Source organism: Rhipicephalus microplus, chromosome 1 (genome assembly GCF_043290135.1).
Source record: "Rhipicephalus microplus isolate Deutch F79 chromosome 1, USDA_Rmic, whole genome shotgun sequence".
NCBI lineage: Eukaryota > Metazoa > Arthropoda > Arachnida > Ixodida > Ixodidae > Rhipicephalus > Rhipicephalus microplus.
In genome coordinates, this window is record NC_134700.1 from 123758225 (window position 1) to 124046582 (window position 288358).

Genomic DNA, 288358 nt, shown 5'->3' on the forward strand with positions numbered 1-288358 from the left:
CTCTAAGCTTATTCTGGGCACCTACTGGAGCAGGAAATAGATTGGTTAAGTATATGACTAAGAAAATGACGGTACAGTGATATTGAAAGCGATGACAAATTGAAAATAAAAAAATAAAATACAAAAACTTGTCCAAAACTAATACAAAAATTAAACTCTTGAGGCAACAAGATGGCCACTTAGATGTCACGTAATTTGCTCGCTCTCTTTTAATTGCTTTTGCCTATAAATGGAACATTACACTGTGGAGTGGATACTTTGGACATTGGATGGGAAAATAAATCAGTGCACCGAGCAGCCACAACACTGTTCGTTTCACCCTAGGTGTCCTATAAAGTTCCCTTCGTCGTGAATAGTCGTTATTGAACCATTCATGCTACGTTTTTCATTGTGTTTTTACTATTGTTAGATCGCATACCTACATTTACACACTTGTATACAGTTCTATCTGATTATTCTGTCTTCAGACCTCATCATTTAATAAATTCGAAGCATTTCCTTGCGAACTTCGGTGACTTTGAGCATATCTATCTCTCTATCTATCTATCTATCTATCTATCTATCTATCTATCTATCTATCTATCTATCTATCTATCTATCTATCTATCTATCTATCTATCTATCTATCTATCTATCTATCTATCTATCTATCTATCTTACTATCTATCTATCTAGCTATCTATCTAGCTATCTAGCCACCTACGACTTTTAGCTCTCCTGGCCGTTTAGATAACGATATCGATACCAAACTTGGTATGGCATAACATGGCTTTATGAAAAACATACTTGACTAGTCACAACGTGAAAATCATGAGACGTTGTTATGAATGTCATCATTTATATTTCATGGTGCTGCAGCTCTTGCGGTTGTTTCGTTCTCATGGCATTTTGCAAAACCGGAATGGTATGACATGATTGCATGGTGAACAAAAGCAAAAGACCCTTATATGAAAATAATAACATGCGCGTCATGTAACAACATGACTACATGCCGCGCTCATAATGCGCTCGTGGCCATTTCGCTAGCGTGACATATACCAATTTTGGTATTACAGTACGTGAATAGATGACGAAAATATGTGACTGGTGCAAACATGATAACTATGAGATTCGTGTCATGTAACATCCACGACTACATGCCCCGCTTATAATGCACTAGTGGCCATTTCGCTAGCTTAGCTTATACCGAATTTTGTAATACGGGAAGTGAATAGGTGACGACGGTATGATTCTGATGCGAACATGGGAAACATGGAATGTGTGTCATGTTACAACATAACTACATGCTACGCTCATGATGCGCTCGCGGCCGTTTCACTAGCTTCACTTGCACTAAACTTAATATTACGTGACGCGAACGAACGACATAGGTAAATGAGATTTCCAAACATAATAATCACGCCATGCGTGCCATGTAACAACATGTATACATACCACACTGATGATCCGCTCACGGCCGTTTCACTAGCTTCACGTATGCCAAATTTGGTATTACGTGACGCCAATGGATGTCGAAGGTATGTGACTGGTACAAACATAGTAATCATGAGATGCGTGTCATGTCAGAACATGACTACATGCCACAATCAAGGTGCCAATATATTTCGACGTGACTCGGTGCGCCGGCTCGCCGGCGTTCATTTCGTCGCGTCACATCTGCGTTGCCACGCCAGCTGCCGGCCCTGCCATATACTCGCAGGCGCACGCCGCGCTGCGTTGCTTTGATGCATGCGTGCTTCAACGCGTGCGGCGTCCCTCCGTCACGAAAACAGAAGACGCAGTGTTGTCTGGGTAACGCATCGGTGCGAAATGCAGCATGTCGCATTTCGCGCCAGTTGCCGTTGGGCGCCGCCGATGGACGCTGGTCGCGCCTGGCGTCAGACTATGGAGTGCTCGCGTTTTGCTATCGCGGCGTCACTGTGCCCAGCATGCGCGCGCGTCACCGCTACTTCATGATGCACTCGTGGCCATTTTGCTTGCTCCACATGTACCAACTTTGTTGTTACGTGACGGGAATGACTGACGAAGTATATGGATGGTGCAAACACGATAATCGTGACACGCGTGTCATGTAAGAACATGACAACCTACTCCACTCATAGCGAACCCGCAGCCGTTTCGCTAGCTCCACATATACTAAATGTGGTATCACGTGACGAGAATCGATGACGAAAGTAAACGACACTTTCAAACATGATAATCATGACACGGAGATCATGTACGGCATCGATAACCTCCAGCTCGTAACACTGAGCTGATTTTAAAGTGACATTTCAACATTTTCCCTTGTGCTTTGCATATCATTGATTCCCACTGTACGTGGGATCCGCCAATATTAGGAAGCCTATTGATAGAGAGCCTTCATAATAACTGATGTGTAACAACAATATGCACCACTCGCACTACTTGTTTTTGTATTGTACTTGTTTTCGTACTTGTTTCGTATTTCATCATGACGTTTCAGGAGTAACGCTGAATAATATTTACCCAATTACAAGCGAACTAAGCAACCTGCTCAGAACCAACACGACTAAATTGAAGTAAAAAATTCAGCTTTCAAATCGCCTAAAATCCACAAAACTGACGTGTACACGCCATCTGGCGTGAGATGTGTTACACTTATTATTTACCAAAAATGCGGGAAAGCGATGGTAAAAGCTTGCATTGAGATATCCGTGAATAAGTGTTGGGTGCTGCAGCCGATGCTTTGTAGGAGCTAAGCAGAAGCAATGTGAGGACTAAGAAAAGTGGAATGCACTCTTACAAAGTTGTAACTGGTTTGTTTGGCGATTGTGTGCATATACTTCTTGTCGACTCCTACGATTCAAATAAACGAGAAGCAAAAAGAAGCTGCGAAGACGCGGTTGGCCAGTAATGTGTCCACGGTTACGAATTGAGTGAGCAAGAAAAGGCATTTCCTGATAAAAGCAAAAAAAAAGATGGTGATGAACGTGTACGAATTTCAATGAATTATGACAGTCGACAAAAAAAAGACTGAAGAACTGTAGGCTAGAAATAGTTAAAATGACTTAACACTCATCGATTTCTGTTTTGTATGTAGTATGAGTTATATTTAATAGATTTAAAAGTGTGTTTTGAAAAGTGTTTTTTAAGTGCAATAAATATGTGAATATAGCAGGACCCCATATATTTTTGTATCCTGGATACCGAAAGCTTGGCTCAAACATACTTGGTTTGACGTCCTCGAAGTTGTGCCTTGCTACGTAAAATTGCTGAGCCACTGCTTTCAGTAAATTTTTGGATACGTCTGTTCGATAGTCGTTTTTAAATGCGAAACATTTCTTAGCAAACTTCGGTGACTTTGAGCGTTTCTATCTATCTATCTATCTATCTATCTATCTATCTATCTATCTATCTATCTATCTATCTATCTATCTATCTATCTATCTGTCTGTCTGGCTGTCTGTCTGTCTGCATGCCTGTCTGTCTGTCTGCCTGCCTGCCTGCCTGCCTGCCTGCCTGTCTGCCTGCCCGCCTGCCTGCCTGTCTGTCTGCTTGCCTGTCAGTCTGTCTGTCTGTCAGTCTGTCTGTCTGTCTGTCAGTCTATCTATCTATCTATCTATCTATCTATCTATCTATCTATCTATCTATCTATCTATCTATCTCTCTATCTATCTATCTATCTATCTATCTATCTATCTATCTATCTATCTATCTATCTATATATCTATCTGTCTGTCTGTCTGTCCGTCTGTCTGTCTGTCTGTCTGTCTCTCCGTCTGTCCGTCCGTCTAGCCGCTAACGTTTAGGTGCTCTCGGTATCACCCCCTTAACTTGGCGTGAACCAAAATCAGCATGAGAGGGTAAGATAGTTTGACGAATATGACCCACTGGTCAAGACGTGAATAATGTCACCATCCCGTCTCATACGTCGTCAAACACTTACCGCCAGACAGTGACACATACCCACGGGTGGCTAAGTGCCACTGGTATGCTGGTATATGATACAGGTGATTGACACTAGGATCTACCCAGGAACGGCTATTTTAACGCATGACCGTTAAGAAATACGCAATATCGGTAGCGTCAACCCGACGAATGCAAACAAAAAAATGTTAGAGTCCCAGCTAGAATTGAACCCAAGCGTTTTGCGTGGAAAGGAATAATTTTACCACAGAGCTACGCCAGGTCTCAGAACTACTTTTCAAATACACGCTAATCTTCGTGAAATCTTCCGGTATCCAGGATACAGAAATATAAGGAGTAGTGGCTTATTCACATGTTTGGTACACTTTTCAGAAACACTTGCACTTTTCAAAACAAACTTTTATATCTATCCAATATGATTCATACTACATACAAATCAGAAACCGACGAGTGTTAAGTAATTTTAATCATTCCTAGCCTAGAATCGTTCAGTCTTTTTTTTTTGTCGACTTCCATAATTCATCAAAATGTTTACACTCCCACCACCGTCTTTTTTCGATACAGCTGTCACAACGAGTTAACGTCAATTGGGGTTAGTTGCCATGCGCTGAGGTTGATGTATGTATCAGTGACCAGGACCAGAATCCTCGCGAGTGTCAGCGCTTCATATCAGCTTCTGGTGTTACTAATACGCATGTTCCATTTAGCATCACTGCGAAATTGCAAACAACTGGTTATCCGAACATCTGCATCTACTCAACATATGTTTGTGCGTGCAAAATTTGTACATATATTTAGCGTCTTTCATGACGTGCAGTCAATAAAATTATTGCGACGCAGTCACGTTCCCTCCGCATGCTTCGCATAACGTCAATTTTTAAGTTCGTGGTATCTGCCGAATTTTTTTTGTTCCTGTTTTCCCATTATGCCATTTGCACCCGCAAGAACATTCCATCATGTAGACAAGTTTCGATTTCGAAGGTGTCTTTTGATTCTTACGAAAGGTGTGACAACAAGTTGTGATGCTGGCAGTAAAGTGAGGATTAACTTTACTCACTAACATTTTGTAAAACTTCCAGTTGCGTTAATAGAAAATCTTTGATACTTTGGCAGACGCTTTTCTAAGACATTCATTGCTGGCTAGAAATTAATAACTATCAGGGGGAATAACATTCATAGTTCGCAGTGCACTTTATTGTTCGGTTATATATGTTAGCGGCTGGTTGGGCTGTGCTAAGCGGATGTTACAGCTAGCACTGATTTCCTAAGGTATGTGTTCGTTGCAGACATTGTTTAAAAAGTGGCGCGGGTAATTTATTTTACCTATTGTTCCCTTTTGGCTGGGTGAGTAATGAACGCAGTCGCCATTGTCATTGCAGGTATTTATGCGCCTCGCCTGTTGAACAATTACTCCTAGGTCGCTATGTCGCGTGTGATGCCTACTGTTAATAGGTATTGTTGGCTCTGCTGGTTTAATCTAGAGTGTTGTCTACTATTCTATTTTCAATGGGTACCATCGTGTCCAGGAAGCAAGTTTCATTGGAATAATGGTGCACGGTAAATTTAGTACTAGAGTGAAAGTTTTCACTTTAGTTTGATAAAGTGTGATTACCGAGCTTATGCTATGTGTACATATAATAAGTATGTGTTTTATGTATCTAAAAAAGCTTTAAGGCTATGGAAAAGATCATTTCAAAAACTCCGATTCTAACCGACTCTTTAAAATATTGGTGTATTTTGGGGCCACTGGTGTTCTCATGCTAGGGCCAAAAGTTTGCAAGTCATGGAAGCAATTGTATTAAAAACAATTTGGCGTGAGTTCCAATGTCAGTAACGAGAGATGAAGTTAAACTTTAGCGTGCTGTGGTTGTTTGCTTTTTCAGAGTGACCTTAACTGTTTAATACGTGGATTATAGAATTGCTGAAAGAAATAAAAGTTCCTCTTATTTTACAGCTTCAAGTATCAAACTGCAGATGTTTTCGCGAATCAGTTAAACATAATTCATCTTGAATACGTACTTTATGTGAACTGAGGATTTTTATACGCTCCATATGTCACAAAAGTGGCTCAATGTAGCCAAACGTGGTAGCCCCGTTCATTAGATCTGTCAATCAGTTCTACATCTGTACTGAGAGAGGTAATCACGGTCATCATAATCGTTATCATCCCTGTCGTCAGCATCGGCCTCAGTCGTTTCCAATGCACAATAAGGACCTTTCCCAAAGACCCTGAATCCAGCCCATCCTGCGGGAGTGATTCACTTGTGTGCTCAAAATTCCTTGTTTCCATCACTTCACCAAACTTGTTCCTATCCACGGCCGCTTTTCACACCTCTTGGTACCCATCCTTATGTTCCAAGTGACCACATGTTATCTGTCTTTCTTATCATGTCACCTATCCAGGCCCCCTTTTTTCCCGTTTTTAATGAACTAAGACTTCAGCTACTTCTTTTTATTCTCTGGTCCACTGTCGTTTCGTTCTATTCCTAAAATCACCACTATCATTTTTAGTTCAGTTAAAGACTTGGCAGCCCAATGCTTCTTTTCGAGATTTTTGCCCTGTCCCCAGTGTAGGGTAGCATATCGGTCCTGCTAGACTAGTTACCACTCCTGCAGCATGCCTTTCTTTTTCCTCTCGTTCATTCTTTTTGTTATCTAGGTTTCTTGCGTCATACAGAGAGCCTTGGGTGTAACCCTCAGACTGTTCTATAAAGGCAAACAACATACCTAGACTAGCTAGGGACAGATGGAAAATACAGCGCGGCCGAAAACATACAACCGGTATTTCGCGAACGCAGGCGCAAAGCTATGTCAGTGCCTCTGCAGGGCAAACAGGAAGATATATCCCGAATGTTGTCTACGCACGTTGCAGAATACGACAGAAGTTCAACATATAAAACAGTAGCGGTTTCAGAGTGTCGACCTGGCCTTTAAAGCAGACTCACTACTGAGGCCGAAGTTCAAATCACGGGAAATATCACAAAAAGATGAAATGACTGGTTCACAATTCAGTCTTCCTGTCTGCCATTATTAATTCTGATAATGACAGGATGTCTGCTGTATCCGCCAAACTTCCGTGACAAGGAGAATTACCCGTACAGAAAATCTTCATTGTAAAGTCCCTGGCTCATCAAGGCCCGAAGATGAACGTGAAGCTGCACGTAACCACCCGAGGGCTCACTTTGTGGTCGATCGCCACTGACTCACCACCACAACTCGAAGAACCTCTCTCCATAGAAAACAAACCAAGCATGTTCCAGCAAATAACCGCTCACTAGGAAATCCCGCTCCAGGAAATCACCGCTCATCGTATGATATATCCACAGGAAGATAAACATCTGAACAAAAGGGGGAATACTATGTGTAAAAATTCGCAAATCGTGGTGTGCTGAACCTCTCTGCGTTCCTGCGGAAGGCATCTTAAAGTGATAAAATGAAAATGTCGGCGCAGTACCAGCCTTGTAGATCTAGTTCACATGGGCTGGACCTGCTCTTCCTAAAACAATCCCAGTAGAAATATGGAATGCTTGCAGACCACGGCACTTTACCTCGAAGCCGGAAAAAAGGGCAAAGTCACCAGTCTCTTGAAATCAGTCACCGTGTCCCAAGTAATTCCCTCCGACGATCAGGGGTATGAATGGAGGAAGGGGCTAAAGCCTTCGCCCCCATCTTTCTCAACCAGCGTGAATAATTGTTATTACAAATTTTGCCTGTCTACGCCATATGTTAGAACGAGCTAAATATAATGATCAACACAATTCTGCTTCAAGGGACACCAAAGTCAATCAATGACTTAATTTATTAGGTTGTTTGACAGCCTTACTGACTGAATAATGGCGAAGAGAACCACGGTTAAAGTTTCATTTTGAATTTTAGCGCCAAAACATCCAAGCGTGACGTCACTCATCTCACAACAAAATATTCGAATTTTTGTTGGATGGTTTCTTTCTGAAACTTTGTATGCTAAGTGTGTGGCACCCGTAGCTAATAATGTACTTAAGTTTGACGCATACAAACCGCGTTGGACCACGTGGACGCCGTCAAAATGTATGACTTCATGGTGTATTGTGCGGAAATTTCAAGACGGCGTCTTCCCCCGCATTTTCTTTTCAGGCGTTTTGTCGCTTACCAATCGTCATTTCTCAGTAAAAATATTGTATTTCGGGACTGGTAAATTTCACTTTACTAATACCCGAAAAACCATGTTTTCCTCTTAAGTGTCTCTTTAATGACTGTGGCAAAACAACGCACTGGAGTTAAAGTTGCCTGTTGTATTCACAACATTTGAAATACATAAGACGAGATTCCACAGATGCTTCACTATTACTCAAGAAAACAAGGAAAATCCATATCGAGACGTGCTTACAGTAAGATACCATCTCTCCGATTTTCTGGTTATTTATAAATATTCAGATGTGTAGATTCCACTGAATCCAGAAAATGCATTAACCTAGGTTATTCATGAATTTATGGCTCGTCAATGACGTCGCACTGTTCAGCAATGCTGCCAATGAATAACAAAAAGAAATAGATATAAGAATTGAATTATGAAAGTCTCAAGTTAGAACAAAATATACAAATGTTAAAAACAACGCTAGCTGGCCTAGTGAAAGAGCAGCGATTAGTGACCAATCTTTTGAATGAGTAAAAAATTGGCGGATCCCAAGTACATTCGGAATCGATGATATGAGAAGCACGAATAAGAAATGTCGATATGTTACTCTAAAATCAGCTCAACGTTTTGAGGTGGAAATAAAGGATGCTATACATGACTTCCGTGTGATGGTTATTGTGTTTAGATGTGTCGTTTAAATTCATCTATTCACGTCACGTGACGCCAAATTTAGTATATGTGGAGCTAGTGAAAACCACAAGCACGCTATGAGCGTGGTATGTTGTCATGCTCTTACATGGCAAGTGTGTCAGGATTATCATGTTTGCACCACTCATATTTGGTATATGTGGAGCTTTCAAAACGGCTACGAGCACATCATGAAGGGTCCAATACTCTTGAATGTAGCGTTGACGCGCGCGCACGCTGGGCACAGCAACGCTACGTTATCAAGACACGCGCATCATGAAGGGCCAATTATACTCCAATGTAGCGTTGACTTGCGCACACGCTGGCACAGCGACCTTACGTTAGCAATACGCGAGCACTCTTATAGTCTGGCACGACATGCTGCATTTGGCACCGATGCGTTAGCATGACAGCACTGTGTCTGCCTCTTTTCGAGACGAAGGGACTCCGAACGCGCCGAAACGCACATGCGTCAAAGCAACGCAGCGCGGTGTGCGCCTGCGAGTATATGGCAGGACCGGCGCCTGACATGGCAACGCCGGTGTGACGCGACGAAACGAACGCCGGCGCGCACGCATGCCGGGTCACGTCGCAGTGTCTTGGCGAGTTGACTGTAGCATGTAGTCTTGTTCTCACATGACACGCATCTTATGATTATTATGTTTGCATCAGTCACATTGCGTCGTGATCCATTGACGTAACGTTAAACCAAATTGGCATATGTGAAGCAAGCGAAACGGCCACCAGCGCATCACGAGCGTGACATGTAGTCATGTTGTTACATGACACGCATCTCATCATTATCATGTTTGCATCAGCTGAATACCTTCGTCATCCATTCAGGTACCGTAATACCTGATTTGGTATATATGACGCTAGCGAAATGGCGGAGAGCGCATCATGAGCGTGGCATGTAGTCCGGTTGTTACATGACACGCATGTCCTGATTTTCATGTTAGGGTATGTCGTTTGTGTTCGCCATGCAATCATGTCAAAGCACACCAGTTTTGCAACATGTCATGTGAACGAAACCACTGCAAGAGCAGCAAGACCATGAAATGTAAATCATGACATTCATGATATACATGACATTATTTTCATGTTTTGACTAGTCAAATACACTCGTCATACAGTCATGTTATGCCATAACAAGTTTCGTATTGATACCATTATCCAAACGGCCAGCAAAGCTAAAAGTCGTAGGCGGCTAGATAGATAGATAGATAGATAGATAGATAGATAGATAGATAGATAGATAGATACATAGATAGGCAGATAGATAGATAGATAGATAGACAGGGAAATTGATAGATAGATAGATTGATAGATAGGATAGATAGATAGATAGATAGATAGATAGAAAGATATATAGGTACATAGATAGATAGATAGATAGATAGATAGATAGATAGATAGATAGATAGATAGATAGATAGATAGATAGATAGATTGATAGATAGATAGATACGCTCAATGTCGCCGCAGCTCGCTAAGAAATGCTTCGCATTTAAAAATGATCTATACCAAATGCAAAAATTAACCAGGGAGCCTACTACTGCAAAGAGAATTCAGAAAAAATAAAAATATTGCCTGGTGAGAGAAAGATCTCTTGGTAAAAGCACAGTGGTGCGTTGTATAGAAAAGTGCCGAAATTCTTTACAGTCGCTTTTTGAATATGAAACTAGGCTTCACTGATGTAGTCAGATGATTGTCTGCTTAGCATGCAGAATGTAATGGGACACAATCCCAAACACTTCGCATATGATTTGGTCGCAAGGCATTATGAAAAGCACTCTAAATTTTTTTTGCGTAGGAGAGCCACATTGTGGAAGCTGTTCTCAATATTTAGGGTAGCCCAAGCTTGGTCACGGTTCCGTTGTGCATGCGCACTAAATAACGACCTGAAATTTACTTCGCATCTGTAATAGTCGGAATGCTCAAGACATGGTGGAAAAAAGTATAGGGGGACATAAAATTAACGCAATATTTAAGATTCAGCTCATTTGGAAAGAAGAAAGCCGCCACAAAGCAATCGAACTCTTATTGAAACGCAAATCTTGTGTGTGGAAATTTCACGGTTTTGCAAATTATTGGCGCAAACCAAGGGTATACACCCATACACACGCACAAACAGACCGCACACGCACATGCAAACGTTTGCCTCTACACACACACGCACGCAAACACGCACAAAACACACACAGACACAGACACTCAAGAGTTCTTACAAGTTTGGGTTTGACGTTCTCGCTAATGTTTTCACGGTACGCCTGCGATACATCAAAACGAGAAAGTTCTGTAACCGCTAAAGTGGAAGAAAAAGCCCGTATTGAAATGGGAAAATGGACGTAAATTTTTACAGCCCCATTACCTTCCAAGGCTTTCTGCTTTTCTTCACGGAAAACTAATTTTGTTAAGTGCGTGTTTCCTCTCACAAGAACAAGCTCAGGATCTGGTGGCAGGGCAATACTACTTGTCTCTCTTGCTTTGCTCTAAGGGAAAGCATGGCAGAGTCTACGATAAAAAACGTATTGGCGTTGGGGTAGTGTTGAACGCGGATAGTGTAGATCGTAGCCGTGTTACAATAATGAGAAGCAGGCTGCGTGAAAGCCAGCGTTATCTCGGTGCATTCTGTTTTTCCATCCTATATAAGGATATTCACAAAACTATGCATCGGATTGCAAACCTATGCGCTCAGGTGTCGCTAAGCTGGCAGTATTCACGCACTGCTGCAGCGCAGTTGTAGAACTCACTCCTTCAAAGCCACATGCAGTTAATGTTTGGATATTCGTAACTTGTGAAAGTTACACTCGCGTATTTTGCCATATGTACTGCTATACCAGCGTATGCAGTGCACACTTTTACGTAGGCAGTGTGTTTGGTTCAAGCCAGGAATTCATGTTGTTATTCAGCAGAAAGCCTCATCAAATGCGAAAACTGCTCATCGGCGTCCAGTGGCTTCGGCGACGAGTGAGGCAAGTGTCATCATTCAATGACGCCACCGTGTGACATCAGCACGAACTCGAAAATCGCGGAAGTTAGTGACTTCATTTTGGCGTCATCGTCACATCATGTCATTAATTAAAGCTGCGCTGATCACGGATGCAATGCGAAATTTCTGCAGGGGCAGAATTTTTTGCAGCGTGGCGGAACAGGACTAGTGCAATTGCCGGAAAAAAATGCCATAAATTGGGCCGCCTCGGGTGAACGTGCAAGCAACCCTGCAAGTTTGAGTTGTCACCTTGGCAAGTCGAATCTAGATTGGCCACTTATGTGGCCTGCTAAATTACCATATATGCGAGAAATTTGTTGGCATATTATATTACCACATTTCCATCAAGCAGCTCTGGCCGAATTGTCCCATGCACGGAAGTCTGTGTTAAGCTATTTCTATCTGCATCTATCTATCTATCTATCTATCTATCTATCTATCTATCTATCTATCTATCTATCTATCTATCTATCTATCTATCTATCTATCTGTCTATCTATCTATCTATCTATCTATCTATCTATCTATCTGTATGTCTGTCTGTCTGTCTGTCTGTCTGTCTTTCTGTCTGTCTGTCTGTCTGTCTGTCTGTCTGTCTGTCTGTCTCCTAAAAAGTGCCAAAAGGACTACTTCAATTCTGCCCCAATAATTACTTTATCTATTATAGCAATCGGTTTCGCATGGCTCGCGACATCGGTCACGACAGTAATTAGTCGAAGTTGATTGTTTCTTAATAAATAGAGCAGCGCTAGACTGAAATTGGAGGCGGCAGCGCTTCCTGCGAAGAGTGAATCGCCACTTTGTGATTAGCAAAAAGTGGCCGCTGGTCATGGAAGCATAGAGATGTGTTTATTTGTTATGTGTTATTGTTTATGTGTTATGAAGTTTATTTATATATTTCTTTTAGCTACATCTTTAGGCATTTTAACATATCTACTGCAAGAAAAAAAAGCTGTTCTGAACGCAACTAGAAAATATTCCACCCCTCGTAGTTTTACAGCGAATGGTATTATCAGATCACAGGGTGTTCGCCTTTAGCCCTTTGCACCTGCAGCAAGCTCTGTATCCGGCTTACTGTAAATAAAAATACTACTACTACTACTACAATGGTAGAGTGATTGTCCACCACCGTCGCCAGTGTCCGTAACAAGTATCGCGCGAAATAACTATGAAAGAAACGTAACACACTTTTAGGAATGGCCACCACTCTTACGGTCTATAACCACAAAGCTTGACAACCTTGAACAGCTTGTAAAGTTGCACGCCCTTACCCAAGATTTTCAAGATCTAGCAAGAGGGTCATCCTGAGACAGATAGCTCCTCGGGTAAGCGTTAGTTTTTGCTTTCACCCAACACTTACCCAGCAACTTTTTAGCCATGGCTTTGGCGTCAGTTCAGGGGGTTGGATCATTTTATTTATTATAGAGAAAGTTGTTATGACATCACATCGAGAGCTGATTGGCGGCACAGATTTGCTCGCTACCGGCACCACTGCCACTAGTACTCATAACCAATCTCGTGCAAAATGAGAGAAAGTGAGCTGAAAAATAAAGTTTTCAGAAACTTACTTGAATTCATTTTGCTGGTCTCTTTGTGGCAGTCCATTATTTTCCACAAAGCGAAGCTTGTACATGAATCTCTTTCGAAAAAACCCCTCGTACAAGGGTAATGTCATCCAAGCAATCGTGTTCACAATTACTGCTGCGTCATAATATATTCTATACCAACCACGCACCACACAATGTGCATTGCGTACCGTGTGGATCGTTTATTGCTTCCGACATATTACAGAACGTGCAGCCACTATTTTATTTTGGTCCTAAGCCACACTGCAAAGAAAGCATACATCATGTCTCACGTATGCCTAGCCGGTACTACGCTTCTCCGCAGACTGACGAATAACGATATAGTAAATGCTTGCCCAATCCATAAAGTTTGTGATGATATGGAGCATAGTGGGTATCTTAGAAGCGTATACTCACATAACTTACCACAAAAGAGCCTACAATGGGCTTTCGCATTGCCCTTTTTTCCATCTTTCGTTGTCACTAAGCTTGGCATTCTGCGCTGGCCTTGTGGTTTTGAGCATTGAGCATCCATGCTTCTAATAGGTGGATATTTTCGAACGATATGAATGCCTTGCACCCAAGTCGCAAGAGAAATTTAGGCGAAACAGTTTTTTTTCTGAAAAATTCATTCACTTTGTAGTGATGCTATAAGTTCCTCTGCAGGACAGCATTGAAAAAAACGTGCCCCAGTTTCTCTGTAAAATCAGCCGCAACACCGGAACTACGTACTAATCGAGCACAAGACTTAGTTGCAAACGCTACGTCCGAGACTGAGACATTTACTTCATTTATCGCTTTGTCTAGGAGCAACTTCTTCGGGAGAGACTATGCGGTATTCATACTCGAGCCACGCTTCCTCATATAACGGCGCAGCTTCGCTTCGTCAGTGGCTGCGGCAGTTACACCGTCTATTGGGGTATCTGTGACTGGGGGTGGGAACAGTGCAGACGTCCGTTGTCTGGCGCTGCCCTTGAGCAGCTCTACAATGAAAGCCGTAATCGATAATCGCGCACATCGATGAGAGTGGTTATTTGCCAAAAAGACATCTGAAACACTCCCTTTTCGTGCTCCTATTGAGGCCCTTTCTCAAATGCTGATGAACGTTACAACGAAGACCGCGATGCCACCTGAAAACAACTCTCTCGGTAAGACCGCAACCTACAACAAAACCTGCTGTTCTCGCATCTCTGAGACAACTTACTTAAAAAGAAGGTTTTGCATTCTTCATCTCTACTGGTAACATACCTTCTGAGTGGATTGGGATAAAATTTTTTAACATTGCTATATCAAACATCACTGCACTACCAACTCACCCAACGCTCTGTTCTTCTAATCGATATTGACAAAGTCCAACCACTGTTACATTTATGAATTTCCTACTTAGCACAGGAAAAAAGGCGTAATTGCGCAAAAAAGTACACCTGATTATAATTTTTAAAACTACCATCGCAACAAGGCTTCACCTGGTATGAAACTCATGGTGCACTCGATCCCGTAGTCAATAAATTTCCCTTGCGTAACGGTATACTCGAGCGCGACATATTGTGATCGTATAGACAGAAGGGCTGCCTCCAGCAGCGATTCTTATAAAGCGCTCACTATTGCTATGTTTACAAACGAATGAATTACCCAACATGTAAGTTGTATTGGATTTAAGTTTATATGACCATGAATTGCACCTTATCAAGACTATCACATACGGATGAACAACCTGTTTCGAAGTTGTGGACATTAAACAGCAGTGAAGGGAAAGAAATGCGCTCAACACTCATGCGGGCTATCCGCGGTATGGCCTCTGCCAAGAAAGAAACTGGAGTATTTCCGTCGTCTGTAATGGGATCTCATCAAGGAAGATGGGCTACAGCGGTGCCTAATAGGCGACATCACGATTAGGCTTCCGCAGGGATGAGTGCAAAGCTATTTGGGAAAAGAGTTGGCTCCACCAGTGCGGCCCTGCACTGATGCATTTGGGCGCATAGGCATTTTTCCGGCTCTTTCCTCGTAACCTCGTCTCTCGTGTCGGCAACATCACATCAACCTTCTACAAGCTCCTAGATGACGGGGAGGCCAGATTGCGGCATTCGGTTGTTCCGCCTAAATCAGGCTGCCACGCATATCTCGTCCGCAAGACATCAGACTAGGCGGTAACGTGCCATCGCCTAGAAGCGAGGCAAACAAAATCTGGTTGCGGCACGTGCATGAATATTTCCGCCTATGCCTCATGACGGTATGTGTGAACTATCATCAAGTATACTGACTACAACCTAAATGGGTTTGTCCGCTGAGCATCATTCATTGCTATGTATGTATGTATGTATGTATGTATGTATGTATGTATGTATGTATGTATGTATGTATGTATGTATGTATGTATGTAGGTATGTATGTATGAATGTTGGATGTATGTATGAACAAGGACACACACTTTGATAGATAGATAGATAGATAGATAGATAGATAGATAGATAGATAGATAGATAGATAGATAGATAGATAGATAGATAGATAGATAGGCTCACTGTTGCCTAAGTTCGCAAAAAGATACTGTGCTGCTCTTTCGTATTGTCAAAACAACTCTTGAAACCTTGAGAGTAAAGAACAAGCACACTCACCGACAGTTCAATTTAGGAACCTTCCAGCCTCCTTCAGTAGCACACTAGTGATAGTTCTTACTACCACCATGATGAATTATTGATGACGAACAGGGACGTGTAATGAGATGCATGTCCACCTTGCCGAAACAGTTGAAGCTAGACAAAAAGAACAAAACCTATAATAAAATCAGACGCTTTTAGTGCATAAACATATGAAACAAAAGACCCACGTAAATTACTTATGTACTCAAGCACAACTCAGCTTATCTTTTTTCTTAGGGGCGTCGACAATACGCCGCCAGGTGTTTAACACCACGGCCATGGAGGAATAGCTGCCTAAATATTAGGGTCTACCCGGGGGCAATGACCCGGCCTCAGGGTCAGCTGTAGCGCGACCGCAACAACCAGGTAAGTAACGCGAGCACGCAGTATAACTGAGACAGAGAAAGTGTCGTAATGAAGGCGCATAAAAGCTCGGTTTTATGACTGCTACGTGTAAGCGATTCCGTGCAACCATTAATGAGAGCGCATACAAATTCATTTTGGTGCGAGGTGAACACGCCTCTTGACACTCTGTTGTCTTTTTATGGCGTGCTGGTAGGCATGCGGCTTGGATCGCTGTAGCTAGACGTTTACTTCTTTCTCGTTGTGACAGCGCGATGCAGAGAATTTAGCTTTTGTTCTAGTTTTCTTTATTTCCTATAGAGTTCACTTGTTTTTTTTACTATTCTTTGCTGCTTCGGTGTATTGATTTTTTACTCACCAGCTCCGGTAATACTGTTTTTTTTTTTTTGCAGCCACACAAGAAGCAATGCACTTTTTACTACACTGAAGCGCGCATATGCCCCGAAATATTTTAAATAGCTTAAATCTTTTATATGTACAGATACGTTAAGCTCAACACCGAATACGTCGCTGATGATGATCGCGAAGGCTCACAGTAGCAGATTGATTATATCTTTGATGAAGTTGACACGTACGGCTCGTCATGTATATATTTTTGTTTGCATGGTTATTGTAGGATCTTGGGTCCCTATGTGAGAAATGTGAGAGTGACCTCTTAGGAAAAAAGGACCTATGCATCAGTTCATCATTCAGCCAACAATAAATTAGCAGTAAAATGTACAAAAATAAGTACATGAAAAGTAGGGTAATGTAAGTAAAATAAAGGGAGTTCAAGACAGAAATCTGAAAAATACAGGGAGGTGAGAAATTATTTTACAAGCAAATTTTAATATATCTACAAAATAAGTGAATGTACATGTTTAAATAAAAAATAGCAAGTTGCACAGCACCGGACATGAAAGTGTTGTCAGAATTTTAGCAAATGTTCTTCGTACTTTAGGTAAAGAGATATTACGGGTAATGAATAAGTTTGTAATATTATCGTTTAATTGGGCGACATCAGGGAAGTAAGAATATATAATTGGTGACTTTTGAGGCGGAGGGAGCATCAATATTAGATTTCTGTGACAACCGAAGTGTCAGTGTGGCTGAGTGCCGATTGTGAAGGTTTCATGGTTGTTTGTGAATGATAATCATTTCACCTGTCAAGCGCGGTCTCCTGTTGGTTTGCGATGGAAGTGGAGCCCTACGCAAGACTACCGGACACCGGAGAGACCACTGGCATTGCTTCGACGAAGAGCTACAGCTCCGAGAGTGGCACTGACAGCGATGACAGCGTACACTGCTACGTCAGCAGTGAAAACTCGGGGGCGTCTCTTTCTCCTGCCGCTTCTCTGAGCGGCAGGAGAAAGTACTGTGAGGAGGGGCTGAAGAAAGCGACAATTTCTGAACACTTCACCAAATTTGAGTGAGTCCACCATGCGATCTTCGTGAATTTTCCAGGTACTAACCATCCTCTTCATGCCAGTTTTCGCCAGTGAAAACATGCGGCGCCTTAACCGCCAAGCCATGTCTGTACAACTAGAGGCGCTGGTTCCGAACCAAGTAAAAGCAGTCAGAGTGAATAGCCGTAAGAACTTCCTGACTGTTGACGTCAGTCATGTGACTGCATCAGACATATTGCGTGAAATTATGGAACCTATTAGGATGCAAGTCTGCCCTCATATACGGCTGGGCAAAGGAGTGAGTACTGGGGTAATATATGAGGTTGACAAAGCCACTTCCAACTCTGACCTACTAGTCTTGATCAATCCACTTTCAGAAGATGCCATTATTGCAAGTATGTGTTGTATATGTTGTCACTCCCATCACAAGTAAAAGTGGGCCAATTCCGACACACAATTCGCTCTTTTGTACCAAAACCACTTCAGTGCTGGAAGTGCATGAAGTTAGATCACGTAAGTTGTGTGTGTGTGCACGAACTTAACCATCTGTTCCCGATGCGCTGGGCACCCCAACATCAACACATGTCAGACCACGATACTGAAGTGTTCAAATTGCAATGGGCCACACGATGCCTCTTCGAAAGACAGTCCTTTTCTTCTAAGATGCTGATAATACAAAAGAAACAAGCCAGACATGGCAACTCACACCGAGAAGCAGCTGCATTCATTACGCGACGACGGTCCCGTCATCAGTGCTGCACCAAAGCCTCCAAAACTTGGTCGCCTCATGAAGCACGTCCAAAACCACCTCTGCCTTCTCCACTCGAGCCAAGCGTATTCGGTTCTAAGAGCAAAGGCGCTTCTGCTAGCAGCAGAGCTGACATTTCATTTGTACTACCCTGTCTGAACCAGCTGTCTCAAAGGTCAGTGACGCTTCTACCAGTAGTGTGTATGACGCTTGGCCTAAACTTCCAAAGATACATGCGTTTGATGAAAGGCATCAGACTTCGGCAGTGAGGGGCACTTCATCGGCACGTCGTAACCTGACTGGCAAAGACGGACAAGTTATCGGCATGATCAGCACCTGGTCGATGCTGTATGCATGCTGATAAGAAAGATTCAGTCACCGACAGCTCGAAGCATGTTGCAAGTGCTCGACGCCATTACTGCAGTTCTCGCAAGTCTTCTGAAGCCTGTCGCTTGAGAACGCAAACGGCACCATAATGGCTTCAACCTCGGCAAGAATTTGAGTGCATTGAGTTACGAGTTACGTAATGCAACGGATATGCTCATTTGATTAAGCAAGGGTGTGACTTCTCGCCTGTGATAGGCACAGAACTATGGCTATGGCGGTGGCATCTGTGGCTTTTCTCTCCTTCTCTCTCTCTAACTTCTATCCCTCTTATCTCCTACCGAAAGTAGCCTACCAGGCTAAGTCATGGTTAACGTCCCTGCCTTTCGTTCATCCTTATTTTTTTTCTCTCTCTGTGACTACCAAGCTCACAAAGCATCAAAATGCTGTGGTTGAGAAATGCGGTGCTCATAGAGATGGAAACCGGTTAAGCGGTAATTAGTGCTTTTGTACGCTTTGAAGATGACCTCCGTGTGTTCCCTACTTCCTTGTTTTTACTGATCTTTTGTGCCTGCGTAGAAAGAGGAATAAGAAAAGAAATATCGGTTCCAGACACGAAGGAAAGACAAGAGGCATCTAGACGGATCGCCCCAAATTGCGCTATTCATTTACTGCTTGATCTCAGCACTCGCTTTCTCATTGAGAACAACACCACCCAGCACTCGGGCCGTTTCCCCAGGTCAATGACCGCCTGGAGATCGATGGCAGCTCTGATGGAAATGAAGATATCCGCTACGCTTTGGAAGATTGCATCTATTTTAGTCCTAGTTACCCCTGTAACTGATTGCAGTCAGTGCACCAGTAGTTGCCGGTGCTGTTCACTATGCATGCAATAAGTAGTTGCTGTACTTTTAGACGTCCTCGTTGTGATACCTGGACGCCATTTTTCCGTCCTAACGTCATTTCTCAACGATTCCTGTTCAAGCTTTTCGACTGGATAGCGAATTTCACTGCATCGCCTTTTTCACCCCACGCCCCCCTCTCCACACTCACGGTTACAATAGTTTGTAGAGTTTGTAAGAATGCAAGTTTTACCGTGAATACAAACATGAAACTAAAGCACTGGCGTGGCATGCTCCTCACAACGGCATTCCTTTGGTATCCAGGGCTCTTCGAAAGCAATGAAGATGTTTACGAATTTGTGTTGTGACAGACGTGAAGTGAAGATGCCGGAATGCTATGGGAGCAGTAAAGGTGTGAAAGAGGTAGGAAGAGACTCAGTGAGCTAATGCAAAAAAGGTACTGAGCTCAATTCAGGAATAGTAATTCGTGTGAAGCGTTCAATTGACTGCGCTGAGTGATCATTAAGGCTTTTGGGTTAAGGTAAAAGAAAATCACAGGATATCCACGGAGTAAATGATGAAGAGTGGGGCGAAGATTCGAGGGAATTTATCGGTAAACCACAAATCATCCACTGGCCGCGTTAGTCCGTCCGTCTGTCCGTCCGTCCGTCTGTCCATCCGTCTGTTTGTCTATCAGTACGTCCATCCGTTCATTCGCACATCCGTCTTTCTCTCTGTCTGTCGTTCTGCTTGTCTGTCTGTTAGTTTGTCCATCTGTATGCCTGTATGTCCGTTTGTCCGTCTGTCTGCCTGTCTGTCCGTCTGTCTCTGTGTCTGTCCATCCGTCCGTTCATCTAGGGAAAACTCTAAGTACCACCATCTCACAACTTTTCATCATATAGTCATCATATTCCAATACCGCCATCCAGCGGACATTCCACGGACTAAAACGAGCGGTTGCTACTGCATACAAGAGACGCACGACTCAACCCTTAAGGAGCTTCGCCCATAAAAACGTAGCTAATAAATAAATTTTGCTCCCGAACTTGCATGAATGACACAAGGGCTTTACAGGCGGACAGCTAATGCCCGAGATCTTTACTAAACCAACCATCTACCCAACACCTACCACATTGCTTGGTACCCAGTATCCACCCACTGCATTATTTTGCGACAATGTTTCATGGCTGTAAACATTATATCCATCATTACCTTTTTTATAATTCAATAAAACGTGTACAGTGAGTACTTCAGAAGGTGTCGAGGCAGATCGTTGAATCGGACCCACTGGAATCAACAGCACCGAAAGAACACAAGCATATCAGATTGAGAGTTCGATGAGAACCCGTCTTGTCGGGTTGAAGGCTGATGACGTAAACGAAGGTTGCTGACCAAATAAAAAGTGAAATAAATATAAAACGACTTTTCGGCTTTCTTACAGAAGGCCTGTTCACAATCTTCTGAACAAGGCTTGCGTATGAATGCCTTATTTACAAAAAAAGCACATATATGCTTTTACCTTTAAATAGATCGCCGTGTGTACAACGTAACATTCGGTATTTGGTTTATTGGTGCTTTGATTACAACTTCGTCAAAAACAGCGTTGTTGTCAATGGATATGTGCAAATCGCTCGTGTACTCAGTTCAGCTAATGCGCCCAGCACGAATCCATTTTTGTACGCAGTTGAGCGTTTTCGACGAGCTATATTGTAGTTACCTTCCAAGATCGAGTAGGTACACATCACAGCTCTCTCGAGAATAGACATGTGGGGCCGCAGATTGCCCCCCGTTTTTTACCACGACTCATATTTTCCGTGGCTGCTCTCTCCAGATTTCCCTTAGTAGATGACATTGTACAGGAAGTCATTCCCTTTTTCTTACCAGCGCTGTCTGATGGCATTCAAATCAACAGAATTTCATGTTATGTTTTCCAGCGATGATGTTCGCTATATGTGAGGGTGTACCTTACCATAATATGCAAGAACTTGCAAGCACATGGAACCTAAATCGGCAGAGGTTACTAAGTCATTACGAAAACTGAGTTAGCGGCCTATGAGTACTCTGTCCTTTATATGAGGCAAAGATTGGCGTAGGGTATGCAAATGTAAGTTGAAAAGTTGTAAATAAGAAAGGAGACACTTTGTTGTTCGACGAGCAACTATGCGTTATGACGTACTTGCTTCAACGATAATTCATGTGCACTGTGTGATCCCTTATGCTTTACAATAACTCTCCTCTGATCGAACCTGTTCACTTATATTACAGCTGTGTTGATCTGAAAAAGAATTGAAATAATGTTGAGAATTACTTTCCTGAGCCTCCAAGTACAGATATGTATTACATAGAATGTATTCCATAGAATGCAGTCAAAACTCTTCATAAGAATGAGCCAGAGACGTATTAGTTTGTTCTTCATCATTTGGTCCCACATTAAGGGAACATCTTAAAAAGTAAAAAAAAAACATTGGGACGCACAAATGGTAGCCCATGTTGATTCATGTATTTTTACTGCCCGAGTTGCAGACAAGGCCATTCTGGTAATAAGAAGTACCGCTTCTTCGATACTTGCCCTAAACCTTACTTCATGTAAAAGCGTGGTTGATTCCAGTTCTTAGGACTTGTTATAACACAAAAGTTAACCTGTCCGTCCTCACAGATTTAGTTGAGCAGTCATTTTACATTGCTTCGCCACAATTGCGAAAGAATGGTTCCTGCAGTAACAAATGCAATGTCACGCGGAGTACTGCAAGCAGCTCGAAACTTGCAGAGCACACCTCAAGCAGAAAGCACGCATGAAATGAGCATGTTTAGACAAGACGAGCGCGAGAAAGCAATTGTCAAAGCTTGAAACTTGAAGCACACTGCTCAGGCCAGAAAGATACATAGCACGAGCACGAACATCTGTCACAACTCTTTCGCGTGTAATCAGCGCGCATCCTAGGTAAACGCGGCTGCGGCAGTGGATGAACTGACCATTGTCCTCTCTTCAGCCACTGTAACTTTAACGCAAACTTCTTGTTGAAGCACGACATGTACAAATTACGTGAATTCCAACATAACCTTGCACGCGAGTGAGCCAGCAGGCTAGACAACGCTAAAGAACATATTGAATCGTTGAGCCCTGTTGGTGTTTGTTCCTTTTTGCTTTCTGTAGGAAATCAAACGTTTAGAGCTGAACTAATGGTGCTTGCACGTGCGACCCACGACGTCATTCTAGGTATAGATTTTTGCGTGAATGTGGTGCCACTCTGGATTATAGTAGTGGTGGGATTATTTTTCGACCCGTGTTGCCTTCTTCATTGACGGAAGATACCGTTGATGACAGCTTGGACGTGTTTCCGTGTCTGAAGACGTCTGCTTGGCCCTACATACCGCAATGTTTGTGCGCGTAAACTCTTCACGTTCTTGTGCGGCTTCTTATTACAGTTTATCCGAGCCGAACCTCAGTAACGCACTTGAGAAAAACGTTATTGTGCCTCATTGCCTCGTGCTCACTGTTGATAGTTGTGCAGATTTGTGGACTGTGAAGGTTTCCGCGCAGCCCATATCTCTGCCTGCAAGACCTAAATTGGCAAGCTTTCAAGAGCAAGGTACTCTTGCCATACGGTCACTTCAACTGTCGGTGGATGTAAAGAAACCCCACGCCAATCGTACCCGACTATTCTGCCAGCATTGACCGTATGAGCAACAAGTTCAACTTCCTTCAAACGAACGGTCTCGGATGCGGAAGGTGATCGCAGGCTACACCTCAGTCTTTTACTTTGCCCAAGACGAGACGTCTACCATTACGCCACCGTCTTCACGTACGCAACACCGCAGCAATACAGGCCAGGCACCAACAATACGCCAGAAGCCCTATTGCGTATCGCCTTCCGAGAGGAATGTCATCGCTGAGCAAGTTGAAGACATGCTGAAGAAGGGCGTCATACAAGAATTGTGTAGTACGTGGGCGTTTCCTGTCATTCTAGTCATGAAAAAAATTATTCATAGATATTCTGCGTAGACAATTGTCGCCTAAGTGCCATCACAAAAAAGACGTCTACCCTTTGCCACGTATAGATGGCGCCATGGACTGCATTGATTTTGCCTCCTATTTTTCTTTTGTTGGCTTGACTTCTGGGTATTGGCAAATTCCTATGCATCCCTCAGATAGAGAGAAGACGGCCTTCGTAACACCAAACGGTCTCTTTGAGTCTAACGTTATGCCCTTCGGTTTGTGCAATCCTCCAGCGATGTTCGAGAGATTTATGGATACAGTACTCCATAGACTAAAATGGGAAATTTGCATGTGCTGTTTAGATGACGTGATTAAAGACGAAAAGACTTTTCAAGAACATAACCACCGCTTGTCACATGTGTTTGAATGCTTAAGCGAAGCTGGTTTTGTTTTAAACTCAAAGAAGTGCCATTTTAGGGAACGCCAAGCCCTCCTATTAGGCATTCTCGTGGATAAAAAAGGTGTACGATCAGACCCACTGAAGACCGCAGTGGGCCGCAAATTTGAACAACCACGAACAGTGAAGGACATTTGAAGTTTTCTGGGTTTGTGCACATATTTTAGCCGATATATTAAGAACTTCGCACAACTTGCCTCTCCACTGACGTCCCTTCTTCATAAAGACAGATCACACTTGTGGGATGATAATTGTCAGGCTGCATTTCAACAACTGAAGTTTTAATTGACTTCAGGACCCATCCTGAAGCATTTTGATCCTGACGCATTGACTGAACTTCATATTGATGCTAGTGGGCTAGGTGTTGGTGCTGTGCTGGTCCAACTCTGCAACAGCCGTCAGCACGTCGTGGCATATGCCAGTCGGACACTGACCAGAGCAGAGAATAACTACACCGTCACCGAGCTCGAGTGCTTAGTAGTCATTTTACCCATTCAAAAGTTCCGACCATATCTAGATGGCCGCGAGTTCACAATAGTGACCGATCATCATTCACTATGCTGGCTTGGTGGACTTCGCGACCCGTCTTGCCGGCTGGCTCGTTGGGCTATGCGCCTCCAAGAGTACAGCTTTTCTGTGACCTATAGGAGCGAATGATGTCAGACGGATGCCGACTGCTTATCCCGTCTTCTTTCAGTGCACACCAATGCTAACGACGATGACATTGATGACTATGTAGTTTCTGTCTCGTCCGACTTCCCCGATACCAGCAGCTTCAAGCGTGAGCATCAGCGCGAACCTACCCTGAAACCCTTGCTTGAAGCTGCACATAACTCCGCCGACAAGCACTTCACAATTTTCAATGGCTTGCTGTATAAAGAAACTATTCAGCCGACGGCCTCCCGTTCCTTCTAGTGTTGCCGGAAAGCCGGCGCTAGGTCTTCCATCGTTCTATGCACGGTGACATAACATTCGGTCATCTCGGTTTCACACGTACGCTACATCAACTGCGTGAGAGGTTGGTTATACTGGCCGAAAATGTGCAAGACCACAAAACGGTACGTCGCCAGCTGTGCTATATGTCAGCGCCACAAACAACAGAAGCAATCCACCACTGCTCCAGCAGGTTATTTGCAGCCCATTCCTCCACCGACATCCCCTTTTGGAGAGTTGGCATTGATTTGCTTGGACTCCTTCCTAAGACCCCATCCTGCCACTGATATGGTATAGTGTGCGTGGATTATTTAACTCGCTATACAGAAACGGACGCACTGACATCAGCCACAGCAGCCGCTGTTTCCCCTATTTCTGTTACAATGAGTCATACTGCGTCACGGTGCTCCACGGGTTGTCTTCAGCGACCGAGGACGGTAATTTGTCACCGATGGGGTTGAAAAAATTTTGCGCCTCTGTGGCTCCTCCTTTCGCCACTCCAATCCTTACCATCCGCAAACTAACGGTCTCACTTAGAGAACGAATTGAACTCTGACGATTATGCCATCGATGTTCGTTGATGCTGACCACAAAAACTGGGACGCCGTCCTACCGTTTGTTACTTACGCATATAACACCGCCAAGAATGAAGTTACAGGACAATCGCCCTTTTTTCTGCTTCACGCTCAAAATCCATGGAGTTTTCTGGACACTCTCTTACCTTTTTCGCATCAGAAAGATCTGTCCATCACTCAGACGTTGTGTCGTGCTCAAGACGCACGTCAATCAGCGCGCCTTCGAACATTGTCTTCTCAAGAGCACAGCAAGCGTCGCTACGATGCCAAGCATATCCCCGTAGAGTTTTCTCCTGGCGACTACGTTTGGCTGTGGACTCCTGTTCGTAGAGAAAGATTGTACCGCGAGATTTTAGCAAACTATTACGGTCCATTTGTGATAGTCACTCGTCTCAGTGACGTGAATTACGTTGTCACCCGAGTCACAGCCAATATTCGGCGTTCGCGCACTACGCAAATTGTTCACGTAGCCCGCCTCAAACAGCACCATCATAGGCTTATTTAACTCGCTCGCTGAGCCTCGTCTGCCGCCAGGGGAAATGCAACGAAGATGCACGAGCGTATGGAGCGCGTTAGAAGAAGAAGAGTAGTGGAGAGGCGCTTCGACTGTGTGGTTGGGTGAACCGGACTAGGCCTGTCTTAGAAGTACGCTACTCTTTTCCAACGTCATTTCACCTCATCTGCAAATAAACACAATGTTTCGTAAGAATATGTACGCGCCAATATACGCACTTTTACCATGCCCTGCGGAAGCGCGCACACAGCAACGTGCGAGGTGGTGCGGCACGATGACCTTGAGAGCGGGCGCACCCAAAGTGCTTCCGTCGCTCCATCTAGCTACTGATGACGAAAACGCGCTTAAGTTGATGAGCTCAGAGGACAGCCAGCAATATGTGGTATATTTAAATGATGCGCCGCTTACGTACCGGAGAAGGGTCGCTCTGCGACATTTGGTGAGCTTCGCGCGCTGAGCAGCGCAAGGTTGCTGGGTCGACACCCCGCTGCGGAACAGTTCCGTCACGTTTTTTTAAAGACGATAGTCTCTCTTGCAGACCTTCGGTGCCAAAAGTTTGGTCTGTCTGTCTGTCTGTCTGTCTGTCTGTTCATTTGTCTCTTTGTCCGCGGTAACGATCTCCTTAATTGCACGAAACGATACCTCAAACGGCCTACCCCATCCTCAGCGCCCAACAATATTTCTCAAGTTTCAGCATTGATACTTGTGCGATTCTCAAATAAAAGGCAATTATTGCGCATATCTGAGGCACGATAACAACCCCACAATGTTTTGTATGTGTGTATTTTTTCTAGAGAAGCTACACACAAGCAATTCTAAGGACCGTAACGTTATCACGATGCGCTGACAGTGGAACGCGATGCTTAAAAATGCAAGTGCTTCCAACACTTTGCTAAGACGACATGGTGGTGGCACCTGCCCGTCACTTTGCGTTCTACACCTTATTGCCTCCGAGACAGGTGCGCATCTTACTCCGCGGGCGTGCTTGCCTTTCTTCGTTTTCGAAGATAGCTGCCAGATGGCGCTCGTTTTTAACGTGCCTCGATGCGCTCGTACGCCTTCGTTGCACGGATTGAGACTCTCTAACCCAGCGCTTTCAGAATACAATGAACCGTTTTTCTGGCGCAGAACATCATATAAGCCTTTTGTTCACTCTCTCCAGACACACGACTGTCGGCTTTCGACGACATTTGCAGTGAAACATGCAGATACGGGGCCAATTTTTTTCTTTGCTATCTGTTAGCCTATATTTTACGACTTTATATCCATGACGAAATTACGTCGTACAGTCTTGGTGGAGCTTGACATAAAACACCTTCAATTTAGAAGAACAAAGATCGCTGTATTGATGACCCATCTATCACTTTATGGAATCACTAACTTAAATTTATGCGCAACAACCTTTGATATACAAGTGTAGGTTAATTCGTTTACGATCATCCGGAACAATCGGATGTGCATGTGAAACCTTTCCCTGCAAATAAACAGTTTAAGTAGCGTGTGCACTGGTGTTTTTTTGCAAGGCCGTTGGTTTTATTTTGCGCCAGTGTATCTCACTCAGTTGAGCACCATCAACCAGCCAAGTAATCAACTCATTTAGCTCTCACAAGACTCACGACACAAGCCCTAGGACCTCATTTTGTGATCTTTACTTACGTGATGTTGGGAATAGAATTGAAACAAGTCCACTTGGACATCTCCTGTAAGCGTACCGATCCATTTTCTTTGTTAAGTGGTACATTCCTTAAGCAGGATGTGTCCTCGTTCGTCAGCGGTGCAAGGTAACGCGGACATCCTGAGATTCGGCGCCGGAGACATTGAGTAGTGCACCAACGGACGGATGATCTGGTAACGGAAGACAAAACGGGCTATCAGCTGTATATTCTGTTCAAAGGTGTTATGCAAGAACTGGTGTTTTTTATTTCTTATGTTTCTCACAGTGGTTGAAACGATTGCAAATTATTTGGTTATTGTAATGCGCTGAAAATCAGATGTTCCTGAAAAAACTGTTACTCAGGACTTTGAGTGAAGGCTCTCGAAATCATGGTTCATTCGATAAATGAGTAACTATTGCCATCGTATACAATGTCGTGCAAAACGGTACAGGTAGGTGCGCGCTTAAGTAATTCGGCAATCCACATTACAGCACAACAAAAGAAAGTGCGAACGCTAGACAAAAACTGCTCGGTGAAATAGCGCGCAAAAGAGATTCGAAAAGGAAAAAAGAAAGAAGACAAGAGAGCAAAAGAGAGTCATGGAAGGAAGAATAAATAAAAAGAAAATACTCCGTAAATAAAGATTCAGACGGATAGAAAGACATGAAAGGGTAGGAAGGGGAAGGTGAAAGCTTGCGAGGAAAAGTTGGGGAATGCGTACTGCAGCTGATATTTCGACAAATGGATTTGTCTTCTTCAACTCTAATTATTTGAAGCCTTGAGGAAGACAGTTACCTGCACATGTCGCAACATCGGCTCCAGCCAACGTCCCTGTTTATTACCTGTAAAAAAAGACATAAAGGGAAACAAAACACAGATGAAAAAAACAGGCACGAAATGGTAAAGAAAAGCAAAAAACACCAAAAATAATAAAATAAAGAGAGAAATAAAAAAACGAATAAAATAAGCAGAAAAAATCGAGAGAGAGTGTAGAAATGATATAAAGAAGGATTATGAGAGAATTACGTAGGAAGGAGGAAAAGGAAACAGAAACAAACACGGAAAGGTGGTAAAAAAGGCACAGTAACAGATAAATAAACAAAAAATTCAGAAACAATAAAACAGATAGAAGCTAAGAGAGAGAGAGAAAGAAATACAAAAAAGGTAGAAGAAAAAGAGAACGTGAACGAACAAAAAATGAAATTTATGAAGTAAAAAAGACAAACCTAAACAAAGAGAGCAAATACCACTTAATTCCGCTCTATCTTCATGCCTGGAACTACTAGCGTGAACCCGACTGAATTTTTTCCGCTCTTTTTCACACTGAGCATCCCGTACTGGGAAGTCAACACATCCACCAAAATTAGCTAGACTCATTCATAATACGACGCATTATTAATTAGCGAATGATCACTGGTCATTTTGGTTTGTATTAGCATTTTTATGTAAGATTAAGCACTGGATAAGAAACTTAATCATCTTATCTAAAGTTGTCGAATGCTGCCATGCTAACATGCAAGTATTTATCACAAAAAAGTGCCAACAAGCGGTGTGACTTTCAAGAACCGCATAGGAAGCGCAAATGAAGGTTCTGTATACCACATTCCCACAGTCAACGTAGTTAAGCAAGTATTTTTCTCGTATGTGCAATGACACTACTAAGGAAGCGGGAATGAAGCAAAAGCTGGAGAAGTGTAGCGGCAGTTCAGCAATAAAAGAGATGTCCACATATGTGGAAGCCAGGAACGCCACATAAACAACGTTCATTACCCTTCTTTTTTATAGATGAAGTAGTCCGCCGGCCTGAAACTTTGTTTCAACGTAGTCTTTATCATCACTACATACCACAACAAACACCTGCATCATCAGTTGAAGACATCAATATATATGTCATCATAACCATCATGAACATTCACGTGGCCTTTTGACAGCGGCTCTAATTATACATTTTCGCCATCATCGTTCATTATCGCCATCACCGACGCCTTAACAACGATGTTTAACGCTTTCACCACCTCCATCACTACCACGATACCATTTTCTTGCGGAAAGTTTTATTTGAAATTGTTTGTCATCGACTTAGTCGACGTACGTATAAACCAAGTACCTTCACTACACAACTACAAAAGGCGTATGAAGCTTAAATGAACATATTGTTTTTGCACAGCCACACGGCAACCAAGCTGGTACTATTATTATACGGCGTTCGAACAGCTTCTTAGGCAAACATGTCATGCCTGGGGATCACGCACGTGGACGGCACAGAAGAAACACATTTTAGAATACTTCGGCCGGTCACACTGCGACAAAACTCCTTCTGATACAAAATAAACCCTCAATTTTCTCCAACAATTTGCCAAAGAATTTAAAATTGTCTATGAGTATTCAAAGTGAACTTATCAAAAATGTAGCCATAGACCTCTCCAGACGTCTAGAGAAAAGTTCCCTTGTTCTGCGAAGAGGTACCACTCTTTCGTTTAAGAAATGGACACGTATATGAAATGATGAAGAAATATCAAGACTTCAAATCAATTTTAAAGCAGTGCAGTTCCCAACTCACCTCGCTACGCTAGTAAAGTTTCAACCGCATACACTTCTAAACTGCCTAATTATGGAACATAGCATTGACATATCTAGCATATTACTGAAACAGCTGCCATTAGTGTTTATATAATGATGTGACCGGGTGACTACATTTTTTTATTTCTATATTGTAATCGTTCATTGTTTAATGTTTTGCACATTGCGAAACACTTTTGTTGGTTGTCCTTAGCTGCACGTCTTCTGTGCTACCTTGTGTACTAGGTGGTCAGGGCCACTCAAGCTGTTCTCACAGCTTTTACCTGCCCTCTTCGTAAAATGTCGTTGTTGCGAGATTAAATTTGAATTTCAATTTCAATTTTTCAATTTACCTTTCGTTCACACGTGGAATAGAAAAGGTTGAGTGAGTTTCTCCATTCGCGAAAACTTTTTTGATCAAAAGCAAAATTTCACTGAATTAAGAAGGGGAGTAGACAAAACCATTTTTTTATTTTGTACAGAGAACATGCTTTACTAATTTACTTTTTAATTATTATTTCCTCAAAGGTTCCGTAGAGAAACTCACATGATGGCTGGGTGACATAAAAAAACAGTGCCAAAAGTAATATTTAGGATACAGCTGAGTCAGCTTCTTGAATGGCAATCTTGAGCGCGCTGAATCGCCGATGACTGCCGCCTCTTCCGGAAGGCCATTCCTGTCTCGGATGACGCGCAAGAAGGAATAATGTTGAAATGATGTGATGTGACTACATTGCGCAATCACAGCAATTGAATGACTTGCGCGATGTCCTCGATGGACTGGTTTGATGAGCTGGTTGTCATGTGTGGCTGAATGAAAAAAAATTGTGGAATGGACAGAGCCGTATAATGAGACGATGAGGAGCGAGGGTAGGAAGCTTTAACTGGTCTTCAGGGTGGATATGCTGTTGTAAGGGGAGAAATCTGAAGCAATAAATCTTGCTGCTTTGTTCTGGACAGACTTCAGACTTTATATATGATTACTTTGGTGGGAGTTACAGACAGCACATGCATATTCATGTCTAGGTCAGGCAACGGTGACAGAAGCGAATAGTTTAAAGGAAGATGGGGCCATGAAAATGTTACGGCGTATGTAACCAAAGGCACGGTTAGTGGAGAGAGCTATGTGACTAATGTGAAAGCCCCATCATAGGTGGTCACTTAGGTATAATAAATGGTCACTTAGGTATTTGGTGGAGTTAGTAGCAGCTATAGGACAGTTGTTTATAGTGTAAGTAGCCAGCGCGTGGCTTCAATGAAAAAATTGAGCCATGTTTTATTTATAATAAGTAACATGAACCAGGTGCTACACCACTAATGAATGCGTAAAGGTCCTGCTGTCGGTAAGAAATATCAGTATTGGGTGGTAACAGACACGATCGCCGGCAAGAAGGTGAATGTTAAATTCAACAGAAAGTGGAACGTCGTTGATATATATAAAGAATAAGGTAGGCCCGAGGACGGTATCCTGCGGCACGCTATGAAAGACTGGGGAAAGGTTGTAGAAAATGTTATTACCATGCACAATTTGTTTGCTGTTTGTTAGAAATGCTTTGAACGAGTTGAAAACATGCCGGTGAAGGCATATACTCAAGACTTCTGGTACGAGAAAAGAATGAGGTGGCTTCTTAAAGGATTTTTCAAGTTAAGAAACAGTGTATCGACTGCGGCGATACTATCTTTGTGAAGGTGTTATGATCTATATGAAAGAAAACATTCAGCCCTTAAATTAGCATCGTGATATTTCAACGACTGCTCATTGCAATAAAATTCCACCTAAACTTTCATCTGGTAAACATATACCGCAAAATTGTGCTTCTCATTTCAAAAGTATTGGCATCTGAGATAGGCGTTCTTTTTGAGAAACACCCATCTACTAAAATTAGTTTTCTTCTAGAGCTCAAAAAAAAGGAGCGAAAATACGGTTGTAAACAGCGGCAATGTTTTTTCTTTCTTCGTAGTAACCTTAAAGAATAAATTCAATTGGTTCTTTTTTTTTGATGGAAGAATCATTCGCGGGAGAACGAAACAAATAGAGCACATACTACTTGCGCTCATTCATTCAGCTGCACTAAAGCTGATGAGATTAGAGGGGCAAAGTTTCAAATGAGCTGTTAAAGTTGCACGCATTAAGGGATGATTTCGCCGTGTAAAAGCGGCCGTTTTTTTTTTCAATAAAAGAATGCAGACGGGAAACTAACGGCGGCCAATCTCTACGCAATACACTCCTGTCTCGTGTGAATCGGTGGTAGACAAAGTTGAATAACTCCGGAAACCCAAGTCGAAGAACGTTGCAAATGAATCCACGCTGCCTACCAATGCTTTCTGTTCTCCTTCCAAAGTCAAAAGGAGAAGTGGTCGAACGTGCTGTTGGAAAAAGTGTGCATACTAACGATTGCTCGTAGGAGGATGTCGTAAAACAGGCGTAATTTAGACCAAGGTTGTTCGGTCGCGACATCTCCCACAGAGCAGAGGTGGGTGAGTGAAGTAGCCAATGTTACTGAAAGAAAGCTTTAAAATTAGGAATGTGAAGCTTGGGAACAAAAATGACGTGTAGAAGAATGAGATTCTACGGCGACCTCTTTAAAATACAATAGGGAGTTGAGATTTTCTGGTTTGCATGATAAAATGATAAGGCAACATAAGACTAAATCTGCTTTTCTCGACATGGGAGCAGCACATGGTGGCTCCCCACCGGTGAGAATGTTCTTGGGGTCGAACCGTATGTCCTGAACAAAGTTCATTGTCTGTCTGTCTATTTTCCCGTGTTATATTTGAAAACAAACAATATCGAGGCAACAGTTTCAGCAAGCTGCAAAGTTTTCCAAAATCCGTTATGCGACAGGATACGTTTCACACGAATGACTCACGAGAAGGTATATGCAAACCGTAACCATAAGGACTGTTTACTGTACCTACCTCGAAAGTGAAGGTTTGATTAAAGTACAGTTTCCTTCGATTAGGTTATGGTATCGTGGTTACGTATTGAAATGAAATCCCCTACACGTTTTCGATAGAAGCACTATTTAACAGAGACTAAGACACTACCGGTATACTAAATTCGTTGTGTTATCAAAGTGTAATTTCTTCTAATATACGACTCACACAGCATGACGTACTTTCTGCTTGCGCATGGCTGCCCTGTATTTACATATCGAGCTCAACTCTACAGTGAGCTCACCTTTACAGTACATTAGTTAGGCGTCATCCTCCTTTCACGTGTTCGTATAATGAAATATCGCCTAGAATTAGAGCAAAGTGACCCAAATCTGCCACTGCCTTAATGAGGACGAGACAGTTTATTAGCCATTCAACTTTAAACGCTTGCCTATTAGGTGTTATCTGTAGTGATTTGCATAATTGTCGTTGTAAAACTTATCTCGTAATAGTTGACACGTATACATGATGTATCTCATATTAGCGCAGCCAGTGAGTCGAAAGGGGCACTGCAGGGCCTTTTGAAACCCAGTACGTGTGCATATACAAGCACACACATACATGAAGCCGTAGTGATGACATCCTATTCTGGAAATCAATCTTGGCTTCGACCGGTACCTCTACGGCAGGCAGCTGTTGAAATTATATCAGTGACGTGCAGACAAAGAAACGGTGATTTTATTCCTCTGTATTTTATTGAGAAATTTCTGCCGCTGGCACTTGTATTTTTACACAAAATCGACAAGGTTTTTACTTCTTATATATGTTACCCTTGTCGTCACTATATTATTTTTTTGCGTTCATTCTTCCAGAGCTCTTTTATGTGTTATGAGCATTCAGGGTAACTTTGACAAAAATCTCAATCACAGCTCAATAACAAAACCAGTCATTATTACAGGAAAGCTCTTAGGAGCTCACATCTGCTGAAGTTAGTGGCGAAACTATCCAGTTTGGTGTGTGGTTTGCACACAATGTGCGCACAGCCAGCTCTGATCCGCAAAAGACGCCAAAGCCGCGAATAAAACTCGTTGCCTCGCCACTCATGAGTGATGGATGCAGCACCCTTCGGCAGGCTCATACTTTGGACGTGAGTGCGTTATCTCACGCATGCCACTGCAGTTTGGAGTTCCGTAGCAACGCACGGCCTAACCGTCAATTATTGCTAATGACTTACGCGGGTACCGCAGCAGCTGTGGAAATGTGTCTAGTGAAGCGTGCAGTTATAGCAACCACGGCGGCCTCTGCTGCTAAGAACGGCGGGTCCGAGGCGGAAATAAGGGTATGCCTAACACGTGTTGACGAACACAAAATATAATTGCATATTGTGTAGCTAGAACACGCACTTGCGTTATATCAACCATTCATTAGAATTATGTATCAAGTTGTTCGAAATTTCACAAATAAATCAATCGAGCGTTTTTCAGCGCCTGAAGTGGGAAGCTTCCACAAACTTTTTAAAGAGAGTCCAAAAATTTATTGCTAGAAAACCCTACTTACATTTCAGGTTGTTTAAATAAGATTGTTTACAAAGGAAGCAATACAACGGCTGCATTACGGTCAGTCCTTGGCAGTTTCGAAATGTCTCGGAGAACAAAGCTACATGATTGCCATAACTTTCAGCATTGAACAAGTCAAATCGTCTTAAGTGGCCAAAGAGGCTCATTTGTTAGGCAAATAATATTCGACAGTTCATTGAGTTTTATTTCATTTTGATTTTATCTTCTTGGCAAATATCATACATTCATTATCCCGAATAGCCCATTATAGAAAAATTCTGATACGAGCTCTCAACTGATCTCAATGACTGTGTTCTGCAGATACCACATACCATCGAAATAGATGTTTTGCGAAGCATTCGGAGGACGGTGGTCATGGTGAGATTTTTTTAAATATTGAGCGACATGCTACAAAATTGTGCTAAATATATCTGAAAATTTAGCACGTACCGACATACGTTGAACAGTCACATGGATTTTGTATAGCCAGCTGTTTACAGTTGCTTAACAATACCGACAACAACATGGGTATTACAAATACCAGAAACTGTAAGCTCTTATGTTGTGCATACGTTGATGAAATTTAGTGGTTCGCATAAAACTCTAATTGAAATTACCCCACTTCACGGTTGTATTATAGAAGTAAATATGTCGTGTGTATGAAATTCAATGACCAGAAGTGCAACCATCGTGGACGTTCACGCAACATTACGCCTGCATAAAGTATCTTCTCAAAGCAGCTTATAAACCCAGCATGGCTCTGTGGTAAAATACTTGCCTAGCCAAATTCGTTGGTTTGATTTCTGCTGGGACTTTCGTAATCATTCTTTTCATTCGACGGGTGAAATCTACCGATGTTATTTTAGTGTCTATGCTCCCTATGGTCTACTTAACTTCCCCACTCAACACCATTCAGTTCGTAGAGAACTGAATGGTGATGAGTGATCAAAGCCTACCCTTGGAGAACCGATATGTCGAGTTGCTTCAGCCATTGTTTCAGCCCGATGTGTAGCTGGAGCAACAACTGGGTCAACTTTCTCTCTTTCTGCATTTTCGCCTTCATATTAGCTTCATCATAGTGAGCCTACTGGTGATGATGATGATGATGATGATGATGATGGTGATGATGTCTTCAAATATGGCTTATATTTGATGAAACATAGCAAGATTCATTTTCTCCAGATAGCGTTCAACTAATTCTCCCTCAACTCTAATGCTAAATAATAACATTCCAACATCAGAACTACAGCGTAAAATTCTGAGACTAAAACTCTAGTTTTTGCTGAAAAATAGCTTTTCATGCCTTAACCCGCAGCCTTTCATAACTCCGCTAGAAGCACGCCGGATAAGGCGTCGCCATGCTGAACGCCCAACTCCTTACAGCACTAAAAGTAACCTATTTAAGTATTCATTTTTGCACGTATAATAACAGACTGGTACAACTTGCCCTGTGAACATCTGTCAAATATCGACGCTATTGTACAGTTAAGATGTTAAGCTTGTTTTAGTTAGTTTTGTTACTGTTTATATATGCTCAGTTTAAATGCCAAGTTTTGTATTGTTTGCCTTTTTTGTTCTATGCTTACAATGTTGGTTCCCTCCTGTTATTATATAAGTTGTATTTGCCATGCCCCTCCAGCTTGGGCCCTTACTTAGGCCTGCAGTATGTTTAAATATATAAATAATTACCAAGACAGGGAGATTGGCTAAGAATTCATTACATGAGCTGATAATGCACTTTTATGAGAAAAACAATGCACGTAAAACAAAAACAGTGCAATAAATAATTGTCCTCCCGTTCATACTAGATATTGTAGTCGTTATTTTAACTAAAAAGTGGACGAGATTAGAAAAAAAATTATTATATTAAAAATGTTCTTTTCACCCGAAAAAATTACTACACTAATGAGACACAAGTAGCTAGGTAAAATCTGATTCGTTTCGTTTCGTGCCTATTTGAGGGAGCTTCTTCTTTACGTGCTTTAGAGTTTTGTCACGTGGTATTTTTATATTTCATAGATTTTCGTCATCTGTAAAAAAAAGAGTAGGTAATGAATACGCCGCCTAGTCAGATGTCCCTGATAAAGGCCTGCGCGGTCTCTTTGATCATTTCAATAATAGGTGTGTTCAAATTCATTTTCTTTGTTTTTCTGCTTTGTAACGGCGCAGAGTGTGGAGGCGCACAAAAACGTTGTCAAAAAGAGCTTTACAGAGCTTCGGCACCTTTTGTTTTGCAGCGAATTCACAGCAAGGTTTGCGAAAGAACAGTATTAACAAACTGTGAAGACGAATATACAACAATCGACAAAAATAGACGAGGAACAAACAAAGAATATACAACACAATGTACATAATATTAACAATAGATACACATAGGCGTGAATGCAAACAAAAGAAACTCTACATGTTAACGTCGTCATCATCGTCATCAGCTTAACTATACGCTTACTGTAGGGCAAAGGTCGCAGCCATGTTCCGCCAAGTAAACCAGTCCTGTTCATTCTGCTGCTGCGTTATACCTTCAGCGCTATCAATCTCATCTGCCGGCTGTATTTTCTTCTCATGAAATTCAGCGGTCGCCTTCTTTTAAAATTTAGTAAGTTACATTTAACGACCAGTGGTTAATCTGCTTATGCGCTACGCACCCAGCGAATGTTCATTTTGTCTTCTTGATTTCAACTATGTTATCATTTAACCCCGTTTATAATGACCCACTCTACTCACTTCTTTTCTCTTAAAGTTACACCTATCATATTCCTCTCCATCGCTCACTGCTTGGTCCTCAGTATAAACTGGACCCCTTAAGTAAGCCTCAAGGTTTCTGCTGCATAAGTAAATATAGTTAAGATGCAACTGTCATATACCTTCCTCTTGAAGGATAGCTGTGAGTGTACATATCGCGCATGTTAGCGTATTTACCCAGCAAAAGACTGTTTCACAAACTGAACAGATTGAAACAATTATGTGCATACGATTTTTTGAAAAAAAAATAACGGTAAACGGATGACGTTTTCTACCTGGGAAAGACTTCTTCTTGAATAAATAAATTAGTATATTTAATTAACTTACCCCCAATATGCTGTACCTTGCTGCCGTGTATTTGTTGAATGTCTACTGGGCTTGCTTCACGTACGTAGTTGCTCTACTTTATTATGTTCTGGCATGATTGTTTCGACACCATGTATGTAAATTTTATTAGAGGAAATACTGCGTGTTTGAATGCCTGAATTAAAACAAGGGGAAGAGATGGAGAAAAAATAACTAGGTGTTGAAAGTACGGAACACAAAATATATGTTCATCAGATTATAGTGCAGCAGTGACGGTATAACAATTTTAGTATAGAAACGTGATCATTCATAAATCCAAATGCTACTATGTAGTATAGAAGAACATAAATAGCAGCCTAAATTCTAACAACGGCCGGGCAACACGAAAAAACACAGTTTCACCAAAAGGGCAAAGCAATGAATGCGATGGCGACATATTCGAATTTTTCACGAAGGAAGGAACAGAAGCGCATGTGTAACACTCGTACGTTTAAGTGGGCATGAGTATTTATAGACCCTGATTTGTTGTAAGCTGAAATTTTGAAAAGCGCGCAAAGGAGTTCGCCGACGTATGTGGGCGAAGTAAAATGCGCCTGGTCGGTGAGTCATGCAGACATGGGCATAAAGGATATTGCTGTGTTGGTTTGTTTCTTTCCTTAAATAATAGACATGGGGAAAACGCAGTTAAGATAATTACGTGGCACGCATGTGGTTTCATGCGTTTGCACGCATTTAAGGTTCTTCCCCTGCGTATCAGGCTTAAATAAGTTACGACAAACGATACAGAATCTGCGAAACTTGCATAGGACGCTGCATACCTAGCTGCGTCTCAAGAAGATTATCGGTGGATATGTGTACTTGTGCGCAAATGGTCAAGTGCAGTTCGCGACTGTGGCAGGGATGATTGCACGAAGTCAGTTTCACCAAAAAGGTGGAGCGATGAATGTGATAACGACAAATTGTAATGTTATACAAAGTAAGGCTCGTGATCAACTCATTTTGATCCGATCTCACGTAGCTCTTCAAAACTCTGGTGTACGAGAACACCGCGAAAATTTCAAAAGCGAAACGACGTGAGAGTCACTGTCGCTCCAACTTTTTGCCAAGTCAGCATCGTGGATGCCGCAGGTGTGTTCGCAGGCATTCGATCTTGCTGACACAGTTTCTTCTGCTCCAGCGAATGAACTGAAATTTCCACATTATAAGGCAACAACGGCGCACACACTGCCATCTCGTGCAGCTTGCTTAACTCCTAATGAATATTAGAGATAAATAAGTGAACAGGTTACTGCTACTTTCATTAAACTTCTGAAGGGTTTTTTTCAAGTAATGAATTGGCAAAAACTTGTCTCCACGAACAAATCAAGAGTAACAATTTTCGCTGCCAGTATCACCAGGAGAGATCACCTAATGGCAGCAACGTGGCTCTAAGTGGTATGTCGTCACTACCCATTAGCGTCTTGATTCATCACTCATTAGCATCCTAATTAGAGTCCTCAATTCGCGATGAACTTTATAAGTAAGGCTCTATTTGGCGAGGTCCCAATTTTTATGGTATTAAAGATTATGCTTGTTAATAGTGCTTTTATATGTAACATGGTATTAGTTAACTAGGTTTTAGGCGCGCAAGGCTTCATTACCGTTGTGTTGTTTACTATAGTTATATTCATCACGTTTTTAGCAAGACATTCGCTCAATCAGGTCATCCTTGGCACGTTAGGTAGGTCTAGGTAAACTTGCTTTGTCTATCACCTAGTTAATTTGGTAATCAGCATGGAGCACGAAGAAGATGAAGTGTAACCGACAAAAATGAAGATGCCTATCGTGATAATCATGATGGCAATACACGTGGTCTTGGTGACTAGCTTTGATGGCGTGCTGTTTGGATGCGCTTAGCCAGAACTAATCTCCGAGGTGACCTACTAATTCTTCCAAGGAATGTTTTGTGCACGCACTAAACACTTGTAAATCAAAATGAACAGTAAGTATTTATAAAATTATCTGTAATAAAATGATTATGACAAATTTTTGCGCTGGCGCACTTCTGCAGTCAGTGGAATAACAAACAACATGGAAGAAGCTGCCTCCCAAATGGAAGGCACCAGCCAACTTTGTCGACATCTCTTTACGCTACACCAGATCCAATTGTGACCATTAGAACTCGGCACACGCTAAGGGCTGGATTTGACGTTTTTGTGCTATTAATTCGTTCAAAAGGGCTTGTTGCCAAAGCTGCAAGAGATTCCGAGTTGCGCCAATATCGAGCCATCGTACATAGCATCAATGGAATAATGAATGAGTGCGTTAATTTACGAGTCCAAATGAAGGAACTGTATTAACCAACGAAGAAGTTAATCAGCAGCTTCTTTGTTAACTTCGAAAACTTGTTAGTGTTTTTATTCATGCATTTTTGTGTTTGCGAATCGTTCTAGCCTTCTGGGTATATCTGTGCTCTAGCTTTTGTTCCGATTCTATCAGTGCTTCGTTCAGCAGCCTGCATCATTTAATTAGCAGGAGAGAATTTTAATAAATGAGACACGCCAGTTATCTGGCGTCGCAGTTTGTCACTTTCCCATGGAGTTAAAGCGCATGCTGAAGAAGCGAGGTGGATATCGACGCTGTTTTCACCATCTACGGAGACACTTTTTTCCGATAATATTGTTTTGCTCAGCTAGGCTGACTGTTTAATTAAGAAATGCGAGATGTATTCAATTCGAAGGTTTTTATTTTACTTTTTATCAATCGATTGAAAAGTATAACCATCCCACTTCTACACTTTGGTAACTTTTTCAAAATATCTACATCATTTTATTTTTCAAGAAACCATGATCAAGGCCCCAGTAAAATAATCAATGTTTTTGGCCGGTAAGTGCAGCATTCGGAACATAACGTTCTCATGAGCAGTTTTAAATAGGATATTATGCTCGAACAATCAATGCAAAATAGAGATATTCAATATGCATTGTATTTTCAGATCGGTCTACCTATTTTCATTCAATAAGTCACTCAGTCCGTATTCGTGTTGAATTCTATAATCGAACTGGACTTCTTTACACTAAGCGCAGCAATGCTATCATGGCTTACACAGCAAGAAAAAGAGCTTCGCTTTTTTTAACTATCGCGTCCTTAAAATAAGGGCTGGTAGCTTAAGCTTTCTCCGCATTGCCGCCGCAGATCCCGGTCGTATCATCGATGATGTAACCGATAGGTATTGTCCCTTTATACGATGCCAACGAATGCTCACTCTAACTCCTTATAAACGCAGAATTAGCGCAATACAATGCATTGTTTGCAAATACTAAATGAAATTACCTTCAATAATGTTAGTTGGGAGGCGGCCACGCCGCTCCAGCAGTAAACGTGACAGTCGGACCATGCCAACAGAAAAGAACAGCCAGTTTTATTCACACTGGTGAATATATATAGGAAAGTAAGGGGGAGAGGGAAGGGGGATAAGATTGTGCACATGCGCACTTGAGAGCTTGGGTCGCGTCGTTCAATGGGTTACAGCATTTCTTCCCCCTTAGTAGCCAAAACGCACGACCGGTTTCTTGGCTCGTGTGGAGCGACGTAGTACGTATGGTTGCGATTCTGGGGTACTCTGAGAGGTAGCCGGCGCCGTTGTTTCTAGTCGTACCGGCCCTGGGGAAACCGGTGTAGATGGCCTCGACATGTCGTCGGCTGCTGGCGTTTCATCTGGGCTCCGCTTGCGAACTTGATCCACGTGGCGGCGGACAAGGCCATCCACAGTCTTTACCTCCAGGAGGCGAGTGCCACGCGTAGCCTCCACTGTGCCTGGGAACCACTTGTCTCCGGCGCCGTAATTTCGCACGTACACGTAGTCTCCCGGTGAGAAATTCCAGCCTGGGTCACTCGCAGCTTTGGCAGGATAGACTCTGGAAGGAAAAGACATCTCCATTCTTGTGCGCAGACGGTATCCTAATGGCCTCTCTGAGGGAGAAGAACCCTCCTGGTGTGGTGCGTTCCGATAATTGCACAATACACGTGCCAGTGAGGTGAGGAGGCAAGTGCCGCCTATCTTCTTCAAGCCATCTTTGATAGTGCGCACGGATCGATCTGCTAGTCCATTACTCTGGGGGTGATAGGGAGGTGTTCGAATATGCGCAATGCCATTGCGCTCCATGAACTGCTCGAACTCTCGTGCCGTGAATGGCGTCCCGTTGTCAGAAACCACCGTGCGCGGTATACCAAAACGGCTAAATATCGTTCTGAGGGCCTCGACTGTGCTATGCGAGTTGGCCTGCGACACGGGAAGCGCCTCAATCCACTTGGTGTGCGCGTCGACAACGATGAGTAACATTTTCCCTTTTACTGGTCCCGCATAGTCCACATGTAACCGCGACCACCTTTCGTGCGTCTCGGGCCAATTTACTGGTTCTTTTGCCTGAGCCATCGGCAACGCTTGCACACAGTTTTGGCATGTCGCCGCAACGCGCTCGATGTCTTGCTCTACGCCGGGCCACCAAAATAACGATCTGGCCTTCGCCTTCATGGTGGAAATTCCTTGGTGGGCTTCATGCAGTAGCCTTAGCAACTTCCCGCGTGCTGCTGTCGGCACTACAAAGCGATGGCCCCAGTAAAGAAGTTCTTCACTAACAGACAGCTCATGCCGCCTTTTGTAAAAATCGGCGATTTCTGTAGTTTCCGTGTCGAGTTTTTTCGGCCAACCTTCCCGGGTATACTTGCGTACCTGGAAAAGTACCTCATCCGCGACGGCGAGTGCCTGGAGTTCCTTCCATGGCAGGGCCGGCTGATCCCACTGGTCCAGGGTCAGAACTTGAGCTTCGTCCTCCTGGTCCACTTCTTCCTGCAACGGTTGGGGTAGACGGCTAAGAGCATCAGCATTGCACATGAGTTTACCCGGTCGATGTTGCAACCGATAACGGTAGGCACCAAGTATGATGGCCCAACGCTGAATGCGCGCAGCGGCCATAGCCGGCGTCTGACGATCCGCTCTTAGGAGACCCAACAGTGGTTGATGGTCGGTTAGAAGCGTGAACTGTCTGCCCAGCAGATAATCTCGGAATCGCGTGACGCCATAAACCAGAGCCAACGCCTCACGTTCAATCTGTGCATAATTCTTTTCTGCGGCAGTAAGCGTCCTGGATCGAAATCCAAGGGGCTGATACTGTCCTTCAATTCGGTGGAATAGTGCCGCTCCCACACCGTAGGGTGACGCGTCGCACTCCAGAAATAGCTCTCGTGCGGGATCGAAGTGAGTTAACACAGGCGCGGAACACAAAACGGCTTTTGCTTTTCGGAAGGCATCGTTTTCGCGCTCATCCCAAGACCATTTCGATTTCTTTTCCAGAAGAAGGTATAGGGGACTCAGGAGCGTGGACAGATTAGGCAAGAATTTATTGTAGAAAGTTAGCATGCCCAAAAAAGACCGCACTTCCGTGACATTGTGAGGAGTCGGTGCCAGCTTAATTGCTTCGATGTTCTTGTCTGACGGGTGCAACCCTGCCGCGTCAATTCTGTGTCCTAGATACGTAACTGACTCCTCACCTATTCGGCACTTGTCCGCGCGGAGCTTCACGCCGTACTCCCTGAACCGCTGCAAGACTGCTTGCAGGTTCGCAGTTGGCTTATCGTTCGCATCTGCTATCAGGACGTCGTCTAAGTACGCTTGAACCCCTGGGAGGCCTTGCAGCACCTGCTCAATTGTTCGTTGAAAAATCGCAGGGGCCGAGGCTATCCCAAACGGTAGCCTGTTATAACAAAAGAGGCCCTTGTGAGTGTTTATAACCGCTAACTTGCGCGAATCTTCGTCTAGAAGAATTTGGTTGTAGGCATCACGTAGATCCAAGATACTGAACTGCTGCCCTCCACGAAGCGTAGCGAAAATGTCGTCCACTACGGGTAGAGGATAACTTTCCATTTCACATACTGGGTTTAGAGTAACTTTGAAATCGCCACAGATGCGGACTGTTCCGTCACGTTTCAGCACTGGCACCACTGGGGTTGCCCATTCTGAATAGGAAACTGGCGTAATAATGCCTTCGGCCACGAGTCGATCTAGCTCGGCGGACACTTTGTCTAGCAAAGAAAATGGAATTTTTCTTGCCTTACAGAACCTTGGGGTTGCTCCGTCCTTTATATGAAGCCGTGCTGGTGGTCCCTTGATGGCTCCCAGGCCCTCCGCAAAAAGGTCTGCGTACTGTTCCAGCACGGGTGCCGCTGTCCGACTCTCCAGCTTCCCGTCCGATGAGAGTGACGCGATGTGAAGAAGCGGTGCCCCTTGTGTCTCGAGCATCTGTAACAGGTCACGGCCGCAAAGGCTAGGACCTTCGCAGTCTAACACAACGAGATCGCAGTCAACTGTTGCAGACTTGTAGGAAGCTTGCATTTTGACAATGCCCCGCACTGGTATCTTCCCAAGATAGCATGACAGAGTTAAAGCAGCTTTACAAAGCGGTGGCCACTTATGACGATAGGCTTCGTATATCGCTTTAGGCACTACGCAGACAGGTGAACCTGTGTCGATTATCATATTCAGTGGCACTCCGTTCCATGTAACCTGCTTGTGTAGGGGCGGAACCAGGCTTCCATTACCCTTCACTGACCATATTTGTAGTGCGTTACAATCGTTATCTTCACTTTCCGCTGAACACTCTGTTATCGCGAAGGTTCTGTTGGTGGTGGCTGTCCGGGAGCATACTCGCGCCAAGTGACCTTGTCGCCCACATTTGTAGCACCTGCGCCGTCGTAATGAGCATTCCCTGGCTTGATGTCCCTGTTTGCCACAGCAGCTGCAGTGCTGCGATAAGCTGCTCCGTTCGCTCCTGCTGATTTCGGGTTGCCTGCTACGCTGCACGTTGAACACCCCAACGGCGTCACCTTGCCCGGTCATCTGTTGCGACCCTAACTCCGCGCTTTCGGCTGCTAGAGCTAGTGCTTCCGCTTCTGCCAGCGTCAAGTCCTTTTTGGCTAATAGTTGTTTCTGCAGGTTTTTCGAGCGCACTCCACAAACGATGCGGTCCCTCAGCATTCGCTCCAACATTGAAGAGAAGTTGCAGTTATGCGGTAGCTTGCGAATCTCGACGATAAACGCCTGCACGGACTCCCCTTCTTGTTGGTTTCGGTGAAAGAACTTGAAGCTTTCTGATATCTCGTTAGGGGACGGATCATAGTGCTCGTTCAAGGTTGAAACAACTTCTTCGTAACTCAGCGAGCTTGGTTTTCGCGGTGCGATTCTGCCGCAAAGGATTTCAACGGTCCTCGATCCTAACGCAGCCACCAACAAGGCCCTTTTCTTCGCGTCGTCCGTAACTTCGTTCGCTTCGAAGTAGGTGTCAATCTTAACGAGATACGCTTGCCACTTATCTGTCTCCTCTGCAAAATCCGGAGGCTTGAGGGCCATGGCTGCGGGCGGGCTGATGGGCGTCTTCGTCTTGGTCTCGCCGCTGGCGCCCGGCTTACACGTATCGGTGGGTATTCTCGTCGCCACTGTTAGTTGGGAGGCGGCCACGCCGCTCCAGCAGTAAACGTGACAGTCGGACCATGCCAACAGAAAAGAACAGCCAGTTTTATTCACACTCGTGAATATATATAGGAAAGTAAGGGGGAGAGGGAAGGGGGATAAGATTGTGCACATGCGCACTTGAGAGCTTGGGTCGCGTCGTTCAATGGGTTACAGCAAATAACTTGCAATTAACAGCAGAATCTCAAGTGAGTGAACCTCAATGAACCCAAGTAAATTCTTGTCTCAATTTTATTGTTCAATCCGACTTAGCTAACATATCAGAAAAGAGATCACTGTGGCCTATGCTCTTAAACCCCACTAAATAAAAAAATTATGCATTTCCGGCATCGCTCTGACTGATCCACATTATTTGGTGATGTTATGAATAACAACACTTGAATAAGTAACATCCGATCAATACCTTACCATTCAGTTCAGCAATAACCTTTCATGGCATGCGCACAATGTATAGGTTACTATCAATGGCAACAGATCTATCCGTATATACGCAGAATTTTTTTCGAACCTCCTTGTAATTCAAAATTATCACTCTACAAAACACCTAATAAACCGAGGCCTGAGTATTACTCTTCTGTTTGAGACCCCAGTCAAAAAACACTAGCTATCTTTTACCGTTTCAAACCCTTTCAGGGCATTTCATTATTTCGAAGCCTTTATGGCAGAGCTTGCGTTGTTCTCAAGAAATCGTGCCTTGAATTGACGCTTTTGAAACTTCGAAAAAAATTGCTCATCTGTCTTTTCAAAATAAAAAATCTACCAAAATAATTCACTTCAATGAGAACTTCTGTTACATCACAGTAATTCGTTCTTTAAGTTACATCGCAAGTTCGTGTGACCATACCGGTGGCCTGTGTGTGTCGCCATACCTGCACATTGCCCATTTCAAAGCAAAAAAGTCACAGTTCAGCCGCGAGGGCGAACCAATGAATGCAATAGCAACAATTATGAATGTAACGCTGAGAACAGCAAGCAAATCTAAACGTGCAGTGCGCTGCTCACGCATAAACGACTAACGAAAAGAACACACAAAGGATGAGAGTGAACTAACGACGTTCACAGCTGGACACTTAACGCACTGTTTGTAAACAAAAACAACGCATGGCGTATATTCTCAGGTACAGATATGAGTGCGAACTAACAAGGGTCCCAGCTGAGACTTCAGGGTGTTTGACAAGTGCGCTCTTTTCGCAAGCGCAGCTGTCCAGTAAGCGAAGTGATCTTTGTGCGTCTGGCAACCAAATGCGATTCTTCCGGTGTAAGCCAAAGGCTCGCAATTCTCCCCCACTGCAGGATAAGTGCGCAGACAAGGACCCTCCCCCTGCGCTTCGCAGAGCACGCGTGGGAGATGAGCGCGTATCCGTGCATTGCGACGAGCTGGGTGCAGAGCTTTACGCCGAGCTGCGCCAAGCTAGGAAGCCTTCTTGTGCGCGCCGGCACCGTTTATCCGGCGCGCACATGAAGGCTCCCTAAGCCGAGCGCGTTCATTGCGCCATCTCCCTGGTAATGCTGAAAACACGCTATTTTCCCCGAGACATATAGCTCAAGCTATTTTCCCCGAGATATACATAACTTACCATTGCAATGTTGAAGGAGGTGCCCAGTGGTTAACGCCGTATTCTCAGGAGCGAAAGGCCAGACGATTAATTCCGAGTGCTGAAGTATTTTTCTGGATTACTTTTCTTTCTTGCGTTTTTAATATATATATATATATATATATATATATATATATATATATATATATATATATATATATATGCAAGGGAAAGATGTGTATACCAAAGGGCTCGTTGTTTCGTGTTTTCACACAATAATAATGAGATCTGTTATAACAAACAATGATGCCGAGGAATGTATTGGGGAAGGTATTAGAACCAATAGGAAGAAAAAAAAAGTGGGTGCAGAGATAACCTGCTGTGAGCAAGAATATATATATATATATATATATATATATATATATATATATATATATATATATATATATATATATATATATATATATATATATATATAAGGGAAAGAAGTGTATACCTAAGGGCTCGTTTTTCCGTGTTTTAACACAATATTAATGAGATATAACAGACAGTAATGCCAAGGAATGTACAGGGGAAGTTATTAAAATCAATGGAATGTAAATAGGAAGAAAGAAAAGTGGATGAAAAATTACCAACTGTGAGCAGGAATCGAACCTACGACCTTCGAATTACGCGTTCGAGCATCGAACGCGAAATCGGTATGTTGTCTAAACGTTCCTCACGCCTGTGCAGCTAGTACACACCGCATGGACGCATTGCTTCAAGGTATAAACACAGGCAAGCACAGAGTCCAGCAACCACATCAAAAACGTTTTCATCTCTTAAAATAAAAACAATTTTAAGACTTTCTCTGAGAGTAAGCAATGAAGGTTACAACTAAATGTGTTATTCACCATATTTTCACTAGGATCACATAAATGCTAAACTTACAACCAAACAATAAAACAACAATATCTTTGCAACTCATTCACCAGCTGTAAAAAATATTTGGCACTGTACTCTTATCAAATTATTTTTGCCCACAGAAAGAAAACTCTGATAATCAGATATTAAAAACTATCATATTTCACAAAAATGCAATCTCTCTATGAATCATCATCATCATCATCATCAGCCTGACTACGTCCACTGCAGGACAAAGGCCTCTCCCATATTCCGCCAGTTAACCCGGTCCTGTGCTTGCTGCTTCCAATTTATACCCGCAAACTTCTTAATCTCATCTGCCCACCTAACCTTCTGTCTCCCCCTAACCCGCTTCCCTTCTCTGGGAATCCAGTCAGTTACCCTTAATGACCAGCGGTTATCCTGTCTACGCGCTACATGCCCTGCCCATGTCCATTTCTTCTTCTTGATTTCAGCTATGATATCCTTAACCTCCGTTTGTTCCCTAATCCACTCTGCTCTCTTCTTGTCTCTTAAGGTTACACCTACCATTTTTCTTTCCATTGCTCGCTGTGTCGTCCTCAATTTAAGCTGAACCCTCTTTGTAAGTCTCCAGGTTTCTGCTCCGTAGCTAAGTACCGGCAAGATACAGCTGTTATATACCTTCCTCTTGAGGCATAGTGGCAATCTACCTGTCATAATTTGAGAGTGCTTGCCGAATGTGCTCCACCCCATTCTTATTCTTCTAGTTACTTCAATCTCGTGGTTCGGCTCTGCGGTTATTACCTGCCCTAAGTAGACATAGTCTTTTACAACTTCAAGTGCACTATTACCTATCTCGAAGCGCTGCTCTTTGCCGAGGTTGTTGTACATTACTTTCGTTTTCTGCAGATTAATTTTAAGACCCACTTTTCTGCTCTCCTTGTCTAACTCCGTAATCATGAGTTGCAATTCGTCCCCCGAGTTACTCAGCAATGCAATGTCATCGGCGAAGCGCAGGTTACTAAGGTATTCTCCATTGACTCTTATCCCTAACTGTTCCCATTCTAGGCTTCTGAAAACCTCCTGTAAGCACGCGGTAAACAGCATTGGGAAAATTGTGTCCCCCTGCCTTACACCCTTCTTGATTGGTATTCTGTTGCTTTCTCTATGAAGCACTATGGTAGCAGTTGATCCCCTGTAGATTTCTTCCAGAATGTTTATATATACTTCATCTACGCCCTGATTCCGCAGTGTTTGCATGACGGCTGATATTTCTACTGAATCAAACGCCTTCTCGTAATCTATGAAGGCTATGTATAGTGGTAGGTTATACTCTGAGCATTTCTCTATTACCTGATTGATAGTATGAATGTGGTCAATTGTTGAGTAGCCTGTTCGAAATCCTGCTTGTTCCTTTGGTTGATTGAATTCTAATGTTTTCTTTACTCTGTTAGCAATTACCTTTGTAAATAGCTTGTATACTACAGAGAGCAAGCTGATCGGCCTGTAATTCTTCAAGTCCTTGTCATCTCCTTTCTTATGTATTAAGATGATGTTAGCGTTCTTCCAAGACTCTGGTACTCTTCCCGCCAGGAGACACCTCGTAAACAGGGTGGCTAGTTTTTCTAACACAATCTGTCCTCCATCTTTCAGCAGATCTGATGTTACCTGATCCTCACCAGCAGCTTTGCCCCTTTGCATGCTCTCCAAAGCTTTTCTGACTTCTTCTATCATTACTGGTGGGGTGTAATTAGGGTTACTGCTAGTTCTTATAGTATTAAGGTCGTGGTTGTCTCGGCTACTGTACAGATCCCTGTAAAACTCCTCCGCTATCTTAACTATCCTATCCATATTGGTAGTTATTTTGCCTTCTTTGTCCCTTAGTGCATACATCCGACTTTTGCCTATCCCAAGTTTCCTCTTCAATGCTTTGACACTTCCTCCGTTTTTCAGAGCGTGTTCAATTCTCTCCATGTTATACCTTCTTACATCGCATACTTTACGTCTATTAATCAACTTCGAAAGCTCTGCCAGTTCTATTTTATCTGTTGTACTTGACACTTTCATGATTTGACGCTTCTTAATTAGGTTCTTCGTTTCCTGTGAAAGCTTGCCAGTGTCCTGTCTAACTACCCTGCCTCCAACTTCCACTGCACACTCCATAATGATACTCGTCAGATTATCATTCATTGTATCTACGCTAAGGTTGGTTTCCTCACTGAGAGCCGAGTACCTGTTCTGCAGTGACACTCTGAATTCCTGTACTTTCCCTCTCAGTGCTAGCTGATTGATTGGCTTCTTGCGTATCAAGTTCTGTCGTTCCTTCTTCAAGTCTAGGCGAATTCGAGACCGTACCATTCTATGGTCACTGCATCGTACCTTGCCAATCACTTCCACATCCTGCACGATTCCAGGGTGTGCACTCATTATAAAGTCTATTTCGTTCTTATTTTCGCCATTAGGGCTCCTCCATGTCCACTTGCGGTTTTCTCGTTTTCGGTAGAAGGTATTCAAAATCCGTAAATTATTGCGTTCTGCGAATTCTACTAGTAGCTCTCCTCTGGCGTTTCTAGTACCGATGCCATAATCTCCTACTGCCCGGTCTCCAGCCTGCTTCTTCCCTACCTTTGCATTAAAGTCGCCCATCACTATAGTATACTGTGTTTTTACCTTACTCATTGCCGATTCCACGTCTTCATAGAAGCTTTCAACTGAAGCGTCATCATGGCTGGATGTAGGCGCGTAAGCCTGTACTACCTTCATCTTGTATCTTTTATTCAGTTTAATTACGATACCTACCACCCTTTCATTAATGCTATAGTATTCCTCTATGTTGCCAGCTATGTTTCTGTGAATGAGGAACCCCACTCCCAGTTCTCTTCTGTCTGCCAAGCCCCTGTAGCAAAGAACGTGCCCATTCTGTAGCACCGTATAGGCCTCATCTGTCCTCCTAACCTCACTGAGCCCTATTATATCCCATTTAACACCCTCTAGCTCCTGGAATAGTACAGCTAGACTTCCCTCACTAGATAAGGTTCTAGCGTTAAACGTTCCCAAGTTCATGTTCCAATGGCGGCCTGTCCGGATCCAGAGATTCTTAGCACCCTCTGCTGCGTTGCAGATCTGACCGCCGCCGTGGTCAGTTGCTTTTTCTCTATGAATAAAATTCCCCATATGGACCATATTCTTCATATACTGAAAATCCTATCATTGTTCTACACTGAAAATTTGTTCCTAACAACATTGGGGATTAACAGATATTTAAATAAAATTCCTGGGGTTTGATGTCTGAAAACCAGAATATCATCATGAAGGACACCGTAATGGAGGCCTCCGGAAATTTTCACTGTTAGGTCATCTTTATCGTGCACTGACATTGCACAATATACGCACCTTTACCATTTATCCTCTATCAAAACGCGACTATACACTCTAAGGCAAAAGGGTGTTAAAAGGGTGTGTGGTTTGTCCTATTGGGGACTAATGGGGCTGCCACAACCATTAACACCGGGTTTAACAGTTAGTCCCTTGAGGGGACTAACTGTTAGACCCGGTGCATTTAGTTTACAGATTTACACCTTAGTGAGTTACCGTTAGTCCCACAGTTCACCCCAAAGGACTAACATTTAGTCCTCAGATTTGCACCTCATAGAGAAACTGTTAATCTCCACATTTACACCTTACCGGGAAACCGTTAGTCCTCACAGTTGCACCTTGCTGGACAAATCGTTTATCCACTCAAATACTCCAATCGGATGAACTTTTTGTCCCCAGTTCAAACATTGTTTTTTGTTTATTTTCCGCCAGGCCTAATACTTTTTCGCCTGTTTTTCTGCGCAGTGAGCAACAAATTCCGCAGAAAAGAACACGTGAAAAAGTAGCTAGCCACCTATGTGTAACTGCTTTCACAGTCACAGCAACAACCAAAAACAAAAGTGAGACATCGAAATATTTTATTTTTCTACATACACATGAAGTTTCCCCATTCTTTTAAGTGAATTCAAGGTGAAGTGTACAAGTCCAGTATCGTTGTCAAATCTTGTTCATCCTTGGGGAGCTCCTCCAACGGAAGCGATACATGACAGGCATTGCAGACACCAGTGCACGCAGCCTCCTGCCTGTTGTGTTCCCACGACAGCACGTACAGTAATATAGTAAAAATAGTTAGGCACACGTCAAAGATGATGAGGATGCACGCATATTAGAAGTACATGCACGCTAATTAATATAAATACAAGCGTTAAAATATGACACACAAATAACTTTACCTTCACATCTCGCACAGCCCTTCTGGAGCTGCTCTGACGAAAGAGATGGATTACGGGCATCGCAGACGCCAGCGCACAGTCTTCAGCACGATGTGTGCCCACGGCTGCACAATAAGTATGTAAAATAGTGAGTCACACGTGACAGAGGATGAATACAAATGCATCTGAGAAATACGTGCAAGGTGAAGTGAAAGCATATGTAAGATTTGACACGCTAATGATTTCACTGCGATGTCGCACATCGTCAAGTACTCATTTCGATCCCCGTAGCGCAACAGCTTAGGAGCGGCGGCCGCAGTCACAACTCCGCGAACCACCGTGCCGCTAACAAGTCGGCGAATCCTAAGTGAGCGACGTCGTTCAGCTCGAGCAAACGAACGCGAGACCAAACACGGCACTGAGTGCGGAGTGTCTGCCGCCAGCAAACTTCGAACAGGAGAGCGAGCGTACGCTTGGCCACCGCCACGAACAGCGCCGAGCTCGTTTGGAGATAACGCCGAAGAAATCGACGGTATTGCGGCCCTTTTCCACAAACTCGATCGAGTGCAGCGAGGAAACGTGAGTCCTCCGCCGCAGCCAGCGGACGGCTCCGAGCTGCTTGCAACCGACTGGCGGGAACGCCAACTATAATGGCGACCAATATTCAGTAAGTTCCGACGCTATCGAAAGCCCCGCCAGCCCGTGCTGGTGCACTTACAGCGTGCGACACAATACAACCATGCTCTTTACGAGAACTTGCAACGTGTTTTCGACGACTCCCAACACAGCGACGAGGTCTCATTGCAATATCGTCAGCACGGAGCTCATCGCGGCGGCGAATACAGGCGAGCACTCGATGAGCGAGCGTACGGGAGACCGACGGCAATGGCGGACTGAAGCACAGGTGAACTGAAGACGCCGAAGCTGACCTTTACGATGCATTTCATGCGTGCGATATACAACACAATCGAGCCCGTTGCCGGCAAGCGCGATCCGTATCGCACACGCGACAAGTAGAGTGGAATAAAGAATGATAACCTACTTGTCTTAGAATGCAGCGCTGTTTTCTGCCCTGAGTCGGACTGAAGTATATATCCGATAGGCCTGTTCTTCTCGGCCGCCATATTGGCCTTCCCAATTGTTGCTGTCGTGGGTTGGTCGTGGCTATCTTGAAGCCAGAGATATACAGCGCGGCGTGGGGACCTGTCGAGGCTTGCTCCAGACTTCATGGGTGCAGTGAAACGCTAAAGCAGCAGCTTACGCTGATCCAGGCGTACACACAAGCACCACGTCGTAATTCTTAGATTGTCGAATCTGGGCGGCCGTGGTTGAGCACTCCGAGCGCGACCCTACGCGACCACCACCGGCAAAATACGGGGAAACACTGAGCCAGCAGAGGAGGAAAAGGACATGTGTTCTGTGGAGAAGGAGGGTGTCACCTTGGCTACACTTTTCGCGCTGCCTGCAAAGCCCGGGCGGTTCATCCCAGTGGAAACTAAGTGGTTTCGCGCCGCACGCTTCCCTCTGTGGTTGCTCCTCAATGGTCTATCCGTTCACCGCACGCGCCTATTGGGCTCCGTTACTCCTTTTTTGGGTAATTTTGCCTTAGAGTACCACGGCCGGCATCGAACGCGCGGTCAGCAGCCAACCACCGTAACCACTATACCACCACGGCAAACGAAGCACACTCTTTTTATTATTTTTAGGGCGAATCCCCTTGTAACGGCACCCGTTCATCCCTCGTAGCCGTTGTAGTATGTAACAAGTTTAACATTTTGACCTCCAAGGTGGTGCCGTTGAGAGATTTCTTCTGTGCGTTGTTGAACAGAACAGAACGTATATTGGGGCTTAAAAAACAACATAAATTAAATGCCACAGCCTGCACCACCGAGGTATAACAGGCTTAATTCAATGGAAATAAAATGAATAGGGCTTGCGCCAAAGGGTTGATTTGAAGGATAGAAAGGAGATAAGAGGGGAGGAAGGGAAGAGGGAAAAGGAAAAAAAGAGAAAAAGTGACATACTATCTAGCGCCAGCCCGGCCACGAGAACAGGCCCATTCAATCCACGGGATTTATTTTCATTTTTCATTAAGATATGTGGTTTTACAATAATTTTGTTCTTGTGTCTTGTATCTTGACTAACATTTCTTCTTCTTGGGCTTTTCGGGTCTTGTGTGCGGATCTTCCTTCTCCTTCTTCTTGCCAGCTCCACGGGTCGACCTTTGTTCTCAATTACTCCTCCTGCTTGAGAAAAGACTATTAGTCACATGTTATTCACACTTTTGAGATACCGTGTTTGTTCGCCGTATGGTTTCTCGATTTATCTGTTTAAAGCCTTCTTAATTGTTTGTGTTCTGTGAACCTCGATATTTATTTGGAACTTTAGGAGTCTGGTTGGGTAGTGAATGAGAAATTGACTTGCTATTTATATACGTTGTCCTGTTACCTAATAGCTGTCACCGTCATGCGGTTTTGAGCTAGACCTTTTCCGTCGTTGCTTCCTGCATTTATGTTATCAATGTTTCCCTTGTCCTATTGTCCCTTTTTATTTTTATTCTTTTCCCCTCGTCTCTTCTGTAATAATATTTGCTTACCCGGGGATCTTGGTGGACCCAAAGCATTGTTAATTTCCGAGTCTATTTAAGATGTTGCTTTCTAGCTGCTTCACCTCCTTAGACTCATCTTTATTCTATAACTCTAGTTATTGTTTTTTATGCTTTCCTAAATCTTATTTTAGTTTTGATGATTGTACTCAATGGGTATGGGATGTCCGAATGCATCTTCCTTGCAAATTCTGTTATTTTGATTCTTGGTCGTGTTCATCCGTCACCCAAACATGCCAGCCGGGGGTGACTCCGCATCCTCCACTCCATTGTTCCTGAGTGGTTATTGTTTCAGGTCTAGGATTAGGAATCAGGAAGCCCTCATTGCGTGGAACTTAGTCATGCTTTATGGGGTCTATCGTATTTGATAGCCTGAGGCTGTGCTTTATGTCCAAACTTCAGAATGAATGTCCTTTGATTGTTCCTGGCTTTTGTGCTGACTTCTTCGATGTTTGCGTAGGTCTAGGATCCAAGGGTGGACCTAAGGTCCTCGATCTACCATCGACCTTCGCTTTGTAGAAATGGTGGTTCGGGTCTAGGATCATAGTTGGACGATTTGTTCAGATCTACTATCGGCCCGATATATCTGAAAGTGGACTTGGCACTCGTCTGATCCTTTTAGACTGATGGACTTGTGAGGCGGACTTGGTCCAGTGGTTCGGAAGCACCGTTAACCCCTCCCAGCGACGAAATTGAATCACGGATTTGATTGTGTTAAAGTTTCCCGATGTAGTTTATCTTTTGATCTCATTGAGTACCCTTGTTTTAATTATGCATATAAAACTTTTTCGTTGATAGTTTTAACTATGTCCTTTATGATTTCTATGCCCTCTAAGTCCCCAATGATCTCCGGTTTGGCTTTGTTTTGATTAGTGTATTTCTTCTTCAGTGCGTTAATCTCTTGTTTTACTGTTTTCCATGAGTCCAAGTAATGGTCAAATGTTTGAGCCTCTTCTCCGCATATACATTTGTCGCTTCCGGTTATTCTGAACCTCTTGAAGTAGAAAGGAAACCTTCCATGCCCAGTGACAGCCTGTGTTAGCCAATAATCAAGTGGGAAGGTTTTGGGGATAAGTTTGGTGTTTTTGATCCACTGATATTGTTACGGGGAATAAATTATACACTGGCGAGCAAATGCGTACTGGCGAATATACTGGCGAGCTAATGCGTACAACGTCGCTGCAGTCCGAGCACGTTCACGTTCAGCACTTCGTCGTCGTCATCCTCAGGCATCTACTTAGCCCGTGACATTACCCGCCGGCGGCAGAAGCACCGTCCCGGTGCAATCAATTCTTGAGGCGTGAGTAATATGGTTTAAGCCGTGAGACGTGCACTATATCGGTCGGGACTGAAGCTGGTACTGACGTGGTATGGAGTGGAGATATCTCATAGGTCACGCTGGTGACCTTGCGTATGACGCGGTAGGGGCCAATGTAACGGGACATCAGTTTTTCGCAGAGACCAACACGACGTGATGGTAACCACAGCAAGACGAGCGACCGCGGAGAGTATTGTACGTCGCGGTGCCGGCGATCGTAAGCACTCTTTTGGTTAAGCTGCGAGGCACATAAACGATCCCGGGCGACTTGGCGGGCGATGTCAGCTCGGGCCAGGGCATCACGAGCATAAGCAGTCGATGAGGGGGCTTCAGATTGGAGCATGGTGTCCATGGGCAAAGGCGGGTCATAACCAAATAGTAGGTAAAAAGGTGAAAATCCAGCTGTATCATGACGTGAACTGTTGTATGCCAAGGTAACGAAAGGTAAGTGGATGTCCCAATCTTTGTGATCCTTGGAGACGTACATCGCTAACATATTCGTCAGGGTACGGTTGAGGCGTTCCGTGAGGCCGTTGGTTTGCGGATGGTACGCTGTAGTGTAGTGAACTTGTGGTGTGTAGAGCAGGATTGCAGAAGCTTGTCGACTACTTTAGATAGAAAACAGCTGCTGCCGTCGGTGATCAACTCACGAGGAGCACCATGACGCAGAATAATGTCATGAAGAAGGAAATCGGCTACATCAGTAGCGCAGCTGGTGGGGAGGGGGCGTGTAACGGCATACCGCGTTGCGTAGTCGGTAGCAATAGCAATCCACTTATTACCGGTGACCGACACGGGAAAAGGTCCTAGAAGAACGAGGCCGACTTGGAAAAATGGCTCATCTGGTACTTCAATGGGCTGGAGGGTACCAGAAGGTTTCAGAGCAGGTGTCTTGCGGCGCTGGCAGAGGTAGCATGCCGCAACGTACTGTCGCACAGAACGGTAGAGGCCAGGCCAAAAGAATCGGCGGCGAATGCGGTCATACGTGCGTGACACCCCTAGGTGTCCAGCGGAGGGGGCATCATGCAGCTGGGCCAAAACGTCTGAGCGAAGATGCACAGGAACAACGAGTAAAAGCTCAGCACCATCAGGGCGGGCGTTGTAGCGGTGCAAGATGTCGTTGTGAAGAACGAACAGTTGTAAGCAGTGGTCAGGGTGGGGAGAGTGCAGACCATTGATAATAGCACGCAAAGAGGGATCGCCGCGTTGTTCAGCAGCTATGTCGGTGAAGTCGGTAATTGAAAGAACGAGGGCCTCTTGTTCATCTTCCCTCGTGTCAGGGGGATCGACTGGGTAACGGGACAAGCAGTCGGCATCCTTGTGAAGTTGTCCGGATTTATAGGATACGGAAAAAGTGTACTTTTGTAAGCGCAGCGCCCAGCGACCAAGGCGTCCCGTAGGGTACTTGAGTGAGGAGAGCCAGCAAAGCGCATGGTGGTCCGTAATAACTGAGAATGGTCGGACATACAGGTACGGTCGGAATTTCGCAATGGCCCAGACGAGAGCTAAGCACTCGCGTTCTGTGATGGAATAATTTTGTTCCGAGCGCGACAACAGTCGACTTGCATACGCGACGACGCGGTGCATGCCTTGTTGCCGCTGCGCCAGCACTGCGCCAGCACTGCGCCTATGCCGTGGCCACTGGCGTCAGTACGAAGCTCCGTGGCGGCAGATGAGTCGAAGTGTGCTAGGACTGGTGGATTGGTGAGAATGTCAACGAGCGTCGAGAAGGCGTTTGCTTGCTGTTGGCCCCAGGTGAATGCAACATCCGTTTTGAGGAGGCAGGTTAGAGGACGGGCTACTTCAGCAAATTTCTCGACAAAACGACGAAAATAGGAGCACAGTCCCAGAAAACATCGGACGTCCTTGGCTGAGCGGGGTGTGGGGAAGTCGCAAACTGCTCGGACTTTCGCAGGGTCTGGTTGAACGCCCGCAGCGTTAACAAGATGGCCGAGTACGCAGATTTGGCGTTGCCTAAAGCGGCATTTGGACGAGTTCAGTTGCGAGTTGGCACGTCAAAAAACATCAAGCACTGTGGACAGACGGGTAAGGTGGTCGTCGAAAGTAGTCGAAAAAACAATAACGTCGTCAAGATAGCAGAGGCGGATGGTCCATTTCATGCCTCGAAGGAGAGAGTCCATCATGCGCTCAAATGTCGCGGGGGCATTGCATAATCCAAAAGGCATCATCTTGAACTGATAAAGTCCATCAGGAGTCACGAAGGTCGTCTTCTCTCTGTCTTTGTCGTCCACAGCGATCTGCCAGTAGCCTGAGCGAAGGTCTATTGAGAAGAAATATTTGGCACCGTGCAAGTAATCGAGTGCCTCATCTATGCGCGGTAGGGGATAGACATCTTTCTTGGTAATATGATTGAGATGGCGGTAATCAACACAGAATCTCCAGCTATGGTCCTTCTTTTTAACAAGTACAACGGGTGAGGACCAGGGACTAGATGAGGGTTCGATTATGCCCTTATCAAGCATTTTATCGACTTCTCGCTGTATAATAGCACGCTCCGGGGCTGACACACGGTAGGGTCGTCGGCGAATGGGTCGAGCGTCACCGGTGTCGATGCGATGGGTTACCACGGATGTCTGGCCCAAATTACGGTCGCCAAAGTCAAAGATGTCCTGATAAGAAGCAAGCACACGGCAGAAAGCAGAGACTTGTTCAGAGGAGAGCTTGTCAGATAGCATTGGCTTGAAAAGGTCGGAACAGGAGCGTGACGAGAGCGACGTTGATGCAAAATCGGGTGGTGAATCGGTGGTTAGGGCGGAAACTGTGTGGTCGACCAGTGGTGTCAGATGCGCAAGTGACATGCCGCGAGGAATAACTTGCGCTGAGAAGCCGAAATTGAGGACGGGAAATGAAGTTCGGTTGTCCTTAACGGTAACCACCGTGTTGGGGAGTGCAACATTGCGTGTCATGGCCACGTCAGAAATCGGGGCAGCAACATAATCACCATCGGGTACTGGAGGATATGGCGAGAGTTGGACTTGGACTGCGGCTTGCGGCGGAAGTCTGAGGAAATCGACAGAGCGTAGACGAGGTGGGCTGGTAGAGACGGTCTCTGAGAAGGATGGTAGTTCGAGCCGAAGAAGACCTTTGGCACAGTCAATGAGCGCAGCGTGTGAAGTCAGAAAGTCGAGTCCAAGGATGAGGTCATGAGGGCAATTTTTCAGTACAGCGAACAGAACTGAAGTTTGATGCTCAGAAATTTTTAATCGCACAGTGCATATTCCAAGCAGAGCAGGAGTACTCCCTTCCGCTGTACGAACGGTAGGTGCAATCGCAGGCGTCAGAACTTTTTGGAGGTGGCGGCGGAGGTCTGAGCTCATCACAGATATTTGTGCACCCGTATCAATAGGAGCAGTTACAGGTAAACCATCAACGAGAATTGTAAGAAGGTTGCACCACTAGTCGGAAGTAATCAGAGGATTTGCAGTCGAAGTCGTGTATGCAGCGTCACCTCCGGGGGCTGCAGCGGCTAGTTTTCCGAGTGACGGTCGTAGGGAGACCGAGAACGGCGGGGTTGGGGCGAGCGGGACTGACGACGCACGGGCGATGGCGAGCGGCTGGTCCGACGTTCTGGATTACGCTCTGCACCTGTCTCACCACGGTAGGACGGGGCATAAGGTGCACGTTCAGAGCGAGGCCGCCAATCATAGAAGCTCGGTCGAGGTGATGAGGTCCAACGGCTGCGGCAATGGCGAGCGATGTGTCCTATCCGATGGCACGTGAAACATATGGGCTGATCATCATGAGTGCGCCATTCAGCTGGGTTTCGTCGTGGCGCGAACGTGCGGTTCGGAGTGGCAGCCGCAACGACTGGAGCCGAGCTGGAAGTAGCAGGGGCATTTTGATGAAGTGGCAAAATACCCATATTCGCGATCTCTTGGCGAACCACGGCCTGTATCATTGAAACAGCATCGAGGTTGTGTCCTGGCGCGCTGAAGCTAGACATAGCGGGAGCCATAGCCTCGAGTTCCCGCCGGACTATTCTGGTGACGTTTTCTTACGCTGGTGGTTGATGTAGTGTGGGCAAATCTTCGCAAGAGGACGTAGCCGCCGTGTTGGGAAGGCGGTCAAATCGGTGAACTATGCGCCTACTTTTTGCCTGTTCGAAGCGATGACATGCTTCGGTGACCAACTCCACCGTCGAGGAGTCCTTGCACAGGAGAAAATTGAAGGCGTCATCGGCAATTCCTTTCAGGATGTGTCCGACTTTGTCCTCGTCAAGCATGTCCTTGTCGACCTTGCGGCACAAAGCCAACACGTCCGGGATGTACGCGATGTACGGCTCTGTGGATGCCTGGGCACGAGTCGCAAGCTCTTTCTTTGCGGTCACTGGACGTCCGATGGGTTTCCGAAATAGATAGCGCAATTTCTGCTTACAGACGTCCCAGCTAGTCAACTCTTCTTGGTGTGTCTCGTACCAGAGTTTTGCCGTGCCATGCAAGTAGAAGATGATGTTTGCCAACATAAGCGTCGGATCCCAGGGGTTGCTGCTGCTGACGCGCTCATATACAACCAGCCAGTCATCGACGTCTATGCCACTTGTGCCGTTGAATGAGCCTGGGTCACAAGGTTGCACCACAACGATCGGCTGCGGCGCTGACGGATCTTGTTGACATTGAGTAGCTTGGTCAGTCATCGTGGTAGCTGCAATGCGCCGTCCGCTGCGAAGATCCAGTTCGTTGGGCTGTATAGCGAGTGGTACCCAGCACCTCCACCAATGATGTTACGGGGAATAAAGTATACACTGGCGAGCAAATGCGTACTGGCGAATATACTGGCGAGCTGCTTCAGTCCGAGCACGTTCACGTTCAGCACTTCGTCGTCGTCATCCTCAGACATCTACTTAGCCCGTGAGAATATGTGTATGAATGCTTCCCTTCCAGGTTCCAGTATTGGTTCCATTGCTCTGAGCATTGTCTGGGCCATTCCTGTTTAATGAAACTTTTTGACATAGGGATATCATAATCGGTACCCTCTTTAGTGGCCTCTTTGGCCAATTGATCCGCCAATTCGTTTCCTGAGATTCCCTTATGTGCTTTCGTATATACCAATGTTATTTTGAATTTTGCCAATTGATTCAATAGTAATCTGATTTTGTGGATAAATGGGTTGGTGTTGTTTGGGTTCTTTAACGCTTCTAATGTTGATAAGCTATTCGTTACTATATGATATATATTTTGTTGTTCCATTCTACCTAATTCGTTTATTGCCTCTATTATGGCGACTGTTTCAGCTTGAAAGTTGTTGGAATATTCTGGCAGTTTCATCTGCTTATAATTTATGGCGTTACCACCGCTGTCAATAATAACGTATGCTGCACCGCATTTGTTTTCCTGTTGCGACCCATCCGTATAAACGCTGTCGTCCGCTTCTTCAATTGTCCTAACGTAGTCATATTTTCTTTTCTTTGCTGGGTGTATTCTTGAACTCCGAATTTTGGTGGCCATTTCCTCCTTTCCGAATTCCTTATTCTCAAAGACGAATTTTCCGTCTGCGTTTAGGATATTAAATGATCTATTTTCTCTTTCTATCGTGAGATGTATAGGGGGAATGTTGCAGATAATATTTGATGATGCGTTGAAAACAGTGTGGAATGCCTTAGCTATTTTTGAAAGAGGGATCCTCTGAATCACTTTGAGTTGCTTCATCTTTTCCGTATTCTTCTTGTTGCGTTCACATATTGGGGGGAAATATATTTGTGCTCCGTAAACTATCATTCTTTCTATGCTCCCAAAGTAAATTTGCCTTAAATGCTTGGGAGTCATACCCCAATCCGTCCCCGTGAATTTTCCTAGTGCTGTAGTGATTTTCTGAACCTTTTGCTTTACTGCTTTAAGATGTGGAATGAATGACAATATATTATCGAATATTACTCGTAAGATTTTGGTATGTCGTACTCTTTTAATTGGGTTACCGTTTATTCTAATGACAGGTGGTCGAACAATAAAAATAGTGCTCAATGTACATGCCAATGGCTGCTGATGGGAAATGAGAGTCAGGAGCATTCGGCTTTTAGTTAACGCGCACGCTGCTGTCCCCATTAGCAGCCATTGGCATGTACATTAAGCACTATCTGACAAGAAAGGGTTACTACGTTATACTCGCTTGGTGTAACCTTCTTAGTTATAGAAAGGTTTAAAGAGCGTTGATCCGCAGTGCCATGAATACAATGAGCTAGTACATACCATGAATGAACTCGAGGTAGTTAAAGGCCGTAAGAAAGTAAAAGCCGAATTCTCCTGTCTCTCATTTCCCATTAGCAGCCATTGGCATGTACATTGAACACTATCTGACAGGAAAAGGTTGCTACGTTATACTCGCTGGGCGTAACCTCCTTAATTTTAGAAAGGTTTAGCGAGCGTTGGACCGCAGTGCCATGAACTAGTATATACCATGAACTCGAGGTGGTTAAAGGTGGAAAGTAGACACGAAGCGCAAACCGTAAAAAAGTGTGCTTGTGCCACCTCTCGTTTAGTCCTTAGCATGTCCGCTGGAAGGCGGTGCTACTTTCTATATGGGGAATATATGATGAAAAGATGCGAGATGCAGGTACTTGGAGTGTTTAATAGATGGACGAACGTACACACATACAGATGGATGGACGTATGAACGGACGCAGGGGCGGATGCCTGGACGAACGCAGGGATGGACGCACGAACAGACGCACGCACGGACGGGCAGATGGATGCATGGACGGTCACATAGACGGACGCAGGAACGGGCAGAAGCAAGAACGAATGGACGGACGAATGCTTCGCCCCACTCTCCATCATTCACTCCGTGGATATGCTGCCAATTTTTTGGAACGCAGTTTACGAGTAATGGTTTCTAGCTGTCTAAAAGGATTCACATGCCACTTCACATTTCTTGAGTTAGAGTTCTCTCTGATTGTTCGCACCTCGGTGCTACCTGCCTTCAGCCACATTTTCTTAGACAACGCAGAGGATATGAACTTCGGCTGGACGGGGAGAACACGCGTGTATGCAGCAGCACGCCAAGACTTCACACTTGATATCGCCTTGTCTTTCCGCGCAGCGGCGTACCAGAGCGTAAATAAAACGCCGCCAGCATAAAGGGAGGCGCACACATTAAACGGCTGCACTTTGGCGTTGACAAGCCCGAACACTTTTGGCATAGAGTAATGCAACTGCTGTGGACAAGTAATCAGAGCGCAATGAAAATGTCATGCTCGAAATGTAAACACGACCAACACAGTCAACAGGCTATTTCCGTAAATGCTGTATTTTCTGCTCTCAGTACGTACTCCGTCTCAGAAAAAGCATGCATGATACAAGCCGCACGAAGCTGACATCGACAAAGGAGCACTGCGTTTATGGCCTCGGCTTTACTCGAAGTGGCCCAAAAGGTGATATTGGTAGGTACTACATGACCCAGATCATTAGTGGCACGAGCCGTAACCCAAACGGCGCGTAATTGAGAAGTTAGGCACTCACCTCCAAGATGCAGACCAGATAAAAAGCAACCCCAGGTGGGTCCCGTTCCGTGTGTGCGTCCTGGCCTTTGAGGAGTGTAGTCGGGCTAGTGACTAGAGTAGTGACAGCCGACGGATGAGTGACGATGGCAGTGCGCCTGATGCGGTTGAATGATTCCTCTTTGCGCGATGCCCGCCTAAACCGCCATTTGGGAACAAATATAGCCTCGTAGAATGAAAGCGGGGCAGTACACGTCGCTGCGATGGATGCAATGATGGTATGTGATGGCCATATTAGTATAAATTTCTGAAGGTCATCCTTTTTGCAAATGATTACTTTCGTCAAATTTTTTGTTGACGAAGGAGACATTTTTTGTGCACTATTCAGTGAGACCTTATTGGTTAACGTGTGCTGTATTTATGATATTCGCGAAGTGGTGAAGTCTGTGATTCTTAAACGTGCGCTGTATCCTTGATGTTGGCGAAGGGGCGGGGGGTTTATTTCCTGGAAACTATGTCCGCTCTTCTGTCCGTAAATACGTGCAATTTTTCGCAGTGTAGCGTGAAGGGATTTCAGGTTAGGGTACGTGTGGGTGTGCAGTAGTCTGAGCGTAAAGGCGTGTTGCCTATTAAGTTTTGGATGAGGGAATGGATATAGTCTTTGTGCGAGGTAAAAATGTTTTCTTATTTCGTTGTACGTGGCAGGTGCGTCCCTGTTTTCCGCAACCCCGTTGGCCCCGAATCGTTGCCCGGAACCGGCGCGGTCGGTTAACGCGCGCGCAGTCTCGTGGGCAGACTCGTTGAGGTTGGGGTGAGGTCCTTAGACCTGTCCAACATGAGCAGGAAACCAGATCAGTACGTGGTGCTTGATACCGTCGCGACCGCCGCTCTGCAGCACGCGCAGGGCTTTCTTGGAGGTTCCCAACTATTTTAATAGTAAGGAACAGTATATGACAATTACACGATAACAATGCCAAAGAATTATTTTCATTCATTGGTATACTATGGATAAATTTTTGGTACAAAATAATAGCGCCAGAAGATGACGCGGTGTTTATGGTTTCCACCAGAGTAGTTTGTGACTGTCGTTTGGAGGTCGAAGCTGATGTCACAGCCATACCGCTTATCATGGAGCTTTATGGACAAGGGTTGTGACCCGTATAAAAATGAGTTGTTTGATGCTTCGTTATGGTTGGCTTTGTTGTACACAAACTGTGTGAGTTTTCCACTATTCGTTAATCTTTCTTCCAATTCAGCTGTTTCAGAGAATACGTTATTATGGTTCCCAGTTTACACGCAACGACAAGTCTCGCTTATTACACCGAAAGATGTGACAAGAAGCGAACGCCGCGTGCGCCGAAGTTGTCCGAAGGTTCCCGGAACCACTATCGTGGCCAGCAAAACAAGTAATAAAGTAAATAAAGAACATCACAAGTAAATAAATAACATCACGGGCATAATGAAATTAGAACTCGGGTTCTCTATACGCCAGCCGAGTATTCTACCACTTAGTCACGTCGCTGTTTGGAACTCCCATGCAAATTGACCATAAGGAGGGTTCAAGTGGAGAAATAATGCACATTACGTGCGTAATAAAGCGCTTGAGATCACAAAAGGAACAAACAGGCGTTGCACATTGCGAATTGCGCATCGGGTGGGTCGTCTAATGGTACAACCAATTACAATAGCACAAAGCATAATTCTTCATCGTCGTCAGTAACAGCAACAAAAAAATTTTGCTATATTTCTGGCAAGAGTTGTGGTTTTCACGCTTCACCGGAGAATGACCAAGCATAGCATAGTGAATGCCTGAACAAAGATGCTGATAATTTATGGCATATTGGTTGCTGCAGTTACACGAATAGTGTTTAAAAAGGCTCTGAAAGCCCACTCTTCTAGCTTTTGCTATGACTGTGCTGCACGTTCCACGCATGCCTGGGGTTTCATTTTGTTTTTACAGGCAGGGACCGATTGTGGTGAGCCGCAAACAAAAGCAAAGGTAAGAAAGGAAATATTTGACATTAATATATTGTTCCAACTCCGGTTGTGAATGGTTGTCATCATTCAATTAGGAAAACTTGTGTGCTAAGGGCAACTCGATATTTGCACGACGGCACAAACCGTATACTGGGAGAAAAGAATAAGAACTGGTAAGACCAGAAGATATTGTGTTGGAAAACCGGAGTCTGGAAAGGAACGCCAGAAAAACGCAGTTAGAATTGATGACATGGATTTGCGGCCGCCACTCCAGTTGTGGTGTGCTTTCGTCTTAGCTGACCACTACTGCATAAACCAACTTAGTTTTCTTTGTATTTTCTAACTCGTAGCTTTATTTTTATGCCTTTTTGGTCACACGGGTACCTTTGCCACGTTATTTGATCAGCTCTCTTGATGTTTTACATGCCATAGTTGTGAAAATGGTCAAAAAGTTATTCAAAATGGCGTGGTACAGAAATCAGAATAAATGTGTTTAAGGCACGATTCTTTTGCTGTATTCGACAAATGCATTGAAACGTGGCACTGAATCAACTTTTTTCTTAGCGCAGCACATTCCAGAGTTTCGAACGCTGCCTGGTTTTCAACGCTACACCGCCCCATCAACGCTAGCGGGATTGACACACGTCATTCGACTTCTTTCTTGTTGACATCGCGAGTCAAATGCATTTATATCCAAAGTAAAATTTCATGTATTGCACTGCAAATCTGAGCATCTAGGTAAGAATAAAAACTGGTAAGACCAGACTCTTGCTATATTGGCACTCCACAACGATGGAGAAAAGGAGATTTTAGCAATATTGTATTTTTGTATGGCAGTGTGGTGCATCTATAGGTACCTCTTATTATGTCGACCATCAGATTCGCAGCCCAAATTGAATTGTGACCTTTAAATGTTGGCTAGCCTTCAGGGTTCAGTCAGTGTTGTTTAGAAGCTGTCCATTTCTCACGCATGCAGCTGCAAGAAATATGTAGCGCCTTCTACGTGCCTAAATAACGTGTGCTAGCAGAGTATTCATCTGATGTAAAGATTTATCTGTTTAATACGCAACTAAATAGATCAGACCGATAATTGAGACAAGGAAATGAAATGTACAATATATATGGGTTTTCAACTTTATTGAATTCACTATAACTGAAATATAAATAAAACAAAGTGAGCTAAACGTTACGCCTTCTCTCTTTGGCTCATAGCGAGGACTTCGCACCAGCAGGGTTAATGGCTAACACAGTCTGTGCACTTTTATTGGTCACTAACCACCTCGGGCGAAGATCACATGCCCCCTGTCGCCTGGCGGCAAAAAACTGCATTACACGCTCATCACCGGGGCTTTGAGTGGCGTTGGCTAACAATCCCAGCACACACAAAAGCGTCAAAGAACAGGGAGCAGTGGAGTGTCCTCCATTGTAGTTGAAACAGTAGAGCATAAGATTTCAATGTAGTTAGTAAGGATATTACCGACGAAAAGGGTACTTTTCCTTCCACTTCAATTGGTTTTATGTTAAGAACCATGATGAATACAGTGAAGAATTCACAATCAATATACCTTGTGGTTTCCTTGGCCTAATAATAACATTGGTTCTCAGGTACTAGTCTTCGTATTTAAGCAATTTGTACAAAAAACAATAAATATCCGATGTCGGTGTTGTACACCTGTTCTATTTGTTTTGCTTACATTATCGATCACTCTCAAAATCCGTCTCTGTACTCCGCAAGTTTATCCGTGTTGTCTAAGATCTATAAGAAAGATAATTATAGAAGTTCCTAAATTTTATTTGTTTTGGACACTGCTGTCAATTTTTTCTTTACATTCTGCAGTCATCGCCTTGATCCCTGAACGGATTGTTTGTGCTTTTGTACAATTGCAAAAAAAAACAAAATACTAGCAACTAATAAAGTGTGTTTACCCACTTTAGCGATGCCTCTCTCGATGCTGGTCATTGGCTCAAATAATTGCCGAGCAGGCAATTATTGCTCAAAGATCGAGACACTATAAGAGCATGAGAGCCCCGAGCGAATCAATTGCTGATATAGGTATCGGTGTACTTACTGCACTTTGTTGTCAATACTTCTGTTTTTTTTTTCGAGAGCTGAAAGTGGCTTTTCTGCTATTTGAGAGCGCCGCAAAACAGGTAAAGTCTTGATAATGTGAAGTTCAAGGAGGACAAAGACAGTTCTACAGCCGATAACGCGCATGCGTTCAATGCTGTAAGCGGAATATTTTACCATTGAAAACATGCAAAGCTTGATGATACATCAGCTTATATTTCGCTATAACCAATACATTGTTGAAAAAGGTACTGCTGTGGGTGATTTTCGCTGTATTGAGAAATATTTACAGGTTGAATTCAATCAAAGTGATTAATAAATGTGCAAGAACGTTTTCTATAAACTATCTAACGTTAGATAGGCACTATGTAACACACTATTCTATCTAAAAATACAGTCAAAATAGCCACACTACCTTTATCTTTTTCTTGTTATCAGGTTTGCCAGTTGTATAAAAAAAGCTATATATTAGTCTTTAGTCTCTGCTGCATTGGGTAACCCGAAGGTGAGCATGACCAATATAGTCATTTTCCTTAGTTCACGCCGTGTATATGCATGACGAATACACAACACCGCCTGGCAATAGCTTTACAGGCAGCATAGCCACAGTGAAAGCTGGACGACACCTTTATGGAGCCTGGTGTAAACTTTCCTATGACTCAAACTGCTTGTTCAGCTCGTTAGAAGACACAAATTACGTCATAAATCAGAGCTTTGTGAAATGGGGAACTACCCACTTAGTGACACTATGCTATATTCATGATGCTGTGGTTAAACAAAGGCCCCTGCCCCCACCACACATCTATTAGATATTATATGTACTTCACGCTGTTAAAGTTACGCTGAATAATTGTGGGTAAACCAGTGTAATCATTGTGATTCTTCAAACCACCCAGGATTGTTACAAAAGTCGCATCGTGTGACGCGTAGTTGTTGCTTTACATATCTACCAAGCTGCATTGAGTCTCTTGACGTGATTCCTTGTCCCGCGTTACAACTTTCGAAGGATAAATATGTGCTGGCGTGGCTCGGTGGTGGAAGGCTCTACAGCCCCGTGTAAGCCCTGACTTTGAATCCCATTCGGCATAGATTCGCTCCACTTTCTTTTTATTTTTTTGATGACATATCAAGTAATCGAAAGAAATTTTTTCAAACTTTTATAGTATCCAATTACCAGCGTTTTTTTAAATAAACACATAGCAGCAATGAACGCGTGAATGAACACACTCAAAGAAGTAGTGTTTTTATGGCAATACTTGCGGCGATATGTGTAAGGTGGTGCGAGGGCAGCTAAAGGCACGTGGCATTTCTCATGGACGAAGCGCAGCCGCACGACTTTAGCATGATGTCGGTTTACGTTGCTTTGAAAAATGTGTCTGCTCTTGCTCCAGTTAGACCCTGATTCCACGAAGTGCTAGTTGAAAATATATCTTGTTTATATGTATATAGCCACGCGGAGTTCTTTTATTGCTGAATGCTCACGAGTAAACTGGCCCCGCATTGCGTCGGTGAGTGAACCATGAAGTTGTGTTCCCACTTTGTCGTTTCGTTTTTTCTCATATGCTATTGTTTGGAGAACATTTCTTATATTGTAAGTATATTTCTATTGTATAAACAGCTTCTGCAGTGAAGCGAATGTTTGAGTCATGTTTACAATTTTGTTTAAGGATTTTTCAACGTGTTTTTACTATTTTATTTTTGTGTAGAATAATATTTCTTCAGAGAATTTGTTGTGAGCCATACCACTTTTTTCATCAAGCTCGCAATGGTCTTTCCAATATTTTGCGTGCAAAACGACGAATAAATGGGACCGAATGACTGTAGTGTGTTTGAGAACCCGTTGCAAGCTTTGCAAAGACGTGAGCGTCTTTCGCATGAAAAAATGTAGTATGCTCATTAGTGTATATACGAAAATAATATGTAAATAACTGTCTTGTTTGAAATTTTTTCGACAAAGTGTTTTGCCCGAAGATCTAAATATTCTCTACGAAGACCGTAATTTTTGATGAGCTTCGCCACATGAACCTTCAACGCTTCCATGCATTTACTCCGAACATATAAGCTGTGGAAGCTCAAAGTTTATGCATATATATTCAGGTACATGAATATACACGAAGCTTGCATGAGCTTTGCATAAACCCTGAACTCGGTGAAGTACGTTTCTCAGCGGCACTCGAATTCGCACAGCTGAATTCTCCGGCAGCGTCTCATTCTCCGGCAACGCCTCCTTCTCCGGCAGCGTCTCCGTGCTTGCTCGGGAAACGCTGCACTGCGTTAACGTGGACTCCGAGCCCTGAGCGCGTCCACTCAACGCGGTCGCCCATTGGTTCAACGAACATTTAAAAACAAAACGTGAGCCTTCGAGCCGGGACCGCATAGCAACGCATCGCCAGAGAGAAAAGAACGAGCCAAGATTCGAGCCGGGACCGCAGAGCAAGCAACGCACCGCAGAGCAAGCCGAGACGCGAGTGGCGTCGGACGTATCTGATCGAGCTCCTGCACCGAGTCCAGTTTCCCTATACATGCAACCACTGCCGATTCACCTGTAACTTAGCACAATACAGTTTTTCTTAAAATTTGAACCTTGCCTTGACTACATTCATTTCGGACATCGCTGACATGGCGCAGCCAACAGGATGTGAATCGACCGAGCTGCACGCGGAGGAGGAAACGACGCCATGAGAAGGAGCGACGCCACGCCGTACATCGTCTCGGGACTCCGAAACGACCATCGTCGAAAGCGTGTTCACGACCCTCGACCACAGCACGATGGCCAATGCAACGAAAAAGCAACTCGTCGACGAGCTGAGAGCACGAGGTCAACGGTGCTCCGGACGAAAGGACGAGCTCATCGCAAGAATCATCCGCGACAACATCACTCGCCAAGCCCTAGAGCCGACGGACTCGTCAACGAAGGACCAGGCTGCCTACTACGACGACAGACAGGCGCACCTGGAGACACTGTCCGCCGACAACGCGAAGCTTTGCGCTGAACTGAGCAGCCTGCGACCCCAGCTTAACCGTGCGACCACAAGTGAACGTGAGACATTGCACGAAGCCCATCAGAACGCTCCACTGTCAACGGAACGGGTGACGACTACAACCCTCGGGCTGCGCCATTCCGTCCCTGCTGACATAACGATGTCCTCGGGTTCGACGCGGCCACCGTCACTGAACGACGGCACCAACCAAGACGCGGCACGCCCCGCCGCGCCGACCGTTTCAACGCGCGAGGGAGAACCTTCCGTGGCCCAGATCCTCGCCGCGCTCGTGAACACACAAGCCCTGCTCGCCAACATGCTGTCGAGAGGTCCACCGACGACGAGCCCGATCCAGATTCATTCCACAAGCGACACGTCATCCTCAATCCCTTTGTTCGATGGGACGCCGCAACATAGTGCTCACGAATGGATTGCGCAAGTGGAGAGAATCGCAGCGCTCGCCCACTGGACGCCATCGCTGACGTTGGTGACAGCACCAAGTCGCTTGACGGGATCTGCCAAGGATTGGCACAGCGCCTACGGCTCACAGTATGACACCTGGGAGCAATGGAAGGAAGCGCTCATTCTCCGATTCAAACGAAAGCTGACAATGCAGGAGTTCTTCGAACTGCAGACGAAGCGACGCCTTCAGAGCCACGAGACTATCGTCGAGTACATGTACTCGAAGAACGCCATTCTGAACAAGGCGCCGTAATGTTTAGCAGAGGAAGAACGTATTTCCCTCATTCTCAGCGGCATCGAGGACGACACATGGGCCAACCCACTCGCAGTGCAGTTGTGTGGCACAGTAACCGAACTCATTGACAGAGCGGCTTTGCTCGACGCAAGGCGTCGCACGGCCGTGTGTGCCGAGAACGACAAGAAACCGTCATCGTCTACAGAGAGCCGTGGTCAGGGTTCGAACCAGCGGGTGCCAGACAGCAGCTCTGTCAACTTGCCGAAGGCCAACCCGCGCAGCGATTTCTCGGGAGCTCCACACCCGCGGCCCATCTCTGCTCATTCGTGCTTCAACTGCGGCGACATCGGTCACCTGTTCCGTGATTGTAGGAAGCCGAAAACGCCAGTGACGATCAGAGCGGACGAGAAACGAGCGAAGAGGGACAATAGCAGCCACAAAACAGGGACTACGTCACCTAGGCAAGCGAACAGTTTTTTGCATTCGACGGGCGGCACATTACCAATAGTGTCCGGTACTGCTAACAATCGACCCGTCCGCGTGCGCATTGACAGTGGCGCCAACTTATCCATCATGAGTGCCAATGCCTTGACGGACGACATTCCCACGCACGCATGGGTATCGCGCGAGAACATTGAAGTTCTCAACCGCAGCATATTCCCAACTCTCGCTGCAACGCTTGATGTGACACTGGGCACCACAAATGTGCGACTGGAGGGCGTCGTGGTAACGGAATTGCCCGGCGGCATCGACCTGATTCTGGGATCAGACTGGCGCGAGTCGCGAACGTCGACGTAACGTTTCACACGTCAAACGATGTGACTATCGTTCCAGCCGAGCCCCCCGGAAAATTTTCATCGTCTGAAGTGCCATCCCCGAAACAAGGCACACCACACCGCACCGGGGAAACGCTTATTGCAACGTTCTGCCGGCAATCGAACGAGAGTGTTTCCAAAGACGAAGGGTACGTGCGCCTCAACACGAAATGTCCGGTACCCGACGAAGACTTCACGAGCCTAGTCGAAGACGCCACACGGAAGATAACGAAGGATGCCACCGAGGCAGAGAGGGAACAACTTCACGCAATTCTGTTAAGGCATCACCAAGCGTTCACTTCCAAAGGCGACACTTGAGGCGTGTGTCCTGACACCGAGCACAGCATCGAACTCGGAGACAATATACCAGTGTCATCGAGGCCATACAGGTGCTCACCGGCTGATCGCAAGTTCATCCGAGAACAGGTGAATGACTACCTCTCCAAGGGCATCATAAGGCCGAGCGAAAGCGAGTACGGTGCTCCAATGATAGTCGTCGACCAACCGCACCACCCGACGACTCCACGAAAAATGGTACACGACTATCGCAAGCTCAACGAGAAAACCAACAACCCTTCTTATTCAATGCCCGTCATGGAAGACGTTATTGACGATGTCATGCGCGACGGATCGGCTTACTTCACTGTGTTGGACGTGAAGACGGCATTTCTGACTATACGAATGAAGCCGGACGACGTACACATGACCGCATTCGTCACTCAAGACGGAAAGTACGAATACCTTCGAATGGCTTTTGGGTTTTGCAAGGCCCCTCAGACCATGCAAAGAGTCATGCGTCGCACGTTCGATGGCTTACCTAGGACAGCTACGTACATGGACGATCTCGGGCAGGGAGCCACAACAGTGAGGGAGGCTTTGGATTTGCTGAACGAAGCATTCAGGAGAGTCGTGATCAACGGCTTGAAGATGGATCTCCGGAAATGCCAGTTGATTCGAGACAAAGTATCTTTCCTGGGTTACGTGATCTTCCCCGAAGGACGAACACTGGACGAATCTAGAGTTGTCGCTGTCGAGAAGTTCGAGCCGCATCGCAACACAAAGAAGCTGTACTCCTTCCTGCAGTTCGCTAACCACTACCGAAAGTTCATACCGCAGTTTGCAAAGGTCACGTACAAGCTACGGCACCTTCTGGCGAAGAACGTTTCTTTCGTATGGACTGACGCTCATGAAGCAACCGTCAACGCCATAAAACACGCCTTGAAGAACCCGCCAATTTTGGCGAGCTTCCGCCCAGACTGCCCGACTAACGCTTCGGAAACCGGGCTGGGTGCGGTGCTTTCTCAAACTCAAGACGGAAAGGAGCGAATCATAGAGTACGCAAGTAGATCACTAAACGAGCACGATCGTGGTCTACACTCTAATATGCTCGAGTGCATGGCACTCCACTGGGTGATTACTGAGAAGTTTTCGGTCTACCTGAGAGGAGGCCCTCGTTTTTCAGTGTTCACGGACAATTTCAGCTTGTCATACCTCGTCCAAAAGGGAGCCAGCAACCGCAGATTTGCGAGGTGGACGCTCGACTTAGCAGAGTACACCTTCGACGTCAAGCACAAGCCAGGACGCGAAAACTCCGCTGCTGACGCACTCTCGAGGCAGTCGGAATCTGCAGAGGCTTTCGACCAGGGCGTTTCAACCCGAGACCTCCACTGCTACGCAGTAGTGGTCGGCAAACACAGTCGCCTACGCGAGTTGCAGGAGAGGGATACTGACTGCAAAAGATTTCGGGAGGAGGTCAAGCACAAATCTTCAGACTACGAGATCGAAAATGACATGCTGGTGAAGAAATCTCTCGAGGGGGGACGGGTCCGTCGGAGGGTGATCATTCCCGCTGCCCTCTGAAGCATTGTGATGATCGTTTTCCACGACAACAACGGCCACCTAGGCCTCGAGAAGACAAGAGACCTGATCCAGCGAAAGTACTGGTGGCCATCGATGAGAAAGGACATACGCGAGTATGTTGACTCCTGCCACACGTGCCAGACTATCAACGCCCGCACGACACGGAATGAAGCTTGCCTCATCCCACGCGATATTTCTACTGAGCCAAATGCAGTGATATCCCTGGATCACATGGGTCCGCTAAACCAGAAGGGAGACCACATCCTCGTGTGTATCGACCACGCCACGAGATACATGGACGCCGTGACCGTACCGAGCACTTCGTCGACGCACTACCTTGACTTCATGACAAACCGGTGGATTCCGCGATTTGGAGTTCCCAGCGTCATTATTACGGACCAAGCCAAGGAATTCGTGAACAAGAAAACCAACCAATTTCATCGCAGACTGGAATTCGCTCATCCGAACTCCCCACCGTACTGGCCACAATCAAACGGACTGATCGAGCGAATGGTAGGAACATTGAAACAGGTGCTACGCAAAATGCTAAACAACAAGGACAAATGGCAGAAGGAACTACCCCGAGCAACGCTAGGAATCAACGCCACGAAGCATCGTCACAGTGACCACAGCCCATTTCGACTCATGCACGGCTACGACCCAAAAATGCCAGGAGCGCTCAACCTCGCCTCAGTCGAGGGAGACATCGACCAGTCTCACAGACTACACGACTTGGCAAGGGGACGTGCGGAGACAAAAGAGAGGCTACTGCAGAGTCAGCGCAAAACAACGGTCCGATACGACAAGAAGCGGCGAACTCCGAGGTTCATAACGGGGGACCTCGTCCTGCTTGAGTTGAGCGCTCGAGGCACATTAGACCCTCGCTATGAAGGTCCGTTCGAGATAACGGCCCTCGTTGGAGGAAACAGGGCCGAGATCCAAAGAGTACCCCACACACCGGGCATGATCAACCAAAAAATCGTCAACGTGGAGCAGCTTTGTAGATATAGGGAGCCGCTCCTAGAAGTTACGGAACCATCGCCATCTAACGACACGCACGCCTGAGGACAGGCGCAATTTTCGGGAGGGCCGTGTCAGCGGCACTCCAGTTCGCACAGCTGAATTCTCCGGCAGCGCCTCCTTCTCCGGCAGCGTCTCCGTGCTTGCTCGGGAAACGCTGCACTGCGTTAACGTGGGCTCCGAGCCCTGAGCGCGTCCACTCGTCGCGGTCGCCCATTGGTTCAACGAACATTCAAAAACAAAAAGTGAGCCTTCGAGCCGGGACCGCATAGCAACGCATCGCCAGAGAGAAAAGAACGAGCCGAGATTCGAGCCGGGACCGCAGAGCAACGCACCGCAGAGCGAGCCGAGACGCGAGTGGGGTCGGACGTATCCGATCGAGCTCCTGCACCGAGTCCAGTTTCCTTATACATGCAACCACTGCCGATTCACCTGTAACTTAGCACAATACAGTTTTTCTTAAAATTTGAACCATGCCTTGACTACATTCTTTTCGGACATCGCTGACAACGTTGAACATATCCTTCTATATAGAGTTCTCTCAAGCGCTTTAGGTAATAATAAAATGCTATGCAAAGTCGCAGTTGTTATGATATGTGGACATTTGCTTGCTCTAAGACAATGTGCAACGAAGCCATACGAACAGATAAACATTGTTAAAAATAAACTACTGTAGCTGGCGAAGGCAAACCCTAATGTTAAATAAAAAACAAAAAACTGCTGTATAAATGAAATCAAGCGTAAATAACCCTTATCTTTTTTTGTTTTTGAAGACACCTGCATTGTTAGTAACCTTGAGCACACAGAAAAAGTTCGGCAGCTTCCATGTACCTTGGGAGTTGGTGTTATGGGAAGCATGCACAGAAAAACTGGCAGTTTCGTCATTTTGCTTCTTGAACGAAACACTGTAAAATGTCTCTAAAGGTATGTACAAATGTTTTACCGACAGACATATGTTGAACAGCTGCGTTATATTTGTATATTCAGTTGTTTACAATTGCGTAAACATCGTAGTACCAGAATGGGTATTAGCAACACAAGATGCAAGAACTTGATAGATAGCGCTTGTGCTCGCGAGAATAGTAGCCCTGAACACTGCGTTATAAAACAACTTCATTGGATGGCGCTTTACAGTTGACAATATTCCGACATGGAGGCTGTTTCATGGGAGTACATATCTAATCTTCAAAAAATTGCATAGACTAGCCAGCACTGACACCACACTTAGTGTTTCACAGAGATTAGGGTCTATTTGAGAATTAGTTCTGATGCCAGGCGTCACCCTGTGCTAGAATACTTGATTGCCACGCAGAACAGTGGGGTTATTTATATTCCTGCTGCGACGCTGAGTTTATTACTTGAATTCGTGGGGTCAACGCTGCTGATGTCAGCATTATGCGAATGCTGTCGCGTTAAAGTTATCTGTGTCTATTCGTGACGTTCCTGGCAAGATATAAGCTGCAAATCCGGTGGGGAACGTACCCGCATACTTGTGGCCCATACCCACCCGTGATATACAGATTCGCGCTGCATGTATCTGGCAGGAAAAGGCTTGAAGACTTACGGGACGACAATGTCGCATTTCTAATGTCCTGACTAGCTAGTTATAATCACAAAACTATTTTACCTCCCCAAAACAATTTTCGTTCCGTTTAAGTTGAAGAAGTGATCGCGGGAGCACCTAGGCAGAGATAGACAGACAGATAGATAGATAGATAGACAGATAGATAGATAGATAGATAGATAGATAGATAAATAGATAGATAGATGTAAAGTTTTTTTGTTCACCGAAAACTGCTTCGCAGTTAAAAAAAGACGAGAAGAAGCGTCCGCGGAATCTTAGACTATGTTAAAAGAACATTTCAGTAAATTTACCTATGATCGTATTCATTCATTAAGCCTGCGTGCATCCAGTCTTTCAATCGCGGTGGTTTTGGTCAAGCAACTGCCACTATAGCCCGTATTGAAATTTGCTTGCCATTTTGCTACGGCTAGAGTAGGCATGTAGCAAATAACTTGAAAGTTTTTGTTGCAAATGTTTTGCATGAGCAATGTTTTTTTTTCACAATTTAAGATGAAACCATTTTGTAATACTCGTACATACTTTCCTTTATTGCTAAGCAAGACCAAGTCAGCATGCGAAAGAGTGGAACGCCAGTAGTAAAGTGTTTTAATGACAAATGATGTTAATCTTCAGCAGGAAAGATTTGTCTATGCATACTAACTAACTCTAAATCTGTATCTGTGCTTCTGTAGTAGTATCCTTTTATTCCCATTTCTTTCATAGTATTAGAGCCAATTTACATTGTGAGACGTACGCTGCTGCAGCTGTCTTTGCTTCAGATGTTAAACGATCGGCAGAATAGTGTGAACCATGTGCTTAGTTTTGTCCGCACCTCGTCGACAATAATTGACGTCCGTGAGCCTGTTTTCCTCGCCCAGAACAGCAGTCCCGAATGCGCAGTGAAATCACGAGACATTCATCGGTTGTACCTCAGCAGATTACTATCACGGTCAATGCCAGAAGTTTCCAATAACATGGTTGCACTGGTCCTGGCATTTTTGCAAGAGTAGTTACTCTGTCACTCTAGTACTCCGTCTAGTATAAGGCTAAATACAAAAACAGGAGTCAGCAATGTCCATGAACACCGCATTACCCACTTGGTTTGCCCTGCCCGTCAGACGAGGATTCGGACAGCTCGTTGGTAATAAATCTGCGCGAATTAGTTTGTTAGGGCTCTGTAACAGTTTTTTCTGCGGTTACTTTCGTGGAACTCAAACAATTCAGGATGTCCAATAGCTCTTGGATACACGAGGTCAAAGCGTTTTCAGAAAACCTGCAACACAATAAGGAGCTGCATCATCAATCCAGAACAATCATTCAATGTAGTTTCCTTCTTTCAGATGAAGGTTAACGTCACTCTGACTGGCGAATAAAGGAATAAAGTGACGCACCTGCGTAAGAGCACAGTCATGCTCTTTGCTAGGATATTATGCACTGTAAACTAAGTGTCTCACGAACCGAAGCAATCAGTATGTTTATGCAGGACGATTGCTTATACATATACGAGAGCATGCATGTTTAAACATATATAATGGCCGAACAATACGGTACCATGGTCTAACCAGTCACTATCGTATGCTGTAGAATAGCTGAAAGGCAATAAAATATTTGTAAGTACATAGCTAGGTACCACAGTGCACATAATGCGGTCAATCACTCAACGAATGAGCCGATTGAACAACCAACCAGTCGGTTCGATAAATCTATCTATCTATCTATCTATCTATCTATCTATCTATCTATCTATCTATCTATCTATCTATCTATCTATCTATCTATATGTCTATCTATCTATCTATCTATCTATTCATCTGTCAAGTAATTAACATTTTGAGGAACAACCGTAAATTTTTTGTACATGGACACTCAAAATTGAAACAATAAAATAAACAAGGCAATGGAGACAGTGTTCAGAAAAAGCTTGTAAAAAGAGCCAGAACGCATGAAAAAAAATCAACGCAAAAAGGGTAAGAACATACGAAGAAAAACTAAATATTACTGCGGGAAGTGCGACATCGTGATGATAATAATAATATTACTAATAATAAGATAATGACAAATATGTTATGTAGTGTTACAGCTAATTTTATTATTATTATTATTATTATTATTATTATTATTATTATTATTATTATTATTATTATTATTATTATTATTATTATTATTATTATTATTATTATTATTATTCATAATGCACTCTTAAATTGCGGCACACATACGCTTCGCTTTTAAGAGTTCAACGCCATAGCGAATGCAAAGGTAGGGAAGAAGCAGGCTGGAGACCAGGCAGTAGGAGATTATGGCATCGGCACTAGAAACGCCAGAGGAGAGCTACTAGTAAAATTCGCAGAACGCAATAATTTGCGGATTTTAAATACCTTCTACCGAAAACGAGAAAACCGCAAGTGGACATGGAGGAGCCCTAATGGCGAAAATAAGAACGAAATAGACTTCATAATGACCGCACACCCAGGAATCGTGCAGGATGTGGAAGTGGTTGGCAAGGTACGATGCAGTGACCATAGAATGGTACGGTCTCGAATTCGCCTAGAGTTGAAGAAGGAACGACAGAAACTGATACGCAAGAAGGCAATCAATGAGCTAGCACTGAGAGGGAAAGTACAGGAATTCGGAGTGTCGCTGCAGAACAGGTACTCGGCTCTTAGTGAGGAAACCAACCTTAGCGTAGATACAATGAATGATAATCTGACGAGTATCATTATGGAGTGTGCAGTGGAAGTTGGAGGCAGGGTAGTCAGACAGGACACTGCCAAGCTTTCTCAGGAAACGAAGAACCTAATTAAGAAGCGTCAAACCATGAAAGTGTCAAGTACAACAGACGAAATAGAACTGGCAGAGCTTTCGAAGTTGATTAATAGACGTAAAGTATGCGATGTAAGAAGGTATAACATGGAGAGAATTGAACACGCTCTGAAAAACGGAGGAAGCTTCAAAGCAGTGAAGAGGAAACTTGGGATGTATGCACTAAGGGACAAAGAAGGCAAAATAACTACCAATATGGATAGGATAGTCAAAATAGCGGAGGAGTTTTACAGAAATCTGTACAGTAGCCGAGACAACCACGACCTTAATACGATAAGAACTAGCAGTAACCCAGACGACACCCCACCAGTAATGATAGAAGAAGTCAGAAAAGCTTTGGAGAGCATGCAAAGAGGCAAAGCTGCTGGTGAGGATCAGGTAACATCAGATCTGCTGAAAGATGGAGGACAGATTGTCTTAGAAAAACTAGCCACCCTGTTTACGTGGTGTCTCCTGACGGGAAGGGTATCAGAGCCTTGGAAGAACGCTAACATCATCTTAATACATAAGAAAGGAGATGACAAGGACTTGAAGAATTACAGGCCGATCAGCTTGCTCTCTGTAGTGTACAAGCTATTTACAAAGGTAATTGCTAACAGAGTAAAGAAAACATTAGAATTCAATCAACCAAAGGAACAAGCAGGATTTCGAACAGGCTACTCAACAATTGACCACATCATACTATCAATCAGGTAATAGAGAAATGCTCAGAGTATAACCAACCACTATACATAGCCTTCATAGATTACGAGAAGGCGTTTGATTCAGCAGAAATATCAGCCGTCATGCAGACACTGCGGAATCAGGGCGTAGATGAAGTATATATAAATATTCTGGAAGAAATCTACAGGGGATCAACTGCTACCATAGTGCTTCATAAAGAAAGCAACATATTACCAATCAAGAAGGGTGTAAGGCAGGGGGACACAATTTCCCCAATGCTATTTACCGCGTGCTTACAGGAGGTTTTCAGAAGCCTAGAATGGGAACAGTTAGGGATAAGAGTTAATGGAGAATACCTTAGTAACCTGCGCTTCGCCGATGACATTGCATTGCTGAGTAACTCAGGGGACGAATTGCAACTCATGATTACGGAGTTACACGGGGAGAGCAGAAAGGTGGGTCTTAAAATTAATCTGCAGAAAACGAAAGTAATGTACAACAACCTCGGAAAGGAACAGCGCTTCGAGATAGGTAATAGTGCACTTGAAGCTGTAAAAGACCATGTCTACTTAGGGCAGGTAATAACCGCAGAGCCTAACCATGAGATTGAAGTAACTAGAAGAATAAGAATGAGGTGGAGCACATTCAGCAAGCACTCTCAAATTACGACAGGTAGATTGCCATTATTCCTTAAGAGGAAGGTATATAACAGCTGTATCTTGCCGGTACTTAGCTACGGAGCAGAAACCTGGAGACTCACAAAGAGGGTTCAGCTTAAATTGAGGACGACGCAGCGAGCAATGGAAAGAAAAATGGTAGGTGTAACCTTGAGAGACAAGAAGAGAGCAGAGTGGATTAGGGGACAAACGGGGGTTAAGGATACCATAGTTGAAATAAAGAAGAGGAAATGGACATGGGCCGGGCATGTAGCGCGTAGACAGGATAACCGCTGGTCTTTAAGAGTAATTAACTGGATTCCCAGAGAAGGAAAGCGGGTTAGGGGGAGACAGAAGGTTAGGTGGGCAGATGAAATTAAGAAGTTTGCGGGTATAAATTAGCAGTAGCAAGCACAGGACCGGGTTAACTGGCGGAACATGGGAGAGGCCTTTGTCCTGCAGTGGACGTAGCCAGGCCGATGATGATGATGATGCCATAGCGATATCCTGTCCCTAAGCATATTTCTAACATTAGTTGCATGAAACAATTTTGTGCTTGCTATAACTCCCCTGCGTGGCCTTAAGTTAATATAGGCACAGAAACGTGTTTACCTTTTGTATCGTGTGAGCAGTTCATTTTATTTCCATCGTTCTCGACTTTTCGGTCACGCATATGATGATGATTTTTCGCTCACAACCAATGACGCCGACAGTGACGTCGGAATTTCTCTGAAACGAGCTCTTTGATGCTATCGCGTTAAAGTTGTTTAATTGTTCACAAAAAAAGAAATCGGTTTTCGGAGCCCTCTAAAAACACAAAAACATAGATATCCAAGGTTTTTTTCATGCTGAGCATAGAACTATATGCAAATAAGCCACAATAAAAAACACTAACACATTCGCATATGTTGGTGTAAATTTTCACTGTGGTTTGTCGCAGCTGAATCACATGAACTCTATATATTCCAAACTATGTAGTTCGAAACAACGGCAGGATGGGCAAGATGGGCTCGCAAAAATAAATTGGAAAAAAAAAGAGGGGGGGGGGGTGTCATGGTGTCGACGCTTCAACTAGAGGTCTTGTCTTTCAATTGAGCTTGCAGCCTTCAAAAAGACAAGGCTGCTTGTGGAAGCATCGCCTCCAGCACTCAACCTTTGTTTTCAAACTGAGAAGTGTGGTACTCTCTGCGTTCAAACATAAAGAGCTTGGTGCTTCTAAATAAAATAGAGGGATAACTTATGCACTAGCATACGGTGTAGAAGAAAAGTCTAAACTTAAGCGCTCGTTTTATTCGTTAGGCACAATATCAATGAAAATTAACGTACAATATTGCCTGAGAAAGCATGGGGCATAGCTAAAAAAGTAACTTCAAATGTAGAGTGTCGAACGCGTTCTTCAAAACTCACAGGTTCAAATTTAATGGGTGGCAAGTCATCTTTCTTTCTTCATTTTTCATTAAAAATATTTCCAATACCATTCGTATGGTTTCCCTGGCATTATTGTGTCCTAAATCTCATAAGCACGTAGTGTTGTGAGATAAATTACAATTCTCGCTTTTTTTTTCAGAGCACTGGCAAACACGTATACCTAGTTTACTGTGAAACAATATATAAACAAGTTGTGCTGGTTAGTTTAGATGCCAATACTGTTTTTTTTTTTGCTTTGGAACTTTCTATGATTCAGGATTTCTCTGTAGTATATGTTGTTTTGTTCATTCCATGTTGTCTCTCGATTTACTGCCTGTAAACAAGAACTTGTATCAATTATTTGTCTATTCCTTGGCAAAAACAAAAAAGAGTTGTTTTTTGCTCTTTCAAAAACACCGCTGTAACTGGCTATGCTGGGCTTAGTCGCAAAAGTCTTCTGGGACTTGAAGAGACCCATCTCTTTCTAGTTTTTAAGGATGTGTTTCGGGAAAGTAATATTGGCATTAATCAAATGTTTACTATTGTTGTTTATATTTTTCATATTAAACTTGCACACTTTGGTGTTGACTCGTCTGTTGGTAATGTCCTGTATTGCCATCTGCCTAAACGATATCGCAATGTTGCAGTGAAGGATCAAATGTGTTTCTTAAAGAAAGTCACCAGTAAAGTTCCTAAACGAATTGTGTCAGGCCGACTCTCATTTCTGAATTACAATATTCATGTTTTCGTTCAATTATTTGTTATTCATTCGTCTTTTATGCTGAGAGCATCGAGATAACGGAAGAGATTCATTCGGTGAATGACTGGCGCTTGCTGCAGTCAGATCTAATTTGTTTCTCCGGGTCGTTTAACATCAACAACAACCATTTTTTGAATATCTAAGAGACCAAATTGATGATTCTATCTAGGAAAACTCATACTGTGTCATTTCTATACTCTGTCAACACAATTTTTTGTGTAATATGTATGATATCAGTGACCATGAAGTCCGTTTTTAATAGCCCGGTAATGTTTTCTCGTCACAATAAACGTGCTGCCAGGCGAGGCCTTCGGTCTCTCAGCTGTGTTTACAGAATCTCTCCAGAATTTAGTTCTCTTACAGCTTTCTCTGAATTGTGCGCTTCATTATGTCTTCCTAAACTTGAATATTGAATTGAATTGAATTGTTTATTTTCAACATAATACTTGTTGAGGGACGGTACAGCTAAAGGCAGAATGAACAGCCTGACAATAGCCCTACCACCCAAGCACTGTCCAACAGGACTGTGACTATCAATATGCAGATGCGATCTGGAGGGCATTGCTGAATGCAGTTGCAACAAAATAGAGCGGGTCAATAAAAAAATTACATGCATTTAGAGCCCTGATTGCACTAGAAATAACTCTCGACCTTGTTCTAACAATGATATAATATTATAATACCCCGCGGTGGTGTTTTAGCGACATAATGTACTTGGCTGCTGACTCACAGGTAGGGGGTGAAATCCCAGCAGCGGCGGTTGCATTTTCAATGGAGGCGGAATTGCTGTAGGCCCGTGTGCTCAGATTTGGGTGCACGTTAAAAACCTCCACGTAGTGGAAATTTGTGGAGCCTTCCACTACACGGTCTTTCATAATTATATGATGGCTTTGGAACGTTAAATCCCACACACACACTCACTCACTCACTCACTCACTTAATCAATCAATCAATCAATCAATAATATTGTGTTCACTTCACTGCTTACTATAATCTGCTGACCTGATATGTTTAAAGCAAGCTCACAGTGTGATATTATGCCGTTTACTTCTCAGTCGTGTCAATTTTCGCATTCCGCATAAGTTAACCAGAGAAAATTCATCGTTGCACGTACCTGCCAGCTTCTTCCAGCTCTCTACTGTTCCCAAAATACAACCTCTCTATAATGTTAACTTATTCATTTTGATGTCTTATTCATTTCATTGTATAAAGCCAGTGTCTATCTCTGAGCTTTGCACTGTCATTGCAAAGTTCTGCGCATTGTAAAATTCTTCCATTTTTCATTTGTAGGCAGCCTTTCACATAGCTTCATACGCTCATATTTATTAGGAGCTTGCTTTTCAAGTATCTTATGCTTGGGCCTTGTCCGTTGTTGGCGTGTACACTAGTTCTCACTGTTCCCGCCTGTAGCGCCACTGTACTCTTTAGCATCTTTATTGTCGGTGAGTAACGCCAGCGGCGTGCTGCTGCTCATGTGTTGCCGAGTGCTGTATTTAGTAACTGGTTGAGTACGTGCTGAAGCACGCGCTAGGTGACCACTACAGAGCCGCACATACTTGCAGTGTTTGCATTCGGCGCTTCTAATTTCTCTTTCTTGAAGCTGACTCAGTGAACATTGTTCGTTACAGTTCACAGCATGAACAGCCCCGAACCAAGGCAGCATCGCGGTCGTCTCGCAACGCAGCAGCAGCTCGTGCCAGCCGCAATGACCATGCAGTGAGAGCCCAGGAAAACTGAAACGAAGAGCACTCGCCGTCAAGCAAACACGGAACTACGAGCTACCGAAAAAGAAGTAGCATGAAAGCGGTGGCAAGAGAACACCAAAGTTGCACGGGCATGGGATACAGCGGTAAAGCGCCTAAAGCGGTTGCTCTCAGAAGTTGGCGGCGCTGACGCGTGCTTCAAGCGCGTCTTCCTGTGACATATGCAGTTACCAAAGCGCTGCAACATATACGACCTCTTTGATTCCACAACAACCTGAGCATAATCGCAAGCATCTGCTACGAGCAACCCGGCGCCAACGCCGTCGCAGTTCTTCAACGAGAGTTCTATGCCACCACCTGCCACTGCCACCTCACCGGCCCTGCCACCAGACTACGCAGTGAGTGCGGAGTTTGCTCCATGAGTAAAGACACTCTAGTGGTAGAAAACGTTCCTACAATTAGTGTTACTTACGGGTACTGATATATAATATGTATAGTTCATCCGAATGTGTATAAGGTTCATCATACTGTCTATAGTGCACTCAAATATAAATGATTAACACAATAGACACTGCCTATGTGATGTATATACACCTACACTGTCACGGTATCATATTATGATAGAAGATTGGGTATTGAGGGCTCGCTGGTTACTCATTTATTTCTGAACTAGCTCCACTAACAACATTCGCTGTGGAGATATGGCGGTGTTTTTAGTTTTGTTTTCACTCGCATTCCATGACTTGGTATGTAAAAACAGCGCAACAACAGATGGGGACAAAAGAAGACACGACACAAGCGCTGATTCTATACCCTTATACTCCATGGTGTCACCTATTTATTCTTCCCGTTTTCTATCGATTTATCCTTCGCTGTAGTGCAGGGAGACAGCACGGTGGCTGATGAGGCCTGGTTGTGGTCACAGCTTTATCGGAAGGCGGGCATAGACAGAAGCGATTGTAGCTGACGAGTCCAGGCCGGCCAAGACCCAGAACGTTTCGATCATCCCTATAGGCTCGTAAAACCCTCGAGCCATGTGGTTCTCGTCTCTATTCCTAGTACTAGCCTTGAATGACGTGGCGCTACATCGACTATCCCCATTCCCTAGCACGTTGCGCGATTAAAACATATGCACAAAAAAGCGTGAGGGAGTGACATTATGTACATGAGCGACCGTCCGTAGATTATCTGTTGGAAAGTCCGAGTCATTGTTGTGAAACACGTTGGATTTCTGAAGGTTCTGGGGGCAGACAAAGGGAGTCATGGAGCGGTCGAGGTGTGCACCGAACATATTTTATTTACAACAGTGATGCAACTAGTCGAGGACCTTGCGGCAGTGGGCATCAGCGACACTCTCGGCTGCAACTAAAAAAAATCACAGCATATCCACGAGGTGAGTGATAACAACTGGGGCGAAGCACGAATGAACGGACGGACCGATGCACGATCGGACGCACGAACGGACGCTCAGATAGATGGATGGCCCCATGGACGCACGGTCGAACGGATGGAATGATGCACAAACGAAATGGGGGCGCAGACGGACGAATGGATGGACGGATCAATGAATGGATGGACACATGGACGCACGGTCAGACAGACGCATGGACAGACTGACGGACGCTTCGCTCCACTCATCATAATTCACTCCTTGTATATGATATGACAGTTTTTATTGACGTGCAATACAATGCAACTGGCTACCAGGACGACTACGACGACAGGAGACATACAACTCACGGCGTAAGGAGCTTCGCCACTAAAAGGCTCAGTGAGGACAGTGCGTAGCGCGGTCATGACTTGTGTGGGCAGGTGTCCAATGTAGTGTGTGATCGGCATAGGCGAGAGCATCGGTGAGACCTCTATGCTGGCTGCGCGTGCTGGTGGCATGAGCACGCAGGTGGATGGTCACTGGAATGCCATGCCGGAAGAAAGGCTGTGCAACGCATGCTGGCATATCCGTGGGGCTGCCGATTAGCAGGCGGGCAAGTGCGTAAAACAAAGGTGGGCTAGTGGTACTGGCGTGTGGTGTAGAAATAATAGCACTGAGGCTGGCACATCTATGTCACGTGCCGAAGCAAAACGCCCCAGATTGGAGCCGCACAGATCACAGCCACTGCGTTATGGAATAGCACATGGGCAGTGCTGAGCGATTTTATAATTCTCGGCTTTGCTTCTGGATATCTTTGGCAGCAAGTAGGTATTCACAGGAGGCTCCAGCTGTGCTAGACCATGGGGAAGGTGTGTATGAAGCTGTGGAACCACCTTGAGAAGCCGGCCTCGAAGATGTGAGTTCAATGCCATGCTGGCCATATGTTTGCGTAGCCATCGGCCCAATGCGGACAGCTTCACCACGGGCTTAATTTGTGCGTCCGGCCTGGTACTCGGCGGAACGAAGTTATAATCGCTTCGGTTGGCACGCACCCTGTGGAATATTGGTGGCACGGGATCACCTGACACAAAAAAAGCCCGAGCGCTGAATTGGTGGCTGCAGGTTATCGTCGGCAGAGCACGCCGGTGAAAAAGTAAAGCCAATGTTGAGTCTGCGCGTGCGCATTATTCCTAGAAACGCACATCACTGCTAGCTACATGTATAGAGGCGTCCACTTCTACCATAAACACAACCGTGCTTGACCAGCGTAAGGTACCTAGATAAAAAAAAAACTTAGGTCAGCGCGCCGAGGAACGTCTTTCGTGGGCGCGTGTAGAGGTAGCGCACAAGCGCAATGCGAGCTGCAGGTGGGCTCTTCGCCCTATCGTCTGTATCACGTGGTGACTACGCTGAATCGTGCTTTTTTTTTGCGAAGAAGCTAACTTTTTTCTTGCTATGCTGTGCACATGCACATGGAGAACCCAGCATGGTTCTCGAGAAGCACAGCGATTAAGCCTCCTTTCATTCAGGTTTTGTTCCTAGTGCTATGTTTCACTTCTGCTTGCGATTTCTCAAGCATAGGTAAGCGAACACACTCAGAGTCGACTCACTGTGGCTCAGTCAGACTCAGAGGGAGCCGTAAGTTTGCGTTCGAGTGAGCCTGGGTGTGTGATATTTCGCGAACTTGGTCCCAGTAAATCCGGCTTAGGAAAATTCTGGCGAGTCTGAGTACGAGTGAGATCTAAGCTCAAGATATATTTCACGAGTCAGTGTGAGAAAGCCCTGCAGTTTTTGGCGACCTACGCTGATAAGTAATAAACGTTGGCTCATGCAAGAGTAAAATCTTCAAGCCAGGTTAAAACTCCAAAAGCCAAGCTTCCGTGTTGTTTGGTGACCTGTAGGCACAATGTTCCCCGGCTACCGCCATTGATTTTGATCAGCCTAAAGATTAGGGGGTGCGAAATTGGAGATAAACACCTGGTATTATCTGAGATAACGTCTTTAACGTGGGAAATTTCCAATTTATTACTCAACCAAAAAAAAGTAGTGAAAAGTTTGATAATCTCTGAGACGTAACATAACATTCGCGTTTACCAGCGCCAATGCCTTCAGCTCTAATGAATTTAGCTCACCAGCATGTCGCCCTATTTTGCTACTGATATGAAACAATTCTTCTTTGTACCGAGAAAAAAATGATGCGTTCAAATCCAGTTTTCAGCAAAACTCCTACCACGCAGTTAGTACACCAAATAAGCACCGCTGAGAAATCTATACTTTTATACACAGACGCTGAAAGAAGCTCATTATTTTTCCGCTATGCTACCTAAGGCCTGCGTATCGTTCTATGCATATCTTGACTCAAAACCATAGCACAACTTGAAAACATTTCCGTTAGCCTTCCACTAGCAGACCAGTCAACCAATTCTTTTTTGTACAATTGACTTTGTTTCGCAAAACTTTCCACTGGTGAAACAATCGTGGATTCCACGCGAATAATATAACTTTCGAAGCAAAACAGTTTAGTAGCTTAGTTGGGGGAGTTCCAGTGTGGCTAGGAGGTTTCTTTACTCATACAAGAGTCAAAATTTAATACCACACGCAGAAAAGAAAGAAAACACGAGGAGAAAAGGGTGGAAAAAATGAGGCGCACTCACTGCGCTTCTCGAGAAGCGTGTCAGATATGGAATTTGCGTGCGCATAGCAAAGGCGAAGTTAGCTTCACCGCTAAGCAAGCGTTATTCATTGGCGGCATCATACTGTAGCCGACGATACGGTGATGCCCAACCTACAGCTTACAGTTCACGCGCATGCTAGTTTCACCAGCGCCTGCGATGGGCACTTCGGGGAGTGTTTTCGCATGCTTGTGGTGGCAGTGGACCCCTCTGTACGTTGGTGTTGCTTTGCTCGAAAGAATAAGGTTGGGTACCAATTACCGTATAGCACGGGGCTCTGCGTATGCGGCCTCTAAACCCTGAACGTGTCATACGCTGGAGCAAACGCGGTCGTTCATGCACGCTAATCGGCATCAGTGCTATTGAACCAAATAATTAACAGGTTCTTCAGTCGGAGAAATTGACCATGCAGTCGCCCGTCGCCTAAAACAATTGCACAACTAAAAATATGAAATTGGCACACTACCACTCTGGAGTTAAATAAAGCTAGTAACCGTCATTAGACAGCCAAGTATTTAATGTTTCTAGACTGCCCTAATAAAATTAAAGATCGACACGAAGACATGCACAACGAACGAAACCACTAATAATGCGGGCTTGAATATATCAATAATTAAATGAACGCGGTTACCTCGAGTGAAAGGTAATCAAACGCCGCGAACATCAAGAGAAACTACCCAATATCAGCACTCCGTGATAATACTGCCCACGCAAAATTTCGATGAAGAGCTCGTTGAAATTACTTAATGTATATAACTGGTCGTGTCATATGAAGGGTGTGTGTAATTGGAGATTTCGCAGCACAGAGCACCAGCACGCTGTAGCCTACACCCGCCTGCTGCTTCCCCTCCGGAATGTATTGTCGCTGCACTAGAAGAAACAAAGTGCATTGTTTTTAAAACGAGGTATTCTCCGACCGAATTGCTTTTAACCACGTTCCTTATACACCTTAAAGTCAGGCTTGCTTGTTAGGTATGCCGCGTGCACACAAATCAAGGCTGTATTATTCCGCTGATAGGCTGTGCATGCCGACGAGCGGCTACCCATAGTCCGGCGCTCCGTAGTATTTTGTGGGCACATATATCTTTTATGTTTCTAGTCTCAGACATTGTTCGAATGATTAATCTTTTCGGCAAATAATGTGACATCTCTTCTGCTGCCGTGGAGGCTTAGTGCGAATCACATGGGTAATGTCATTAGCTAAATATACGCCATTAGTACCCCTAGAAACGACATATCGAGGCAAAAAAAGGCAGCCTAGTGCATATACTAAGCAGGGGTCTGCACAGTAGAATTGTGTAATGTGAAAACATTCGCTGCGTGAGGTCCCTGCTCTGATTGCGGGAATGAAAGAAGAGCACAGCGTCCACTGGTTATCTTTCATTCCTTCTTGTGAGCAAGAGCGCTGAGGGCGTATTAGGAAAATGGCGGAAGCCAGCCTTCCGTTATGCGGCGTTGATCGGTGACTGAATCGGATTTCTTCCATCAAGACTCATGTCAGGAGCAAAGCGCTATGCATTCTAGTGCAGTCATCAGCGTACCACGAATCACTTCCGCTTTCTTCGTATTCCCGCGCATCATGCTTATGCCATTATCTATATTTTTCCTACACTGCTCATTGTTCCTTTGAGCTATCTGTTTTTTACATCTTTCTTGATTCTTTACGACACGCGTACTTCGTTTAGTTGTGAGGCATTCATGTTCAAATAGAATTCCATCGCTATGATATGTGTTTCTTTTTTACGGGGATGCAATGTTTTTCAACTGCGGTAAATCTTGGTGATTGCAGTAAAACCGCTATATCAAGTGCCTATCTCTCCCAGCAGAACTGCTGGTTGAGAATTTCATTAGTTAATGAACTCTCTGTGATATAGATTTTCAGCACTTAACTAATTACTGGAATGTGAGAGGCAACAGATCGCAAAAGCATTCGCTCCTGTAGGAGTTCTGCAGGTGCTTCGTGCTTTCTCAGGTCGGTAACTCATCTGCGCGTGTTCTATGAAATATTTAAACCACGGGTGAGTTAGGGTACAGGACACATACCCAGCACGCCACCCATAAGTAAAAAGTAAGTGGTACGAAGTAATGTCTGAAAACTACCGAAAGCTCGTATATCGCACAATAGGTAACACACATAGAGACCTATTTATTGAAATACTTCCATGTTCACTGTAATATGTAGGTAATATATAGAACACAACTGCGAGTGGCATGAATCGTTCACTGAGGGATTGTGAATAGTACCTGAGTTATTGTTGACGGTGTAACCCTTGGCACTTAGAAACTTTTATTTGTCTCCCTCTCGTAAGATTGTGCCTGCTTGTTTCTGTTATGCTTGTGGTTTGATGTAGGCACTCATGAACAGGCAATAAAAAGAAAGAGATTGTACGATAAAGAACGCGTGCAAAGTTGCGAATAATAACAGCATGGAAAAAGATCCACAGGAGAAAAAAAGTGGTTGAGTTCTCCGTCGTAGAAATTGGTGTATCTAAAAACTATAACACGTTCTTATAGAAAGAGCTGCATTTTACTGTGGAATCAAATAAAAGAGCTTTCACATTATCTATTGGTGTTTTAACGTCGATACACGCACGTTCATGCTTCATGGTACACATTCATTCTAGCGACCAACGTTTCTTACCAATGATAAACAAGACCTTGTGGTAGCTGTAGTAGTAAGCGGTGAGAACGTATTCAGAAATCGCTGTGATCGCCAGCAGTGGGCTGGAGACTGGACGCAGAATTTGGCCTAAGGATTGCATTGCACTGCGTGTAAGTGAGCTGAACACCACGGCAAGGCTTGAGGTAAATGCAAGGTACGACTTGTCTGCACTCGGCCGGTCACGATTGTTCTCGGGGTGAGAGTAAGTGTGGAACACAATGTCAGAGAAGAGGCCGGAGCGCGTCGCAAAGCTATTTTGGGTATACATTATTGTTACGAGCAAGGCTGATGCTTGCGCTAAGGTCCCCACCTCACACTGTGTTAGGGAGCTGACAAAATCTCACTTTCGTTTCGTAAACGTGCCGGATTAGACAGCCTTATATAGCAACGGCGCATGGCGGGAGCTTATTGTGATGGCCACAGTCATCATTAACCCCTACAGTGACCGAGATCACTGTGGGAGGAAAGTGTGAAGTAAATAAGCGTATTTGTACAGCCTCCACGGTATTTGACCGCTGCATAGTATTTGACCGCGGCACGGCATTTGACCGCGGCATACTAAGCTCTGCACTGCTTTCGTGGACCAGGAGGTTATAAGTTCGACTCCTGATGAAGAGACTTCATTATTATTTTGCGGTCTGATCATGGGCATTTTTTTCGATGTCATTTCTGAGACGGAAATGCGCCACTAGTTTTCGTAGACCCGGCGTATATCCATCTCGTGCTAAAAAGAAGATGATGAGTGAGCAGCGGTTGTAGGCAACATAGAACCACATAGAAGATATATTAGTGTGCTGGATCTTCAATCTTACCGTCTATAGCATCGCATCTGAATTTTTTAACCAGCACATTACGAAAAATGCCTCATGGGATTAAAAACAAGACCTTTTAGAAGGATTGACGCCCAAACAAGAGTAACCTTGACTGGTCATTGTCATACATAGTAACCATCGGCGCAATGAGATGCTATAAGACGTTCTGACAGCTTTCCTGGTTAACCATCGCTTTCGTCTCGTGTACACATCTCTGAAAAAGTGGATCCTCCTCCACACCTGGCAGCGCTCTTGGCTGTTCTAATAGACTTTAGAGCTGCTCCACCACTACAGTGCATCATGTGTCCAGGCAGCGTGGGTGAAACATGTCTAGCCTTGCATAGTATGGTATAACTAGGAATTAGGAAACGGAGATGAAAGTGAGGGCGACGAAAACAAGAAAAAGAGAGGGTGAAACATCTCTAAGTGTCGTATTGCATTGGAGGTGTGTATACCGCTGGTACAATTATTACTGGGGGCGTTTGTGATACCAATATTGAGCAAAGCTCTGCTGTAGTCGGTAATGCGTGTAGGTTGTATGATTACATTGTAACAAGCATAGGAGTTTAGAATTGTTTTCACCTGCTCGCAAGAGGTGTCCCCACTAAGCATGTCAACATTTACATCGCGCATGACTGCATGCATCGCTCGTAGTGCGCTCATGGCGGTTTCGCTAGCTTCAAATATACAAAATTTGGTATTACGTGACGGTAGTGGATGATCAAGGTCTATGAACAGCGCAAACATGATAATCATGACATGCACGCCGTGTAAGAAAATGAATCAAGCCACACAGGACAGGGAAGGGGCAAAAGCCATGTGTTTTATTTTCTGTTTTGCTCTTTCCATGTCCTGTGTTTCCAGTGTTCCGCTGCAAACAAGTCTTCGAATCCACTGTACGTGGTATTTGCCATTTTGTTTTCTTTATTAGTTTGTAGAGAATGAACAGTAAGCAGCTCAGCATGTAATTTTTAGGTTTTTGTTGTTGGCATTCTTCCAAGATTCTGGTATCCTTCCCTTCAAGAGACCCTTCGTATATAACGTGGCCAGGATTTCTGAAGCTATTTCCTCACCATCCTCCAGCAGGTCCGTTGCTATATTATCCTCATCAGCAGCTTTGCCTCTTCGAGTTCGTTTTGGGGCTTCTCCTGCCATGACTGGTAGAATGTCGAATTGCTCTGGGCTAAAATGCTTCTTAGGATGTCAATCTGGTTGTCTCAGCTTCCATAGAGGTCTTTCTAGAACTCCTTCGCCACCTTTTAAATACAGTATTCATATTGCCTTCTTTGTTCCTTAATGCATACATCAGGGTTTCGCCTATGCACATGTCTGCCTTCGCAGATTTTAGGCTGCTTTCTCTTTTTACGGCCTCCTCCGTGCTTTCTGTCATACCTTCTGATATCGGCTACATTACGCCTGTTCATTAATTGGAAAGCTCCACTAGCTCTATTTAGACGGTTGCTTGAGGCGTTCACGGTTTTCTGTCTCCTAATGAGATTTTATGTCTCCTTGGATTGTTTTCCTGTTTCCTACCTTGTGACTGTACGTGCGACGTCCATTGCACACTCTTTGATGATACCAATGAGATTATCTTTCAGTGTGTTAAGGCTGACGTCGGTTACTCTGTGCAGAGACAAGAATCTATTCCGAAGCAAAATTCTGAATTCCTGCCGGGTCTGTCGCGTAGGGTTTCGCAAGCTACTTCTACGTCATGAACATATCTGAGTGTGCAAACAGAATAAAATCTTTTTGATTTTTAGTTTTGCCATGAGGACTCCGCAATGTATACTTACGGTTAGCCTGTTTTTTGAAGGAGGTATTCAAGAACCGCAAGTTACTACATCCTGCGAAGTCAACCAATAACTACTCTCTGGCATTTCTGGAGGTGATGCCATATTCTCCCACTGCTTGATCCCCGGCCTGTTTCTTGCCTACTTTGGCATTGCAATCACCGATCAGTATAATATATTGTGTCTTTACTTTATTGTGCCTTCGTAGAAGTTTTCAATCAAATGATTATCGGGGCTTGATGTAGGCGCGTAGGCCTGTACCACCGTCATCTTACCACCTATACCACCGTCAACCTAACTACAATATTTGCCACCCTCAAACTGGTGCTATAGTGTTCCTTCATGTGGTCAGCATATTCCTGTGTATACGAAACCCCACGCCTGCTTTATTTCTGTCATCTAAACCACGGTACCATATGACGTGTCCGTTCTTAATCACTGCATAAGGCTCACGGGTCGTAGCTTCGCTGAGCTCTAATGCATCTCATTTAACGCCCTCTAATTGCTCAAATAGCGCAGCCAAACTAGCCTCACGCAAGGAGGTTCTATAGAGCCTCCGAAGTGGCAGTCCGGGCCGCCGCCAACGGGAGCAAGTGAAGCTGGCGGCGGCCATATTGCTAGAGGAAAAACAGGGCTGCACCGCCATAGACTGCAATGAAATACGCGCGTTGCGCGCGTCGGTTTGCAGTTCTACAATAAAAAATGAGATGGAAACCACTTTTAGGTTACACCAACGAATATATGCCGCTTCATGTTTATGAAACGAATTATTTCATGCACCCATTGTCAGCTACACGCTTTCAGATCAATGTGTTGTCGAGGAATGATTCGCATATCGAGCTTGCTGGTGCACTATTGCGGTACGAAAGGGTTGTAGTATATATAGGAGTTTTAAAAAGTGACTGCAGATACTCCAGATCAAGGGTAACGCGACATTTCGTCGCCTCTTTCATATATGTGCTTCTGTGTGTGTCGCAGAATGCCAGAGAATATATATAAGGAAGTTGAAGTAATTAAAGCTAAAGCTAGAAAAGAGAGTTCATTAGGTATACGGGGAGTCACCAGTAATTATTCTAGAGCTATCAAATTTTAAAAATTTACAGGCGGAACCAAAACCGAAGCACCGATGTCGCGTGCAACCGACAAACTCCAGGAGACGTACCCCAAATGAACCATTTAAAAGAACGATTGCAGTGGCGTTAGTTATGCATAATAATTATCAACTTCTGTTGGCAACGTGTGTTTTCAATGCAAGCGCAGCCTTCAGAGTCTAGAAACGAGGTACCTCGACGTTTAATATAACGCCACTCACTCCATTTGGCAACTTCGTCTATCGGCATTTTGCGCTTCGGTTTCGTCGGAGATAGAACAGATTTCAAAGGTGTCTCATCTTGTTTTAGACAAAATTGCTTATTTTTGTGACTACGTTCTATCGAAGCTTCGTCAATTAGGTAGAAATGAACAGGTTTTTGTAGATGCGCTCGGAAAGCAAGAAAAATTGAAGATGCACTGCCAGGCCGCAGTATGGTTGCCTGCCCCGTTCTGACGAAGCAGCATTTTTCGAAGTCACGGAATAAAAAAGAGGCGGTCACCGTCCGTAGCCCTTCAACTATTTATTCCAAGAGTACGTTCCCAGACAGAACGCAGCGCACTGTCTTTCGGAAAGCTGTAACGCGGATAATCACGGCACGGAATTGTTCTCTTCATTTGTCAATTCCTCGATAAACATGCACTAAAGTCGATATTCACTCGCAAAAAAGCGCATGCACGCTGCCAGTCTTGCCTTGTAAGACAACACCAGGAAACTTGGAATTCGAAGGGCTTTCAGACGTCCTACTTGTTCCAATGTTTGATACGAGCAGCCACAGACCACAAGTCCTTCGTCAATAAACTTAAAACTCAGGGGCAACGTCATGACAGCGAGCATTTAAAGCTTCAAGGTACCTTCTATACAGCTCTGCACATGTATTACATCCATGCGCACCTTTTATACTGTTCCTAATTCACAAAATTTGCGAAAAACAGGCGACCATCAGCGCACGAAGCGAGGATACTTACACGTGAAAAGTTATCCCAGGTGTCTTCTTGATGCGATTTGTGCAACGAACTTTTTTTTTCTTGTAGACGCGGCTAAAGCAGGGAGTGGTGAGGGATGCTGGGGTTTCAACTATTTTGAAAACAATTGTGACTTCACTAAGGCACCATATTTACAAATCGTAGCGGAAAGTGCTTTTTAAATGCGGAGCATTTCTTTGCGAACTTCGGCGCCTTTGAGCGCATCTGTCTGTCTGTCTATCTATCTATCTATCTATCTATCTATCTATCTATCTATCTATCTATCTATCTATCTATCTATCTATCTATCTATCTATCTATCTATGTAGCCGCCTGTGACTTCTAGCTCTTCTGGCAGTTTAGATGGTCTTACCAAACTTGGTGTGGCATAACCTGACTGTATGAAGAACGTGTCTAACTAGTCATACCATGAAAATCATGACATGTATGTCATCAATGTCATGATTTACATTTCATGGTCCTGCAGCTTTTGCGCTGGTTTCGTTCACATGGCATGTTGCAAAATTAATATGGTATGACATGGTTGCATGGTGAACACCAGCGACAGACTCTAACATAAAAATCATGACATGCCTGTCTTGTAACAACATGACTACTTGCCACGCTCATGATGCGATCATGGCCGTTTCGCTAGTGTCACATATACCAAATGTGGTGTAACAGTACGTGAATGAACTATGAAGGTATCATCATCATCACCATCATCATCAGCCTGACTACGTCCACTGCAGCACAAAGGCCTCTCCCATGTTCCGCCAGTTAACCCGGTCCTGTGCTTGCTGCTGCCAATTTATACCCGCAAACTTCTTAATCTCATCTGCCCACCTAATCTTCTGTCTCCCCCTAACCCGCTTCCCTTCTCTGGGAATCCAGTTAGTTACCCTTAATGACCAGCGGTTATCCTGTCTACACGCTACATGCCCTGCCCATGTCCATTTCTTCTTCTTGATTTCAGATATGATATCCTTAACCCCCGTTTGTTCCCTAATCCACTCTGCTCTCTTCTTGTCTCTTAAGGATACACCTACCATTTTTCTTTCCATTGCTCGCTGCGTCGTCCTCAATTTAAGCTGAACCCTCTTTGTAAGTCTCCAGGTTTCTGCTCCGTAGCTAAGTACCGGCAAGATACAGCTGTTATATACCTTCCTCTTGAGGGATAGTGGCAATCTACCTGTCATAATGTGAGAGTGCTTGCCTGAATGTGCTCCACCCTATTCTTATTCTTCTAGTTACTTCAATCTCGTGGTTCGGCTCTGCGGTTATTACCTGCCCTAAGTAGACATAGTCTTTTACAACTTCAAGTGCACTATTACCTATCTCGAAGCACTGCTCCTTGCCGAGGTTGTTGTACATTAATTTCGTTTTTTGCAGATGAATTTTAAGACCCACCTTTCTGCTCTCCTTGTCCAACTCCGTAATCATGAGTTGCAATTCGTCCCCTGAGTTACTCAGCAATGCAATGTCATCAGCGAAGCGCAGAATACTAAGGTATTCTCCATTGACTCTTATTCCTAACTGTTCCCATTCTAGGCTTCTGAAAACCTCCTGTAAGCACGCGGTAAATAGCATTGGGGAAATTGTGTCCCCCTGCCTTACACCCTTCTTGATTGGTATTCTGTTGCTTTCTTTATGAAGCACTATGGTAGCAGTTGATCCCCTGTAGTTTTCTTCCAGAATGTTTATATATACTTTATCTACGCTCTGATTCCGCAGTGTTTGCATGACGGCTGATATTTCTACTGAATCAAACGCCTTCTCGTAATTTATGAAGGCTATGTAGAGTGGTTGGTTATACTCTGAGCATTTCTCTATTACCTGATTGATAGTATGAATGTGGTCAATTGTTGAGTATTCTGTTCGAAATCCTGCTTGTTCCTTTGGTTGATTGAATTCTAATGTTTTCTTTACTCTGTTAGCAATTACCTTTGTAAATAGCTTGTATACTACAGAGAGCAAGCTGATCGGCCTGTAATTATTCAAGTCTTTGTCATCTCCTTTCTTATGTATTAAGATGATGTTAGCGTTCTTCCAACCCTCTGGTACTCTTCCCGTCAGGAGACACCTCGTAAACAGGGTGGCTAGTTTTTCTAACACAATGTGTCCTCCATATTTCAGCAGATCTGATGTTACCTGATCCTCACCAGCAGCTTTGCCTCTTTGCATGCTCTCCAAAGCTTTTCTGACTTCTTCTATCATTACTGGTGGGGTGTAATCTGGGTTACTGCTAGTTCGTATAGTATTAAGGTCGTGGTTATCTCGGCTACTGTACAGCTCTCTGTAAAACTCCTCCGCTATTTTAACTGTCCTATCCATATTGGTAGTTATTTTGCCTTCTTTGTCCCTTAGTGCATACATGCGACTTTTGCCTATCCCAAGTTTCCTCTTCAATGCTTTGACACTTCCTCCGTTTTTCAGAGCGTGTTCAATTATCTTCATGTTATAGCTTCTTACATGGCATACCTTACGTCTATTAATCAACTTCGAAAGCTCTGCCAGTTCTATTTTGTCTGTTGTACTTGACACTTTCATGATTTGACGCTTCTTAATTAGGTTCTTTGTTTCCTGGGAAAGCTTGCCAGTGTCCTGTCTTACTACCCTGCCTCCAACTTCCACTGCACACTCCGTAATGATACTCGTCAGATTATCATTCATTGTATCTACGCTATGGTTTGTTTCCTCACTAAGAGCCGAGTACCTGTTCTGCAGCGACACTCTGAATTCCTGTACTTTCCATCTCAGTGCTAGCTGAGTGATCGGCTTCTTGCGTATCAGTTTCTGTCGTTCCTTCTTCAAGTCTAGGCGAATTCGAGACCGTACCATTCGATGATACGGTCTCGAAGAAGTGCGGCGATGACGTAGTGGTTTGAGCATCCGCCTCGCATGCAAGAGGTCCGTGGTTCAAATCCCGGTACCGCGCAGTTCCCAACCGGATTAAAAAAAATCCGCGTGTTGATGGAACTGCATTAAGAGGCCTGGGGTGTGGCCTCACCGGCAAAACACCGCCGAGAACGCACTCCCTCACCAGAGAAGGATTGGCCACCCTGGTGCAGTATCTGGCCACTACCTCCCACATGCTTACGTCAAATAACTCACGGCCCTCAGTCCCCAGCAGCTGCGAAGCAACTGACCACGGCGGCGGTCAGATCTGCAACGCAGCAGAGGGTGCTAAGAATCTCTGGATCCGGACAGGCCGCCATTGGAACCTGAACTTGGCAACGTTTAACGCTAGAACCTTATCTAGTGAGGGAAGTCTAGCTGTACTATTCGAGGATTTAGAGGGTGTTAAATGGGATATAATAGGGCTCAGTGAGGTTAGGAGGACAGATGAGACCTATACGGTGCTACAGAATGGGCACGTCCTTTGCTACAGGGGCTTGGCAGAGAGAAGAGAACTGGGAGTGGGGTTCCTAATTCACAGAAACATAGCTGGCAACATAGAGGAATACTATAGCATTAATGAAAGGGTGGTAGGTATCGTAATTAAACTGAATAAAAGATACAAGATGAAGGTAGTACAGGCTTACGCGCCTACATCCAGCCATCATGACGCTTCAGTTGAAAGCTTCTAAGAAGACGTGGAATCGGCAATGAGTAAGGTAAAAACACAGTATACTATAGTGATGGGCGACTTTAATGCAAAGGTAGGGAAGAAGCAGGCTGGAGACCAGGCAGTAGGAGACTATGGCATCGGTACTAGAAACGCCAGAGGAGAGCTACTAGTAGAATTTGCAGAACGCAATAATTTGCGGATTTTGAATACCTTCTACCGAAAACGAGAAAACCGCAAGTGGACATGGAGGAGCCCTAATGGCGAAAATAAGAACGAAATAGACCTTATATTGAGTGCACACCCTGGAATAGTGCAGGATGTGGAAGTGATTGGCAAGGTACGATGCAGTGAACTATGATGGTATGCGAGTGTGCAAACGTGATAATCATGAGAGGCGTGTCATGTAACAGCATGACTACATGCCATGCTCATGATGCGCTGGCGGTCATTTTGCTTGCTTTACTTATACAAAATTTCGTATTACGGAACGTGAATGTATGACAAAGGTAAGATACTGCTGCAAACATGATAAACATGAGATGAGTGTCATGTTACAACATGAATACATGGAACGCTCATGACGCGCTCTCGGCCCTTTCGCTAGCTTCACGTGTGCCAAACTCGGTATTATGCGATCCGACCGGACGACATAGGCAAATGACACACCCAATCATGATAATCATGACATGCGTGTCATGTGAAAACATGACTACATGCCGCACTCATGATACAATCACGGCCATTTCGCTAGCTTCACACATGCCAAATTTGGTATTACGTGACGCCAACGAATGACGAAGGTATGTGACTAGTGCAAACAAGCTAATCATGAAATGCGCGTCATGTGAGAATATGACTACATGGCGCAGTCAAGGCGCCATTACATTTCGACGTGATGTGGTGCGTGTGCTCACCGGCGTTCAATTCGTCGTGTCACGTCGGCGTTGCCACGCCAAGCGCTCATCCTGCCATATACTCGCAGGCGCGCGCCGTGCTGCGTTGCTTTGACGCATGCGCGTTTCAGCGCCTCCGGCATCCCTCCGTCAAGAAAAGCGGGAGACGCTGTGCTGTCTGGGTAATGCAAGGGCGCGAAGTGCGACATGCCGCATTTCGTGCTCGTTGCCGTAGTTCCGCGCCGACGGACGCTTGTCGCGCCTGGCGTCAGACTATAGATTGCTCGCGCTTTGCAAACGTTGCGTCGCTGTGCCCAGCGTGGGCGCGCATCAACGCTACGTTGAAGTATATTGGGGCCTTCATAACGCACTCGTGGCCATTTTCCTAGCTCCACATATACCAAATTTCGTGTTTTGCTAGCTCGACATATACTAAACAGAGTGGTGGAGGTTCTGGCTATAACAACCAACGACGGAACCGCTACTTTTAAACTTCGCCAGAGTTGTCGCCTCACTGGCCTGCCTCCTCCTTCGCCCATCATGCCGGACGAAACAGAAACTCGGGAACCAGCCCTAAGCAGTTCTTGGCCTTATCAAAAAGAGCCACGAACCTTTACTGGGAAGGCCAACGATGACGTGAATGCATGGCTCAAGCACTACAGGTGAGTAAGCCAATACAACAAATCGGATGCTGCCTCTCACCTGTCTCGTGTAGTTTTTCACATCACTGACGTTGCACTCGTCTGGTACGAGAACCATGAGGACATACTGACGGCGCAGGAATGCTTTGTTGCTGAGCTAACAAAGTATTTGAGTAACACTGCTGCGAAAAAGAAGCTTGCTGAGCAGACTCTTGCACAAAGGGCTCAGTTGCCCGTTGAGACATGTACAATGTACACAGAAGATATTTTGAGGCTCTGTAAGAAATTAGACTCCAGCATGTCCGAAGAACGCAAGGTGGGCCGTCTATCGAAATGTATTGCGGAGGGTGTGTATAACTTTGTAATAAGTAAAGAAAGTCTGCCTTCCGTGTCAGATGTCATTAGACACTGTCGGACGTTTGAAACTTTGAAGCAGCGCAGAATAACGCCGAAGTTAGCTCGTATGGCCAATGTCACCACGGGGCCAACGTACAAACTGTACCACCTGTTGACCTAGCTACAGCTATTCGTTAGATCTTTCGAAAAGAGCTAGGCAGACAAGACAGCACGACGCGGGAAGTGGCTTGCGCCACTCGGCGCTATTTCCCGCAAGACGTGGCTACCTCGCTGCTTGATGATTTTGAGAGTCAATCGTCAATGCAGTGGAGTTTGCGGAATCTCGGCGAAATTATCAAGCCCAAGCTACTACTAGAGACCGCCGTACTCTCAGCGCTAATGTAACGAACGACCATACCATCAGCCAGCGGACGAGTATGTTGTGCATCGCACTCACGTAAATTATCATGCCAACATGCCAGACCACGTCGAGGGGCAGCGACGACTTCGCCCAGCTCCTGTGTGCTACAACTGTGGCGTGACCAGTCACATATCAAGGTACTGTGATCACTCGGGAGAACCACGCTATGAAAGGCCGCCATACTGAATTCAACAGCCCGGTGTCCCACCTTTTGTAGAACACTGGCCTAGCCAACCACGACCCAATAGCAGCTTCCGGCTGGGGCACTTTCACAACACTTCGGCCTCCAACCCAGAGTTATTCAATCATACGAGTCGCGAAACTCACCACAGGCTCCATGTATCAAAATACAAGCATGACATTAGCCAAAATGGCGAAAGTGAGCAGACTGTAGCGCCATCTCTTTACAGTGAAACTAACTAGAAAACGCTATATTTTGTGTTTTCGCGTTTAGTACGATAGTGAGCGTCGCCGAATTCCGCCAAACAACACGGTAGAACCAAGAACTTGTTTTAAGGTGACTTGGGGCCTAAGGGTGCTGAGCATGTTACTTTGTCGCAGTGGTGGAGACGTAATTAAGGACAGAGGAGCTGCTCATTCTGCTAATGCTCTGTCCTACTTCATGTTTTTCGCATTGTGCTACAATTACCGTGGCTATAAGCGGCGTGTACATGCGGTGAACGGGTTTTTTGTTTTATTTCGGTTGCACAGCATCCGTCGTCACTGAATTTCACCGCAGAGATAGCACAGAGTAATGGACGGTGCAGCGAAGTCGGTAGTTCACCAGATTCATGTGGAGAGCCCCCGATGTTTACATTTCGGCAAAATAGTGAGCGGCCTGGCGTGATGCTAGCGGGATTCGGCGTTGGTCCAGGCGGATCTTCAACGGCAGCAGACGTCGTCTTTCAACGGCAGCAGACGACGTTGCCCGATCAGCAAACACTGGTGCCATTGAAAAGACTCCACGAACATCGTACCTAAAAAAAGAGCACTTGCAGAGCTAGTTGCAAGTAAATAACAATGTACAATGTTCCCACTTTCTTGTCTTAGGGCTTTCTATATATGGTATCCCAGCCAGTGCCTCATTGATTTCGCGATTAGTGAAAGTCGACCACTGCGTGCAAGACAAAGCGGCCAATTCGCGGTAAGTACAGATCGGTAACGTTGTGCTTTGGTTTGCACTCTACCATATCTGTGTATTGTTTGTCCTGAACCACAGAGTGGAACGAAGCATTCGTCAAACTTCCCGTGAGCAATTGGTCTCAAGCGCACATTTTCAATTGATTGATATGTGGGGTTTAACGTCCCGAAACCACCATATGATTATGAGAGACGCCGTAGTGGAGGGCTCCGCAAATTTCGACCACCTGGGGTTCTTTAACTTGCGCGCATTTTCAAACGAGCAAACAAAGAGTAATATAAATATTCAAGGCAAAGCGTTAAAACCATCGTAGAACGAAACTGCAAGCACTCTGTTCGACGAATTAAAACTTGACGCTTTGACCCGGCTTTGATCACGCCTTTGCAGAGCGAAAACAGCTGACAGCGGCGGCGGGCACCGTGCCAGCCATGGCCATTTATTGAGGTGACAACGCCAGTGTTGCCTGCGGCGTTGAACAGCCTTTAAAAAGCGCAACAATGCAGTGTTTTTAGTGTCGCTCCCAGATGGTGCGACGATCTGCTCACTTGCGCTAGGTCGGCCAATGGCGTGTCCAGGTTTCTGAACGCAGTTTCGCAACTCATATCATTGAATATTTCTGCTCCAACCGAAATGCACGTGACTCCACCTCCAGCACTAAGACTGCGCCGGTCGCCGTCGCCCCGTCGCCGATACCCGTTCCCCCCTCAAGAAAACTAGGCAGCCTGGCCGCTGGTGGACTCGCTCGCTGGAATCCATGCCGACCGGTTGTGCCCTCTCGATCTCCGACGTCACCGTAGCTCTGGCCGACTGGGCTTGCCCTACGTTATCTCCTGACGCCGACCTCCAACGACAGCGGAGCTCTGACCGACTGGACTTGCTCTACGCCATCTCCTGACGCCGACAAGAGCTCTCGCAAGTGGTGTTCCGTCCTCGGACTCCTGTGACCGTGTTGCCATCTTTCCTATCTCTCCTATCTCTTCGATATGTCCTCGGTTGCTGGCTTAGCGCATCTCTCTTTCTCTCTCTCTATACCTTTATTCCTATCCTTTTAATTCCTCCTCACCCCCATTCCTTGTGAGCTACTGTTGAGGTGTCGCTCCCTGAGGCAGACAGTTATGGGGCTCACTTTTCTTTTCCTTCTTATAACATAAACACTCCCTCCCCCCCCCCCGCTGGTGGTGAGGTTGCTGGTGATTCGCTGCAAGAAGAGATACTTCCACCAGTGTTTGTGTTTCAAAACGGAGTGCAAGTTTTTTTGAAGGTGTAGATACAATGGCTTTGGACCCGGAGCTACCATGTCGATCTTGAGTGCGGCATTCAAAGCTCGTTTGGCACGAAAAGTCATGTTTTTCTTGGAAAAGTGATAACGTTCTGTGATGTGGGTGGCAACTCGCTGTATTCGATTGGTGTTAGTACCACGGCAGTGTCACTGAGTGATCAAGTGTTTGAGGCAGAATTCATGGTTCTTCCACGGAGCACGCATGACATCATTTTGGGCCTAGATTTCCTGCAAATATGTGCGGCCACTGCAGATTTTCGAAATAGCAAGGTTATTGTAAGTGACGTTGATCCCCATGGATTTATCGGGCAAAAAAAACGGTGTGCCCCGAATCTGTGAAGATACTGTCGATCCGACCTTCTGTGCACTATGCGTTCTAGTAGTTTCTTCGCTTATTATGACAATACCAGGTTTGTCGCGCTAGTGGAGCCTTTTCATCTACGTTTTATAGAAAAAGAACACGTTGGTACTATACAGCATAGTTTCAGTGAGGGAAGGTCATTCGGAACTTTGGACAATAATTTCTTCAAGTGAACCGGTGCTGCTACCAGGAGGACTTAAGCTAGCCTCGTTTAAAGAATACCCGTCGACAGCAATAGCTGTCCTCAGTGACGATCGACGTGATGAATAAGTGACCGCCTGCTCAGACAGTTCCAAAATGTAAACTATGGTTGATAAGTCATTGCCTGCCGTCAAACGCGGTATGCTAGTGGGCGTCCTTTTAAAGTACCTGCAAGTTTCTGGTTTCTTCCAGAGTGACCATAGGCCTTCGATTCCTCTATGTTGTACACGCCACAGGACAAATCCAGAAACGGCACAGCCAATTCGACAAAAACCGTACCGAGTATCATCGTCTGAGCGCAAGATAATAGGCGATCAAGTGCGTGAAGTGCTCCAGAAGGGCATCAGTCAAAAATTACCGAGCCCTTGGGCAGCTCCTGTGATTCTTGTGAAAAAAAAGACGGCATCTGGAGATTTTGTGTCGACTATCACCGTTTGAACTCCATCACGAAAAAGATGTTTATCCTTTTCCACGAATCGATGATGCCTTAGACTGTCTTCATTGGGTGTCCTACTTTTAATCTATCGATCTACGTTGAGGCTGCTGGCAGTTCCCTCTACATCCAGTGGTCAAGAAAAAGACTGCTTTAATAACTCCGGCAGACTTTATGAATTTAACGTGATGTCGTTTGAACTATGTAATGCTCCTGCCACCTCCGAAAGGTTCATGGATACAATTTTGCGTGGCCTAAAATGGAACGTCTGCATGTGCTACCAAGATGACATCGTGATCTTCGGGCGCACATTTCGTGAGCAAAACGAGCGCGTGGACAATGTTCTGGAATGCATTAGAAGCGCTGGCCTTGTTCTTAATATGAAGAAGTGCCATTTCAATGAGTGAAAAGCCTTTATACTTAGGCACTTCGTGAACAAAGGTGGTATCAGAACTGACCCAAACAAGCCAGCAGCTGTGAAGGCGTGCAAAGCACTTCGCTCAACGAAACAGCTTCGCAGCTTCCTAGGCCTGTGCTCGTACTTTCACCTATTTATTCCCGCATTCGCCAACGTTGCCTTCCCCTTGACCAGCCTGCTACGTCAATGTGCTAGTTTTGAATCGACACGTGGCTGTGAGACGTCCTTCAACCAACTCGAGTTCTTACTCACGTCGCAGCGAATTCTCCGGCACTTTGACCCTTCTGCGCCAACCGAAGTTCATACTGGCACCAGTGGCATTGGCATAGGTGCAGTTGTAGTACATTGCTGCAATGGAAGGGAACATGTAACGCATATGCCACTTCGCTGTGGTGGTCTAGTGGCTAAGGTGCTCGGCTGCTTACCCGCAGGTCGCAGGATTGAATCCCGGCAGCAGCTTCTGCGTTTCTGATGGAGGCGGAAATAATGTAGGCCCGTGTGCACAGATTTGGTGGCTCGTTAAAGAACCCCAGTTAGTCGAAATTTCCGGAGACCTCCACTACAGTGTCTCTCATTATCAAATGGTGGTTTTAGGACGTTAAACCCCACATACCAATCGAACATGCCAGAAGAATTTTAAGTAAACTGGAATGAAGCTACACAGGGACTGAGAAAGATTGTTTGACACTCGTCTTCGCTGTACAGCGATTCCGTTCATACCTGTACGGTCGTTCATTCTAAGTGGTCACAGACAATCATTCTTTGTGCTGGCTTGTAAGCCTTCGAGACTCATCTAGCCGCCTTGCACACTGCGCCCTCCGCTTGCAAGAGTATGACTTCACGGTATTATACAAGCACGGCAGGAAGCACAATATTGGCAAGAAATAGATTACGCACGAGGTATTAGGCCTGAAGCATTTCTTCGAGAAATAAAAAAATTTGGCGGGTATCTATCAGTCTTTCTTCCTCACTAGTCGCGGAGCTCCTCACGCGCTCGCGATGGATTGACTTAGTTGACAAGTGTGAAAATTTACATGGTATGAAAAGAACATGTGTAAAACATAAGTCACTGCTCAATATATGAAAGTTATGACGTGCCTTTAATGTGCGGCATAACGTAGGTGACATTATCAAAGAGCTACAATGGCCGTTTCGTGAAGTTTATGTGCACAAAAATTGACATGATAGGATAAGAGCATGAGAAAAATATTATTACTGGTCATAACACGATATTTTTGTGATGCATGTCATGACCCGGTAATGGAACAATTACGGCCTCTTTATTGACTTCTTGTGTTCCAAAACTCACAGAGTAATTAGGAGCGTATTTCTAACATGAATGAGTGGTCATAACACAGAAGTCCTGTCGTGCATGTCATCTGTTCTATGACACACAATACACAGTCATGTTTTGTGGAAGTTTTGTTGACTTTATGCATACCAAAATTCACAGGGCATGATAACAAAATAAGATGAAGAAAACGACTGGTCATACTCATTACACCATAAATGTCAAGCATGTCACTCACATCATCACATATATGACCCGGTGATGGAGCACTATTAGTGGCTTTATTAACTTATTGAATAACAAAATATAGATGGCATGATAAGTGATTATGAATGACATAAATAGACCAGCTTGTACACGACAACCTTGTCATTCATGCCATGCAGCTTATGACATACATTACTATTTCATGGAGCTTTAACAACCACCTTATTATTTGGTGCCTACCAAAAATGATACGGCATGATAAAAGAGCATGACTACCATAACTGGCTGGTTGTAGCATAAAATTTATGTCGTGCTAGTCATGTGCGCCTTTGCACATATAACAAAGTTATTTGGGCTTCGAAGGCTGTTTTTTTATCTGGTTGACTAGAAATATGAAAGTGTCATAGCAAGAGAGTAATGCTTACATAACTGAGTATGACACATAAATTATATTAGCTTATTGTGATTTAATTTGGATGGGCCTAACGTGACCCTGCTCCAGAAACGAATAAGCTAGGCAATCCTAACTTACTAAAAATAGGATGGTTCGAGGTAAGGATTACCTGAATCTATAGAATACTTTATTTTAATCGTAGCGGCTTAATGTGACCATACGCATTCACCCATATGGCTATTCATTCTCAATTATTTCAACATTGATATGTTTTGGTTTACCTTATTCCGGTTTTATTTAGTCGCACTCAGCCGTAAAGAAGATAAACTAGTCGGGTCTAATCTACCTCAACGCTACGACATCTCATCTTAGATCAGATTAGCGCGATTTGACATATTCTGAACAAATCTTGCCTAATCACCCCGGATTGGTATCTATGAGACTAGTGCTGATTTGGCTTGTCCGAACTCGGTCTATGATATACTGGCTTAACTAGAGTGTTTCGAAACATATCCTGATTTAGCCCGGAGGGTTAATTAGTATCAGGGGATATTAATCAGTATAAATTTGTGTAAATTAGATTTAGTTGTCACGACTATGCCTAATTCACGTAACCTATGAACAATTTGTCCTGATCAAGCTTATCTAAGTTTATCGGCAATGTTGCCGAAGTATCTAATCACACCGCACTTCAAAACGCAAAGCTTAACCTCTTCTTTGAAAAAAAAAAATCCGGCAGGCCTGCGAAGAATGCGCAGCACTGTCATAGCGAAAGCTAGAAGAGCAGCCTTCCGGAGCCTTTCTAAGCACTCATTGGGTAACTGCAGCAAGTACACTTGCTCGGTACCAACTACGGCATTTTCAATAATAAAATCTTGCTTACAGGCCGGAAATCGCAATGTGACTTTTCATAATTCCTCTTAGAAGCTTGGTATCCGCTAAGCACTTACAAGGAATTTTGTGCCAAGTGTTCATGCACTGGCTGATGATGATGCGAAATTATGCCAGCAGTGGGTACACGTCACAGCTATGGGGCGATCAAATACAAGGTTTTGTAATGGGTTACATCACCGGACGACCCGCTCGTTACTCTATTCGCATTGTGTGAGACATCGTTGTTCTTTTGCCGTTCTAAAACACTTTATTACTTATATCAACGCAATTCCTTTCCCGACGTGAAGCCTACCTAAGGCAAGCTTGGGAACAAATTTCAAGCACCGGCGAGGCTCAGTGGTAGAATAGTGTGCTGGCATTCAGTGGGCCCAACTTCAAGGCCCGCTGTGTCCTTAGTGCTAGGTTGTTTTTTTTTCTTAATTCGTGTGCGGTGGTTACGAACCCGTTTGTCACCCGAGTGCTACCAGTCACCAGAGTTCTGATCCCATAACAGCTTTCGCTGTAAAAAGCAGCTTCACGTGGTGAGTATGCGATGCAGTATGCGACTCCTAATTGAAGGAGGCGTTGTGTAAATGCGTGTGGACGTAGTCCGAAAATCTTTATGTTCTCGAGCTCAGTATAGGAACGCCATCCGCCTCTACTACTCTACTTTCTGATCTCCCTCCACCGGGACGGACGGTCTTGCGGCCTCTTCTCGTAGTTCTGTTTAGCAATAGCTAGGACTTGGACGCTGAACATTGGAGGCTTGTACCTCTCAAGAAGTCCTGCACTGCGTCCAGCCCATCTGCGGCGTCCGTATATAGTTACAAAATCTTTGGCCCTATCTCAGCGATCTGACACGGTCGAGAATCGCAGCATGCTCCACGCTGTCAAAAGCTTCAGATTACTATCAAACAAGTCTTATGAAACGCTAATACGCAGGGCTGAAGAGTGATAACTTTTTGGGCACACTTGCTCGTATAAACCGGCGGACCCTTTTTTATAACACTCGTCATGTTCAGACGTGGTTTCTTTCACGCACGCGCACGAACTACGGCAAGGAGATGCTGCGCTTTCTATGGCCGTTCCATCTGAATCAACTAACACTGTGAAAATATTGCTGGAGATGCGTTTTCGTCCTACCTGTGTAATGCCATTGTATTTCTTCTTTTATTTGTACACTCTCATTTATCTTTTATGTGATTATCAAAATTGAAGTTGGTACATTAATTTAAAGGTTTATTTTTTGATCTGTTTCACTTGCATTATCTGTCTATATATATTCATATGTAAATGTTCATGCCCTCCTTTACAGTACTATTACGCATTCCTTTACCGTTCTAATTGAGTGACACAGTGTTGTCTGATTTATTTTATACCATAATGTACACTCGCCTATCCCTGCCACTTTGTACGGGGTCGTGGTCCTAGTCAACCCCGTGAAGAGGCTTTTTGACCCCGGCCCTCAGCATCCCAAATGATGGTATGTTGGAAAAAATAAAGATCATAGTTCAAAGTTCAAAGGGCAAGATTTTACTTTATGGAACTAGAAGTTCTGTGTACGACCTGATATTTCAGCTGCATCATCAATAGTTCAAAAAAAACATTTTGGTCATTTAGGTGCCTTCCCAACTTCTCAAAATGTCGTGAGAGTGCTCATTGTGAAAAGTTCATTTTAAAAGTACCACTCCTTCTTTCTATATCCAATTAGCGTACTTGTTAAAAATATTCACTTTTGCGAGCAGCTTGAGGCTCAGTATTTGCAGAAAAGTGTTTCTACCACATACGCCTCCAAATGTTTAGTCAACATGTGTTATGTTTCTACTTTTTCTGTTAAATTTCTACAATATGTACGAATATTTGAGCAAGAAATATTTACTCCATAAAGTGTATACCTTCCGGAAAAGATACTTTTAGACCTCTCGAGCTGTTAAAAATCATGAGTGAAAATCACTAATTTACCAAAACCATCCTTTTTTTCTATATTAAGACGCAATCAGCACCATGTGTTGATAACATTAAAGTCACTTTTTTGCCTAAATTGAAAGCATAGACCAGTTCTTTTCACATAAGTAGATTTATCATTACAATTCTTGTTTCAAGGAAGAAAATAGTTGTTTTTATCTTTCGAATTGATCGGCTTGACGGAGGAAGCCTTCTCTGCTTTCCTTACGAGCCACGACTGGTTTGTCCAACTCCGGGCTGTCCAGAAGGCCCATGATGCGGCGGTGAGCCTTGGCCTCCCTGTCCCAACGTGGGAGCGGCCCGCAGTCTTGCACCTATAAAAACGGGGTGAAGATTCTTCTGGACCCGAATAAAGTTAACTATCTATCTATCTATCTATCTATCTATCTATCTATCTATCTATCTATCTATCTATCTATCTATCTATCCACTTGATGGCAATGGGGAACTTCAAGTCGGAAGTTGTCGTATTACGAAATGAGAAGATAGCCGTCAAAAGTGTGAGCAATGGATTCCACATGTTGTAGAAGTAATTTCAGTTTCTTTGTATTGGCCCCACCGTGGTGGTCTAGTGGCTAAAGTACTCGGTTCTTTACCCGCAGGTCACGGGATCGAATCTCGACTGCGGTGGCTACATTTTTGATGGAGGCGAGAATGCTGCATGCTAGTGTGCTCTGATTTCTTCGGATCGTCACTACGGCATCTAAAATCCGTTAAAATCAACATATCATCAGTTCTTGTGTATAGAAAGAACACTTTACTGCTCTCCTTTTATTGTGAAAGAAAATATATGGACAATATTGGCTTGCCCTGCCGCGGTGGTCTAGTGGCTAAGGTACTCGGCTGCTGACCCGCAGGTCGCGGGTTCAAATCCCGGATGCGGCGGCTGCATTTCCGATGGAGGCGGAAATGTTGTAGGCCTGTGTGCTCAGATTTGGGTGCACGTTAATGAACCCCAGGTGGCCGAAATTTCCGTAGCCCTCCACTACGGCGTCTCTCATAATCATATGATGGTTTTGGGAGGTTAAACCCCACATATCAATCAATCAATCAAACATTATTGGCTTGTTTTTGCTGTCGCCGTCGGCATTTGCGCCACCATATTGCCGCTTACAAAGTCTAATTTTGCATGTTGTGCGTGCTAGTAAAAGCGTGTGATCTGTGGGAACAAGTATGGCTTAATAAAAAATGGGAAAAGATGGTCCCCCCCCCTGCTCAATGTGCACATGCGATACCATCGTGTGAGGCATGTGGTCGAGGACTCTACAAGCTGAGAAATCGCTTTCTGCAAGTGATTCGGCCCCGATGTGGGTGGCGAAGCAACGTTGTTTTACCAGTAAGTGAGAACTACGACCATTGGCGCGGTCCCCTGACCAGACAGATCTGCGTCTGGTCAGGGGACCACGCCACCCAACCCATGTTCCCGACCCATGTTCACCGACCTTGGCCGTTTGAGACGCTCAGAAAAAAACATACGCGGAAACGCATTCTTAGTGTAGCACTGCCCCTTCATGAAGAAAGAGATAGACGAGCTCTTTCCGCTTCATTTTCAGCGATTCCGCCTCATTTGTGCTTTTAGAGGCGAAGCTTTTTATTGCGGCACCTATTTGTCCCTCGTAGTCGTTGTAGTGTGTAACAAGTATAACATTTTGATCTCCAAGGTGGTGCCGGTGAGGGATTTCTTCTGTGCGTTTTGAACAATGGAAAATAGTGCTCAATGTACATGCCAATGGCTGCAAATGAGGATTGAGAGACAGGAGCATTCGGCTTTTAGTTAACGCGCACGCGTCAATCCCCACTCGCTGGGTGTAACCTCCTTAGTTTTAGAAAGGTTTAGCGAGCGTTGAGCCGCAGTGCGATGAATACAATGAACTACTATATACAATGAATTCGAGGTGGATAAAGGTGGGAAGTAGATACGAAGCGCAAGCCGTAAGAAACCAAAAGCCGAATTCTCTTGTCTCTCATTTCCCATTAGCAGCCATTGGCATGTACATTGAGCACTACCTGACAGGAAAAGGTTGCTACGTTGTACTCGCTGGGCGTAACCTCTTTGGTTTTAGAATGGTTTAGCGAGCGTTGGGCCGTAGTGCCATGAATACAGTGAACTAGTATATACCATGAACTCGAGGTGGTTAAAGGTGGGAAGTAGACCCGAAGCGCAAGCCGTAAGAAAGTGTGCGTGTGCCACCTCTCGTTGAGTCCTTTGATTGTCCGGTGCATGGCGGTGCTTACATATGGGGAACATATGATGAAAAGATGCGATATGATGATACTTGGAGTGTTGAATGGATGGACGAACGATACACTGACAGATGCATGAATGGATGCATTAACGGACGCAGGGGCGGATGCATGGACGAACGCAGGGACGTACGCGCGAACAGACGCACGCACGGACGGGCGGATGGACGCATGGACGGTCACACAGACGGACGCATGGACGGACGGAAGCAAGAACGAATGAACGGACGAATGCTTCGCCCCACTCTCCATCATTCACTCCGTGGATATGCTGCCATTTTTTTACCGCTTTGTTTTGGGTTCTAGCGCTGCAGTGATAGTAAAAAAATCAACGGCACGGAGCCTATAAAGCCGCGGGTGCGAGCGCGGTTCACTCTCTAACGATTTACATCATTAAAATGCTCGTATATGTTGGGTGTTCCCATCAGTTTGTGTCAAGATGACAACCAGTAGGAAAGGCGCTTTACTCCCTGGAGGGGTCATGGTCGCTGTAAGCAGTGTTTTTTTTAGTGTTATTTGATAGCGTATACAAACAACTAACAGTTAGCCTAACTTTGACGAGCATTCCGATTGGTTGTCACAGCGTGTATTCAATCACCCTTGCGGCAAAACTAATTTTTCTCTGAACACATGCCTTGGTCTCTGTCCGCAGTGAAAAGAAATCAAGGCTGCAGCCTCGCAGAAGAAAAGTCCGCTTGCCGAAACACGGGCACTGCCCACATTCCCTTATTGAAACGTTTTCACGGAAAGTTTGCATTCTCCTCTAACTCCTTTTCACCCGCTATTTTGTACAGTTACAATTATAAATGCTACCTCGTAAACGGTCGCCTATGGTGCATGCCGGAAGACGACGCATCTAGTGCACTGCCGCTCTTGCATGGAGGTTTGATGGAAGAGGTGTTGAAAGATGGCAATTGCGGCAGTGGGGAAGCTGCCTTCGAGAGTAAAGAAATAAGCACGACGACGTTGTTATGTATATTAGGAGCTGTAAATGAAGGTAATTAAGTTCGTCAAACAGGGTAGACACGCCTTGCCAACTTTTATATGCTATATCAAGGTAACGAGCGCCCACGACAGTGCTCAGACGCACCTGACATGATAGATAGATAGATAGATAGATAGATAGATAGATAGATAGATAGATAGATAGATAGATAGATAGATAGAAGTTTTCAGACGGACTTTTTTACTGACGAATGATTGGATGAGTATCATCGCAATTTTTTTTCTATTGCGATGATTGAATTGCTTCAAATTAAGCATTTAAAGCGAGTGAAAGCGCATGAAAAGAGGTATTTAAGTATTTTTTACAAAGTGAACCTAGTGCGCCATTGGAACTTGCTTTACAAATCAGACGAGAACATTTTCCACAATATCCCACGTTCAAACTTTCAGTTCGGAACTCTTGTAACGCTTCGAACAATGCTGTTGTTTTTCTGCGGACAAGCCCTGTTTAGTTAGCAATCGGTGCTCTGAGTTTTGTTTGAAGTTTAGTGCTCTGTTCACTTATTTTTGCTGTTCTCATACTTTGACGTACTATTATTTTTTCCCGGCAACATGGCCTTCTTTCAAAAGAAATTGATATGCAGCATTCATAATCAAAGGCATGCGAATTGCACATGTCTGTGCCTGAAAGTTCACTCGAAGCGAATTACAAAGAGCGGGTGAACCGAAAAAAAGAAAAGGAACAGCGCACTTGGCAGTGAAACGGATAACGTACTCTTTCTTTTCACTGATTGTTATCGCGTAGCCAACATGTCTTCACGTGTGCAGAGTGGCGAAGAAGAGTGCAGGCGTGTCTTAAGTGCCCTGAAAAAAACAGCTTTTTCTCATTTCGAGCACGCACTTACTCATTGTGTCTTCTAGCTTGGCCTGCCATGCAAGTGCAATCTCTTCCAGCAGAAAACATTCACAGTTTCCCTTCTACAGGATTTGCGAGAGTTTCCGCGTCTTAACACTTTAAAGGAGCCCTGAAGAAAAGGAATTCGCGCCTCTGTATTTTCCGCCCACATTCTTATTGTTGTCACCTTAGAATGCGCTTGTTGAGTTTTTTGAGCGCAGGACGCGGAAAGTGCTTATTCAATTTATTAACTCTCAAAGCCAAAGCATAGCGTAAAATGGTAAAGTAAGAAAAAAGTACGATAAAGTAAGAAAAAGTACACATACATAAAAAAAAGATTGAGTGCGTATTGAATATTCTTAACAAAAGCTACCGCATCGTTTACTATAGTACTCAGAAAAGAAGGGACTAAAGCAAACCGTTGGGACGTTGTCCAAGCAAGTGCTTGGCTGGTGATCACCTAAGTGACGTCGAAGCATTATAATTCTATTATCCTAAGAAAAAAGTGACTCACAAAAGCCAGGGTAAAGAAAGTTAGTGTTAGCGCACAAGCCTTGTGTTCGCAGCTGACCACTATTCGTAAAGTTTAGTACACTTCTGGAAGAACGGAATGGTACTTTTGTGCTTATGTATGTAATGATGCGTAAGCGATGGAACCAGGATCTTTTAAATCAAAAGCTGTTGCGAGATCACAAAAAAGGTCGCATGTGTAGTAGTTGTCCGCCGTAGCCACCGCTGGTTTACGTAAAAACTATCTCCCAAAACTATATGAAAAGAAAAAAACAAGAAAAACACACGCAACAAGAACAAAAGGGGTTTCTAACCAGGGTCCTTTGCATGCAGGCCCACTATTCACCACATAACCATGCCAGTGCACGAAAACTCATTTTCAAATGACCTTATGCAGGGTTCATACCTGGAAAGGAATTGCCCTATATGAGTAATAAAGCAATTTACAAAACCGAGAAAGAACCAGGCTTCACACAATGCGAATTACTTATCGAGTTGGCCGTTGAATGCTCCAATAACACCCCTTCCCCCTTACAAATCCTTCAGTCATAGTTTTTCATCACCGTTACTAACAGCAGTGAAAATGACGATAGTTATAGCACGAGAACAAAACGACGACAGAGAGACAAGAAGGACACAAAGGACACGAGCGCTCGTGTCCTTCGTGTTCTTCTTGTCTCTGTGTCGTCGTTTTGTTTTCGCACCATAACTATCGTCGTGCCATACCAACTAGCCCAAGCAGCCACAGCACTGAAAAGTTGCACAAAATACTTTGCAAGCGTGCAGCGAGTATCACGCTACTCCGAAGAATGAAAAGGGATGAGTGGATGAATTACTGAATTTCATTAGGTCCTTCGAAACGCACTTTTGTTCGGTCCTTCGGAACACGCCGCTCCCGCGTAGGAACAGGGTAGTGCCCCACGTCACGCTGGGGGGAAGTCTTCACGCCTTGAAAATGTGAGGGTGCTATTACAACTCCGAACTCCAACAACATTTATGGGCAGTCCGCCAGGCACGCGACGCAGCAGAGAGACGAGAGATGACATAGTCAATTATCTACTGAATATAAACTACAAAATATTGGACATTCCCCCCGAGGTGGTATATGTCATAATCTCCAACGCTTAGATAAACAAAAACAAACGAGATTGGGAGACCTTTAAGCTGCCCCTTGAAGAGTTGAACGCGATAGCCAAATCCAGTCATTAGTGCACCCTTCAACTAGCAAGTGCACACTTATTAATGTGTTTTGTTACGTACACACGCATGCATGAACACTAACACACACACAGAGTAGATCGTACCAGCGTGCGCGCGAATGGTACATACAGCCATAGAGTTTCCTAATATACATTAGAGGGAACTCTTGCACTAGTGTCTATGGGCGCTGCAACGCACGACGCTTCAGTGAGCATGGGAATGATGGGTAGTACACACATTTGTGTAATATTCGTCCTTCTGGCCTGCTTTTGGCTCCGTGTGTTCGTGTGGATTAGAGCTGTTTTCTTACGAAACTTGTATTCGCAAATGTTCAGCGGTAGCGCTTCACCATCTTATTTTTTTAGACTTACTTTCCAAATCGGCTCACGAAGTTCAAAAGGGTTCAATGTTTCTATCTAAACAAAACTGAAACACAACTATAACCGAAGCCGCAAGTACAATTCGCCGCCCACAAGTACGAAGACTAGGTAAATGTGTGTACTGCTCGTCATTCCCATGGTCGCTGAACTATCGCAGCGCCAAAGTGCCCTCTAGGTAATTTTAGGAAACTATATGCATAGAGCTTTTTCATCTAAAGCAAGAGTCGCGTGGCCTCCAAGATACACGCCGCACGCTCGCCATCTCGGAGGCCATAAAGAGTCTCACAATGCTTCACAGATAGCAGCACAATATCTAGCGTTTTGCTGTTTTCTTGATCGACGCCTCTGTAAAGGCATGATATGTTTTCCGCTAGATGGACATAGTTGTGCATTTTTACAGCTTTCCGAAGTTTTTGTGAGTTTTTAGCGGTGATGGCTGCTTTATCCCGGCCTGTTTTCGTGTAATTTCAGGCTTCCCAAATGCGCCTACAAATCGCCGAATGGGCTCGTTCTCGTCTTGACACCTGTCGAACAAAATACGTTAAAGGTACCCTGAAACACTTTCTCAAGTAACCATGAAATGAATTCACTTGGACAGTTTATTTCCTCACAAATTCAACCTCGCAAAAATTTCAAGAATCCACCCAGTGTGAGTGAAGTTACAAAGGTTTGTCGCATGCTGCGATTTCACTATCTCTTCTCTCGTTCCGACGAAAGCGTTGGAAGCTAAGCAGGGAGGGGTGGCAGGGGCAGTCAATATACAGCGCCTCGTGACTTTGAGCCCTTTTTTTCGAATGCGTGGGTTTTTCAGTGTGATCGCGTGCACACGCGTACAAAATAGCAGTTAACACAGTTGTGGAGATCAGCCATACGAACGTGATAGATAACCTAATGAACTGGTAAAAGCAAAGCTGACGCACAACCGACACAGCATTGTAGCGTCCCGTCGCGAAGCCTTCGATGAAAGCTGTAATTGGAGTAATGAAGCGAGGTTCTGTGGGCGTCGAGTGGAGTTCAGTTGAGGATTCCAATGCACAAGTGTAGTATAATGCGCAACGTGGCGAAGTTGTTTAGTGCACCAACTCGTGACAGGGTATGCGCAGTGTGGGTGCTCTGTCGTCGGCACAACGGGCAGCCTTGTCGGTTTAGCTGGTTACCAATAATCCCACAGTGACAAGGTCACCATTAGAAGATAATGGCATCTCCTTTGTTAGTGGCGCGGTGACAGATTCTATTGATTTGAGATACCATCTAATTGTAGTTCCCGCATCGTTGACTTCACTTACACTGAAGGGCCGCCTTGGAGTCACAAAAGATAGCCCATTTAGCAGGAAATTCTTCCATAACAAATCTAATTGCGGCTGGAAGAGCAGTTAGTTCGGAGCCCGTAGATGTGAGGTGTGAAGTGTTATAATTCACGGTGATTGACTGAGATGGAATTACAAAAGCGACCGTCGAACTTCCGGAGACAGAAGCATCCGTGTAAATATGACTTCAGTATACATATGATATACGCAAATGATCTAATGACATCTGCTTGGGAGCTGGAAATGACTGGTTCACGTTTTCGGTTATCTCCGGCACTTCAATGTGTACAGAAGTCCTTTGCAAGCACCACCCTGGGCATAGCAGAATAATTGCGGGTGATAATCTCCGGGAGAAGAAATGCTGGTTAGCCGCCACTAGTCTGGAGAACTCTGCCTTCGGTCTTTCCAGTGGCAGGCTAGCAAGGTGGTGGTTAGGCTGTCAGGATATATGGCGAATATGCGCGCGGAGTATGTCGGCAGTTCTACAGATTTTTGGCAATAGAAATAGTTGCGACCGTGTTAGCACACCTAGGAAATCTCAAGCATGTGCGAAGAACTTGACTTTGATTGCTTCGCAGGACCCGGATGTCAGTTTTTCCGACATTTGAAAGCAAGGATCTGCTATACCGAAAATATTTCAAGAAAAAAGCTCTGTACAGTTCAAGCACGGCTGACACGGATGTTCCCCAAGTTTTACAGGAGAAAATTTCATTACATGAGCGATAGAGTTGAGCCTCTTCTTAAAGTGCGTGATGTAAGCACTCAACAAAATATCTCTGTTAATAATAATGCCTAGAAATCATTGATATTGTGTTTGCAAAATTCTGACCTTCTCGATGGAAACAGGACACCAGAACATCGCCATTGATACCAGAACATTGATACCAGAACATCGCGAGTGAAAGAAACTGAGGCACATTTCTCGGAGGAAATTCTCAGTCATCGAGCACGAAGATACTTCGACGTCAATGTCGCTGCTTTTAGGAGCCTTGCCTGTATCTTGGGTCGCGTCACTGCCGAAGCCCAGATGGAGATCTCATCGGCATACAAAAAGTTTGACTGATCGATGCCGACCTCGGGTAAGTCCAATAATCTCGAAGTTGAACGAATAGGGTTGAGAACCCCACCCTGAGTGTAGCCACGATACACGTAATGGTCTATGGTGTGGGCTCCTGCAGAATGCAAGAAGAAGGCTCTCTTTAATAAGTAGCTCCGAATCCACTAGAACATTTCTCTACTGGTTCCAATATTTTACAAGGCATCGAGAATGGCGTCATGCATTACGTTATTGTAGGCCCCTTCCACATCGAGGATAATAGCAACGGATATGCGCTATAGAGATTTATGTTGTTGCGCAGAGGTGACAAGGTCAGCGACATTGTTTATAGAAGAACGGCTTCGTCGTAAACCAGCCATAGCCTCTGGGTATATATTGTAGAGCTCTAGGTACCACTCGAGGCGTGTGGGGACCATTCTTTCCATTACTTTTCCCACGCAGCTAGACAGCGCAATGGGTCGGTATGAGGCGAAATCAAGTGGTGATTTGCGAGGCTTGAGGATCGGTACCAAGCGGCTGAAAATCCGCCTATCAAGAACGACGCCGTCAGTCCATGACTGGTTGTAGCATTCCAGTAGTAGGTCCCGGCCTCGTCCTCCAAGATGGCACATAACAGCATACGTGATGCCATCCGTCCCAGGTTACGATGAACGCCTGCAGGTATAGCTAGGGCCGCGTCTAATGCCTCAAGTGAGAAAAGTACATTTAGTTCAAGGACACGTGCTACAAGAGCATTGCAGAGAACCTCATCTCTCATGGTGACCACATCGCCCGCACTCCTGACGCAGAAATCTTCGGCAGTGTCAAGTACCAGGCGGCATTGTTGAAGAGCCAGTGTGCTAAATGAATGTTGTTGTGTAATTGACCCAAGGCCACGTACCGTTCGCCACACAAGTGAAATTGGTTGGCGAGTATCGAGTGATTCACAAAATTTCTTCCGCCGTAGACCATTCAGCTTGTCCATTTGGCGTTGGTTATTTTTTCTAAACTTCGATCATCTCTGCGGTCATGAATTGAATTATTGCGCCTGTACCTCCTCTCAGCCCGCCTTCGAATCGTTTTTAATCACTGAAGTTCCACACCAGACTCTGTGCGCTGTGATGTGTGCGTAATGGCACTCTTAGCAGCTTCCATTGCATTTCTGATTACCTCCTCTTGGCCGTACTTGTCATCTTCACAACCCTCATCCTCCTTCGTCTTGTGCAGTTACCAATTAACTTTTCTGTAAACTCAAGAAGAGAAAATTGAGAAACCTGTGACCTTCAAATACGTTGGTATATGGTCATTGCCATGAGTCTCAATATCGGTGAACTATCGCACTTCTTCAATGAATTACCGTGACACCAGCGCCAAAATCAAACAACTGCTGTGACCTAAACCACGTATATGCGTTGGACTGCCGTCATTCGTATAGTAAAGTTCGTGACATGACAGAAAGTGGGCAAGTTTCCGGCCCTTGGAATCAAATTGGTGCTACCCCAAAGGAAGTGATGAGCATTAGATTCCCTTGTGATAATCAGGTGTAGCCGTCAGGATGTCATGCAGTCTTACACCGTAGAACTGAACAGATGGAGAGATGTAAGCTCCGATATACGCGAAAGCTACCTTCTGTTTCGTAACATGGAGGCACATGTACTCATTTCTGTCGTGGGGTTGCACCAAATGCGGAATGTAGGTTAGATCTGAGAGAATATATACAATTACTTCGCTGGGTTCATCACAAGTTGATGAAGTGAAAAATTCGTAGCTAGAAAGCTTGATCGGTTCTGATAGGTTTGGTTCACATATTACCAATATAGAAAGTCTATTGCAGAAAATATTCCGACAAAAATAGGAAATTCGTGATTTCAGTCCTCTGGCATTCCACTACAAAACCTTCGCACTACGCATTTCTTCACGGAACGAAGGTGGCGGACGAGCCATTGTGTCTACGCAAGGTTGGCAAGCACTAGGCTCAGGGCACACAATACTTGCTCAGCGCATCGTGTGGTTGGGCGGTTCATATCACCGACAAAGGTGCGTATTTCATCAATGAGAGCCTTGATTATCATCAAAATTTCATAGTCACGTTCTCAGGGCTCATCTGGGCAGTATGCGGAGCGTGGGGCTACCAGTGCGCTTTGAATCTCATCCACAGCTGTTATTATCGGAAGTGATGACCATACTTCTTCCACAGTCTCCTTTCCGGGTGTAGTAATTACAGCACACGTGTTGTTTGTCTTAGACGTTCTTAACGATGTAGATTCCACCGAGAAGGGCTTTGCTGCAAGCAAGCTTCGGTGAGCTGACGTTCTTGATGAGCGTCTTTGACAAGAACAATGTTGCCTGACGACAGCATCTGCTTCCTGGTAAGTCAAATGGTCTCTCGCTATTTTCTTCAAAAACAAAATTATCTGCCTCATTTTCGGACAGTCCTTTAATGAGGGGCCATTGGGTCTTTAGCGATTCGGGCAGTTGTATGATGTAGCCTTACATTGCTCAGCCAAAGGTAGTGCACCGCAACGAGAACATGTTGTAAAATTCCCAGAGATGGTGCTCACTGGACAATTATTCTGACATTTCCGGCACTGAAGCGGCTTAGGACCAAAGGGCAGCACAGAATGTCTAAAATGACCCACCTTTACATGTGACGGTGGGTGATCACTCTAAAAGTCAATCTTCACGCAACGGGACTTTCCAAGATGGCGTATCTGAAGGATTTCGGGTTCATCATGGGAAGGCCTAATGAGAATCGGCAGATTTTCATTCGGCATAGTTACATCAGTGTCCTATATGACGCCAGTGGTTCCTCGCCTCCCTAGCGGAACGATCTTCCGAGTGTTTATTCCACCTAGAACGGTGACTTTGCCAAGAGAATCTAACACAAGCGCTTGAATGACGTTCACCGCGACGACATTCTCCTGGGAATTCACCCTGATCTGTTTATTACAGTCCGGTAAGAGTGCCTCGAACTCTGAGGATATCACTTGCCTGTTCAGCAGTCTCATGTTGATGGAAGGCTTCGTAGGCTAGAAGAGGGTGGTGTACTTCGGCGAGCTTCTCTGCGTATTTGCAGCCGCGTCCATGGAGGCCTTGACCATCTTCCGCTTCGCTTTCTGACTCATTAGTGCGTCGTATTCTCCATCGAAATATTCGGCGCTCTCAGTTGTGTCTACGATGGTTGTCTCGCTGTCACTGGAAACACTATTCAGCTTCTTCGAGGCTGCCAACACTGACGCCGGCAGACCTTTGCATGCGGAACCCGGGCCGAGGAGTGTCGGGTGGCAAACAAGGTTGTCAAAATGGCTTAGGAACAATAATTGTTTTAACACCGTAGTCACGAACAGCTACCAAGAGAGGATGAGCGAGAGTGTCAAAAACGTGAATTTCATTGCAGAAATGTAATTTAGTGCGCCAGGCAATACAGCAATATGGTTTATAATGGCAATTAAGGTTTCTACGTATATTCTCTCAGAGGGTCTCTTATGCCTGCAAGTCCACTTTTTTACAACGCTTCTGCATGTAGTCGATGAACGCTGCCAACTGTATACTACACAGCATGAAGAAAATTATAAAAAAATTTGTCGAGACAGCTGCTGTACGTTGAGCCACGGAGATATGTTGGTGATCCGTCGTTTAGAATAAAAAGGCTATTGTTGCTTGTGAAATCTAGGAGTTGTCTTCCCCGAGTACTTATGACGCTGCTGCCACAAAGAAGGAAATGTGCATTGAAGTCACCTACGTTGACGTGAAGTCGTTGACTCGAGTCGATGACAAGTTTCAGGTGTTCAGCGTCAAATCTTCCGCTCGGTGAAATCTAACCACTAATGATCGATAACGTACGGCTTTTTAGCTTCAACGTGATGGAAACGTACTCACTGCTGCTATGCATAGGTATTTGGTTACGGGAATATGTGAGGTCACAATGCACGAACAGTATACCTTTGCTAGAGTTTCCACTTGTCTGGGAAGTGAATTTTCATACCCAGACAGTCTGAATGGTAAAGCCATACTCGTTTCGCATATCATAGCAACAAGGAATCGATATTTCAGCATTCTTTGTTTAAAGTCTCCAAGGTGATCTCGTAGTTCTTGAGCGTTCCATTGAAATATAACAGAACGATTAATCCTTTCATTCAGTGATGACGATGAGGCTGCTGAAGCCATGATTTTTGTTGGTTTTACACAGCAACAAGCACCGGTTCTAGTCCGTCTATAATTTGCACTGCAGCCTCGGCAACAGACTTCTTCACACCAACAAGCAGCATTCGCAAAGCACGGATTAACTGCGTGAGCATTGCTTTGATTAGCACATCCGATGACGAAGTTTCGTGTTCATGCCGGTTTTCTGGTCCTTGCACTTCAGGTGGCAGAGAAGGCCATGAGGTGTTAGCTATCCCGTTTTTCAAGGAAGGTGCGATCCGAGGTTGAGATACCTGCTGTGTAAAAACTAAGCTGGTTGAAAGAAAACACGACGTTCTGCTTCCCGGGTCGTAATTTGAACACATACGCGATTTTCGCTTCTAACTAAACCTTACGTCCTCATGATATGGGAACTACTGGCGTCCACGCATTACATGTCAATAATGCCAAGACGTCAAGTTTATTTAAGAATTTACAACACAGAAAAGAAAATATACATAAATAACCAATAGCCTTAGGCAGATGATTTATTGGTGAGTGAAATAGCAGTTACTCGCTTTTTCTGGCGAATGACGTGTGCCGAAGTTTTATATCGACTGTAATTTTTGATAAGAACGCGCGTAGTTGATTGAATTAGGAGTATTTTCGTGCACAAGTAACGATATGATGTTGTTCAGCGGCCGTGTTAGAGTGTACTGCTTTGCATTTGTAAACCGATAGCAAGACCTACATAGAAAATAGCTAAAAACCAAATTGCATGTGCACGAAAATGTCTCGTTGTGTTACTTCATGAACGCAAACCGAACGACAACGACAAACGTAAAAGTAAATGTATGAGTGAGCGGTGGCCCGTGTGCGCCGCGCTGCAGGCTGAAAACTTGTTTCATCGATGCTCATCGCTCTTTGTGCGCACACCGTATGCAAAAAGAATGGTTCATTCAAGTTAAACGATGGTAAGGGTTTACTGTACATTTATTATTACACCTCGGCATGGCATAATATTAAACCCGAAAGCGCTGATGGCACGTATGTTGGACTCGGCCAGTAACGTAGGCTTACATTCGCTGGGAGCTTCACGGGTCACATTTACTTGGACCGATCTCGGCGCAGGTGGCTCGAGAATGTAGACGTTTGAGCGATCCGGAAGCTTCTCATTGATGTAAAAAAGTATAGACGTGGTACGCAAAACTATAAGGATTGCCAGAGATGCGTTTGAGTTGTGGTTTTCCCGATCAGCGTTATTTTTCTGGAGTCCTAGTACACCACGGCATCGTAAGTACGATCGGAAGCCAGATGGTAACGTTCCTAGAATATTTTTTAGTCAGCACAGTTGCCAACTGTGTTTGTAAGCACCTAAGTACAAGTGTCAGACTTGGGTACAAGTGGATTCACCACATTGAGCCGATATTACAGAATAACAGCTTATAATAGGAATTTAGTATTAACAATAGCGTTATATGTTATGTAATTTAATAATAAAAGGTTAGTATGTCTGCAGCGTACCTAACGACCACCATATAGTTACACATGCTTGATGTATATCTGCTTTTCTAAATGCGTAGTATAAATGTAGCGCTACCCGCACTAGAAGTACAGTGCACTAGAAGGGGGCAGTTGGAGGGAACGAGGCGGCCACGCCGCATCTCGGCTGCCTCTTCTGCAGGTAACAGTAGCGGCGGCACTGTAGTCACATGGTACTGAATATCCCAAGAACGTTTGTACTGGGAGCAGGCGCGCCATAGCCTACGAAAGCGTGTATTTGCTCGTATTTAGCGCGTTTAATGCGTTTCTGAGCCTTTATCAGAGAATGGACAACTGCTAAGTGCCATGGTGCACGAGTGAATATGCAGGTACGCCGAAATCGCGTCGAGACATTCACTGTTTCAAGAGCCTGCCGACAAAAAAAAGAAGAAATGTACAATCAGTATTTGCACGAATCCGCCTAGCTTCTCACTCAAGCAGCTCATTGAGCTGCGCTACATCATAAGTAGCTACTGCCGAACTACAAAGAGATAAGTCTCAAAAGCGCGATTAAATCATGCGCTCGTTATCACGGCAGTTTCTATAGGAAGAGTACTGTTACTCATATAGGTCCACATGCGCTTGATTGTTTCACGAGAAACCAGAGTATAAGTAACGTTGTCACAACATTATATCGGCGATGACTCAGTTATATCGTGTCAATTTCGGGGTAGATATTAGATATTGCTTTCTGAAAGGCTTTTTTGTTTTAACCGCATTCTTTCGCGCTCACTTTGCTTCTTTTATGCAAGCTCTAGTAGGCCGAGCCAGGGAGCAGAGCTGAAGGGACGGCCGTACCTTCTAGTCAAGAATTTTATGCGAAAGGAGTTCCCCTAAATATATTAAAAATACCAGTTGTATATACAATTCCCGTTTGTTAATTTGCATAAATTCGCTGAAACCAGTTCTAATTTTGTACCCACAGCCTAAATTTGCTGCTTTCCAATTCTTCTACTTGCGTAACGCCATCGCAAGCCAGCAAAATTATGGCGATATATATATATATATATATATATATATATATATATATATATATATATATATATGTATATATATATATATATATATATATATATATATATATATATATATGTGCGTGTGTGTGTGTGTGTGTGTGCGTGTGTGTGTCTGAGTGCGTCTGTGTGTGTAAACGTTCGGCGCAGGGCTACCAAGGATTTTTTGAAGGGGGGGAGTGCAGCAGAACAACGAACTTTGGCAATTGTTGGTTGTAGTATACCCTAAAAAATTGAAGTATGAAAAAAATTGCTTGTGTAGGGGGTTCACAATCCCTTCTTCTTCCCTCTTTATTTCGGCGGCCTCCTGGTTTTCCGAGCGTTTGGCATGGTATATCTTTTTTTTCTCTCACAGCTTTCTGAGTGCAGCTAACTTCCAATAAATCGGCGCAGTTATTCTTAATATTGTAGATGCCTAACCCACGAAGAAAAAGTTAAAACAGAAAAAACTCATAGGACACGTCATTTATAAATAATTATCGATCTGTCGTGAAGACTTTTATGGTTCTCAAATTCAGCAGATATGTGTATCATACTTTAAGGGTTATGAAATCGTGTGCTAGAAAAGAATGATTGACAGGTACAAAGAAATCTGCATCAAAAAAGCGCGCCGGAGAAGCCGAAGCGCATAGCAGTTCCTGCACGCGGCGCACGGCTCTTTCTGTACCATTCGACAGCAGCGTTGCCGCTACGGCCAACGCGGAACGTATCAGACGGCGAAGAGTGGTCACGCCACTCAACACATCTAGTACACTCTACTGGAAGGGGGCTAGACACATATAGTTTCTGACAATCATACTTGGAAGGACCTAGAGGGAAATCTGGCGCTAGTCAACTGCTGGATGCAAGGGAATGACGAGATACGTGAGCTTCGAACTTGACTCTGATTCGTATACGTCAAAGACGCGCCTGGCTTCACGTTAAAATGCTTGATTTCTTACGAAAAGAGCACGTTATAAGCCATTTATTTTTGAAATTGCACATAAACACGTTGTATTGATCACTAGAACCTTCTATGTCGAGGCACAGTTTTACGAAGCGTAAGAAGTAACCAATGGCAGCTGAACTTGGAAGGCAGACGAAAAAGCAAGCGTTCTTACTTCCACGTTTATGTCATCTGTATCTTTTCTTCACCTTTTAGTAGAGTCGTCAAAGGGAGTGGACTTTTATTTTAGAATATAATACGCCTAGATGAGATCAGGTTATAAACATTTTGTTTTACAGAAGCTTAGTTTACGCAGTCGTATTCACTTTTGAGCCGAAGTCTTCCTCAACACCAGCCAACACAAGCCTCGCAAACGCATATACCGTCATTCCCAGCGTTCCAACTTCGCTTCTTAAGAAATTCGCATAGACGATGGCGCCACACTTCCCTCTAGGTATTTGTTAGAAGCTCTTTGGCTAGACATCATGAGTATAAATACAGGTTACTGGGTGAATGGTTGTCCGTAGCGCGAGAGGTACATGTTAAGTGTTGTTGTTTGCTGTGTGGCGTACTATTATAATATGTATGCCGATTTCCGTCCTGCATATGTGGCGTAAGCTTGAAGCAATCTATGCAGTTCACTGCTTTTCTTAAAATGCTTGACATTATTCTTTTGGGGGACGTTAGTCCTAGCGCAGCAGGAGTGATTCTACTCTTGGAGTAAGTTGATGCACTCTAGCCCTACTGGAATAATAAACTTTGCAAGAGAGTAGCGCAACTCCCACAGAGGGTGAATGAACACCATTTCATAATTGTCTTTGCACAGCCAGGGAGCTTGTTCATTCTAGTTCAGCCAAAGTACCAGCACACTGTCGACAGAGTGTGCTAACTCTGTGCCGAAGAGAATTCCCAGCACTCCTGAAAAGAGAGTGAAATATCGGACAGCCACCTACTCCAGGAAAGAGAGTTTCAAGCACTATCTTGGGGTTGTTGGTGTGGCTTCATTTTTGCGTCGAACGACTCTCGTAATATCAGTGGAGCGGGGATTGAACAGGGTCTTTATACGAAGGTCTTCACAAGCTGACGTCCCAGCAGTGTTAGGAAGATGGGTGAAGTTGTGGGGAATGCGACGGCTAGCCTTTTCAACTATTGGCAATCCGTAATATTGTCTTGAGTTGCCCAACAGCATTTAAATACAAGAAGGTTAAAGGCATCGTCAGCGGTGCCCTTGAACACTTGCGCTACCTTTTAGGCCTCGGCTATAGTGGTAACAACCTTACGGCAAAGGGAATGCCTCCGTCTCTTTTAGGAGGCGTTGCAAGGGATCAAGATAATTTGATCATAGGCTAGGCAATTCTCTGTTGATGTCGGGACACGCACACCAAGTTGTTTTTTAGTGGCCTGCACGCAGCCGGCTGATTAGACGAAGACCTCCTGCACCTCCGTCTCACATACGTCCGAGCTTGTAAGCTCTTCCACGTTTTTGTTTATTCACACCTTGGCTGTTCTTTTCAAGTAACAAAATAAAGTTTGCCAGCCTCACGATTGGGTTCTACTGCGATTTTAGCTCAGAAGCTCTTACAGCTCAAGTCGCTCATCTCTCTCCCCAATGTCAGTTCCCGAGAATTTGCAAGGTCGGGGGGTGGAGAGGTCACTATGGCCACAGGTGGAGGTGGGCGTCGTTAGTGGGTTGCACGGGGCTGCTGGCGCAATATCGGTGCTGAATGACATGCTGGAAGCAGCAACTTGGCGTCGTTCGTTGCTACCCGGCACCTTTCACAAATTGTTACACGAGAAAAAAGAAAATTGGCAGCATATCCACAAAGTGAGTGATGGAGAGTGGGGCGAAGCATTCATCCGTTTATTCGTTCTTGCTTCCGTCCGTCCATGCGTCCGTCTGTGTGGCCGTTCGTGCGTCCGTTCGCCCGTCCGCGCGTGCGTCTGTTCATGCGTCCACACGTCGATATGTGCGTCCGTCACTTCGTTCGTCCATGCAGCCATCCGTGAGTCCGTCCATGCATCTGTCTGTGTGTCCGTTAGTCCATTTATTCATCACTCCAAGTAACACCATTTCGTACCTTTTCATCATATATTCCGCATATGCACCGTCATCCAGTGGACATTTCAAGGACTAAACGAGAGGTGGCACACGCACACTTTCTCATGGCTTGAGCTTCGTGTCTACTTCCCACCATGAACTCGAGGTGGTGACCACTTCGAGTTCATGGTATATACTAGTTCACAGTATTCATCACACTGCGGCCCAACGCTCGCAAAACATTTCTAAAACCAAGGAGGTTATGCCCAGCGAGTGTAACGTAGCAACCCATTCTTGTCAGATAGTGCTCAATGTACATACCAATGGCTGCTAAGGGAGAATGAAAGACAGGAGAATTTGGCTTTTAGTTAACGCGCACCTCTGTGCATTTTTTATTGTTCAACAATGCACAGAAGAAATCTCTCGCTGCCACCAATTTGGAGCTCAAAATATAAGACTGGTTACACACTACTACTACGACTACGAGGGAAGAACGGGTTCCGCTATAAGGAGCTTCGCTCCTAAAACAGGAAAACAAAACTATAGTTGCGATATATTTACACAACACCAAGCGTAGACCAAGAAGGCAAGATAGAGCACGCCATACATTCCAAAATCTCTCGGTTTGTCTCGTGCTGTCTCTCTTGTTCCTTCAGTGTGAATTGCCAAATAGTCTTACAAGTATATATATACGGTTTAGCACGCAGACGCATTAAAAGTTGGGAATGTCATTATGAATAGAAGGGCCAGGCTTTACGACTTAAATAATTATTTTTGCGGCTGTCACTATTTGTACTAGTTGCATTTTGTTGCAATTTTTGTTTACTGGAGACCAATAAAAGATAATGCATGTACAATAATCAACCAGAGAAGTATTGATATATAAATTACGTTTTTTATTTGAGTAAGCCTCTAACGTTTGTAAACGCAACTTTCGACAAAACGAAACTTATCCACTTATTACGCCTACTTACAATTTGTGAGTGAAGCCAACGCACGGGTTACAATATTTTGACTGGACCATAAACAATGCAAACGATACCTACTGCAGTAGGTAAGAATTTTTATTTTTATTTCACTAATTGACCTTGTCTCCTATTGCTTTACGAACCGACCTGCTTCCAGTATCAGTAATTTCAAATATCACCAACGTAGCATTAAACACAAAAATAAAAACTCTTGAAAAAGGATGAATACATTCTTCCCACAGGATGAATGGAGGAATTCCCACAATCAGCGTGCCACCAAAAAATCGCTGCGACAACTAACTCACTGTATCTGCTATTCATCCGCAGCTACTGCCTGAAGCCCGTGTGGTACGCAAAATACATAGATGAAGGCAATATTTATTACATGTGCAACTTACGACCTGGTGAGTAAATTAGCAGCTATTATACAGGCTGTCATTTATGCCAACACTCGCTGTGTAGCACGACACACGTACCAATGAGCTACTTATTGTGATTGCGTTGAGACATGTACAGGTTATTTCTACACATTAAGCAAACATTGTAAGACGTTCCATTGGACTGCACGTATTTCGCTAAATATGAAACAGCCTGCACATGTCTCTGGCGTCTTCCGGACAGAAGGCTGGGGGGAAGCTGAAGAGAGGGTGGTGAGGGACGGTCGAGAAGTGGAACCTTGATTTCTTCCAGAAAACAACGTGGTATAAAGGAGGACCACAAATAATCTCGGCAGTAACCTACTGCTAATTGAATAGTATAGTTAAAGAACGCTTTTACGGGAACGTGATTGTGATCGTTCTGAAGAACCGTGTTCTATGAAACATAAGTGTTCTCTGAAGCATATCTCATTGCCCAATAAATATCAGTGCGATTATCGGTGCTAACCAAAGTTTGACTTTCATTCTAAGAAGATATAATGACAGGCAGTTTGCTGCTTTAGCTGTTGGTGAGCAAGAGGAATCCTGGTTGCATCTTCAGTGTAGTTACGTCAGAGAACAATGAAATGAAAGCAATTTTCTTTCTGTTTCCAAATTGAACTCTAAGCATGCCTAGTGCCCCTAAATGATTCTCCGAACACAATAAGACACTTTGCAAAGCAGTCCCTATTGAGTGCAGTACCACCTAGCAAGTAAAGGCAATTTGTGCTACACTAAACGAGCATGCAATGAGCGGCTACAACACTACGCATGCAAATCAGGCATTACGAGGGTCTTAGAGTCAACGTGAAGCTGCAACACTTCACGCAACGTAAATTCAATTTTTTATTGTGCTACAGGCGATCAATAAACGCGAAGAACAGGCATATTGTCATTATAAACACCCTAAGAGATTCAAACAAGGAATACTTTCCTTGCGTAACGTTGAGACGAAGAGTGTTTTTGTATTTTTGTTTAAGGTAATTAAAACTGCCCTAATACTTTGTATTGCTTTTTGCCATGAATGGCCGTTGTTGCACGTTTTACTGCTTTCTTTTAATATTGCTTGAAAATCTCCTCTTTACTACGTTGCGATGCATTGCATAGCAGTGCGCAGAGGGAGCCAATAAAACACATTAGCCAGGCCTAGGCAGCAAATCACGTTATAGCTTTGCAAGTGTCAGGAAAGTATTTCTAATCACTGTAGTATCGGCCTCGAAACACGCATTTTTAATGAAAGTCTGTTGTCTCCTGACATATGTTAGGATTGCGTTATTGCCTCCTAAACCAGCTGTTCAAACCACATGCCGGAGCTAGTCAGTGGTAGCTGCTCTGCTGCAACCAGCGAATTGTTAACGATTGCAGAATAACTTGATTCCGACAAACAGCCTTAGTTGATAATGGGCAGTTATGATTTTCGCAGACTTGTTTCCACGTAATGATTTCCGTGGAGTCAGTTTATTCTTACTATTCAATCTGAAGAAGAAGTAAGCTGCAGAGATGTTTGTAACAGCTACTTGAGCCCAACAGCAATTGATTATTTGTTATATGAATACGTACAGAACAAAATCAGACACAAATTGCGTGTTTTTGTTGCTATGTATTACCTGCCAGTGGTAAGTTGCTCGATGGTTCAGAATTTATACATTATGAGGAAATAGCAGGTAACAATAATTAAAATAGGTATGCGAAATAGCAAGTGTGTTTTTGCCTTGGCTAGGTTATTTTGGAGCCTCAGCGTGCATTTACGCGCTTGCAGAAAAGACACAGTGGCATCATGAATAGATAGCATCAGCTTGCTTTTTTTCAAGTGCAGTCAAACGTAGGCCGCCATATTGTGTTCTTTCTGCCTTTAACATCAAGGCATTTGGGTGCTTACCAAATGCTTCGTAATACCTTCATGCTTCTTTTCCGAGAATACCCTCCTTCATGGTTCTCGCAGAATTTCTAGCATACACATACTTGCTTTACTTCTTGCAAAAAGCAGGCCACTGAAGGTTATTTTCATTTTCTGACTATACAATTACAAGTTTTCCAGGAATATAGTGGCTTGTTCATAGTTTTTAAATTTACTGAGAAAAAGCAATTCGCCTCTGGATGTTCCATACCACCATGATATGATCACACAAAAGTTTTTTCATCAGTTGTTTGCATGAAAACAAAATACTGGGAAAAAGTTTTGGCGGGGAAAGTCGGACGTTACAAAATACTAAGCAAAAAGTGTTATCATTTGACGTTGGACATTACATCAAAATACATGGAGAAACATTTTGTTATCGGGAGTTGATAAACACTTCAAAATACTGGTTTAAAAGCTTTGTCATTGTAAGTAGGCACAATATCAATATATTTCGAGAAAACGCTATGACCGTTGAAGGCTGAACACTACTTCGAAATGCTGGCAGGAAAGTTTATTCGGGTGGACTTTGAACACCACTATAAAATATCGGGCTAAAATAATTGTCGATGGGAGTTGAGTACTGGAATAAACGTACTGTAGAGGAAATTTATGATGACTGAAGAATAAAAAAAAAAGGAAGGGAGAGTACATAATTCTATAGCTTTGCATTGTATATTTTAGTGAGGGGATAGAAAGGAGAAGTGAAGGTCAGTATAGTTGATTTAAGGTTAAGCGAAGTTCTGGCAGAAGGATTGATGCATGCATACAGTTTCTCGCAATATTACCTAGAGGAAAATCTTGTGCCACTGCGCCCCGCCGCGGGGCTCTAGCGGCTAAGCCACTCGGCTGCTAACCAGCAGGTCGCGGAATCGATGCCCAGCTGCGGCGGCTGCATTTTCGATAGAAGCGAAAATTCTGTAGGTTCGTGTGCTCACATTTGGGTGCACGTCAAAGAACCCCAGATGGTGGAAATTCTCGGAGCCGTCCACTACGGGCATCTCTCATAATCATATGGTGGTTTTGCGATGTTAAACTCAGCATATCACTCAATGAATAGCGCTTCCGTCTACACAAATATCTTAAGGGGCGCCGCTTGCACACTGGGAATGACACAGTGTATGTGTCTACGAGACTTTTGTTGGCTGGTTTTCAGCAAGTTTTCGGTAAACAGCGGATACGACTGCAAAATTTAAGAGTCCTTAAATGACACTTTTATATCAGAGAATTTTATTCAGACATATTGTTTTCTGGAATGACAGCTCACTAACTTTTACGGCATATTCAGCTGGTGAAAGAAAAAAAATTGACGACACGCAGACGCAAACTGAAGGCTGCCTCTAAAATCTTCCTGCAAAGTTTTGTGGCTGTTAGCTACCTTTTACACGTAGTAAAATTGTACATTGACGAAAAAGCTTTCAAAGGCAAATAAAAGTCGTTTGTGTGAGTTGATGAAAAACAAAACATCATCACACTACGCAGTTCTTTAGTACGGACAACAGCCACCAGGCTGTGCTGCAGTAAGCTTATCTCAACTTTTATTCAAACAGAGCTGGTCCAGCTGTTACCCTAATTGTCCAATTTGTGGAGTGCATAGGAAAACAGACCGCTATGAAATCTGCAGTAAAATATACGCCACTTTGCGCAAAATACTTTACGCGTTGTCTTCCGTCACCTAAGATGGGAGTTACACGCTTTAATTGTACATTACTTAGAGGCTTTCTCCTTAGGATGCATAGACGGCAAAGTTGCCGATGCATTGTATGAGTTAGATAAAGGTTCAAATAAATTGAGGCTGTAGAATCGATCATCAATTTCAATATCTAAATTACTTTAAATTTACTCTATCTGTCATCTTCCGTCACCTCAGATGGGAGTTGAATTCTCTAATTGTATTTTCTTAATTAAGAGCATTTGTCCCTAGGATGCAGTGACGGAAAAGTTGGCGATACATTGTAGGAGTTTATAAAGGTTCAAAAAACTTGAGGCTGTAGAATTATTCATTACTCTTAAGTTCCAAGTTTACGTTGAAATTGTTTGAGTTAAACGCACTAATGTACTTTCCTCAGGGGCTTTGTTTCTAAGATGTAATGACGGAAACGTCGCGATACATTGTAGGAGTTTATCAAAGGTTCATAAAAAGTGAATCAATCATTACTCCTAAATTCCTCGTTTACAATGCAATTTCTTTATGTACCCTCTTCCGTCGCCTAAGATTGAAGTTAAACACCCTAAGTGTATTTTCCTTAAGGTCTTTGTTCTTAGAATACAGTGATGGGAAAGTAGCCGATGTATTGTGGCAGTTTAATAAGGGTTCAAAGATATTGAGGCTCTAGAAGCAATCATTACTCGTAAATTCCTTATTTCCAAATTGATTTTTAATTATTGAGTTTGTTGTTCATATTGGTTGTTTCGTTTTATATATCCGCTGTTTTTATTATTCAATTTCTAATATTTTTGTTTCCTTGATGCTTCTCATCATACTAAAAGATGTAAGCTAAAAAAATGAAAGCATATTCACGGAGTGAAAAAAATATTCGTGGGGCGAAGCGTTTGTCAGCCCACCCGTGCTTCCTTCCGTCCTTTTTTTCTTGCCTCCGTTCATCCATGTGCCCGTCCGTGTGTCCATCCATCCGTGTGGCCATCTGTGCGGCCGTCCGTCTGTGCGTTCGTCTTTACGTCCTTACGTGCATCCGTTCTTCTACCTTTCCTTTTTTTTTGCCTTCCTGTCTGTTCGCCGCCCTTGCGTCCACACGTCCGCCCCTATGTCTGTCTGCCCATCCGTCGGGTTGTCAGTCCGTTCGTCCATGTGTATGTCTATCTGTCCGTTCGTCTGTCCCATCTGTCCGACGGGCGGGGGCGTCTGTCCCATCTGTCCGGGGGATGGAAACAAGAACAAACAGATGGATGAACGCTTCGCCTCACTCATGATCACGCAATCTTTGTATAAGGCACGAGTTCAGCAATCAAGCTCCTTATCTTGGTCCGCCTACGTTTTTTTTTCCAGCTACCACCCGCTTTCTCGGCTCGTTCAATAAACCCTCTTTACAAACTTTAAAATGCCACGAGTAGACGATCGTAGCCCAAGTTTGGCGTACAGTCAGTCAACCTCTTCTGACCGTCACACCGCTTTCTTTGGTACCACTCTCACCGTTAACTACTACAGCTACCATAGGCATCCATGGCCGCAAGGCTAGTAGAACGATTATTGAATAATTATTCGTCGACGTTATGGTTCTCAGTATAGACACTAAGCTTCAATTAGGGTGCACTGAAAATTGATATAGTTTCATAGAAAAGTGATATAGTTTCATTGAAAAGTAATAGTTCATTGAAAAGTTCCATTGAAAAGTGATATAGTTTTCAAAGAAAAAATTCCCGGCCTGCGTGGTAGACGCAGCACTGTCGCAGCGAAAGCTAAAAGAGCGGCCTTTCAGAGCCTTTTCTAAACACTCATTGCGTAACTGCTAGAAGCACACTTGATTGGTAGCAACTACGGCATTAATAATAAATCATTTAGGGTAGTAGGCCAGCATTCCCTATGCTATTTTTCGTCATTTTTTCTGAGAAGTAATATTCGCATTCACGCTAAACACTTCCAAGGAATTTTGTGCCAACTGTTCATGCAGTGGCTGATGACAATGAGGTAGTATGCCTGAAGTGGATATGCGCCACAGTTGAAAGGTGATCAAGAACAAGCTTCCGTAATGTTTCGGACCGCCGCACAACCCACCTATTGCGAAATTCGCATTGTGTTACGCCCGGTTGCTGTTCTTCTGTTCTAAAACGATTTATTACGCATGATAACGCGAGTGCTTTCCCAACATCAAGCCTGCGTAAGGCAAGTTTGTGAACAAGTTCCAAGCACTAGCATCGCTGAGTGGGATAATACTGGGCTGGCATGCAGCTGACCTCTTGTCCCCCACTGTGTCCTTGAACTCAATTTTTTTCTTTATTCATGCAATGTTGTTACGGACACCGGTGCCAGCAGCGGACAACTACGGTGCCACGTGTGGCCCGAGTTGTGATCTCATAACAGTTTTCACTATAACACTAACAGACGTTGTATAAGATGCTTTAAATCACTGTGAAGTAGACGATGAAGCTAAATTTGTACGGAGAAGATTTACTTTTTGTGTTATACCGATTCTTTTCACAGAAGTTTAGGCTATGCTTTTCCCTTTTCCTTTCTTTCATCCTATAGCGTTCACGTATAAAGATTCTTTGCAGTAATACTGCTTCCTAGCCTGTGATTCGGAATAAATGGTCATGGATGGTCGTTAAGAAAAGCAAAAAGAGCAGTATACGGAATCCTGTCGCTGTGTATGCTGGTTAGCAAATCACTGTCCATGTAAAAGCCCCCAACGTGGAAGTGCTAAGCTCAATTGCATTCTTCGATACACCTGTTGTATCTATAGAAGTTTAATATTTATTACCGATTTTGTGATTTTTGAGTAGGGAAACTCGCCGAAAAATGATTGCTCTTCGAAGTTGTAAATCTCGGTTAAGCTTCAAATGGGAAACCATCAGTGCTCTGTTCTAAAACCAAGTTGGGGAACAGCGAGCAAGCCACTGAGGGACAATTTTTGCGCTGTTGTATTTTTAGGCGTTCTCCCTATTTCACAGCACCCACCTGTTCCCTTTTTTCTCCTCATTTCCCAGTTTAGCATCTAAATCAGCAGCAGTACAAATAGGGGAAACTTGAAATGGAAGCTTCGCTTGGTCTTCTGCGGCAATTTCGTTTGAGAGATCGGTCCCGCCTCAGGAACTTCGCGTGCGTGAACGATTGATGTGAGCGGACTAAACTAGGCATAAACAATGCACCTACTCAGCATGATGATATTCTTGTTCACAGCGCCAAGCGATCACTGCCGAATAGCAACGAGGAACGAGAAATAAAGCGCAACATGGACGTTGCGCTGCAAATTCATAGTCTGGGTTGAAACGGCCGGGCTGCGGCAGGCAACGCATATACGGAAATATATATGCGGACTCAGAGACGAGCCTCGTTTCTTTTCCCTTAAAAGAATTGATGAAATCCTGCTTTTTCTCTCTGATATTAGTTTTTCTGCCTCTAGGAATCTGTATGCCGATCAATACATAGCAGCAAAATTAACAATAAATCACTTTTTTTAGGAAACAGCATGATCTAGGAAACCCTGAGCGCAACTGCAATACCCGAAATTGGTGGACGCTGTGACGCAATGTTTTGACAAACTACTAACACGCGGAGCTGAACATTGTGACCTGTCATTAATTGAACGCTGATCAGCTCTCACTAAGATGGTCGACAGCAATATTAATTTTACCATAAAGTATCAACTATCCTACATTACAGGATTCAAGACTACTTTACGTTCGCGGCAAAGTTGATATCCGAGTGTGTGTAGTGTTAACCCTGTCATTATATTTATCGGGTTGTTTAATCACGGCCGTAAGAAGTCACTGCCTAAAAGGGTAATAAAGTTGCCTTGATTTGTTTGCAGGACATCTCATGTGCGTTAACAAATGTAGTGCTTTTTTTGCGATGGACTATAGTCACATTTCAGCGGTATGAATTGCCCTCTTTCTATAAAGCTCCTTTTTAATGTTATATATTCAGCTTTGCTGGCTGTTCTAATTTACAATTTTTTTTCTTTCTTTGCAACTTTTTTCGCACGCCGACTACCGCTAGGAGCGCATCCAGCACTCATTTTCGGGGGGAAGGGAACGTTGTTGCCTGAATTAGCACTGGAGAAGGGGACTTGGTGAGGTCTTTTTGTTTTTACTTGCAGAAAGTTCCTTCATAACATAAATACTGTTGATGTGTTATCTCAATGAATTACCTAATTTGTCTTTATTGGTGATAGAAGGTTCACTACATATACTGAAGTGGAAGACGAAACTGTAGGTGTGGGTCCAGTTTGTGAAGGCGGACGCTGGTGAATGCCGTCTAATCGCGCTGAATGAATGTCACTTGTCACGCAAGTGATCGGAGCCTTGTAGCGGCGTCCGTTCTTGATGATGGTATAGCTGCACAAGGGGCGTTATATTGAGCGGATCAGGCTGCTTCATCTGCGCGGTCATTTCCATCGATGGCGCAGTGTCCCGGTATCCACTGACATGCTAAGTCATGCTGCTTCTCTATTGCCCGGTAACGAAGCAGTATTACATCAGCGACGAGCTGTTTATTTGGTTCATGAAGATATGGCAAGAAATTGCTGTGGAGGGCTTCTATGTAGTCGGAGAAGATCGACCATGTCTGCGGTTGTTTTTCAACTGAGAACTCCAGAGCAGCAAGAATGTTGGTGAGTTGGCAGTGGTGGATGATGTCAGATCCGATGGCCTGATTTTTATCGTGATGATATTCTCTAGAATTACCACTGCACCTTTTGAGCTTACTGAAGCAATCGACCAATTTGTGTAAAAGTGAACGCGTCCACTGGGTTTCTTATGCACAAACAGTAGTGTTGTTTGTTTTAGGGCCAAATTCGACATAATAATTCTTCTGCATTCCAGGGGTGGTTCTCAGGGCTTGCAGTGGATGTAGACACTACAACGAAATAGGTGGTCTTGCTGCGTGTGTGATGTTCGCGGCAATCACCGTGCGATGTAGAGCAATAATTGTGCAGAAAGCAGAGCGTGGCCTTGTCGTTAGTAGGAAGGCGGTGATGTGATGCAAGCGTTCTTAAAGCATCGACACAAATGTAGGTTGTGATAGGGTGTTCACTGGTGATTGCGATAGTCGATGCTGAGGATGCGCGTCTCTGAACCCCGAACATATTCTCAGTGCATGAGCTTGTATTGATTGAGTGGAGGACGCGTACGTTTGTTATTCAGGCCTTGCCGAGAATAGGTAGGCTGTACCTTATGAAAGCGAGGAGCAGTACAGTATGAAGTTGAAGTATGGCTCGTACCGATGTAGCTCATAATTTTCCCTCAAGGAATCCTACAGCGTGGGTGATCATGGTCATTTTCTTTTTCATGTTAACGATGTGAGGGCTCCAAGACAACTCTTGGTTTATTACTACTCCCAGAAATGGTAGGTCTTTTCATAGCTGGTCATGTGTGCATTATTTCTGACGATGTATGGGGTCATTGCCTTGCGCGTAATTGCAACCAGTGAGCATTTCTCAGACGACCGCTTCAGTCCCCGTTCTTGAAAGTAGCTTGGCGTCAGTGTAGCCACAATCCGAAGCCTGGCTCGTACGTGTAGACACGTGACCCCTAATGCCCAGGTGCAGATGTCGTCTGCGTGGATCGCCAGATGCACGGGTCATTGAAGCACGTCAATGAGGCCGATGAGCATAAGTTTAAGAAGTGTATGGCTCAGGACCCCAATTAGAGATGCACCGCGATAAGTACAATGGTGCCTAGTTCCACTATCTTTGTTGTGATCAAGAAGGTGCTTCCCTTCAATAGCTACGGATCTATTGCTAGACGCAGCCCTCTAATTCAATGTTGTCCGAGGGGTCATGGATTGTTTCATGCAATACATTGCCGCATGGTAATGGGAAAATTTATTAACTTACCACCGGTTTAGCTAACTCTGCACACAGTGCACAAGGATGTTGGACAACAGGGCAGCCCAGACACAGTTCCACAACAACATAGTCCTCTTCATTCCTTCTATGTCATTTCGGTGCCCGTGCCAGAAGTACTTTTCTATACCCAAGACTTCACCTGGGTGACAAAGCACCGTCGCGGTGCCTGCTGTTATTAGAAGAACATGTCACTGTGATAGGGCTTCGGGGGAGAAACGTACACAATATCAGTTTTAGATGTACCAGTTGGATTCATAGTAGGGAAAATTTCACAGGTAACATGTGTCACCTGGCGCGAAACTTGGTAAGGCCCAACATATTGCGATAAAAGTTTTTCGAAGAGGCCGACACGACGGGATGGGATTCACAGTAGCACGCGAGAGAGCGGAGCAAAATCGACATCTCTATATTGGTGGTCGTACTTTTGTGCTCACTGGAACGATGAGAACCTGACGCGAGCTGCTGCACCTGAGATGAGAGCATGGGAAATGGCATCTTGCACACATGAAGTGGTGGACGGAGGGTCGTGCGCAAGCAAAGTATCGAAAGGTAGTAAGCCATCATGACTAAAAAGAAGATAAATTGGGGAGTAGCTGGCAGTTTCATGACATGACGAAATGTAGGCGAAAGTTACGAACGGGAGGACTATGTAGCGATTGGTGTGGTCGCAAGAAACGCTCATTGCAAGCATGTCCGTCAGTGTGCGACTGAGGCGTTCAGTAAGTCCGTTAGTTTGAGGATAGTAAGAAGTCGTGAAGTTGTGCCACACAGCAAAGGATCTAAGGAGGTTGTTTACAACACGAAACAGGAAGCAGTGGTCACGGTCCTCGAGGAGGTAAGAAGAAGCGCCATGCCAAAGGTTGATGACGTAGAGAAGGAGATCTGCAACGTCTGCCGCGTAGCTGGTCGGTAGCGCTCGAGTAATTTTATACCAAGTGGCATAATCCATAGCTACTGCTGTCCATTTGTTTTCCGCAGCCGATGTTGGGAAGGGACCTAACAAATCCAACCCTACAAAATAATTGGCTTGGCTAGGACTTCAATAGGTTGAAGGTGACCGGTGGGCATAGACGTAGGCTTCCTCCCACGCTGGAACATGTCACACGCTGCATAGTAGCGGCGAACGAACGATAAAGGACCTTCCAGAATACCCGTCAGCGGGCGCGGTCTAGGGTTTTGGAAACACCTAGATTTCCAGGAGTTGGGGCGTTGTGAAGTTTTTGCAAGATATTCTTGCGCACATGATGTGGGACGACGAGCAAAAATGCCGCGCCATTGGTCTGTAAGTTGCGGCGGTACGAAACGTTGTCTTGAAGCAAAATCAAGCTCAGTGAATGGTCTTGATGACCAGATCGAAGATGGGTAATCATAGATGGCAGCCATGGATCTCGGCGTTGCTCGTCAGTTATGTGCAGAAAATCTGTTACGGCAAGGATATTGGCATCGACTTCCAACTCAGAAGAATTAGGTGGATCAACAGGGTGTCTATATAAACAGCCGGCATCGCTGAGAAAATTGCCGGACTTGTACAATACCGAGAATTTGTACTGTTGCATTCCTAATGCCCGTCGTCTGAGTCTTCCTGCTGGATCCTTGAGTGTTGAGAGACAGCAGAGTGCATGGTGGTCTGTGATGACTGCGAACAGGCATCCGTATAGGTATGAACGGAATTTTGCGATAGCCCAGACGAGAGCCAGGCACTTCCACTTAGTAATGTGATAGTTTCTTTCCAACTGAGAAAGTTGCCGCTAGCGTACGCCATGACGCGGTTTGTGTCGTTCTGCATTTGAGCTAGTACTGTCCTAATTGCATGGCCATGCGCGTTCGTGCGAAGCTGCGTGAGAGCGGTTGGGCCAAAATGAGCCTACACAGGTGGAGATGTAAGCGCAGTAATCAGCCACGCGAAGGAATTTCCTTGTTCTTCACGCCAGGAAAAAAGCCACGTTCTTTCTGAGGAGATCTGTTAGGGGTCAAGCCATTTTTACGTAGTTGCTGAAAAAACGGCTGAAATACGAAAAGAGTCCCCAAAAGCAGCGCACCTATTGAGTAGAACGTGGGACCGGCAACTCGCCTACAGCGCTCGCTTTGTCAAGGTCTGGTCGTACACCCGTAGCGTCAACAACGTCACCAAGTAGCTTTATCGGACAACGTCCAAAGTTGCACTTCATCGTGTTAGGCTGGAGGTCAGAACAGTGAGAAACGTCCAGAATTGCCGACAGACGTGGAAGATGGCTTTCAAAAACTGGCGAGAAAACAATGAGATTGTCTTGATATCACAGGCATGTCGACGATTTAAAGCCGTGTAGCAGGGAGTTCATCATGCGTTAAAAAAGTGCAGGTGCATTGCACAACCCTAAAGGCATGACTTTCAGTTGAAAAAGCCCGTCGGTAGTCATGAATGCTGTCTTCTCGCGATCTTGGTGATCGAGCAAAGCTTCCCAATATACAGATTGTAGGTCCAGTGAAGAGAAATACTTGGCACCATCGAGGCAGTCGGTTGCATCATCGATTCGAGGTGAAAGATAGACATCGTTCATGGTTATTCGACTAACATGGCGATAGTAGACGCAGAACCGCAAGGTGTTGTCTTTTTTTCACTAAGCACCGCAGGTAATGCCCAAGGACTCGTTGAAGGCTTTATGTAGTGTTTGTCAAGCACCTTTTCTACCTCCTTCTGGATTACTTGGCGCTCTGAATGAGACACATGGTAAGGACTCCTGTGAAGGGGACTGGCGTTGCCAGTGCAATACGGTGGGCTACTATGCTCGTGTGGCCCTAGGAATGGTCGTCGACATCAAGAATGGCGGCGTAAAAAGCTAAAAGACCACGGAGCACTTCAACTTGAGATGGCGAAAGGTCGTTTGAGAGTATTTCATTCACAAAACTCTATTCTGTGCGTCTGCCAGGGGTTTGGCTTTAGTCTTGATGTCAGGAATGAAAAATGAAATTGTACATTGCTCCAGAGTGCACTGTTCTGTTTAGGCGATAATTTTATAAATGACCTGGGTAGACACAAAGAAGTTTACGACAGAGAGAAGAGTCCTATGGTTCCTAATCCTCACTACAGTATAAGTAAGTATGATGTTCCGGGAAAGGGTCAGGTCAATGAGTGGAGCTGCCAGGTAGTCGCCATCAGGAACAGATAGGAATGGCGACATAAAAAGGTACACAGCGGCCTGAGGCGGTAATCAGAGACACTCCGCGGATTGTAGCCGTGTGCCAGTTGCAGGAGAGACATCAGAGTACAAAGGCAACTCAAACCGTAAAGTGCCGTTGGTACAATTGATAAGGGCTTAGTATGCGGTCAAGATGTCAATGCCGAGATTTACGTCATTTGGACAAGCGTCTAGAACAGTGAAAAGAACCAAAGTGTGAAGGGCCGCAACAATGACGTGGGCAGTGCACCTACCAAGAACTGATGTTCGGCTGCTGTCGGCTACCCGCATGGTCGAAAACATAGCAGGGTTAAGAACTTTCTTCAGGTGTGAGTGAGGACGTGAGCTCATAACAGATATGTGGGCACCATTGTCTATTAGAGCTGTAACGATCAAGCCATCGATGAGAACTTTAAGTAAAGTTCTTCTGAAATTAGTGGTCGTTAGAGGTTTTTCTGTCCAAGTCGCCAATTCAGACCCACATCCAGGAGTTGCATCTATAAGTTTCCTGAGAACTGCACAAGATAGGCCGGTGAAGGATGGCGTTAAGAGGAGTGGGGCTGGCGACACTGAGGCGACGACGAGCGGCTAGACTGCGTTCTCTGGGCGACATCATCAGCCCAGGATGGTTCGGAGCGAGACTCAGAATTGCTAGGTAAGAGGCGCTGAAGGTGGTTATCGGCAAAACGAGGTGACAAATAGTGCCCAAGATGCTGTCCATGGTCGTCTAGGAAACGTTGCCGGGAAGACCATCTGTTGTGGCAGTGGTGAAAAACGGGGCCAATACGAGAGCAAAAGAAGCATATCGGTCGATCATCTTGAGTGCGCCACTCAGATGGATTTCGGTAGCAAGTTTAAAACCACGGGACCAATGCTGCAGCAGCAACAAGTGTGGCGGCGTGGTAGTGAGCATTATTAGCGACAGGATTTATGGGCTGAGGTGTGGCTGGAGTTTTCGGGAACTAAGACGCCCATGTGGGCAAACTCTTGTCGCACAACGGCTTGAACAAGCGATATCGTGGCTAAGTTGTCTGGCACATGGGGCTGACAAGCGGGAGTAGCCATAGGTCTCGGCTCTTGGCGGAAAATCCTTGTGTTGTTGGGAGAATTCACAAATGAACGTGGCACCACAGCATCCTTGCAGGAAGAAGTCTCAGCGGTGTTCGTGAGCCGAGTAAAGCGTCAAGTGATTCTCCTGCTTTTGGTTTGTTCGAACCACTTACACTCATTGACAATCGAGTCAATGGTGGTATAGTTCTTGCAGATCAGACTGCTGAAAGCATTGACAGCTCCCCTCAACACATTGATGATTTTGTATAGTTCTGCCATGTCTTTGTCGGCCTTCCGGCACAAGGCGAGCACGTCTTGAATATAGGTGACGTACGACTCAGTGGAAGATCGAACTCGTGACGCGAGTTCCTGCCTTGCTGCCATTTGTCGAGCAACTGACATGCTGAACAAGTTAGAGAGCTTCTGCTTGCACACGCCCCAACTCTTCCGGTCCTCCTCGTGCATCTCGTATCAGGCGCGTGCGTTACCTCGTAGGTAAAAAAAATTATGTTGGCCAGCATCGACGTAACATCCTACCTGTATTTCTTGCTGATGCACTCGTATAAGACTAGCCACTCGTTTACGTCACTTGTGTTGGTGCATCAAAATGCACCAGAATCCAGACGATGGGAAGGAATCACATGTATCGAGCAAGCGTAGACTGGACGGACGGTGAGCTGCCTTCAAGCATCATGGCTGGACGAAGGTGACGTCTGCTACGGAGATCAAGAGTCGGGATGTTGCCTAACACTTCTACCAAAATGTGTAACGGGGCGTTTCATTAGCTTAACAGCGGTTGGGTTAACACTGCACACAGCGCGCAAAGGTGCAGGACAACAGGGAAGCCTAGACACAGCTCCACAATGACACTGTCGTTTTCAATCCTTCTGAGTAATTTTGGAACCTATGCCTCAAGTACCTTTCTATACCCGTAATAATATGACCTCTAACATTCATGAATAGTGCTCCTGATAATGTCTTTAGGCTTTATGTTGTACAGACGTTACAAGGTAAATAACGTTGTCTATGAAAAAGCGGCCATGTCGAAAGCTGGTCAAAGCATCGGGGTATATATTTGTATGCATAAGCTACCACTATAGGCAAACCAGCCCCATTCTCTCCATCCCCTTTTCAAAACAACTGGCAAGTGCGAAGGGGCGAGAGGAGGCCCTGTTTAGAGCAGATTTACGTGGTTTAAGCAGGGGCATAAGTTGAAGGTGAACCCTTACAATGGGGGTTCAGCTTAAATTGAGGACGACGTAGCAAGCAGTCAAAAGGTAAATGATAGATGAAGCGTTAAGCTACAAGAAGAGAGCAAAGTACATCAGGGAACAAACCAGGGTAAAGAATATTGTAGTGGAAATCAAAAAGAAATGGACATGGGCCGGACACGCAGTGCGTAGACAGGGTAACCACTCGTCATTATGGGTTATGTGGGCCGATGAGGTTTACGGGTTCACAGGTGTACCGTGGTCACGGAAAGCGCAAAACCAGGTTGATTTGCGGATTATGGGAGAAGTCTACTCTGGTGTGAAAATAGTCAGCCTGATGGGAATTATGATTGTCTGTTTACACAAACATCGAGCGTTTAGTGCAACACTTAGGTAGCATGACTATTCACTACAATTTCTCAATGCAAATCTTTTTGAAACGTCTCATAATAAATACTCAGTTCATTGCAAATAAAGGTATGTCCAGGTAGTTCTACCTGTATCCTTCCTTGTGAACGTGTTTTTTTCTAAGCAAGCCTCTAATTTCAAGCCTGTCGGAAGCACTAGACCAAGAAGTAGCTTTATGATGTACATATATCGTAATATTAGACACACACATTCAATGAATTTATCTTTCCCTTATAGACTCGCTACAACTTTGTGGACTAGTCGTGAAGCTAGGCACAAGTGTCAATGCGAAAACTGTGGGAAGTGTGCGCATCATTTCCGACACCTGCTGCTCAATGGGTGTGCGTGCTGCTCAGAAGCTGGCGACAAAAACAGCAGTAGACACACTCCACGGGCACTTGGCGACGGAATGGCACAGAGGAAAGGTTCGCGTGATGCGTTTTCGGCGTCACGCAGGATAATGACAGTGGTCGCTGGGAGCTCAGTTGTGATAATCCTATGCCCAACCTTTTTAGGTTTGTAGTGCTAATAATGCTTCTTTTTCTGAGATACTTCCTCAGAGCCTGCCTCCTTTCTCGGGCCAGAATGTCAGAACTCAAAACTATTTACTAAATATTACGCAAAAATATTGCCTTAAAGCGTGAATCACGAACTTTTCTTACCTGTGAAGCCGTGTCCGTAAGTTTGTCTATCAAAGTACTCAATGAAGCCCTCACGCAAAATACATATTTGAGGCAGAATGTTCTGTAGAGCAGAACGTTTAAAAGTTTTTGTGAACCTTGTCGAGCTGATCTTTCCATTCATACTGGTATAAAAAGTTATGATCACTTGAAACACTAGACCCAAACTATAGCGAAGTGAGCAGGACCATAGATTGGCAGACTCACTTATCAGTTGACTCACCTAGACTCTTTCGGACTCGGACTGAGCGGCAAGTTTGAGTGAGTACGGATGAGTAATTTTCCCATCAGTTTTAGTGCGAGTGTTTAAGATTGAAAAACGGTTTCGGCGAGTCTAAGTTTAAGTGAGTCTCATGCAGGATACTTCTGTTAAACCTGAGTCCAAGTCAATCCTCAGGGCAAAATTGATCTTATGAGTGAGTCTGAGTTCAACTTTTTATGCCAACCTGCCCTTCTACTTCATTCAACATTAATATCAGCCTTATGACAGTTCGCACAATATCAGTCCCATGCCAGTTATTTCCGTCTAGACACACCTACTTCTGCGCAGTACTATTCATTCGCGAAGAAAAGTGTTATTATTACTAACCGTGATGTTGCTACACTGCAACTTATCGTAACTCCTTTTTGAAGACCTCATAATAAAATCTCCTAGCTGAGATACATCCGATTGTGCCGAGTATTGCTTTTAAAGAGCATACACCATGTTCGGAAATGCTTATTGGGTGCTCACAACACTCATAGGTTGACTCACTCTGGCTCACTCAATGTCGGATTATGCCTTGAATGCCAGTATAAGTCTCGGTGTGAGTCCGCGTTAGTAAAAATCTCGGGAGTCAAAGGGCGAGTGATTCCGGTTGAAAAAAATGCAGAATCTGTTGCTTGGCCTGGTGGTAGATACTTGAAGAAACAAATTAACTAGCTCAAGGACACGTTCACAAAAAAAGAAGAAGACACACACATGCTGTAATTTGCAACAGGGTTCACTAAAACCAAAACACATAAATTTCTCAGAAAAACCGATCGCGCGTGTGTCGTAGAAAAAAGACACGTTATGCACTAGAAAAGGGAATGGAAATCAGTTCCCACAATTTCCTAAATAAGCAATCCGCTTCTTTACAGTGATACTGAAGGTTCACTAATGCATTTTTCAGCCATGTTGCTAAATATATTGCGCTGCAATCAATTCACGTTCGTATTGCGTAGTTCCCTTAACTATTATTTGCGTACCTTTCAGACCAGTAGAGCAGTCGCACACCCGGTGATGAGCAGGCAGGTGTGCTCCTTCTCCCGACCTGATACACGCTTCATGTTTTTTCATTGGGACAATAATGCATCATCCCCTCTGTCTATTATACATGCAACCACACGACAAAATAACGGGACGAAGCAATAATGTCGGATTGAAAGAACATTAAGCGTATATGAGGTCGAGAGGAGGAGCACACCTGCCTGCTCATCACCGGGTGTGCAGCTGTTCTACTGATCTGAAAGGTACGCAAATAATGGGTAAGCGAACTACGCAATACGAACGTGAAGTGATTGAAGCGTATCATATTTGCCAACAAGGCTGAAAAAAATGTGTTAGTGTACCTTCACTATCACTGACAAAGATAGAGGTTGCTCAATTAGAACAATGTAGGTACTGATGTTCATTCTCTTTTCTAGTGCATCACGTGTTTTTTTTTGTACGATGCATGCACGATTGTTTTTCCTGCGGACTTTATGTGTTTTGGTTTCATTAAACTTGGTTACAAGTTGCAGCGTGTGTTTGTCGTCTTCTGCTCTTGTGAACGTGTCCTTAAGCTGGCTTCTCCGTTTCTTCTTTAAAAAATGGGATGAGTCCCAGTCTGAGATATTCCAGGTGAAAAAAAAAATACCTTTCATGAGTCTGAGCCCGATGAAGCAATGGGTGTCAAATACATTTCGTGAGTGAGCCTGCATGATTTCCATATTTTATGCTGACCGATGTGCAATGCGTCAACCTGAGCTAAGCGATGCGGATAACTAGCGTGGTAATTTAGGTCATTTCCAGAATAAAATAATACAAACAACATGGCGTGAGGGCATCTCCATCAGTAGGATCTCTTTTTAGTGTTCAAACGATAATGTTGAGCACGTGCGTGACGCACTCTCGTGTTCCCGTAATGCACAATCCTCTTCCGTTCTGATGTATAAGTGTGCATTATGAGCGCTCCAAACGCGAAGTCACCGGCACTCTACAGTTAATCAACTGCTCGGTACGAGGAACAGGCATGCCACGCGCACATTACAAATGTCAAAGTCAGAGTCGAAATTGCGAAGTGCTGAATGGTTCCGCACGAAACATTAGTGAGAGTAATACTGATCAGCTCAGCTACGATCTCGGAAAAAAAATCTGATTAAGCGGTTCGTTTCAGGCACTCGCAGCAAGAGTTGTGACTTCGTAATTATCATTAAGAGTTGGAAATAAAAGTGTCAGTTAACATGTAACAATCGATTGTGGTGGAGGAATACAAATGGGCTGCCACGCCGAAGCAATGTGTCCATTTTCAAGGTGAATACATAAGCCACTGAAAATTTTGTGAAGTCTCCTTATTTTCTAATAAGCATTTCGACAAGCTACGCCAATACAAGAGAATGCTTAACGTGCTTTTAAGTCGCAGCCTAGGGATCCCGTTTCAGTGCTGTGTGGCTGAGTGCTTCGACCCCCTTTAGTTCTCGTCACAAATGCGTCAGTGAGCCTAGGGAAAGACTTAGGAAGGACGAGAAAAGCCGTCTGGTGGCTTACATTATTTGCATTCTGATCGCAGACACTTGAATCTTATATATTACAATTATATGCCCCGCAAAAGGCAAAGTATCGCCTCTCTCCTGCTCTCAACATGCGCACACACTCTAAAAGCTAACGTCAGTGAAAAAGCAACAAGTTAACTTGTTGCCAGAAGTGAATTCTCTAGGCACGGCTGGTCGCATTCCGCAATGCTGAGTTCTCGCACTCTCGGACGTGCTTATTTTATGTGCCTAATTAGTTTTAAGAGCAACCAAACGAGTTCTCGTTGGACAGTAAGAACCTGAAGGTGAGAAAAAAAATCTACGACACAAGCTGGGAAAGTTTCATTTGCAGATTGCAGGCATGCAGTACAACGAGAGAGTAGATGGTGTGAGTGACTTGCACGTGGCCGATATATTCTTTAAGAGCAATTATTCGAACTGGGCTTGCAAGATGTTTCAATAAAGTTATGTATGTATGTATGTATGTTTGTATGTATGTATGTATGTATGTATGTATGTATGTATGTATGTATGTATGTATGTATGTATGTATGTATGTATGTATGTATGTATGTATGTATGGATGGATGTATGTATGGTGTACAGCTGTGAAACTAAATTTTAATAATAAAAAGGGCAAAATCACAAAGTATGCGCACTTTTAGATAAATGTTTTGGAAGACCCTGCTATTTTCCTCTGCAAAAAAATATATTTCGCATTATTCCCCCATGCGGGATTCAAAAACAAGGTTTCCAGCTTTATAATACAGCCTTTGCATAGTGTGCACACTAATGTTTGGTGGAATGCGATATTGTTACGGCTAATAACGTTTTGCTTTGCCTATTTCTATTCAAAAAGCTTAACCAGTTCACATTTTCTTTAGCTGGCCTGAGTAGGGAAAAAGTGTTTGCAACTCAATGTAGCGGTAAAAATGCGTGTTCACGAAATTGATCAGAACTAATAACCCTTTTTTGGCAAACCTTCTCAATCACTTAAACAAAACCTGGCCGTATCAAAACAGCACACTTTAAAAAGTAGTATTTTGATATGCCATTACGTACATTGTTCCTATATTTTATTCTCTTCAATAAGTGCAGTGCAGCAGAAAGTTTGATGGCTCCGTTTTCAATGAAGCTACTTAACCAGGTTCTCAACCTGGTTAAGTAGTTAAGGTTCTCAACCTGGTTAAGGGCACTACACCGCATCAGACATGCGTCATTTACCCGTCCTGATTGTGCAGGGTGCTCTCCTCTGTGGCGCGGTGTGCTGGACGGCTGCCCAGCGTGAGCATGGTCACGACCTTCTGCTGTCGCCTTTCCGTGTTTCATCGCCAGCTACGCTGATACTGGATGACATCGTTGCTTCTACCTGGCAACAAAGTTTTCCGTCAACGATCCACGTCACAGCTGGTCCAGGATATAAAAGCTACCGTACCACCGGCAGATTTGGGCACTACACCGCATCAGACATGCGTCATTTACCCGTCCTGATTGTGCAGGTTAGTTACCTAGGCGGTGCTGCCGGTCCAAGGAGTAGTGACTACTGTTTGTTCGCGGTGTCGTGCCCACCAAAGTACTGTGCTATCATGAAGCGCTTTATCTGCTCAGTGTCGCGATGTTGTTCCGCTGCTATGTCCTTGCTGCTCTTAATGGCCGGCGATGTAGAGACAAATCCTGGTCCGCCCCCTCTGCAAACAACACAGGAGGGTGTGCTTTCATTAGTATTGGATACCATGCGTAGGCTCGAGACCGGTCAAACGGAAATACTTAATGAGCTGAAGGGCATAAAGAAAAGCAACGTGCTACAGATATGGCAATTACGCAGCTGTCTGGCCGTGTTACGTCACTGGAAAACACAATAGTCACTTAGCATACCTAAGCTCAGTGGCCTTGATCCTTCCTTGTGTGACCTGGCTGCGAAACTAAATAAGGTTACAGAAAGATGTGACGATGCTGAGAACAGGTCTCGGCGGTCGAACTTGCTTTTCTTTGGGCTTGAGGATGATGAAAAAGAAAAATGGGATAATTCTGAGCAGAAAATTATTACCTTCTGCTCCAAAAAGCTGGATGTTACTATCACTGAGAGCCATTTTGAGCGTGTTCATCGACTAGGGAAATTCGCCTTGAATAAGCGCAGACCTATCGTTGCGAAACTTGCATTCTTCAAGGACAAGCAGCGAATTCTTGCATCTGCGCATAAGCTCAAAGGCTCGACTTATTCAATTAGAGAAGACTTTTCTGTTGCGACCAGGTTAGCAAGGCGAAAGTTACTTGAAATTGCCAAGATGCAGGATAAGAGAGGCAAGCTGGTCTTTGATAAACTACTGATTGATCAACAAACGTATGTGTATGATAGTGCGACCGACACTGTTATAGCAGCTGCTAGATAGCTAGGCAGGGATAAAAATACTCGAGCAATACCTAGACCTAGTCGCAGCAGTTCTCAAACATTATCTTTATTTCTTACTTATATTCGAAGCCTTCATCCTAAATGTGATGATTTGTGTTACTTCTTGGAGGATGCTGATAGCGATATTGTTGCACTTACGGAAACCTGGCTGCATTCGAATGTAATGGACAGTGAAATTTTTGCCAACCCAAATAAGTATAGCCTTTATAGACATGACCGCAAAGCTAAAAAAGGCGGTGGTGTTCTTATAGCTATCAAAAAAGGATTAGCGCCGTTTCTGGTGAATACCGACTCCTGCCTTGAAATAGTGTGGGCCGCCTGTACTACATCAACGGCAAAGGTACTGGTTGGCGTCTGCTACCGTCCGCCGGATTCCAATAGTTCCTTCATTGACGAACTTCGAAGTTTCATTACTTCGGCTATCGGTAAATACCCAGCCGACATTACTTACCTGGTTGGTGACTTTAACTTTCCGCAAATAGATTGGTCTCAATTGTGATCTTCTTGCCAAAATGCAACAGAGCTCATAAACCTCACCTTAGACTTCAATTTTTTCCAAGTAATTAATCAGCCAAATCGCGGTACTAATATTCTAGATCTCGTTTTCTGCAATGCTCCTGAGTCAATTGGTGATGTTTTATACCTTGACGGTTTTAGTGATCACAGGCTTATCCAATTACAACTTACCATTCCTCTTGCATTTCAAGGTAGCACGATCACTCAAATCCGCTATTACAATCGAGCTAATTATAAGCATATGAATATTGCACTTAACAAATTTTTCGTTCGGACATTTTTACCTTCGTTTTTTGATAGGACCGTTGAGCAGAACTGGGTGCTTTTTAAGAACGTGCTAACAAATTTAGTGCCCCGATACGTTCCCGTGGTGTTCATTTCCAACGATAAAACTAATCCCTGGTTTAACAAACATCTGAATCGTCATCGTAATAAAGAGAAGCGTCTTTACAGAAAAGCTAAGCTTGCACCTACATCATCGGCTTGGAAAAAATATCGCGAATGCTTAAAAAGCTACTGTTGCGCCGTTCGAACTTCAAAAAAGAAATATTTTTCTCAGGATCTCCCTCTCTCTTGAAATCTAATCCTAAAAAGTTTTGACGTGTTGCGTCTCCTAATAGCATTAGTAATCACATTTCACTGTGTGACGATAAACAGCAGCCACTTGATGATAGCGAATGCCCGCATGTCTTTAACAGATATTTTGCTTCTGTATTTACGAAGGAAGATCATTCCAACATACCCATTGTTCCTGACCATGATTATCAGTACATCAGTGCGATTGATGTCTCCGCTGAAGGTATCGCTAATCTCATAGAAAATCTTAAGATCTCAACCAGTGCTGGAGTTGACAACATTAACTCTAAAATATTAAAAAACACAGTCCTAATATCAAGTAAAATTCTTTGCTATATTTTTCAGCAATCATTATCATCAGGCTTATTACCCACGGACTGGAAGATCGCCAAGGTCATCCCAATTTTCAAAAGCGGTAATAAAAATTCCCCGCATAACTACCGACCCATATCACTAACATGCATTTGCTGTAAGTTACTTGAACACATTATCGCCTCCCATATTTACGCTCATCTTGAACATAATTCCTTCTTTTTTCCTCAGCAACACGGTTTCAGAAAAGGACTGTCATGTGACACGCAGCTGCTAGAATTCACAACTGACTTGCACTCTAACATGGACGCTAATCTTCAAACGGATTGTATTTTTTTAGATTTTGCTAAAGCATTTGACTGTGTGGCACACTCGCGTTTATTCTCGAAATTATCAGCTCTCTGTCTGGATTCTTTAACATTATCATGGCTTCGTAACTTTCTTTCTTTCCGTCAGCAGCTTACTTCAGCTAACAGTTTTACCTCATCTCTCTGTGACGTAACATCAGGTGTGCCCCAGGGCAGTGTCCTTGGTCCTTTACTGTTCCTAATATACATTAACGATTTACCCACAGGCATATCTTCTAACCTGCGTCTTTTCGCTGACGACTGCATCATTTACCGCTCAATTAAATCCACCGAAGATCACCTCGTACTTCAAAATGATCTCATATTAATTGCAAAGTGGTGTGACAAATGGCAGATGAATCTTAACTCTACTAAATGCAAGGTTATCACTTTCAGCCGCAAGCGCATCGATTCCGATTTTTCATACCTCATAGATAGCACATTAGTAGCCCAGGCATCATCCTATAAGTATTTAGGCGTCCATCTCAAGCACAATCTTTCATGGGATATGCATATTAACACCATTACTGCCAAGGCATCCAGGTCACTTCGATACCTGTGCCGGAACTTGTGGAACTCGCCAAGCAGTCTAAGACAACTCACCTATGAAACCATCGTTCGTCCGCAATTAGAATATGCTTCACCAGTGTGGTCTCCTCATCAAATCTACCTGACTAACAAGCTTGAGTCTGTACAAAACAGAGCCGCTCGTTTCATTACTTCCAACTACAGCCCACATTCCAGCATAACGCAAATCAAACATGACATACCGCTTGTGCCATTAAATGTACGTCGTTCCATTTCTCTTTTATCTTTATTCCATAAATATCGCTATAGCATCAGGCCATCTCCCTTACCACTGGAAGCACCTTCACGCATATCACGCCGCTTGCATAATCAATATAGCATTAAACGCATCAGTGGACGAACTAACACTTTCAATTCATCAGCACTTCCCCGAGCCATTGTTCTATGAAATGATCTTCCCGACAGTATTGCATCTATCAGTAACCATCAAGCATTTCTTGACCAATTACGTAAGCATTTCTTGAAATAGTATCATGTTGTCACCATTACTTTTTTTTTGCTGTTAATTGCGATTTTTTTGCCATGTGTAAAAATGTGTAACTACACTGTACCCTTTTTTCTTTTTTTTCAATTTCGTTTTCCTGTATTTATTAATGCATTTATCTCTGATATTTTTTGTTTCGTACTTGCTCCCCTTACTCAATGCCCTATCGGGCCCTGTAAGGTATCATGAATAAATAAATAAATAAATAGATCAAGCGGAAATACGAAATTGGTCACAATACAGAATATGTAAGTAACTATCGGCCTCAAATTCCGGCAAAGCTGTGTTTCGGCAAGCGTTATAAATGGCAGTGTGCACGCCGCCCAGTCACCAGCATTGACAGGCGCGCAACACTCCGGTTTCGTTGGACTGCGTATTTGTATGGTGATGGCTGAATGCCACGCACTACATGGCTGCGAATGCTCGACACCGTTCTGGATTATTACGATGCCCCCGCCGCGGAGGTCTAAGGGCTAAGGTAGTCAGCTGCTGACCCGCATTTCACGGGTTTGAATCCCGGCTGCAGTGGCTGCATTTCCGATGGAGGCATAAGTGCTGTAAGCCCGTGTGCTCAGATTTGGGTGCACGTTCAAGAACTCCGGGTGGTCGAAATTTGCGGAGCCCACCACTACGGCGTCTCTCATATTTATATGGTCGTTTTGGGTCGGTAAACTCTACATATCAAATCAAGAAATAATACGATGCCGATAATGCAACGTTCCTTGGCAGTGGTATCAAACACCGGACGTGGCGGGCGCAAATGCTTGAGGTCTGAGTGCTGAGATTTAGGTGCATGCAAAAAAAAAAAAAAACGCAGGTGATTAAAATTTCCGGAGCCGTCCACTAGGGCGTCTCTCATATTCATATAGTGGTTTCGGGACTTTATATCGCAACATTCATTATAATAATGTAAATTTCCAAAAACGAGAACCACGTATAATGTGAGAGCTAACTGATATAAAAAAACAGTAAAATTTTTAAAAATCGGCTGATCTTACGAGAGAATCAACGTTATGCGAAGCATGCGATGAGACGGCGACCGTGTTGCATTTTTTTATTGAGTGCCATGTCATGAAACGACGCTGAATACATCTAAAATTGTTGCACGCACAGACATATGTTGAGGAGCTGCAAATTTTCATATAACCGGCTGCTTGCATTGGCGCAACAGACTGACAGACAGACAGTCAGACTGACGGACGGACGGACGGACGGAAGGACGGACGGACAGTGTAGTTTTCTTTGACAATATTTACACTGTCCTACATTGTACGTTACTTTTGAGGTATTGTAATTCTTTACGTGCGTCGGTAATAGTAAATTGATATACGGGACTCTTTTAAGTTATAGTGTAATTTTGCTACAGGAGGCCGTATGACATGAATACTTCATAGGCAACGATGCTATGAGATGCAGTTGTACATTTCTTAGGATGGCTGTCTTTTATATATAATTTGTAGCATAAAAGTGCTGTTCATGCAAAGAAAAAGGAACTTTGTTATTATTGGTAAAATTGGTCATAAGGCATATCAATCCAAGGCAAAACAGAACTAAATACGTGCACACAGGGCCGTTTGATGGAGGAAACGCGCTAAGAAACCACATAAATTGTGTTTTTTCTAAGCAAACTATATAACTCAGAATTTTAAGTCTTAATTCAGTATCATTGAGTTTGTTTTACCTACTATTCTTCGTGCAAAGTCACAGCCACAAGACGTAACAAATCACACTGCATACACATGGGCGTAGTAAGAAGGAATATCGGGGCAGCCTTTCAGTACGATTTGGATTTGCTTTATGATACTTGCACCCCATATTCTCTAGGTGAGGTAGAAATCATATGAAATACTCGCAGTGGGAGTCAGCTCTCTCATTCGCACTCTCCATCATAGTACTCTTAATTTCTTTTGAAGAAAATGCACACTTCGTTGAAAAAGGAGTGAGAGCAAATGAAGAGTGAAATGAAACAATAGAACAAGGCGCGTAATGCGGCCTACATTCATACGTAACGGTGTTCAAAGACCACTCTAAAATGAAAAGAAGCTTCTTAGAGCAGTTTATAAATTGTGTATAGAACTTCGGAAAGAAGATAATGTTTAAGCGTGATCGTAACATCTCCTTCCTTTCTTATGTAGGCCCATTTACCCGTATCCAGGCTGTTTTATCTTCGGCGTTTTTCTGTGCTGATTTTTTTCTTTCATGGCACACCGTCCACATTTGATTGTATTTCAGGTCGAAGGCCTTTCAAGACATCTCCCGAAAACGGTCTTAACGTTAAAGGATATTTTGTCAGAACTTCATCAGACAAGGACGGTCAAGGAGCTCTTTTTAGACCAGGAAACTTCTTCGATCCGGACGGCCTCATAGTATTGAGAACAAAAGAACTGTTCGTTTCTCTATTAATTCACTTTAGCATTGAGTACCCTTCAGTTTAGGTCATTGCAGGAGCAGTCTATAGACACGAAAAGAGCCATCGTTAAGCGTTATCATTCAACCGCCGCCGGGTCTGTGTATTCAGAGTAACGTGCTAATTTATATCACTTAGTCAAAAAATAATGACATAGTAAACTTCAGATTCTTTCGAGGTTATGAAACCAACTCAATAAAGATTTTCATTCATCAGTGAAACCAAGCAATGTTCGGCGTCTGAGACGCACCACCCGAGGTGGTATAGCAAAGTGGGAGGAAGTAACGTACGGCTGCTATGCAAACAACGGCAGTTGTCTTGCTGGTCGCTAAAAAGGGAAGTAAAAACACTTGAAAAGTGTAATAAAGCTGAAGAAAAACTGAGAATTACTGACTGTACAGAATATACATAGTTACGGACATACTAAATGCAAAAATCACATGCGTAATATTCTAAAGAATTGAATCAGCTCAGCTAACCTTATTGAGAGCAACATGAAGCTCCAAATATTCTGTGATGCTCGCAACTGTCACTGCAACAAGCAAAGCAAAATTGTTGTAGACCTGAAAAAAAAAGCGTGGAAGATATCAGTTCAGAACATGCTGCAGCATCATAGAAGTTGAGCTGGTTACCTTAGCACAAGGTTCCCTGACCTCAGCAACATTACTGGCGCTTCTTTAGAGTCTACTCGATATAAATTTCTACATATAAATTCCTATATAGGCTATTCTACATAAATTTATCTCGTGTGCTAAAACTCACATAATTCATAAACTTCAGCTGCTTTGTTTTCATGACAGCAGGATAATGTCTAGAAACTGTGGTTGGGTTGTTTTAAGCAGAAAATTTTGTTTTATATGTATAGCTGCTTTCTTCAGTTTCCAGGTGAATGGCATATGTCGAAACAATTCCTGTTATACCTCAACTAGGTGTCAACTGCAATCTTCGAGTAGGTAATCAGTAGCTTAGTAGGAAATAACTAGTATTGGGCTAGGAAAATCAGCAATGGTGCATTTGCTACCTGGTTGCTTGCAGTCACTCAGTGCGTCCTAACGTAGGCTTTAAACAGGTAGGTTCGTGACGGTAAGAGCCAGTAACTGTTTACAAATGTTGGTAGCAAACAAGTGGCATGAGGTTAGTAACTGTCTGACATGGTTATTACCCACAGTAATTAAAATTCTAGCTGCAAATACTAACTCGTTTCTATTTTTATGAGGGTATTTTTAAAAGTGTGTTCGTCTGTACTGCAGCGAAATGTCAACAACTGCGAATAGGCAACAAGTTTTGATTGCATCATATTGATTACTATGAGCCTGTAATGCTAGAAACAGTCATAAACTACTACTCGTGCCTTCAGCACGCGCTATTTACTGTACATGTCGACTCTGACACTTGGTTCTACGAGCTATATTGATCTATTTTTCAGACATCCTTTTTTTTGTTTACCTTGTCGAAACGCCCCGTGGTATGAATAAAGGTCAGAACAAATATTTTGACGTTTTATGTCTCAACACGGAGAGATCATTTAGTGGCATTGATTTCCTTCCTGGCCTCACGAGTTAACACGTGCGGGAAATTTAGATATAGGGGATTCGGGGGCAACTTTTTCCAAGCACTTCCGATGCTGCTTCGCATTTTATTTAATTCTCAAAATAGCTTCAATAGGGGAACTGTACCTCTAAAGAAAGCATGCTTCGAGCAAGTCGAGCGTGTTTGTTACGACAGACATGGCGGCTCCGGGTATTAGGCGACGAAGGCGAACACTCGTACTTCACTAAATAGACGTCCTTTTTCTGCGCCCCTGCCGACCCATTCAACTTTGGCAAGGGCGTATTTTTTTTCTTCTAGAGCCTTTCTGATGTGTCTCGGCAATCACATTACGCGCTAACATAGCGTGGTATTTTCACTCACCATCGATTCCAACCTTCAGTTGGAATGGCCTCCACCGGTGGTTCTTCTTGCTTTCCGCGGCGTTATTATTAGCCCGTTCTTGCGTTAGCAAAGTGATAACAAAAACGCATAAAAAGGAAGATTTACACGTTTCCTATTTCAGGGATTGTACCACTTCTTTGCAAAGTCAACCCGAAAAATGTTCTTATGTATAGAGATAGACAGGGTACTGCTTTATCTTAAGATAAGAGAAGCTATACTGCTTCCAATCAGTAATGCAGATGAGATAGCCTTAGTAAGCTCTCGTTATGCGCGTTGTTGTAGTGCATTTTGCACTTGTGTTCTGCTTTATGCGACGTAAATGACACCGGCAATTTCACGTGTCATATTCCAGTTAAAAGCAGTTATTACGATGTACAAGCAAAACTATTGAAATTAAAATGAGTGAAAAAAAGAAACAAAAACAAATGAGAATTTGAAATTGATGTGACTTGTGGAAAGGAAGTGTTCTCCCTTGATTTCATGCTATTGTATGCTTGAACTATAGCCCCCTTATCAAGAAGACGTTCCGGCGAAAATACAGTAAAATATGTAAGCAACTATGTTAACTACTCGCTATTCACGGCACTTCCTTTCAATCAACGCACAATTGAAAAAAAAACAGAAAAGACTACTTCGAAAAAAATTGCTTATTCACAGCATATCTAAGCAGCGACGCGAAAAAGGTAGCACTAGTGCTTTTATACATGAGAGTATGACTTGCTACATGCTCAACAGTCAACCTGATGCCGCCGAATTAAACTAATGAGAAACAATAGACCTGCATGTCCTTCACTACGACTGGTTCCGAGTTAGCTTGGCAGATGCAGAAGAGTCGCCTGGGACATTAATGGCCCGTTTCATATTTGCAGGCAATTAAAAGTCGCTCGGTCACCAACGGCTACTGCGCGTTACACATATGGCTGTAGGCGCATTCGTTATGTGCAAAATCCGCTCTTGCGCATGCGCTGATTGCGGCGTTTAACGGGCCGATTCACTGTAGTGGTCTCTGATGCAGGAGTGTTCACAATACTGAGGATACGTATAGGAATATGGCCGGGACTTATTGAAGTCTCCGCTGTGCGGGTTATCTTGTAACGTTGACGCTCGTAGTGGAGGCATTCGGATGTATGCCCAACGAGATTAGGATTCGGTCTGCCGTTACAAATGTCAGTCAACAACTCAGAGCAACGTGATAAATTGTTAGTGTAGCGTCTACCTATTTCAAGGAATTTTCTTTCGCAACTGCTTATGTAGAAGATAAAATGACGAAGCTTGTAGTTAGCTTTGAAGCAGAGAAGCTCAATGATATTCAAGAATATTTTAGTTGCTTCTAGCTTGTTTCTAACAGTCTAGGCCTTATATAAGAAATGCTGAATGTTTCTAGATCGCTTCTACTGGTTGCTCCATGCTTTGGCTAAGTGATACTAAGCTGTTTTTTGCTGATTATCAGAGCAGGTAAGTCGAGGTAAACTACAATTTTGTTTGTGAACTGTTTGCTTTTGCTATCACCCACATGCCATGGATTACTTTGGGCTGCGGACTAGTCAAGCTGCTTCTCGGCAGCTTTTTTTTTTGTTGCCTGAGTGGAACGCTGGTTTCAGTCTCTTGTTATTTTTTCTCGTTTTCTTTGGTGCTTGTGGAAGATGCCGCTCTTCTGCCTGCGGAAATGGACGTACAATCACCAGGGTCTCCACCCATACGTTCCGCGTCGTCTGTGGCCACTCTAAGAAAGCGCTCCGGCCACCCAAGTGACGTCGACAGTGAGGACACGCTGATATACTCTACGGCCAGTGATGAGAGCTCCTACGAAAGTGACTTTGTACCCATGGCAAGACACAAGGCGAAGAGGAGGCTGCTTACGACATCTCCTTCCCAAAGTAAGGCCACCACGAATATTCAAGAGCCGCGGGTTCACACTATTTTGTTTGTCCCGCTGAATGCCGCTGACAGCATGAACCGACTTCATCGCCAGGTCACGTCTATGTCACTTGAGGCACTCTTTCCGGGACAAATAACAGACGTGAGAATCAATGGCCGCAAGAACGTTCTGGTGATAGACGTTACGCAACGTACCGCTCTTGACGTATTGACCAAGGTGAATGTGCTGGGGAACATCAACGTACGTTCTTTCATACCAGATGGCAAGGACTCTAGGGCAGGCGTTATCTACGACGTCGACACTTCTATGAGCAACATTGATTTTTCCACTCTAATCAAACCAGTGACGGATGCTACTATAATCTTGCAAGCCCGCCGTCTCGGGAACTCACGATGCCTGAAACTACTTTTCAAGGGTGACAGCCTACCAACTCAAGTAAGAGTTGGTCATTTTCAACACACAGTACGGCCGTTCGGGCCGAAACCTCTTTAGTGTCGGAAGTGCTGTAAAATAGGACAGGTGAGTGCTGTTTGCACAAGTTCTGCTGTGTGCTCCCGATGCTCGGAGTCGCACAACACGGAAGCCTGCCAGGCAGAACATCGCAAGTGCGGCAATTGCCAAGGTTCTCACGAGGCGTCATCAAAGCAGTGCCCAAATGTGAAGAAGGAAATGCAAGTGCTGAGGCAGATGGCCAGAGACGGTTCCACCCACAGGGAGGCTGCTGCCAAAGTGCGACGTTGGCGTTCGCGCCATAGGAAAACTCCTAGGACATCCTCTGCCAAGGCCAGGGATTCATCGCTACCCCATATCACGCACTCACCACCACAAGCATCAACAAGTGCCAAGAACAAGCATTCTCAAAAAGACGCAAGAAACATTGACCCTGACGCGTGGCCAGCGCTGCCGTCAGTGACTCCACCAGTAGAGCCGCAGCATCGCCCACTGAAAGCTACTTCAGAGTGAGTAAGTCATGAAAGTCAAGAGAACGAAATAATAGACGTGATTATGACCCTCATGAAGACAATTCGAGTAATTCTGAATAATACTCAGACTCCGGCTGCCTACAGCGCTCTTCAAATATTGGACGCTTTGAATCCGGTGCTATCATAACTCGAGAAGCACCATGGCTCTTTCTCTGCAGCCCTTCCGTAAACAAGTGGAAGAGGCATCAATTTTGCGATGAAATGCCCGAGGTCTTAAATCCCGCATTTCGGAATTTCGACCATTTGTTTTCAAGAATCGGTTTCCAATTATCGTAATTTGTGAACAACGTCTTCACATTGCTATACAACTTTCTAAATACGAGGCTTTCAGATCTGCAACCCGTAACGAAACCAGTAAGGTCATTGTTTACCTCAGGTGCGAACTCACACATATTCAGCATCTGGTAACACCGGACGACAGCAACCAATACGTGTGTTGCTGACAGTTCAGCGTAAGAACGTGAACTTCATGCTAGTGGCAGTATATATTTCGTCTTCAAGTCACTTCGACTCAGCAAGACTAAGCGTCATTATATCAGCAACACCTGGGCCATGGATTATTACCGGTGATCTGAAACGGTCATCACCCCCTGTGGGGAAGCCAGAAAATGAACCGTCGGGGAAGAAATGTGTCCTCCTTTGCATCTGACCACCAACTATATTGTTTAAATGACGGAACTCCCGCGTTTTTACGGGGTCTGACATATAGTAGCTGTCTCGACCTAACTTTTCTGTCAAGTAGCCTAAGTACTAAGGTGCAGTGGTTTGCGGACAATGAAAGGCATGGCAGTGACCAAATCCCCACCTATATAAAGATCAAAGGGCTAAGCAAGTCGCAAATCGCACCCGCTTCACGGATAGGCTGGTCAAAGTACAGATCATCCACAGAGAAGCAATGCGAGAGAAACCAAGAAGGTTCTCTTGAAAGCCTAGAAGGTGTAATGAAGGCCGCTATCCAAGAGGCAACGTTTAATTGTGGACCTTTGCCAGATTTTCGCAAATATGAGGTGGAGTTGAAGCGACTTCGCGCAATCCGTCGTCGCGCCGAACGACGTTATAGGTGCACGAAATCCATCTACGACTTGAGGGAAGCGAGACATCTACAAAAGAAGATTCAACGTCGAATCAATGCACTACAGTCGCTACGATGGAAGACACTATGCCAGCCGCTTGATCCACACAAACCTCTTTCGCAAATATGGAGAATAATTCGCGACCTACGAACATTGCCACAACAGCATCGTCCGTTCAAATGCCTTGCTCTCCACCAAAGCCGGCGTACGGGATCAACATGAGTAACCTACGAAACGCGCCGATGTCCAGAGACACTCGGATGGACAATATGTTTTCTCTAGAGGAGCTTCAGGCATCATTGGCAGCATGCAAGCGCTCGTCATCGCCTCCACCCGATGGAGTCACTTACATGACCCTTGCTAACCTAGGACGAACAGCTCGGCGTACCCTTCTAGCTGTATACAATGACTCGTGGAGCAACGGTTTGGTTCTTCCTTCGTGGAAGTGCAGCCACCTTGTGCCCCTGCTCAAACCAGGCAAATCGCCTCTGGACATGGCCTCCTATCGCCCCATTGCGCTTGCCAGCTGTTTTGGAAAGGTGATGGAGAGAGTGGTGCTGACTCGCCTGGAGTGGTGCTTGGAACATAACAATATATACCCCGATGCTTTTACCGGCTTTCAACGTGGATGGTCTTCCATAAACAATGTTGTTGATCTTGTTACGTCTGTACAACAGCAGAAAAGCGTAAAGAGATTATCAGCGGCACTTTTCTTGGATATTAAGGCTGCATACGGCAATGTACTACATGAAACCATCCTGGACGTCTTGGGCAGCATTGGATTAGGGAACGCGTTTACCAATGGATCTACAGATATTTGAAGGACAGAACTTTCTTCGTTCTGACAGAAAATGGCGCAACAAGGCAACATCATACTTATCGCGGCGTACCTCAAGGTGGGGTCCTAAGCCCCATACTTTTCAACCTTGCGCTCATCAGCCTCGTTGACGTCCTGCCATACTCCGTACATCTGTCGATATACGCGGACGACATCTGCATCTGGGCATCAGTGGTCACGCGTCTACACGTACGAGCCAGGCTTCAGACAGTGGCTACACTGACGTCAAACTACCTTCAAGGACGAACACTGGAGTTGTCATCTGAGAAATGCTCACTGGTTGTGTTTACGCGCAAGAATATGGCGCCATACCGCATCACATTTAATGGACACACGATCAGCTATCAAAAGACTCACCGTTTCCTGGGAGTAATAATAGACCGTGGTTTGTCTTGGAGCCCTCATATCGCTTACATAATTAAGAAACTTACCATGATCACCCAAGTCCTAAGGTTTCTTGCGGGAAAATCTTGGGGTGCATCATTACTAGCCTTGCTTCAACTGTATGCTGCACTTTTTCTTGGCTTTATGCGCTACAGCCTACCTGTGCTTGGCAAGGCCCGCATAACAAGCATACACGTCCTCCAGTCATTACAAGCTCAAGCACGTGGAATATGCCTCGGGTTGCCGAGATGCGCATCCTCAGCAGCGATTGTCGCAATCGCTCATGAACACCCTATCACAACCTACATTCGTGTCGATGCTTTGAGAACGCACATAAGATATGCCACCCGGATTCAATCGCATCACCTCGCCTCCCTTCCAACTTGCAGGCCACGCTCTGCGTTCTGCTCTATTATTGCCCCACATCGCACGGTGATTCCCACGAACTTCACGCACGCAGCAAGAGCGCCGTTACCATTGTTGTGTCTACATCCACTGGAAGCCCTGATAATCATCCCCTGAATGCAAAAGAAGAAACATTTGTCAAATTTGGCCCTAAAACAAACAACATTATTGTTTCTGCATGAGAAACACAGTGGACGCATTCACATTTACACGGATTGGTCGGTCACTTCAACAAGTTCAACAGGTGCAGTGGCAATTCCGGAGAAATCCATCACGATAAAGTTCAGGACCTCGCATCTGATGTCATCCACGGCGGCAGAACTCGCCGCCATTCGTGCCGCTCTAGAGTTCCTAGTTGAAGAACCACAACAGACATGGTCAATATTCCGCGACTCCAAAGCAGCTCTCCAGGGCATTGCCTCGCCATATCATCATGGACCAAACGAACAGCTAATTGCTGAAATACGACTGCTTCATCACGGGCTATAGAGAAACAACATGACATAGCGTATCAATGGCTACCAGGCCACTGCAGCATTGATGGAAACGACCGTGCAGATGAAGCAGCCCGAACTGCTCATGATGATGCTTCTTGTGTAGCTATACTATTATCAAAAACGGACGCCGCTGCAAGGCTTCGATCACTTGCACGAGAACTGACACTCGCTCAGTAGAATTCACCAGCATTCACCAACGTCCGCCTTCATAATTTGGACCCACACCTACAGCTCCGTCTTCTATCAGGTATAACTAGAGCAGAGGAGACACTTTTGGGCCGTCTGTGAATTGGGGTGGCCTTTACGAATGCTTATTCGTTTCGAATCGGAATGGCCAGCAGCCCGACATGTGGCAACTGCGGCTGCGCAGAGATTTTCTCCCATCTTCCCTGCTAGTGTCCTCGCTTCAGAGTGCCAAGAAAAGAACTGTCGAAAGCTTTAGATAGAATAGACAATCGCCAATTGTCGGAAGAAAGGGTATTAGGACACTGGCCGAGACCGTCTTCTGCACGCAAGGCATTGAGAGCGTTGTTGCGCTTTCTGCGGGCAAGTGGTCTTAGAGACACACTGTAAACAGCGTCGTGGATCGTCTGATGACCTTCTCTCTCCTTTGTTTTTACAACGTCTCTTTTCTCTCATCCTTTACCCCCTTACCCCCTTCTCTAGTACAGGGTAGCCAGCCGGTCTGAGAACTGGCTAACCTCCCTGTCCTTCCTCATTTATTCCTCCTCCTCCTCCATTTTTTTCGTTGTTCTCTACCTGTATAAGACTCTACAGGGAGTAAATAAAACAAAACTGAATTGATTTGATTTGAGAGTCACAGACTTGACACGGGCACGTCGTTGACGAAGGCCTATCGCCGTTTCGGGGTCTTTTCACAATCACCGCGGCCTTTGTGTCCTTTCTCAGTAATATCTCGTTGTGCGTACTTGCGGTCTTCGGCTCATCGCCGTTGCTCCGCAGCCAGTGGTACTAAACTTTTGCGTTTTTACTCAACAGCGGTAATTGTGAGTAGTGCGATTTACACATTTCCTGTGGCACATGCCTACTCATACCAATGATAGCTTTATGATCGGCTGCACAGTGGCACATACCAGTTCGTTTGGCCTAACGACACCTTCTTCATTATTAGTGAGCCAGTAGTGAGTATTCTACACTTACACAAAATCTTTGGCACATGACTGCTTTTGACTTTCAGTCTATTCTGGGAGGAGAGACCATTGGGATAAGTGTTGCCCACTTTATGTTTAGTGAAGCAGTAGTGCGTCACGAACCCAATTTATTTCCAGGTACTCGTTTTGGAATCTTGATAAAGCATACAACTTACGTCTAGCAGAAAGAGCTTTGCTGTTCAAATAAAAGCCTAGCATGCGTCTTGTTAAGTGAGTTTGAGCGATTTTGAGCAACATTTAATGCTGGAGACATCCCGGCTTCATTCCAGCTACAAAATATGTAGCTTTCAGGGGCATATGTTAACTTACTGCATGGAGTGTATGTCAAAATGCATTAGCTAACTTTCCAAATATACTGCACCCGCTCACTCAGCCCAACAACTCTTCCCAGCTGCGATAAGAACGTGTACGTCTCTCTGCCTTCACGAAGAAGGCAGAGATGAGTTGTTTTGTGTGTGCACGGCGCGTCGACATTATTTGCGAATCGGCTTCCGCGGTCGTCTTTCTTTCTATTCGTCAAAAACTGCGAGCTGTGGCCAAACATGAGCCTTGGGGCCACTGGATGGTGTGGTCACCTCTACTGTGTGCCACTTATACGGACAAGGTCGAAGCACGAGTCGTCTTCGCCATGTTCGTACGTTGTTGAGAGTGCAAATGGTGTGCAGTTCAAATGCGAACATGACCCTTAATTGCTGTTGTCGTGTGTCAAATGAGCAGCTATGCAAACATGAGGAACTCGAGGAGCGCCGTAACGAATTGTGTATGCGGAATACATATGTGAAAATCGAACGTGAACTAATTGTGCTGCATGCCGCGAGTGCACATATGCAGTTCCATGATTAGCAGCCTAAAATAATAAACGGTAGACGGCGTTCGCTGCAATCAAAACATCAGCAATAGGTCATCGAGTAAGTTTTGAGGGCGAAGCTCTCTAATCCATGGGTCGTGTGTCTGCTATAGAGGAGACCCACGCCGAGGGAGGCACTGCAGTGCCGGGCGCTGTCAGTCAACGTGGGGTGAAAACTGGTTACTCGAGTGTGGACTATTCCGCTGTCCCCTTCAACCTGCTTTCAAAACGCGTTGCTTTGCTCACACGCTGCGCGCGTTCTGCACGTGTTTTTTAGAGTTTCGCGTGGCCCGTGGTTATGATGTATGCGCTTCTGTCCGCGTTTGGTAGGATCGCCGCCATGAAGGATTTTTTTTCGTGGCAGCAGCGTGGCAAAAGAGCAGCGTCTGCTCAGCCAAGTATCCAATGCGAAGAAAGTTGTAGCAGACGACGCCGTCCTCGTCAGAGTGAAGTGGGTTTCGCAAGTGAAAGACGATGCTGTTTACCACGTGGAGATAGAGGTGAATACAACTTTCTGTACTTCCATAATTATATACCTGTTTTATTTGGTTTGCTGTGTGTACCTGCACTATGTTTGTCACTGGATACATGAGTAAGGCCGCTTCTCATGCTTTAGATTAAGGGGTTCGTGCGCTGTGACTGCTATTAGTTCGGATAGCTTAATTTACTAGCATCCACCCAAGTTATTGTGCGGTATATACACAGCACTTCAAAAATAATTGGTCTATTTGGGGCTTCTTTTTCACCCACAACGAGAATTGACCTCTATCTCACGTGTACTTCTTTGCATTATCACTGTTCTCATCGCGGGTACTTCGAGTTTACGAACAGCGTGCGTACCATCATGATGAGTGCTCAGCTTTCAGAGGAACTTTTTTGTGTGTGTCTAATGTGCAGGGCAAGAGCGAATTGCTATAAAAGCATTTTATCTTGGTCACTGTCGAAAATGCACAGTGTTGTTCGGACTTCCCCTGCACACTCAGTAACAACTAGTTCACTGTATCTGCCAATGGACGTGCAAAAACGGCTAATACATATTTTTCCTTTTTTTCGTATAGTTGTCATGGTCGTGTCCACTCAAGCGGGAGCTTCGCATCTCCAGCGGCAAATGTAATTGCATCGCTGGCGTCTTTAGCGATTCTAAATCACTTGAAAGCGTGTCATAGACATCGAGGAAAATAGAATTCTCTTCATTTTGCATTGCTGGCTCATCTTGAGCAATACCTTGCTGCGCAGACTGCTCCACGAAATCTTGGGCTAATTTAACTGCCCTCACAGAATGAGGCTTCCACCTAAGCAAAATAAGGTTGTGGCAGAGATTAGACCGTGCCGCTCACAACAACGTTCATACGTTGGAGTTTCTTTTTTATTCAGATTTTGTACGGTGATCAACATTGAGCATATCTGTAGTGCGCCAGATATTATTAATTTTTTATCATTTTCAAATATAAATAGTACAAGACAAGAAGTCTGAAAATGAGTAAAAGTTTAAGGATTTTCCGTGATCCTGCCAGTAACACCTTACATTCACAAAAAAACAAGTACTGCATATGAAATCAAACTCAATGAAAACGTGTACGATAGCAAAATGCCCCATTCAAAAAAAAACTTGCAATTGTCTCCATCTGTGTGCACAGAAACATTTAAATCGAGAACTTCACGGAGATAGATACGTATGAAAACTAATTGATTAAACAATCTGCATATTCTGTTGCATGAATCAATTTTACTTTGTATGAAAACTATCAAAATGCAATGTACTCTTTACTAACCACGTTCCAATCTTACCCTTAAAATGTGGCGGTGTGAATGTTTCATGTTTGATGAAAACCCTTCTATTTTAGCTTTACTTGATAATTGCGCATACGCGGAACGAGTTCTCGCTGAGCTTAAAACCAGGAATCAAGAGTCCCCAGAAAATGCTTTAAAATACATGGATAGATATGCTCTTAAGTCCATATCATACCTCTGCGCCGTTTATGCGTGAGGTACCCGTTTATTGTAATCGAATAGAAACACTGTCGGCACATACGACGGGTGCAGACTTGAGTAATTTTTGCAGTTTCCCACAAAATGTCTGCTACATATCATTGTCCAAGCTTTTAGCAACCACACACTTCCGTCGGCGCTGCGTAGATATAAAAATATATAACCACACATCACCAATACCACGTGTGTACACAGCTTCGAATACTACGTCCCCTACAATATAGTAGCAGCATAAACATATATCTTCGCAATTTTTTACCAATGCTCTGAAGACGGAAGTCGAAAGTATTATGGTAATTTTTACATTTAAGATGAGACGTGCATCTCCCAGTAACTCGATTGATAAGAGGAACAGTGACACAGAAATCAACACCTTTTATGTTGAATGCATTGTGCGCGTCTAATTTTTATTTAAAAATTGTTTCTTACCTTTTTCGACGCACTGTTTTAATTCATTCCTGTCGCCTGCTATTTTCGTACCATCGGTTTGGGAATATGTAGAATTTCCCTCGTGGAGTCGACCCCTTCGTGTTAGTATGGCTATTGTGTCAGTTGACAACGCAGCAATAGTTCCCCCCTTTTTGTTGGGGTGACATTGCGGAACGAGGGGGGTTTCTCGCGCAGCACGTGTTTCGCAAATGCGTGGGAGCCAAATGGAGCGAAAAAGTCGCTACACGCTACTAGTGTGCGCTTTTTTCTGGCAGGGGAAGGGCAAGCACTGGCGTTGGCGGTCAAACTTGAGCGGGCCTCCCCTATATATGTAGTAGTGGTAGCAGGTAGCCACCTCGACAGCTGGACAAGAGGAGCGGCACGCGCGCACCCTTTTCAATTGAGGAGCCAACCTGCGCACGCAAATCATACTTAAAATGGTAGTTGTTTCATATTAAATAACTTAAAGACACATATATTGGTAATCTAATCTACGATAAAATTTGCCTTGAATTTGATGCTTACTGAAAAGACTAGGATAAAAAAGACGCACTTTGTGCACTATCTGACCAGAAAGGCTTGCCACGTTAAACTCGCTCTGCGCAACTTCTTTTGTTTAAAAGGTTTAGCCTGGTTTAGCGAAGGTTGAGCCGCAGCGCCATGAGTATAGTGAATCGGTATATAGCCACGAACTAGAGGCGGCGAAAGGTGGGAAATGGATAGGAAGCGCAGGCCGGCCGTAAAAAAGTGCACGAGTGCCACCTCTAGTTTAGTCTTTAGAATATCCGCGGGATGGCGGTACTTGTACATGCTGAATAGATGAAGAAAAGATGCGAGATGGCGGTACTAGGAGTGTTCACTAGATGGACGGACGGATGAATGGACGGACGAACAGACAGACAAACATGCACGAACGGACGCTAGGATGAATGGTTGCACGAACCACTGCAGGGATGAACGCATAGACGAATGCAGGGACGGACGCACAAATGGATGGACGCACGGGTGGCCGCGCGGGCAGACGGACAGATGGACGGATGCACAAACGGGCGCTCGGACGGACGGACGGATGGACGGAGGCAACAACGAATGGACGGACGGATGCTTCACCACTTTCATCATCATTCACTCCGTGGATATGCTGTGAATTTTGAGGGGGCGAAAGACGCCTTGGAAATGATGCAGAGGACACTCGCTCCTGCATGTGGAAGAGGCAGCATTGAGCCCCTACTTCTGGATATCTTCAATCTCCCTTGTCGACAACTGGAACCACCCAAGCACCCAATGCAAACAGCCCCCGACCACAGTACACGGAAGATTTTTGGTGAGCGAGCTTTTTCCAACCCATGTAATAGAGACGCTAACCATAACGACGAACTCGCACTGCTCGCACCGCACGACGCTGCCGTGGTGGCTGCCACAACAGCTGCTCCTCGCCGCGACGCCGGTGCCACCCAACTCCATCCAGCTCGCCCACGTTGAGTCCTTCCTTCAGAAATCGCAGCCGTCTTAGCCATGGAAGTGGTCACAGTCGAAGGAACTGAGATCAGCGCTGAAGACGCCTCCCTCGAAGCCGGATTGATCTCTAGCCACCGAAACAAGCAACGCAAACGTGCATCGAACGCTCCGGCATCGCCAACTGGCCAAGGAAGCGCGTCCGATACCCCAATGCAGAATGAAGCTCTCCGGCGTCTCCCTCGCAAACCCAGGCGACCGCGCCTGCCAGATGATCACGTCAAAGTTGTGATTCGCCCGAAAGACGGCCTCAACCTCTCCAAAGGGGGGGGGGGGGGAGCACAACTGCGTGATGCTATTCTACGCGAAGTGGATCTGCATGCAACGCTACTCAAAGAGGACATTTACCACACATGCGTTGAAGCTAATCTCATCATAGTAAGCACACCTAATCTATCCAACGCAGAAATGTACAGTCGTATCTCCAACCTACAGGTGGAAACTGAAACCTACGACGTTCGAGCCTGCGCTACTTCCCCGAAAACACAGCAAAGTGAGTGATCCACAATATCCCCCCCCCCCTACGACTCCCAGAAAGATATCTCAGCAAGTCTTGTCAATGACCGCAACCCCACGATTTTACAAGCTCGCCGAATGGGAAAGACAAATACGGTACTCATTCTATTCGATGGCGACCAAGTCTCTTTCCATGTCTCCTATCGAGGAGTTGAATACAAATGTTACCTACATAAGAAGCGCACCGAAGTCGGCGACAAATGCGGGGCAGTCGGCCACTATTCGGATGTCTGCCCCAAAGAAAATGCCGTTATCTGTACGCCGTGTGGCAGAGCCAATCCTAATACTGCTCATCCACGCACCCATAAGTGTCTTCTGGGCGGCCAAGCCCACCAGACAGGTGCCAAACCTGTCCTCGACGCTACCAGACACCTCGTCTTCTCATTTATCGTCGCCAAGAAAAAGCTAAGCCCAAACAAAAAAATTGCACCATATCCACGGATGATGATGATGATGAAAAACATTTATTATAAAAGAGAGAGGTACGGGGCCAAAGCATGACCCTGCTACATGGTCGGCGTCCTTAGTCCGGGACACCGCATGACGAGGCCCCTACTAGCGCCCGTCTCACCAGAGCCCGTTGAGACTCTAGTGATGAGCAGTTGAGGAGGGCAGTCTCCCATGCCTCTCGGGAAGGGGTAGGGGAAGGGGGTAGGTGGGGATTTTTCGGACATGCCCATACCATGTGGAAGATATCACACGTCTCCCCACAGTGTGGGCACCGCCCATCTGTGTTCGCATCGAAATGCTTTAGGATTGCAGGACAGAGTAGAGTACCTGTCTGCAGGCGCCTTAGAGTTCGCTCTTCCGCCTTACTCAGCCCCTTTGCAGGAGCCGGGTAAAGGCGGTGAGTGTCACGATAATAGGTGAGAATTTCTTTGAACCGCAGCAGTGGTGTATTGGCCCCCGAGTCATAAGAGCCAAGGTGAAGAGCCCGGTGGGTAAGCGCTCGGGCGGCCGCGTCAGCGGCCTCATTACCTCGTAGGCCCTGATGGCCAGGAGCCCATACGATGCGTTTCGGGGCTGGATCAGCGAGAGCCCGTTTTAGAATTTGGCTGGCTAGGGGGGATATCTCTCCTACCAAGTAATGAGTACATGCTTTCCTGGAGTCCGTGATGATAACTTTGGAGTTGGGGTCCGCAGCAGCAAGCGCTATTGCGACTTCCTCAGCGCGCTCTGGATTTTGTGCTCGGAACGAGAGCCCATTGACATGCTTTTCCCGGTGAACTACAGAGGCCGTGTGAAATACCGTGGGCGAAGGCCCTGCTATATCTACGTAGAATACACCAGGTCGGGAGCCGTGTTGCCTCTCAAGCGTCCGAGCCCGCGCCTGTCTTCTGCTTTCGTGCGTGTGCTTATCCATGTTACTGGGGAGTGGAGCGACCGAGAGCATATGCCGCCACAGTTCCGGAATACGCTCCACCTCCTCTGCAAGGCAAGTGTGCTGTATATGTAAGCGGTTTAGCAGGCGGCGCCCGGGAGCCGTCTGCACGAGCCGCGTATATTGATTCATAAGGTGGGCCTCCCGCAACTTCTAGTAGGAGTTGAGCACACCTAACCCACATATCCACGGAGTAAATGATAAATGAAACGGAGTAACGCGTTCGGAGCATCGAACGCGTTATTCGAAGGTCGTAGGTTCGATTCCTGCTCACGGCTGGTTATTTTTTCATCCACTTTTCTTTCTTCTTTCTTGTTATTTACATTCCATTGGTTTTAATAACTTCCCCTGTACATTTCTTGGCATTACTGTCTGTTAAATCTCATTATATATATATATATATATATATATATATATATATATATATATATATATATATATATATATATATATATCGCTAAGCCGTGGGTCTTGCGTCCGCGATGTTTGTAGTTGTAGAGCGTCAAAGTAGTACGTAGCCAGCTCCATGGCCGGACTAGGGGAGTGGCACGCGTACTCATTTAAATTGAAGAGAAAACACGCATAATGTTAATAATAAATAAAAAGATGGTTGTTTATGATAAAATGACCTACAGAGGCGAGTATCGGTTGCTTAACCTCCAATAAAATTTGTCTTGAATTTTATGCTTAGTAAGCAAAACTAGTATCAGCAGGACGCGCTCTCGGCACTATCTCATTAGAAAGGGTTGCCACGTTAAACTCTCTGGGCGTGACATCTTTGATTTTATCAAGGAATACTGAGGGTTGGGCCGCGGTGCCATGAATATAGAGAACAAGTATAGAGCCATGAACTAGACTCGGGGAAAGGTGCAAAGCATACACGAAGCGTAGGCCGTAAGAAAGTGCGCGCGTGCCGCTCATCTACTCCGGCCATGTCATATCGCGTTATTTCCTTGGAATGTCCACTGGATGGCAGTACTTCTATACGATGAATATATGATGAAAAGATGCAACAAGATGGCACTACTAAGACTGTTCACTACATGGACGGACGGATGGACTGACGCACGAAAGGAGAGACAGACAGATTCACGAACAGACGGGTGGACGCACGCATGGATGGATGGATGGAAGCATGGATGAACGGATGGACGCATGGACGGACGAACACACAGACGGTCGGACGCATGAATGCATGGAGGGATGGATGGATATACAGAAGCCCGGATGGACATATGGACGCACAGATGGCCGGGTGCATGGACGGAAGGACAGAAGCGCCGACGGACTGACGAATGCTTCACCCCACTCATCATCATGCACTCAATAGATATGCTGAAAAAATTTTTAGCCTTATATGTTGCACGCTTTGTGTAGGCCTTGTACTCGTTTGTAATATTTTGGATCTATTATGATCCACCAACAGTGCCGAAACAGACAATTTTTTATATCGTGCATTCCTGTAACACAGTTCAGGTGCGTTAAATTTATGTTTGTGTTTAACGTGTCACTCATGAATGACACTGCGCAATGCCACTTATCTGTATAATGGCGAAATATTGCAGGCTTGCTGAACATGTTATATGTGGCACAGGTGAGGATGTTATGTCCTGACCATGAATGCCACGTTTTCAGCAAATTATGATTTTTGCAAAAGCAGACATCACATGGCGATGAAGGTGTTAGAAGCCTTAAACATATCAGGGAAGGTGTCAACCTGTGTCAGTGATGCATCAATTTCGCTGTATAGATCTGAGGTATACTTTTTTATGCGAATCATTTCTTAGAGAAATTAAGTGAATTTGAGCCTATCTATCTATCTATGTATCTATCTATCTATCTATCTATCTATCTGTGTTGCACAATAAAAAATTGCAACATGGTCACCTTCCTTCCGCATGCGTCGCATAACGTCGATTCCCAGGTACGTGGGATCAGCTGAATTTTTTTTTAATACACAGCTTTCCTGATGAAATGTATGACGCCACTTATTCACGAATCGGTGTAGGCTCAGAATTGTTTCTTGCTAGCAGATTTGGCTTTCAAGGAAGAGTTGGTATACAGCGCTCATGTGTTTTTCGTTTTTTCCTGTATTTATTTTACATGCTTTACGTCGCAGATAACATGTTCATCAATTTTACGTACCACCTCGGCCAGGAAAATCTTCTAAAATATTGTAAGCAACGGCGGAACCCGTGCAAGTATGTCTAGGGCACAGTGCAAAAACACTTTATGTGAGTGAACGCTGCGAAGTGAGTGCTTGGCCAACGCCGCCTACCTAGATAATTCCAGGCCTGCTCACTGTGTCGGCCATGGGCTCTGACGTCACTCCGTTTTGAGCAGTGTGTTTCGCGGCACAGACATGCCTACGCTTGCTCTCGTCGCTCGACAGACATGAATTGCCAAGCCCCATGTAAGTTTTTGTGGTGTGCTAGTGTTCTTGTTGGTGACTTGACAAAACCATATTTTTTGTGTCCGTGAAGTGCAGAGTGGATGTTAGACATGTTTTGTGCACTGTATATTCGCGATCTGTACGGCTAGAAATTCGAAAGGTTGGGCGATGCCGCGTGGCGAATTGTTGCAGCAAAGGAACGAATGCTGCGAGTGTTCTCGTTTGCTAAGGACAACCGAAGAACGAAATGGAAGCGTGTTGTTCCTCAAGCTGACGTCGACATCGGTTTTCTTCGTGAGCCTAATGTACACGTGTCCGTACTACTCATTTTTAGGTCGTTCCAATGGCCCCTTCGCCACCATTTTCAGTTCTGGCTCCAAAATATAGGTGTCAAGCTTGCTTCTGACTTGTTGGCGTAGGCCCTGGCATCAAAACATTCAACGTTCGTAGCAGAAAATCTTTAGAACAGGTGTTTTTCCTTCATGGTCAGTAAATATTTTGCAACTGCTGATTATCGTCGCAGACTTCCATTACCTCTGTTCAATTGGTTGATAAAAATGAAAGCAATGCTGTTGCATTATTTAGTTCATTGGTTTCTTGCATAGCAATTTCTTGGCGGTGTTCTTAATACGTTATTGCAGTATTATTGTGGTCAGCACCTTAGTCTACTATGTTTCCTTGAATTTTTAGGAAAAAAGGAAGAAGTAAGTTTCGGAATCTGCTTGATGCTTACAACGTCATCTAGCGCACGGGGGTGGTACCAGCCTCGTGGGGAGAAGCCTTAGTGATTCCCATCCACAAGAAAGGGAAGCCGGAATTCGAGCCTTCATCCTACCGACCGGTTTCGCTCACTTCGGCCGTGGGGAAAACATTCGAAGCTAAGGCGCTCCGGCGGCTTCAATGGGTCGCTTCTGCTCTTGATTTCCTCGCGACTGAACAGTCTGGTTTCAGAGCACATCGAGCGACAGCGGACTTGATCTCGGACGTCGTGAGCCTTCTTGAAGAAGCCAAGCACCATGGGGACGCGGGATACCTCATGCTTTTCGAGGTCAAGAGTGCGTTTGACCCGCTCCCACACAACACCCTCCTGCACGCCCTTCGTAAGATGCGTGTTTGCGGGAACATGCGCCAATACGTCGAGGCTTTCCTCAGTGGCCGGTCTTTTCGTGTACGTGTCGCCGGCGAACTCAGCGGTCCTCGGGTGGTGTCAGCGGGTGTGCCGCAGGGCAGTTTGTTGAGCACTTTTCTATTCAATGCAGCTCTCGCACGCCTCATCGATCACATCCCGCGAGACATTGCTTACGAGGTGCGTGCTGCAGTTTACGCGGACGACATCGCGCTCTTCTCCAGTGGCCCCACTCTTCGTGGTCAACAAGTTTCATCACAGGCATCGGTCTCCAGCTCTCAGCCGCCAAGACGGAGGCCATGCGTATCCACCCGGAGCGCACGAGGTCCTTCGTCGGTGCGCAGCTCGTCCTTCGCGGCCAACGGCTGCTGTGGAAGCGCCAAGTGCGCTATCTTGGTCTTACAATCGACCACCGGCTTAGCTGGAGGTCCGCGCTGGCGTCCATTCGCAGCGACACACGGAGGAGTGGCGGCATGGCCTCCCGCATCCTTGCCAATGGCATGGGCTGCTCCCCGGACATCGCGCTACGTTTCTTCAACGCGGTAGCGTCGGCCAGGGTCCTCTATGCCGTCCCGCTCGTCGCGCTACGACATGCGCAATGGGACGCGCTGGACACCCTCCACCGTGGCGTCGTACGCCGTCTGTATAGCCTGCCGCGCTTGTAGTCGATCGGCCCCACCCTGGCGGAGGCTGGCGAGACGTCCCTCTCACTTTGGGTGAGAGGCAGTGCGTTGCGCCACATACACCGCATGTACCTCACGTCCGAGGGACGACGCCTGGCTGGACGACTCCTTGATCATCCCCACTCGGGCATGGGTCGGTGCGCTTTGGAGCACGCTGCGCTCGTGCCCAATGCGCCTTCCTGCGGCTTGATCCCGATCCCGCCGCACCAAGATCCCGGTCTCGAGATCAAGACAACCATCCCCGGCGTCAGATCTGAAAAAGCACACACCTCAGTCTGCCCTCCACCAGGAGACTGTCGCGATGATAGAAGAGCGGCTCGCCGACCGAGTTCTACTGTACACTGACGGCTCAGTCACAGCGGACGGTTCGGCGGCAGCTGCTTGTTTCGCCCCATCCCTCGGCCTCCGTGAGAAATGCCGCCTTCCCATAAGTGCCTCCTCCACTGCTTCTGAACTTGCCGCGATTGATCTCACGGCAAATCAACTCGTTGACTTCCTTCCCCAGTTGGCAGCAGTGGTGTGTGACTCTCGCGCCAACCTCCTCACACTTGCCCGCGGAGAACGCGGCGCCCCCGTTGCGCAATGGCTCGCGCGGAAGTACGCAGTTATCGTGCGGAATGGTTGTGATGTTTTGTTCCAGTGGGTGCCGTCTTATGTTGGACTACTCGGTAACGAGACAGCGGACGCACTCGCCAAAAAAGGCTCACCACCCCAGCACACCCATTTCACTGTTCGTCTGCGCGAGCGATGTTGTGCACCTTCGTATTGCGCGCCATGCGCGCGCTTTACACCTGGACTCACGTGTGACTACAGGAAACCCCCCGCGACCGCTGCCGAGGACCGGAATTAGCAGGCGTGCCCGGGCCTTCCTGCTTCGGCTTCGCACCGACTGTTCCCGCAACACTGCGAGGCGGTTTCGCTTCACCAACAGCGGGAGCCCTTCGTGTGCCGAATGCCCGGCAGAGGAGACCACTGAGCACATCCTGCTTCAGTGCCCCGGCTACACTGAACAACGCCAGCGGCTCTTCGATGCCTAAGGTCGTCTGGGACTGCCACACGTGATCGTCGACCAACTCCGGTTTCCCCAGGCGCACCGCTCGAGGCTCATGCGGGCCTTCGAGGCCCTACTCGAGTTTTTCGGCGACACTGCTCTCATCGCACGCCTCTAGCGCGGCCCGCATCCACGTGTCCGTGTTTGTTTACATGTCGGGCCACGCCCACCTCCTTTGTCGCTTCGCTCTCATCACGCGCCTCTAGCGCGGCCCGCATCCACGTGTCCGTGTTTGTTTACGGGTCGGTCCACGCCCACCTCCTCTGACTCTCGCCGCGTGATGCTCCTGTTCTCTTCCCAAGCCGGCTCGGCTGACTGCTTTCCCTTTCCCGGCGGCAGCACGGGCTGCGTCCGAGACAGTCCTCTGTGTCCTTTCCCTCCTATACTTTCCTCCTCAATTTTTACCTTCCATTCCCCCTTCCCCCGCGCGGAGCCCTGTCGGTGATTTCGTAAGGAACGACAATAACATCTCCGCGCTTTTCTCTTCACTTTCCTCATTAAAGAACCTCTCACTCACAATCTCGTCGCGTACGTCGTCAAACGAATCCCGCCAGACAGTGGCACATACCCACGGGTGGTTATGTGCCTCTGGTATGCGCCAGTGGTGACTGAGACTTGGTATCTACAAAGGAATGACGAGAACACACATGGGAAATTTTAAAGCGTGAGCTTAAAGATAAAATACCCGACATCAGTAGCGTCGACCATACCATTGGAAAGAAAAAATGTCAGGGTCCCAGCTGGAATCTCACCCAAGCATTGTGCGTGCCAGCGGAGCGTTTTACCACAGAGCTACGCCAGGCCTCGAAACTACCTTTCAAATAGATGCTAATCTTCGTCAAACGTCAATAGTTGTTGCAGTGATGCCTATTCCCATTTTATAAACATTACATATGTAGTCCTTTAATTGATACAGCCGTCACGTCGGAATAACGTCAATTAGGGTAGTTGCCATGCGCTGAGGTTGATTTATGAAGCAGTGTCCAGGGCCAGCATCAGCGTTTCATATGAGCTTCTGGTGTCGCTAATGTATACGCATGTTCCAGTTAGCATCGTTGCGCAAGTGCAAAAAACTGGTTTTATAAACATCTGCCACTCTTCAACATATGTATGCGCGTGCAACATTTGTACGCGTATTTAACGTCATTTCATGGCGTGTCGCTCAATAAAAAAATTGCAACATGGTCACATTTCCTCCGCATGCTTCTATAACGTCGATTTCCAGGTATGTGGGATCTGCCAATTTTTTTAGGTGTGAATACACTTTATAAGTGACCCCAAACCATCCACCGCCGTCGGCGGCGTCCGCAGTCTTCGCTCTATCTTTAAAAGAAAGAGGACTTGGCGGGCCGCAGCGCGATGCTCTACCGAATAAGCCACGGACGCGACGCTGATATCGGTGTCAGTAACGCGCCTTATACCACCTCCCTCTTCACCCGCTCCTCCGCTCTGCTCGCTCGCTGCAGCTGCGCGCGCACCCCTTTCTCTCGCGCGCCCGCCTTCTCTCTCAGTCTCCCGTCGAGAGCGGGTCGTGAGGGGGAGTAAAGTTAAAATCCATTGGCATTCGCCAGTGAGTTAACGTAAACTCCCCCGTGTGATCAAATTGCGATTCCCAGAAACCGTTACACCATAAAGGCACCATAGTGTAATTAATAAATATAATAGTGCGAATTATAAATACCCCTCATACCATCACCCCGTGTATTCGCACTTAATCATTTTCACCCTCGGGGAAATGCTTGGGAGTTTTTATTCATGCAGCGTCGAAGATTCGAGCACGATCACGGGTGTCTGCGTTCCTTTGAGAATAAACTTAGCTATTCGTGTTTGTCCACTCATGCTCTAAATATCATCCGAAAACAGTTTACAATATTTTCAGACACTGTGCGGCGAAAACTGTACAACGCAGTGTCTATATGTGCAATAGGCCGGCAACATGAAACACAGAAAGGAGTGTGCGAGGAACATAGGCCAACCAGTTACGCAGTGAAAACAAATTCATCTATCTGTCTAGCTGCATATGACTTTTAGCTCTCCTGGCCGTTTTAATTTTGGTGTCGATACCAAACTTGGTATGGCAAGATATGACTGTATCACAAGCATAGGTGTCCTGTCATAACATGACATTTTTGATATGTATGTCATGAATGTCATTTTATACATTTCTTGATGTTGCTGTTTTTGCGGTGGTTTCGTTCACACAATATGTTGCTAAGCAGGCGTGGTATGACATGACTACAAGCGTACACATGCATGGACCTAACACAAAATCATAACATGCGTGTCATATTAACAAAAGACTACACGCCACGCTCATGTTGCGCTCGCGGCCGTTTCGCTGGCTTTACGTATACCAAATTTGGTATTATGGGACGTGAATAGATTACCAAGGTATGTGACTGGTCCAAACATGATAATCATGAGATGCATGTAATATACCAACATAACTAAATGTCACGATCATTGTGCGCTCGCGGCCATTTCGCTAGCCTCCCCTATACCAAATTTGGTATTACGGGACGTGAATTCATGACGAAGGTATGTCACTGATGCAAACAAGGCAATCATCAGCACCGTGTCATGTAAAAACTTGACTATATGCCACGCTGCTGGAAAGCTCGCGGCCGTTCGCTGTCTTCGCATGTACCAAATTCGGTATTAGGTGAGGCGAGTGGGTGACATAGGTGAATGAGACGTCCAAGCATAGTAAGCATGACATGCGTGTCATGTAACAACATGACTACCTGCCCCACTCATGATGCGCTCGTGGTTGCTTCACTAGCTTCACGTATACCAAGTTTGATGTTACGGGAATTGAATGGATGACGAAGGTATGTGATTGGTGCAAACATGATAACCATAAAATGCGTGTCCTGTGAGAACATGACAACATGCCACACGCAAGGCGCCCATACATATCGACGTAAGCCGGCATGGTTGCGCACCGGCGTTTGTTTCGTCGCGTCACGCTGCGATGCGACGTCAGTGCTGATCTGCCTGCCATTAACTAGCTGGCGCATGTCACGCTGCGTTACTTTGACGCATGCGCGTTCAAGCGCACCCGGCGTCCATCCGTTACGAAGAGAGGCAGACGCAGTGCTGTCTGGGTAACGTCATCGACACGAAATGCACAATGTCGCATTTCGCGCCAGGTTGCGCCTGGTATTAAACTATGGAGTGCTCACATTTTGCAAGTGTATACCATCGCTGCGCCCAGCATGCGCGCTCGTCAACAAGGGTTTTTAGGAAGTTACAGCAGGCCCCGGAAACTCTCAAGTTCAAGTGATCACCTGTAGGGGCGAAAAAATCAACTGCGGCGTATGTTTGCATCAAACACCCAGAGTGGATCCACTAACCTCTCTCGGCACTCGAGCCATTGCACTTTCTTATAGGGGCGTCTCGTCGGGGCCAAGTTTCAATTTTAAAAGGAATAAATACTGCATCTTTGCGTACTGCTACATATAAAAAACAACTTGTTCTTCTAGCGAATAGTTTTTCTTAAACAAGTGCTGCATTATCAGCTTTATCTAATAGATTTTGCTCCAGCTGGCTCTAGGTGAGAAGCAGCCTATTGCCATCATTATCCTCATTTCAAACTTCGTGGCGGCCAATGGTTGCGACGGCAGGTAACGGCTCACGGTACGTTCGGTTGTGTCTCGGACTGTTTTGTTTCGCTGTGAATGTTTCAAGCCTCTGCCGACCAACCCGCTGTTTCTCGTTCTGTTTATTTTGACTCGTTCAAATGGTTTAGCGAAGGGAATTCAAGTGACTTCCAGGGAACGAAGCGACCGTTGAAGCTTTAATCGAATGAACAGCCGTTACAAGCTCGGGCCGGTGAGTAGAAACCAATTCAGTTTTTTTAGGACGGTTGCTTGCGGGGCTAGTTGGTTTATTTCAACATATGTAGTTTTTTGTCAATGCGTAAGCGTCACATGGTGGCAGCAAACTGCAATATTAAATTTCAAAATTGTTTGACGTCTCAATCTGCAAACGGAAAAACAGTGCGTTACTTGCGGCTTGGCTTCGCGTGGGAACAAGTCACTGACTCAATAGTTAATTATGAAATTCTATTGCCAGGTAACACTAACCAGGCCGTTTTGATGAAAGAAGGCAAATACATCACTATCGCCTCGCATGCGCCTTCGTAGCTAGCCCATATATTAGTGAAAAAAAAACTATGAGTCAATAGTTTACCGCAGTAGCATTTGAGAAACATCACATAATTATGGGCGTGGTTTTGCTATAGTGTGACAAAGAAAACGTCACATAAATCACAAATACTTCTTTTCACAAAGCCCCCTGGGCCATCTGACATGGAAGCAGCTGTGTAAAATGGGCAAGGAACCTGCTATATGACATGCCTTGTGAAGAAGCAGCCCTGAGTGATACACGTGTTATGAGGTACCTCTACATATAAGTATAAAATATTGCTGTTTACTAGTTAACTGATTTTATTTGTTTACTTTGGAAAATCTCGAGCATTGATTACGCATTGATATCTGGTGATGTCACTTGCTTTTCCAGACTGCCATGCAACGACAGCATGACTACTCCCGAATGTCCACTCTCAAGCACGTTGAAACATCTGAACGTCCACTTCAACAGGTCATCTCGAACCTCACACATGCAATGCTGTATTTGTGAATGTTTTGCCACGCATATCGTGGAGAGATGCTTGAGATTGGAATTGGATATTTCGATTGGGGTGAAACGCTAAGACGCTTGTGTGCATAAGGGTTTGTTCAATTCGCCTGCACAACATGGTCCGTTTTACAAAGGACTGCACCTCGTCATTCGTTTCAGTGGTGCAGCAATAGTATTCTCTAAACCATGCCATTCATTTCAAAAAGTGCAGGAGAGGTACAGCACTAAACCTAGTGTATGATTTTCCCGTACCTGCTACTCTGACAGCGCTGGTTTGGTGCAGCTGCACGCAGAGCTTAACAAACAACATAGCATTAGACGTAGGTGCCGTACCCGCCTGTACTGACGCGGCATGTTTTGCCAAGATTGCACCTCTTTAAATTAGGCGAACAAGAATAAAGATTCCACCTTGTCATTCACTTGTGATGCCGCACTGCTGAACTCGGGCTGCACAAGTTTTGAACTCCTTGTGCACAGCTGTGAACCAATTCCCATCGGTGCAGTGAACTAAACTGACCCTTAAAAAATGGAAGCTTGAAAATATGAAAAATCTGTCAACAGGAAGTGTCAGAGCAAATGTTTCGAAGGCAGTCGTTTTTCCTGCTAAGCTACAATGTCATTTGTTTTAACCCCTGGAAGCCAGAATCAATCTAAATTTGCCCACTACTGTACGACTCACGATCACTTCATAGTTGGCAAGTGAATCGTCAGAAATTATAATTGCATACAATATGAACACCCCCTCAATGCGGGGATTACCAACCTTTAGTTTCGCCTTGTGAGACAATTTACAATCTATACTCAGAAGTGTTTTGTCTTAATTAACTGTGTTTAGCTCATACAAGTTTACAAAAAATATACACCAAAGCTCATAAAGCTGCCCTAAATTGCTTTAGTGTTGCACATATGTTCAATAGGCTCCTAAATTAATAAATTATAAAGGTGATGAGCACCTGCAGCACCGATTGATCAAAGTTGTAATGCTGTCGTGAAGAGCAAGATTTGGTTCATTGGATGTGGTACTGTTATTTTTTTCATATAGCAAAGAAAGGTCCCAGATTTCTTTGAGCACACCTGCTTTTGTTTGAATTAAGTAGTTATAGCTATAGTGTCTACCACTATCAAGTGAAACCTTGTGCACTACAGTCATTTAAAAATCTTAGAAATTGAACATGTAGTTGAAACATACATTATCTTGACTTATCCACAGCCACGCTGTAAGAAAGTACGTATTTCAAGTCCTAACCTCTAAAAGTAGCAGGGAGAAAACAACTTCAGCTTTCAAGCACAAGTATACCGAAAAAGTAAACACAATAGCAAGTGTGTAATAATTGTGACCTTTCTTGATCCAGTATTTAGACAGATTCACACCATGTACCCCCAATTGATTTCAGGAGTGCTTGCTTGCAAGAGAGTGCTCAAGTTCTATCGATATGTCTATGCAAAAAAGAGATTGAGCGCAGAGCTGAGCAGATAGTGTACCGTAAAAGCACCAACAAAAATGTACAAACAAAATTGTACAATGCGTGCCTAAAGATTATTTTCTTAGATTCGGGCCTTTTCGATCTCTAAGCACAGACCTCAGAACTGTTGCCTACCCTGTCGACACGACGCGACATTGCACAGTTTGTGAAGTATTCATTGTAGCATTGCATAGTGAGAAAGAATCAGAACTGCACGCATCCGCAATTGCTTATTTTTACAAATTTAGCAAAACTACATTGCTCTCAATTTTCGAGCTATCTATCGGCAATGTGCAAGTTTCCTTTCCAATTGCACATTATGCATTCACTTCACTTCAAGATAAACACTACAGGGCAAGCGCCGCATCTGACGGCAGAATCCGACACTTGTCTTGAAGCCACGCTATTAAACTCGAACGCCGCAACAGAATGAGAGCTACGCTCATTCAGCGATCACGATGTTCAGTTATATGCACATTCTTGTTAGCTTTCCAAGAGTCTTTACACATGGGTTGAAAGCTTTCGATATATATGAGTGACTTATTTGTTCGGACCCGACCGTATACATTGGTTGTGCCGGCTTGGACACTCAAAATAAACGATGCAAACCTTACTTGATTGACGTTGTTTTTTGCCAGTCGAGGCCAACTAGGTCACCTGGGGATAAGTACAGACGCAAAGCGCGATTTAGCAACGAAAAAAAAATACCAGAGGAAGCGAGCAGCGCGAACCAATCGGAACCCCCCCCCTGCAACAAAAAAAAAACACGTCCGTTTATTGATGATGATAGTACTACTCGCGTCATCTGGCCTCGCGGTATTGCAGTTCAGTACGCCGCCGCTGCCTATTTGCATGTTATTTCGATACAACAACTCAAAGGTACAGTTTCCGTACTCTAAACTGGTAGGTGTTCTGTGGGTACAGAAACACTTTACGGAAAGGAGGAAGCACGGAAACGGCTGATGAGTGTGCATGCGCGACCATTGTACACGCATACGGAAAGCAAACATGTCGTATTTCCATAACGTGTTTCTGTAGCTTGCTAAAAACCTGTAACGTTACGTCGGAGTATACTGGGCCCTTCACGATGCGGTCGCGGTCGTTTCGCTCGCTTCACATATACCAAATTTAGTGTTATGTGATATCAATGTATGGCAAAGGTACATGACTGGAGCAAACATGACAATTATGGCATTCGTGTCAAGTAAAACTTGACTACATGCTACGCTCATGGCACGCTCGTGGCCGGTTCACTAGTTCCACACGTACTAAATTTAGTATCCGGTGACGTGAATAGACGAAGAAGGTAAATGACTTGTTCAAACATGATGATCATGACGTGGAAGTCATGTACGGCATAATTTACCTGACATGACATAACAAGAACATGACAACATACCACGGTTGTAGCGTGCTCACGGCCGTTTCGCTGGCTCCTGTTATGCCTGCGAGTCGACAGCGAACGTCCGTGCCTTTGGAAAAGGCAATCTGTGTCAAGGCCAGCCCGCCTGACGCGAACAACTCAACGGCGTCAACAGGCGACGGCACCTTTCTGGCGTGCACGTGCAGTGAGTCACCTCCGCAAGCGAGCCCGTCGAGTAAACAACCGGCGTCTTCCTGTATGGGGGTCTGGCGCAATGCGCGGTGACGTCACTCGTCCTTGGGTGCAGCCACCTGCAGCGCAGCCTCTCCAGATTCGATGAGAAAGAATGACGCGGTCCAGCGGCGACCCCCATAGGAGGAGTCTGACCTGACGACCAGCGGCGCTTCTGGTTGGACATTTGGTATGGACCCGGTGCACATAAAAAACGCCCTGTGGCGAGTCGCGAGCGGGAGACCTGTTGGAGAGGTGACATGTGTGTCGCAGCAGACCTATTTGAGAGCAGACCAATGTGGAGAGCTCGGCTCTTCGAGTCTCTGTCGGCCCCAGTGCCAAATTTGTAACGCCTCTGTATATATGCTGTACATAAACCTTGTTTAACTCACCATCGTCTCGTCCGCTCGTCTATCAGCTCTGCGCAGAAGCAGTCGCGAGCTGAGAAACCTACGCTACCAAACGGCTGGTGACCTTCCCGGCGGAGTTTGAAGCAGTGGCGCCTTCGGGACCGTGTTGGCGTCGCCGTCTTTCGAAACAGTGGTTGCAGCGGTGAAATTTCGAGGCGCCCTTCGTAACGTCGGCGGAGGCGCGCGTCGCAACCGTGGTTGGCAGCTGCGGGATCGGCCGGCGTCAGCGACAGCGATGCGGTGAGGGCCTGACGTTTTCCCCTCAGTTCACCAGACTACTCTAGCTCAGGTTGTAGTAGTTTAGAGAAGGGCTGTGTGAAGCATTGAAGTGAGCTTTGATTGTTTCAAGCCAAGTCGAAGTGCTTTGAAACCAAAGTTAATGCGGAGGGGGTAAACACGGGAGTGTGAAAAATTGCTTGCGCGTCTTGCTAGTTGACTTATAGTGGGTACGGCAAGTAAATTGTTAACAGGGGGAAACAGCAAGAGGCTAGTGTGAACGATGGAGAACCTTAAAGTGAAGGAACTCATCGAAATTTGTGAGGAACTCGGCATTACTTTTGGCCGTGCGAAACGAAAGCAAGCGATCCTTGAAATCATGAAGGATGAGGGAGTGTCGGCGGAGGAAGTCGATGAGGCCTGGGGGGATATCAAAGCACGCCGCAAGGAGGCTGAAAGGCGAGAAGTTCGCGAACGTGAAGAAGCTGAAAGGCGAGAACGCCGCGAGGAATCCGAGAGACAGAAGCGCCTCGAGTTGAAACGAATAGAATTGGCAATGCTACAGTGTTCGCAGGCGCCTAGCGTAGCTTATCCAACAGTTCAGGTCAGCGGTTTTAGAATTCGGGACCAACTTCCACCGTTCGTAGTAGGCGAGGACATGGCGAAGTATCTCGTCAAGTTTGAACACGTCTGTGAGCGAAACGCTTTGGAGCGGTCTCTTTGGGCGCGGAACCTGTTAGCTCTTTTTCCCGGCGAAGTGTCCGACGCGATAACTTGCTTGTTGAGGGAAGCGTTTGAGAGCTATGACAAGGTTAAGGAAGTTCTCTTAAGACGTTATAAGTTGTCACCCGAGGCTTTCAGGCAAAGGTTCCGGTATGCTAAAAAGGGGAATGAGTCACACGTAGACTTCGCATTTCGTCTTAAAGCCGATTTAATTGGATGGCTCAAGGGCGAAGGTGTTTATGACGATCGCGATAACGTGGTGGAATGCGTTGCATTGAAGCAATTCTACCGCTGGATCGAGGAGGATGTCCAGCTTTGGCTGCAGGACAGACTTGGTGAAGTACAGCTAAACAAGGCAGCAGAGTTAGCTGAGGAGTAATATACTCGCCGAAAGTTGCATAGCAGGGCAGTGCGCGTGGAAAAGGGTGAAAGGAAAGTGGGCTTTTCAAGGAAACCTGATCAACGGAAACCCGCTCCCCACCGTAATTTCAAGAAGAACCCGTCTCTTACGAATGACACTGTAGGGGAAGGGCAAAAGGAAGCGGAGAAATCAAGTGAGGTTTCTACCACACGGGCGTTTGAATCACGGAAGCCGCTAATCTGCTACAACTGCAAAAAGGAAGGGCACATCGCGATAAGCTGTCAGCAAAAGTTTGCAACTATCCTAGAATCGGAAAACAAACGGAAGCCGCTAATCTGCTACAACTGCAGAAAGGAAGGACACATTGCGATAAACTGTCAGGAAAAGTTTCCCTTAGCAACAATCCGAGAATCAGAAAAAAACATGCGGTTGTTGGAGCCGTATCTCCAAGAAATTAGGGTGAATGGGAAAACGTGCTGAGCACTTAGAGACTCAGCGGCAACCATGGATGTTGTCCATCCTTCATTGGTGTCTCCGGATGACTTTACAGGAGAATGCGCGTGGATCAGGCAAGTCGCCGAGGAGCAGAGTGTTTGCTTACCACGGTTGTCATTGAAGGCCCGTTCGGTAAGCTTCGCACCGAAGCGGCTGTGTCTGCCGCGCTAAACGATCGTTTTCCTTATCTTTTCTCCAACAACTCAGAGCAGCTTCTCAAAGAGCAGGGTAAATCGTTCTTCCCCAACTTAGCGTACATGGCCCTCACGCGATCGCAAGCGCGGAAGCTTTCGCAGAAGCTTGATCTTGTTCAATGCGGTGAACTCTCAAGTGACCTTGTCGGCGGGTCGACGGAACCCCAGAAAGGAAATTTTCCGCGTGAGTCATGTGAGCAGTCACGCAAGCGGCCCGTCGCCGAAGCGACTGGTGCGGTATGCGTAGGGGGAGACGACATGGCGCCATTGAGTCAGAGCGAGAGGGTTGCAACACTCTCGCCTGTAGCGGAAAGTTGGAGCGAACTGTCGAGGGATGATCGAGAGACGCCCATTCAAGAGCAGCGCGAGGACCTCTCGATTAAAGCGCCAGTGGAAAGCCACATGAAAGCTTCACAAATGTTGTCGAAGGAGCACTACGACAAATCGGCGAAGAAGCGTGCTTTTGAAACAGGAAGTCAGGTAATGCTGCTGCAGCCGTCCAAAAGAAACAAGCTTGAGGTTCATTGGGAAGGGCCCGCCAAAGTAATATCGAAGCTTTCTGGTACCAATTATGAAGTGAAATTGGGAAGGCGGCCGAAAAAAATTTACAACTTGATGAAACCATACATTGAACGTCAAGCGGTTGTAAATCAGCTGTTGAATTCCTCAGCGTAAGAGGGAGCAGAAAGTTTTAGTTCTAATGAGGTAATCGAAAGGAAATCGGAGGTAATCTTGGAACAGTTGAACCTAGAGCCTAGGTGGAGTGAAGTCCAGAAGGAGGACCTGAGAAAGATTGTTTCCGAGTTTGGATACGTGTTTTCCGACCGCCCCGGAAACACGAGGGTGATCGAACACGATGTCAAGGTAACTTGTGAGGAGCCAATTCCTAGCAAGCCGTATCGTTGTTCCCCTGTGAAACGTCGCAAGTATGAGCAGTTGTTTGTACCGCATAGTTATCGTCGCCTAAAAGTGACCGGTTACTGAGGTGGAGCATGATGCTCCAATTGCACAACTTTGACGTTCGCTACAAAAAAAAGGAAAGCTATACGCTAATGCAGGTGCATTGAGCAGTGCGTTCTAGCTAGTACCTTCTCAACCTTTCGGTTTCTCGCTGGCGATTCGTGGCAAAATTTTGACCTCATCACGACCTTTGCTGAGCGCTCTCGTTCAGAGTGATCTCAACGAGCCAACTTTATGTTGTATTCTGATTCGTTACGTTGTTGTACGTGGGAAAAAATTGAGTTGTCATTTTAAGAGTCTTGTGTCCACATGTGCCTCTCGATGTAGAGGGAACGAAATTCCGATAGACAGGTAGATAGGTATATGTTGTACTATACTTTGTCTGGTGTTCTGTCGGGTGACCGAGGGCACTTGCTTGTGTCGTGTGTTGTCTGTTGTCGATCCGTTCTTGACAAGTTGCAGAACGATCGACAAGTGCTGAAACCAAAAATTGTCAGAATAGACGAGTGAAGCTGGCCGGCAAGTTGTGGCGACAAGCCAGTGGAGCTGGGATCCGTCCTCAAGAATGGGATGTGTTCCCGGAACGGAGTCTGAAGCTGCATTCTCCCCATGGCCCTGGAGGTGAACCTGGAGGGACCTGGTGAACGAGCGCACCTGACATACGAGCCCCGTGGAAGCAGCTCGTCTTTTCGGCGCATTGTCTGGCGGTGAGGGTGCTGTTATGCCTGGGAGTCGACAGCGAACGTCCGTGCCCCTGGAAAAGGCAATCTGTGTCAAGGCCAGCCCGCCTGACGCGAACAACTCAACGGCGTCAACAGGCGACGGCGCCTTTCTGGCGTGCACGTGCAGTGAGTCACCTCCGCAAGCTAGCCCGTCGAGTAAACAACCGGCGTCTTCCTGTCTGGGGGTCTGGCGCAATGCGCGGCGACGTCACTCGTCCTTGGGTGCAGCCACCTGCAGCGCAGCCTCTCCAGATTCGATGAAAAAGAATGACGCGGCCCAGCGGCGACCCCCTTTGGAGGAGTCTGACCTGACGACCAGCGGCGCTTCTGCTTGGACATTTGGTATGGACCCGGTGCATATGAAAAAAGTCCTGCGGCGAGTCGCGAGCGGAAGACCTGTTGGAGAGGCGACATGTGTGTCGCAGCAGACCCATTTGAGAGCAGACCGATGTGTTAGAGAGGAGAGCTCGGCTCTTCGAGTCTCTGTCGACCCCAGTGCCGAATTTGTAACGCCTCTGTATATATGCTGTACATAAACCTTGTTTAACTCACCGTCGTCTCGTCCGCTCGTCTATCAGCTCTGCGCAGAAGCAGTCGTGATCTGAGAAACCTAAGCTACCAAACGGCTGGTGACTTTCCCGGCGGAGTTTGAAGCAGTGGCGCCTTCGGGACCGTGTTGGCGTCGCCGTCTTTCGAAACAGTGGTTGCAGCGGTGAAATTTCGAGGCGCCATTTCGTAACGTCGTCGGCGGCGCGCGTCGCAACACTCCACATATACTAAATATGGTATCATGTGACGTGGATAGATGAAAGTAAACGACACATCCAAACATAATAATCATGACACGGAATTCATGTACGGCATCAATCACCTCCATATCAAAAAGTTTTGCTGAATTTAAAGGGACATATCAACATTTCTCATTCGTGCTTCACATATCATCGATACTCATTGTACGTGGGATCTGCCAATTTTTCAACGCCTTGAGTGTAGCATGTAGTAATTTTCTTACTGGTCACGCATCTCATGATTATCATGTCTGATTTAGTTACAAACTTTTGTCATCCATACGTGAGGTTATACCAAATTCGCATAGGTGAAGCTACCGAAACGGCTGTGACTGCATCATGAGTGGGCCATGTAGTCATGTTGTTACATGACACGCATGTCATGATTATCCTGTTTAGACGTGTCATTTACCTATGTCGTCCATTCGAGTCACATAACAACGAATTTGGTACAAGTGAAGATAGACAAATGGCCGCGAGCGAATTATGCAAGTAGCATAGAGGTATGTTGTTACTTGACACCCATATCATTATTTTCATGTTTGCATCAGTCACATGCCATCTTCATCCATTCACGTTCATTAATACCAAATTTGGTATATGCGAAGGTAGCGAATTGGCCGTGAGCGCATCATGAGTGTGGAATATAGACAGGTTATTCACGCATGTCATGAGTTTCATGTTAGCGTGTGTCACCTGTGTTCGCTATGATGTCAAGTCATACCATACGAGTTTTGCAACATGTCATGTGAACGAAACCGCAGCAAGAACAGCAAAACCATAAAATGTATATTGTAATAATCATGGTATATAATTAACAATATTTGTGTTATTACTAGTGCCTTCTTCTCGTCATACAGTCATGTTATGCCATACCAAATTTGGTAGCGATACCATTATCATAGGTGGCTACATATATATCTATGTCATAAACGTATATATATATATATATATATATATATAGTAATATAATGTATAATAATACTATATATGTATATATATAAAGAAGAGGAGAAACACAACTTAGCCGTTGTCTTAATTTTACTTCCGACGGTTTCGACTGGTGGACCGGTCCACCGGTCGAAACTGTTGGTAATAAAATTAAGACAAACGCTATTGTGTGTCTTCTCTTCCCAAGTACGTTTGGCCCATTGGAAAAACTTCTTCAATATATATATATATATATAGGTGGATACGCTAATGTCATCGACGATCCCTGAGAAATGCTCCGCATTCAAAAACTTGCAGATCCCACGTTCAGTGGAAATGTGGGAATCAATGATATGCGAAGCACGAATGAGGAGGAAGGTTCATTGATATGCTACTCTAAAATCATATAAAATCAGCACAATGTTACGAGGTGGAGGTAAATGAAGCCGTATATAACTTACGTGTCAAGATTGTTGTGTTTGAATGTGTCATTTACATTCGTCATCTATTCACATCACGTGAAACAAATATAATATATGTGGAGCTAGCGAAACGGCCGCGGGCGCCCTATGAGCAAGATATGTTGTCATTTTCTAAAATGACTTACTTGTGAGCATTATCATGTTTGCACCAGTCATCTACTTTCGTCATCTATCGATGTCCTGTAACACCAAATTTGGTATTTGTGGAGTTAACAAAACGGCCCCGAGCGCGTCATGAAGGGAAGCGTTGATGCGCAAACACGCTGAGCACAGCGACGCTACGTTAGCAAAAGGCAAGAACTTTATATTCTGACGCCACACGCGACCCGCGTCCGTCGGCGTGGCCCGACGGCAATCGGCGCGAAAGGTGAGATGCTTTATTTCGCGCTGATGCATTACCCACACAACACTGCGTCTCCCTCTTTTCGTGACGGAGGGACGCCGGACACGCTGAAACACGCATACTTCAAAGCAACACAGCGCGACGCGAGCCTGCTATTATATGGCAAGACCGGTGCCTGGCGTGGCAACGCTGGTGTGACGCGACGAAATGAACGCCAGTGTGCACGCGCACCACGTCGCACCGAAATGTGTTGGTGCCTCGACGGTGGCATGTAGTCATGTTCTCACATGGCACGCATCCCATGATTATCATGTTTCCAAGAGTCACATAACTTCGTAATCTATTGCCGTCATGTAATACCAAATTTGGCATATGTGAAAGTAGCGAAACGCCCGCGAGCGCATCATCAGTGTGGCATGTAGTCATGTTGTTACATGACACGCAGGACATGATTATCACGTTTGGATGTGTCATTTGCCTATTTTGTCCGTTCTCGTCACGGAATACCGAGTTAAGTACATATGAAGCTAGCGAAACGGCCGCGAGCGCATCATGAGCGTAGCTTATAGTTATGTTGTTACACGGCACGCATCAAATGCTTATCATGCTAGCACCAGTATCATACCTTTGTCACTCATTCACGTCCCGTAATACCGAACTTGGTATAGGTGAAACTAGCAGAACTGCCACCAGCGCATCATCAGCGTGGCATGTAGTCATGTTGTTACATGACACACATCTCATGAATATTATATTTGCACCAGTCACTACATGTTTGCACCAGTCACATGCCTTCGTCATCCATTCACGTTCTGGAATACTAAATGTGGTCTATCTGACGCTAGCAAAACAGCAGCGAACGCATCCTGAGCGTGGCATGTAGTTATGCTGTTACATGACACGCATGTCATGACTTACATGTTATGGTCAGTTGCTTGTGTTCGCCATGCAATCATGCCATACCATACCGGTTTTGCATCAAGCCATGTGAACGAAACCACCGCAAGAGACGCAAGACCACAAAATGTAAATCATGTCATTCATGAGACACATCTCATCATTTTCATGTTAATGCTAGTCAAATATGTTTTTCATACTGTCATGTAATGCCATACCAAACTTGGTATCGATATCATCACCGAAAGGGCCAGGAGAGCTAAAAGCCGTAGGTGGCTAGATAGATAGAAAGATAGATTGATAGATAAAATAGATAGATAGATTAGATGGCGAGATAGATAGATAGATAGATAGATAGATAGATAGATAGATAGATAGATAGATAGATAGATAGATAGATACCCTCAATGTTGCTGAACTTCGCTAAGAAATTCTTTGCATTTAAAGAAAAGTAGTTGTTCAAGAAAGTATGTGATGTGTTTAGAGATAACATGTTATAGTAATTTGCACGATGTACTTCAAAGAGATATAGGCCCAGAATTTGATACCAGAACTTTATCTCCCGATTTGTGTATTGGCATGGGTATGGCTAATTTCTAGTCTGACGGTAATTTAGCTAGCTGCAAAGACTTTCTTACAAGTATCCCGAGTTATTTACACTCCTTTCCGCGCACCTTTCAAGAAATTTGTTTGGAATCTTATCGGGACCACTTTGTTTCGGGGAATCAATTTTAAATCGAAGATTCATGATAGCAGCATCTGTAATGATTAGGACATTGATAGCCGTGGTTAGGTGCGAGCTAATCGAGGGTACATATTTGTTTTCAGCTGTGAATACTGACTAAAATTTGTTGAATGACTTAGTTTTTTCTTGTTTTTTTTTCTGCGGATAGTTGTGTCATTGTCTCATTTACAATGCAGTGTTTCGAAAACCTCGGAAGCTTATTCGCAAACAAATTCGGCAGAGCTACGTTAAGGTAACGATCCTTTGCCACTTTGGTTTTATCTCGGAGGTCAGTTATAGCACTCTGCATTTTTAAAGTTATCGACTTGCTTTCGTTATTTTTTGCTGTTTTACGAAGAAATTTTCACGACGTTTTCAGAGAAGAACTTCACGCGTGTTTCCCGGGTTACACCTCATCTGTTTCCTAGTTTTTTTTGGGGAACATACTTTGTGATACAAAATATTTAATTGATTTTACCGTTTTCCATAGAGCATATATGTCCCATGATGCATCAGACGCAAGTTGTCAAAAGTTGGCAAAGTCGTAGTCAAAGTTGTGTTAGTATGCTGTTGTCGTTCGCTCTTTGAAAGTCAGCAATCACAGACAATTCGCTACAATTTAGTTGGGTATTACTAATAGGTTAAATGCATAGGGGTATGTTGTGGTCCGAAATGCTTTCAATTATACTCGATTCATCCACATTTGTTGGGAATTGGTGTCTGAGAAGGACAAGATCCCAAAAGTTTTTACAGCATCTTGTGTGCGTGTAGGCTCCATAATGATTTCCTGAAGGTTAAATGCAAGCATAATGTCTAGAAAAGATTCAGGAGCGGCGGACGAGCGATGAATAGTATTCCATTCTAGATGAGCAAGATTGAAATCTCCCATCAGCTGTACTCTCGAATTTAGCATATTTTGATGCACGAATTCTTGAATGGCCGATATACTTTCATGACCAGATGATGAGCTTCGATAAACATACCCAATGAACACACTCCCTGAATCACACGTAAGTTCACAAAAGACAGCTTCAGCTTCTAAATTGTGTGGCAAAAGGCGAAAAAAAGCAATTCTTCACCAGAAGAGCAACGTCACCCCATCACGTCAGACGGTCCTTGCCGATTACAGAATAACGTAAGAGGAGGGGGGAATTTTAAAGTTGTACACATCAGGGGTGAGCTATGTTTCAGTGATAGCTTCAACATCAGGACCATATTCAGGCAACAAATTTTCAAGAGCTTCGTTTTTGCTAAGAATACTTCTAGCATTTATATTCAGTACAGTTATGTCTTTAATTTCGTGCCTTGGCAAGTGTAGGACGCCCCTTCGTGTCGTCCTTTTTCATTGTCATAGTAGAATTTTGTCATTTTTTTCGTCATTCAAAACCAAGGCTTGGCCGTTAATGTAGAGTTTTTCAATGGCTAGGTGACACCTTCTTGTGCTTATGCCAGTTTTCTTTTGTACTCTTCCAAAACCTCTTTCTGTCTTCCCTTATTTTACGCAAAAAGGATTCACTAATAGACAAGCCAGAGTTTTTCAGTTTGTACCCAATTTTGAGTATCAATTTTTTTGTCTAGAATCCAGCAAATTGAAAATTACTGGTCTGATTTTATTTGCCTGTAGATGCCCAAACTGATGTATGCGATCTATGGCAACTAGTTCAAACTGCAGCTTTTCTTCAATGATACCTTTGTTCACGGCTTGTTCTAAGCTTTCGCCCTCCGGTTCTGCTAAGCCGTACGCAATAAGGTATAACCGGTGGCTTTGATTTTCAAGATCATCTATTCTTTTTTGCGGTGTTTCAATTACCTGTTATATTTTTACTATTTCATTATGATAACTTTCGACTTTCTATTCTAGTTCCGTCATTGCGGCAAGTTTTTTTTTCAATATCGGTCAGACGCTTATCTTTTACCTCTTTTATGTCGGAAGCAATTTCTTTTCTATCTCCTGGAGTTTGGGTCAGCTCAGGCCCAGGATTTGTTTCAATATCACCCCCGAGGAGCAGTGATTTCTTCACCACGTCTAACATACTTGTATTGACATAGTTCCACAACAGTGCCGCGGGCACAGCAGCTAAGCAGGATACGATTATCTGATGTAATTTAAATTCGATATTCTCTCCTCACCTGCGCGATGAAGACGAAAGGGTTAAGCGTCAGCGTTGCTCGAGTGCCACTGTGCCCACAGCCTGCTATGCTTGTGCGTGTGCTTTTGTATATTGGTTATCCATGGGGGCACTGCTTGCAGGTCGATTGCACTGGTTGCCTTTTAGTGCCGCAGCTCAAATTCAACTGCCACAAAGGGCAGGATATCTGGTAGGTGTGAGATCGGTGCGTTGAATGCCTGCGCAGTCCATGCGTCCATGGCCAAGATGGCGCCTCCATCACTGACAGAGAACAGCATGTCCGGGAAGAGCTGTAGCATCTGCAAGATGAAGACAAATAGGTTAAACGTCCGCATTGTTTGAGAGCCGCTGTGCTCCTTCATGAGATAAAGATGCGAGATGGTGATAATCGGAGTGTTCGCTAGATGGACGGACGGATAGACAGACACACGGACGGAGACACAGACAGATGTTTGGAGAGATGGGTGCATGGACGGAAAATAGACGAATGAACGCATGGCTGGACGCATGGACGGATGAATAGACGCATGGCTGGACGCACGAACGGACGCATGAACGGACGCAAGAACGGACGTATGGACGGACACACAGACGGTCGCAAAGACAGCCGCACGGACGTACGGAAGCCATAACGAACGGACAGACGGAAGCATGGATTGACTGATTGATGCTTCGCCCCACACATTATCATGCACTACGTGGATATGCTGGGATTGTTTCATTGCTGTCGTTGCTTTGATGCGTTATCTTACAACAAATATATTCTATCAAATGTTCTGGAGGTTCTAAAGGTCTATTATGCCAATAATTACGACTATTAGGTTCCCTCTCGACATTCGAGGAAACGAATGAACAGACAACCTCGTCTTCCGCTTACGGCCTAAAACGGTGGGCATCATGAACACGTCAGCTTCGGAACTGTTGCAAATTCATTGTCACACAACGATAACGACTGTCATCGGTGAATGGCGAAGCCACATTTAGCTTAGTTGCTCAATCGAAAACACGCACCCACAGTAAGAAAACATCAGTTTGAGTAATACTAGGCACCTAACTGTACACACAACAGCACCAAAAATATTGTTTGCAGGAGGTTATAGTTGGGAGTTCAACGCGTGTTCCAGCAACCAAAAAAGCAACGATTGTATTTTCTGATGCAAGGAGAAAAATGACGAGATGCTGAACAAAGAAACAAGATTGAGCCGGCTCCACGTTTTGACAACCCTGAAAACAGCAAAGCTAATTGCCCCTTCCGTCAGACTATTGCTTCTCTGTCGCTTACATCGGGCAGCATCTTGCTCATGAATGCGACCAGTATTGGAGAGGAGCAGGACAGGACAGATGTGGAACAATAAACACAAGGGTTGGCTGTTTGCAATACAGTAGCGCAGGGCAAGAGTTATGTGTGACTCCCCACAGCCTGTGCCTTGTGAAATCGAAACCCAACATGATAGTGCTTGTGTTAGCCGAGTAGCTTCCTTTTTTTCTGCCTGCGAGCATTTTAATTCATCTGAATCCTTATGTGAGAAAGGAGCCGATCTAAAGGACAACTCATCGTGGAATTCACAAAGCATCTAATTTGTTTTCCGTCACTTTAGCGAAACCTTGCTAGTTTTTCGGTGTCATCAAATGCTCCATTATTAGGCGCGCACTCGTCGTGAACCGGTTGCCTCGAGGTCATAGACATTGGCAACCACGCGTAGAATACCTCTAGAACATCAGCACAATTGCTACTGAAATACAAGATGTCTTGTCTTCTTCAATGTGATTACGGTTTCACCATTTTTTGTCTTTCATTTTACACTTTGATCTCACTTATCTTTCGAGCACTTTATAACAGTGCCGGTGTGTAACAGTAGTCATGACTTCGGAGATGAAGTTTCTGTACAGCGCAGTGCAGCGGAGGCATTCCAGTCATAATGACATATACAAGGGCGAAAGCTTTCTTTCATTTTAGACTAAGGAAAAAAATGTGCTCATACAAAGCGTGGTTATTACGTTGTACGGATTACTTTCGGTTCTTGAGACACAAATAATGCTCGTCTTTAGGGAGATAAAGTGAAGTAGTGATGCAAAAGCTGGGAAAAATAGGAATGTAAAAGCGATAATAAATGACAGCCTCCTTTAACCTCGGAATTCTCATTAAGCGAAGCCATTCCAAAATGGCCGGGTGGCGACGAGCGTTTGCGGTTTCCTCATTCCTTAGTTGCATTTGAGCTCAGTAATGGGAAAAGATGGCATATGGATGGTGTTCTCCTAGAATTTGTTTCCGTTTTATCGCTCATCCGGGGTGAGTGAAAAACAGTTCTAGCAAAAAAATTAATTGAAGCGTAAAAATGTGGTCTCATGCTAATTAAGGCACGATACGCACAGAGATCGGGTGGGGCGGGGGGACGACAAAATATTCTTATTTCGAGTTAACAAGTTAACACATAACTAGCCCGTCTTGCGGAATTAGAAAGAGGAAGGCAATCCAGCAAACGATAAAGCCACGTGATGTACGTCACTTGTTCTAGTGGTAAAATGCTAGCTCATGAAATTCTGTGGGTTGATGAGTAACCCTGTAAACAAATGTAAATGAAAAAAAGTCGCAGCTTTGCCGCAAAGGCGAAGCGATGAACGCGATAGCAACAATTTGCAAGGTCACGCGCGGAATGAAAAGCATTTCGAAATGTGCCCCCCGTTTCTCGCGCACAAATTACGCCCAAAACGTACTCACAGGTACGTATGCACGTGAATATGCGTCTCATTTGTTACTTCGCTGAGTCTGAAATGCGCGCGCTATTTGCGAACTCAGACTGCAATGGTTGCAGGTACCTTTGTGCGCCCGGTAACTACAGCATTTTCATTCCGCGTAAAGACAGAGGCCAGCCAATGCGTACGATCGTTCCCTCCTCGCGACCGCGACATAAGGACGCGCGAGGGAGCATCGCTCGCCTTCTCTAAGCCGGCTAAATTACGCGTAGGAGATCAGAGCGGGTGCCACTGCGCGATGTGGCAACGTGTGCTCTTTGCGCCATCTTTCTGGTAATGTCGAAAGCAAAGCAGCGGTAAGTCATAGATACAAATAGCCTGCCGTTTGAACGGTCAAGAACGTTCTCCAAGGTGCCTTAGTGGTTAACGCCTCGCTTCCACGACGCAGAGGTCCCACGTTTGATTCGACGCGCCCAAGTGTTTTTTTCTAGAGTGTCTTTTTCTTGCGTTTTCATATATACAGATATGTATACATATACGAGGCGTGACATCGACGTCGACGCCAGCGACAAAATCCAGCCAAGAGTCTCCATATGATTGCCATTGCAATAAAACATGATTGCAAATGAAACAGTGCGGGAATCGAGGCTAGCCCGCTGCCATTGCGCAGGCTTTAACGCCTCTTTCTGTATTTTCATGTCCTGAAATGACTCTCCTCTCCTCCGCGATCTGCCACGCTTTGAAAGCGGGGAGTGGTGTTCAACCCTTTTCACGCAGTAGTGAATGTTGATTGTGGCGCCGTGTGCAGAGTCTCTTGAAACATTTCGCGCGCGCGCATCGGGAGTGAGAAAAAAACCTCTCCGGGATGATATGAGGTAAGCAGGCATTTCATTTCTGTCCTTCGACTCACTTTGTTTGCTCGTCTGGACTTCGCTAACGGCAGCTTCCGCCCGCGGCAAACGTTCACCTTTTGTCGCCGCTCCCTCCCCCCCCCCCTCTTTCAAACACTAGGCCAGAGAGCGGTGCCGTGCCCTCGTGCGTGGTCAAACTCGCCAACCTGTACCACTCGAAGCCAACGCGAGTACCTTTTCCCTCGCTCGAGCAGCCGGGGCCTTTGTCCCGATGTCCCCGTGAATCAACTTTGCCCATGGGGATGTGCTCGTGGCACCCTGCGTAATACTTCTCACTGGGGTGGGCATAGGTCTATTTGCTTTCCCGCCACCCCTTTTGCAAGGGCCTCTTTACTGCTTTTTCGGTGTTGTCGCCGGCAATAAGGTTCTGTGACCTTGAGCAGTACCGTGTTATCGCACGGTGACGTTTAAAGCGTGCCCTGCGGTTCGCTTAGACCAGACACACGCTAGTGGCCGTAATCCTTCCGGATACGTGCACACTAGAACATACAAGAAAAACAATACAAGATGCATTGTCTCTTTTAGTAATTCTTGCTTTAGAGGTGCCTGACTTTTCAGAAAATCAGCAGATTGAAAATGTTTTGTTCTGTCGTGCTGAAGTAGAATATTTTGTTCCGTACAACGGTCTTTATATAGTAGAAACGGCGTCTGAAACAGCAGCACGAAGAAATGAAGTAGTAGTAGTGCACATGCAAGAGATGGGTGCAGTTGCTATTTTCGATCAATGAACTGCTTGAGGCAGCTGCGATGGGCGACCATTTTTTTCAGTCATGGCATCGGTCTATGCATGCTCCATCTGAAATTGTGAATTTGATGTGATACAATAAATTTTCCTCCCTTATGACTCGTGGGACTGGTAGAAAGATAACACGGATGTGGTGAACTAAAAGTGAGCTGAAGAACACTGAGTGGTGGGTAGGCAGACTAATGGATGCAGAACAAATCTATCACTGTCTTCATTTAAATTTTGTTATCAGCATTTGGTGCGGCCTTTAGGCTAAATACTTATGTGCAGATAGACATGCATTCATGCAAAACTACATTCAGCCAATCATCATATGAATATATGGCTTTTGGCTGCTCACGTCACACGTGTTGTTCATGTAAACACTGCAGGCTGTTTTCGTCCTGGCACTGACACTTTACGTGCCACATACTATGCATGTACGCGCTGATATTGTTCTTTCTTGCGTATTACTATATACGGATGTTGATTCATTGGATAGGTCAGTCCGTCGAGCTTATATGGAATTTCCGCGGTGAAAGTAGGCTCACGCGCCACGAGACAATAATGAGAAGAGGGAAAGCTGTTGACTTTAGTGACCTTTTGGGAAAAGGAGAATAGGCAGCAGAGCAGCAGCATTTTTTCATCACGCATAAATGAATAATTATCGAATGCCGTCATGTAACGTGGTCCGGTAACTGTACGACCATATGTCAGCCTGCGCATCTCTCTACTGAAAGCTTTGCCGGTGACAGAAGCCAGACTTCTGAATGGTCCACAACACACTATGGATCGCAACTCTGCCACAAATTTGACCAATACAGAACCATCTTTGTAGCATCGCCTCGCCCTTGAAGACATTGACTTCGGGCAGTTTCAGAAACTGTCACCCGCCTCCTCAACCATGCAGTTCGAGAGACCCCTCGCATTATTACAGCTTTTTGAAAACTCGTTAATAACATTTTGGTTTATGGGTTATATCGATCATGTAGACAGTATTTAGGAATTTAAAAGAAATTAAAGTACCAAGACCCTCCCTTCTTTGCTTACACAAAGCACTTCCTACTGCGAATTCAGCGTCCAATACTGTCAGCATATTCATGCGGCCATGACGTTGCGGTTATCTATCACCCGTTGCTCGACTACCTGAAATACAACGAACAACTATGGCGCTTCGAACAGTAACTCCACACGCTAAACTCAAGTAAACGTTTGCGTTAGAAAAAAATTCTATGCACCGTGGTTATCAAAAATGAATCGGAAAGCGAAGAAGCTGCTGCAACGTTTTTTTTTAAGAAAAATGGTTTGTGAACATTACTCAGCGGACAAGGTTAAAAGTTAGCGTGGCAGCTACGCGTTTGTTCTGCCCATATAAGAACTTTCGTCCTCACCTATGTACGTCTGTATATATGCATTATACACTATTTTTTATTATTTATTTTTAACAATGAAGTCCTTCATTTATTTTCTATCATAATAGAAGAAACGTTTGCTTCTCAGGTCATATTCATAAAAGAGTGCAAAAAAAGGTGGAAAAAGGTTCATTTTTAGTAGAGCCACAACGTTCACTTGTTCGTATTAGTTCATCTTGTAAGGTGCAGTTGCTAGATTCAGCAAGAAACCCAAGACGGAAATTTTGTTGTTTGCGTCGAATATAACGTACTCTGTTACGTGGTCTGTGTGGAATTTACATTACAAACATTTAGGAAAAATTTGTTTCAGTTTATATTTCATATTTGCATGTTGCCCTAAGGATATTGCCTTCATTATGTTTCCCTACGCAAAGCTCCATGGTCAATAAATTGGAAGAGAGAAACGGACAGAATAAACAAACTTGATTGCAGTTTTGCTATAAAAATTGATATGGATGACTATGCGTGCGTAAACACTTCACCGTCTTTAGCGCAGTGTTTAATGACAGTTTTAGCTCTCCTGTAGTAGATATGTGTCATGTACCACTCTCTCGGGCGTGCTTATCTGTGTTCCAGCTTCTAAATAACGATTTCAACATGTGAGCGACTGGAATAAGGAGACGCAAAGGACTGGCAATTTTTCGTCGCGTATAATGACACCAATAAATATAAAGCCTGTCAAGCGAAATGATATTGTCGGATAATTAGTGCGATGAATCGCATGGTATTGACCGCAGTCTTTTCTTCGGATAAAGTACCGCAATGGCTTACCTTTTGCGCACGCTCGTGGGCATGCACCTGATGTGCCATTTGTGTCTTTTTAAAATATAATGTTTGATATTGCATGTCAATTTGAGTTCTGACGCTTTGTTTTTTTCATGCGTTCACCAGGTTTTAAAATAAAACACTGAAAATTCCACACCTCAATGGTGTCTAATTAATTTTATCAAGGAAGCAATTTGCTATGCGTGTATGGGCGTGGAAAATACTTTGATATTTCCGAGTTAGTTTTTTATGTAGCATTTCTTTTCTTTCTTCTGTTTTTGACTACGAAGCTTTTGTGTGTGTGGGAAATTGCTTTTAGATTGCATGCCACGTTTGCCTTGTATATTGAAACTCCGACTTAGTCAAACTGCTAAATATTCTTGGGGCTGAAAAAATATTCATCGTCATCATCATCATCATCCACATCATCCACATCATCATCATCATCACCCTGACTACGGTAACTGCAGGACTAAGGCCTCTGCCACGTTCCACCTGTCATCTCGGTCCTGTGCTTGCTGCAGCCAATTTATACCCGCAAACTTCGTAATCTCATCTGCCCACCTAACGTTCAGTCTCCCCCTAACTCACTTGCCTTCTCTAGGAATCCACTTCGTTACCCTTAACACCAGCGGTTATCCTGTCTACGTGCTGCACGCCCGGCCCATGTCCATTTTCTCTTCTTGATTTCAACCATGATATCTTTAACCCCGGTTTGTTACCTAATCTTTTCTGCTCTCTTCTTGTCTCTTAAGGTTACAACTACCATTTTCCTTTCCGTTGCTCGCTGCGTCGCCCTCAATTGAAGCTGAACCCTTTTTGGAAGCCTCCAGGTTTTTGCTCTGTAGCTGAGTACCAGCAAGGTGCAGCAGTTTTATACCTTTCTCTTGAGGAATAATGATAATCTCTCTGTCATGATTTGAGATTGCTTGCCAAATGTGCTTCACCCCATTCCTATTCTAGTTACTTCCGTCTCATGGTTCGGCTCCGTGGATATTACCTGTCCTAAGTACCTTAATCATTGGTGATTCCACATCTTCATGGAAGCTTTGAACTGGCGCGTCATCATAGCTGGACGTACTTTAAAAAAATATCGAGTAAAAAGGGTGTCTTTTTGTCCCACAACAATAATCGTCATCAGGCTTGCATGCGCTTCCTTTTTTGAAAACTTGGCGCTGGCCACTTTCCTATCGAGAATGCAATGTAACCCTGATAATGGGCATGTTGATCGTGACCGGAGTAGGCGCGTAAGTTTGTACCACCTTCATTATCCTCTTTGTGAATTTAATTACTATACCTACCACTCTTTCATTATTGCTATAGTATTCCTCTATATTGCCAGCTATGTTTCTGTAGATAAGGAATCCCACTCCCAGTTCTCTTCTGTATCACATCAAAACGAATGTTTACTGAAAGATAGGTTTTCAGTGTTTTACACAGAATCTACAATTTTCAAACTTTTTGCACGGTGTCTTAAACAATTGTTCTGCCAATTAGGAATTGTTCCTCTTTTTTGTCTTCTTTACTACGGTTGGGTGTTGCAGTGCCGCGAATGAAGCACTTTATAAGTGCCTTGGGCTTTGTTTCAGCAAAAAATAAAACGCAGCAGAGCCTAAGTTAAAGCTTGTGTGTCAGCCCAATGTGAATGAATTTATCGCGGAATAGGCGCCTATGGCACGGATATAAAATATTTCGTCATTTTAGCACGAATAGTGCTCTGTTAATTTCTTTCTTCTCAATGCGAGCTCCGAGAATGCAGAAATTGTTATATTAGGCACGCAGCAATTTTTGGTTGTATGCGTTACGCTAAACGAAAACCAAAGAATTATTGGCGAGTGAATGCGTAAGAACTTTCATAGAGAACTTTCATAAGGCCACACAGTTGTGTCTTTTTTGTGCATTCGTGTGAATTTAGCGTTTCTATACAAATATAGTCACTCAACCATCTTCTCGAAGTTCCCAGTAGGCAAGATAACCGCTTGTCGTTTAGAATCTCCGACTAGGTTCAAAACGAAGGCAGGCATCCGAAGGGACGCAATCAAGTTACGGGGTGAGCTCAGGTTAAGAAGTGTTGGGAAACAACACGTCCGCAAAGAACGCAGCGTCCGCAGCGACCAGGTTTATAGGAGAAATGTGGGAAAGCAGCCTGTCCACCAATGGGCGTATATAGGCAGGCTGACGATGATGTGTACCTTCTAGTACACTATGCTGTTTTCGCAGAAGAGCTGCTCACGCGCAGGCCGGACGTGAAGCGCGACTGTACTATTTCGGATCTCGGTGCGGTTGGCAAACAACTTATCTTGAAAGCCCATCGATTCTCTCACGGTCCAGCGATAACAAGGATGGAATAAACGCCACGCATTTGGAATTCCTCTAGAAGTGGCCGAGCACGGTTCCTGTTTGCGTGGAGCCAACACAGCGAATTGACAAATCGATATTGTTGAAAGCCCACGGGGAGTGTGCTTGATAGAGTACACCGGAAAAAATCAATATTTTGAGGGCCCAGAGACCAGGTCGATAGTACATCGTGAACTTTCAATGAGAAATGCAAATGCGTGCGCTTTGCAATATGTTTATGCAGGGCGCATGAAGGAACCGGTGCAAGCTGAAAGGACCCGCCTCGCGCAACAGCTCCAACACACTGCAGCGATGCAATAGATGTTTTGCTCGTGCAGTAACAATCCTGGTTGTGTAAAGCGGCTGAAAGTCGTGATGAATGTCTGTATTAGAGGCATCAAAACAGCGTCAGATTCTGAACGCGCCATGCAATATTGAGAGTGTTATTCGCTTCCATGCGCTGTTCATTTCATCGCCCTGCCGAACAGGCAACCCGATGTATAGTGGTACTTCATCTTCACCTTAATGTAACCGACCTTTTCTTACTCTCTTTCAGCGTGCACCCCCTTTTCAGTTAGGTGTATAGAAATCAAACTAGGCGACAAATCCACGCAAGCATTGAATGTAACAATAAGTCACAATAGGATTGGTCCGCACGAGAGTGTTTTTGCATCAGGCGTAGTTGATGAGAGAAATGGTTCATATAGCTCCCGTTTATAGCCGAGTGCTTGTTCGAGGGTCGTAGCGGCGTTGGAGCACCAATACCACTTTGTGAACGGTGCAGACTGGCCAGCTGCCATGAGAGGTTGAACATGCGCAAACGTCGAAGGGGCCCAAAAACAAAGCAAAATGAACAATAGTTAAAAGTCGCATATTGATACATATGCTAATTTACCTTCGATTGTTATCGTTCAGTAAGCTTCTTGGTCCCTGATTGGCGTCTTAGTATATTGCCTGATGTTTTACGTACCAATAGCACGATATGACTATGAGAGATGCCGTAGTGGAGGGTTCCGAAAATTTTGATCATCTCGTGTTCTTGATGCGCGCTGACATCGCTACACGGGCCTCTACTATATCACCTCCAACGAAATGCGACCGCCACGGCCCTGACTGAACTAGCAACCTTCGAGATAGACCACCTTGACCAATGCACTACCACGATCGACTAGTCTAGTTCTCAAAGCAATGTGTTGCTGCGGGCCTATATACAAGTGTCACGGTGTGTCAGTTGCTGGTGCATGGGAGGGACAATAAATCAAAGTGCGCTTGTTACCGGCTAGTCACATTTACGGTTTGGGAAAAACTTCGGAAACGACAAGCCGGATCGATGGATGGACGGACGGATGGATATGGCTGTAGCCTTTAGATTGGGCGGTGGCTAGCTTCTGATCTAAAGTCACTGGTTTCAACCAACGCCACCTAGCGTGTGGAACCACACAAACTCCACTATTCTAATTATGCAGAGCTATGACTGCTTTTGTCGTCTCCTCGTGCTCTTTCACCAGCCGCATGTACTGCGCAATTATGTTTCTACAATCGTCCTTGTCGACGTTGACGACGTCGTTTGGCAACTACGACATTCTTTCGGTTTCACAATTTTTAGGCATTCGTGGCGGGCACCTACTCGCGAGCAGCCTCCGAATAGTAATTTTTTTTCTCTCAAGCGTGGCAAAAAGACCGTGGTGACGGCATGACTACGTAATTATAGCTCCATCAGCTCTGACCTCGGTGGCAGTGATGATATCACGGAAGTTTGGGGTCACCTCCGGGTCAACGAAGAAAATGTCAGTATCGCATGGTACGACTTCTAGCACTCGACAGAGCATGTTAACTTTAATAATGATAGAATTAACTACACTGATGAGATTTGGTAGATTATCTGCGTATGCACACGAGAATTGATCTGCAATGCTATCTCTGCAGCAAAATTTATTGTCATTGCCCATTTATTTATTACATTCTCGGTTGTTCTTTCTTGCATAATTGCAAATATCAATAGTATTCGTATATCAGCTTAAAGGCTATCTGTTGGAATTGTGACTTATGGTTTCTATATTCCAGTGAATGCCCTTGCAGCTGGAAGCTTGTGGCATAAGTCGCAGTTCCAGACATAAAGATGGAGCATGTAAATGAATAATAGACTTCCTTGTGTCGACCAAGTTGCTTGCGGAGGAAATGAATATATGCGCTGATAGCACGACGCAGCACACGTGAACCCTTGCACCTTAGTCGTTATCAGCAGCATTCAGTATTCTCGCGTGCTGATTCGAAGCCTAGCATGCCGCAACGCTGGCAAAACTAAGGATGCTAGTAGCGGTGACACAAGAAGAGCAAATCGATAATGCATGAGGTGAGCAGGGCCAATAAGGCTACTGTATTTGTCAGTGCTTTTTTGAAAGATTGACATAAAAGGAGCATCTATTATTCGCGTTGGTCGGGACTTATTCGTATAGCACGGCGCCCTTTGCGTGTGGACACTGAGCAGGAGTGCTACGGCGTGCGATCAAAGTGCTTTCGTAACAGCATAAGCAATACACTGGCCTAGCTTTTTTGTGACTTACGGAACGTATTGTTCTCTTGTAGCTTCGACTATATTGATGTCAAACGTACTGCTGAAGGCACCTCTAGAAACCTCATCGAACTCTAGGATTCATTACCGACATACCGCCACGCACGAACTGAAATTCCTTCGAATGTAAATGTTTGGGTAGCACTGCGCAGCAAATACAATGATATCATAGTGGGGAGAGCGGTAGCGGTAAAAACCCTCTACAGGTTTTTGTAAAGATGCTACATCTTTACCGTAAGAAAAAAAAAGTATGATGAAGAAGCAGAGATGCAATCTTGGTTGATTCGTATTTGTTGTGTATTGCACTGTAAATTTGTTTTCAGTAAGACTAATAAATATTGCAGAAATCTGCGAAACGTTTTTTACGATAACGTGTTTCAGGTGTCAGCCAACCACATTATGACTGTATTATATGAACATGACGTTTGGTTGAGGATCAGCAATACCGTAAAGTTAGCTCCAAAAAAAAAACACTGGTCATCGCATATATACAGGTTGCCCAGCTATACTTAGCCATAGTTTAAAAATATGCCTACACACGCAATTACAACACCACCAAATGCGTGTTGCTGATAGTTGCCTGGAGTATTTCAGACAATTTTTCGCGTTCTCAAGTATTGTTTATTTAGATCTCTATACTAAACTAACTCTTAAAAGAACGAAGTAGGATTAAAATTTCAATGAGTATTGTTTATTTAGAGCTCTATACTAAACTAACTCTTAAAGGAAAGAAGATGGATAAAAATTTCAATGAGAATGTTGTAGATCACTTTGCAAAACGTCCGATTAGACAGTTCAGACAATTATATCTGTTAATTATTAGTGTTTTTCTGCTAACTACAAATGCCCGTGATGTACAAAAAATGCCCCATGACAAACCCACTAGTTGGCGTGCCTACGCTTGCCGTGATTCTGGTGCTCTCTAACGTTCCACGTATGAACGATGCGCTTCCATCACACCGGTTTATTACAGCGATAAGCAGTCACAGTGGTTATCGCTTTCGAGGCCGATAGCAAAACGTGAACGTCAGCTAACTCAGGCCGACTTCTCTGCCTTCTAATAAATTCTCACTCACTCACAAAGATACCACCATTGTTGCAGCCCTGTCGAGGCAGCACAATCGGGCAAATAGTATGGTTGTTCGTACGCGCAAAATAAGAGAGCACTAGAATCATCGTGCGAAGTGGCTGCGAGTGGGTTTGTCACGTGTTGTATTCTTGTATTTCGCAGGCATTTGTAGAAAATAGATATGTAGGATTTAACGTTACCAAAGCACCATATGAGTATGAGAGACGCCGTAGTGGAGGGCTCCAAAAATAGCGACCAACTCAGGTTCTTTATATGCACCCGGCAATTAGAGTCATGAAAAAAAACACTAATAATTAACATATTTATAGTTCCAAACAGTCTAAACGAATGTTTAGCTACCGTTTTACAACATTCTTGTTGAAATTTTTTAGCCATCTTTGTTTTTTAAATTAGGTTAATAAACAGATTTTATTAAACAATTCTTTAGAACACAAAAATACTCTGAATAACTCCAGACAACGGTAAGCAAGATGCGTTTGGTCGCATCGTAATCGCCTGTGTTAGCGTATTTTTAAACTCTCGCTAAAGATAGCTAGGGCACCTTGTATACTTCCAAATTAAGGATCTATAAAGACAGAGCAAGACTATAAAAAAAGGTAGGGAGGGCAAATAGACAACGTCCAGTTTGCTACCCTATATGGGAGAGAGGTAAATATGGGAGTGGAAGAGAAAGATACAGAGAAGATACACTTAGCACACTACTAGATACTGACACGTTATCAAATGTGAGCATGGATAAATTTAGCCTATTCACCTACTTCACATGCCATGTTCATTCGATGTGTTAGCCTGTTATTTTTGCGTGCTCCAGCAAATATATTCAGCAGCAGTTCAAGTCGAAATTGAAATCCTACTCTAATCGTCCACTCCTCCTTTGAAATATGATCAAAGAAAGGTGCAAAATCCAACTAATAAAGAACGATAGAAATTGTATAATCTTGCAATATCTTGCAATATTCAATAAATGTAATAATGAAACTTTAGGAATTTACTTGAAAGTCCTATTCAATATTTTTTTTTCAACCATGAAGTTGACATCATGAAATTTTCACAATGAGGAGGTTCCCAATGATGCAATATTTCAAACACCTAGAATAAATCTAAACTGGTTTAAGGCAGCTTTAAGGCAGGTTTTTCTGGTTAGTCAGAAGCGTGTAAGTGATGAAAAGTCGTGTTCACTTGATTATTTCTCATTACTTATTGAAGACAGTGTAGAAACAGCCTTAAAATCTCTAGCCTATAGCACTGAAATATTGGAGATTCCCGGGAAAATTTTAAAGTGCGCATGCATTGTGCTATAAGAAAGGAAATCGTCAAGCCAAGAAACAAAAGCTGTTGTTTCTCTTTTATTTGAGTAATAAGGCGTATAACGATCGATGTATTCCAAGGCCATTATATCTATTACCGAGTGTCATTTCCGACAGCAGAAGATACAAGATGTTGAGTGTGGCTTATACGAGAAGACAAAATTCGGAAAACGAAAGCCCCTTTCGCCAGGCTGCCCGCCATTTTATTTATATAACTTTAATAATGCCTTCACCCCAGAATATTCTAATTAGTATTTAGGCTATGAAAGCAAGAGAATGTGAAGTATTTAACATTCGACTATATCATCTTTCAAAGCGAATGCTGAACGTAAGGAGGAAGACTGTGCTACCCTCGAACTTGAAGAGATGCGTTTCCTAGTTGCATATTAAGCGCTTAAAGTTAAGCCACCTTCAACCATTTTTTTCTGCGTGCCCCAAACGTGCGAGGGTCCACATAATCTATGCACGTTTGGCAACCACGAGACTCTGAGGAATAAAGCCTAACGCAATTTTCAGTCCTCGAGACTGGTACGCATTTGGAACAAGATGAACAATGTGGATGACCGGAAGCTGTGGACACCTAACTTTTCCTATTTTTTATTCAGATGCTCTTTGTTTCTGGCATTGACTTCCCAAAAGGGAAAGGAGCACGAATGTGGCTTTGATGGCTTACTTATGGCTGTAAAATGCTTTATTATATTTGACCACCAAACTAAGTGGTGCATTACTCACCTGCTGCATTTCCATATTTGCGTTTGCAAAGCCAAACTATTTCTATGATTTTTTGTGCGTGTAATAGTGACATGTCAAGAATATTTTGACCACAGCGTTGTTTGTAAGGGTACAATTAAAACTAAACTTAAGCTCCTGCTCATTCCCAATGGTTTTTAAGCAGTGTTATTTTGTATTAGAACACGGTGTAAACCAGTGCATTCTCGTATCTGCATTCATAACAAGGAGGCAACTAGGCCTATCACACCTGTTGAAGAGTACCAAATTGGTCATTATGCTTGGAATCATGCTTTTGCAAGTCATTTGTGTCTGCGAAAGCATCGGTTGCAGCCTCGTGTTTGCGGCAATCCTTTCTGCTGTAGCACGTTTTGCTCTATCAGTTGTATTTGAATAGAACATCAATAAGAGCTATCCTTGTATGGCTAACTACTGTTCTGACTACAAAAAATTGTTGGCTCACTCTATGTTGCTGAACGAAGCAAGACGTCTCACATCCTGAAAATTTTGAATACTGGCGCAGTATTGGTGATAAGAATTATACTGCTACACTTTATATCAGTATATCAACTATATCTGCAGCAATATGAAAGCTAGTAAAGCAAAAACAAGCATTGTGTATAAAAGGAACATTTATTAAGTGACAGCTAAATTTGTTCAAGTAAAACTATATGCACCTCGGCCCTTTCAAATTCACACAAATTTTTCTTGAGCTGTATTTAAAAAATTCCTGAAACAGTTTTTTGAGTAACCATGAAGCGGATAACATAAAGAGCTTATTGCTTCACAAGTTCAAAGCAGGTAAAATTTTAAGAATTGGTCCAGTGTGAGCGAAGATATAAAGATTCGTCGCACCCCGCAAACGCTTTTTCTCTTGTGTCCTCCCAATGAAAGTGCTGGAGGCTAAGCGGGGGGAGAGAGGTATAGCATTGGAAAAGACATTACGTGACGTCATCGTGATTATGAGAAATTTTCTTTCTTTTTTTCGTAATGCGTGCCTTTTTAGTCTAATCGCGCGCTGACGCACAGACAAGTCACGGCCTCCTGTGTCGTACCCTGTAACGACCGTGTTCACCATATTCAAGTCAACCAATGGCTGATCGGACTCTTTCTACAAGAAATTTCTGATCTTCCTGCGTCATTTGTCGAGAGCATAGAAAACAATTATCAGCTGGCTTTAATGATTGATTGTCAGCTGCAGGCCACATGCTGCGCTTTAATATTTTGACTTTATTTCCCTTTTCCCCTTACCCCCGTGTGGAGTAGCAGGCCAGAAATCCGTTTTCAAGGCTGACCTCTCCTCCTTCTTCTCATTAAACACCTTGTTCTTCTTCTCTTGACTTGCATATTGTCGGAAGCCTCTCTTACTGATCGACGGCGTTTTCTGACCATGCTCCAAAAGTGCTACAGGGCCGCTTTAAGTTTGTTTTGTCCCGATGCCTTTATCTTTTTTCGCGAATTCACTCATCTTGTGGAGAATAACCTGCAGGATAATAAATATTGTCCATCTCTTTCAGGTGTGTAAATTCAGCACCTGCTGTATCGTTCTGATGAACAATTTGAGTACCAGCACTTTCTTATTTCTTCCTTCACATCAAGGAATTAAAGTAAGCCTAACGCAATAGGTTTTCTTGAGCTGAAGCTCACTGGTTGTTTACACTAATATAGAAGGCGATTGATATAAGTTGCAGAGTCGATTATGTAATGTAGGCAAGTTCCACGCTTTCTCATTACGTTGCAGCCAACTTTATAGAATAAACTGTGTTTTAAAGCTTTTCCGAAGAGGCGGGCTACGTAGCGGGCTTGAAAATCAGTGGCGCTGTAGTCAGATTTCACTTCCGCTGCCAGCGCACGTTGTGAGTGGCAGTGGCGACATGTGAATGTTGGCTTGTATTCACACGTCTCGTCAGGAACTGTTTTTGGCACTGTGTAGTTTCTTTTATGAAAAAAGCATTTGTCATGTATGAAGCATAGCGAAAAGGAGCAGGTTTATGTAAAGTGAGATACGCTTTGTACCGGGCTCCAACAGTGTTGACCGCAATGAAGGCTGCGCTGCATGCAACTTGTTTCTTTTTTGGTAATTTATTTATTTCCGTTGTAAATAGTGGTACATTTTCAGCGGCCAATGTAAGAACTGCTAGAAACAGCTTGAGAAGCGTATATTTATATCCCCGGTCTCTTTCGCACGGTGACGATGGGCTAATAGCTGGACGATCGTAGGAAAATTACCTGTCTAGCCTAGCACATTACCGAGACTTCATATCGTCGGCAAATGAAGATTATCATTTTATTTTATTATTAATGTAAGTATATACGAAGGCATTTGGTGATATGGTGGAAATGCATTTCTGATGGGGGTGGATATGTTGTAGGTCCACGCGCTCAAATTTGGGTGAACGTTAAACAACCACACGTGGTCAGAATTTCCGGATCCCTCCCCATTGGCGTCTCTCACAATAATATGGTGGTTTTGAGACGTTAAAGTTTATATATCAATCTATATGGTGGAGGTGCCCAACTGGGCAATATACGGTGTTTTTCGAGAAATGAATCCAATATTTAAAAAGAAATCAGGAAAAGTCGCCATTAGCTAGCCATCTTCGCAGTTACTTTTTCTGTAATGGCAGGTATATCAAAGGGGTTAAGAACATCATTTGTAACAGTATTTGAAAAAGTTAAAAAGTTAAACTTTTTCTTTAGTGGAGTTAGGCTGTAGTCAAAGGAAGAATTCAGGTACTTATTGCGAAGAACCCTGTAAGGTCACGCTCGGCATGACATCCACCACCCCCTTCCTTCTTGATAACACTTCTTCCCGAGAAACGGAACGGGCTCAGCGTGCATACCTTTTCCTCGCTTTCCCGGCGAGTTCCCAAAAAACGGCGCCCTGCAGCTTCCTCTGCTTATCCTTCTCCTTACATGAAACTGCCTGTCCGGTGTCGACGAGGGCCACAGGCAACGAGGCTGAGGCTGGGGATAAAAGGAGTGCCCAGGAAAAGACGAGGGGTGTTTTTGCTGCTGGAGAGCTTGCTGGCTAGACACCAGCACGACCGCCTTATGCCAAACTGTGGGTCCTATTGTTGCTGACATCATGGCACTGTAAATAGTTTTGTACATAACTTTCTATTTGTCAAACGTGCAGTGCTAAGGGAGTCTTCCTCTAGGGAAAAGTTACAAAAACGGTGGTGATTAACCTCGCGAAGCAATGAACCCAGCTTTGCTTCGCCATCACGAATCTGCTCCGAACCGTATTCCCAGTTCGGACGAAAATTTACTGGCGCAGTCGCACAGGATCACTGCTCTTTGAACGACCACTGGACGAGCCCTTGGAACAAGGTGACTCATGACGACACAATGAGGCAGCTGAAAGTTATCAAGCAGCAGCAGCAGAGAGCAACTAGCCTCACCTGCAGCGCATTGTGAGGGCCGAGAGCAGCCGTCCCCGCCAGGACCACACCGAGTGGCTTTCCGGTGGATATCTAAGCACCGATCTCCGATGCGACGCCGGCCAGCTACCTAGCCGGGACGACAGACGCCAGTGCCGAGAGCACCGGCGATTAAAGTCCGACACAGCGGCGGACACTACCGACAACAAATTGACGGTGTGAGCCATTCTTGCCACTTTTTTGATGAGCTCTATGTTGTTTGGGCTAGCTTGCTTATATGCCCGCTATATACGGGCATTTAAACCCCGACAACCACTGCGACAGTTTGATGGGGAATGAGAGTGAGATCAGTGGGCTTGACTAAAACCTTGGCACGCCCGCCCCCTTTAATTCTGAGAAGGAGATAGAGTACAGGCTAAAGCTCACCGAAAAAAAAACGGAGACGAATTCAACGTCCGGGAGCGATCAAATGAAACTTCTTGGCCACTATGAGCAAATGCTGTCAGGGGTGTTCAAAAAGTTTTCTAACGACGTGGAAGTACCGTCTGGTTCGAGTCAGTGGTGAGCTCGTTGCAGGCCTAAAGGGTTCCGAAAGAATTCTGGGGTCGGATAATTTTCCCACTGATCACCCAACGCGTGCAATAGCTTTCTACGCGACTCACCCCCGAGCAACATCAGGATTACGACACCCTCAAAAGCGTCGTACGTGATGAGCTGAAACTGTCAGCAGCCAAATACATTAGGCGATTCACCGTGGTCACTGAACGCCGCGAGGAGACACAGAGGACTTAGAGGGCTTTCCTAACTCGCATAGAGAGTTAGTTGAACTTCTACATAGAGGCCCGCGGCGCCTCCACTTTGAGACGCCTGGTTGAGCTCTCGGCCACCGACCAGATAAAAGCCGGTGTAACCGAAGAAGCTCTTAAATATGTTAAACTGCGGAAACGTGAAGTCTGGCTGACAGCCACTGAATTAGCTCGTTTATTTCACACGTTCGAGGAGGCTACTCGGGAAGGCAACGCCGAAAAAAAAGAAGCGAGAACCGCGAAAAGAGAGGAACTGATCCGTGAGAGGTTGTACGGGTTGGGCCAACAAAAGTTCCTCCAACGCACGGAGACAAAGACGCGGAAAAACAGCGGACAGCCACTTCGATCTCTTGGCGCCTGTACTGACTCTATGTACGTCGTCGAGCTTGTCATCCTTTCGGTGTCCTCGCATAACGTTATCATCGGGTGGGACTTTCTGTCACATCAGAATGCCGTTATCAACTGCGCACGTGCTGAAGTTCAATGTTCTTCTCTGTGGGACGAACCTTTGCACGAAACTGTTGATTAGTCACCAAAAGTTGTCGTGTGTGAGGATATCTAAATTCCACCAGCCTCATTTGCCATTGTCCCTGTTTGCTGCGATGACCATAATGAAGCTACGGTATTGTTTACACCTTCCGACATTTTTATGAGCCGCAGAGCTGTTTCGCTGCCTTTCGAAACACTTAACGTCACTGCTGGCCGAAGCAAAATTTTTGTCGACGACCCCCTTTCCACACCCCTTCACTACTTGTTGGCGGATGTCTCGGTCGAGCGGAGCACGTTGATTCTTCTTTCTGCTTTAGCATGCCAGGCAAATTGTGCAGTAATGCATCGACCAAACTTTATGTGTTTTCTCCGCTAGAATACTTGTCGAGTGACATCCCAAGTTCCACCTCTGGCACCTTAAGGGATCAAAAACGCGCCGAGCTTCTTAGCCTCCTCCAGCACTTCACGAATTCATTCGGCGTTTCTCAGCCGCAATTGGGCCGAACTTCGGCATTGAACCACCACGTATACACTATCTTGCACGAGTCATTTTGCCAACGACCATACCATGTCTCTCCTGCAGAACGTCACGTCATCAACAACAAGGTCGAAGAAATGCTGCACTGTGGTGTTATTCAACCATCACAGCGTCTTCTCGCATATCCTGTCGTTCTAGTTCAAAAGAAGGATAAGTCAATTCGATTTTGCGTCGACTACCGTCGAATAAATAAGGTGACGTTGAAAAACGCCTATCAATTACCACGCATCGACGACGCCCTCGACACCCTCCAAGGAGCCTAATTCTTCTCCTCCTTAGACTTACGATCTGGTAAAGGCAGATTACCATGGCAGACGCTGATCGCCAGAAAACTGCGTTCATTACACCAGATTGCCTGTACGAAATCAACGCAATGCCTTTTGCGATTTGTAATGTTCCTGCGAAGTTTGAGCGACTCATGGAAAACACACTGCCTGAAGTCAGGTGGTCTGCCTCTCTAAGTTACCTCAAAGACATTGTCGTTTTTTACCTCGACTTTCCAACCCTTCTGCATTGGCTCCAACTGATTCTGACGTTTCCACCTTAGGGCTGTCCACCTTAGGGCACATCGGATCAATGTGTGGTGTTCTACCCGACACTGCAAAACTTCGTGCAGTCACCGAGTTCTCGAATACTGCAAAGATCAAAGAATTACGCAGCTTCATCGGACAATGCTCTTATTTCCGACACTTCACTCGAAATTTCGCGTTGATCATGTCACCACTGACAAACCTCCTACGCGATGACTCAGACTTTTCTTCCTCGTCTCTTCTGCGACGTCGCGTTTACCACGCTCCGTAGTCTGCTTACCTCTCCTCCAATTTTCCGCATTTTGATCCGACAGCTGCAACGGAAGTTCAAACAGAAGCTAGCGGTGTTGGTCTGGGGGTGTCTTCGTTTAGCGTAAGCCGGGCTACTCGAAATACGTTGTCGCTTATGCGGGTCCCACGCTCACTAAAGCTGAGGCGATTTATAGCGTCACTGAAAAGAAGTGCTCACCTCTAGTGTGGGTTCTTCGCAAGTTCCGCCCTTATTTGTATGGTCACCCGTTCGACCTGGTAATGCACCACTATGCACCCTGTTGAAGAAGGATGCTTTAGTTTTCAATAAAGTTGCTTACAAACATTTGGCTCGCCACATTAAATGACCATTCTGGCCGCCTAGCTCACTGGCCACTGCGAATACAAGAGTATGACATTCGCGTCATCTATCACAGTGGACGCAGGCACTCTGATGCCGACTCCCTGTCCGTTCGCCTTTACCTCCCGACTCGGCCTGCGGAACCAATAGTACCAACTCCGTCGCATCTCTAGACCTTGACTCGTTCGCCAGCGAACAACACAAGGACCCGTGCAACGCTTCCTTTTTTGACTGTCTCTCTAAATCATCGACCAGTGCAGTATCACAATCTCTACGACGTCAAAATGCTCATATCACCATTGGCGATCGGCTACTATACGGAAGCAACTACGCCCCTTAAGGTCGTAAGTGGTAAGTCGCTCTTGGTTGTCTGCCGCAGCTTTCGATCATAAATATGCGCCTCTTTTCCCGACAGTCTTCAATGTGGCCATGCCTTGAGTTTTCAAAACTTCCAAACATATTTGCCATCGCGTCTACTAGCGCGGACTGTATAATTTTTTCAAAAAACTTGTTATGTGTTGCCCTGGATGTTAGCGCCGTAAATCACCACCTATCTAATCGCCCGGTCCGTTTTAGCCCCTTCCGTGTTCTGCCGAACCTTTCGATCAGATCGGCATTGGTCTCTGTGGCCCTCTACCGATAACACCAGATAAAAATCGGTGGATATTAGTCACTGTGAACCATTTAACACGCTCCGAAAAAACCGCGGCCCCTACAAGTGCCGTTGCGCGGGACGTAGCATCCGTTGTACTTGGTCGCTTCATACTTCGACATGGTGCATCTCAAGAACTACTCAGAGACCGAGGTCGAGCCTTTCTATCAGAAGTAATCGAAGCTCTGCAATATAATGCTATGTTGTTCACCGCAAGACAATGGCATACCACCCACGGGCTAACGGGCTCACGCAAAGATTTAACCGCACCCTCTGCGATATGCTGGCGATGTATGTGATACCTGATTATACTAACTGGGACGACATTATTCAATTAATAACGTTCGCATAGAACACCACGGCACAGTCTACCAACGGACATTCACCTTCCTCTCTCTTCCATTGACGCGAACCTTCCCACACCATCGACACTCTCTTTCCATACCGTCGTGGCACCTACGAATGCCCACCTGTGTTTAGTTGCCCGACAAGCGGGAGAGTGCCGTGAACTCACGCGAACCTTTACGTCACAAGAACACCAGCACTAGAAGCAAAACAATGGCAACTCTCCACGAAACCACAACTATTCCCCGGGATCTCTTGTACAGCTGGCTCTTCCTTGGCAAACGCTTTGCCTTCCCTCAAAACTCGTTCGAAAGTACGAGAGCCCTTACCGCGTTTCGGACCCTTGCCGGTAAACTTTCTAATTGAGCCAGTTTCCCCATCAGACGACATGTGACGGCGTGGAAGTGACATTGTTCACGTGACCCACCTCAAGCCATACCATAGTCCTCTACCTTCAGACTTTTAGGTGGCCAGAATGGCTCATTTTCCGCCGAGGCAAAGTGTGATCAAGCAACGCACGGTTGGCCAGCAGCAACGCTAACTATCGGGTACTGGGTTTTTGGCTCGTCTCGCTCACCTCGAGCTGGGGTGCTATTCTGGACATTGTCGAATTCCACCATCTTATCAGATTCTGCAATTGACTGATGCTAATGGGACAAATGTACTGGCACGACCTCTCTGATTGACTTAAAATGCCGCCATTATGAAAATTGACAATATGGCGGAAATAAACAGTGTCCAGAATAGCCCCCCTGAATTTGTCGACATCCCCGCCTGAACGCTGCTTAGTTCCCCTTGGGTTTTAATTGTAGAGTCACCATCGCAACACACGTCAAGAAAACCCTTTATATATATATACAGGGTTTTCTTGACGTGTGTTGCGATGGTGACTATATATATATATATATATATATATATATATATATATATATATATGTGTGTGTGTGTGTGTGTGTGTGTGTGTGTGTGTGTGTGCGTGTGTGTAAGGAAAGGACTTAAAGACGCCGAGGAACGGCAAACCAAAACTGAAGAAGACGAGCGGAGGGCAGGTGGCACGAAGGCGACAACAAGAAATGAAGAAGAGAAGAAGAAGGCACGTGCGATTACGAGGCAACTGTGCGCCAATCAGCTGGTGACCAGTGGTGGCCCATAGAGGTGGCGTGCCACGATTGGGCCACGTGCGATCATTACGTGGCAGTAGGCTGTGTGGCTGGGGACGAGCCGGAGCAGCGGCAGACGGGAGACAGCGGGCCGAAGCTTCGGACACAGGCGATCCAGGTTTCGGCCAGGGAACGCGGCCGTCCACGCTGCTGCCGTCCAACCACCAGCTGGGGCGGACTTACCGGCACGAGTACTGCATCTCGGGGCGCGGCCTGGCCTGCTGTTCTCTTCCTTGCCGAGGGCATCGCGGATCTCGGCGAGGCGTCTCCGTGGTCAGCCGTTCAACACAGCAATGAACGTGGCCTGGCTAATGATCACGGTTGCGTCGAGCATCGCGTCTCGGCAGACGCTCTTCGCTGGACGGGCTGGCCATTCCCCGCATGGAGCATCGTGTCTCCGATGCGGGTTGGCTGCTCAGTAGTCGCACCCATGCCATCAAGCGCCGGTGTCACCAGAGTGTCGCACATCGGCAAGGGACGAGCGAGACGTTCTGCCGGGCGAGACGCGGTCGTGTTTATGGAGGACCACGGAGCCGGCAGAGGTCCAGGGTGGCCGAGTATCCAGGTGCCAGGGGAGTTGCTGGCTGAATCGAGGATCGCCAGCGGTGCCGAGCCCTACCGAGAAACGTGCGAAAAAGAGCTCGAGGGTGCAGGCCAGGAAGGCAGAGGAAGCGATGCGCCGCTCGAGAGGACGAGTTTCTGGCAGCGTTCCTGAGCCGGAGTGGGACCCGTACGTGTCGGCCAGGTCGAGCTCCGGTGTGTCGGTTCGAGGTCGAGTCCGTCAGCCTGTACAAGGTCCAAGGACGGGTCCTGCTGAACGGCTCCTGTCTGGGTGCAATGACCGGGAGCAGGTTCGTGGGCGAGGCCTACCGGATGTGGTCCTCGTGAGCCGTGGCCTGATCCTGGACCTCAGGACTTGCGACCCAGGCTGCTGGGTTGGTCGCGACGTCCGATTCAACGGCGCTGCACACGATAGCGCATCCGTGTGTGGTCAGCCGTTCCAGCCGTGCCGCCTTTGCACTCGCGCACGTCGACGACCGCATCATGTCGGGACGACGGGGACCCAAACTGCGACGTTCCCATTCCTGGACCAGGAAGGGTACAAAACCGAGAAGAACAAGGTGTGCCTGTACAAGTAGGTGTTTCCGCCGCACCTGCCGCACCCGACGCTGGCCTTGATCGGGCTACTGCAGCTGCTTGGGGGCGTGTTCCCCGCGCAGGTGGCGCAGAGCCATTGGTTCGCGCTGCTCATCAACAAGAAAGTGTCGCTTCCTTTTCTAGTGTGCGATATAAAGCTTCTTTTGTTCGCATCAATGGTTGATGTTAATCCTTTCTCGTCCGCTATCGACAAACATAGTGACGAACGTCCTTAACCGTCACAATATATATATATATATATATATATATATATATATATATATATATATATATATATATATATATATATATATATATATATATATATATATATATACATACATATAGGGTATTGAGATTGCCATGTTTGCGGATGGTTTCTCCACACCTGCTTTTCTCGACACAGGTGCCGCTATTTGTGTAATCAGTGAAGTGATATGCGCAAACTGAACAAGTGACGACTCCACTGGTTGAAATTTCTTTACGCACAGCGAGTTCGCAGCACGCCCAACGTTCTGCCACATGCATTACTCGCGTTGTGATTCAAGGAGTGCTTCACATTGTTGAATTTGTCGTCCTTCCGCATGCGTCTCATGAAATCATCCTGGGATGGAACTTTTTTTTCGCTAATCATGTGGTTGTCGACTGCGCTCATGCTCAACTCGTTTTGTTTCCATTAGCACGACATTCATAGATCTCCCTTGCTTACCCAAAAAGGTGATTGTCGCCGCTGACGTCGTCAACTCTGCTTTTTCGGTCGCTGCGGTATCTCTTTTGTGCAACTCCATCCCTGAATCAACAGCCCTCTTTATGTCGTCGCAAGAATGCGCTCGTCACCGCATTCTTGTCGTCCCGTTTGCCGTCATAACACTTGCCGATGGTTCCAGTGCCGTGTACGTGTGCACTCCGTTCCCTTGTCTTGCTACCTTATTGCATGGCGAATGTATTGGGAGTCTTGACACTTATGATGACATCTTTTCTTTCGATGCCCTTTCTGATACGACGCCGATGTCCGTGGATGCTGTTACAGCTGCCACCACACGCTCACTACCTGACGAAGACGTTCTGTTGCGTAGCGTAGACACTAGCCCAACGCAAGACCAGCGCAATCAGCTCATTCAACTACTTGACCATTTGCGCGCCTACTTCGACTACGGGCAACCTCTTTGAGATGAACGTCAGTTTTCGCTCACTATATCGACACCGGTCATCATAATCCACTTCGTCAGAGCCCATACCGCATCTCGCAGGCTGAGCGTGACGTCATCACTCAACACGTCGATGAGATGCTGCAACGTGGTGTTATTCAACGCTAACATAGTTTTGGGCTTCGCCAGTGGTCCTCGTGCGAAAAAAGATGGCTCTATCTGGTTTTGTGTGGATTATCGTCGACTAAACAAGATCCCACGCAACAATGTTTATCTCCTGCCACGCATTCATGACGCCATTCAAGTTGCGGAGTTTTTTTCTACAATGTATCTGTGCTCTGGATAATTCCAAGTGCCAATGGCTGAACCAGACCGTCCAAAAACGGTGTTTGTGACCCCTGACGGCTTATATGAATTTAATGTAATGCCCTTCAGTCTTTGCAATGCACCTGTGACTTTTGAAAGAATGACGGACAGTGTCCTCAGGAGACTTAAATGTCTTTGCTACTTAGACGACATAGTTGTATTCTCGGCGAATTTAGAAACTCATCTTTCCCATCTGGAACAAGTTCTCCAGTGCCTAATGGCAGCCGGGTTGCAACTAAATTTCAAGAAATGTCGTTTTGGCGCCCGCATACTCGCAATTCTTGGCCACCTCGTTTTAAAACAAGGATTATCGCCAGACCCTGCCAAAGTGCGTGCCGTTGCCGAGTACCCCAAGCCTACTATCCTGAGGAGCTCCATAGTTTCGTAGGCTTGTGTTCCTATTTCAACGTTTCATTCGCAATTTTGCCTCTATAATTGCCCCCCTGACTCAGCTTCTCTCCCGTAGCACGGAACTTTCTGGCTGGAATTCTCACTGCGATGACGCATTGACGGCGCTGCACCAACTACTCATGTCTCCACCAGTTCTCCACCACTTCGATTCCAATGCACCCACTGAAATTCACACGGATGCTCGCGGTGTCGGCCTCGGTGCCATTTTCGCTCAACGCAAGGATGGCTGCTATGAGTACGTTGTCGCCTACGCCAGCTGTACCCTAACGAAGGCAGAGTCCAACTATTCCGCCACGGAGAAAGAGTGCTTGGCTATCAGTTGGGCTATAAGAAAATTTCGCATTTACCTTTACGGACGCGTTTGATGTTGTCGCAGATCCCCATGCCTTATGCTGGCTAGCGTCCACAAAAGATACTACTGGCCGCCTTGCTCGTTGGGCTTTACGCTTTCAAGAATACGACATCCACGTTAATTATCGCTCAGGACGCAGACATTCAGACACCGATGCACTATCCCGTTATCCACTGCCTCCTGACCTTGCCTGCTTACCAACTGTCATCTGCGATTCGTCATCGTTGAGCATCACTGACATGTCATCCGAGCAGCTTAAGGATCCCTGAATCAATTCTTTGCTCGACGTTCTCTCTCACAGTTCGTCAGAAACGACTTCACGATCCCTCTCTCGTCAAGCAAGACACTTTGCTGTCCGTGAAGGATTGTTGTATCGCCGCAATTACGTGACGGACGGCCGTAGGTGGCTCCTTGTCATCCCTCGTCATTTGCGCTCGGACAACTGCGCTGCCTTTCACGATGACCCCCAGTGTGGCCACGCTGGAGTATTCAAGTCTTACTCATGCCTTCGTCTAAGATAATACTGGCGCGGCATGTATTGGCCAGTTCGCCAGTACGTTTGGTCATGCACCAAGTGTCAACGCCGCAAGACGCCTTCTCACGGCACTGCTGGCCCTTTGCAACACTTAACCTGCCAAGCGAAACCATTCGACTGTGTAGGAATTGACATTTATGGCCCTCTACCCAACACTCTTCGAGGCCAGCGGGGGATTATAGTCACCGTCGATAATTTGACACGCTACGCTAAAACATCTGCGCTACCTGCTACGACTGCGAAATACGTTGCGTCCTTTCTTCTTCGCCATTTCAGTTTGCGACACGGTGCACCTCGTGAATTACTCAGTGACCATGGGCGCATGTTTCTCTCGAATGCCGCCGAAGAGCTGCTCAAGGCACGTCGCACTGTCCATCGGAAGACCCCGGCATACCATCCTCAAACCAACGGCATGACAGAACGCTTTAATCTTACCCTTGGAGATATGCTTGCCATTGACGCGTCTGACGACCACACTAATTGGGACCAACTCCTCCCTTTTGTCACGTACGCATACAATTCTGCGCCACAAGCAACCACCGACTTTTCTCCTTTCTTCCTCCTGTACGGACGTGAGCCATCATGCTCCATAGACACAATTCTCCCTTACAGCCATGATGTTTCCGAAAGGACGCCTGTTTCTGAAGCAGCTGCTTATGAGTTTATACCACACAAGACCAATGGTGCCAAAAAACTGACTACGATGCCTCTGCATCTAGTGTCCTCTATAACTCAGGAATGCTGGTTTGGCTCTGGTTCCCATCTTACCCCCCCGGTCTTTCCCCGTAGCTTTTGTCGAAATACTATGGTCCCAACCGTGTAGTGCGACAAAAATCTCCTGTCAACTACGAAGTTGAGCCCATTCATCCACCTTCGCACCAACGCTGCCGTGGACATGAAACAGTACCCGTATCACGCCTCAAACCGTGCTATCACCCCCTTGTCGTGTCATTTTCCTAGGTGACCAGGTTGGCTGCTTTCTGCGCGGGGAGTAATTGTACCGGAGCATAGTGGCACCCGCTCTGTACCAGCGTGAAAGAAGACGTTGACGTCCGTGTGTGGCTCGTGCTTGCCGGGCTGCTGCCTGAACCAGCTTGTTGCGGCTATTGCTTTTGAATAATAATCTGTGTTTTTACGTGACCTCGCTCGTTGCAATATATATATATAAACATATATATATATATATATATATATATATATATATATATATATATATATATATATATATATATATATATATATATATATATATATATACCAAATTCATTGAACGTCATTCACGCTGGACCTTACGTATTGTATGCAATAAAGAGACGACGAACTTTCACGGAAGCGTCTTTACCTAACGTTTTCAGCTGGGCTTCAGTCAGAAACGTGCTTCAGTCAGCCAATTTAGGACTAACACACTCAGCGTCCATCCCCAAAGTTCAAGGTATATTGCGTAACCATTACAACATCCTAACACAAAGCGACAGACTACAAGCGCTCTATTCTGAGCCCCCTCGAGTATTGTATAGGCTCTCAAAAACATAGGTGACATCCTGACGTCCTCTAAAATTGCTACCACTAACCGTACCGGTTGTAGCCGCTGCAACAAACCCCATTGTAAAGTTCTTCTTCATATAGAACCGTCATTACCAGCCGCCAGCACATCTAACCAAATCATTTTCACAATTAGGGGAAGCTTTAATTGTGATTCATCCAATATAGTGTAATTGCTTGAGTGCGGCACCTGCCATATGCAATACAAAGGCCACACTGAAACCCCATTAAGAATACGTTTCAACAGTCACAGATCGCCTGCTAAAACCCAACCAAACCTTCCATTATCAAAGCATAAAAACATGCCCGGCCACTCATTTAGTAACCTCAAAGTCACAATACTAGAATCGGGATTCCGCACCAGCCATGATCGTTTACTGCGCGAATCATACCTCATTCATAAATTTAACACTGTTTCAACTGGAATCAACAAAAACAAAGAAAAACTGACCTGTCTTTCACTAGATTAAAAGCGATGATGCACTGGTTTTAAAGTGTACCGCCTAAATCACGCCTACTCTGTCCGCCCTTTTTATTTTTATTTTTAAAATTTATCTTGAATCATTTCACAGTGGCTTCCATTATACGTTCACATATCACTAAGATTGTTCTTATGCTGCCGTGCATTGTCATTACACCACTGCGCTTCTACATCTCTTAACTACGTATAAGCATGGTATCACGTCACAGTACATGTAAGGGAATCTTCAACCATGTCTTCAGTATGTGTGCACCTTTCTGGTTTTCCAATTTTCTGTCTTTTTTTTCTTTTTCTGAAGCACATGTCATTTTATGATGCGCATTGTAATGCTAACCAGCGCAAATGGCGCTGACGTGTTATTGAAAGGAGCTTTTAAAGCCTTGTATGAACTCTTCTAGCATTAATCTGACAAAGGCTGGTCCACCAGTTGAAAACGTTAAGTAAAAACTCTTTCGTGAAAATTTTTTCGTCTCTTTTTTGCATACAATACGTCGGGTCCACCGTGAATGACGTTCAAAGAATCTGGTTTATATACCGCAATAGACCTTTTAAAGACGACTTTCTGGAAGTACCCAAAGACTCCCGCCAACACAACTATAATGGGTGACTCGCAAATAAAGTACGTGCATCAGTACTTTAATCCACATCAACAAGGTACGCCTGCTTTCATAACTCAACCTGGTGCCCGAATTGAAGATGTCCACTTTCTGCTAGACTTCGCACCTGACACAACAAGGGTCGTCGTACTGCATGTCGATACCAACGAATTATCTTCCGCGAGTGGTAAAACAGCTTTCCACAAATACTGCTCAATAATCGACCACATTCGGATAGAGCGACCCAAGATATCCCGGATTTATGTCAGCCTGAAATTACCAAGAAGGCCAAATCAGAGATATGGTGGCAGAAATCGAGGTTTCGTCCAACGATGCAACTCAGAAGCCTGCAAGCTCAACGGTATGCTGCGCAACTTCTGTCATCGATCCAGTGCAGTCTACTTCATCGATCATGGTTTCGAATGGATAGCTGCCTATCGAGTCCTCGCTGCCGATGGACTACATCCCAGCTTCGAGGGTTCAAGCCTTATAGCAAGCCACATCCGCCAGCTTTTCCCCAGGAGAATTCCTGACGCCACGTCGTCCTGGTGTGACCACTCGACAGAACAGCCCCCAAGCTCTTAGAAACAGAATTCAAAATCAAGAGACACAGTGTCAACCTACGTTCGGAACTCCAAGTCTCCGAACAATTCAACTGCAAGTAGCCAGTGACTACAGGACTTCTCTGGTAATCAAAATTTAGGTACTGCGTCTGCATGTTTACTGAAGTGCCGGAAGGTGACTAAAAAACGCGTTCGCGCGGAACTGCATGGTGCGTGCCTCAGGGAATATGTAAATGCTTAGAAAATCCCCAAAGGCTTTATGTGAACCCTGCTACCACTGAACTGTCAACTGCAAATAAGCTTAGGTGGCGAGATGTGCTGACCATTGCTTCGCTTGAGCTCATTCGCATTATCATAAATCACTATGAAACGTCAATTGGTAAGCTTCAGAAAGAAGAAGCTACCTTATCTGGACAGCTTGTCTCTTATGAAGCACATTTGCTGAATGTACACGAGGAAAGAAAGGTAAACGCGTTAGGCAAAGTAAAATCTCTGAACCTATTGCGTGACGATGTTCCAGCAGCACCCTACATGAAAAAAGTAGGAGTTCGCCAATTGCTTTATTCCGAACACCTGAAATATTGCCGGAGATACCCCAACAGGACACCAACATAGTCAACCTTTCTGACGTTACAATCCTACCTGCAGAGGAAAGGGTTCTTTCAAAAGGCCTGAATTTCTGTGCAACTTTTGGCGGGTTTGATGAGTTTCAGTTGTGAAGGATATAGATAATTTAGCTTGTAATCTCAGGCTAAAAGAGTATTTTCACGACCATGCTAGCAAGAAGGGAGCTCGCCCAGCTGTACCATCCACGACACAATGAATGCCCGCCTCGCAAAGGGATAAATGCCTAGACATTTACATCAAAGCTGTCTCGCGTGACGTGCTCAATTCTTACAAAATGCGTAGCCCGTTCCACAAAAACTTTTCTGCCAGTGAATTTGACACTCTTAAATGTTTGAATGCACGTGATGATATTATCATAAAACCAGCAGACAAGGGCGGCTCGATTGTGATATCGGGCAAAGAAAGTTACATAAAAGAAGCCGTACGACAGTTATCTGACACTGCTTTTTACAAACAACTTTCCGCTGATCCTACCACTGACATTCTTGTCATCATAAAAGACACCATCAAAGCATTGGTAAAAAACAAAAGGGTTGATGATAAGACAGCACGCAGCCTCAATCTGCTTAGCCCTGTTGCCGGAAGATTTTACCTGCTCCCAAATATACACAATTCAGGAAATCCAGGCTGTCCCATTGTTTCGGGCATTCGAACAGTAACAGAAAACATATCTCGTTACACTGAGAGTTTGATAAAATTTCTTCCGTTCACATTCGCTTCCTTTGTTAAGGATACCTACGATTTTCTCAATGGAATATCACACCTAACAGTGCCTGATGGTTCGCTTCTGGTGACGATAGACGTCACCTCCCTCTACACTAACATACCCCACAAGGACGGTATACAGACTGTTTTAGATTCATATGACCACTCCAAATCTGACTAGCTAATTGACACGTCAACTCTCAAAACACTGCTGAAGCTCATTTTCGAGTTGAATAACTTTGAATTCAATGGCTCTCATTACGTACAGATCAGTGGAACAACGATGGGTACAAAGATAGGCCCTACATACGCAAACATCTTCATGAGAGTGCTCGAAGACTCGTTCCTTAAGAGTGCGCCACTAAAGCCTGAGCATTTTAAACGCTACATCGATGACATATCTTTTATTTAGACACATGGTGAAACAGAACTTCTAAACTTTATAGCGAAACTCAACCAGGTACATCCCGCTATAACATTCTTCCATACTTACTCACCCTTGTCTGTAGCCTTTCTCGACATCATAATTACCATTTCCCATGGACGCCTAATTACGAAGCTTTTTAAATAGCCAACCGATAATCACCAGTTTCTTCATTTTGAATGTAGCCACGTGCGCCATTGGAAGACTGCAATTCCATATAGCCAGGCACAGCGCTTTAGGCGCATATGCTTTGAAGATCAAAATTTCAATTCCTGCTGCCATGATCCGAAAAAGAAGCTTCTTAAGCGAAAATATCCAGAGAAAATTATTGACGACACGATACACCAGTCCAGAGGACGCGATCGAATGGACTGTTTAAAAGGTAGCATAAAAAGCAACGGGCTTCAGTCAGCCAATTTAGTGCAAACACATTCAGCGTTCATCCCCAAAGTTCAAGGTATACTGCGTAACCATTACAACATCCTCACCCAAAGCGACAGACTAAAAGCGGTCTTTCCGGAGCCCCCTCGAGTAGTGTATAGGCACTCAAAAAACATAGGTGACATCCTGACGTCCTCTATAATTGCTACCACTAACCGTACTCGTCGTAGCCGCTGCAACAAACCCCATTGTAAAGTTTGTCGTTATATAGAACCGTCATTAACAGCACCAGCACATCTAACCGATTCATTTTCACAATAGGGGAAGCTTTAATTGTGATTCATCCAATGTAGTGTATTTGCTTGAGTGTGGCACCTACCATATGCAATACATAGGCCACACTGAAACCCCATTCAGAATACGTTTCAACAATCACAGATTGCATGCAAAACCCAAACAAACCTTCCAATATCAAAGCATGTGAACATGCCCGGCCACTCATTTAGTAACCTCAAAGTCACGATACTAGAATCGGGATTCCGCACCAGCCATGATCGTTTACTGCGCGAATCATACCTCATTCATAAATTTAACACTGTTTCAACTGGAATCAACGAAAACAAAGAAAAACTGACCTGTCTTTCACTAGATTAAAAGCGATGATGCACTGGTTTTAAATTGTACCGCCTATATCACGCCTTCTCTGTCCGCCCTTTTTATTTTTATTTTTAAAATTTATCTTGAATCATTTCACAGTGGCTTCCATTATACGATCACATATCACTAAGATTGTTCTTATGCTGCCATGCAATGTCATTACACCACTGCGAATCTACATCTCTTAACCACATATAAGCATGGTATCACGTCACAGTACTTGTAAGGGAATCTTCAACCATGTCTTCAGCATGGGTGTACCCTTCTGGTTTTCCCAATTTTTTTCTTTTTTTTCTGAAGCACATGCCATTTTATGATGCGCATTGTAATGCTAACCAGCGCCAATGGCGCTGACCTGTTATTGAAAGGAGCTTTTAAAGCCATGTATGAACTCTTGTTACATTACTCTGACGAAGGTTGGTCCACCAGCTGAAAACGTTAAGTAAAGGCGCTTGCTTCCGTGAAAATTTCGTCGTCTCTTTCTTGCATATATATATATATATATATATATATATATATATGAGATCTAACAGTCAATAATGCCAAGGAATGTATGGGGGAAGTTATTAGGCCAATTGTAATGGAAATCAGAAGAAAGAAATGTGGCTGAAAAGATAGCTTCTCGTGGGCAGGATCCTGCCCATGACATCCTGCTCATGACAAGTTATCTTTTCACCCTCTACATCCTGAAGAAATATGAAGAACCCCGCCAAGGAGACCTTCCTCAGACGTCATCTTTTGTGGTGATGGAGAAAGTGAAGTCTGAGAAGCTTCTACCCAACTTCAAGATCGAAGACCGGATGCCTCGCTATTCTGGCAAAGCGCAGCAGCTTGTTGAGATCGCTAGAAAAGTGGAGAACAAGACCACGTGCATAAAGTAAAGAAAAGCGCTTGGATAGCTCAAGACAGCGTTCTCTTCCGGAGTCACAGTCAAAGCTCCTGTTCCTGAAAGAGAATTTGTTCTTCAGTCTGAGATATCTGAGTATTGTGTGTGTGCTGTTCTTAAGCAAGAATATTGTGGCTTTCTCCAAACTATGTCGAATGCCTGCCATTAACGTTAGCGTCGGAGATACTACGCGCAATTGAGCAGGAATGCTTAGTGTTGGCTTGTATGTTTCGTCGGTTTGTAAGGTACATTTTGTGCATAGACAAAGCATAGTGACTTGTTGCGCGCTGAACTGCAGTTTATTTTTTTTCGCAAAACAAACTTTTGAAAAGGGGGACTCTTGTTACGAGTGAAGTAGCGAGGGAATTAGTGTTTAAAGTTGACGCAGCAGGGTGACGAAGACGGGCTACTGGCAATGTGTTACCTGCGCAAGCGCGGCGAACACTGGTAAATGAAAAAGAAAAAAATCATGAAAACTGAAAAACAGAATGCAGAGCCACTGACCTAAAGGAGGAAGAGGTGTAATCGTGCTGGTGGATAGAAGAATCAAAAAGTTAAACCTTCATCCAACATTGAATCAGTGGTTTCTACTCCAAGTGAACTGCCTAGTTTTTTCGAAAATATTGCAAAACGACTTGAAAGTCCAAACCAAAAACCTTCATCCTTCATCCTTCATACCTTCATCCAACAACATTGAATCAGTGGTTTCTACTCCAAGTGCTGGGAGAAGGGCGCCATACCCCAGCAATGGAAAACCGCCAAAATCATATTAATACCCAAGCCGGGCAAAAAGCCGCTCATCGGAAATCTCAGGCCCATTTCATTGACGTCCTGCATTGGAAAGCTCATGGAAAAAGTAATTTTAACGCGTCTCGTCAGATACATGGACGACAACGAGCTATACCCACACCATGATCGGCTTTCGACCAAGACTCTCGACGCAAGACGTCATGTTGCAGCTAAAGAATCAAATCATAGACGCCGAAACGCACACCCTGGATACAAAAGCCATTCTGGGCCTTGACCTGCAGAAGGCATTTGATAACGTCACCCACGAGGCCATATTGCGCAACTTGCAAAACCTACACGTAGGTCGGAGAGTGTACGATTACATAAAAGATTTTCTCACCAACCGTAAAGCTACAATCATGGCCGGGGAAGCGGAATTCGAAGAATTCGTTCTAGGCAACAAGGGAACACCACAAGGTTCGGTGCTTTTCCCTTTCCTATTCAACGTGGCGATGCTTGGTTTACCCTCAGAGCTGGAACGCGTCGAAGGGCTTCAGCACAGTATCTATGCGGATGACATCACCCTATGGGTGACGGGCGGGAGCGACGGTCACATAGAAGAGATTTTACAACAAGCAGTAAATACGGTAGAGCGATACGTGGAGAACAATGGCCTAAAATGCTCTCCTCAAAAATCGGAGTTATTACTCTACAGACCTACAAGCAGAGGTCGCAAGCGCATTCACGAACGACACAACATCACAATCTTAGCAGGAGGTTACCCAATACCTCAGGTACAACACATAAGAGTTCTGGGACTCCGAATATCCGAGAACGGACATAACGGGGAAGCAATAAAGTTCCTGGATAACAACACCCAACAAACCATTCGAATGATTCGAAGAATCGCCAACAAAAACTACGGTGTGAAAGAACACAACTTAGTGCAGCTCATCCAAGCCTTCGTCGTCAGCCGCATAGTGTATGTGACCCCATACCTCAAGTTGCAAGTGGCGGAAAAACAAAAGATAGAATGCATAATTAAAATAGCATATAAGCAAGCCCTCGGATTACCGATCACCACGTCTAACGAAAAGTTCGAAGCGTTAGGAATGCATAACACGCTAGACGAACTTATTGAGGCTCATATGATAGCGCAATATGAACGACTCGCGCAAAGCAACACGGGAAGACACATCCTGCACAAACTTGCAATAACGTACGCTGGCCAAAGCGGCAATAAATACGATATCCCAAAAGAAACCAGAGAGCGCATCATAATACCTCCGTTACCCAGAAACATGCACCCCGAACATCACCGGGAGCGGAGGAATGCAAGAGCGAGAGCACTGCACAAGAAGTTTCAACATGACGCGGACGTGGTATATGTAGATGCAGCCGAATATACAGACGGTCGACACATGGCAATAGTCGCTTCAAATCAAGCGGGCCACCTGCTTGCTAGCGGCACCATTAAAACAGGAAATTCGGAAATCGCTGAAGAAACGGCCATAGCGCTGACGCTTGCGTCCACAAGGGCCAGCGTCGTAATCAGTGATTCTAAAACCGCGATTCATAACTTCGCTAACGGAAGGGTCTCGAAAGAGGCGTTAAGAATCTTAAATAACTTTCGCGGAGAGCGCGACGTTTATGTTATATGGACGCCCGCCCACTCCTCCCTCCCGGGCAATGAAACCGCACACACCCTAGCTCGAGAGTTAGCGAGCCGAGCAGGGGCAGGAATGACGCGGAGCCCGCGTGCGGAGAGAGACCGCATGTTCAGTTACAACGAAATTACCAAGCACTACAGATTAGGGAGGCAGCATTACCCGCCACCACACTCCTCATTAAATAAGCAGCAGGCGACAGCGTGGCGCCTATTACAAACAAACACGTTCCCAAACCCAATCGCTTATAATCATTGTTACCCGGACCTCTACTCAGACAGATGTAAACACTGCAATCAGCGGGCGGACCTCAAACACATTATCTGGGCTTACCCCAACATCGTGAAGGGGCCAAACACATACATGAATACGGAGCAGTGGGAGACCGCGCTGCTAAGCTCAAGCATCGAGGACCAACTACAGGTCATCAGGCAAGCCGAAGATGCCGCTAGGGCCCAAGGACTCCTAGCTGCCATCTAAGGGAGGGGAGTCAACTCCTCTAACACTTGCTGTTTCAATAAAAGTTGTTTCTCTCTCTCTCTACTCCAAGTGAACTGTCTAGTTTTCTTGAAGATATTGCAAAAGGACTTGAAAGTCGCTTTGTGTCTGCCTTTTAAACCATTCGCAATCTTCCGAGAAAAGTGACAGTTTTGAGGAGATCACTGCTTTGGAGTTAAACAAGTAGTAAGAATCTTGCCCAATACTGCGTCAAGTCCTGATGGCATAACTAATTCGACAATAAAAACCATCCATAAAATTTTACCCCCGGAACTCCTGACATTCGTTAACCACTCTATCAGAAACTCATGGATTCCACTGATTGGAGAATCGCTAAAATAATCTCTTTACTAAAAAAACAAGCTGATGGGTTTACGATAGATAACATCAGGCCTATAGCACTTACATCTAATCTGGTAAAACTAATTGAAAGGATCTTACGCATTAGGATAGATAATTCGTTGAATGAAAACGTGGTCTTGAGCCCATGCCAAATTGGCTTCGGGCGTGGTTGCTCTATTTGGAGTACCCATGTCGATTTATAAAGTAGAATACAGCTTGCCTGATATAAAAAACAATATGCCGTCTTAGTAACCCTAGACATCAAAAAAGCTTATGACAGCGTGGAACATTCAAAACTAATAAGTTCACTTAAAAACGCATGTGTACCACAATACTTTGCAGCATAGGTGAATTCGTTCCTAAACAACTGGGACTTTTACTGTTCTCAGTCTGGTTTGTTGTCTCTAAGGCACAAATAAACTAGAGGTCACTCACAAGGCTCAGTGTTATCACCACTGTTATTTATTATTTTACTATGCACTATTCCTGTACAGGTGTACGTGCAAGCGTATGTATATGCCGACGACATCGCGTTTTTTTGCTACAGCTGCCGGTATACATTCACTTTATCTAAGTCTGCAGACGTATATGAACGCTCTACAAGCGTGGTTAGAAAAATTATATTTTATCACTGAATGTAAAAAAAGTGTGATGGTGGTTTTTTCTCTTAGTGTTCCACTCCACATCACTTTACATTACCGGGAAGACGTTATCCCTCAAGTAGAATGCGTTAAGTATTTAGGGATCAATTATACTGAAAAACCTTATTGGAGTCCACATATAAAAACATGGCTGCCAAAGAACTCGTGCGCCGGGAATGCTTCGTAGACTCAGCAGCAAACGTGCAGGTCTACGCCATGATGTTCTCATCATGATTTACTGCATGTATATTCGCCCGATATATAGGCGACATGTAGTTCACCTGCGTCTTGTTTTCTGGTGCACCTGCATACAAACTACGACCACTGGTTCTTTTAGAACACGAATCGTTACGATTTTTGCCATGTGTAAAAATGTGTAACTACACTGTACCCTTTTTTATTTTTTTTTCAATTTTGTTTCCCTGTATTTAATAATGCATTTATCTCTGATATTTTTTGTTTCGTACTTGCTCCCCTTACTCAATGCCCTATCGGGCCCTGTAAGGTATCATGAATAAATAAATAAATAAATTATGTCTTGGACTTTCAAAGTTTGTATCAAATACTATTTTGTAAAAAAAAGCACGCCTGTCTTCTCTTCCTACTGGTTTAACAACCTAACCGTGCGTACATTTCTAAAGATCTATGCATCGCCTTTAAGGAGATCGCTAAATATTTTTCTTGAACATCCGATGGAATTTTTTGGCCGGCAGTGGCCAAGATTACAATTTCCCGAAGTCATTTTCGCATAGACACAATTGAAAACATTACAACTGCAACTCCGTGAGATACTAATCATAAGCACAACTGTAGAAACAAGTCGAATAGAATTTGATGGCATATTTCTAAAGAATTACAAACACATACCCACTAGATACTTAAATTGCATTTTCGAGGACCATTTATCTAGATTAGAAACGGCTGCAGTAATAGCAACTGACGCTTCAGTTTGTGAAAAAAGGCAGGGGTGAGAATGGCACCATTTTAATTAGATTGGTCTTTTTCACTTTGATTACCGGACTTCACTCCTAATTATTATGCGGAATTACTTGCCATTATATAAGCTCTACGGAAATTGCCCCTGTCACTATCAGAAGCCGTCATTCTGACAGACAGCCTATCCGTCTCTTCCTCTTTAACTGCATCAAAATTTTCAAATTCTCTAGAAATATTTCATTCCCACATTCCAAGATATATACGCATTATTCGCTTGGTATGGGTACCTGGACACAAATGTATTCCTCTGAATGAACAAGTGGATGCACTCGCACTTTTATCATGTAATGGTCCAATAATGTCTATGTGGCCGACGTTTTTACATCTCGACGGGAGTATTTGACCGGATTGTCCGGTCCGGATCCCGTGAGCTGCTTCTCTGTCACGTTCTTTGTCACGATATATGTTGCCGACGTTGGCGTTTGTAACTGCTGCTCGTTTTGAAAAATTTGCTGTATCGGACAACTTCGCAGAGTTTGCGTTTTCAGTTTCTGAGTTCCCTCACCTCAATTATTGTTGAAAGAATCGATGGTGTCCCTCCAAAATGACCGAGATCGCATTTGCCAAAATACGATGTCGAGCCCCCTCTGAATTTTTACCTACGCAGGTCTGGTCTGGTACAGTACCATTTATGCCTCCATTGCAATGAGTGTGAATCTCTTGATCATTTCTTTCTAACGTGCAGATTATTCACCAATGAGAGGAAAAGACTTCTGGACGAACCACTTCAAAGGTTGAGATTAAATTTATCCCTTCTGGTTCTTCTTTCTTTTGGGGCTACCGTGCTGGGTTTTAGCCACAGGAGTGTTTGTGAAGCCGTTTGGAATTTTCTTCGGGAGACGAGAAGAATATAATGCTAAATTCATGGTTAAAAAAATCAAAATCAAGCATATTCAATAAAAAATTAACAATTGAAATTATGAACACTTCTATTTAGGTAGCCAGACACCGATCCTTTCATGGCCAATCTCCCATGGTGGGTTGCACCAGGATAAAAAGGAGACAAACAAACAAACAAACAAACAAGAAGGCAGCCACAGTGGAGTGTGCAAGCTAATAGAGTGCGTGTACCCAGGCGTCAAGGTATCCACCTAGACGGCGAAACACTCATTTGGTCCTGGTGTTCATCCAACCACCGAGGCTATTGGCGAGTTCCTGGCACGGCCTGGTTCTGGTGTTCGGGAGAAAGACAGCGCAGCAGATGACGTCGTCTACCGGGAAAGGGAGCGAGCTTTCGGGCTACGGACCACAGCTTGTGCACTCACGCCATGGCGGCTTCCACGCTGGACTTTTGATGAGAGTGAATCCCTGGTAAGCCGTATCTGTTTCTTTACGCGTCCGGACTCAAACGCAAGAACAAGAACGGCTGCACTCGAAAGACCATTTAGACTCCTCGTCAACGTGAACTGCGTTGATATTCTGTCTGCCCGTGTTTGTTGAGGTAATCATTCCATTTCCGTGTTTTTGTGTGTTTGTGCAAACATACGATTTTTTCATGCAAAGCAAATGCTCACCTTCTTCTCTTGTACGAAAATAACATTTCAAAGCTATGCCGACTGGCGGTATTTATGGAAGCTGTCACAGACTCTCTTGTTTCTTCCTGTAAAAAAGGTTTCAGAACAGAGCGGAATAAGGAAAGAACCGACCCTGCGCAAACTTATTTTATTTTGACGTTTTATACACTCTAAGATGAAATTACTTAAAAAAGAAGTAACGGAGCCCAATATTCGCGCGCGATGAACGGGTAGACCATTGAGGAGTAATCATGGAGGGATGCGTGCCACGTGCAAACCACTTAGTCCACAAAGGGATGACCCGCGGGAAGATGTGGGCCGTGCGCAAATCGTTGTCAAGGACACAACCCGACCTCCTCTCTCCAGTTCAGTCTTCCCCCGTATTTTGCTTCGGAAGGTTGGAGTTGCGTCACACTCGGGAAAGCTCAGTGATCTAGGAAGTACGCCATTGTGCTTCGTGTGTGCGCTTGTATGAGCGTGCGCTGCTGCTTTTACGTTTCCCACCACCCATGAAGTCTGGAGCAGGTTTTGACCCGTCGCCACACCACGCTGTATATATCTAGCTTAGTCAAGATGGTCTCGACTAACCCACGACACCAACGGTTGGAGATGAGGGCCAACATGGCTGCCGAGAAGACAGCTGGCCCATCGGATACATTATTTCAGCCCGACTCAGGGCAGAAATCAGCGCTGGAGTGTTTCACAAGTTGGTGATCATTCTTTATTCTGCCGTACTTGTCACGTGTGCAATAAGAATCATGCTTGCCGGCAACAGGCTGGGTCGCGTTGTATATCGTACGCATGAAAAGCACCACGAAGCTCGGCCTAGGCGTCTGCAGTTCGCCCGTGCTTTTCGACTGCTTGAAAAATGACCACCATTGTCGTCGGCCACTCGGACGTTCGCTCATTGCGTGCTCACCTGTATTCGCCACTGTGATTAGCTTCGGGCTCACGATATTGGGCGGAGACTTCGACGCTGTGTAGCGAGTTGTCCAAAACATGTTGCAATTGCTCTTAACGAGCTAGGTTGTATTACGTCACGTGCTCTAAGTGTACCGGCATGGGCTGTTGGGGCTCTCGCCAGTGTCCTGAGCTCAGTGTAGATTGGCCGCCATTACATTTGGCTTCCTCGTAAATCAGTCGCAAGCAGCTTGGTGCCGGTCATTGGCGGCGGCGGACTCGCGTTTTTTTGCTGCACTCACTTGAGTTTGTTGAAAAAAGATGCATTACTGTCAGCTTCTTCGGCGCTCGCTCAAAACCAGCTCGGCACTGTCAGAAGCGGCAGCTCTCCTGTTGTTCGAGGTTTGCTGGCAGCAGACGCTCCAAGTGCAATGCCATGTTTGGTCTCACGTTCACTCGCTCGAAATAAACGGTGTCACTCACATAGATCATGCCACCTCGCTGCTGCCATAGTGGTTCACGGTGCCTTGGACATAAAGCTGCAGCCACCGCACTCAAGCATTTGCGCTACGAGGATCACGGTGAAATTGGTGGATCACGGTGAAGTAACAGTGAAATTAGTCCCGTGCCTATTTTGCACGTGCCTTGTTATTTCACCTTGCTCGTATTTGTCATATACATGCATATTCATCCTCTGTCACGTGTGACAACTAATTTTACGATCCCATTCTGCAGCCGTTAGAAGACACCCTGCAGAAGGCTGTGGCTGTCTGCGCTGGCTTCTGCAATGTATGCCATCTATAGCTTTCGTCGGAACAGCTTCAGGACTGTGCGAGATGTCAAGGTAAAGTTATTTGCGTGTCCTAATGTACACTCATGTTTTTATATCAACTTCCACGTACTTCTTTTATGCCTGCATTTTCATTCTCCATTACGTTGACTATTTTCACAACCTTATTGTACAGCCATGGGCACACAAGATGCAGAAGGCTGGGTGCGCTGGCGTCTCAAATGCCTGTAACCTACCGCTTCCGTACAAGGACGGTACAATAAGATGTTACAACGAGGCTGGACTGATAAATATCGGCATGAATCATCTAAAGAAATGTAGAAACTTCTTGTGTATCCCGTGTGCTCAGATTTGGGTGCACGTTAAAGAACCCCAGGTGGTCGAAATTTCCGGAGCCCTCCACTACGGCGTCTCTCATAATCATACAGTGGTTTTGGGACGTTAAACCCCACATATCAATCAAAACTTCTTGTGTATATGAAAAAAATAAAATATTTTAATGTTACGCTTTTCTCTTTTGTTCTTGCAGTGACTTCGAAAGTAGTGACACACCGATGGCCAATTAATTTTTTTCGTGTTCTTTACTGCGCCATTTCTTGCTAACTGCGCAGGAAAAGAGGCGAAAAACGTATTAGGCCTGGCGGAGAATAAACAGAAAAACAATACTTGAACAGGGGATAAAATGTTTGTCTCATAAGAGTATTTGAGTGGGCCAACCGTTCGTCTAGCAAGGTGCAACCGTGGTGAATAACGGATGACCAGTGAAGTGTGAATGTGGGGACTAAAGGTAGCCCTATGAGGTGTAATGTGACAAATAAATGTTAGTCTTTCGAGATGATTTATTCAACTAACGGTTACCCGCTAAGTTTTAAATATGAGGACCAATTGTTATTTTCTTGAGCTAGTCTGTGGGACTAATTGTTAGACCCAGTGCCGTAAGTCCTTAAAGAGATTATTAGTTCTGGAAACCCAATTAGTACACAAAAGGACGAGCCACATACCCTTTACACCTTTTTGCCTTAGAGTGTACAGCTTCCACAATGCAGCTTTTGTACACTCGTTTTTCACACACACATTGCTACTCCCCGTCACCTTGTTTGTTGTTTAATATTACTGGCAAACCCAAGTGGGCATTCCCACAGGATTGGAAAACGTGTAAAATTTTACAAGAAAGCATATACTTCATGCTGAAATACAAGCAACAAAACAGGCTAAATAAAAACTGGATATCAAATACGCAACAAAATGTCCATCAAACGAGCCCATGAGTTGAAAATTGTGCGCAAAAATGAAGCACAGGCGTTTTGGTTACATTGTGTGCATTAAAAACAAAAATTTGCAAATTTCATTTCATTTACTACTTCACAAAGCAGACGGAGTTGGTAGAAAAAGCTGGACAGAGCTTGACTGTAGGCTTCCCAGGTGGTTACAGTCCAGCGTCACTCAGTCACAGTACACACATTTTGCGGAATAAAATAAAACGAAAAAAAATGACCGCAGTTTCCCGAGTGCGAACCCTGGTGAGCATGCGGAGCATGCATGTTGAACTGCGATAAATGTGGTTTGTAATTTGCGACATGCGTGTGTGTTATGAGAGAACAAAAGTGAACACGAAAGATTACGCACGCACGTGTACTGCGAAAGACGGTGTTTATTCATAAGACGCTTTGGGTAAGTTGAGCAAGATGGCTTTATGGTCCTTAAAGTGAAGGGCGAGGGGACTGGTTACAGCGTTCGAAGGTCATGCCCGTCCCACGAACCGCGGTCGGATGATGTTTGCCGTCGTGCATTGTTCGTTTCAGCGAGTGCTGCGACTCCATGTAGTCGACCACCCAATCGTCCTTGATGACGTCGACGTTGAAGCCGCCAACTATCATGAAGGGTCGTCGGTGCGGTCGTTGTTTCAGGTATTCTTCCATGGCTTTATTGATGTTCTTGTCCACGGCGGCACTCGATAGGTTGGGCGCGAGTTACATCGTCATGACGTCGACTCCGCAGACGCTAGCGACGTAGTGCTCGCCGTTGGCCCGTTACTGAGCGCCGGGCTCGACGCTGACGATTCCCGTTGATGAGTATGCGAGTGTAAGTACGTGGCCTTGCTCACAGAACGCGAACGCCGACGTTTGCGTTCCGCATCGCGAGCTATTCTCAGCGCGGCCTTGTCCGCGGGCGAACTGTCTTCGGAATTGCTTGCGGTTCCGCCAACGCATTGGCTGACGTTATTGGAAGGGACGTCAAGAAGTGTGTTTGCAGATTCGTTAGCATACATTTTCACCAGTGACATTGGACGCGGTGCGACCGCACAAACTAACTGACGAAGGGCGGTGCGCCCCAACACTCAGTTATTTATAGCGAGCGCCTGCCCCAGCCTGCGCATGCGCCCGTTAGCATACATCTGGCGAACGTAAAACTAAAGGTCGTGCGGCGCGCGGATGGAAGAAGCGAGCGCAGCGCGCACTGTGTTGAGAGGAGAAAGGGATGCACAGATGGCTGGCGGAGGAGGAGGGGAGGCTGCGGACGGTGACGGCGCATGACTATCTCCTAGTATAACATGCTCCGCATGTAAAAAAATCATTCATTCTATCAAGAGAGTCATCAGCGTTTGAAACAAAGTAAGCACTCGGAATTCTTCAAGGAGGCTACTCCACACTTAAAAGACAAGATATAGATTTCATTAGAAAAACGGTAGCTCATACCTACTACATACATCAATGTCAACAGCATTTCGTGCTAAAACATTTAAAACAGAGGGTAAGGTAATTCTTAAGGTTTGGTTACATAGTTCGTGCGAGAGGACATCACTTCAAATTTTTCCATCAGCCTCAAAGGGTATATAGAAACGTGTTTGGCTAGTTCTACCGATTCGCTTAGCATCAATTTATTTTGACACCGTGAAGACAAGAATAATAAAACGTAATAATTATAGGTGTTATGACGCGTCTGCTTCGGACAAATTGAGTTATTCGAGAGCTGCAGAAAAGGCTATGATAGACGTAGACATGACGAAAGAGTTTGAAAATGGGTTCTATTTTTATTTTCCCTCGGAAAGAAGCTGTATTTAATGTGTTGTTTCGAAAAACTGGTGGCTGTATATAAGAACAGTGTTTGTGTCAGAGCGCGGATCTGGAAAAAAATTTAAAGAGTTAATGTTAACCTGATCACAAATAATGTAGAATTGAAATTTTAAACGCTGTTTTCTCCCCCATTTTTTGTGAGTGGATTCATTTCTGAGATCGTTACCTGAGGAGTGCGCACGTTTTGGTCCCAAGCACGTTATGCCAACAATAGGCGCCAGCTGGCGTGTGTGTTATTTTGTGCTTCTCTTCGTCCGCTGCCACTATTGATTCAAGCTCTGTTTAGCAGAAGAAAAAAAAGGAGATGATGGTCAATGGGCCTCTTTTCCCTCCTTTAAAACTTCACTTTTCGTTCCCTTTTTTTGCCGTATCTCTCACATTTAAACCTAACTGAGCTCAGAACCAGCTAGGTGCGAGAGCACACGCTTTATTGTTCCGCTAACAGAGGCTTGCGTCATCAGCGTCTGGATGCTTATCGTGCTCACCACCTGATACATTCCTTTGGCGGAACCCACCATCTCCTCGTACTCGGTTGCATCAAGGCGGGGGAACAAGTGCTGCAATTTCGGATCTTCGAGCATACGAAAAGATGGTCCTCTACGTCCTCTCCTTCATTGTTTTTCTAGTCGTCTGACAGTGACACCGTGAGCAGCAATAAAATACTGTCAAAACGAGAAGATAGTAGGTAGAGTTATTGCTATTTGCTACGTTGATATTCGAATTTGCAGCCCTGTTGCAACCAGCCTTTGCAGGCACCGGAGATCTCAGATAAATATAAATCCAGGAGAAAGGCGAACATAACAAAGGGTTTATTTACATTACGCACACGGCCAGCCCTTTCTTTCATAGCAAGTCTCGATTGAGCCGGGTTTCTTATAAAAAAGGTACGTTCTCGCCAGATCTATAGGTTGGGGAATGCGTGCGGATGGCACTGTCCAATCGCGTGTCACAACACAACCTGCGAGGGTGACGTCTATACGCAGTGAAGAACACGTCCATTATGTAGGCGTGGTTACTGCACTGCACAGTGGCACCAACGTGGCTCTTCCTTGCCGTGTGTGTGCCGCTGAGTGAAGGGCCCTAAGCTCACGACAGCCTAGATCCACAGGTCAACCACAACCAAGCTCAAAAAGAGTCCGCTGAACTGCTCGCTCAATGAGCTCGGCGATTTGCGGCTGCTGCTGTTGTCTCTTCCAAGGAAAATATTGCTACCGCGTAAACACTTGTCATCGTCTCTTGAAGCAGCTTACGGCAACTCACGGCATGGCGCATGGCTTTCTGGTTGAAACGGACAATACACGGAGGACATAGGTCGTCAGCTGTTCAGCGACTTATTTGCAAATCAGAAGAACGCCACTCCCTCGTAAGCTCAAACGCCAGTCGCAACAGCTCGTCCTCCGGCGGGAGACTCAATCTGCGGGTGACCAGCTCCACAGGTTGCCTGAAGTATCGTTGTGTGGTGGCGTCTTCCAGGCCACTGCCGGTGACGCCCAGCCAAGAACTCTTTCCCGCTCGTTTCTCGTGGCTCTCTTCCTCGGAATAAGCATACATAAACACAACCACAGGCACGGGAGGGGGCCGTGCCCACACTGGTACACATCGACTCCAAAATATCATTTAAAACAATCTTCAATGAACAGCATTACAAAACCCAAGGCAGCTCATGGAAGTATCTCTCTGGTTTCGCTGAAGCTTCCAATCTCGATTTCAGAATAATCATCCTAATAAACTGCTCCCCGTTGCATACCTGTCTGCTAGCGTGAGTATTATGCTGTGAGCTAACCAGGTCTTATACTGATAAATGAAAACTTTGCTACTCACATTATCTAACAATCCCAAAACTTTCGTGATACCAAATCTAGCGGTGAATTTTCCTCGAGCAGATGAAAAAAGAACGGTCATTCTGCACCTGTATAAGGAACCTCCACATTGCACGTCCGCACTTCACACGCTGTATTGCTACTGCACCGACGCACTACTAGTTCTTCCTTGCGGTTACCATGTTCATAAAAGCTACACATAAATGCTTGAACTAACTTTCTCTAATGACGTCCACACCAGACACATTTGAACAAAACATTAAATTAACGAAAGAACTCTCCCTTGAACCCTGAAATAAACTCGCAAGGAATATCTTCGCTTTTCCGCACTCACTCGTAATCAACTTTCAATGTCACTTTTATTCACCTACTCGTTTCTACACATACGCACGCTCCGATTCGTCTAGTTGAGCAACCACACAACACGTAAGTTTCAAAACAAAAAAACATACAAAGCTTATAAAAGAGAGAAAGCCTAGCACTTGTTACCTAAACACTATATAGTATCCAAAGTATTTACAAGAACGTGTTACAAAAAGAAAATTAACAGTCAAAGCAAAAATTACAGCAGGACAATCAAATTCGCTAATGCTACTTTACAAACCCTTATCGATGTCACTCTATCCTGAGACGAACGAGTGGCCGTCGCGCCCTGTGGGCCGCTGTTGTAGAACAGGCAATGTCACAGTGGCAAAACCTATTCGCTTGGCACCCAAACCCCACCGAGCTCCTCGTTGGCAGCCTGCAATCTTCCCTTCTCTCGGTTACTTCTTGCGAGCCGCCCACCTTGCACTCCCGCTCCCCATCAAAACTGCCGGGAATTTGATGACGGAAAGCCGACCATCCAGTTCCTTTTGTCCGCAATTTCGCCCAGCACGCATTTCTGTTTCTTTTTTACCCGGCGGCTCGGAAGCATGCCACACATTTACGGCGTGGATGACATACGCCTCGCTCGGCTTACTACGTTCGGACGTTCACTACCTTTCTTAAGGCGAATGGTGCTCTGTGTCGCACTCCTGCTATTAAGGCGGCGCTTCCACCTATGTCTCTTCTTGGCGCCTATTTTCGACACTTCCACTCGAATCTCTTGTTCGCCATTACTCGGGCTGGTTTTGTTAGCATTTTGGTCCACGCAGTATAAACGACTCACGCAGTCAGTCAGTCAAGAACTTTATTGAACGATTCTGAGAAGTTTAGGCCACCAGGATGTCCACGAGGGACATTATAGCAGCCGCTACTGTAGGCGACGCCCGAGTCGGGGCCCGAACGTGGTGGCATTCCGCCAGTTCTTGGGCCCTCTGGACGGTATTTTGTTGGTTTCTGAGACTGGGGCTTCTGACTGCCTCCTCCCAGTCAGACTCACTAGTGAGAGGTCCTCGAGGTAACGCGTGACACTGTCAGAGCATGCGTTCGAGTGAACAGTGCACTTCTGAGCAGTCTACGCATTGTGAATCTATGTCTGAGTTATAACGGCTTAGTCGGCCTCATGATGAATACGATCTGGTTTGTACTACGCTAAAAGCTACCTTTTGCGTGCGTTAGAGTTTTGCACGTGGTAAAGGGTATCGGCTTCTATTGTTTCGGTAGCAGGAGGTAATTTCGTGAAAGGTGAGTAAAGGATCCTTAAACTGTACGTCTGCGCCCGGCTATTCGGTGGCTGATTGATTGTCGCGGCGGTTCAGTTCTCGCGCTCGATCACGAGCCATTTCATTAAGGTTGGGTTGATGTGAGTGGACCTCTTTGCCTATGTGGCCAGAAAACCGAGAGAGGTAGTGCAAACCCATGCATTTGCGTGTTTGCAGAATGTGCGCCGTTTTTTGAGCATTGTTGCCGCATTCGTAAGCCTGAATGGTGGTGCAAGAGTCTGTGAAGACATGGGTGTGTGAAGGGTGGACCATCGCTAGAGCTATAGCATTCTTCTGGGCAACGTCACTCGTTGCTAGCCTAACCGAGGCGACTGAGCGTAGGGCTCCGTCGTCATCTACTACCACTTGTGCGAAGGTTGAGAAGTTATTGTATTGCGCCACATCGCGAAGACGGTAGAGTTGCGATTCGCAGCGGTCCGGTTGAGGATCGCGTAAGCGTGGGCCAGGCGTCTGCCTTTGTTGTGTTACGGGTGAAGATTTCGCGGAAATGACTTTACCATGTAGGTAACGCGGACAGCTCTGGGAAGGATTACTGCACGTTCAAGGTAGAGATGTGGGGACATGCCAGCCTCGCTTAGAAGTTGGCGGCCTGCCTTCGTGGAGGAGAGGCGTATCACTTGGGCCGTGGTCTGGGCCTCGATCACATCATTGATGTTGTGCAGGTCTAGTAAGTCGGGAGGGATCGTACTCCTGTTGTGGGGTAAACGAAGGACAAACACCCGCTCGACTGGTGGACAGATACCACATATAGTAACAGTGGAGCCGTCTTCTTTCAAACAACCTCGCTCGCATTCCAGCGAGCGGCCTACAACTGCATTGTAATCACAAATCTCTATTGTAGCTTCATCTCCTGAATTCACTCCCGTGTTCCTAAAAAGGGGGTCGAAATCCTCTCGGACACCACATGCAGAATCAACCCTTATGATACTCTCACGTGCACCAAGCTCAAACGCCTGAGCGCTGTCCACAACTACTCTACCTTGCTCTACTTCTTCACACTCTCTTGCCTTAATGCTAGTTTTCTTGCTTAGCGCGTTGAAATCTTCTTCGACTCCACAGAAAAGATCCGAAATCGGACACTCTCACTTTGTGTCTATGCCTGGTTATCTTCATCTATTTCAGCTATTTTACTAGACCTCCCCTGGCAAAGCACCTAGCTACATTTACTCTGGCCTTCGTGGGCCTCTCTTTGTAGCGTAGCTTCTTTCGGAGCTGTCAACTTCGGTTCATTCGTGAAGCTGCTGCTATAAACGCATGTGCTAGCCTTTTTTTTACGGCTCCGATTTGCCTTGCACTCAACTGTTCTTCGCACTTCTCGTGTGCTAGGTGTACTGATTGACTATTCCTCTGCTTCAAGTCCAACCCGCGTTCTAGTCTTTCACAATGGCGTTTGATCCTTTCCTTCTCCTCAGCTATTTCTTGCACCAGTTTGCTGTGTTTTCCAATCGTTATCATAATTTTCTCATTTAAATACCGAAGCGACTGAATAACGCTGCTTTGGCACCTTCGTATTTTCTGAGCTCATTTCAAACGCGAGCCAATAAATACACAGGTCATGTCACTTGAAAGAACGCATTATAAACCAACACACCAAAAATCATGGTTCATTTCCACCTATGCGCTAACACACTCGAAAGACTCAAGAAAACGTTTGATTTTTTCACCGAATCTGTATGCAGGTAGCTTGAACCGCACTTGCTAGAGCTGCACATGCTGAATTTCCCTTTCACGCATGCTCAAACTTTAACCTTTCGTACTGCTCGTGTAATGCTTGGGTCGTGTTTCTGTGTTTTGCCTTTCTATTTGCCAACTGTGCTTCCTCTTGTTGTTGCGTCTTCATCTTGCACGCAATCCGTGCCTGTTTAAATCAGATCTTATTTCTGAAGCAGTCAATGTAATCCTTGGTGTTACACTCAACTATTCTTTCATGGATTTTAGATGTAGGAGTATCCTCATCTACTCGTATATTGAGGGCCAACATAAGTCGAACAAGTTGTCACTTTAATGAAGTCCATGGCAACTACTTTGCTTTGGTTCAGCTGTGATAAAACACAATTTCACCAGCATTTGACGTTTTGGTCTGGAGAAATTGAAGTCTGACATATCCTACAGCGAAGGCCGAATTCCTAACCACTCAAACACCACCAGGTGACCAACCTTTCTCTTTACAATTTTTCTATTTCTTCTCCACGTATCTGTTCTCTCCAACTTCCCAAAACTTCCTCGAAACGTACCCTCAGAGCAGCCGAAAAACTCACACATGTTTCTACTGAATTCTCCGACCTATCCTGTTTTAATAGTTTGCTCAGATGAATGCTGAGTGCTGTTCTGTGCTTAGATAAGAACCACAAGTGCTATGGAGTTGTTCGTTATCTATCTTCTAACGGCACAAAGCCAGGCACTCACCTCATTACGCGCGGTCGTGGTACGCTGCGCCGATCCCACCGAATTTTAGGGCTAGAGTTGTCGGCTGACCTCCAGTCCGTGTCACTCTCCGTCGCAGAGTCTGATGCCAACGCTGCCATCCAGTTGTCTCGACTGGCCTTTGCAGGCACCGGAGGTCCGGGTTGAAGATGTCGAGGCAGGAATAAGTTGAACCTAACAGAGGGTTTATTTACAACATATACATGGTCAGCTGTCATATATGGCGAGTCCTTTCTTACATGGCGAGATCTCGAATGAGTCGGGTTGTTCAATGTAAAAGGTACGTTTTCCCCACATCCGCAGATTGGAGAACGCGTGTACATAGCACTGTCCGATTACGTGTCACACACAATCTGTGAGAGTGACGTTCATTCACGGTCTAGTACGCTTCTATTATGTAGGCGTGGTCACTGAACTGCACTGTGGCACCAATGCGGCTTTTCCTTGTATATGTGACGCTGGGCAAGGCGTCCCAAGCTCACGACACCATACATCAAAAGGGCCAATGCCACCAAGCTCAAAAGGATCCGCCGAACTGCTCGCTCAATTAGCGGGGCGATTCTAAGGAAGTTGTTGCTACCACGCAAACACTTCTCGTCGTCTCGTGAAGGGACTTACGGCAACTCATGGAACGGTGCCTCGCTTCCCGGCTGGGAAGGACAATACGTGGCGGACATAAGCCGACAGCCCCTCGGTGACTTTTTTGAGGATAAAAAGAACGACGATCCCTAATAACCCGAGGCGCAGGTCGCAACAGCTCCTCTACATTTATATGCTAAGCATTTCTTAGCGAATTTCGGTGACTTTGAGCGTATCTATCTATCTATCTAGCCGTCTACGACTTTTAGCTCTTCTAGCGGTTTCCATAAAAGTATCAATACCAAACTTGGTATGGCATAACATGACTGAATGAAGAACATATTTGACTACTCTTACCATGAAAGATATGACATGCATGTCATTATTGTCATGATTTACTATTCATGGTTCTGCTGCTCCTGGGTGACTTCGTTCACATGGCATGTTGCAAAACTGGTATTGTATTGCATGATTGCTTGGCGAACACAACCACAGATCCTAACATAGAAATCATGACATGTGTGTCATCTAAAATCATGACTACATGCCACGCCCATGAAGCGCTCGCGGGTGTTTCGCTAGCATCACACACACCAAATTTGATATTACAGTAGGCGAATGGATGACAAAGGTAATCGACAGGTGCAAATGTGATAATCATGAAATGCGTCTCATGTAACAACATGACTACTTGTTATGCTCATGATGCGCTGGCGGCCGTTTCGCTAGCTTCACTTATACCAAATTGGGTATTATGGGACGTGAATGGATGACGAAGGTATGATACGGGTTCAAACATAATAAGCATGAAATGCGTGTCATGTAATAACATGACTACATGCTACGCCCATGATGCTCTCGCTGCCATTTCGCTAGCTTTCCATGTACCAATCTCGGTATTACGTGACGTGAGTGGCGGACATAAGTAAATGACAAAACATGATAATCATGACATGCGTGTGATGTCACATACGAAGGTTTTGGACTGCTGCAAACATGGTAATCATGAGATACGTGTCTTGTGAGAACACGACTACATGTCACAGTCAAGGCCCCAATACATTTCGACGTGACGTGGCGCACCTGCTCGCTGGCGTTCATTTTATCGCGTCACGCCGGCGTTGCCACGCCAGGTGTCGGTCCTTCCATATACTCGCAGGCGCGTGCCGCGCTGCGTCGCTCTCACGCATGCGCGTTTCAGCGCGTCCGGCGTCCCTCCTTCTCGAAAAGAGGGAGACACAGTGTTGTCTGGGTAACGCATCTGCGCGAAATGTAACATGTCGCAATTTGCGCCGCTTGCCGTTGGGCCGGGCCGAAAGACGCTGGTTGCGCCTGGTGTCAGACTATAGAGTGGTCGTGTTTTGCCAACGTAGCCTCGCTCTGCACACTGTGCGCGCGCGTCACTGCTACATTGAGGTATGATGGGCCCTTCATGATGCGCTCGCGGCCGTTTTGCTAGCTCCACATACACCAATGTTGGTGTTATGTGACGTCAATGAATGACGCAATAAATGTTTAGTGCAAGCATGATAATCCTGACACGCGTATCACGTAAGAACATGACAAGATACCACTCTCATAGCATGCGCATGGCCGTTTTGCTAACTCCACATATACTTAATTTGGTATCACGTGACGTGAATGAATGACGAAGGTGAACGACCCATCCAAACATGATAATCATGACACGGAAGTCATGTACGGTATATTTACCTCCACCTCGTAATATTGTGCTGATTTTAAAGTGACATATCAACATTTCTCAGTCGTGCTTCACATATCATCGATTGCCCGTATACGTGCGATCTGCCATTTTTTTAAATTATGGATGTCTTGGATTGCAAGAACTTTTAAAAAGGAATGTTGTGGTCTTTTTTATTCTTTTTTATTATTAATTTTATTTGTGAACTTCGCGTTTACAGGGCAAAGATATTATGCTATGAAAAAAGGGGACTGAAAGACGTTAACAGATCTGAAGCATATGGTTTACCTCAATGAATCCCAATTTATTTGATCCACGGGGGAAGAGACGTAGCCAGCTGTTCATTTGCATGGTGACATATACTTATTTCGAAAAATAAGGAAGTATAATAGGAATAGTTTTCATGTGCTTTATTGTGCAATTAGCACACACTTTTTGTGCCTGAAGACTTCAATGCCTCAACAGTTGTGAAGGGTTGTCTTCTTGCCATTAATTTTTTCCCATAAAAAAGAAAAGTTACTCATCTTTAGCGACCAATCAATTACTCTGGCATCTATCAGATTGTCAAAGAGATTCAGACACGTGCTTGCAAAGGTTAACTATGGTATCACGGGTTTGAAGGTTAAAAAAGATGAAGCAACCGAGAGGTATGCCGTATTTCAAGGCTTCTAAAATATTTTACTTTCAGTTTTCTTTAACATGCGCTGACATGACACTGTATATCGGCATTTAGAACTTGAATTTCATCCAAATGCATTTGCCTTTTATCTACTCCAAGTGAGCCTAACGAAAACATCGCACTGTGCAAGCTCTATTTCTCACTGATATCGCCTCTTTGACATTTCCGTTTGGCCACGTACACTCAGCTATAAAGAAAAAAGAAGCAACAAAATCACTGTCATATCCCCAAAGTGAATGATGTTAAAAGAGCTTCCACGGATGTGTAAGGGAAGTTTTGTAGCCCAATCATTTCTGTAGGAAGGTTCGTTAACGAGCCGGCTCATGATGTGCACGCCAAAGGTAGCGTTGTCGGCCACGTTCCATGGCCGGCAGTGCATGGTGTTGGCTACGTTGATTGGTACGTTAACCACCAGCTCTTTGATGCCCCACTGACCACTTCCGCGAGTGAAATATGTCTAATGCTCATAAATGGAAGACGTGGAGCTATCAGGTGTTTTTCAATGATGTTGAGAATAAAAGAGAAAACAGGTAAGGGGGCTTAGTAGGATATAGGTACGCGGGCGCATCACTCACTGCAGGAATTTGCTGTGAAGCGACGGAAACGAACTGGACATAGTGGCAAAGGGGTGAGTGCATTGGCCATGAAAAACCAACACCCTGGGTGGCGATCGCCATCTGATGAGCATTGTTGGAATTACCGCATAGGCGACGGGAGCGGTGACCTTTAGCGGCGACCGGAGGGGTGTACACTGGCAGCATTGGTGTACACAACGGCGGTCACCTGGCAAGGCGCGAGCGTAACAAACTTTTATCTTTTAGGAATTGAGCAAGCTCCGAAATGACAAAATAAGGGAAGTCACAGGAGTTACCTTTTGTTTGCCGCTTTACACTTGGTTGAAGGGGATCGCAAAAAGAAAGGGTGGAAGAAAATTTTCTGTGAACAAACAGAAACAAAGAGCAAACAGTAGTGTAATGCTCGAAATATAACGCTTCACCTGCGTACGTATAAATTGACGCAAATAAATAAATTGGGGTCCAGCGAAATGGCGATTAACATCAAAAAGGACGCGATGTGTTACTATACCCCGCGACAACTTTCTGTGGCAGCACAGCCAAGGCTACGGAGCCGAAGCACGCTTGTCTTACTGCGCCACAGCATGTAGTCCCTCAACGAAAACGTTTGTATACTGTTCTGGGTAACTAAGATTTTACCATTCGTCACTTACATTTTTCGCGGATTTATTTTTTAATTAGTGAATAAAAACGTTGCGCAGTAGAAAAAATTTTGTTTCACGCTCTTTCAGGTTTTTTTGGGGTTTTTTGGCTTCCGTCGACTCGCGTTTCCTGTGACTCGCGTTTCCTGCAGCGAAACGCGAGCAAACGCGAGAAATCAAAACCAAAACACCCGTAGAAGCGGTCGGACTACTTGGCGCAGTAGCACATGTGCATAGGCTCCGTCCACGTAGCCTTGGCCGAGCTGCCACAGAAAGTTGTCGCTGGGTATACTTGAGGAAAGATTTATGCTGTGGCATGAAATGTCACCAGTAAGCCTCTGAAGGAGAGTTCATAAAACTCATGGTTTTTATTGATACGTCTGCACTGCTTTTCTACTACTTCTTCCTCCTAAGCTGCCTCCATGTTATTAGGTCACGCCTGAAGATATGGGGCTCCTGATGAAAAAGAACTGTCTGTCTGCCACAGGTACGTTACTACGATCCGACAAAACGCCGATAACATAAAACTGCAAACGGCCTTTGCGCTGAACGCTATATATTATAAAAAAACAGCATAGTGTCATCCTCATTCGGCAAAGAAAAATAGAACAGCACAAAATAAACGCATAGATTGGCGCGTGTGTTTTCCTTTCCCGAAGTTGGCCACCTTCGTGTGTCGCACTAGTTATGCGCGAACGCATAATAAAATTAGAGCTCACATTAGTGAAGTGTTTTCTTAAGGGCGTACCACCGTCTATGTTTTTACATTTCTTCATTCCACGCACTTTGGTTGCTGGGCATGAAATTTTCCGCTGAATCCTTCGATCGCTCATTAAAAGAGGGAGATGAACGTATTCAAGTGATGTCAGTTCATACTATCTTTATAGCGTCTACAAATATTTCTTCTCTTTCTTTTGAGATAAAAGTATTGAGATGGACGTCAGTCTTCCACACATACCGTGCGTATCAAAGAAACAATAATTACAGCTTTCTTATGCATATACTGCAAAAGAGCGTGTAGAATTCAGACATCTAGTATATGTTTTTCATATTTATTTCAAATATAGCTCAGTGATAAATGCAAGTTCATGTACACAGCTGCTTGTGTTTTTGCTTCAAATAAACGCCTATTTTCGGGCACTGCACGATGCTCCGTCGTTTATATTCGTCCACAGAAATTTTTGTTTCCCAATATGTCTGTTTGTTGGTGCATTTCCTTCTGCGTTCTTAGATGGGCCTCTGTGAAAAATTGGCTTGGTCTGAATGGAAAGTATCGCTGGCTTCCGGCTCCTTCATCACGCATCTTGTCGTTGGCGCATTGATATTGATCCAATCGAACGGTTCGAATTTCTTCGTATTTCCGGGTGGCATCTCGTTATGGATTCTACGGCGGGCTTCATTGGATAATAGTCTTTCGTGTTGGCGCTAATATGTGCTATATAAGACAAGCAATGCTAACAGTGAACGCTTCTTTTTTAATGCGAACCATTTCTTAGCAAACTTCGGTGACTTTGGGCATATCTATCTATCAATCAGTCAATCATTCAATCTATCTATCTATCTATCTATCTATCTATCTATCTATCTATCTATCTATCTATCTATCTATCTATCTATCTATCTATCTATCTATCTATCTATCTATCTTAGCTGCCTACGACTTTTATTTCTCCTGGCCGTTTCAATAATGGTATCAATACCGAACTTGGTATGCAAAAACATGAGTGTATGGTGAACATATATAACTAGTCATAACACGAAAATCATGTCATGTGTGCCATAAATGTCATGATTTATATTTCATGGTTCTGCAGCTCTTGCGATAGTTTCGTTCACATGGCATGTTGCGAAACTGATATGGGATGACATGATTGCATGCCGAACACAAGTGACCAACCCCAACATGAAAATAATGACAAGCGGGTCATGTAGCAACATGACTACATGCTGCGCTCATGGTGCGCTTGTGGCGGTTTGGCTAGCGTCACATACACGAAATTTGGTATTATGGTACGTGAATGGGTGACGAAAGTATGTGACTCGTTCAAACATGATAATCATGAGATTCGTCTCATGTAACAGCATGACTGCATGCCACGCTCATGATGCGCTGGCGGCCGTTTCGGTAGCTTCACTTATACCAAATTTGGTACTTCGGGACGTAAATGGATGACGAAGGTATGGTAATGGTGCAAACATGATATACATGAGATGCGTCTCATGTAACAACATGACTACATGCTACTCTCATGATGCACTCACGGCCGTTTCGCTAGCTTTACATGTACCAAACTCAGTATTACGTGACGCGTATGGACGACATAGATAGATGACACATCCAAACAAGATAATACTGACATGCGTGTCATTTAACAACATGACTGCATGTCACGCTCATGATGAGCTCGCAGCCGTTTCGCTAGCGTCAAATATACCATTTTTTGTATTACGGTACGTGAATGAATGACAAAGGGGCAAACATGATAATCATGAGATGCGTCTCATATGAGAACATGACTACATGCCACAGTAAAGGCGCCAATGCATTTCGACTTGACGCGGTGTGCGTGCTCACCAGCGTTCATTTCTTCGCGTCATGCCGGCGTTGCCATGCCAGGCGCCAGTCTTGCCATATACTTAGAGTTACTGTATATGCTACGTAAATGTAGTATATACAGTAACTCTACATATACTTGCAGACGCGCGCCACGCTGCGTTGCTTTGATGAATGCACGTTTTAGCGCGTCCGGCGTCCCTCCGTCACGAAACGAGGGAGACGCAGTGTTGTCTGGGTAACGCATTGGTGCGAAATGCAGCATGTCGCATTTAGCGCCGATTGCCGCGGGACCTTGCCGATGGACGCTAATCACGCCTAGCGTCAGACTATAGTGCTCTCGTTTTGTTAATGTAGCGTCGCTGTGCCCAGCGTGAGCGCGCGTCAACGCTAAATTGGAGTATATTGGGCCCTTCATAATGCTCTCGCGGCCGTTTCGGTAGCTCCACATATACTTAATTTGGTGTCGCGTGACGTGAATAGATGACAAAGGTAAAGGACACATCCAAACATAAGAATCATGACACAGAAGTCATGTATCGCATCATTTACCTCAACAGTTGTAACGTTTTGCTGATATTAAAGTGACATATTAGCATTTCTTATTCGTGCTTCGCATGTGATCGGTCCCCAGTGCACGTGAGATATGCCAATATTTTTATTGTATTTGTTGTCAATGTGTATGAGTGTCGTCAGAGATGTTGCGACACTGTGCTACGTTGTAACCAAGGAGCTGCGTTGCACAGTGACTTGTTCGCTGTACTTTTGTTTTCTAATTTTTTCACTTCAATTTGACGCCTTTGAAACCATGTCATGCCAGGAATCTTTTTGTGGCCGTTATTTGTTGCAGTTTGGCTTACACCTTTCTCTTATGAGGCGGGTACCTTTCGTTTTGGCGACAGAAGGGCGATAACATGCGCTTCGTGTTAGCGTTGTCGAATGCCTTTAAGTCATGATCCCAGAGTACTTGGTGTTGTAAGTTTTCTACCATGATATGCATCAGTACGCTGGCTAGGTTTGGGTGAAGGGTGTTTGCATCAATTTACTGCTCGGTTTCCCTATATCTATACGTTTGAACTTGTGAACGAGAATTTGTTCTTGGTTTTTTGGGAATATATGAGAGACGAGGGCACCACTAATTTAATGGCGTTTTTGCTTTTCACAACGTTATGACAGTTCAGGAATTCTACCACCACAAATATTTTGGAACTTTTGTGCCGAGAGAAAAAGCTTATCAAGCGTGTTTTCATGGTTCATTTCTTTTTATTGGCTTCAGTGTCTCGCGAGAACAATAAATCGACTGCTGCATGATCAAATCACCGTAGCCCACGCGTGGGCGATCTTTGCCGAGGTGATGAGAAATTGTGCACAAAACGAGAGAGGGAGAATCAGAGAAACATTTATTGATGAGGTTTCTTGCTTCAGTACCCTAAACTTACAGAAGGGAAATGGGCAAAAGATGACGAAGCGGACAAGCAAACAGATTAGAGATTCTGTATAAAGTGTGCGCTATCTGCGTGGCCAACACTAACATAAAACTATAATTAAGTACGTAATAAACCCATAGAGTAGGTATTGAAAGATAAAAGCGTATCTTCTGGATACTGAACTCCTCGTACGACGAGAAGAACGTATGCATGGAAACTTCATCTAGGAATATGGCACTTCCTTTGTTTACGTTGTTCTGGCAATCGTCACACCTATTTTAAATGCCAAGTATTTCTTAGCAAACTTCGGCGAATTCGAGCGTATCTATCTACATATCTATCCAACTACCTAGCCGCCTACAACTTTTAATTGCGAAGCATTTCTTAGCGAACTTAGGCAACTTTGAGCGTATCTATCTATCTATCTATCTATCTATCTATCTATCTATCTATCTATCTATCCATCTATCTATCTATCTACCTATCTATCTTTTTTTCTATCTATCTATCCGCTTACGACTTTTAGCTCTCCTGGCCGTTTAAGTTGTGGTATTGATACCAAACTTCGTAGGGCGTAACGTGACTGTATGACGAGTGTAGTCAACTATTCATAACATGAAACTCATGATATGTATGACATGAAAGTCATGATTTCACATTTCATGACTTTGCTGCTCTCGCAGTGGTTTCCTTCACGTGACATGTTGCAAAACTGGTTTGGTAAGAAATGACTGCATGACGAACGCAAGCGGCACACCCTAACGTAGAAATGATGACATGCATGCCAAGTAAGTCAAGAGTCATGACTACTCGTTAGGCTCATGAGGCGCTCGTGGTTGTTTCGCTAGGTTCACATATACCAAATTTCGTATTACGGGATGTTAACGCATCACAAAGGTATATGACTGGTGCTGACATGATAGCCTTGAGATGCTTGTCATGTTAGAACATGACTCTATGCTACGCTCATGATGCACTCGTGGTCAATTCACTAGCTTCACATATATCCAATTTGGTATTGTGGGACATGAATGGATGACTAAGCTATGTGACTGGTGCAAACATAATAATCATCAGGAGTGTGTCTTGTAAAAACATGACTACATGCCACGCTCATGATGCGCTCGCGGCCTTTACGCTAGCTTCACATATACCAAGTTTGGTATTACGGGACCTGAATGAACGACGAAGGTATGTGACTGGTGCAAACATGATAATCGTCAGGTGCGTGTCATGTAACAACATGACAACGTGCCATGGCAAGATGCGCTTGCGGGCGTTTCTATAGCTCCACATATACCAAGCTTGGTCTTAATGGATGTGAATGGGTGACGAAGGCATGTGACTGGTGAAAATATGATAATTGTGAGATGTGTGTCATGTAAGAACATGACTTCATGTGACACTGAAGGCACCAATACACTTCGATGGAACCCGGTACGCGTGCGCGCCAAAGTTTGTTTCGTCGCGTCACGACGGCGATGCCACGTCAGGCGGCGATCTGGCTATCTTAAAGGGCCACTCACCAGGATTGACAATTTTTAGCTGACAAGCGCAATGCGTAGACGATGCGTTCGCGATCACATCTGCCAAACTTTACAACGCTACACGCCGCAAAAATGGGTCAAATTTCAAGATGAAAGCTGCTCCCCCTCCCCTTTGTCGCCACACGCGTCGAGAATGAGGGCATGACGTAGGCGTATACGAATGACCCTACGTACACGGCAATGCAGTGACGTTGATTCTCTGCGTAGACGAGCCTGCTCTGACATTGTCAACAGTATACCACGTGACATAGCAAAAAATTATTTAACACAACATGCGTAGTTTATGTATTTTTTGCTTTAAGAGAATAATAAAACTTGAAATAATTATTGAGACGAAAAACGCGCAGGGTTCGCAATGGCGTGAGACATGGCTCCACGTCGACTCGGTGAAGTGACCACTTTTTCACGCGGAAAGGACAACAGCCAGCTGATAAAGTACTGGGTATGGTTGCGGACGTGCTCAGGATCCTGTGGCTATCATTCTGGAAACTGTAAGTAGATTATAAAGGATTTTATTGCGACTTCCGTGTTCGGCTACGATTGCGCGTCTCACCAACTCCACCGTTCGGACTAGCGCCGAGGCGGTCAGATCGGCGTTCGTGGCTCCAGGCGTCGGCTGGTAGGGCGTCTGCGGAGGCACTATGACGATGGAAGTGACTGTTATTGGTAGAGACGCCGACACAATGAATTGAAAAGCTCGGACTGGGTGACAAAAGTGTCGAAACGTGTGGCGGAGCTCCAGGAGAGTCAACAACAGGAACGCGATGGCGCCACCAGGGTGGGGTCTACTAGCAGTGGATGCGGAAAAGAAGGCAGGACGATGCCGGCCAGCTTCAATGGCGACAAGCATGGTGTAAGCGGGAGACCCTAATATAAAGCGGCGGGAAAAAAGCTCGTGGAGCGGTCAGTAGCGTCGCATCTAGCGCGTCTTCCGAACACGAATCACAAGGTTATTATCAGGCCCAAAGATGGACTGACGCTAACCAGACACTCGGCACCTGTGATTGGTGGAGCAATAAGGATGGCAGCAGGCATTTCATGACAGAAAGGTCGGGAGGAGGACAGGATCGCTGTCAACGACAAGCAAAGAACAATGATATACAGCACACCCAGGGAGGATGATGCCAAGAAAATATTGGACCTGAAAGTCATTAAGCTCGACGGCAAGGGGTACGAGGTGAAGACATGCATGGCTGCGCCTGAAAGCTGTGACAAAAGAGTGGTACGTTGACTTGATATCAGACTCTCTGAGAGAGAATTGGAACTGGCTTTCTCACACGAAGAGAATCGTCCTATTCTTGATGTGCGAAGGATGGGCAACTCCACTTCCATAATCATCACCTTTGTTGACGACTACGTGCCGAGATGGATGATCTGCTTTGAGACGCCGATGAAATGTTTTCTCTACAAGAAGAGATATGAAGTGTGTTACAAGTGTGGTGAGCTGGGACATCGATCCGACGTATGTGACAGCCCGCACGCAAAATGCAGAGCTTGTGGGGTAGCCTCCCCACCCAAGGACCATGAATGTACGCCGAGGTGCTGTCCCGGAGACAAAAGGTGCAAAGAACTATTTCGGACACCTTATATAGTGAAGAAGCGACAGTGGGAAATGAAGCTTGAAGAAGCGCGGGAGCAAGAAGAACGACGCAAGGCCGAAGAGGGCACGCAGTGGCACAGCAGGACAGACGGGGTTCAAGATCGTTCGAGGCGCAAATCCAAGCATCGAAGTACATCGAGAGGGCGCTCCGAATCCTTCCCCCAATTGCCACCGCTGGAGAAGCCGGGAGTTTCTCACAAGACATCCCATGATGGTGGTGATTGTTCCCAGGAGAAGTCAAAATCCACAGGACCACAGGTGGGTTGGGTATGGGTAACTAAGGTTTCCCAGAATGCTAATACAGAGATGATTAATGCTTTTAAAGAGCAAAACAGGAGATTACAGGAGCAAAATGCGGAATTACGCAAACAGCTTGATGAGATTAAGGCTCATCTAACCAGTAAACCAGGGAAGGCGCTGGAAACACCCCAGGTAGCAAACCAACCGCCTTTAAAGAAGATAGACATCTTGTAAGCAAGTGGAAGAAAAAGAAAAACCTAGAATGAAAAATCAGTCAGAAAAGAGGAGACAGGAATCTCCGAAAGGAAGTTGCTGCACTGAATAGAGAGATCGAAGATTATGCATTGGAACTTACCAAGCAAAAGTGGGGTAGTGTCACAAACCGAGCGCTCAAAAAAGGGCGCGCCGCCGAATTTTCGTGACGAAGCGCCGAGAAGTCAACAATAAAAGAAGAATGCAAGATTCCAAAGACTCCCCGGGTGAGCGCTCTTTGCCCTCTCGGAAGCGTAGGTTCCCCGACGAACCTCCTCACCCCACATCGGCGGCCGAGCAAGCCCTGGAAATTTCTATATGGAAAGGGGCATGGGGATGCCGGGTTGCGTCATCCATCGGGGATGGCCTTCGAACCGTCTCGCCCTCTCCCCAGCCTTCGCTGCGCATCGCGTCGACGAAATTATGAGAATTTTCTGGAATCGCGCGCGGAAGGTATTTAACCGAGCAGCAGAAGAAGGAAGTTAACGCCAGAGCGCGTAGGGTATTCCGCCGTGTAGTCGGCGAAGGTTCTGTCCGTAGTGACAAAGCAGGAGAAGAAGAAAGTATGTGCCAGTGTGCGTAGGGTGTCCCGCTTTGTAGGCGAAGCCTTTTGTCTTCCGTGACAAAGGAGGAGAAGAAGGAAGTGGAGAAGAAGAGGATTTCCACCTGAGCTGTGACGACTCGAGCTACAGGCAAGAGTGTGTGTCTACCGCTAACGAGCGAAGACGCGTGGCAACAGCTGCGAGTGTGAAGCCGACGTGTTTTCGGCGAAGAAGTGTGGAGCCTGGAGAGCGGTCAATTGAAGACGCGAGGTTTCTTGGAAGAGAAATTTCGGGGGCAGCGGAACGACAACAACACTGGACTTTGAGTGAGTGATTCTCGGAAGAGTATCATTCAGACTTTTGTTCCAAGAATTTTGGACTGATTAAGTTTTCTAACTCTTTAGTCTTTAAGTGTCTTGGTTGTTCGATGCATGCGACTGCATTGTAGTGCGTATTGTTGTCTGTGTCCGTTGCTTCGAGAGTGGCTGATTGTACTGTGTAGTACATTGTTTATTGGTGACATATTGTATTCAGCTTTTGTCGAGTGTGCATACTTGTGTATCGTTTTGATTTGCCATAATTGAGAATATAATTTTGTTTTGTTTATCTCCTCTCGGCTCTGACTTGTTCTTTGGGTCACAGCCGGCGTCCGCTGGCGCGCCGAAGAGGACCACTTCTAAATTGTCCACGCGTTTGTGGTGCAGTTCGGGGGAGTCGATACTTCGGCCCTTAAAATCGGCGATCGCCTCCCTAATTAACGGGACCTGTGGCAGGTAGTATCTGCGATTAGATGGATAGAGAAATTGGCAGTGCTAAACCATGGCAGCTACTACGCATCTACTAGACCCAGATAAAACCAAGTCGGAGGCCCGACAGCAACTTCAAAAGCTTGTGTATAAATATGAAGGTGAGACGACAGAATTATTAACGGAGGTTAGGGATCGATACCTCTGCTGCGCAGAATCTCAACAGCTCCCTGACTACGCTGGTTCAGAAAATCCGGACCTTGACAGCCCCATCACGGTTGGAGAAGTTAGGGCTGAAATTAACCAACTTAAAACAAAAACGGCTGCCGGTCCGGACAAAATCAACAACAGAATGCTCAGGAATCTTGACGACGGCTTCATTTGTCAACTTGCAGCTTATATGCAAGAATGCTGGCAAAAGGGAGAAATACCGCAAGCTTGGAAAACGGCCAATGTAGTCTTCGTTCCTAAGCCAGGGAAAAAGCTCACTCTTGAACATCTCAGACCCATTTCCATCACATCTTGCGTAGGAAAATTGAAGGAGCACGTCATCCAAACAAGACTGACTAGGTTCATGGAAGATGAAAACCTATACCCTGAAACTAAGATAGGCTTCATATACCACCTATCGACGTGCGATATTATGCTACAGCTAAAGGAGGAGATAATAGAAAAAAAGACTGTTGACACCAAAGTAATTGTGGGTCTGGACGTCTCTAAGGCCTTTGACAATGTCAAACATGAGGCCTCACTTAAGAAGCTTAGTGCGCTAAACGTAGGTGTCAAGACATACAACTACGTGAGGAGCTTTCTCTGAAATCGTACAGCCACAATATGCACGGGAGGGCAGTCGCTGAAAAACATAAATTGAGGAATAAAGCGACGCCACAAGGGTCTGTACTCTTTCCGACTCTTTTTAATATAGCGATGATTGGACTTCCTGAGAAGTTGGAAGGAATTGAAAATCTGCATCACAGAATATACGCAGACGATGTGACGCTGTGGGGAAACAGGGGTAGTGACGGACATATAGAAAGCGCACATCAGGCGCCTATAGATACCATCGAACAATATCTCGAACCACAAGGGTTAAAATGCTCGGCAGAAAAATCAGAGGCTCTTTCTACCATCGCAAAAAAAGGAAAACAAACAATCCCCTCGGAAGGGGTTGTGACATCGCTTTGCGAGTGAATGGTAATGCTATTCCAACCGTAGACACTATTGGAATTCCAGAGATGCGCATACAAGCAAATGAAAAAAAAAACACTGAAACTATCCAGAGACGCGAAGCTAGTGCGAACCAGACGTGCCGCCTGCTTAAGCGCATTTCTAACAAGAATGCGGGGATGAAGGAAGCCAATGTTTTAAGATTAGTCTAAGCTTTTGTGATAAGCCGTGTATTATACGTTGCCCCTTACCTTAGTTAAGTGAAGCAGAAAAAGATAAAATTGAAGCCAATATAAGAAAAGACATCAAGACTGCGCTAGGGCTTCCCCCGAACACCTCTACAGATAAACTTCTTGGGCTAGGTGTCTCCAACACTTTCAAAGAACTAATAGAAGCCGCCATAGTGGCACAGCACCAAATACTTCTGAGAAGTAGAATCGGCAGGAAAATCATGGAGCGCTTGGGGTTCGAGCCCACGGAGTGCTCCAGGCAAACCACTAGCATACCTAAATCAACTAGGGCTAGACTGAAAATTATACCGCTGCCGAAATACATTCATCCGGCGTTTCATGAAGGCAGACGCAAAGCTAGAGCTGTAGCCCTGCAGGCGAAACTTGAAGGTCGATCTGGCGTGCTTTACACGGACGCTGCAGAATATGAAAGAAAGGGAGCACACACAGCGGTAGTGGTTCGCAAGAACGGGGACCTGGTCTCGTGCTGCACCTCTAAGAACACAACCACCACAGAGGCAGAAAAACTTGCGATTGCTTTGGCAATAGCTCAAAAAGGCACACGAGTGATTGTAAACGACTCTAAGTCAGCCAAGAAAAACTACGCTATGGGCAGGATCTCTGCTACAGCCGCCAAAATTCTAAGACAAGGACCTGTACCCCCAGAGCTAATCTCACTAGTATGGTCCCCGGCCTACAAGGTCTAATGGGGAATGAGAAGGCGCACGCGATCGCCCGAGGGCTCACTTTCCGGTCGATAGACGCTGACCCACCGCCTTCACGCGAGCAGCCCCTCTCCGCAAGAGACGAAGTACGAACGTTTCAGGAAACCACCGCACACTATAAACTTCACTGTAAATCTTACCCAGAGGTAGCTAAACAGCTGAGCAAAAAGGAGGAAATTATGTGGCGAAAATTGCAAACCGGGGTGTTTCCAAATCCTCACCTGTACAGTAAATGACACGCTGAGCTGTTCAACTCCAGATGTGCGCACTGCAACAGCACTGCGGGTTTAGTGCACATGGTATGAACCTGCCCATCCTACAATGATCCAAGTAGAAACGTAGAACCCTGGGAGGCCTTACTACACAGCCGTGTCGCCGAAGAACAGCGTCAAGTCATCGGTCTCGCCCTGACCGCCACCGAGTCCCAAGGGATTCCGGCCGATGCCTAGGGGGATAATTGGGGGCAGAGGCCGAAGCCTCCTCTCCGTCATTCTAGATGGGCGCAATAAACGTTATTTCTCTCTCTCTCTTTCTTGAGGCGCAATAAAAAATGTGCGCGTTTTTCTTTGATATTTTTACCGTGAAATGCTACGAGATGCGGGGCTAATGTGCCAGCGTTCCACAAGCGCTCTTGTCCCCGCGGTCAGCGCATTGAGCAGACGACCGCCGTGGAACGCTCCTACGCGTTCGCGCACTCATTGTGCTCATCTACTTTACCGAGTTTAAGCCAGCGTTTCTAAACCATCCCGCAGAAACAGGCAGAAGTCCACAAAATAACGCTGGTCAACGCAGCAATGGTTATCGTGTGCTCGGGGTTTGGACTTGTTTGGGCACGTCATGCTCACGTCACCTCATGGTCAGATGCTGGAGAAGGTGGGGAGGAGATTTGGCTTGAGAAGGCTACGCGGAGGAGCGGCAAGGGTTTCGAGCTCGCCTCCTCTCACCCTCGTTTCGCGCCACTTCGAAAAAAAAATTGCCCGCAGCTTCCCTCGGGGGAACACTGAGGAGGATGCGGAGCATATAATTGGTTAACGGGGTGTTAAAGTGCGAATTACTTGGCTCGATGGCTAAATTGGTTAACGTGGTTGTGAAATGGGGTGGTAAATTGCGACTTACTTGGGTCGCTGGCTAAATTGGTTAACGTGGTTGTAGGAGGGGTGTTAAATGAGTGAACACGTACGACACGTATGCGAAAGGGCGGTGTTTATTTATTGCGACGAACTTTGAGCACGATGGCTTTTTGGTCGGTAAAGTGAAGAGTGAGTGGATCGGGTTGCAGCGGTCGTAGGTCAAAATTTGCAAAGACGTGGTCGATGCAGGTTCCGCGAACGGTGGTCGGCTGGGGGTGTTTGCAGTCGTCGTGCGTTGCGCGTTTCAGCGAGTGTCGCGACGCCATGTATTCGACTATCCAATCGTCCTTGATGACGTCGACGTTGAAGTCGCCAACTAGCATGAGCGGTCGATGTTGCGGTTGTTGTTTTCTGTAATCTTGCACGGCCTCGTCGACGTACTTTTGTACGGCGGCACGAGAGAGGTTTGGCGCGAGGTACATTGTCAAGACGTCGACGCCACAGACGGTAGCAACGCAGTGCTCGCCATTGGCGCGTCGATCATTGTGACCTCGGACGTCGACGCGCCGTACAAACTAACCGACGAGCGGCAACTGAGCGAGCGAGCACCGACCTTGAGTATATATACAGCGCGACGGCGCATGCACTGTCAGCTGTCAAATGTTCGAGAAGGGGGAGAAGCGCAACGGCGCATGCCCGCGCGTCAGCTGCAGATGTTCTCGAAGCGCGACGGCGCATGCGCGCGCGTCAGCTGCCGATGTTCTCGAAGCGTGACGGCGCATGCGCGCTACATTATACAGCTAGCGAACGTTCGTGAAGAGGAGAAGCGCACGCGGTGTGTAGAGGAGGAAGCGTGCACAGATGGTGGAGGAGTGAAGCGCGCGCGGTGTGTAGAGGAGGAAGGGATGCACAGATGATGGAAGAAGGAGGAGGAAGCTTGCGGACGGCGCCGCACTACAAGCCTCGAGTATTAGATGCTCCGCATCTAAAACTTGTTTTCTCCGCTCGTAATGAACCGATTCGAAAACTTTTTGTGGCAAAACGTTGCTCATTGGACACCCAACAATTTCCACTGTCGTTCCTTATCGGACATCCAACAACTAAAATTCGCTACGGGGCCTGTTGAGTGGCCCTTTAAGGCACGCGTCATGCTGCGTTGCTTAGACGCATGCGCGTTTGAGTGTGGCCGGCGTCCTTCCGTCACGAAGAGAAGCAGACACAGTGCTCACTGGCTAACTTTGTCAGCTGAAAACGTACCATGTCGCAATTCGCGAGGGTTGCCGCCTGGCTGCGCTCACGGATGCCAGTCACACCTCGCGTCAGACTATAGAGTAGCGTTCATTTATACTCATTGCGATTTAGAAGTCTGTTTTGCCTAAACCATAATCGACTGTCGTTGCGGCTTTCAATGACCAATAGGGACGAGTAGTACGTTGTGCGTACATGCCGTAATATCGTAGTCCGTTTGTTTCGGTACTTTTTAAAAATGGCGAGGTCATCTGATGATCGTGTGTAAAGGAAATGTTATTTACAACTTGTCCCTGAGTTTCATTTCCTCACGTAGTTCAGACGTTACCCAAGTTTTCATGTTTTTTCTACTTTTTCTACGTGTTTTGGAAGGAAAACTTTGGTGATATATGACAGGGAATATGGTCAATAAACTTATTGTAAGCCTCACAAGCATCGGTGCTTTTAGTTATCACATCCCATTCAGCTTTCAACAACGAGTCACAAAAATATTGTAAAGTTTTTTTTAAATTACTTGGTAATACATTGCAGGTAAATGTTTCCCTTTTAACCCACGTATTTCGGCACACAAAAATACTACCAAGTGATCACTGACAGAACAAGATAAGACACCAGATTTAATTGGACTGCGAGAAATTGGTGAATAATAAATCCAGGGCTGATTGACCTTCGGATGTGACCCTGCTAGGCATGTTGATTAAGTTGGTAAAACCATTCGATAATATAATCTTATTGAAACACATGTCGATATTAAAGTCTACACTAGGCATTGACGTTTTTGATATATGCTGGTAAACCACATAAGCAGAAATTCCTCATAGATTTTATGAACATTGGTATGTCACCAGTAGGGGGTCTTTAGCACCCAGAAAACACATGCTTAGCAGTGCATAGTGTCAATATTTCATAGTCAGGTGAAAGCACAGTATAACCATTAAAAATCTGACAGTGAACGTCATTCGCAATGAGCATTGATACACCGCCTTCTCGGAAATTTGACCTGTTTAAATAGTAAGTATTTTAATTGCGCAATCTAAATATATCACATTCGGAAGTACTCCATGTCTCGCTTAACATGATGACTGAGAACTGAAAAGAAAATTCGGCAAATAGTTCCTTTAGGCATGATGTCCTATTTCTCACAGAACGCGTGTTTAAGTGGGTGCATTTGATGAAATGGGTGGTAAGTGCTGCTACTATCTCGTTTACATCGCAAATGGTGTAAACATTTCATTTCATTGTGCACCATTCATGTATTTAGGTGAACTATACTATTTACAGTACTTCAAGGTCATCCTTATTCCTAATGTGAACTACGTACCAAACGCAAATACAGCCATTTCGCTTCGCTGATGCCTTGGTAGTCTTTAGAAGGTCCCTGTTCTGTGGAGTCAAGTTTTCCTGTAGGAAAATTTGAAGGTTGCAGTCTGCGAGCAATTTCTTGTTCTTAAGCCACGTGTCTCTGGTCTCTTCGTTTGTGAACCAGATAATAAGTCCTAGTATTCTGTCTTGCTTAGCCTGCAGCCGATACACGGATGCAATATCGGCTTTTGTAAGCCGAGGTACTGCAAGCTTGTCAGCGACGACGTTTAAAGAGGCCATCAAGTTCTCATCGTTAAAAGCAGAGATTCCGTGAACTTTCAGGTTGAGCTGCTTACTTCGGTGTTCTAGATTCTTCACTTGCCGTTGGAGGTCACATTCCGCAGATACATGAACCCTTTATCTTTCCTCTAGTTCTATAACTTTCTTTAGTTCCTTTCTTTAAGTGTCTTGGGTCGAGAGCTTTTCTTGAAACTCGTCAAATTTTTCGGACATATACTGAACTGACTGTTCAAAAGCGTTTTTTTTCCTATTAAAGCCGGTAAGCTCTCATGTTTCGGCTTGATCGACTTCACGGTGCATCGACATCACTGGGTGCATCGACTTCACTGTCATTTCGATTAGTCCGTGGTCTCACGCTCTTTCACGTCGTGTACATCCACGACTGCTTTGCTGCCTCTGACTTGGATTTGTAGGATTTTTCTTGCAAGCTAGCACATTTTCCAAAATGGCACATGTAAGAATTACACTTCGCCGACACTTCTTCACGTACAGGTAATGGACACGATAAGCAAGTGTCGAACATAGCACAGACAAATCGAATAAAGATATATAAAGCGATGCGAAGAAAACTCTAGATATGCTCGTTAGATTACTGTATATCAACCATGGTAGCAGTGACAGCAGCGGCAGCATAAAAAGAAAAAAAAACCTCTATGACAAAGGGAGAGCTATTAACCTGCAAGAGTAGCATACAGCGAATCAGACGTGTTTCCAGTGCTGCTGCCGCGCCAAAATGCCGCCGCCTGGGATACGCCCCTCTATATGAGGCTACAATGCACAAAGAGCACCTGCACAGTGAACGTCCGTGAAAATCTCGAAGCAAGCGGAGCAGAGCTGAGCCACCAAGTGTCGACGTAATACGTTGGTAAAAGTGTGCGTAGAATCAGCCGATCCAGCGGTGCACCGGTAGAATTTAAATTACAACGGCTCCAGCAGGGCTCCAATTCCGCAACTGCAAGAGAATCAGACGTGTTTCCAGTGCTGCTGCCGCTGCCGAAAGTTTATCACGAAGGAAGAAAAGGAAAGAAAATTATAGGAAAAGAATGAAAGGGAGGTTAACCATCCTATAGGCAGCCGGTTTGCTACCCTGCGCTTGGAGGAAATGGGGAGATGAAAGATAGATAACAGAAAGGGAAGAGAGATAAACACAGCACATTCGGCAGCACACGTGCGCACACCAACGTTTTCGCTAAGTTTAGGGGAACACTCAGGTACCAATTTTGGCCCAGGGCACCTCACTTTTCTCTCTTTCCAACCAACGTCTCGACTTCACTCGCTAAGCCTCGAGTAGGCTTAACATTACTACGGAGCCCTATGCTGGTGCGTCCCACCGCTGCACCGTCATCACGCCCGAAGCTATGGTGGGTGGAGAAACGATCACTGAAGAGGAAGCTAGTGCGCCTAGCTTGATCGACACAATTCGGCGTCGAGGAAAGTCCAACTACTACCACCGGCAAGCCAGCAGGCGCCCGCATCGGCACCCTGCGAACCGGAGCTGTAACGAGGGTTGTAGCCGCCAGCCGGCTCCCCCCGCTCCCAACGAATCAACACCTTGTCATCATCCGACCCGGAGGTGGCCTGGATGTACGTAGGTGCAACAAGCTTCAGTTCTTGCAAGCTCTACTACTTGCTGCATCACTCCCGCCAACAGCGGCACAGTAGGATATTGTTTGCACTAACGACACAGAGAGTATCTGATCAGCACGCTGAACCTACAAATGGCTGAAGCGTACGCCAAAGTATGAGAAATTGTTCTCATGAAGCGAGCACATCCAGTATCCGCTTACGTAGCGGCGTATGGCACCGCCAGCCGAGGCGTAGTACGAGGGATCGACGCTGACCTTCCAGACTCAGAGCTACAACGCCTGTTCCTCTCACAACACAACCCGACGTTTTGAGGGTACGAAGAATCAAGGACACAACCACAATCTTTCTTCACTTCTATGGACCTAAAGCCCCAATTATGTGTGCTGCGGCATGCTCCTGCTGAATTGAGCGCTCTACAAGCGACAGATTCACACCCTCCGCAACTGCGGCCGTGTCGTCATCGACAAAACGTCTGCCCTACCTCATCTGAGAAAGTCTGTGAACACTGTGGTATTGAACCCACGGTACCCAACCATGAAGCCAGGCCCACGTGACGGGTGACCGCACATAGCCAAATTGCTATCAAGTCCTTTACGTTGCTCGACGTCGACGCCGCAGACGCTGGCGTAAAACGAACCAACAGAACCAAGGAGGCTCGGCCACGCAACTGCTGACGACCAAGCAACTATCCTCAACACCAACGACAAAGCACCTGTCTACCACCACCAAGAATACGACTGCAACGCCTTCTTGGGCCGATCGAGTCGCCGGTAAAGGTGATACTTGCGGTTACGAGCGGTCTCACAGCATGAAAACGCTTAGATTCGTGAGCTCAAGCGTGAGCTAGCGTTGCTGCGCGAAAAAAACCAAGAATTTAAAGCACTTATTAGTGCTGACTGGTGTGTTCATTTTAGGGGGAAGCTTCTTAAAGCGGCAACCGTTCGTCCCTCGTAGTCGTAGTCGTAGTGCGTAAGAAGTTTTACATTTTGACCTGAAAGTTGGTGCAGGTGGGAGATTTCTCCTGGCTTTGTTTAACAATAAAGAGTTTGCGGCGAGCGCGTTAACTAAAAGCCGAATGCTTTTGTCTTTCATTCCCCATTAGCAGCCGTTCGCATGTTCCAGTAGGAAACGTTAGTAGAGGTGTTAAAAGCCGACTTCTGCTGTTTCTCATTCCCAGTAGCAGCCGTTGTTAACCTTCAAGGTAGTGCCTGGTGAGATTTTTCCTGTGCGTGATTAAAGAATAAAAAGTTTTGTTCAAAACGCCGTATATTGATGAAATAAACCAACGAAAAAAGACGCCAGATGTTTCTAAAGCCAAACAAAAAGAAGACGCTAGCTGCTTAACGAAAGAGACCAGGTGTTTTCTAAAGCAATGGTTTTATAATCAAAACCATATCGATACAGGTTTGTAGTTGCTGATGCTCGTTGCCATCGGTGTGCGCTCGTATGGTACATTGAGCACTATCTGACAGGACAAGGTTGCTACGTTATACTCGCTGCGCGTAACCTCCTTGGTTTTAGAAAGGTTTAGCGAGCGTAGGGCCGCAATGCCATGAATACAGTGAACTAGTATATACCATGAACTCGAGCTGGTTAAAGGTGGGAAGTAGACCCGAAGCGCAAGCCGTAAGAAAGTGTGCGTGTGCCACCTCTCGTTTAGTCCTTGGAATGTCCGCTGGATGGCGATGCTTCTATATGGGGAAAATAGGATGAAAAGATGCGAGATGGCGGTACTTGGAGCGTTGAAAAGATGAACAAACGGACACACACACAAATGTACGGACGGACGCATGAACGGACTCAGTGGCCGATGCATGGACGAACGCAGGGACAGACGCACTAACAGACGCATGCATGGACGGGCGGATGGACGCATGGACGGTCACACAGACGGATTCATGAACGGACGGAAGCAAGACCGAATGGACAGACGAATCTTTCACCCCACTCTCCAACATTCACTCCGTGGATATGCTGCCATTTTTTTTATCATCGTCGTCAGCATGAACAGTACTAAAACATTTAAATCATTATTTCCAGCAAACATTCGTCTAGTGCGGATGATATGGTTGCCAGGCCATCGTAGTATGGCTATAAATGTGATGGCTGACTTACTAGCACGAGCATCCCGTATTATTTCGATTGTAGCAATCATGCCTCTTACAGCTTATGTAACAACAGCGAGGTTCAGAAAACTTCTCCTTCTTGAAGACTCATGAAAAATTACGATACCGAATCCGAATTTTTTCGTATTATCCGCTGCAGTCACACCGCTTTCTAGCTTGAACCAGCACCTAGTACTCTCCGACAAGCTTTCTGCTGCTTCCGCTGCACAATGAGAAAATTCTTGTATCCTTCAGCGGGTTGGACTAGCAGTTTGCCTTGTTATGAATGGATATGCATGAATCCGGCCTGCAAGAGTCTCTCATCGGCGTGGTCTGCCGACGCAGTCTGCGTCCGGCAGGAACGCAAGAAGTGTCTGTGTGCGCTGCAAAAAACGCACATCAGTGTCGATGGAACACACACCTTGCGTCGTCTGCTTCGGTGCCCTCACAATGACGGCGGACAGTAGTTCGCCTCCAAGGCGCTGGAGGCACCCTTTTTTGAAAAGGGTTTATAGCATAACATGCCTGTATGAGGAACATATCTTACTAGTCATAACATGAAAACCATGACATGTATGTCATGAATGTGATCATTTACATTTCAGAGTCCTGCAGCTCTTGCGGTGGTTTCGTTCACGTGACATGTTGCAAAACGCGTATGATACGACATGATTGCATGCCGAACACAAGCGACTGGCCCTAACATGAAAATCATGACATGCGTGTCGTGTAACATGACTACATGTCACGCTCATGATGCGCTCACAATCCTTTCGCTCGCTTCACATATACAAATTCGGTATAACGGTACGTGAATGGATGGCGAAGGTATGTGGCTGGTGTAAACTTAATAATCATGAGATGCGTGTCATTTAACAACATGACTACATGCTACGCTCATGATGAGCTCGCGGCCGTTTCGCTTGCTTCACATATGCCGAAGTTTGTACTACGTGACGTCAATGGAGGACGAAGGTATGTGACTGGTGCAAACAAGATAATCATGAGATGCGTGTCACGTGAGAACATGACTACAAACTGCAATCAAGGGGCCAATATATTTCGACATGACGCGTGCGCATGCTTGCCGGCGTTCATTTCGTCGCGCTACGTCAGCGTTCCCAAGCCAGGCGCCGGTCTTGCCGTATCTCGAAGGCGTGCATCGCGCTGCGTTGCTTTGACGCATGCGCGTTTCAGTGCATTCGTCGTACCTCCGTCACAAAAAAGGGCGACGCAGTGTTGTCTGGGTAACACGTCAGTACGAAATGCAGCTTGTCGCATTTCGCGCTGGTCACCGTGGGGCTTCGCCGACGGACGCTGGTCGCACCGGTCGCGCCTGGCGTCAGACCATAGGTGTGTTCCAATACTCACCATAGACGGATAAGTAGACAGCTAAATGGACGGCGGCCATCTTAAGTCTCATTCCGATTTTCACGTAGCCGGCAACATAGAAAGCTCCGAGAAGACCGCATCGTAGACAAATACGTTGTAGGCTACTTTGCTGTCTAAACAAGATAGCGGCTCAGTGAATCGCTCAGATATATGAAATCTCGCCCGAATGATCGTCTGCACACAAGCAGACGCTTTCGCAGACGCTCAATGTGAGTAACGTTTTTTTAAATTCAACACAAAATAAGCCAGAAATTACAAACTGTTACGTTTGTTTATTTGAGCTTTTTCTTCTCGACGCGAGGTGGTGCATCGTCACGTAAAAGTCGTCTAAATGTGTTCCATTTCTCGGATTGCATGGGCTCGATGCTGTCTTCCAAGAAGTCTTTGTAGACTGTCTATGTGATGTCTAAGAATTGAAACACAGCCTATAGAGTGCTCACGCTTTGCTCATGTAGCGTCGCTGTTCACAGCGTGCGCGCTCGTCAACGCTACATTTGAGTATATTGGGCCCTTCGTGATGCGTTAGCGGCTTTTTTGCTAATTCCACATATACCAAATTTGGTGTTACATGATGTCATTGGATGACAAAAGTATATGATTTGTGCAAAGATGATAATGCTGACAAGTGTGTCATTTAAGAAAATGACAACATACCACGCTCACAGCGTGCTCGGGACCGTTTCGTAGCTCCACATATACTAAATTTGTTATCACGTGGCGTCGATTAGTTACGAAGGTAAACGACACATCCAAAGATGGTAATCATTAGCGTAAATCATCTACGCCATCATTTACCTCAACCCCGTAACATTGTGTGATTTTAGCGCGACATATCAACCTTCCCCATCCGTGCTTCGCATATCATTGATTTCTCTGTACGTGGGATCTGCCATTTTTTTTACCTCTACCTTTCCCCTGCCTCTTTTCTCCTGCTTCTTTAATTCCCATCCCCCCATCGCCTGCGCAGAACTGTGGAGGGAGGTTCCATCGTTCGAGAGAGGCAGTAACAGAACAGCGCTTATTTCTTTCTTTTTTCCCCTTTTCAATGTCACTTCAGGCTGCAATGGACGCCTCGCTTTCGAATTCGACAACCACTAAGGGAATTAACTGTATGTGATACCACAAAAATAAAGTGTCAATAAACGATGTTGTTTTGTATATCAGTTAAACACGGCTTAGAAACAGAGCTTAAACAAGTATAGCTAGCTTTCGCTTCCCTCAGAAGTTGGCCTAGCTGAACTTAGATGCAGACACCTTTCTGAGTGATGTTTCGAATTAATAAAATGCGTTGAACAATGTAGATGTGGAAGATGTTTATGAAATCAAGAGCAACTAGAAAGCAGCCAAATGCCAAACGGAACAGGCGCGAGCACGAATCACACGTGCCTTCAGCCTTGTTTTTTAAAATGCAAAGCATTTCTTAGCGAAGTTCGGCAACCTTTAGCATATTGTCACAGGGTCGTGACGTGGCCGAAGACAGGAGACTTCGTGTTGGGATTTAACTGTTTATTTGGGCAAACCTGTGCCCAGTAAACGGAAAGTCCGAATACAGCAGCAGTCTTGCACAGATAGAAGTCTCGGACTGATAGCGGCGAACGAAGCGTCGCCCTTCGTTCAAGAACTGACAAGCGGCGAAGTGCGTCGGCATTTAAACTCTTGCCATCGAATGTTCTAGTGTTATCGCTGGCGGTGGCGTAGCTTCCAGAACAATCTGTACCGTTCGCACAGTGGGCGTGATCTTATCGAAATGATCTACTACAGTCCGGAACCTTCTCGAAAAGAGCAGGCGCGGTTGCACTGAGAATCGTGTGGTGTTTTGGGACGATAACAAAAACTTGGGAATTGGAACGTGGCATCGCCCCCCTCGGAAAAAGGCATCGTCTCGATGCTTTAACTAAAGATGAACGTACAATATTAATGCAAGAAAGTACAATGAATAAATTACGATGAAACAATAATACAGAAAAACACTGTTTCAGTTTGTTAACGCGCATGAAACGGCTTGAGGCGCACGACGTGCATGACTTCAGGTCGCGATCGGCGTCGTTGAGAGTTCGTGATGCCGTCGGGGACAACCTCGTAATCAAGTGGGCCGAGACGTCGAACCACCCTGTACGGTCCGAAGTAGCGTCGCAGAAGCTTTTCACTTAGTCCACGTCGGCGTATCGGCGTCCACACCAAACACGTTCACCGGGCTGGTATTCCACGAAGCGTCATGGAAGGCTGTAACGGTGGCTTTCTGTCGTGTGTTGATTCTTGATACGGAGACGCGCAAGTTGTCGGACTTTTTCGGCACGTTGCAGGTACTCGCTCACATCGAGGCTTTTTTCGTCGGTGACGTTGGGTGACATGGCATCGAGCGTCTTTGCCGGGCTACTTCCGTAGACCAATTTGTATGGAGATATCTGCGTCGTCTCCTGCACCGCCGTGTTGTATGCGAAGCTCACATACGAAAGAATGGCGTCCCACACCTTGTGTTCGACATCGACGTACATTGACAGCATGTCGGCGATCGTCTTGTTAAGCCGCTCGGTGAGGCGTTGGTCAGTGGGTGGTACGCTGTCGTCCGGCGGTGGTTTGTTTGGCTGTATGCCAAGATCGCTTGAGTTAAGTCGGCAGTGAATGCCGTTCCTCTGTCGGTGATAAGGACCTCCGGGGCGCCGAGACGTAGGACCATATTTTCGACGAAGAACTTAGCAACCTCGGATGCACTGCCTTTTGGCAGGGCTTTTGTCTCGGCGTAGCGGGTGAGGTAGTCGGTAGCTACCACGATCCACTTGTTTCCGAAAGCCGACGTCGGGAACGGCCCTAGTAGGTCCATACCAATCTGCTGGAAAGGTCGGCAAGGTGGATAAATTGGCTGCAGAAGTCCCGCTGGCCTTGTCGGCGGTGTCTTGCGTCGCTGACAGTCCCAGCTTGTCCTCACATAACGAGTGACGTCGGTGGTAAGACGTGGCCAGTAGTACCTCTCTTGTGTCCTCGCGAGCGTGCAAGAAACACCGAGGTGCCCTGCCGTCGAATCGTCGTGCAAGGCCTGCAGGAGTTCTGGTTGCAGAGCTGAAGGCACCACAAGGAGGTACTTAGCTCGACGCGGTGAAAAGTTTTTCTTTTGTAGAAGACCGTTTCGTAGGAAGGACGACGCAAGTGCGGGCTTGAATACCTTCGGGACTTCGGCGGTCCTGCTTTCGAGGTATTCTATTAGGGCCTTAAGTTCCGGGTCGGCCCGCTGTCGTTCAGCGAAGTCGTCTGTAGTTATCGTTCCCAAGAAGTAGTCGTCATCCGGGTCGTCGGGTAGCGGTTGGTCGACAGGCGCACGAGAGAGACAGTCGGCGTCGGAGTGTTTTTTGCCGGACTTGTAAATGACAGTAATGTAATATTCTTGAAGTCTCAGGCTCCATCGTGCGAGGCGACCTGAAAGGTCCTTCAAGGTGGCTAGCCAACACATGGCGTGGTGGTCGCTTACAACTTTGAAGGACCTGCCGTAGAGGTAGGGGCGAAATTTCGACGTAGCCTAGATGATGGTGAGGCACTCCTTTTCTGTTGTGGAATAATTTACTTGTGCTTTGGATAGCGATCGGCTGGCGTTACTAATAACCCTTTCAAGTCCGTCAGCCCTCTGCACAAGAACGGCGCCAAGACCTACGCTGCTTGCGTCAGTATGTATTTATGTCTTGGCGAATTCCTCGAAATGGGCAAGTAACGGAGGCGTCTGAAGGCGATGTTTAAGCTCCTGGAAAGCGTGTTCCTGTGGCGTTTCCCACTTGAATTCTACCTCGGCCTTGGTAAAGTTAGTGAGAGGATCGGCGGTGCGATCGAATTTTTTCACGAACCGCCTATAATAGGCGCACAGGCCCAGAAATCGGCGCACGGCCTTCTTGTCAGTGGGCGGCCGTAAGTCGGCGATGGCGGCTGTTTTCCGTGGATTGGGTGAACTCCAGACTTGTTGATAACGTGCCCCAGAAACAAGAGCTCCTCATACGCAAATCTGCACTTTTCTGGTTTCAGTGTGAGTCCGGACGTCTTGCGGGCCAGCGCAGTGCGCCGAGGAAAACCGACGTTTGGCGCACCTCTGACCACCGCCCACTGTGCTACCACTGCAGCGAGGCCGGGCACACTTACCGCCGTTGCCAGTACCGACAGATGGGACTGCGTGGCTTCGCCATCGATGCACTAGGTCCACATCCAGGGGAATGGCCACGTTACATCGCTGACTAACTGACAGGAACTCAATGGACACCACGAAGTCCTTCCCGTTCGCCGTCGCCCAGCCGCCGCATGTCACCGCACCCCCGGCAGTACTCCGGCCCAACGCGGGGCCAGTATCCTAGCCCGTATCCGGGAAACTAAGGGCAGCAACCGGTGGAGGTGCAGTTGCTGTGCGACGAACTACCGAAGATCCTCCGACGACGACGACGCCGCGACGGAGTTTTCCAAACACAACGCCAACCAGGCAAAGCCCTGACGGCGAAAGCTCACTTACCGAAGGTGGCCTGACGACGCAACATGGAAGCAGCGGAACAAGCCGACGCAGCCGTGACCTGACGCCACCCCCTAACTGTAATGCGAGACGGCGAACTAGCGACCTCGACGTTCTTATCGACGGCCACAGTGTGACCGCTCTCGTCGATACTGGAGCTGACTATTCTGTCATCAGTGGGTCGTTCGTCGCGAAGTTGAAGAAAGTTAGGACAGCTTGGAAAGGCCCTGAAATCCACACAGCTGGAGGTCGTCTCGTAACGCCTGCAGGAATCTTCACAGCGAGAGTCACCATTAACGGCCGTATTTATCCTACAGACTTCGTAGTCCTACAGCGTTGCTCGAGAGATGTCACGGGGTCGTGACGTGGCCGAAGACAGGAGACTTCATGTTGATATTTAACTGTTTATTTGTGCGAACCTGTGCCCAGTAACCGGAAAGTCCGATTACAGCAGCAGTCTTGCACAGATAGCAGTCTCGGACTGATAGCGGCGAAGGGAGCGTCGGCCTTCGTTCAACAACTGACAAGCGGCGAAGCGCGTCGGCATTTATACTCTTGCCATCGAATGTTCTAGCGTTATCGCTGGCGGTGGCGTAGGTTCCAGAACAATCTGTACCGTTCGCACAGTGGGCGTGATCTTATCGAAATGATCTACTACAGTCCGGAACCTTCTCGAAAACTGCCGGCGCGGTTTGCGCTGAGAATCATGTTGCGTTTTGGGACGATAACGAAAACTTGGGAAATAGAACTTGGCATTTCCTCCCTCTGAAAAAAAGGCATCGTCCCGATGCCTTAACTAAAGATGAAGGTACAATAATAACGCAAGAAAGTACAATGAATAAATTACGATGAAACAATAATACAAAAAAACACTGTTTCAGTTGGTTAACGCGCATGAAACGGCTTGAGGCGCGCGACATCCACGACTTCAGGTCACGATCGGGGTCGTTGAGAGTTCGTGATGCTGTCGGGGGCAACCTCGTAATCAAGTGGGCCGAGACGTCGAACCACCCTGTACGGTCCGAAGTAGCATCCTGCAGGTTGCGCTGAGAATCGTGTGGTGTTTTGGGACGATAACGAAAACTTGGGAAATAAAACTTGGCAATATCTATCTATCTATCTATCTATCTATCTATCTATCTATCTATCTATCTATAACTATCTATCTATCTATCTATCTATCTGTCTGTCAATCTATCTATCTAGCCGCCTACGACTTGTAGCTCTCCCGGCGATTTCGTTATTGGTATCAATACCAAATTCAGTATGGCATAACATAACTGTAGCGGGATCAAATCCCGCCTGTGGCGGCTGCATTTTCGATGGAGGCGGAAATGTTGTAGGCCCGTGTACTCAGATTTGGGTGCAGGTTAAAGAACCCCAGGTGGTCAAAATTTTCGGAGTCCTCCACTACGGCGTCTCTCATAATCAATTAGTGGTTTTGGGACGTTAAACCCCACAAATCAATCTTCAACAGTAACATAACTCTATGAACACTTTATTTAGATAGTCATATTACGACTTTCATGTGATGTATGTCTTGAACGTCAAGATTTATGTTCCATCTTCTTGCTGCTCTTATGGTGGCTTCGTTCGCATGACATATTGCACGATTGCTATGGCCTGACATGACGACATAAAGAACACAAGTGACAGACCCTTACGTGGAAATCAAGAAATGCATGCAAGTCATAATTCATGACTACAGGCCACGCCCATGGTACGCTCGCAGTTGTTTCGCTAGCTTCGTATATATCGAAATTGGTGTTACGGGGCGTGAGTGGATGACGAAAGTATATGACTGTTGTAAACATGGTAATCATTAGATGCTTGTCTCGTAACAACGTGGCCACACGTCACAATCATGATGCGTTCGCGGCCGTTTTTCTAGCTCCCCAATTACGAAATTTGATGTTGCATGACGTGAATAGACGACATGGAGAAATGACACGTCCGAGCATGATAATAATGATATGCGTGTGAAGTAAAACATGACATGCTACGCTTATAGCAGGCTCACGGCTGTTTCACTAGTCCCCCATATACCAAATTTGTTATTACGTGACGTGAATAGACGCGAAAGTAAATGACACCTTCAAACATAATAGTCATGGCATGCCTGTCATGTAAAATGTAACTACATGCTACGCTCCTAGCACGCTTGCGAGCGTTTAGCCAGCACCACATATACGAAAAACAATATCAGGTGACGTGAATAGATGGCGAAGGTAAATCACACGTCCAAACGTGATAGTAATGACATAAAAGTCATGTACGGCATAATTTACTTCCGCCTCGTAACGTTGTGCTGATTTTCAAGTGACATACGAACCCTCCTTATTCGTGCTTCGCATATCATTGATCCCCGCTGTACGTGGGATCTGCCAATTTTTGTTTTCACTAGTACTAACATTTTTTACTGTAAAACCGCGGACCAGCAGAAAAAGAGCGAACCTGGCGAACTATAGCACAATTACTACAGATGTGTAGAGGCTGGATTTCGTCTATACGGTCCACGTGAACAATATCGCTCCCGTCATTGCGTCATTTTACCCTTAGGAACCCCATGGGCTCAGTGACGGTAGTTCGAGGGTGACCTCTGGCGTTACAGCTTTTGGGGACTGTCATAGTTAGGCGCGACTTTGGCGTAAAAGCAGGGAGCAAATAAGGGAACTTGTGCCACATGATTGTTGCAGGTGAATATGATTATCAAGTTTTGGTGTTGCTGGCATTTCTGGCAGCACTGGTCGTGCATGGAAAATCAACGTGCGAGCAGCTCAAATTCTGAGACATAACCCGTTCAGGGGAGAATGATGAATCAATGTCTACAAACGTGTTCAATTCACCTACCATAAAGTCTGTGCGCTCAATGGTACATTTCAAGGAAGAAAATGAAGCCATGCGTTGTTTCGTGGAAGTTGCAGTCACTATTTCTAAATAGCCCGTAATTCGGTATTTAAATATTCAGCACTGAGTCATGTTCTATGCTAAAAATACTATCATAGGCTCCAAACGTGTGCGCAATTACGTTCAAGTTGCGTTCATTTCGAGAAACTTAAGGTACTCTTGACACTGGTTCTTGAACATGGCATGTCGAACTAGCCGTCAAACATCGTAGTGCTTTTACAGAAGTGATCTACTGTACGGCAAAACACAATCCGGTGACATTTACTAGGATTACTGGCTATTGAAAAAGCTCAATGCGTGCGATCACAACCGTATCCTGCTCTCAATATACCTGAAGTTGACGCATGAGAAGTCCGTTGCACAAACGCAGCCACCACCGCTGAAGGCGATACGTGGCGGTTCTGGATAGAGTCGCACTATGTTCTGAAACCTTTGGGTCATAAAGATGTATGGTGTCCTTAAACTCTAATGTTTCCCGATGATAAAGAAGGAAGACGGAGAGAAGTCCGCGATAAACTGGGTGGCATTGTAGTAAGCAGACGTAATAAGTGACAGTATGCGGTTTCATCTGTGGGAACTTTGAAAACTTGCGTACAGATTATGTCACCTGCAGTTTTCCGAGTAGTTAAATGAATAGTTCGATTGATATTGTTGCGTTTTTTGTCGATTTTTTCCTCGGCTGGCACTCGCAGTGCCACTACAGGGGTAACATAACGTCATTTAAAATATTGCATGGGCCGTTGAAGCGCAGGCGACTGTGATTGAAGATTTACGGGTATATTTTTATTGCAATAAAACTTTTCTCTATATTATCTGACGCATATCGTAATTGCAGTGTTTAAGAATGATTTCTTTGAAGAAATACATGAATAAGTCATACCATACCAAGTACAAAAGAAAGTTGTATAACTGACTGTCATTTCAAGTATTTATTCGGTGGTTATGAAGTATTACCAGAAGGAAGTAAGAAGTTTTACCGAAAATGTTCGCAGAAAAGGTACACCTGAACTAAAGTTTTCATGAGGGAGGCATTGCCTATAGCAGGCAAGGCATAGCAGGCACGGCGGACCTGCTACGGGCTTGTGTCCTCACAAGCCATTTCTCTGCTTTATGCTGGTGCACGTTTTTTCTCTGACAGGACTGACGTATCAAGCAAGCTTCTGTTCTACCCGATCTGCCAGCTGTCAAAACGTGCCTGTTCCTTCTGCGAGGCTTCTTAACATGGGAACAACAACGAAGGCTTATCAGGAAACTTCGTCTTCTGCCTTCCTTGGTTAGACTCACGTCGACCCCAGCGCCACCTTCCTGTAATCTGACATCAGTCGACAACTCTGTAAAAGAACTTGTCTCTGTGTAGTCGTTCTGTTCTGGCGCAATAACTTTCGTCATATCCTACCAACTAGCCCAAGCTCCCACACTTCTAAGTCAACCCCGGCGCCACCTGCCCGTCATGTGACATTGGTCGTCAACTCTGTATAGAGACGACTGAATTTGCACACCTTCAGTGGGCACGGCGGACCTGCTACGGGCATGCGGTCTCACAAGCGATTTCTCTGCTTTATGCAAGTTTGATATTACTCTACTTCATTTAAGAGTAATTACCGCTGCCTTTATAACCTGCCGTACTCACGTCGTTGTGCTAGTAAAGTTTTGTGCTAGTAGAACCCTTTGTCAGGCCACATGACCTTTACCTTCTGCTTCCTTTCTGTTCTATACAGAAGAAATAAAGTCATGGAGGCGGAAATATTGTAGGCCCGTTTTAACAGGTTTTGGTGCACGTTAAAGAACCCCAGGAGGTCTAAATTTCCGGAGTCCTCCACTACGGCATCTCTCATAATCATATGGTGGTTTTGGTACGTTAAACCTCCCATATCAATCAATCAGAAGAAATAAAGTCAATTAAATTCATTTGAATTAGGAGATGTGCTGTACGTGGTTACTTCTGCTGTGCGGTGATATTGAGAAAAATACAAATAGCAACGCAGAGAAATGCTACAAGAACTACTACTAGGGAAGCCAAATTGATTAAGGATATGGCGGCTGTTTGAACGCACCAAAAATATGGAAAAGACTTTCGCTGAGTGGGAGCATTGGCTCACTGACTTAGAAAAGCGTGCTGCCTGTGTCGATCATCTTGAACGAACTTTGAAGTCTCTAGAATCCAGAATCGTGAATTCAGCGGACAGAAGTATGTGTTCTGACTTGTTGACCTTCGGCCTTCGAGAGCAAACCGGTGAATCAGAAACCGAGCTCAAGCAAAAAGTCGTTACCAGTATATTTTCCAAGAAATAAAAAGTAAACTCAGTTAGATTGGAAGAATACAACGTCTGGGGAAGTCAGGTAAATCAAGAGCAGTTATAATATTTTTTCAAGACTTGAAAGAAAAAGTGATGTTTTAAAGAATGCCTACAAGCTTAAAAAACAAACCTTTCCGTACAAAACGATTACTTGCAATAAACACATAGAAAACGTAAATTGCTGTGAGACAGCGCAAAAGTAAAAAAAAAGGCAAGAAAGTCACTTTGATAGACGAGAAACTTTGAGTCGATAATGAATAAATCAGATGGAGCGATACCACAAACAGCAGGGCTAAAATTCATAATTATCATAGTACTTCTAAAAAGAAATGACTTCCTCCATCTCGTGACTTCTGAATTTCGAATAATAATGCCCAAAGTATTTATAATAAAACTGATAAGCTTGAAGCGGTTAATTTCAGGCATAATCCGCACGTGGTTGTCATCACAGAAATTCGGCTGCATGAAGAGGTAGATGATACGGACGTCTTTTTGTCTGGTTATTGTGCCTTCCGTAGGGGTAGACGCACTAGGGGTGGTGGTGTTGCTGTCTTAATGTGGCAAGATATCAGCACTGTGCTCCTGCGTCAGGCAGGTATTATTAAAGTGCTGTCTTTAAAATCTTATGCCGTAATACATCATTTGTATTTTTTGCTGTTTACCGAACCCTTGACTCCACTCCACAGTTTTCGCAAGATCCGCACCAACACATGGTGTCTTTTGTACACAATAAAACTTTAATAGGTAATTTTATTCTTACCGGCATTGACTGCAATTACGGTACATTCAGCACTGATGTCAGCGTAAGTAATGAACATTTGCGGGGCAATATTTTGATGCACAACCTAAAGCAAGTGGTTACTAAGCCTAGACGAATTAGCACTGCCTCCAGTTCTACTACTTGACCATATACTTAGTAGCCAGACTTTCCAAGATTTTTTTGTTTCTTTAAAACAAGGTATTTCTGATCATTAACTTGTATCTTTTTCCTGCAACATTGATCTTCTCTAGTCTACTAGCATTAAAACTATTTCTGCAAAGGACTACTCACGCGCCAATGATGAGAGCGTACTAGATTACCTTGACGATTGTCTAGATGGTTTTCGAGAACATGACGAAGTCAAACTTTGGGACGAGCTTAAGAATACTTGCATGCACTGTACTGCCAACGTTATTCCAAACATAACTTTAAAAAACATCCAAACCAACTTCCTGGATTACGTGAGAGATATTTCATGCCAAGAGAAAGGTCAAGCGTCTGCGATGGGTATTTCTTTTAATGTAATAGTACCATACCGATGTAAACTTAACAAGGCTGTTAGAGCTGCTAAACTTTGTTACTTTCAGTTTACTCTGCCAAATTTCATCTGAACCGCTTTGAGTGAGTTTTGAGCTTTCTCAGAAAAGAAAGTAAACCAGTCGACCATATTATGCACGAGGGCAATCCTGTCGTCACTAAGCAAAAGATTGCTGATCACTTCGATGCTTATTTTAATAGCAACCATTTACGTTCAGATGTTTTCTCTCGCATGAATAACACACCAGTAAGGGATGACTGTAGTTTTGTTTCCTTGCCTGCCGCCTTTTCTATGCTCTCGAGTATGAAAACAATATCATCACCCGGGCCCGACAACTCATCAAACGTGTTTCTTCGCACATATGCCAAAATGATGTCACATGTTTAGGGGCGAACCTCCTGATAGCGGCACCCGTTCATACATCATAGCCGTTGTAGTGTGTAACAAGTACAACGTTTTGAATTCCAAGGTGGTGCCGGTGAGAGATTTCTTCTGTGCGTTGTTCAACAATAAATGATAGTGCTAATTTACATGCCAATGGCTGCTAAGGGGCAATGAGAAACAAGAGCATTCGGCTTTTAGTTAACGCGCACGCTGCGATCCCCATTAGCAGCCATTGGCATGTACTTTGAGCACTATATGACAAGAAAGGGTTGCTACGTTATACTCGCTGGGTGTAACCTTCTTAATTTCAGAAAGGTTTAGCGAGTGTTGAGGCGCAGTGTCATGAATACAATGAACCAGTATATACCATGACCTCGAGGTGGTTAAAGGTGTGAAGTAGACCCGAAGTGGAAGTCGCAAGAAAGTGTGCGTGAGCCACCTCTCGTTCAGTCCTTCGAATGTCCACTGGATAACGGTACTTCTATATGGGCAATATATGATGAAAAGATGCCAGATGGTGGTACTTGGAGTGTTGAACAGATGGAAGAACGGACACACAGACAGATGCATGGATGGATGCATGAACGGACGCAGGGGCGGATGCATGGACGAACACAGGGACAGATGCACGAACAGGCGCACGCACGGACGGGCGGATGGACGCTTGGACGGTCACACAGACAGACGCATGAATGGACGGAAGCGAGAACGAATGGACGAACGAATGCTTCACCCAACTCTCCATCATTCACTCCGTAAATATGCTGCCATTTTTGTTATTATCTTTCGTGCATCACTTTCCTCAGCTGTGTTCCCAAACTACTGGCTATATGCTCGTATCATCCCAATCCCCAAAAAAGGGGATCCATCACTATTTCCCAACTACCACCGCATATCACTAACCACCTTATGTTGTAAACTCTTAGAACACACAATCGCTAATGAAATCACAAGCTTTTTTGATGATCGAACAATTCTAACGACAATGAAGCATAGTTTTGTAAAGTTGCTCTCTATTGTAATCCAATTTACTACTGTGATTCATTGTCTTGCTAGCGTTGTCGACAAACCAGGACAAACTGACATTATATTGGATTTTAGAAAAGCGTTTGATTTCGTGTCACACGCAAAACTAATCGATAAACCTAATCATTTGGGCGTTCTTTCATAACTATAAAATTTGATTTCTTCTTACCTCACTACCCGTAGGCAATCCGTTGCAATCAATAACTGCTCTTCGTGTAACTTTTCGGTAACTTCTGGTGCTCCCCAGGTAAGTGTTCTTGGACCTTTATTATTTAACATATATATCAACGACAGTGTTGACTCTATTTCTCAGCCTGTTCAGATAAAGTTACTCGCAGATGACTGCCTACTCTTTAGCGAAATCACCTTCCAACAGGATCATGTCACCTTAAGCTCCAGCCTTCGAAGTATTCAACATGGTGCAAAAGCTAGGATATGCAGCTTAATATTCATAAAATAGTATTTGTGAAAATAACCAAAAAATAATATAGTATCATTCACTTATAATCTTGCACCCATGCCCCTTGAAGAAGTCAATGAATACAAGTACTTAGGTGTCATCATAAGTAATAATATCAGTAGAGTTCTCACATCTCTCATTTTTGCAACTCAGCTTTCAAAAACTCTGCTGCCTCAGACACAAGTTAAAACACGCTCCTTCATGCCAAAACCCGTCTAATCACCTACACTTTCCTTGTCCGTCCTAAGCTAGAATACGCCGATATCGTTTGGGATCCTTATACTAAAACTAACATCGATGAGCTAGAAAGGATCCAATGAAAACAGAAAGGTTTAGCTTATCAAAATATTGTACCAGTTACTCTCCAAGTTTCTTAATGGCCCAACACAACATTCAGTCCCTACAACTAAGAAAAAATCACAGGCTTGAATTTCTGTTCCTTTTGTATAATAATAAGTTCTCTATTCCTCCAGAACCTCACATTAGGTCACTCACTGCTCGCCGAACAAGACATCGCCACTCTGACACGTTAACGCCTTTCAATGCCGAAAGCAACATATTTAGGAATCGCTTTTCCCTCGAACAGTAGCAGATTGGAACAGCCAACCTCTTAGTGCACTACACAACACCGACTCTATCGCATCCATCACATCATAAACGTGGCCTTGCACAGATACCTTTGTACATTGATTGGATAGTTATTTTGTTCATGATACTTTCATTCTGTATACTTTGTTTCACAGTTTTCTGTGCTTGTTTACTTGTTGGTTGATTCATTTTCTGGTCAGTATATTATCTTTTATACCTGAACACTTGGAAATAGTGATGTTGCGGCTGTTTAAAGACGTACTCACTGGTTAATTTTTGTGGCATATTTTAGAACATTTACAAGAACGGTGAGTCGTTTATCGTAAAACTATCAAGGCCTGTAAATTTTGAAGGAATACTGGCAGTGACACAAAGCTTCAGGTACCTTCCAAAGCTGCAACAAAAATTCCTTATCGCTCTATTTTTTTGCCTGATCAATATATTGTTGTGGATTGAACCATTTTAGAAACCGTACCATTATTCAAATCTTCAAGCTGTTCGGGAAATATCTTAAACATTGCGTCCTTATCATCGACAATTTTCATAACTCGCAAACGCGCTACTCTATTTGTCAAGTACAGGCAGCACCTGTCGTGCTTCAAGCCGAGACGTGGTACAAGTTGAACGAGCTGAAGCTTAATTATTATGAGTCTTTACTCATCATTGCGTAAATGAACCACTCTTCAAGAGGTTATTTTCAGCGACTCGCCGCCAGTAATTACCAGCGGCTACTTCGCAGTAGGAAGGCTAATTTTACAATTTCAAAAGAGGTCTAATACATCAATGTCTATTTTCCGAGCTATTTTAATGTACAACTAATTATTCAAGCGTATCATATTGTAAGCAATGATCAATTACTAATTCACAATAATTTTACAACTCGGCTCAATATTTGTTTTCAGTTCACATGGAACTGAATGCAATGTATCAATAATCAATTGTACAAACCAAAAATGAATGTACAATTATTCTTCAAATTACTTAATGCAGCAATAAATTAACTTCTGATAAAATAAATTACAGCTTAATTTACACAACCTACGCAGGTATTGAAACTAGATGGTCACTTATCACAGCCCTTGGCGGTACTTTCGGGAGTTCCCCAAGGCTCTGTGTTGGGACCATTATTGTTTCTCATGTACATCAATGATATCAGTAGTGTGACAGAAGAGATGTTCATGTTAAAGTTTTCGCAGATGACTGCTTAATCTATTCCGCACTTATTAAACTAGACGACCAAATAAAATTCAGAACTCTTTGCAAAATTTAGATAACTGGTATAGGAAATGAAAAATGGCAATAAATTATTCTGAATCTACATTTACACACATCAGCAAAAAGAAAACAATCCATTCCATTGTGTACTGCATTGGTGAAAACTTGTTGGTAAATACGACCCAGATCAAGTACCTTGGGGTAACAATCATGCAAATATTAACATGGAATAAGTATATAGATAACGTTTGCACGAAAGCCTATCAAAAGTTGTATTTATTGAGGAAGAAGTTGCAGAATGGAACTTCTTCCTCAATACGACGTAAAACATATTGCATACACCACCTTCATTACAACAGTATCAGGATATCCATCCGTTGTTTGGAGTCCCCATCAAGATACTCCTAAGAAGAAGCTAGAAAGAATACAGAGACTAACGGCGCGCTTTTTTTGTTCAACGTACCGAAGAAAAGAATCAGACAAACTTATGTTACAGCGATGCAACCTAGATATTCTTCAACTACGTAAAGATAAATATAGGCTGAAAGTATTGTTTTAAATAGTGAACGATCAACTGACTATATATAAGCTCAAATATTTACATTCTCCAGACAAAAGAAATTCCCGAACTAACCACGATTGCGTCTTAAACTATACCATACAAATACTGACACATTTCGATATTATTTTTTTTTTGCAGATGTCCTAGAAATGTGGAACGAATTGCCGAACAAAGTTGTTATTTTAAAAGATGTCACTGATTTAGAAAATGCTGTAGAATTCATATACGTGATTGCTAAATTAATTTTTTTTCAGTGCCAAGTGATGTAAGGAACTTCGTGTTCATAGCAAGTATTTTGAAAAATGACTGTGAATTATGAATTCTTCTTGAATTGTTATTTGAATGTTGAATTGTTAATTAAGAAAATGCAAATTTTCATTGTGAGTTGTGAATGTATTAACAAACATTAGGAACATTGTACATTCTTTATGTGTGTCCTCTCTGTTATGACTCTCAATGAGGGTTGGCAGTATTACCAAATAAAATTAAAAATTAGAGCTAACAGAATATTAATAATGTTGTTTGAGCTGTTGCTCTGAAATGAATCTTCATTGAAATTTTTATCAGCTACTGCGTAGAGTTTCCACAGTAACACACGTAGGTCACCACTTGAGCGAATATTTAACAGTGCGTAACGTACTGTTTCTTTTGTCTGTATGCTTCATCTCGTGCTAATAAATCTGTGTTATACTACCATAGCAACCCTTTTCATGTCACAATGCTTGTAATTACGTTTCACTAATCGCATGTCGTTTGTCACGGGAAATAAAAAATTTGACAGATCCCACGTACAGTGGGAACTGATGATATGCGAAGCACGAACGAGGAACGTTGATATGCCACTTTAAAATCAGCACAACGTTAAGAGACGGATGTACCTTACTTCCATGTCATCATTATTATTATTGCACGCATCATTTAGCTTCGTCATCTATTCACCTCATTTGATAATAAAGTTGGTATGTATAGTGCTAGTGAAACAGCCGCGAGCGTGCATTTATTGCAGTATGCAGTCATGTTGTTACATAAGACGCATCTCATGATTATCATGCTTGCACCCTTCACATACCTTCATCATCAATTCACGTCCCATAATACCAAACTTGGTACACGTGACGCTACCGAAACGGGCGCGAGCACATCATGAGCGTCACATGTAGTCATGTTCTTACATGACAAGCACCTGATCTGATGATTTTCATGTTTGCATCAGTCACAAACCTTCATCATTCATTCACGTCTCTTAATACCGTATTTGGTAGAAGCGAAACTAGTGAAACTAGTGCACCATGAGCGTCGCGTGTAATCATGACTAGTTTTAACATGAAAATCATGACATGCACCACCCCGGCGTGGAGGAACAGAGTTACACAGGGTAGTAAAAGCGGTGCTTCGCGTCTGAAAATGAAATATATTAAAACGCGCTTGCATGTGCCCCGAACGCGCATTCCACTCCCCCTCCTACACACACACACGTGCGCGTGCGCGCAAAAATACGTATAGCAGTTGTGCTAACTAAGCAATGCGGCAGCAAAGCTTACCGAGGAAAACACAGATGACAGCAGGTCCTCCACCTACATTTTGAATATGAAAACTTAAGCTGCTGTCACTCCATCGTCGAGTGCCAACGTACTAGAAACATGCGTCAAAGCATCCCTAATCATCCTGTAGGACATCGCGTGCACACCGCGCGCAGCAGGCACACTAATGAGCATCTCGACACGCATCACGCATGCATGGAGAACTGCATGGACAAGTTCTCATTACCCCTTTTTTCAAATGCCTCCTGGCGCTCACTCTAAATTACTGAAAAAAAAAGGAATTGGAATAATTAGAGCCTATAGCAAGCCCTTTAATTTTCGCCTTTGCGTCTGCGATTGCACGTCGGGCAATGGAGTACCTACTCTGCGGGAGAAGCGAGTGTGCTATCTAATTAGGCGAGAAAAGAAATTCAGCCTGCACGTCGAACATTCGCTTGAACAAATGAAGCGTGTTTTTTTTAAGTGAGAACTTTTGCTGCCTCGTATAGGTCAGGGAAGTGCCGTTATTACGTGAATTTGTTTGTGTACGCTCTAATTGGCGTTCGTGGCCTGCTCACCAGCGCAAACGTGTAATACGACGTTTATCAAACAGGCTGCGATAATGTTACCTCGCGTGGAAAACGGCCCACATATTCCCTCTGTGTACTGCTACCTACATGAGGCGGACGCGGCTGCTCATTTGCGGTATATATGCCTCTACTGCTACCGGCATTTCAAGCTTTGAGGGTTTCTCCTGCATGTCTTCCCAGACCAGTTCTTCATTACCAGGAGTCTTCTCCGCTTTCGTTAGTTTATTTGAGAGTACTTAATTTAGAGGCTGTGCTGTTTCTACCCTAATCGGTTCGCATCACTGTGGTTCTTTGGAAAGACTGCGATGCGTATTCGTGTTTGCATTCTTTATTGCAAGCACTATCTTTTATTATATGCAATAGTTGCAGTAGGTTTCTCAAACGTATAGATGGGATCATTTGATATATAATAATCAGAACCCAACATAGCGAGTAAAGCAAGTGAAGGAAGAGTAAGAACAGGCTAACTTCTCCGAGGATAGCCGAAAAACGATCTATCTATCTATCTATCTATCTATCTATCTATCTATCTATCTATCTCTCTATCTATCTATCTATCTATCTATCTATCTATCTATCTATCTATCTATATATCTATATATCTATCTATCTATCTATCTATCTATCTATACGTCTGTCTGTCTGTCTGTCTGTCTGTCTGTCTGTTGTGTGTTCGCGCTGTTTTTCGCAAATCAATTTTGGGTTAATAGCATTGTTGATATTTACAGCATATATTGCTACATTCTCCGTGCGGTTTCTACTTTGTGCATCATTTTGCCTCTGGGCCACGTTGCGAATAAATGTTGCGTGGGGTGCGTCAGCCCATTAGTCTGCTCACGCTACGATACGATAATAAAAATGGCTAAAGAGCAGCAGTGCGTGTCCTTTCACGGCACGGAACACTATAAAACAATGTTAACGCGTCACTG

The 288358-nt window shown here is 45.0% G+C and overlaps 1 long non-coding RNA gene across 1 annotated transcript; it reads right to left on the minus strand.

Annotated features, from left to right (window-relative positions):
- Positions 1–110056: 110056 nt before the first annotated feature.
- On the minus strand, positions 110057–114172 carry LOC142768788 (uncharacterized). Its single transcript, XR_012885461.1, has 2 exons — positions 114058–114172; positions 110057–110277 (listed from the first exon to the last, which is right to left on the minus strand). It is a non-coding gene; the product is annotated as an uncharacterized LOC142768788 (long non-coding RNA).
- Positions 114173–288358: the final 174186 nt, after the last annotated feature.